We start from the raw sequence: 266,148 nt of genomic DNA, 5'->3' as shown, positions 1-266,148 counted from the left end.
AAAAAGAGCCAGGAGAAGAGAGGGTCTCCCAAGGAGAGAGAACATCGTGTGCAAAACACAAGAAAGGGAGAGAGGGTTGTACTCTTGGAGAGCTGGTCGAAGTTCTGTGTAGCTGGAGCACAGGGTAGAAGAAGGGGGGGTAGTGATGAGTGAGCCCAAGGAGTGGGTGGATGCCAGCCACCATGCTGAGGAGCTGTGACTCCTTTCCAGAGGCACTAGAGAGCCACCGGGGAGGAACTGGGTCAGGTTTGGACTTTAGAAAGATCTAGCTGTCTGTGATGGAAAGGGTGGCTAGGGACACGTGGCAAAGAACAAGGCCAGGGTGGGAGGCTTGGCTGCCTCTGGAAGGGGTCACTGTGGGCAGGCTATGAAGGGCCTTGAATACTTGGGTGACAGACACCCCAGTGCACCAGGAGACTGGCCAGGAGGCTCAGTGCCACAGACTGAATCTAGAGCTACATTTTCACTTGAAGATTTTCACTGTTGGGGGGTTGCACAAGGGTAGGTTAATGGGTGTCCCTGGTAAGTACTTGAAAATCTTTACATGAGAACTCACATGGATAGGCTGATGAAAGTGAATGCAAAATTGGCAAGAATGGAGAGTATAAAATGTGAGACTTCAAAGGACTTTATTCTGGGTATATTCTGGCTTCAACTCTGTGGAACCCCTGGAGTGCACTTCAACCCTCCCCAGTCCTCTGGTTAAAACGTCAGATCTTTGGGAACTTCCTCTTCATCCTAAATGCTGTGGCCCCCAGGGCTGGGAACTGATCCCCTTCCTGCTTCTGCGGTCACCTCCTTCTGGGGCGTCACCTCTCCACATGGCCCCAAGCTTCCGTTTTCCTTCTCTGCTGATGACCCCCAGATCTCTGTCCCCAGCGCTGGCCCCTCTCCTAAACCTGGCTTCCCTCAGCTTCCTGGACAGCCCCCAGGCCTCTCACATCCACTGGATGCCTCATTGGCCTTAACCTCTTCCCAAACCTGCCCCTCTTCCCAGGTCCTCTCAGGGCAACCTCCACTCAGCCTCCTGAGCAGCCTTCCCACTTATTCTTCCTCCTTTTTCGACCCACCCCATTCTAGCTCTGGCCTCAACCACCTGGGTCCCTGCATCTCCCCCGTCCTGGGCCCCTGGCTTCAGTCTCCCACTCTGGTTCATGGAAACTTCGTAGAGCCAAACCTGACCCTTCTCCACATAGAACCCTCTATGGCTCTCCTGGGTTCCTGGGACCAAGAGTTCCAGTTCAGCCTGGCGGTTTAGGCCTTCCCCCCCTGCCCCCCTCCCCCTGCAACCAGCTCCCAGCTGCATCTCTAGCACATATGTTTCCCACCTCAGGCTGGAAGGAAATAAACACTCCCTGAAAGGTCCACCCTTTTACACACCAACGCTGTTCCCTGTGCCCTTGGTGGAGCCTTCCCTCACCTCCTCCGCTGGTATTGAAGAGCAGGGGAAGGATCTCAAGCAGGTGAGAAATGAAGCTATTGAGATAATTCCTTCCTGAATTCTCCCCCTACACTCCCTACCAAAGGCAAGGATTCTGGGGGGAGAAGGGAGCTAGGGCTGCAGGCTCCCAGAACCTGGGGGAGAAGGGGCTGGAAACTGTACCCAAGGTCCCTTGCCTTTCCTTGTCTGGAGTTCTAGCCTTGTCCGTCCTCCCGGATCCTCCATGGTGGGTGCAACTGCATTGTCCTCCAGCTCAGGACGTTCTGGAAGGAGGGGAGTCACGTGGAAGCCATTGTCTTCCCTTGGGGAGCTCCACCCCCTATCCTCCAGACCTCTATATCCAGCACATGGTGTCCTCTCTTGCCTCTGTCACTTTCTCTGCCACTTCTGCCACCTAGGAGTTCGGGTCCCCGGTCCCCTCCTCCCTCAGACACAGAAGTCCAGTGTCTATTCCCCTTCTTCCTCAGAATCTAGGAGTCCAGGCTCCTGCCCCCTCCTTCCCAGGACCCCAAAAGTTCAAGCCTGAAGCCTCTCTGTCCTTGGCAGGCTCAGGAGTCCTGTCCCTCTTTTCTTGGAAGCCATGGTATTCTTGCTCTGCCCACTTTGATTTCCTAATTCACCTCCCCATATCTGTCCCTCCCCTTTTTTCTCTGTCCCTCCCCCTCTATTCCTCCATCTGTCCCTTCTCCCCGCTCCCACCCACATAATTAGACCTCATTACAATGGATGGCACCAAGTCAGAACGGAGCCAGTACTGATGGGGACATCCGGGTGTTGACCCAGGGAGGATGCTGAGGGCCAGGCCCAGGCATCTGGGACTATAAATGTCCCCACACTGTGGCCTCAGTCCAGCTCCTGCAGGTGAGACCTCCAGCCTTGCCTTTTTTTCCTGGGCTCTGAAGCCTGAGCCCTTCTCTGGGATTCCCCTTGTACCCCCTTCTGCTGCTGCCGTGCAAGGGTTTGGAGGCAGACTGGCAGGAGAGACTGAACCGACTGACTCATATCTGTCCATCCCCCTCCCCGGCCATGGATGCCCTCACACCTGCCCTTCTGTGCCTTGGTGCCCTGGGTTTCCTGTGGGGTAAGTGATCCATGAGGGATGCAGAAAACTGGTGAGCTGGTCTGGATCTGCAGCAGGGGACTGGCTGTGCTGGCTGGGGTTTGGGGCTGCCTGACATGGTTCTGTTAACAGAAGATTGACCATGGTGGAGCTTCGTGGGCCCTGGCCAGCTGAAACCAGGGACTATTTCGGTAGACTCTGTGGCAGGGAATTGGCCGAACCAGTTGTGGGAAGGGGGCTGAGCAGGCCTTTCTGCAACAGATGGTTCAAAGGAAGCAACATTACTTTAAGTTAATATTTACCGCATATTGTTCCATGGCCTTTACATGTATTATCTCATCTAATATTTTCATAGCTCTGCCAAGACCTCCTTTTACAAATGAAGAAACTAAGGCCCAAAGAGGTCAGGTACCTTGCCCAAGTTGACATGGCTAGTGAGTGGCAGTCAGGATTAGAACCTGATGTATTTGGCGGCCAAATCCAACAGATTGTGCTGACTCCCTCCTTTACTCTCAGGCCCAACGGCTGAAGTTGTGGATTTCCAGGGCCGTTACTTCATCACGGCTTTCTTGGAGAATGGGGGCGCCGACAAGCCCAACTTCCGGCTGTACGTGTCGCCACCCCCGAAGGGGCCCCCAACGGCTGTGCAAGTGAGGGCGTATCCGGTGGGGGGACCGCCCTTTCGGCGCGCGCTGAGCCTGCTGCCAGGCATCACTGCATTGGTGCGGCTGCCCGGCGCCGTGGAACTGCAGGGCTCGCGGCGGGAAGCGGGCGGAGCGGTGCGCTTAGCAGCGTCGCGGCCGGTGGGAGTGACGGTGGTGAACGCACGTGGACGCGCTTCCCTAGACACGGCACTAGCGCTTCCGCGCCGCCTGCTGGGTACTCGCTACGTGGTGGTGACGCCGTCGCTGCAGCCCCACGACCGGCACAAGGAGTTTGCGGTGGTAGCCGGCGCTAGGCCCACGCGCCTGCGCCTCACGCCTCCCGTGCCCATCCTGCTGGATGGCGTCGAGCATGCTGCCAGCCGGCCCCTCCTCGTACATCTTGAGCCCTTCCAGGCGCTGCAGGTGCAGAGCGCAGGTGACCTGTCAGGCACCCGCGTCGTGGCCACTCATCCCGTCGCGCTGCTGGCTGGCCACAGTTGCCTGCAAGCGAGAGATAAGGCCTGTGGCCACGTGTCCGAACAACTGCTGCCCCAGGATTACTGGGGCCGCGTCTACGCCGTGCCCCCGTTCGCGCCCGCGGCTCCGGGACCCAGAGATCATGTGTACGTGGCTGCTGACAGTTTGGGCAGCCTGAACTTCTGGGGGGGCGGTGCCAAAGGGGCGCGGGCCCTGGGCCTTGGGGCTGTGCTGCACTTCGCGGTGGACCCAGTGCGCCCCCTGGTGCTGCGCTCCTCCGCCCGCCTGCAGGTGCTTTTCCTGGCTGCGGCTGCCGCCCGCGGGGGCGTCGCATACAATCCCTTTTTCGCTCTCTTGCCCCCGGTGGACGCGTTCAGCCGCAGCTTCGCGCTCACCGCGCAGCCGGGCTTTTCCAACGTGGCGGTGCTCGTGGCGCGTGAGCCCACCCTGGTGCTCCTAGATCGGCAGCCGCTGCCCAACCTGCACTGGCGCCTCATCCCCAGCGGCCCCGAGCCGCCTCACGGGCAGCATTCTGGTCAAAGCCAGGCCTCCACTCAGGGTTTCGCCTGGACTGAGGTGGCATATGGGCCTGGGCAGGGAGTAGTGCACTTCCTGGAGACTCGCGGGACGCCCGTGGGCGTGCTTAGCTTCGGCACCGCCCCGGGCGCTGGCTTCGGGACCCAAGCCTCGCGGCAGCCAAGCGTGAGTGAGCAGCGCTCGCGCCCAAGACAATCGGAAGGTGAGCAGAAGGTGGGATTCCAGGATATCAGGGGCGGAGAAAATCATAACACTACCTTCAACTGCTGACATAGCAGCCAGAGAGGCAGGTTTTAAATGCAAATCACTCCCTCCTCTACTCAGAATCTTTCCACGCAATTATTATTATACCCAGCAAAAGCAAAGTCCTTACAGTGTTTTATGTGGTCCCATACAATCTGCTTTCATTACCTTTCTGATCTCATCTCTTCTCACTCTTGCCCTTCCCTCACTCCATTCCAGCCATACTAGCCACCTTACTTTCTTCTCCCTCCTCCAGGGCCTCTACACTGACTGTCCCCATGATGTCTTTATGATAGTTCCCTCACCTCCTTCAGGTCTTTGCTCAAATGCCACCTTCTTATTGAGCTCAAATTGCTCAATTTAAAATCGTAATTTCTCATCCCTTACAAACTCTAGCCGTTCCCTGATTTCTTTCACAAGTCATATCACTTTCCATATACTTATTCTTTTCCTCTGCCACCCATTAGTTCCTTGAGTTCAATGCTTTTTTATTTTAAGTAGGTCTAAGATACACAATTAATTGTACAATTTTAAGTATACAGTCTGATGAATTTTTGCTGCCTGGAATTAGGGAGCTCCCCCCTTAATCTCTCCCAGTCTGGAAAAACAGTGGGGGACCAGGGAGGTGAGAGAAAAGAGAGAGGATAGTCAGAGAGAGACTGGAGTTTCTTAGAAATGAAAATGTGGACTTAAATCACTTATTAAAATTGGCTTAGAGTTGGATTTTGGAGCCAAAAGGTCTGGATTCAAATCCTACTACAAGCTGTGTGATCTTGGGCAAGTCAGGTCACCTCTCTGAACCTCAACTTTCTCCTCTATTAACTGTGGATAATAATACCAACACCTTCATAAGGTTGTTGTGGCATTAAAAAATTAACTCTAATTGGGGTGCCTGGGTGGCTCAGTCAGTTGAGCGATCTACTTTGGCTCAGGTCATGACCTCACGGCTCGGGTCATGATCTCGCAGTTCCAGCCCCACGATGGGCTCTGTGCTGACAGCTCAGAGCCTGGGGCCTGTTTCGGATTCTGTGTCTCCCTCTCTCTCTGCCCCTCCCCGCTCATGCTCTGTCCCTGTCAAAAATGAGTAAGTGTTAAAAAAAAATTATTTTTTAATGAGTCAATAGAAGAGTGCCTGGCATGCATAAATGTTTGCTATTATTAATTTTCCACATTTTTTTTTAGATTTACTTTAGGCTAGACCTGTTCTAGGCGCTGGAGATGCAACAGTGTACAACGTAGAAATATTCCTACCCTAGGGAGCTGTTACTTTAGTCCATATTCTAATCCATTCCAAAACTCTGTATTCCGTTTGAATGGGAAATATGCAAACCCCTCAGAACAAAGTTATTTCTTAAAAGTTCACTTTGTATGTATCTAGCTTCATGCATCAATAGCTATGAAAAAATAACTCCCTTCCTGGGAAATAGGGTGATGGAGTGACTATATCTTCACAGAGCACACATGCGTGCGCGCGCGCACACACACACACACACACACACACAATTCTTTTGTTGTTGTTGTTTAAATGAATAGGTTTTTAAATTTTTTATTTAATTTATTTTTTAAATTTACATCCAAGTTAGTTAGCATATACTGCAACAATGATTTCAGGAGTAAATTCCTTAATGCCCCTTACCCATTTAGCCCATTCCCCCCTCCCACAATCCCTCCAGTAACCCTCTGTTTGTTCTCTGTATTTAAGAGTTTCTTATGTTTTGTTCCCCTCCCTGTTTTTGTATTATTTTTGCTTCCCTTCCCTTACGTTCATCTGTTTTGTATCTTGAAGTCTTCATATGAGTGAAGTCATGATATTTGTCTTTCTCTGACTGACTAACTTCGCTTAGCATAATACTCTCTAGTTCCATCCACATGGTTGCAAATGGCAAGATTTCATTCTTTTTGATTCCCAAGCAATACTCCATTGTGTATATATACACCACATCTTCTTTATCCATTCATCCATCGATGGACATTTGGGCTCTTTCCATACTTTGGCTATTGTTGGTAGTGCTGCTATAAACATTGGGATGCATGTGCCTCTTTGAAACAGCACACCTATATCCCTGGATAAATACCTAGTAGTGCAATTGCTGGGTTGCAGGGTTAGTTCTATTTTTAATTTTTTAATGACTTATTTTTTTAATGTTTATATTTGAGAGAGAGACAGAGCATAAGCAAGGGAGGGGCAGAGAGGGGGGGGACACAGAAACCAAAGCAGGCTTCAGGCTCTGAGCTGTCAGCACAGAGCCTGATGTGGAGCTCGAACCCATGAACCGTGAGATCATGACCTGAGCTGAAGTCAGATGCTTAACCAACTGAGACACCCAGGCACCCCTCTATTTTTAATTTTTTGAGAAACTTCTATACTGTTTTCCAGAGTGGCTGCACCAGTTTGTATTCCCACCGGCTGTGCAAAAGAGATCCTCTTTTCTCCGCATCCTCCCCAACATCTGTTGTTGCCTGAGTTGTTAATGTGAGCCATTCTGACAGGTGTGAGGTGATAGCTCATTGTGATTTTGATTTGTATTTTCCTGATAACGAGTGATGTTGAGCATTTTTTCATGTGTCGGTTGGCCATCTGGATGTCTTCCTTGGAGAAGTGTCTATTCATGTCTTTTGCCCATTTCTTCACTGGGTTATTTGTGTTTTGGGTGTTCAGTTTGATAAGTTCTTTATAGATTCTGGATACTAACCCTTTATCTGATATGTCATTTGCAAATATCTTCTCCCATTCTGTAGGTTGCCTTTTAGTTTTGCTGATTGTTTCCTTCGCTGTACACACACACAATTCTTTTTTTTTTTTTTTTAATTTTTTTTAACGTTTATTTATTTTTGAGACAGAGACAGAGCATGAACAGGGGAGGTGCAGAGAGAGAGGGAGACACAGAATCCGAAACAGGCTCCAGGCTCTGAGCTGTCAGCACAGAGCCTGACGCGGGGCTCGAACTCACGGACCGTGAGATCATGACCTGAGCCGAAGTCAGACGCTTAACCGACCAAGCCACCCAGGCGCCCCCACACACAATTCTTAAGGCTGCTAGACGCGGCAGGCTGGAAGCCCTCACTGGCCAAAATCGACCCACAGATATGTTTAGATTTACTGGCACATAGACTTTTAAATAATTAATGTGGTGTCTTTAGAGGGAGTGTGTGCTCTCCAGCTCATCACAGCTCTGTTCTGTACCCACGTTGTGTTGGCCATTTCTGTATTGTCCTTCCGCCCCATCCTTCTCTTTCTGCTGATATAGGCCCACTTCATTTTAGATTTGGAACCCTGATAGCTTATGAATGTTGAGTCTCCAATTCCAGGAACCCTGGAGGCCTAGAGCATAGAGGCAGGAAAGGGATGAGGCCAAATGCCAGGATCCAGTTCTGTCGCATCATTTCATATCATCTCATCCCCAGATATTCTGAGTGAAGAAGATCTGAACCTTCCCACAGAATCCTATCCCCTCATAGAGTCTTCCCTGATGATGCCACTCCGGTTCCCAGGATCCTGTAAGGACCACGCATGCTCCGATGGGACCACATGTCATCTTGTAAAGCACAAACCTGAGTGTGTGGCCAGCACGAAGACCACATTTGGGTCTGACATCGTGTTCAGTTCCAAGACAATATCTCTGAAGGACCTCGAAACAGCGTCCATCTCCAGCTCTAAAACCATGGCAGTGGCCAAACCAGGATCAGAAAGCACACCTGAAGCAGAACCAGGACTTGTAGCAGTGACCATGGCTTATCCAGGGTTTGCACAAGGGGTTTTGAATGAACCTCAGCCTGAATCTATAGCTTTGGTTGAACCAGAACCTGGACTTCTGTCTGTAAAAGAACCAATTCCCGAAACCCTGACTGTGGCTTTATCGGCACCTGTACTTTTACCCCTGCCAATGCCCATAGCTGAACCAGAGTCCAAACCCAAGATAGTGTCTGGGTCTAGGTCAGAAACTGTCTCAGTGGCCAAGTTGGGGCTCAAGGTGGTGGCAGGGACTGAACCAGGCTTAGAGGCTGTGACTATGGCAAAACAGGAACTTGAAACTGTGTCTGGGTCCAAAATGGTGTCTCAGACCAAATCAGAGACAGTGGGTGTCTCTAGTAAGAGGCAGGGGGGCGTCCCAGGGGGTACCTGCTGGGCTTCCGGGCTACCATACATCTACACTTTTGATGGCTACTCTTTCCCTGTGCCTGGGGGATGTACCTACATCCTGAGCCACTGCCCTCAGGCCCTACCCAGTGGCCTCCCTGCCTTCCAGCTGTGGATCGCCTGCTCTGGAGGGAGGCAGCCCATGCGCTTTGTCACAATGCGCGCTTTTGGCATCACCATCACTGCTGTCAAACATGAGTTCGGCTTTGTCCGGGTAAGAATAATTATGTGTGGGATCCTGGGAAACTGTATCCTTGTCTGTCCCTCATTTTTGTCAACTCTACAGTGGAGGCAATTATATAGGTCCACAGTCCCTTATCCAAAAGGCTTGGGGCCAGGTGCATTTCAGATTTTGAAATTTCAAATGGTCATACCGTGCAAATGCCATATGTTATATGATAATCCCAATGGATGTCACATAATTACAAACATTAGTATCTCTGCAGTGAAATATCCGAATATTCACACTAACTGGGATAAATTAAGACCATAAGCGGCCATGTCATGAGTTCAGGTGAGCTTTTGGTGCCAATTACATTTTAACATCAAACACACGAAACATCTTTCAGTCTTCAGGCCGCTTTTGCATTTGGGGATTGTGGATAAGGGCTAATGGATCTCTAGCCCTACCTTAACAGGTTCCTATGAAGCAGGAATAAGTTAACATATGAAAGGCACTTGGAACAGAGTCTACCTCATGGTAAGTGTCATATGAGGTGGGTTTGCTATGTTTATTGTCTCCTGACACAACTGGAACCTCTAAGTCCCCTGGGCTTTGGACATAGCCTAGGACCACATGCAGGTATGGACACTGGCATGTCCACAGTTTCTCCTCGGGAAAGGTTTGACCGCATTGCTCTGATTGGAAGGTTGTGGAGACTAGACTACATTTAATCAGGATTGCTAGAGAGAGCAAACCTATGAGGTTATGGACATACTGAGTCACTCCTCAGTACCATGTTAGAAAGAATGTGATCTAGAAACCTGATGGCCTGAGTTCAAATCCCAGGTTGACCACCTGTTATCTGTATGACCTTAGGCAAGTTATTTAACCTCTCTGAGCCTTAGTTTCTTCATCTGTGAAATCAGGATGATACAAAGACCTAAGTCATCAGACTGTGGTATGGATCAAATAGGCTAATGTGGGGCGCCTAGATGGCTCGGTCGGTTGGTTTGTCGAGTGTCTGACTTTGGCTCAGGTCATGATCTCACAGTTTGTGGGCTCGAGCCCCACATCAGGCTCTGTACTGATAGTGTGGAGCCTGCTGTTTGGGAGGCTCTCTCCCTCTCTCTCTCTGTCCCTCCTCCACTCATGCTTTCTCTCTCTCTCTCTTTCATAAATAAATAAATAAATAAATAAATAAATAAATAAATACATACATCTTTTTTAAAAACGTTAAAAAAATAGGTATGGAAAGCTCAGAAGTATATGATGCTAGGACCTGATGCATGAGCCATGATGCTCCATACTCCCCTCCACATGCCACTTGGGAGCCCACCCTGTCACTCAGGAGTCGGGAGTTCCCCAAGTGCTCTTATGGCTCTCCAGAATCCAGCACCCCAACCCAGGTATCCAGTACCTTCAAATTCTCAGGACCTCAGATTTACACTGTCATCAAATAAGCCCCCATCTCCCAAGTACCTGACACTCCTGAGTTTCTTCATCAACTAAGGAATTTTTTTAATGTTTATTTATTTTGAGAGAGAGAGAGAGAGAGAGAGAGAGAGAGAGATCACATGCAGGGGAGGGACAGAGAGAGAGAATCCTAAGCAGTCTCTGTGTTGTCAGCGCAGAGCCCAACACAGGGCTCATCATGAAACATGAGATCACAACCTGAGCCAAAATCAAGAATTAGACACTTAATGGACTGAGTCACCCTGGCACCCTGGAATGTTTTATTATTATGTACCAGACCTTGTTTAAGGCACTGAGGACATATCAGTGACCAAGACAGACAAAAATCCTTGTTCTCATGGTACTTATATTCTAGCAGAGAGATACCAGTAATACATATAAGTTAATTATGTAGTATTTTAGCAGGTGATACATGCTAAGGAGGAAAACATGGAGCAGAAAAGTGGCATCAGGATGTCTGAGAGTAGAGTCTTAAGTAGGAGGGCCTCCCTGAGAAGATGAAACTTGAGCCAAGTCTTAAAAGAGGTGAGGGAGAGAGCCATGTGTGTATCTGAGAGAATTCTAGGCAGAGGGAACAGCAAATGCCTAAGGTGAGAATCTGACAGGCACGTTAGAGGAACAGCAAGAAGTCCAGGCTGAAGCAGAGGGAGGGATTGTGGTACAGAGGAGAGCGAGAGACCATGGGGGGCAGATTGCAACAACTTTGTCTTTTATTCTGTGTAAGGTGGAAGCCAAGGGAAGGTTGTGTGCAGAGGAGGGATGAAATACCACTTGGGTGTTAACAGGATCCCTGTGGCTTCCCTGTGGAGACCAGACTATGGGGCTTGTTCAGGATGCACTGAGAGACCAGTGAGGAGGTTGCTGAAATTGTCCAGGCAGGAGATGATGGTTGGACCAGGGTGGAGGCAGTGAGTGAGAGTAAAAGGTGGGTTGGTAACCTTCTTGGTGAACTGACACAAAAAATGGAAGTCCAATCCACATGACCTGGAAGCTCTCGGTGAAGGCTCTTGGTAATTGGGGGAAAGACACTGGGGTCCTGGATGAAGGCTCTCCTATTAACTGAAGTGGAATTACTTATCAAGATTCCTGAAAGGAAGGCTTCTGAGTTTTGCACGAGGTCGCATCTGGGTATTGGAAACAAGACTCCTGGTTAGTGCATGGAGTGACATTCCAGCCAGAACAAAGCCTAAGAACAATGCCTCCAAACGTTCCCTGAGGAGAAATTGCAGACATGCCAGCGGCCGCATGTGGTCCTAGGATATGTCCAAAGCTCACAGAATTTGGAGGTTCCAGATGCCAGGGTTAGGGGACATCAAACATAGCAAATCCTCCTCATATGACACTTAACCATGAGGTGGACTCTGTTCCAAGTTCTTTTCATATCTTAACTCATTTCCTCCTTACAGCTCCCAGACCCCCACTCCCTCGGTATCCCAACACCCAACCCCCTCAGCTTTCATCCCTCACCCCACCTTAAATGCTTAGGAATGTACCCTTTCTCTGGTGATTGCTGCTCTTGGGTCACCCCTGCAGGTGAACCAGCAGCGGCTTAGGCTGCCAGTGACGCTGCTCCACGGGAGGCTGCGGTTGTATTTCCGTAGCTCAGAACTATGGGCAGAGGCAGGTCTGGAGCAAGAGCCACCTGCACTGCGCCTAGTGTACGACTGGCAGCACGCCCTGTCTCTGCAAGTAACCGACGGCTACCGTGCACACGTGGTGGGCTTGTGTGGCAACTTCAACAGTGACCCAATCGATGATGTGGGCGGTCCAGACCTGCGCGCCTTCTTGCGCACTTGGACCCTGCAGCCGCCTGATGACCCGTGCCACTCCCTCTGGGCTGCTCCCTGCACCAAGCCATCGTCCCCACCGAAGACCCCGGGGCCCTGTGCCATCCTGACAGCTCTGAACGGGCCCTTTAGCCATTGCCACCATGTGCTGAGGCCTGCACCCTTCGAGATCAGCTGCAGTGCTTGGATCTGCCCCTTCTCCAACAACCGACCAACTCTTTGCTTGATGCTCCAGGTCTACGCACATGCGTGTCAGCGCCTAGGTGTCAGCATCAACTCCTGGAGATCCCAGACTGGCTGCCGTGAGTGACCCTTAGATGCAAAAGGCTATGGGCTACTAGGGAAGGGGATTCTGGGACTTAGGGGTGGCACTCCCTGATGCTGGCTGGAGTTGATTCCTAGGACAAGGCTGCAGGGTCCCTGGGATGGGACTGCAGGGGCTCAGGAGGCAGGGTTCCTTGGGTCTGGGGATGGAGACTCCTCCACCCAGTGGTGGGATTTCTTGTTTCTGGGGGCTGGAACCCCTAGGTCTTGGGGTCAGGATTCTTTGGGTCCTGAGGGTGAAGGCTTCCAGGCCCTGGGATTCAGAATTAGTTAATTCTAAAAGGCAAGATTCCTGGATTTGGTGTATGGAAAAGTCCTCTAGGTAAGGAGGACTCCAGGGTCTGGGGTGAGAGTTCTGTGTCCCAGGGCCAGATTTTAAGGTTCTGAAAGAGGACTTCTGGTTTCTGATGATAGAAACTTCTTTACTCTGTGAGATGGAGATTGCTGGAAAGCCTCCATTCTAGGGGATGAGGACCCCCAGGATCCTGGGCACGACTCTTGGAAAATGAAGGCAGGAACATCTCCATTCTAGGGATGGCTAAATACTTAGGTCTCTGGAACCAGACTGGGAGGTCCTGATGTAAACACTCCTTCCCCCTCCATCTTTCTCCCCTTCTTCCCCCAGCTATCGAGTGCCCCCAAAACAGCCATTATGAGTTATGTGGCTCCTCCTGCCCAGAGACATGCTTGGGGCCCTTGGGAGCGTCCTGCCCGCTGCCCTGCGGGGAGACGTGCACCTGCAATCCTGGCTATGTTCGCAGCGGCCCAGCCTGTGTCCTCCGGCGCCCAGGGCCTGGTGGCTGTGGCTGCGTGCACCAGGGACGTCTGCTGGCACCAGGCGAGGCTTTATGGGAGGGTGTGGGCTGCACTCGCCGCCGCTGCCTCTGCCCAGCCTTAGGAGGGAGCGTGATCTGCACTGAGACGGGGTGCAGGCCGCATGAGCGCTGCGTTCTGTCACACAACCTGCGCACGTGTGTGCCCTCGAGCATGGCCACATGCGTGGTGGCTGGCAGAGGCCACTACATCACCTTTGATGGGCGCCGTTTTCGCTTCCCTGGCTCTTGCGTGTACCTGCTGAGCGGCCGCAGTTCTTCAGCGCCACAGGAGCTCACTGACTTCCGTGTGCTCCTGGGCACCAGTCCTGATGGCGTCCCGAATAGCCTCGAAGTACACGTGTCTGGATTCCATCTGAGGCTGGACCCCAAGGAACCTGGTCGTGTCCTGGTGAGAAAACCCCAGCCCTGCCCACACATTCACCTTATGTCCTCTGACCCAGAGTCCTCATCTCAAGACTCCCAAACCTGATCCCAAGATCCCCCTAACCTCACCCTAGGGTCATACCTTGAGTTTTTGTCCTGTGACATTGGACCTTAAATCCAGTATCTTGCACCTCCTCCCTCTTGCCCCATGATCTCTGACCCAGTCACCTAACTTTAACCCCCCCAAAACTAACCCCCAAATTATAACTCAAGCCTTAACACTTCAGGAGCAAACCATCAGTCCAGAACCCCCTTTCCCAGTCCTCCATAATTTCCCCAGGAAAAGAAGTTTTGGTGCTGTTGGAAAGGCCACTCGGGAGGCACACGCGCTAGGTGCCAATGAAATAACACATAATGCACAAGAGTCCTTTTAAGGTAGATACAATAGGCATTACCATTTTCCAGATGAAGAAACTGCCCCAGAGAGGTGAGGCCATTGGCCCAAGGTCACACAGCTTATAAATACGAGAGTTAGTATTTAAACCTTGGCATTTTGGGCTCCAGGGTCTCTTATGCTGTCTCTGTAAATCATCAAAAAAATACATGACCTCAACTACTCATTTGTGAAATGTAATTCCAAGTTCCCAATGACTCTGACACCACTTCAACATGACAAATTTTCTCATCAAGGTAGGAAAGACAAATAAAGATAGGGACACTGGGAGAGGAGCTGTGGGGCTGTGGGGGTGAGTATTCACCGACCACAGAGGACAGAACCCAGAGGCTGTCAGTAACTTTCTCTCTGCAGTTTGCCTTGGCCATATTTTAAATTTCTTACTGAATTACCATTTTTAAATAAAGAAGGCTGGACTTATGGTATCTCTTGAGAAACTAGAAGCCCTGGCAACTAGTCACCTATTCTCATGGCCACGTATGTTTGGGACTTCCCTCTCTAGCGAGGGGCACGTACTTTCTCTCTAGTTTGTCACAGTCCCCAGCACATCCCACCCTCTCCACTTTACTCATTTAGCTATTTGCCTGGCCCCTGAATGCATGTGAGTGAGGACCAGATTTTATGCTTTTCTTGGGACCAGGGGCCTAGCCCTGACTACGGCTTTATGGGTGGCCCCAAGGGACCTTAATCCCAGAACCTAAGACCTCTCTGCCTTCCCAAGGAACACGGTCTACCCCAACACGTGCCAGGCACAATTACAAATCCTTACTTGATCCTTACAACAATTCTTTCCAGTGCATATTATTATTTCTCTCATTTTACAGAGAAGTTAAACAAATTGCCAAAGTGAGACAAACCAGGAGCCAAGATTTGAGCCCAGGTGACATGGCTCCGAAGTCAAAGGACACTTAACTACCACACGTCACTGTCCTGCACATGTAGTTATGAAAATTGGACACGAAGCTGCCAATATTTGGTGTTTTTTCCTACAAATGCGGCAATTTCATATAGTTCAACCTAAGTGTTTGAAACAAATACTCCTGGCCTGGATTGTCTTGGAACAAAAACTCCTAGCCTTGACTCAAGAATTCTGGAACCTTCATTGTGAGCCCCAGTACACCAGAGCTTTCAGTCCTGATTCTGGGATCTTGAAACTCCAGTCCTGACCCAAGAATCCCATTTATTCATTCATTCATTCATTCATTCATTCACTCATTCATTCATTTAACAGTCACTTACTGAATACCTACTGTGTTCCAGGCACTATTCTAAGTTACATGTGTTAACTGAACTTTAGACTCAACTCTAGCCCCAGTCCCGGGCACCCCCTAAACCCAATCCAGGAATTCCAAATCCCCAACTCCAAAAGCTTACAAACCCTCATCCCAAATTCTTATAACCCCAGCCCCAGATGCTGTGGGCAAATATGGTTAGACCATGCACAGCAGCCTCAACATTTATATATGCTATGGACAGACCTCCCTTCCCTGAACCATTTGCATAGTATCCTGAAGCCCCTGCCATACCTAGAAATCCCAGCATCCCTAGGACTCTACAGCCTAACTTGACCTATGAGCCTCATTCACTCATCCATGCATTAGCTCAACAAATATTTATTGACCAGACATGTGCCAGACACTGCACATGTGTCACTTCCAGAAGCTGTGGCTTTCATCTCCCCAAATCTGATCCAGGAATACTATAGCCCCAAACCCCAGAATCCACAGTTCTCACCATCCAAGTATTTGTTGGAAAAAGTATCAGTATTGTGGACAGCACCCCAAACTTTTATTTGTTGGGTTGGGGGTGGTCATTGTAGACAGTCCTTCAAAAAGACCTTCTGGGGGCCCTGCTCTTATACCCTTACCTAGGGACACTGGCATCCTTGGTAATGATACGGGGTCCCTAGAGCCCCACCTTGACATATCCTCTTTGCACAGGTGAATGGTGACTGGCAGAATCTACCATTCCAGGCTCTGAGCAACAATACACTCATCTTTCGCCATGGCTGGGACACTGTGGTCAGCTGTTCCTTTGGCCTGCGTGTGACCTATGCCCCTGGGATCCGCATAGTACTGGATCTTCCAGCAGCATATAAGGGCCATGTGGTGGGGCTGTGCGCTGACTATAATGGGGACCCCATGAATGACCTCCAGGTGCCTGGAACCGTGCTGGGCACCAAGCTGCCTGAGGATGCAATGGCCTGGGCCTTTGGCCATAGATATTTGGTGGATTCCTCGACTGGGTGCCTGGATGCTGCTGACAAGATGCCACCACTGCCACCATCTTGTGTCACTCTGCCAACCACCAGCAGCCCAACCCACTTTGCCCACCCTTGTGACATCCTTTTGGACCCTCTGGGGCCCTTCCAGCTGTGCCATGAGATGCTGGCACCAAGCCCCTATGTCCAAGATTGCATGGTGGATGTATGCCTAGGCACTGGACCCTGCCCCATGCTCAGCCTCTACTGTGAAACTTGCCAGCTGCTGGGTGGCCAAGTCTTCCAATGGCGGAATTCAAGCCTGTGCAGTGAGTGCCTAGGGATTCAGTCTAGCGTCTCTCTCTATCTTTGCTCATCTGGGGAACCTGGCCCCACTCTTGACTGAGATGTGGCTCCTTGGCTGTTGCTCATCCCAGAGTGCCAGCTCCTCCCTGCACAATGTATCCCTGAGACCCTGTACTTCCCACTGCACCAGCCTTCAGCCATCCCTCCACTCCCCACCAGACCCTCAACCTTTGCCCATGCTAAAGTGGCAGGTGTATTCTGATTTAAGTCCAGCCCCCCAACTCTTATCCTTCCCTCTTCTCAGCCCTGATTATGGTCCAACCCTTCAGCTCTTACCTCTCAGGGACTCAGACCTGTTCATGGTCTAGCCCCTAAGCTCTTATCCGTCCCAAGCCCTACAGATTAGCTACGCCTCATCAGAGGCATGGTTAACCACCGCATCCTTAGCTATCTGAAGGTACCTGCAGCTCTGCCCAGGTAGAGCTTTGCCCCGGCAGGGCCCCAGATACCCCATCCTAGCCCCAGAGTTAGGGAGTGAGAGTCCCAACAGCCACAGGCCGCAAAGTAACCTTCCATTCCTACTGGTTCCGCAGGCCCGCTGTGCCCCGCACACTCGCACTACACGCTGTGCGCTCCGGCTTGTTCTGTCACTTGCGCGGGGCTGGAGCCACCACCCGGCTGCGATCGCGCTGGGCACTGCCGTGAGGGCTGCGTATGCGACGCGGGCTTTGTGCTGAGTGGCGCTATCTGTGTGCCCACTGCTCAGTGCGGCTGCCTGAGCGCCGGCCGCTACTTGGAACCCGGCGCCTCGCTGCCGCCCCCTCCCACCGCGACCGGTCGCTGCTGCCGCTGTCACCCCGGCGGCCGGGTGGCCTGCAAACCCTGCCGCGCAGCCCGGGGCGGCCCAGGCCTCTGCTTTGCCACAGACGGACTCTATTATCGCACCTTCGACGGCACCACCTTCCACCTCCCGGGCGCCTGCACCTATTCATTGGTAGGCACGGGCACGGGTCGACTTCGGGGTGGGAGGCCCTTCGAGGTGGTGCTGGAGACAGGTCCACGGATGCCCAAACTCTGCCGCGTGCTGCTCCGCGCGCATGGCCACCGCTTCGGCCTAGACTGCGAGGACTGGGGATACATCACGGTGAGCCCCCGCCCTGTCACCCGCCTCCTTTCAGCTGCCTGGCAGTCTCTGTTCTGCCCAGTGGGATCTCTGAGTATCGCCTTCCGATTTTCTCCTCTCTCCAACAACCTCATTTCCGATAATCTCCTCCTCCTCCCTTCTCTGCTTCCTCCCTCTCTCTGCCCCTTCCCCTTTCAATCCCTCTCTCAGTAGCTGGGTCTGCACATCCCTGTTCCAAGCTGCTCAGGCTGTCTCTCCATCTTCCCTCGCCTCTTTCTCTGTCTACCACCCGTACCTACACCCCACCTGTCCCTCTCTCCCACCCCACAGCCTTCATCTCTCCTCTCTGCCTTTTTTCCTCCTCCACCTGGATCTCCATGCACCCTCTCAGGCTCTACGTCTGCCATTACCTCTTACCAACACCCACCTAGCCTTCCCTGACCCCTGCTCCAGGCTGCCCAAACCCCCTCTCTGGTGCCCCTACCTCACCACTGCCCTTCCTCTCCAGCTTTCCCGCTCTTTTTCTCTCCAAAGTGGTCCCTCTTCCTCTCTCCTCCTCCTCCTGTCCCCACATCCCCTCCCTCTTCTTCCCCAGCTCTACTGCCCCAACCCCCAGGTCCACAGATGCCCTCAGATCTCTCTTCGGTCCCTGAGTAAGGAATTTCCCCTCTGTCCCTGCACTCCAGGCCCATTTCACCACTCTCCCTCCCCTCACTCTCCTTCCCCTTGCCAGGTTTCCCCACACCTTCCCACTATACCCACACCCAAGCACTGCCTTGAACGCCCTGCCCCTTGACCCCTCTCCTTCACCCCATGTCCTTCTTCACACTCCAGCAGTCCCTGCCCACTCTTCCCCTGTTCTGGCGCACCCACTGTCCGCACTACTCCTCCCCACTAGTCTTCTCCCAGTTCTTCCGGACCCGGACCTCCCCCCTGACTCTAGGCTGCCCCACCCCTGCCCGCAGGTGGACGGCGTGCGGCGCTGCCTGCCTTTCGCGCTGAGCGGGGGCAGGGTGCGCGCCTTCGCGCGCGGCGCATCTGTGGTGCTCGCGGTGCGTGGAGGCCCGCGCCTGCTTTTCGGGCTCTGCTGCCACCTGAGCGTGGAGCTGCCTGCGGCCTACCGCGGCCTCACGCGCGGCCTCTGCGGCAACTTCAACGGCAACGCGACGGATGACCTGCAGCTGCCAAGGCCCGGGCCCTGCGCCGCGCCGCGTCCCTGCCCGGGTTCGGGCTGCCTCCCGGCCACCGAGGACGCGGGTGCAGCGTGGCGTGGCGCTTGCGACCTCCTGCGCGAGCCCAGCGGCCCCCTGGCACCCTGCCACGCATTCCTGCCGCCGGAGCCCTTCTACCAGGCCTGCGTGGCCGACGTGGGCCGCGCCCGCGGGAACCACAAAGTGCTCTGTGCCTGCCTGCAAGCCTACGTGGCTGCCTGCCAGACGGCTGGTGCGGATATGCGGCCCTGGAGGGCTCCCAGCCTTTGCCGTATGTCCCCTGCCAGAGGGCTTTACGAGCCGCCCCCGCGGGGTGGGGTCCCAAAGCGGGAGACTGGTCTGGTCTTCAGTCATAACGCAGGTGTTAGTTGAAGACCTACTATGTGTCGGCCTATTTTAAGGACACAGCACCAAACAGGACAGAGTCCCATGCACGCTGTGGTTGGGAAAACAGATTTGATTTTATCCCTTAGGTAACGTTTACAGAGCACTCATTCAATATCAGGCGCTGCGTTAAAATCCTAGTCCCTGGACCAGCAGCATCAGCTTGTTTACAGGGCTTGTTTACAATGCAACACTCAGGGCTTGTTTACAATGCAAAGTCTTGCCCTGCCCCAGACTTAATCAGAAACTCTGGAGTGGGAGCCACCAACCTGTTTTAACAAGCCCTCCAGGAGACCCGGATGCAAGACTAGATCTGAGAACCTGTATTGTGTGCTTGAAGTCAGCCCACTCCATCTTAGAACTGTTCTAGGAGATGGCATAATCGTCTGCCTCCTGTAGTTGAGGACACTGAGGCACAGAGAATCCCCCCAGATCTCACAGCCAGTAGGGGGCAGAACTGGCCTTTCCACCTGGCTCCAGAATCCTCTCTCTCAACCCCTATGCTATAGTGTCTCTCCAACAATAATGTAAAAATAGTTCCAGTAATAACATGAAAAGAACAGCTGACCTTACTGAATACACGTTCGGTGCTAAGCCCTCAATTCTCCCAACAGCCCCATCAAGCAAGTACATTTTATGGATGAGGGAAACCAAGGCATAGGTGGTTAAGGAACTTGATCAGTATCACCCACCTAGAAAATGACTCAGCTGGCATCTGAATATTTGTTCACTTAACAGGTTCTCATCAACTTCACGTTTCTATGTCCACGTGTATCCTCCATGATCCTCATGGACTCTTGGCCCCACCTCAATTTATCATTTTGGTGTCAGTGTCTCTCTCTTTCTGCCTCCAGGTTCAAAAGTTCTTGGAGGGAATGTTTGGCTTGCTCTTAACTTACAGACCAATGGCCACCCTCACCTCTGTCTGTCAGGGTCATTTATCCAGCCCTGACCCAACCAGCCGGTCATGGGTACACAATGCGGCCACTGTATCCAGCAGGACTCTTAATAGCGATGTCAGCATCCTAACTCAAACTGAGGGGAGAAAGAATAAATGATTTGGAGCACATATAACTGCAAAGACTGAGGGTGTTTCTATCTCCAGTCTTAGCTAGATTAAGAATTTTCAACTGCAGATTTAAAAAGTCCATTTTTCTCCCTGTCCATCTTCTTCTTCCCTTCCATTCTCTCTCTGTTAGCTTTATTCTCAAGTAGATTCTCCTCTTGTGGTAGCCGCAAGGCTTTGGCAACTTCAAGCTGACAATTCTACCAGCTTCAGTGCCTTTGCAAAAATGTAACATCCTTTTCCCAGTGACCCCAGCTAAAGTCCCAGGCTTGCCACCCAAGGCTTCGCCTGTCCAATTATTGTGAACCAGAGGAGGGAAGAATAATCTGATTAGCCAGCCCTGGGGTTCTGTACACAACCCTGGAACCTGGATGTGGAATCGCCTCAGTCCACATGTTGAAAGTAAGGATGGATAGTTGCCAAAAAGCAAGCGGAGGTTATTATTGTCAGAAGGGCAGAGAGGCCAAGAAAAGACCTCCACCACTAGAATCCACTGACAGGTTCCTTATGGACCCAAACAAGCAGCATAGGAGGTGGGATCACTTGGTGGTTCAAGTAATGGTCAACCCTTTCAACAGGGGCTGGGATTGCCGGGGAAAGACCCCCTAAAAGACAAAGAGCAGGGAAGCCACATTAGTCATATCTAGGATGCACTTAAGTAGCTAGCACACTGCATAGTGCGCAGACACTGTTCAATCACTGCCGGTTGTTACTGCTGTTAGGATTAATCTAAGGGGAGGTCTTCCGGGAATGATGCAATCTGAGGGTGCCGGGGAGGCGGAGGGCAGGCCCCTGGCTTGCCTGAGTCTGACAAGCCACCTCTCCACAGCCATGCGGTGCCCCCCACACAGCCACTACAGCCTGTGTGTGAACCCCTGTCCCGCGGCCTGTGCGGGTGTTCAGGAGGTGGTACAGCTCCCCACTCCCTGCGCTGAGGGCTGCCAGTGCGATGATGGATTCTTCCCCGCCAAGGGTGACTGCGTCCCTGTGGACCACTGTTCTTGCTTCCACAATGGCCTGTACTTCCCTGTGAGCATCCTCTTGGGCCCTTGTTAGAGGTTTATTTGGATCCTCTCATCTCAGAACCTTTGGCTACACCTTCCCTTCAATACCACCTCACCTTTCACCGTCTCTCCCTTCCTCCACAGCCGGGCCAGACTATCCTCATCAAGAATTGCTCCTCCTCCTGTACCTGCCACCTAGGGGAAGGTGTGGCCTGTGTCCCCTTCAGCTGCCCTACGGAGGAGGTCTGTGGCATCACAGATGGAGTCCTAGGCTGTCGATTGCAAGGTGCCCAGCGCTATAGTCTCAGGGGTCAGAGATTGGGGCATGACTCCTGCATCCTGGGAAGGAGGGGACTGGTGACCCAGACTCCTGGGACTCATAGGTCCTTGATCTTCTCTCTCCCCCACAGCCACCTTGGCCCCTGCCCCTAGCTCTGTGGCCCCACCGCTGGTTTCCCCACCATTGCTCCCCAGTCCCAGTCCCCAGTGCCCAGAAAACTCCCGCTTTGTTCCCTGTGGGTCTGCATGTCCAGCCACGTGTGCCAACCCCTCAGCCCCAGAGCACTGTAGCCACCCCTGTGCTCCTACCTGCCAGTGCCTGCCTGGCTACCTGCTGCAGGACGGCCAGTGCATGCCCCCTGCACACTGCTCCTGCTTCCTGCACCAAGGCCGTACTTTCTGGACAGACAACTGTACTTGGCACTGCCACTGCCCAACCCTTGGGGCCCTGGTGAGCAAACTTCCCCAGTGTTGGCCTGACAAGTGCCATGGTCACTGCAAGGCCTTCACGGGTGGCTGGTACCACTGCCTGTCAGCCCAGTCCTCACCCAGTCCCACTGTCCTGGAGAAGCCACTGGTGTGCACTGCCTCTGGAGACTTCTACTTCCACACATTTGGAGGAGCTCACTACGAATTCCCTGGCTCCTGTGTCTATCGTCTGGCGGGTCTCTGTGACACAGCCCATGCCGACCTTGAGCCCTTCAGCCTGGATTTGACCCCACTGCTGCGGCCACGTGGCTGGGCCAAGGCCCTGACCCTCTTAGCCTGTGGCCTGAGGCTGGACCTGAGTCCAGAAGATCTCAACCACATCCGGGTGAGTTTTCAAAGGCTCCATAAGTACCTACTGTCCCTCACCATGCCCATTACCCACAGGTAACCTGTAGACCGCTCTTTTCCTGCTGATACCCCCTTTATCAACTCTCTCACTGGTTCTCAGAGATGTCTACTCCAATTTCCTAGTAGCCCATTCATTGACTTGCCTGTTGATCCCTTCCCACAAACTTTCTATTTGAGACTTCTACCCTTGAGTCTCCTATTATTCTCCCATTAACCTTCCACTGAGTCCTCAGTTGACTCCCCTTTAACCCATAGACTCAGCCTTGACTTCCCCATTGGCCCTCTTTCTTTCTTTCTTCTTTTAATGTTTATTTATTTTTGAGAGTGCAAGCTGGCGAGGGGCAGAGAGAGGGGGGGAGACACAGAATCCAAAGCAAGCTCTGGGCTCTGAGCTGTCTGCACATAGCCCGAGGTAGGGCTCAAACTCACAAACCATGAGATCATGATCTGAGCCAAAGCTGAAGTCCGACGCTTAACTGAGCCACCCAGGCGCCCGACCCTCCATTTCTCTCCCACTGAAAATCCCACAAACCCATTCATTGCCCCTCCCCACTGATCCTACTACAGTTATATTGATTTGTCCCATTAACCCTATTTACTGTCCTCTTGACCTCCCCCCTCACCCCATAGATCTGTACTGAGCTATTTGTTGACCTTCCTAGTGATTCACTGACTGGCCCATTAATGCCATTTACATCTCTGTGGATTTTTCCATTGAGTTCCCAAGCCATTCCAATTCTCCCATTGAGCTTCCTATTGATATGGATTCCTCCACTGAATTCTCAGGGCTTTCCAATATCCCAATTGAGCCTGTCTTTGACTGAGTCTCACTCTTTAAGCCTTCCTGAGACTGTAACATTAACTCATTGACTCACCTTCTGACTCCACCCCCTCATTAACTCTAATCATCTAATCTCTACCACTGACACACTCACCCACCAAAGGTGGGATCCTTTAACTCACCCTTCATTTAGCCTCTACTGATGTTCCATTGAATCTCCTTGCGATTCCTAATGACTACCCTGGTTAACCGATGTTCCCCTTGATCCTTCTCTGATCCTTCATTGGCATTTCCAAGAACTTCTGCGACAGCCACTACATCCTTCCCCTGCTGATACCTGCATGCCCTCCCTTGTAGGTGGACGGAATTCTGGAATCGCTGCCCTTCTTTCACGGCCACTGCCTCCGTGCCTACTACCAAGGCCGCCAGCTCTGTGTAGACACGGACTTCGGCCTCTCACTCACCTACGATTGGGACAGCCTGGCACGTGTAACGCTGCCGAGGCCCTACGGACCCTACCTGTGTGGACTCTGTGCCCAAAGAGGCCCGAGCAGCCCCACGGTGCCGTTGCTCGACATCTGGAAGGTGGCAGAAGTGCCAGGCTGTGGCCCAGTCTGCGGGCCCCTCTGCCATAACCAGTGTCCAGTGTCCACGCGCACTCGATTCGCTGGAGACGCGTACTGCGGGCTGCTGGCGGGGGCCGAGGGTCCCTTGGGGCCATGCTACGCTGCGCTGGACCCGATCCCATTCCTGGACAACTGCCTGGACGACGTGTGCCGCCACCACGGAGCCCGTCCCATCGTCTGCCGAGCCCTGGCCGCCTTCACTGTCGCCTGTCAGGCTCTGGATGTGCACCTGCGGCCGTGGAGGACGCCTGACTTCTGTCGTGAGTGTGCGGGGCTTGGCATACATAGTGGATGAAACTCCTAAGAGCTGGGATTTGGGACACCGAGGGACGGACGCGGGAGGACCAATGAAGAAGTTCAGGCCTGGTTGGGTGGAGCCAGGTGAAGAAGGGTGGGACTTGAAGAAGAGTTAGACCTGGATGGGACAGCAGTTTAATTAACGAGATCTTCCTGTCTTTTGTGTCCGTCTCTTTTTCTGTCTGTCTCTCCCGTGCCTCTGTGTCGCTCTGTGTCTCCCTTTCTGCGCCTCACTATCTCTACCTGGTGTTCCCACTTTCCGTTCCTCGTCCTCTCTCCCCGCCATGTTGCTCTTCCACTCACCCCCACCCTCTATCCTCCCTCCGTCTCTGTCTTCGCGTCGGTTTCTCTCTCCCGGCCTACCCCTTTCTCTGTCCCCCGCTATTTCTTTCCCGCGTCTCTCCATCTCTTTCATTTCGCTCTGGCCCTCGCACCCCCGCGGGTCTCCCCAGCGTTACGGTGCCCGCCGCACTCGCACTATGAGCTGTGCGGCCCGTGCTGCCCAGCCACGTGCGCGGGCAGCGAGAGCCGCTCTGGCCGCGGCGCCTGCGGGAGCCGCTGCTGTGAGGGCTGCGTGTGCGACACGGGCTTCTTGCTAAGCGGCGCCGCCTGCGTGCCTGCGGCCAAGTGCGGCTGCTTTCGCGCCGGCCGCTACCGAGCTCTAGGCGCCGTCTGGTACCCGGGGCCAGGCTGCGCACGCCGCTGCCGCTGCCGCCCGGGCGGCGTGGTGACGTGCGCGCCGCGGCCGTGCGGGCGCGGGCGAGTGTGCGGCCTGCGCGGGGGCGTGCGCCGCTGCCTGCCCGACGGCCGAGGCAGCTGCGCCCTGGCCGGGACCGCGCACGTGCTCGCCTTCGACGGCCGCACGCACACGCTGCCCCCGCCCGCGCCCTTCTCTCCTGAGAGCTGCCTGCAAGTGCTCGCCCGCACCCCACGCCGGGGTCCCTGTTCCTTCGGCCTGGACGTGGCCCGCGATGGGGCCGGGCTACACAGTCTGCACCTCAACCTCTCCGGGCACCACCTGCAGCTAGACCGCGCAGTTGTCGGCTTCATCACGGTAGGGGTTCACTGGACCGCGCTCACACCCCACCCTCTTCCTCCTGGAGGTTCCTCTGTTTCCCCCACCATATGTAACGTGGGCGTGGCTGTCCCTTAAGACTTAAGAGATGGTGCAAATATGTGACAAGGTGGAAGCATTGCGTGGGACACAGTAATGGCTCACTAAAGGGTAGCTGTTAGATATGCATTATCACCTACTACCCAGGATTGAATAAAATTAGTCATTCAGGATTATTTCAGTAAATTGTATGGAGAGTCTCTTGGTGGTCCAGGAAAGGCCGGAGGATTTGATGATGACTAAATCCTGGGAGAGCTCACATTCCTCCAGGGAAACAGATGATAAGTATATAAATAAGTAAAATAGGTGGTACATCCGATGATGAGTTTAGAACTGTAACGAAGAATAGGGGCACCTGGGTGGGTCAGTGGGTTAAGCGTCCAACTCTGGTTTCAGCTCAGGTCATGATCTCATAGTTGGTTGGTATGAGCCCCGCATTGGGCTCCACTACTGGCAGTGCCAGAGCCTGCTTGGGATTCTTACTCTCTCCCTCCTTCTCTGCCCCCCACCCCCACTCCCCACCCCCGGCCCCACCTCATGCTGTCTCTGACTCTCTCTCTCTCAAAAAAAAAAAAGAAAAGAAAGAAAAAGAAAACTATAAAGAAAAATAAAACAAGGAAGAGAGAGTACAGAAACAGTGTAAAGAGGTTTAGGATTTTGAATAGGTGATGAGGAAGACTCTACTGACAAAGTAACATTTGAGTCACTGATCTGAAGGAGGTAAGGGAGGGGTCCATGTGAATATCTGGGAGGGAGCAAACCAGGCAGAGGGAACACAAAGTGCGAAGGTCAGGGAATTGGGATGGTGCTTGGTGTGTTGGAGGAATAGGAGGAAGTCAGTGTAGCTTGTGAGTGAGCAAGTAAGTGAGTAAGGGGTTGAAGAAGAGATAATGAGGTTGGAGAAGTGATGGGGCCAGATCACTAGGGCCTTCTAGGATGGGTGGGGATGAAAACTTAGGCGAAACAGAGCAGAGAAAGCAGGAGTGTGGTGAGATTCGGCAGCCAGAAGTAGAGAGAGCTTCAAAAAGAAGTGTGGTGAGACCTCATGAGGAAGAGAAGGCCAGAGAAAGGGCCCTGGGACCTATTTAGTGCTAATTATGTGCTAGGCACTGTTCTGAGCACTACTTGTACCATCTCATTTAATCTTCATAGCAACTGTATTAGTCAGCTAATGCTGCATAACAAGCTCAAAAAAAAAATTCTCAGTGACTTACTCAGCCAGCTTTCTCACACATCTGTGAGTGGACTGGCATTTGGGTGGTCTTGGCCTAGGTCATTAAGCACTTCCCACATGCTGAGCATTTTTCTAAGTACTTTTTGTTGATTTATTTAATTCTCCCAACAGCCCTAGGAAGTAGGTACTTTGATCCTCCCATTTTACAAATAAAGAAACTAAAGTTCAGAGAGGCTAACTTTTCCACCCAACTCTCACAGTTCATTTGTGGCACAGCTGGGAGGGATGTCCAGGATACTGGGAGGCGTGGGAGCAGGCTCAACCTTCTCAGCCTCAGTCTTGACCCTTTTCTTCCTCCCCAGGTGGATGGTGAACACTGCCGGCTGCCCTGGGTACTGCCGGGGGGCAGGGCCTGGGCCACGTTGGAGGGCCGCCACGTGGTGGTGCACACTGCCTGTGGGCTGCATATCATGTATGACTGGGGCAGCCAGGTGCGCCTAACTGTGCCTTCCACCTTCCACGGCCAGCTGGTGGGGCTCTGTGGGGCCTTCGGTGGCCAAGTTGGCCCCCTTGATGTGCCTCTAGACACAAGATCCTGGTCCAGGGGCCTGGTCACTAACCCCTGCCCACTGCCCCAGCCCAGTCTTGGCTTTAGCATCAGCTGCCCCACGCAACTTGCCCAGATCTTCAATGCTCCCAAACTGTGTAGACTCCTACAGGCACCAGATGGTCCCTTTGGCCGCTGCCTGGGCCATATCAGCCCCAAGGCTTTCCTCAGGATATGCCTGCAAGACGTATGTCATACCCATGGTCAGGACCTTGGTCTCTGCGATGCCCTCACAGCATATACTGCAGCCTGTCAGGAAGCTGGCATCCCTGTGAAGCTTTGGAGGGGACCCAAGCTTTGCCGTGAGTGCTCTGGCTGGGTGTGGGTTGCCTCCGGGGCAGGTTGAAGGCAGCAGGAAGAGCCCCTTCTCCTGATGGGGATCAGAGCAGTCCTGATGTAGATGAAATTGACTAAGCAGTGTTGGGGGGAAGGGCATCCAAGGGAGAGAGAACTGGAATTTCAAAGGTGTGGAAGTTGAAAAATATCAGTGGGGGGGCACCTGGGCGGCTCAGTCGGTTAGGCATCTGACTTCAGCTCAGGTCATGATCTCATGGTTTGTGAGTTTGAGCCCCACATCGGGTTCTGTGCTGACAGCTCAGAGCCTGGAGCCTGCTTCGGATTCTGTGTTTCCCTCGTTTTCTGCCCCTGCCCCACTCACACTCTGTCTTTCTGTCTCTCAAAACTAAATCAATGTCTTAAAAAAAATTTTTTTTAAAGCAGTGGGAAGCTAGCCTGACTGGGGCAAGAGGCAATAGGATTGGAGAGGGAAACTTGAGTCCTAAGCACCAGCCTTTGCCATCCATCTGCAGCTCTGACTTGTCCGCCTCGGAGCCACTACAGCATCTGCGCACGGACCTGTGATGGGGGCTGTGTCCAGCCTACCAGCCCTGCTCACTGTTCTACCCAATGCTATGAGGGCTGTGAGTGTGACCCTGGATTCATTTTTGACGGCACAGACTGTGTGTCTCAGGACCACTGCGGCTGCTTTCACAGTGGACGCTACATCCCTGTAAGAGAGGTCCCCAGGCATGGGTGGGTGGGTGCAAAGTTTCCCATATCTTGTCATAAAATGTTCCCCAGGGGCACCTGGGTGGTTCAGTTGGCTAACCATCTGACTCTTCATCTTAGCCCAAGTCTTGATCTCGGGATCGTGATTTGAGCCACACATTGGGCTCTGTGCTGGGCATGAAGCCTACTTAAGAAAAAAAAAGTTCCCTGGACCACACTATATCAGTCAGCATTTGCCATTGTAAATGAAGAAAAGGATGCCAAGTATCTTAAATACAACAAGGAACATACCTACCTTTAATTGTTTAAATCTGAGGCTTTCACGCATGGCTGGATTCAGGGACTCAAATGATGTCACTAGAACTCAAGTTTCTTTCTGTCTTTCATCCCTGTCTTTTCCTTTTTCTATGATAGCTTCTATATCAAGTAGGCTCTAGGTCCAAATGCTATAACAGTCTCAAAATTACAGTGGCTTAAATTTGATAGAAGCTTATTTCTCTCTCATGAACAGTCCAAGAATAACCAGCTTGGCTCATCCAAGTCAGGGACACAGGTTTCTTCTATCATTACCTCCCCTGTAGTATTGTGATCATCTACTCCCCACCACATCTTCATTCAAGCAAGTTGGCCAGGAAAAAGAAGGGACAGGGAGGTCAGGCCCCGCTCTTTAAGGGCATAACCCAAAAGTAGCACATATCACTTCTGTTCATATCACATTGGCCACAACTTCACGAAGGGACCCCATCTGGCTGCAGAGGAGGCTGGAAGATGTATCTTTAGCTGGGTATCCCTGAATGCAGCCAAAAATTCTAATTCTGGGGAAGAAATGGAGAATGGATATTTGAAGACATGCATAGCCTCATTTTCAAATAACTTCTGCATGTTGGGCAGTGGTGGTCCCCTTCTTCTCCAAGTTTATGATGTACAGTTTAGCCATCTCAGTGGAAGGACAGACCCCTCTCTCAGTAGTTCCAGCAGAAGTCCCAGTGCTGACTCCTATTGTCCCACTTGCCCATCCCTAAACCAGAGAGGCCAGGAAATATGGGGTACTCTGATTTGTCTCTGACTAGCCAGACCTGGGGCATGTGCCAGAGCTGAAGCCAGAGGGTAGGTATATCACCTAAGAAACTCCACAGACAGAAAAGTGGGGCTAATTCCCCAAAGAAACTGGAAGGCTGTTACCAGAAGACCACAGATGGATGGACCCTCGGCAAGCAAAGCGTCCTGTTCAAGGCTTTGCAGCTCCTTGAATCCATTCAGAGGTAAAGAAAAGCCCCCCAGGGGATGACTGACATAGTTGTCTTGGAGATTCGAGGCCACCAGATACGAAAAAAATGATTGGTTAAACCCTAGTGGTGCCTGGGTGGCTCAGTCAGTGAAGCTTCTGACTTTGGCTCAGGTTATGACCTCACGGTTCGTGAGTTCAGGCCCCACATCAGGCTCTGCACTGGTGGTGTGGAGCCTGCTTGGGATTCTCCTTTCTCTCTCTCTCTCTCTCTCTCTCTCTCTCTCTCTCTCTCTCTCTCTGCCCCTTTCTCACTTGCACTCTCACTCTCAAAATAAATACATAAACTTTAAACCCCAAACCAACCCCAGGAATGAATACATGCCCACACTGGGAGGAACAGGGCATAAGAGCTGCTGCTACAGCTGCCATTGCATGTCCTCTCCACACTAGTACTGACACTGGCCGCACATCAGAACTTGCAGAGAGCTCTTAAGGTTTTTCACACACCAGTGAAAAAAGCAGAGGGATTGTCCCAGATTGAAACAGACTTTAAAACCACAATAGTCAAACGCAGTACACAAAGCTTGATTATATACTAGTTGAAAAAGAACACTTAATAGATATTTGGGGGACAATTGGAGAAATTCATCAAACTTTTTTTATTTTTGCCCATCTCAGAGAAAAACAGCTCAATGGATTTTTAATTTGTATTTGTCTTGTTAGGAGGTTGAGCATCTTTTCAAATGCCTAAGAAACATATTTCTTTTTCTATTAACTTTCTGAATAGCTTTGTTCATGTTTTTATATTGACTTATTGGTCTTTTTCTTTTTTATTTCTAGGAACTCTTTATATATTAAGGAACTTAGTCCTTCATGATATGTTTTATACATGTGCTTAGCTGTTTGTTGATAAGGTTTTTTGAATTTGATTTTGAGTCTCTCTCTCTCTGCAGGTTGGGGAGGCACTGATCCTGCCTGGCTGCCAGGAACGCTGTATATGCTTGCATGGTCAAGGCCTCCAGTGCCAGCCCTTTTCCTGCCCACAGGGCACAGACTGCATCCTGGATGGGGGTGTGCGGTGGTGTGAGCCCAGGGAGGGTGCTACATGTCGCCTAGTGCCCGGGGGCCTCTTCACCACCTTTGATGGCTTCAGTGGGCTCACACCCATTCCTGTTATGTCCTGTGCCTATGAGCTAGCCACATTGGTGGGTTCCAGGCCCCAGGATCCTGACTGGTTCCATGTCATTGCTGACTTCCTGCCCTGTCCTAGCTGCACTGCTCTCAAACCACGAGTGATCATCGGCTTCAGGGATGGCTGTGCAGCTGTGGGAACCAATCAGGAAATATGGGTAAGGGACTTCCTCAGTAAAAGCCAAGACTTTTTTATAATCTGGCACTGATCTCTGGGGCCTTTTGATCCCTCATTGGCATTCCATACCCTTTTAACATAGAACTCTCCCATCACTGTGCTCTCACATTGACCTCCATTGGCTAAATGTCCTTGTCATGCTCTCCCATGACCCTCTCTAGACCCTATATAAACTTCACCCTGGACTTCTCAGGACCCACTGATCCCCCACATTGACTCAAGTGCTGCTCAACTCCTGGGAACTACTGACTGAGTAGTCATCTACTACTACTACTACTACTACTACTACTACTACTACTACTCAGAGCTCTAATAGGGGAAGCCCAGGTAGCCCAGGTAGAGTGATCAGGGCTGGAATGGGAGAAGCCACAGGTAGACTGTGGAAGCCCAGAGGAGATACTCTCAGTTTAGGAGACCAGTGAAGGCTTTCTGGAGAAGGTGACAAATGAGCTGAGACCTGATTTTAAGCTTGGGAAGAGAACAGAACAAGGCCAGGAAAACAGAGGGAGCATATTTGGGGAATAGTGGTGAAAATGAACTGTTGAGTTTAAAATAGCCCACTAAATGTCTTTGGACTTAGGGCCAGGGAGGTTGTTAGTGACTTAAGAAATCACAGCAGGGGGACAGCTCCTGGACTGCAGGTTTGAGAAATGGAGACAGCAGGAATAGACAGCTCTCTTGACAAGTTGTACATACAAACTGCCCTTGTCAAACACGTGAGAGTAGAGATAAGCCAGGAAGAGGCAGAGGCCTTTTAAAACTGGTTTACCATTACGATTTTGTGATGGGAAAAACCCTGGGATGTTTAAGTGCTGATGGGAAGGAGCCAGACAAGGAGAGGTTGGAGATCCAGTGGGTAGAGAGGCCAGAGTGGAGAGCACCTGGCTCCCCCAAGACACGTGGAAAACAGAGAGCAGCAGAACTGGAATCTGGCAGGCAAAATGGATACTGTTTATAAGTAAGAGGGAAACAAACCTGAAACCCCATGTTGAGAAATAGAAGGAGGCTACTGGTAAGAGTGGGAGGATGGTCCAGCAAGAGAGCAGCTAGGATTCTGCCACAACCCAGCTCAACCACAAAAAGTGGTGATTAGAACAGTACCACATAGGGTAGCTGTGAGGATTCGTGCAGAGTGTGTGGCATATATGAAGTGCTCAGTAAATAGAAGCTCTTGGGGCGCCTGGCTGACTCCGTTGGAAGAGCTTAAGACTTGACCTTGGGGTTGTGAGTTGAGCCCCATGTTGAGTGTACAGAGTACTTAAAAGTAAATAAACTTAAGGGGCGCCTGGGTGGCTCAGTTGGTTAAGCATCTGACTCTTGATTTCGGCTCAGGTCATGATCTCACAGTTTGTGGAACTGAGCCCCACGTAGGGCTCTGCGCCGACAGCAAGGAGCCTGCTTGGGATTCTCTCTCTCCCTCCCCCTCTGCCCCTCCCCAGTTCTCTCTCTCTCTCTCTCTCAAATATAAACATTAAAAAAGTAAATAAACAAAAAATTTTTAAACTGTGATTGCAGGTGCCTGGGTGGCTCAGTTAAACATCCTACTTTGGTTCAGGTCATGATTTCACAGTTCATGAGTTCGAGCCCTGTGTCAGGCTCTGTGTGTACAGGTCTGAGCCTGGGGACTGCTTCGGATGGATTCTGTGTCTCCCTCTCTCTGCTCCTCCCCTGCTCATGCTGTCTCTGTCTCTCAAAAATAAGTAAACGTTAAAAAAAAAAAAAGCTGTGATTGCTCTTGTGGTCACTTTTATATTATTAATGGAGAGGCAATATATATAACAGAATGGTCAAGAACACAGGTCATGAAATCACACCCCTTTGGTTCAAAATTGGCTCTGCCACTTACCAGCTATGTGAACCTGGGCAAGCTATGTTACTTCTCTGGGCCTCAGTTTCCTAATCAGTAAAAGGCAAGAGGCACCTAGGCATACAGTACTGATCTACCCTGTCAGAGTGTTGGTGGGGATTTAGTATCATTTATAAATTTAATATCATTAATTACATAATTAAGTTAGGTGACAGTATATTAAAATACCAATTACATTACATAATGCAATATACTGTCATACATTATCTTATAAAATAAATAACCAAATATTAAAGCACTTGGAATAGTGCCTGGCACAGAGTATGTGTAAACGGTTATTAGATTATGAAGACACAGGTGAGAGAAATGCAACTGGTTCTAGAGACTTTGTTCTCTAAAGCTCCCTTTTAGGAAAGAGTTTATTATGGAAAAATTCAAGCATCACAAAAGAAGAGAGAATGGTGTGTCATGAAACTCTTACAGTTACAAATGTTTTGCCATTTTTGCTTTCATCTTTTCCTCCCACTCTGCTTTGTTCGTGCTGGAGGATTTGAAAGCAAATACCAGACCTTTTTCCTCTAGCAAAGACCTGGGTATGCCATTTTGATAGAGACACCCAGCAGGATTCACAGTAGTTTCAGAGCCCCGCCTCCGGATTCGGGCCCTAATCCCCGCCCTTCACTCGCCTCCTCTCTGCAGGTGAATGGACAACCCGCCAGCCTCCCGGCGCAAGTGTGCAGGGGCGTGGTCGTACGCTGGGCTGAGGGCTCCCGAGTTGTTATCGAGCGGTCCCCCATGCTGCGGGTGCTGGTGGGGCCCGAGGGGGCTGTGTCCCTACGGGCCTCCCCTGCGCTACGAGGACGCCTCCGGGCAGCCTGCGGGAACTACAACGGAATTGCAGCCGACGACCTGATACTCCCAGGAGGACTCCGGGATGCCAGCCTAGTCGACGTGTTCCACGCGTGCCGGGTTCGGGGCTTCAACAACTGGTGAGAACTTTACCTTCTCCTGCCCGGGGACCTGACTTCTCTCGGCAGAGGGCGCGACCAGCGCAACTCCCTGCGCCACAGGCTGCCTTTGGGGACTTGGAGCCCATACCCTCTCTCTGATGGTCTTCCCACAGCACGGAGAAGCTTGTTATTCCAGCCGTGACCCAACACTTCACCGTCTGACGCCGTACCTCCGCGTGTGCCCAGGGCTGGGACTCGTCCACCCCCCCCCCCCACTCCCCCACCCTCGACGCACACCTGCCCTGGGGATGGGAACCCACGGACCTTCCTGAGACTGTTTTAATAAATAATTTATGACCAAAACCTGCTTGTGCCTATATCTTCTACTTCCCAGTGCCCCCGCGCCCTGGGGAACACAAAAGGTCCCAACCTATAGTTCTCGTTTCCCAAGACTCAGGAGTTAGGTCGGGACCCTGACCCCTTCCGACCCAAAACCTGAGTCCGAGCACCTAGCTCCCTCCTCCTTCGGGTCCCTAGAACTGCATTCCCCTCAAGGACACAAATTCCCTCTGGGGCAGGCGGGGGAACCTGCAGCTCCGCCCCTGACCCACAATATTGTGACGTAACTGCATCGACAGCCAATCCGGCTCGACGGCGCCAGCTAGCCAAGGCAGGAAGCGGAAGTTTTGAAGCGCGCGGGCCGGAAGTGCCTGTTGCCTTGCACTGCCGTATCTCGCAAAGGTGCTGCTGCGCCACTGTTCTTCGGGCATTACCTGCGTGCGCCCTGGGCCCAGCTGCGGCCATGAGCCGGCCCAGCCGGCTGCAGAGGCAAATTCTGAGCTTGTACCGCGAGCTTCTGCGCGCCGGGCGCGGGAAGCCTGGCGCCGAGGCGCGGGTGCGGGCAGAGTTCCGGCAGCATGCTTGCCTGCCACGCTCCGACGTGCTGCGTATCGAGTACCTGTACCGCCGCGGGCGGCGCCAGCTGCAGCTGCTACGGTCGGGCCACGCCACTGCTATGGGTGCGTTCGTGCGTCAGCGGAGTCCAACCCAGGAGTCCAGCGGCGCGGGGGCGCCAGGGACGCAGCCTGACAATGGCGATGGTCCGAGGAATCCTCTTGACGGAATGAGGTCACCGGAGACACCCCCCAATGGACGGTGACAGGACGAGGAGCTTACCCGATAGCGCAGGGGAACCGGGGGCCCGCCTGACTGTGTGGGGGGACTAGGGAACCTGCCTGATGAAACGAGAAAGGTCTTAAGACCAGCTCAATGGATTGGGGAATCGGAGAGCCCTCCTAGCGACGTGGGGTGCCAGCGACCCCCGTGATAGATGGTGAGAGATGACCGACCTTGCACTGCACGATCCATGATAACGGGTCGAACTCTCATGAGGGTTTGGAGTGGCTTGGTTGCCGGCTGGCTGAACTGTGTCAAGCTGAGAGCTCCTTACCCTAAAGCATGGGGAACCAAGACGCCTGCCGTCGGACGGAAAAAGACACCTTTCTATTTACCTCTGGCTTCCCTCTCCTGTATTTAACTCTGAGAAGAGCAGACTTTTTGCTGAGAATTTTGGGAAGATACCCTGATGGATGGTGAGAAGCCCCGAATCCCCTTTGGGAAACTTTCTTCCCGTTAATTGTGGCAGACTAGGACCTGTGGGGAAGGGGCTGGGGTATCTAACCCCATCTGATCAACTGAAGACCCGTCAAGACCTATACTTGATGGTTCTGAGGGGAAACCCTGACTCCTGGGCCCTTCTCCCAGGACTGTTGAACAAAAGGAATAAAATTGGAGATGTGATTACTTCCCTCTTGGTGGTCTTAAAGAGTTCATGTATTTGGGGATTTTTTTTTAAAGGCCCTCACAAACCAAGAAGTGACCCTCTGGGAGGGGGAGGTATGGGGAGCTATCTGTTCTTCTCTGGAGCCCTCTGGACTAGCAGATTGGTTGAAGCAGCCTAGTTCATGCCCCTGGCCAGATCCATTGACCCACTGTGGTTTGACCCCAAAGAAACCCCAGTTGACTCCTTAATAGAAGGTAGGGAGGTAAGAGAGAAAATGGTGGAGCTCAGGAGGCCTGCCTGGAAACCCCTGAGGCAGTACTGGGGACCTCAAACCTGGCTGAAGAGTCCAGCCTCAGCTACAAGCTAGGACTTTGGTCAGCAAGGACCAGGTGTTGGGGAGGAGAGGTAGACCCATAGGCCCCAGGCGTACCTCCTCCCATATCTCTGTCCATTACATCTCTCCCGCATCACTCACCTCTCCCTCTTGCTCACTCCTGGATCCAAGATCTTGAGCCCTAAGAAGCTCCAGGATGGGAGCTTCTGGCAGGGCTGCAGGCAGTGAGCAAGTTCCCACTGGGGCTGGGTGACCTGGGTCAGGAGGGGAGATGTTCTACCCAGGTACTACAGATGAACAGAATCTGTGTGGTAGAGGGAGTGAGGGAGGGGAGTGCCTGATGTGAGGGAGGCAGTTGTAGGTCAGTGGTGATTGAGAGCATGGACTCTGGAACTGGAATGCTTTCATTTGGATCCCAGCTCCAACATGTACTACTAATTACATGATCATGGACCTCTGATTTAACCTCTTCGTGCCTCAGTACCCTTATCTGTGAAATGGGCATCATAATAGGGCCTTCCTCATGTGGCAGTTATAATAGAGTGAATTAAATACATGGTGTGGCACCAGATGATGTCCCAATTCTGTGACCCTCTCGCCTACTTGAGTCCACGTGGAGCTAAAGAAGAGGAGGCTTCCTGCTGTGAGCTCCTGTGTCTGCTCCTTTGCATGAGGGCTTTCTGGGAGTTACAGAATGTGGGTTAATGCGCTTGGGAGCAATCCTTAGCCTGGGGGGACAGCAGTCAGTGGATGAGTGCTCCAGCCTGCCTGTTGTCTGATGAGACAAGTGCAGGTCTATTCCCCAAGGTTCCTCAGAGGCCCCCTGTGGGACTGAGCCCCAGTCACCCACAGCAGTTACCATTTCATGAGCACCTTTTCTGGCATATCCCCTGGCCTGTCTCACTCTCCCCACTCCCTAACTCCTGTCTCCTGGGATCATATCCCAAATAAACCTCCCCCAAGCCTTTGACTCAGAGTGTGCCAATGTTTACACATGGTTGATACTCTCTGTGTTTGTGCTGTGTTTTTTTTTTTACTCTGCTAAGGCCCAGGGTCAATGCTTCTCAATCCCTTAGCCCTGTCAAACAGGAACCTCCTGGTCTAAGAAAATTGCGATAAAGGACTTATGGGGCTTGGGGTAATTTGGAGTATGTATTGTGGATTAATAACAGAATTGAATGGAGTGGCTAAATTTCCTGATTCTGATAACTACACTAGTGTAAGAGAATGCTCTTGTTCCTAAGAACTATACACCAGGGGTGCCTGGGTGAGTTGGTTGAGTGTCCAGCTCTGGACTTCAGCTCAGGTCAGATCCAGGGTCATGCAATCAGGCCCTAAGTTGGGGGCCCATGTTGATCATGGAGCCTGCTTAAGATTCTCTCTCTCCCTCTGCCCCTCTCCTCAGCTGTGCTCTCTCTCAAATTAAAAAAAATAAAAATTAAAAAGAACTATACACCAAAGTATTTAGGAGTAAAGAGTATCAATCATGTCTACAGTGTGCTTTCAAAATGTTCCAAAATATATGCACATACATAAATATACTAGCAAGAGTGTAAATGGTGAAGCACATGGGGTAAAATGTTAGCCGTGAATCTGGGTGAAGGGTATATGGGAGTTTGATGTGCTAGTCTTAAAACTTTTCAGTAATTTGAAACAAAAAGTTACATGAACACAAAGGCCAATGATCATTTACATTTGGGCACCAGAGATCTTTACACACAGGGCACATTTTTACAGCAGATTTGAAAACAGTAAAGCCTGTTATTTTGAGACTTTATAGATCTCTTATGCATAGTTTAAAGGTGTAGCTTCACAGATCTAGCAATCAATTACAATTACATTTCTGGATTTTTTACCTTTTAAAAATTTTTTTAATTGCTTATTTTTGAGAGAGAGAGAGAGAGAGAGAGACAGAATCTGAAGCAGACTCTAGGCTCTGAGCTATCAGCATAGAGCCTGATGCAGGGCTCTAACTCACAAGCCATGAGATCGTGACCTGAGCCAAAGTCAGATGCTTAACCGACTGAGCCACACAGGTGGCTTTTGTGAAATAATATCTGGTTCCCCTTACAGATTCTGATCTCCATTCTATTGGGAACGACAGTTCACTAGAATATGTTCTTGTCTTGGGTCACACACTCAGCTGTCCCAAGGGGCCGAGCCAGTGACCAGGCACGTGAAGTGACCTAGTGTGGCCTTAGGGAAGCGTGGGAAACTCACAGTACCTGATGAGGAGCCACTAGCCACACCAGCAAGTTACCACCATAATTTTTTTTTTTTAAGACTTTATTTTTGAGTAGTCTTTACACTCAATGTGGGGCTCGAGTTCAATACCCCTCAAGAGTTGCACGCTCTACCAACTGAGCCAGCCAGGCATCTTGTGTTACCACCACTCTTGCTCAGCTTCCTCCCTCATACAGTACTGGACAATTCTGGATATGAATTATGTGGAAGAATGACTAGGGTTTTCTTTACAGCAGTAAAAGTATTGTGATTTGATTTTAAAACAATCCTGATCTGGCAGTACTCCATGAATCGCTCGTGAGTAAAAGGATATGATGTCTAGAATTGGCTTCAAAGTAATCTAGAGAGAGGGGAGTGGGTGCCTGGGAGGATTGGCTCTGAGTTGATAATAAGTGGAGCTGGTGATGAGCCCATGAGGACTTGTAATGCTGTCCCTTCTCTTTTTGTACAAGTTCAAAAAGTATCAGAATTGAAGTTGGGAAAACAAACTCCAGTGGTCCCCAGCCTAACTCACATCAGAAGTCCTCTCTGTGATCCACAAGATGTCACCTGATCTGGCCCTGTCACTTCTCTCACCTCACCTTCTCCCACGCTCCCCTCCACCACTCATGTTCCAAACACACTGGCCTTCCCACATGCCAGACACACTTCTGTCTCTGGGCCTTTGCACTTTCCCCCTCTACCTATTATGATAACTGAGAGCAACCTGGGGCTTGAGCATTTGAAATGTGATTAGGGACTAGGGAGTTTTAAAATTTTTTAAATAAATTTTGGGGCACCTGTGTGGCTCAGTTGGTTGAGCATCTGACTTTGGCTCAGGTCATGATCTCACAGTTTGTGAGTTCGAGCCCCATGTTGGGATCTGTGCTGACAGCTCAGAGCCTGGAGCCTGCTTTGGATTCTGTGTCTCCCTCCCTCTCTGCCCCTCCCCTGCTTGTGCTCTGTCTCTCTCTCAAAAATAAATAAACATTAAAAAAATTTTTAAATAATAAGGATAAAAATTGTATAAATTTTAAATAATTGAAATGTAAAAACGAGCAGTGTAAAATGTTTTTTCCATTAAACACAATTTTATTGTTTTGGTAGCATTACCAGATTTCAAAGACTTTGTAAGAAAAAAGAATTATAAAATATTACATTATTACTATATTGGTTACATATTATAATGATAGTATTTTGGGTCTATAAGGTTAAACAGTAAAAACTCAATTATTAAAATTAATTTTACCTGTTTCTGCTGTTGACTATTAGAAAGTTTAAAATTAAAGCAGCTACTGAGGATGAGACCTCTGCCCAAATGCCAAAGATTTATCATTGTCGATATGTCAGGAGGGAATGTTGAGGCCACTTTTTAGGCAACAGGCTTGAGCAGTGGAAACTTGAGTGAAGCAAAAGGGCCCACAGTGACCACCAAACTGAATGCAGTCTCATTAAGTGACCTGCCTAGAAATAATCATAGGCCCTAACTGACCAATGGGCTTCCCTCAACCAGGCACAGTTACCAAAAAAAGGAAACTTCCTTATGTCGCCATACTTCATCACTCCGCCCTGTAACTATAGTCCCTCACCACCGCCTCATGGCAGACAGTCTCTCCTTTGCTGTCCTGGCCGCTGCTCCCTTGCAGTGTATTCAATAAACATATCTCCTGTAAAAAATAATAATAAAATAAAATTGTATTTGTGCCTCATGTTACATCTGTCTTGGACAGCATTACTCTAGGAGTCCTGTGGCTTGTTTCCTCACTACAATTTGCTCTAATCACTTAATTACAACATAATGACATAATTATCTCCCTGATGCCTTCCTCAACCACCCTAATTAAATTGTACCCCCTTTCCCTTTGGCTGCTTTAGTTTTCTCCTTAGCACTTAATCACCAACTGACCTATTACAGATTTTACCTAGTTTTTAAAATTAATTTATTATTATTATTTAGTATTATTATTTATTACAGATTTTATTTACTGTTGATCTCCCCTATAGAATGTTGGCCCCATGGGGACAAGAATTTTCACCTGTTTTGTTCACTGCCCTGGTCCTGCTCTTTGACCAGGAACTGACTCAAAGCAGACACTCAGTTTTGAATGAATGAATGAGTGGTACAGATTTGTCCCATTACTTGGTCAGTTGGGTCAGAATTGCCAAGACTCTGCTGGCCCTATTTATGGTGACGCCAGGGAGACCATGCCTTTTCTTGGTTGGGGACAGCGTCTTGGTGTGGACAATATGCACTTGATGTGAAAACAGGTCAGGTTTGTGTTCTGGTTTTTCCAGAATCTGCTGCTTCCTGCCCCTCTCCCTCAGTGTCCATTCCCCCTTCTGGACAGCTCCTTGGTTTTCTTTGGAGACTCACTTCTCCCCCATTTTCAGCGCATATGATTCAGGGAGGGCTGACAGCAGCCCCCAGGAAAGCAGGTGACACGGGCCAGGGGAGCCAGCTTTGGGCTGTAAGGGAAGAGTGATTGTCCTGTTGGCTGCTGAATTGGTGGGATGTATGCTTAGAGGTTTTGAGGGGCACTCTGGCTACTGCTAGGTAAGAGTGAAGCCAAACCAGAGGAAAGAACTGGGAGAGATCTCATTTGTGCCCCCGGATCCAGCTGTCCTTGCAGCCTGAACTTTTCAGTTATCCCCCCCAAATCAGTTCCCATTCCACTTAAATCACTGGGAATTGGGCTTCAGCCTCTTGTTCCCTGTGTGGCCTCGGGCCAGGGCTTCCCCTTTATAGCCTCAGCTTCCATTCTGTTAAGTGGGGACACACCATTGGGTGGTTGTGAGCATTAAGGAAGGGATGTGTGTTTAGTGTACATCCAGGAGCCTAGCAAGGGTTCTGCCTCTGTTCTTGAGTCTAGTCCTGTTCTACCTCTTGTCCTGATAGCATAAACTCTGAGGAGAAGATGAGCTTCGACACCTGAGGCTGGGGATTAGACTACAGGACTGAGCCCTGACAATTCAGCTTGGTGTCATCAGGACCCTGGGGAAGGGGGGTTTCATAATCCTACACCAGGGATGGCCCAGCCTGGGAGCCCGCCATGTACAATGTTTGAACGGAGAACCTGTACGGATGCACCTGTGCCTCTTTGCCTGAGGAGCCTTGACAGGCAGAAGAGACTGGAAGTGGTGGGGAGTTAACATCTCCAGGAACAGTCCTTAACCAATGAGAGATGGAAGCTGGTACATAAATGGCACAACTTCTTCACCCTTTTGGTGGACCAACTTTGAGTGTGTCCCACACAGTCTCGCAGAGGTCCCTAGTGGGATGGTGCCCCAGATGCCCAGAGCAGCAACCAACTCATTAACTCCCTTCCCTGGCTCACTTTCCCACTCCCCTATCAGTCTGCCTAGGGGTCACCTCCCTAATAAACTACTTGTGCTTGAATCTTTGCCTCGGGGCCTGGGGGACCCCAATCCAAGATGAGCTGATTCAGTTCTGTGTTGTACACTCAAAGCAAAGAGATCTGTGGAGGGGGCTGCCCAGGCACCAGGACTGCATCCCAAATTCTGAATTTTCAAACACCCAGTATCCTCTGAATGTTTGTGCCTCCCTCAAGATTCATATGTTGAAGTCCTAATACCCCAATGTGATAATATTAGGAGGTGAGGCCTTTGGGAAATAATTATGTTGTGACAGTGAATTCCCCATAAAAGGAATTTGGAATCCTTATAAAAGAGAGCTCCCTGCCCCTTCTGTCATGTAAGGACATAGTGAGAAGGTGACCATCTATGAAGCAGAAAGCAGGCTCTCATCAGATAGCCACTCTGCTGGCACCTTGATCTTGGACTTCCCAGCCTCCAGAACTGTGAGAAATAAACTTCATTGTTTATAAGCCACCCAGTCTGTTATTTTGTTATAGCAGACCAAATGGACTAAGACACATCCTTGGACATTGACCATTTATTACATATGTCTGGGCCATGTTCTCAGATTGGGGGGGGACCATTGACATAGCTGAGCACCAGATGAGGTGTCCTGGCCAGTCGGGCAGGAGAGCAGCAGGACCCCCCTGACGGTGGCAGGAGCAATGTGGCACCCACGAGGAGAAGGAAGAGGAGGAGAATGAGGAAGGTCAGGGACCACCTGGATGCAGGAGGAGGGGCTCTGTGAAGAGAAATGCAATGTTGAAACTATGGTGCGCTGCCACTATGAGCCCCTGTACCCCCCACCCCCAGACCCATCTCCCGAGCATCTCACCCAGGGTCTACCTCCAGCATCACATCCTGCAGGTTGGGAGATGCCTGCTTCTTGTCCTAAGGGGAGACAGCAGCCAGCAGCAGAATGGATGGAAGGGACACTTACTCTGGACTCTTCCTTCCTACCATAAGACCTATGGGGCTGAGTTTATTTTTCCTTCTTTCCTGGAACCCTCCCAACCCTCTCCAGTGTAGTGGATATCTGTGCCTGCCCTCCATCCAGTCTTCCTTCTCCTGGTAACAGTGGCTCAATTTGTACAGTGGGTGGAGGGTATCATGCCGACCCCCTCTCAGCCCTTCAGGTTCTTATGTGGCTGACCCCACACGTCTCCACTTCCATGACTGGGCATGTGAGCCAGATCTGGCCAATGAGAGCACTCCATCAGTTTGGCCACTGTGATTGGTTCAGGGTGCAGGCCATGACCCAAGCTGGGCAAGTGGGAGGCAGCCCTGGGACATTGCTGCCAGCAGGTAGGTGGCACCCTGCTTCTCCTTGGGTGGGCATACCAGTGGGAAATGAGTATTCAGTATTGGGCGAGTATTGGGGTGGCCATTTGCTGAGAAAGAATCCACCTTGGAGAAGTAGAGCCTGAAAGAGGAAAGGACTGAGCCCTGACAGCATTTGAGATCTCTTCAGCAGCACCCAGCCTTGTCAGTTACATAAAAAAAATTACATCCCCTTTTTTGTGTAATTCCATTTGGGTTAGGTTTCTGTCACTTGCCATCAAAATTCCAGAGTGATACAGCTGGCTGAGGACCATCTCACCTGAGGCTTCCGGAGCAGGGAGCGTCTTCGCTGACCTGCTAAGTGTTTCCGGTGGCTGAAGCCCGACATGAGCATGTCCTGTGGGGAAATAAAGGTGTGGGAGTTCTCAGAGAACTAGTGACAGACACAAAGTTGGGCAAAGGCCAAGACGGGGTTGTCACAGAGGTGAGATTCCGGGGGAAGAAAAATATCTCAGGGAGAGACAAGAGAGGGACAGAGTCGAAGAAACCGAGAAGAGACATTACTTATTCATTCACTCAACAAATATTTAATGAGGGTCCATTACATGCCAGCACTGTTCTAGAATCTGAGGATGCGGTGGGCATGCAAATAGGAAAAGTCCTGGCATCCACGGAGCTTATATTCTAGCAAAGAGAGACTGTACATTAATAAATAAATGTACGATGTCAAGATGTGGTAAGTGCTGTTAGAAAATAAAGAGGTTAAGGAGTGATAATGTTTGGAGATCAGGACAGGCCTCTCTGAAGAGGTGAGATTTGGGGAGAGACGGGAATGAAGTGAGGAAGTGAGCTGGGCATGTGTCTGGGGGCTTTGAAATAGGAGTGAATTTGGAATGTTTGAAAAACCAGGAGGCTGAGATAGAGGAAGACACAGAGACTGAGAGAGGCAGGGGGAGGGAGGGAGGACAGCATTGAGACAGCAAGAAAGAGACACTGAGAGAGATGGAGACACAGAGCCACCGAGACCCCCTTGAAAGGGAAGTACCCTACTAGGAGGCACACAGAGGTATCCCAAGGGTGCCTGTGGAGGAAGGGTGTCCCCTACCTGCTCTCACCTCAAGGCCTTGTCCCCTGCCCTCGGGGACCCTGTGGCCACATAGCTCACAGGGAGCTCCTGGTGTCCAGGCTGTCTTTCGCCCCAAGGGCCTGAGGCCTCCAACATCCCCTGCCGGGTCCCACTCCAACTCTGCAGGAGTAGGGAGGCCACTGGGTGCCCAGGGCCCCCAGGCCCCACCAGGTCCTGGCCCGTCCAAGTCCCCCTCAACTTCCAAGTCCTGGTCCAGTGTACTGGCCTCCTCGAACACCTGGTCAGAGGACAGAGTCATGGGGGTTGTGGAATTGGTACCTTGGGCGGGGACTGCCAGGGTGGGCCATACCAGGCTGTAGCTGACCAGCTGGGCCTGCAGCCACCACAGTCGCCGAAAGATGCCATCTCGGTGGGCTCTGAGGGCCCTCAGGACCTGCTCCAGGGATGCCCGGGCCTGAGGCTCACTCCGCTGTGCCAGCCCCTCACCGAATGCCAGCAGTGCATCTACACGCTCAGCTGCTCCACATAGGTCTGCCTGTAGGGCCTGGGGACAGAAGGTTGGACACCACTCCCACCCCCCACCCACACACCAGGAGCACCAGAGATCAGCTACCTGGAGTTATATCCCTTCCCCCTTCTCTTACCCAGACACCTAGAACATGGAGTACACGCATTTCCCATCCCAGGAAGCTGGTACCCATTCCTGAGGCCCCGCCCACCCTCCCATACCGTTGCCTCCCACTGCCCACCTGCAGCTGGACCATCCCGCTCTGGGCTGATGCCCAGGGCCCCAAGCCTTGTTCTAGGTCCTGCAGCCGGAGGCCCAGCCCCAACAGGCAAAGGGATAGGCTGTCCTGCTCAGCCTCCAATACTTCCTGGCCAGAGATGAGGTGCTGGGGAACACAGGGGACTGAGTCAGGGTCGGTGGGCCAACCCAGACCTTGCCCCCACTTCCATTGCCACCCCTCTTCTGCAGGCTCCTTCTGTAGCAGAGTCCATCTCTGGTCTGCACCAGGGCTGCTCCCACCTGGAGTCCTTCCCAGTGGAGTCGGGCCTGGACAGAATCTCCAGGTTTTCAAGGCTCCTAGAAGTGTGGACATAAGGGGCCTGGGGGTCTGAACAGAGAGTGGGTGATGGGGCTGGATATCCTCACAAGGAATGGGACTGCACCAGGGTCAATGACGAGCTAATTCTCTCCCAGTTGGCAAAATAATAAAGATTTTTTTTTTTTTAACATTTATTTATTTTTGAGACAGAGAGAGACAGAGCATGAACGGGGGAGGGGCAGAGAGAGAGGGAGACACAGAATCGGAAACAGGCTCCAGGCTCTGAGCCATCAGCCCAGAGCCCGACGCGGGGCTCGAACTCCCGGACCGCGAGATCGTGACCTGGCTGAAGTCGGACGCTTAACCGACTGCGCCACCCAGGCGCCCCAAGATTTTCTATAGTGATTGGTAAAGAATCATTTTCTGGAGTGTCCCTCCCCCCACAGATGCCCAACACTTTTCCAGAATCATCACCTCATGCCCAGTTTGGAGGCCAAATTCTGGGGGAGAGGAGGTGGGGGCTGGCACAAGGGGGCCTGGATCACCTCAGCTCACCTCACGGTGTCTGCCCCCAGCTGGGTCCTCACTGGAAGAGGGTGCTGGCAATCTCAGGGGACCAGCAGCAGGCTCAGTGCCCCTCAGCCCACCCTGGAAGTGTTCGGGAGGGTCCAAGGAGTCTTGCCCCAGTTTCTGGGCCTGTTCTGGTCTGGGAGGTAGGAGGCATTGACAGGCCTCTGGCTGAGCCTAGGTGTCCATTATCCACCCTACCCTACCCCTGTCCTTAGGTGCCCCTCCCATGTCCCTAGGTGATCATAGCCATAGCACCTTCCCCCCTCAAAATGCCCCTGCTACTGCCCCCACCCTTTTGGGACCTAAGTTCCAAAGCCCAGCCCCTACCTGATTCTCTTCTCTCCAGATGCAGGGCAGATGGTGCATCTAGCAATGTCCAGTTCCCTAGGGGCTCCAGCGGGGTAGTTGAGGGGCTCTGAGGGGAATCTAGGGCCCAGAGGTGGGGGGAGGGCCATAGCTGGGAGCCTGGAGACAGAGAGTCAGTGAGGATCCCCAGTGAGAGCTCTTTTCCTGGCCAGGGGCATCCCCCCAGACCTCCTCAGCAGGACTCACACAGGCCTGAGGCAGCCAGAGGCCTGGGGGCAGGCTCAACTCCACCTCCTCACTAGCAGAACTGGACTCAGGTCATTTGATGCCCGGCTCAGGTGGCAGCAGCACCACTTAACTCCTTCTTCCCTAGCCTGCCAGTTAGCAGAACCTCCCAGGTTCACCCCACTCATCCCACCTAAGGGGTTTCCCGATACAACCCTGACCCCTCACGAGCCATGGATTCTGCCCCACTCAGGGACCTGTACATCTGACCCCAGGACCCACACCATCCAAGGTCCCAGACACCGTACCCCTCAGGAACCCGCATCTGCCCCCGCCCCCCCCCCCCACTCCATCCAAAACCAAAGAAAGATTTTTGTTGGTTTATTTGAAATGGGGCCTCTTCCTGTAGTTCCCACAAAGTTACTGGGAAAATAAATAACCCGGGGGGGGGGGGGAGCCATCTCTGCCCCAGGGTTCCAAGGTCACAGGGTCACAGCTGTCAGGAGGTGGAGAGCCCGGGAATGTGAGCAGGGCGGGCGCCTGGCATCACTTGCTGAGCAGGAGGCCGGTGCGCAGCACGCGGGGCACCCGGCGGATAGTCAGCGAGACGCGCGTGCCACGGACCAGGCTGGCTCCCGGCCGCGCAGATGGGCAGGCGGCGGCGTTGGGTGGCAGGGAGGTGGCGTCCAGTGCATCTACTCGGGCAGCTGCGATGCCGTGAAGGAGGCGCGTGTAGGCGGAGCCACGGAGCACCAGGAGGCTGCGCGGTTCCAGCAACAGCGAGGTGGTCGGCCGGGGCGGGGACCGGGGCTGCGGGACGGGATGAAGCTCAGCGGGCCCCTCAGAAGTCAAGGGGGGTAGTGGTCAGCAGAATTTAATGGTCAGCGGGGCAAGGGTCAGCGAGTTCCCAGGGGCAAAGGCTGAGGGACAAGTGTGCTCCCAGGGAGCTTTGCAGGGGAAATCCTACCGGTCTCAGTTAGTGGGGGGGGGGGGGGGGGGGGGGGGGGGTGGCGGGGAGCGAGGACAAGCAGTCTCTTGGGAGGGGGCAGGAACGTGTTTGCAGATGGGGGTGTCTAAGAGAATTGCAGCTGGGATCCCCAAGGGGTTGGGACTTAGACCCAGGGATCTGCAGTCCTAGGAAACGGTGGAACTGGACTGAGGGCTTGGCTGAAGCTAGGAGGGGCGGGGGTTGGGTAGTAACAGTGAGGTGGTGAGGAGCCAGTATGGTCTGGGCCTGTCTGCAGACATCGGGATGCCTGAGGACACCCACACACTGGAAGGGGATGTCAGCCTACCCAAGAGCATGTAGGGCTAAAAGGAGCAGCTGGGTGTTCAGGGGAGTTTCTGTGAACCATGAGGTATCAGAAATGCATCACTGAGAGAAAGGTCAGGGAAGCCACTGTCACGAGCAACCCCCACAGAAGGGAGTCAGTATATCTGGGGGGTCCTTGAGCAATCAGTCATGGGTTGAGGCCCCAAGAAGAATCTGATGGTGTCCTTCAAGGCAGATCTACACTATTGGAGTGGCAGAGAGGTCTGTGTTGGGGAGCCTTGTGCAGCGGGCAAAGAGAGGATGCCTAAGAGGATGTCAGGAACAATCATGAGTAAATGGTGTTGGGGTATCCAAGGATATGGGTGCCTGTTGGGAGTACTGGGGAGTCTTACTTAGGTTATATGGACCTTGGGCCATTGGAGCACTCTGAACATGTGGGGCCAGGGGATCTGTGGGGCATCGGGGCATTCATTTAGCAGGTGAGGCTACTGGGGTGTCTATAGATATCATTTCTAGGGCACCCTGCAAATGGATGGGTCTGGAGTCTGGGAGGATATGGGTGTACTCCTTGAGGGGACCGGGGAAGGTGTCTGGGAGAGTATCAGGGGTACCCTGGAAGCAGGAGGGACTGGGGCTTCTTGGAGGATGTGGGATGTCAGAATGCCCACGAGTGGCTGGGGCAGTGTCTCAGGGCCCACCTGCTCTGCGGGGTCATCGTCCTTTGGCTGCCGCGGCTCGTAGAGGTCCAGCATGGTGTGGGAGCCCAGGCTGATGGTGCTGACGGTCGGGTAGTAGAGTGGCCCGTCCTCGTGGGGCTGGGGAGTGGGCACCAGGGCTGGACAGGGCAGGAGTCCACACACCCCCCACCCTCTGGGGCTCAAGGAAGGCACCCCAGCTTGGGATGAGGTGGTGAATGCCTGGTTGGGGTATGTGGCTGCTTAATGAGTAGAGGTGGGTCAACATAAGGCCCTGCCCCATGGTGGATCGGAAGTCTGGGGGTCGGGGTGAAGGTATGTGGTTACCATGATGCCCTCCCCAGGCAGATACTGGTTCACAAGGACGTGGTTGGCTGGGAGACCTCCAAAAAGGCTGAGGTCAGATACTTTGTCCACGTAGCGCTGGAGCCACAGAGGCAGCCGCTCAGGAACCATCCCCCGGGGATGGGGGAGCCCACCTGGGAGAGGGGAATGGGGTCCTGAGGACACCCAACCAAGGAGCCCTGGCACCTGGCACCCCCATTAGGGATATTCTAGTGGTTGGCAGTACTCTGACCCTTGGGAACCTGTGACTCTGGAGATCATTACCCCACGCCTCCAAGGCTTCCTGACTTCTCCAAACCCCTGGACACTTTGAGATATCCCAACTTATCAGGAAATCCCTAACCTCTCAGAACCTCCACTCACCCCTCAGAATCCGCCTGGCCCTGGGAACCCATTGAGCCCTCATGGACCCACCCAGTGTCTTGACTATCCAATCTGAGTCACCTGCCCCAGCCTATATCCCCAAATCACCCATGCCCCCAAGGCAGGGACACTTACCCCAATTCTGTAACTTCCTCCCAGAGAGCTGGGTCCACTTTGGCTTTGGGGCATTGAAGACCTAGGAGGTGGGGAGGGGATCAGTCCTTTTTCAGGACCACCCTCACTGATCCTACCACCCAGTTCAACATAGGGCCCTCTACTTGGGGTGGAAATGGGTCATCTCAGAATCTCTGGGATTATTCTCTGAGATAGAATGTTCCCAGGATTGTGTTGTTTGACCTCTACCCTGTGTCTACCAGGGTCAAGGAAAGGAACCAGAGCTACACAATCGTGGTCTGAAACTACTCAGAGCTCTGGGCTGGACTGGACTTTTTTAACCCAGCAAAGTGTGCACTCTGTAATTTCCTGAATCCTGGGCTATCTCAGCACAGCGCGACTTCTGGAACCTCTTTGCTCCTATCACCTGAGGGAGAAAATGTGCTAAGCAGGGCTGTCTCAGCATAGCAGAGAGTACTTTGAAAATGCTCCACTGCCGGGTGTCTGGGTAGCTCAGTTGGTTAAGTGTCTTGGCTCTTGATCTCGGCTCACATCATGATCTCACAGCTCTTGGGATTGAGCCTCGCTTCAGGCTCAGTGCTGAAGAGCGGAGCCTGTTTGGGATTCTCTCACTCCTTATCTCTCTGCCCCTCCTCCACTCACACCTCTCTCTCTCTCTCTCTCTCTCTCTCTCTCTCTCTCTCTCTCTCTCTCTATCTCACAATAAGAAAGAAGGGTGCCTGAGTGGCTCAGTCAGTTAAGTGTCTGACTTCGGTTCAGGTCCTGATCTAGCGGTTTGTGAGTTAGAGCCCTGCCTTGGGCTCTGTGCTGACAGCTCAGAACCTGGAGCCTGCTTTGGATTCTGTGTCTCCCTCTCTCTCTGCCCCTCCCCTGCTCACAATCCATCTCTCTGTCTCTCAGAAATGAATAAATGTTTAAAAAAAGGAAGGATGGAAGGGAAAGAAAGAAAGAAAACTCTCCACAGCCAAGATCCCAAAGGTCTAGAACAGGCAATCTCCAAGAAATATGTACTCTATTCGATAATCTCATTCCTTTCACAGTTATGGGGCTGGAAGGGGCTATCTCAGCACAAGAGTCTGTGTTCTGTAGCTAACTTATTCCTGGGACTCAAACTAGACAACACTAGTTGAGATAGCACAGGGAAGATCTGTGCTCTATGACTAATGGTCTGAGACTCCAAAGGATCTGAGCTTTTTAAATTCTTCTCTCCCTAAACCTTAAGAATAGAATACAGAATACTGGGCTATCTCAGCACAGGTGATTTGAGCCTAGTAACCTTATTCCCAAGACTCAGAGTGTATGCTGAGCCATCTCAGCAGAGGGAAGAGTTTACTCTGTAGCATTCTGATGCCTGAGTTATGTCAGCACAGAAATCTGAAACTGCAAATTCCTAATTCCCCAAACCTCAAGGGCCTGAACCGGGCTATCTCAGCCTATGTTTATAACCTCCTTTTCTCTATGATAGCAGGATTGGGCTATCTCAGCACAGAGGGTATAAGACTTGTAACCGTGTTTCTAGCATAACGAATCTGATCTCAGTAACATCTGTTTTGAAGGCTGCACTGGGCTATCCCAGCACCGGGAGTCTGAGCTGCATAAGAACTACCTTCCTCAGAATCAGTTTGGTTTCTTCTAAGCTTCCTGGGAAAAGCTCTGACACACCCCAGCAGGTCCTGAGAGAGGAAAAGGGAAGATGAGGGATGGGTGCTGGATGTCACTCTCCTTCCTGCCAGGATCTTTACTGTAGCCTTAGGGACTCTCACACAGAACCTGGAGATCGGGGAGGGATCTGGGAAGGAGGGAAAAACAAACCGGAAGGGTGTTGGGGTTACCTGTCGAAGCAAATACTCCTCCTCTTCCTTGGAGATGAAGTCAGGGACATAGTAGATTACAGGTGGTGCCTAGGATAGAGATCCCCATGAAGGTGTGGCCCTTCAACCTACACCGGGGCTCTAGTATCACTGAGCAGACCCTCCCTCTGAAGGGTCTCCAGATGTTCCCAAACAGGCTAGGGCCTGAAGTCAAAGGACTAATGCCCATTTTGGGGGTGGGAAGTGGGGGTGAGGGTGGGGCTGTACCCTGAGGGTAAGAATGAATTTGGAGGGAAGGAGCAGTCCAAGCCCACAAACTCAGGAGTCGGCCTGCCTATCCCCACTCTATCCCCCACCCTCTAGTCCCCACCTTCACCCTCTGCACCCCCAGTCTGACAACCTGTTCCACCCTGAATGGTTCCAGGGCTGGGACCCTGGCATCCTGATCCTCCATGGACACCAACTCCATGCACCCAGTCCTGTGGGGGAGGGGAGGATACTCTGAAGTCACCAAGCCTCCCACTCTCAGGCTATGATCCCATTTTCTGCTTTATCAAGGGCCAGGGCCTCACCTTGGCCCTACAGTGAAACTCACTTGGTTTCTAAAACCTGAGTCCTCAGCATCTCAAAAGCCACCCGGACACAGTGAGTACCCAGAACACTGCCCCAAACTTCATCCACAATGGCCCACGAAACTACACATTTCTGCCCCTTAAGCCTCTCACAGAGAATATCCTCTGACCTCACTGGGAGCCTTTCCCAAGAGCTCCACGCATAGCCTCCAGGGCTGCACCCCAAAGCCCCTTCAGTTTGAGACGCCATCCTAACAACTTCAAACCTGCGACCATGAGTCTGGGTCTCTAACAACATTCAAACTCCCCATGCACCCTCCTGCCGCCTCGAGCCCTTTCAGATGTCCCATTCTGAACACCCGCGTGCCCCCAATCTGAGTCTCCTCAGACAGGTCCACTCTCAGTCTCCTCGGATCCCCCCACTCCGGACCCCTTCACACTTCCCCTCCCGAGCGCCCCTTCCCTGTAGCAACCTTGGGCCTTTAGTCCGGAGCTTGACTCCTCTCAAACCTTCTTCCCTACCTGAACCCCTTAGACTCTCCACCCCGAGTTTTCTAGAATTCCACACTCTGAGTTTCCCTGGACTCCCATCTGAGCTTCCCTAGATCCCCATTCTCAGCCCTCTTGGACACCCATCTCCGCCCCCCAGCCACCCCCAAATCTGACCGTCCACCAGAGTACCCCTCCAATACCCGAATTAAACTACCCCATTCCCTTCCCAGTCACTTCCGCTCCACGTTCCTGACGCACGTTTTCTCAAACCAACGGGAACTCTCAAAGGTCCTAAGGGTCCGCCTTCCACCCAATCGGAGCTCTCACCCACTATTGCCCCGCCCCTTCACTCTCGTCTATGATAGGCTGCACCTCCTGGCCTCTGAGCCACTGGGGATCCTTCGGAGACGGGCCTTCATCTGGTACTGACCAATCAGAACTCCAGAACCCAACCCGCCCACACAGTGGAGTGGGCCCAGATGGGAGGGGTACCCTTGGAACGGGGCCAGATGGGAGGGGAACCCGCTGGAAGACTAGACTGTCACAACGACTTCCCGCAGGCTGAATCATTCCATACCCCAGCTGCAGGGAGAATGGATTGAAGGAACGACTTCCTCCCTCGTACTTCCCCAGCAATAAGGAGGGAGGCCCACAACTTTCCAAATACTGACCGTACACAGAGAAACCATAGAAACATCTTTATTGAAGGGGACAGGGGTCATGCTGAATTCAGGGACATGCAGTGAAGGGGCAGTCGTGAGCTGTCCTTGGTGGTCAGGGCCCCGGGTCCACCCTGGACCCCCTGGGCCTTCAGGTTCTCCCTCAGGCCGTTGGTCTGGCTCGAGTGCTGTGAGGTCCTTTGGGGCCAGTGACTCAGATTTGGTGTTTTGGACCTGTGACCAGAACATAGATTGAAATAGGGGTTCCAGGATTTGGGATCCCCTCAAGGCCTTGGGGCCCTTCATGTATTAGAGATGGAGGCTTTAGGATGTGGGGTTCCCTTGGGGCTGGGGCTCTTTGCATTTGGGTGTCTTGAGATCCAACGACTCAGGGCATTGAAGTGCTCCAGTTTCCAGGGATGAGAATTCCTGTTCGGGGTCTCCTGGTGCCTATGAAGTGGGCTTGAGGTGCCCTGGGAGCCCGGGATGCATATCCTCACTGCAGTCTCCTCCATCCCAGGCACAAGGACCTCCGTGATTGGGGTTTCCTGGGGGCTTGGGATTGAATTTTTTAATTTGGGATTCCCTGGGGATTTGGGGATTCCATGATTTGAGGATCCTGGTAGTTAGGGCCTTGGGATCCTCTAGGGGCTGTAGGACTTGGGGACACAGGGGAGTATGGGACTTGTACTCTGGGGTTTGGGATCCCGAGAGTCACAGAATGGGGCCTCTAAATTTTGGGGTCCCCCAAAGGGGGAAGTCGTTACTTAAAAAATAGAGAATTTTCTGGGAGCCTGACCAGCACAGGGGCTGTGGGCCATGTGGGGTGGGCTTCATACAAGGCACTGGGGGTTTCTTGAGGGCGCAGAGGGTAGGAAGACTTAGGGGTCCTGTAATTAGCACTTCCAGGACTGTTTTGGTGTCTGTAAATTGGGGGTGACAGTGGACTGGTTAATGTGTGTCTCTTCTGTAAGAACAGGGGTCTTTGTTAATGTAGGGAGTTTCTGATTGCAGTGTAAGCTTTTGGGGTGACCATGGGGGGGTCACAACATCTTGAGGGGACTGATGTTAAATGTAGGTCTGTTACTCTGTTGCTCTGGAGGCATGACCTATGTTTATTTCAAGGGGACTTGACAGAGGAGGAGTCTTTGTTAATGGGGGAGGGTTCTGATCCAGTAATGAATGATTCAGGAATGTTCTGCTCTGGAGCATTATGTAGAGGTCACCATCATTTGAGGTGATGTGGAAATATGTTATTGGGGGTCTGCTCTGAGGGGTTGGGGATAGGGACTAGCCTGAAGGTGCTACACTCAAGGAATCTCTTTCTGGGTACCTTGGGGTCTGTATTTGGGGGTTATCATGAGGGAATCTGTTAATAATGGGGCCTCAGTGATCCAGGGCTGGCTAATGGGGTCTCTATTCTGGATGTGTTACTGGGAATCTCTATCTCAGGGTGATTCAGGGGCTCCTTGTGTCAGGAGATGCTAGAGGGGACTCTGTGACTCTGTCAGGTATCCAGGCCTCTAAGACTGCATCTCTGCCCTCAGCATCCAGGGAAACCAGCAGCAGAAGAGCAACCTGGAAAGGAGAATCATATCCATCACGCCTTGATGCAGGGAACATCTGGATTTGGCCTTTCTGGATTCTGTCTCTACTTGTCTGGCTATGCCCTCTCAGACTCCTGTGCCGTGGAAGGTGTTCTGCCTCCTCTACCTGCCCCATAAGGGTGAAAGTCCCCAGAATTCAGTGTGGGAGCTCACTCCCTAAAAACTGTTTCTGGGTAGGCTGATTAGCCACTAGTTTTCCTAACCTCTATTTCCAGCCCCAACCAGAAGTCCAGATCCCTGTGTCCACCAGCCTTGTGCAACCTCTCCCTGAACATCCTACAGGAGGTGGGCCAAGGGTTGGCTACACACCTGGAGATGGAGTTCTCTGATGCGATGTCCTTTGGGGTCCGGACTGTCGTGAAAGTGCGTTTGGGCTGTGTCACTGAAGGAGAGGGCAAGGTCTCAGGTGACAGGATGACAGACCCTCAATACCCAACCAGACTCCTTGTCATTAATACTTGTCCATGTCCCCAGTATCCACCTCGACCCCACATTCCAATACCCATCTGGACCTCTTATCAATAATATTCTGTGTCCCTCAATACCTACTCATGTCCCCAGTGCCTGCCCAGAGCCTTGTTGTTAACATCCCCATACCCCATAGCATCTATCCTCTTCGGGATCCTGTCTCATCATTTTCCTGGACCCCATGTCCCCTGTGAAATACTGGAGATTTTGCCACCAGCATATACCTGAAAACCCATGACCCTCCTATCCCCAAACCTTCACTCCTCCTCTACCTCTTACACTCCAGCCCCAACTCACTTGTCACTTGATGCACTTTTTTGGCTCCCACATTGTCCCCAGGGGGGTCAGTGGATCCACCAATCCTGGGGAGACATAAGAAGAGTAGGAGAAGTCAGAGTCACAAGAGGAGCTGAACCCATGGGGCCTATGCAGAAAGAGCTACGGTGTGGAGGTGGGTATCCACACTGTCCTGCTGGTACAAGAGGAAGAGACATCTAACAGGGGAATCAGGGTTCTGGGAAGTGCCCTGGGTTTGGGTTAGAGTTTGGGCTCACCTCTGAATTCGGGATGCTGGTGCAAAGACTCCATGCCGCGGGGGACAGGTAAAGTACCGGACACCGAAGACAGAGCCATCATGCTTTCCAGTGGGCTGGTCTAGCTCAATGCCATACCAGTAACCTGCAGCAGTAAGGTGTCAGGATGCCTCAAGGCCCTGCCTGCCTGCCCCCACCCTACCCCCCAGATCACTGTCCTCACCTGGGGCAAAGTCTGTCTTCCCATAGAAGCGCACAATCCCTTGCTTCTGGCCAGCAACGAGGACTTGGTCTCCAACCTCAGCCTTGGCTCCCTCTCGCTGCTGCAGGCTCCCCAGAGATGGGGATGACGGGGGCTTCTTCTTGCCTGGGGTAAAGGGTACATGGGGAGGGAGTGGGGCCCCCAGATGCCAGCCCTGGGGACCCCATGCCACCCAAAAAGACCCAAGGTAGAAACTCTGTCCTGGCTCCTGTCAGGAACTCTAGAGCCTTCCCAAGAACTGGGGGGCTTTAGGCTTGAAAGGAAACAATCTCAACTGTAAGAAAACTGGGGGTGGGGGTTAGGCATGAGGGTCAAGAACCTGGAGAACCCCCAAATCCTTTCTCAAAGCTGAAGTTATTTGGGTCAAAAGAAAAACTGAGTCACAAAAGTAAGGAGCCCAGAAATTATCCTTTCAAGGTGAAGGAAGTAGGGGCACCTTGGTGGTTCAGTCGGTTAAGCGTCTGACTCTTGATTTTGGCTCAGGTCATGATCACAGGGTCATGAGATCAAGCTCTGCATCGGGCTCTTCATGGAGCCTGCTTAGGATTCTTTCTCCCCCCTTCTCTCTGCCCCTCACCTGCATGTACATGTGCACGGTCTCTCTCTCTCTCTCTCTCTCTCTCTCTCTTTCAAAATAAATAAACATTTAAAAATAAATAAATAAAATGAAGGAAAAGGTTGGGTGTGAAGATAAATCAAGTCACTAAATCCAGGAACCCCACAGATTCTTCCCTAAAACTGGGGAAAAACCCTTGGGCCTGAGGGGAAACTAAGTCATAGAAAACAGAGAACCCCCAGATCTTTTCAGGAACTGGGGGTGGGTGGGCAGTGCCAAGTCAAAGGAGAAACAGAGTCATAGAAGTGAAGAACTCAAGAGATTCTCTTCTAAAACAGGAGTTTGGGCCTGAGGATAAACTGAGTCACTGAAGCTGGGCTACCCACAGAATATCCTCAAATTGGCTCTCCTCCTACCCAGAAGGCTCCCCTCTGACCTTTATGTTCCCTGCGGCCTTTCCCAGTGACACGGGAAAAGTCCATCCGAGGAGTCCGAGGTGTGGAGGTGACTGATGAGGGGGGTGCATCCACTACTTTGGAGATCTTGGACACAGAGGCAAAGAGACCTGCGGGGACAGAACGTGGGCTGGGAGCTGTCCAAGCCTCTGCCCTCTGCCCAGTCATCATCTCCCTACCCCCATTACCCAGTCAGCAGCATCAGAACTACTGAGTGGACCCCACCACCACCCCATTTGAGCCCCAGGTGGGACTGACCCTGCTTGGGAGGGCAGATGAAGTACCGGACACCCCCAACACTGCCATCATTCTTGCCCTCGGGTTCATCCAGCTCCACGCCCACCCACTGGCCACTGGCGAACTCCGTGGTCCCGCAGAACCGAAGTGTGCCCGTCTGAGGAAACAAGGGAGGATATGGTTTGGCGGGGGTGGTCCTTGGGGGGCCATGACAGATCCCTGGCACAGCCCTGGTGAGTGGATGAGGGAGCCCTAAGCTCAAATCTGTTTGGACATTACCATTTATTGGCTATATGACTTAACATCACTGTGCCTCAGTGTCCTCATCTATGAAATGGGAACAGAAATCACACCTACCTTATAGAATGGTTATAGAGCTTCCCTGTCCAATGCAATAAACAGCCATTAGCCACATACAACAATTTAAATTAACTGAAATTAAAATTAAATTTAGTTTTCCTGGTTGCACTAGCCACATTTCAAGGGCTAGTAGCCACATGTGGCTTATGGCTACTTTACTAGACAATACAGACACAATATTTCCATCATCACAGAAAGGTCTACTGGACAGGGCTGTTATAGCCTCAGAACAGGGCCTGGTGCTGAGTGAGGGATCAGCTAGTGTTGACTATTATTGTCTTGTAACTTTGGTCAAATGACCTCCTAGGCCTTAGTTTCGTCTGCAAAATGGAGAGAATAATGCACCTTAGAGCCTGGCTGTCTGGTTGAAACATCTGTAATGTATGTAAATTTGTTTAGTTGTGGTGAGCCCTCGTGGCTATTATCATTGTGTGAGGCTGCTTCACTCTCAAAGTTCTGGTTCCTTGCCTATAAAATGGGTGAGTTAATAGTGCCTATTTTGGAGGATTGGTGTGGGGATCAGAATAGTGCCTGGCACACAGACAGCACTTGGAATGCACCAAGGCTTCTTCTAAGGGCTTTACAGATTTTAATTAGTTTAATCCTCATACAACATGAGGTGGGTACTGTTACTAGCTCCATTTTACACATGAAGAAACTGATACCCAGAGAGGTGGGATCAGTGGCCGCAGGTCCCCCAGCTGGAAAGCAGGAAAGCTGAGGTTTGCCTGAGCTTCTAACCACTGTACTATACTGCTTCTCTCAGAGGCAGATTGTCATTATTGTTCTTATCTTCAAACCAAAGGTTTCACCTCTCTGAGCCTCCTACAGTCTTCTGGGTTCTATAATGGGAAGAGCCAACCCATTCTGCTTTCAGAATTGTCACATGGATTTGACAAGATCATGCACAGAAAGCTTTACAGGCAGGGCTGATGCATGCAAGACTCTTGATTAGGAAACGCAATGTGACTTTTACAGTTCCTCACTGTGTAAGAAACTAGATTCAGATTCCTTCCGGTGGCCTACATGTCTGGTATGATCCAGCCCCTTACTGACCTCTCCCCTTCGTCCTCTGGTGACACTACCCCTTCCCTCCTCTTGGCCTCTGAACCTGCTGTCTCCTCTGTCTCCATATTGTTGTGTGTGAGCTCCCTCCTCTCTCAGCTCAGATATCAGCTCCTCAGAGAAGTCTTTGGAACACCCCAGCAGCTAAAACTGCATTTGCCTTCAGCCAGGGGAAATTTACTAAATCCAAACTTATTTAAGTTAAAAAAAATGTTTTTTAAGTAATCACAGAGTCCAATGTGGCGCTCAAACTCATGACCCCAAGATCAAGAGTCATATGCTCTACTGACTGAGCCAGCCAGGCTCCCCTAAATCCAAGCATTTAATGGTTTTCAAAGCCTCTGTTGCTACCAGAAATTATCTTAACTGTGGATTTACTTTATTGGCTGTCTCTCATTAGAAAAGCTCCATAAGAGTGGGTCTGGGCTCACACACAGCCCTTTATTCCCAAGGAGAGGCTGGGTCCACATAGAGACTGAGGGACACCAGATAAATAAATAAGTCAAAGTTGGAATACCTGGATAAATGAAGATTCTCTCTGCCCTTTGGGCCTTTATACCTGCTCCCTCTATGCGGGATCCCTTCTCCTTTTCTTCTTCTGGCTCATTCCTCCTTATCTTGAAGTGGGTGCCTCCATCCCACAATACCCCTGATTGTTCTGACCTGTCCTTTTTTCCCAAAGTGCTGACGCCTCTGGGAGCAGAGGTGGGCCTTGACTGGGGATCACAAGGCCCAGGGTAACTCACATGTGCAGAGCTGCACTGATCACTCTGTTTGTGCTACCTCATGACCGCCACGACTATTCTGGGCTGTCACTGTCAACTGATAGATCTGCCTTCCCTCCCTGGACTGAGAGCTCAGCCTTGGGGCAAAAGGAAGCACTCAAAGAATGACTGTTAGATGAAATAAATACTGTAGGAATGATGGGGGTGGAGGGGGTGGAGGGGTGGACAAAGGGGAGGGTCTACACTCTGTCCAAAGACCCAACTCTGAGGCACGAGGGCTGACTCCTGCTCTCCACACCTTTCCCCAGGCCCTGACCTTCTGGCCATCCAGCAGCACGCGGTCTCCCAGACGCAGGCCCAATGCACTGAGCATGAGATTGCCTGGGACGTTGTCATAGTTGGGTAGTGTGACCTTGGGGAGGGCACAGGAGAGTGGCACAGCCTCCTCCAGCAGTGTTCGCAGCTCCTTGGCCACCAGCGCTGCCTCTGCCTTGTCCAGGGACATGTCCATGGGGTCTGGGACCACCTCTGCTGGCACCTGTCCCTTTCGGTTCTGGGGGCCAATGGGAAAAAAGGAAGTGAGAATTCAGTGGCATAGGCTGTACCTCCACCGAGCCCAAGCTCCCAGAGACCCCTAGACCATGTAAAGCAAAGGCAGATCCAGGCCATCCCTTAGGCCATCATGGGAATAAGAAGGGGTGAGGCATTAAGTTGTAGACCACGTCCCCAGGGAAGTCCACCCTCAACCTCAGGCTGGGGATTTCAAGTAATTCAGGGTGGAACTAGGGGTGGAGCCAACAGGGAATGAAGGTCACACTTCAGTCTGTAGGTCATGCTCTCAGGGAGGCCATGTCCCCAAAGATCCCAAGCCTGGAATGAGACCATGTGAGGGATGAACATTGAAAATGGTCTCCTGTGGTACTGGGTCAGGTGTCCAACTGGGCCAATGGGGAATGAGGAGAGGCAGGGGTTCAGGAACACAGGCCATGTTTCCCTAGGATATCTGAGCCTGGAATAATGCAGAGTAACTGGTGTTGGAAATGGATGCTTTGGAGATCAAAGATCATACTGAGGGCTTATGGGGGGACCCAACCTTCTCATTCACAGAGAGTCTCAACTTTTTTCACGATCCTGAAATATAATCTACACACAGCCCCAGGGTCAGCCAAGATTGAAAGAAGATATTCTTTGATGGGTAACCCTGGATAAATCACTTACTCTCTCAGCTTCAGTTTCTCTAATAGGGCTCATAACAGAGTTCACCTGACATATCATGAACACTAAGTAAACACCAGCTATCATTTCATTTGTTGAATGTATAGTAGATGATTTTTGTAATGAACTTCTAGAAACGCAAGCAGTTCTGGCCTCCCTCTCCTCCGCTGGCTGGGAAAGGGGGTGGGGAAGGAAGGAGAAGGAAGAGAATGGGGGCTGGGACAGGGATGTAGTACCCGCAGCGCCGGGTTGGCACCATGCTCCAGCAAACATTTGGCTGCGCCCAGGCACAGGTTGGAGGCAGCGATGTGCAGGGCTGAGCCGTGGTTGAAGTCACTGCACGTGGAGTTCACCACTGGGGTGTGGGAGAGAGGAGGGTTCCGGGTGAGTGGACTTGGCACCCCACCCCCCGTAGGCCACCTTGCCACCTTAGAGTCCCCAGCTCAAGTCCATCTCTTAACCCCGCAGACCCGAGTGCCTCCCACAGACTCGTGTTGCAGAGCCCAGCCCCTCCAGAAGGGTCCTGTCCAGCCCCGGGGATGGATGGGTCATGGATATCTGGACCCTGTCTCTCACACCTCCTACCTCCACCCTACCACCATCATCTCGGATCCTGGTCCCTTCTCCCTTCCCAGGCCAGACCTCAGCTCTGCCCCATCACTCAGCTGCCCTGCCTTCTTCATGTCTCCCCATCTCCCAGCACATCTTCTCCCGGCCCCCAGCACACAACAGAGGCACCCTCCTCCTGCTTCCAGCCCCCATCTTATCCTGGGTCCCATTCCCTCCAAGCCCCGACCCTCCCGCTCACCTCTTGGCCGGGCGCCTTTCAGCAGCACGCGCACAAGGTCGGGAACGTCGAAGTAGGCAGCGTAGTGAAGAGCATTCATGTTGGTCCAGCGGCTGCGCAGTGTTACGTCCGCACCCAGCGCCAGCAGCTGCTGTGAAAGGCGCACAGCCGCCGCAGGGTCCCCTGCACGACAGCCCAGGTCAGCTTGCGTCCCCTCCTCCAAAGCCTGGGCCCAGGGTGTGGGGAAGGCCCTAGGCCTTAGGGACTGTGCTTTGGGATCTTAGGCTGCGGGTTCACAGTGGGGGTCTGAGGGCCAGGATTCTGGGTGATTCTGAGGGTGTCATGTCTGGGCGTCTAGGTTTGGGGGCTGGTGGCTTGGGGGTTTGGACCTTACCGACTCCATGGGCTCCAGCCTTGCACGCATAGTGGAGCAGTGTCATGTCGGTCAGCCCATCACGGTCATTCACATGGCAGCCTCGACGCAGAATCTGGGACGGAATCAGGGAGGTTTACCCAAATACATGAGGGACCCCATCCTCCCCCTCCCTGGCTTCCCAAGCGTCTTACCTCATTGCCGATGACATCAATCTTGTGCTGAACTTGGGGCACCCACTGGCGCACGATGGCGAACAGCTCAGGGATGGTGGTCTGCGGGTCAAAAAGAATCTCCTGGCACGCCGGGTCATTGGGGTCGAAGAACGTGAAGGCTAGGGCAGTGAGAAGTTCAAAGTCATCCCAGGCAAGCTGATCCCCTCTTTCCATCCTGAGGCAGGGCAGCTCTAGGCCTTTGCCTTTAATGCCCTCTAACACATGGTCTCAAACCACATGGTGCATGGGCTACAGGCATTTTCTGTTGCCCAGCATAAGGTTTCAAAATCAGGAGGTTTCACAGAAAACTGCATGCCCCATGTGTCTTGAAAAGTTGGAAGATCTGGCAATCCCACAGAGCAGCAAACTGCACCCCTGGAAATGAGTGTAGAGGGAGTGCAGTACCTCGAGTCTGCATGCCCCTGGGAGGAGGGAGGCTGCCACTGCTCTAGCCCACCGTTGCCCTGGCCAAGTATGGGCACAGTTTGGCTAAATCTCAAGTAAAAACAAAAAGCCAGAAAAGCTGGCTTTTCAGAAAAATCTCCCCAATTTTTCAAATACTGTGTAGAACACATAAAACGTACCCATGGGCAGGATCCAACCTGTGGCCAGCCAGGGTGGTGCCCAGAGGAACTTCCATCTCCCCCTATTAGGCCGTGATGTGTGTTGCTTTCTGTGGTATTGTCAACACCCAGCACATGGCCTGGCGCAGGGCAGGAACTCAGTGCATACTGAGTGAGTAAATGAATTCCCAGATGATACATAGCTCTGGATGTGTATCCGGATGATACACACCCACAGAGACAGCATCTCCAGGAATCAGCCTTTGTGTTCCTCTTTAAACCACAGTCCCGGCACGCACAGCCCCCCTTGGCTCAGACCCTGCCCTGGCTCCCACCACACTCAAAGCACCGACCACTATTCTCTCCACAGCCCACGGGCCCTGCACAAACCGGAGGCCAGTGTGTTCTCTGCCCTCTCGCCCTCACTCATTCCACCCAGCCACACTGGCTCCTTCTGTCCTTCCAACACGCCAGGCAAATTCCTCTCAGGCACTTTGCGCTCGGCATTTTCCTTGCCCGGGACAGTCTTCCCTCAAGCCTTCTCAAGGTGTTGCAGGTTTTACTCAGATGTCACTTCTTCAGGGAGGCCTCCCCAGACCACTCTGTGTACATCAGCACCTCTGCCCGTCTCCATCTCCTGACCTTTTTTATTGCTGTAATCACGGCACCTACCACTGCTAACATTAACTTGTTTACTCCTCTTTCCTTCCCTTTCTCCTTCCCTCTTTTCCTGTCTCACTTGTCTCCCTCGCTAGGATGTAAGCACTGTGTTTCTGTGCTGCCTTGTTCACTTCCTTCTCCCCAAGGCCTGGCACAGTAGCTGGCATGCAGTAGGTGATCAATCAATCTCTGCGGAATTAATTGTACAACTTTGATACACAAATAGACAAGTTCTTCTCAGAGTCCATCATAGCCCCCTCTCTGTCCTAGACCACATTTCCAGATTCCTTCATGTTCGGTGGTCAAACCCTCCTCGTTCTAGAAGCAAGATTCTGAGGGAGGTGAGGGTCAGGCAGGGAGCAGCCTACACTCTCTGACTTCCACCAGGGTACAAGCCCCAGCCACATCTAGACACATTTCCAAAGGAGATTTTCCAGTTCCCTGGGGTGGATTCGTCACCTGGGACGAATGTTCTTATTTTTCTATCAGACTGAAGTCAACTTGTAGCCTCTCTGACCCACCTCTAGTGGGTGACATGAGCACAGATGCCATCCCTTCTACCCTATCCTAGTGATGCCCACTCTTTGAACATGGTGCCTAGTTTTTGAACTTACAGCTGCTGGGGATTCCCAGACAACATCTTCTAAAAGCCTCCTCCACCCTCTCTACCCAGCAGCCAGAGGGAGTTTTTAAAAATATAAATCAGATCTGCCACTCCTCTGCTTTTAAATACCTCCCTACCAACTGCTCTCTCATCACACTTATCCAAAGTCCTCGCAGTGGCCGCTAAGGCCCCCCAGATCTAGTCATTGCCAAACCCTCACCTCGACTCCCATCACTCCCTTACTACAGCTCCAAGATTGCCTTTCGTTCCTGGCCCAGGGCTTTTGCACTTGCAAAAGATAGCCCGGAACTGTCTTTCTCCAGCTCTCTTATGGCTGATTCCTTCTCATCCTCTGGGTCTCAGCCTAAATGCTACCTTGTCAGAAAGACACACTCTGACCACTCCGTCTCAAGGTGCTGCCCCCTGCCCCCCCCTTATATGTCCAACTTTTATTTCTTTCATAGCACTCACTCCATCTGAATGTATCTGATTGATCTATTATTTGTTCCCTTCTGAGAGCAGGGATGATGCCTGGGTCACTCACCATTAATAGAAGATGATAGAGATCACCCAACATAAATCTTATCACAGACTAGTAGCAATGGATAAATATGCTTGGTGAATGGTTAGACACTTTCAGTTTCTCCAAGAAAATACCCTCTCAGCTCCACACCTTCCTACCTTGGAGCCTTTACTCCTGCAGTTATCTCTCTAGGTACTCCCTCCCTTGCCCCTTTCCCTTGTTAAACCCCAACTCATCCTTGGGTCTCCCTCAAATGTTACCCCTCATAGAAACCATGTCTTAAAAAGCTCTTGCAGCATCCCATCCTTGGCAAACACAATTCTCATCATGTCTTATAATTATATATTTATATTACATTATACTTATCTGTGTGGTTGCCATTGAGGCCTGTAAATTCTCTCAGGGCAACAACTGGGTCTGTCTGGCTCCATGCTTTGCCCCAGCTCCTAGCATAGAGCCAGGTCCACCACAAGCTTTCAGTAAATGTTTGTTGAATGACTAAATGATTGAATGATGTGTCATGAATCAAAGATTAGGATTGTTCCAATTTCATTCTCCAACGGGTGAATGAATAAATTAACCAAAGGGGGATGCAATGGCCACCACTCACCCAGACCACTTTTAAATCACCCAGAATCTCCCCACCATCACCACCAGCAGAGCTCAGCCCAACCTCTCTGGCCACCCATGGCTCCAAACAAAATTGCAGGGTGGGGAGGATGGTTACCGTAGTCCTTGGGGAGGGGGGCAGGTGCCGAGGGGTGCACAACAGGCTTCTGCCGGCGCTCCTGGGTGGGGCTGGGGGCCTCAGGGACCAGCTCATCCTCTTCCTCCTCTTCTTCTTCCTCCCCGCGTAGTGGGGGGGCCATGGGAGCGGGATCTGTCTTAGTCATGGTCTTCAGTGGCCCTCCGGGGGGCGGGTGCAGATTTGGGGGCGGCTTTCAGGCCAATCCTGGAGACAGAGGCCAGTTACAGAGAGCCCCCAACAAGGTCTAGGGTCTGAGCCCCCAGAAGCTCCAAGGCCCCCAGTGACTCCCACACCCCCAGCTCTGGATTTTGGGCAATCATAGCGACGACCATCAGCCGTCAGAGGACCCTGGTATGCGGGCCCAGCGCCTACCACTTCCCCCCTCTTCCCCAGGTTCAGCCCCCCATTCTTCTCCTCCCGCGTCAGGCCCCTCAGTCTAGGCCGCCCCCTCCCCGGGTTTGTTTATCTCGGGATGCAGGATGCTTCGCCCCTCCCCTTCTCCGCGGGCCTCCCCTCTACCCATCTTACCTCGGACTGATGGGGCTGGGGACCAAAGCTGAGACTGGGGAGACTGGAGTAATGGGGTGTCAGTGTTGGGGGAAGTGATGGGGGAGGAGAGGGAGACAGAAGGGGACGAGGCCCAGACGCCGACAGGGGATGGGGGTGGAGAAGGAGGGGCGCTGATGCGCATGCGCAGTGATACCCCCAACCAGGCGCGGGGGCGGAGATACTGGGAGGCTCCAGGCTTTGATGAAAGGGCTTGAGGCAGCGTCGTCGTGAAGAGGATAGACACGGAGGATGGAGAGAGAAAAGAAGAGATGGCCACGAAAAAGGATGTGAGACATCAAAACAGAAAGAGATGAAGCAGAGACAAGGGCAAGAAGGAGAGGGATGGGAAAGCGGGCACAGTTTTTTGTCCGTCCCCCTGGGACAGAGCCTTCCTTCCCGCAGGCCCACAAACCAGGCCAGTTAGGGCAGGGGTCTCAGTGTGGTGGTGGTTATGAGTGTTTTCCTCTCTCTGAGATCTCAGACCTGACCCTTCTCCATGGTCACCGCATATAAGGGGTGTCTCAGAGGGATGATTTTGTAGACTCCTTTCATCATCGAGGGTCATTAGTTACCGTGGTTATCATCACTGAGTGCTCAGAGAGCACTTACCAGGTTTAGAGAGGTTAAGCTACTTGCCCAAGGGCACACAGCAAGCAGATGCTGGAGCTAAGAAACCAGACAGCCTGCTGGAAACCCGACGGCCTGGCTGGAGAGTCTGGGCTCTTCATCACCATGCTACATGTGGCTGTAGCAGTGTGTAGGGGCCAGATCTGCCAATGAACCCCTCCAACCCTCTCGGAACCTGTATCTCCCCTTGGGGGAAGACCTCCTGGAGCCAGCTCAGAGTCCAAGCCTTCCTGGCTCCATCACCCTGGTTTGGCTGTCACTCTTGCCTGGTGACCAGAGCTGGCACTGCCTACCACTCCAGCCCAAAGAGGACTGGGCTACTTTGCCTCCCGCCCCTCATCCTTCTAATGGGCAGGGCTAGTTTCATCCCTCGCCCCCCACCCCGGCCCTCATCCTGGTCTGTCCTTCATCCTCTCCCACCTGGACTGTGTTCTCCCTTACCCCACAACTTGCTCCCTATAATGCAGCCACAGGGACCTAACATATCATATCAGGGCCCTCCTCCATTCAGAGACATCTGCTTGCTGCACCTCGCTCTAGATAAAAGCTAGTGTTCTCAACCACAGCTCACAAGGCCCTAGGTGGACTTTCCACTATCATCTCTCCACCCTCTCCTCCTCTCACTCCCCCCCCCCACATTCACTGCCCACCACGCTGACTTCCTTGCTCCTTCTCAGCCCAGGACCTTTACACTGGCCGTTCCTTCTGCCCAGAATGCTCCTCCCCAGATGCTTGGTTTCCTCTCTCCCCTAGTTTAGGATTTTACTTCTTGGCGCCTTTTCAGTGAGACCTTCTCCGCTCTATCTAAAATTGCATCCCCCACACATACTCCCTTCCCTGCTTCAGTTTTTACCATAGCAACACTGCCCTCCTCCAGCTGACACCCTAGATGTTGGGCACTTGCAGGGGGTGTGCTGCTCCCTGGAAGATCCAGTCCGTATGCCTTCCGGGCCAGGTCCTTCTCATCCAGGTCTCTGCTCGAACATTGTCTCCTTAGAGTCCTCTTCTCCAGCCATCTGCCAGTGCCACCCCCACTCCATTACATTTTCGTTTAGTCTTTACGGCGCTTATTACAATCTGAAATTATCTTGTTTATTAGTTGACTGGTTTATATTCTACTCAAGCAGAATAGAAACACCATGAGGGCAGGACTTTGTCAGCTGTGTTCACTGCTGTACACCCAGCTCAGCGCCAGACTTCGCAAAGGGTATGAGAACCAGGTAGAATTCTCCCCAAATAAACAACTCTTGTTCTGCTCTGAGACTGTTTTACTGACTGCAAAGGTTCAAACTAGGAATGGCAGGAACCTGGCACCAAGGGGAACAGGGACTGATGAGGCTTGGGCCTTGGTCAGCCCCAAGGTTCAAGGGGTTCCTTAGGAGGGGGTACTTGGAACCAGACCCTTGAGGGAGCTGCAATGGCCCAGGCATGGGCGGTGGGGCTAGGCAGACCCATGTATGATGAGTGGCTCTTCCTCTGTCTTCTGTCATCTGTCCTGCAACATTATCCGTCCTGGTCTGAGTGTCCAGGTCTGAGTGGGGGTCTGAGTGTCCAGGGGGTCTGAGTGTCCAGGGGGGGTCTGAGTGTCCAGGAGCTCAGGCTTGGCATCCAGTGTGAGAAGTGCAGGACTTTGGGCAAGGACCACACCTATGTCAGACCCTCCACAGATAATGGGACTCCTCACATCCAGGGAGCTGGGCATTCCCAGACAAAGAAGTGATAGAGATGGAGAACACAGGGGAATGAGGGGAGGGAAGAAGAGAGGGAAGGAAGGAAAAGGGGGGAAGAAATGGTGAGGAACATGGAGGGTGATGTGGGAGGGGGGTGTCAAGGAACACAGAGAGATGTGGGCAGAGATTTGTGGGGAGACAGGGAAACAAATGTGAGGCCAGAGAGACATTCATGGGGGAATAAAGAGGTATGGAGAAACAGGGAAATGGGGGGGGGGTGTCGAGAGACAGATATGGGGATAGGCAAACACAGGAGAAGACAGAGAGAGACATAGATGGGGGACACAGAAAGATGCAGATGAAGAGAGACATGGGGAAATGGAGAGACAGGAGGGAAGAGAGATGGGGCATCAGAAACATAAAGATGAATGTGGGAGGAGAGAGGAGGAGATTGAAACACATAGATTGAATGGGGGCAGGGGAGGCAGAGAGACACTGTCGGCCCAGGGACCATGGCAGGCTGAAGAATCCCAGACCTGAGTCTGAGGTCTGTCCCTACACTCTGTATGTCCCTCTTGTGCCCCAGCATGGTTAGGCCACAGTCTCAAACACAAAGCCTCCAGGGGCAGCCACACTGCAGTTCTAGCTGACTGTTCCTAGCTGACTGCTGCTAAATCTGCTGAGCCTTCAGGAAAGACCAAAAATTATTTTAAAGCACCAGTGAGGCCAGAAAAAATCGTATCTGTTAGCTGTGTACAACCTACTGGCCAGCAGGCAGACACCTTAGCCACAGAGCTACTTTGGGGGCTCCTTTTTGAAACCCCTTCCTATCTCTTGTCCAGGCAGGGCTGAGAGCCCTAGGACCTCAAAGTTGGCCCTAGGGTTTGAAGCAGGGAAAAGGCCTGGTCAAATTCTTAAAGACACAATGCCCTCCTCCAATATTCAGAAGTAAACTATAGGAGCAAAAGCGCCTTTAGATAGGGCTCGGGAGACTCTACTAGATGGGCTGCAAACTCACGCTCCACAGGGGCCAGGCAGGAGCTCTCTAACCGTTTGAATCGAGGTTCTGCAACTTACTGGCTGCTTGACTTTGGGCGAGATTTGTGCCTGACTTTTCATCTGAAAAATGGGGACAACCGCAGTACCAAGGTCACAGTGAGTTTTCAATAAGTTATTAACTCTGTCTGGCAGAGAGTAAAGGCCCCTTAAATATTATTAATATACGGAACAGCCATTACCCTGCTCTGACCAATAGTGGGTAGGCATTGCGAAACTGACTTTTTTTTTCAAGAAAAGCCAGAAATGTGGAAACATGAATGAAATGTTCTGACTTTTAAATGAAAATACATATGCCACGGGGGCCAGGTGGCCACATCACCAGGCAGAGCAGGTCCTGGTGCGCCCAGCCGGCAGGCTCTCCTTGCACAGCTGCTGCGCCAGCTGTTCTAGAGCCCGCAGCTGCACCTGGTGCTGCTCCTGGCGCCGCTGCAGCCTCCGCACACGACGTTGCAGTGCTCCCAGGATAGTGCCCAGCCCGGCCAGAGGGTGCTGGGCCCGAACTCCAGGCCGTGGCCTGGCAGGAGCAGGAGGAAGGATCAGGGGGGCCAGGAACACGGTGGCCGCGGCCTCGGGGCCTCTGGGTGCTGGCCCTAGTACCACAAGGTGCACAGGGCCAGGGGCCGAGAGAGCTGGGCCAGGGGTCGGGGGCGTGACGTCTGGTGGGGAGGGAGACACGACTGGCTTCTCGGTGCTTCGGGTACTCTGGTGCTTCTGGAAGACAAAGCATGGGGTGGGGGGCATCAGGGCCAGACTCCAAGGGGTACTGCCATCAGGTAAGGCCAGACCTCAAAGAGGGACTTCCCTCAGGAGAGAAGGGCATAGGGTCAGACTGGAGGAGGGACCTCCCTCAGGAGAGGAGGGCTGGGGATCAGACTCCATGGATTATTTCCAGGTGGGGAAGACTGGGGGTCAGACGCCAGTGGTGGGACCTCCCTTTGCTCACCTCAGTAGGCGGCGCTGGGGAGAAAATGGAGGGCACTGCATCAGGCCGCAGGTAGCGCACACCCCAGCGCCACTGGAAGCAGGAAGGTGTGAAGTGCTCGCTGCACAGGTGCTGGTGGCAGCTGGGCACCCAGTCCTCATGGCCCATGTGCCGCAGCCAGGCCCGCAGCCGGGGGCCATCCTTCAGTGGGAACCTGCCAGGGGCAGTGGGGTTACGGGGTCAGTGGGGTTATGGGGTCAGCAATATCAGGTCCGGTCACACCCCTCCCTGAGGACACACACATCGGGAGGTCCCTGGGCTCCAGACCTCTGTCTCCCAGGCTAGAAGCTGTCCCTGCCTCCTACCCAGGCCCTACCACCAACCCACATCCCATTCTTCCACCTTTTAAACACCCAGCATCAGCCCACCTCTCCTACCTCTGTTGCCCCTTCCATTCAGCCTCCATCCTCTCCTGCCTGGGCTTTTGCAACAGCCTCCTTCCTGATCGCCCTTACCCACAGCCACTCTGCCCTCCCCCAACAATCTGCTCCTCTACATGAAGCTGAGAGAGTAGTTTATGAAACTGGACAAATCTACAAAGTGGGAGATTCTACATTCATGGGGGTAGGGTGGGGTTATAGGTTAAAAGAGATTTAAGAAACATCTAGTTGCAGGTTATAGACCTTGTCTGCAACAAATCATTCCATAAAATGACATTTTAAAACAGTTGGGGAAGATTGAGCATGAATTGGGCACTGGATAGTTGTAAGAAATTAATTTTGCTAGGTATGATAATTGTCCTGGTTTATGTTTTTAAAATAGTCATCTGTTGGAAAAACATTCTGAAATATTTATGGGCAAAAGAACTAATATCTGGAATTTATTTTAAAATACTGCATTAAAGGGGCGCCTGGGTGGCTCAGTCAGTTGGGCGGCCAACTACAGCTCAGGTCATGATCTCACGGTCTGTGAGTTCGAACCCCACATCGGGCTCTGTGCTGACAGCTCAGAGCCTGGAGCCTGCTTCCAATTCTGTGTCTCCCTCTCTCTCTGCCCCTTCCCTGCTTGCTCTCTGTCTCTCTCTCTCAAAAATAATAAACATTAAAAATAAATAAATAAATAAAATACTGCATTAAAGGGGTGCCTGGGTGGCTTAGTCGGTTGAGCGTCCCACTCCTGGTTTTGGCTCAGGTCACGCTCTCACAGCTTCATGGGTTCGAGTCCCACATCGGGCTCTGCGTTGGTAACACAGAACCTGCTTGGGATTCTCTCTCTCTCCCTCTCTCTCTGACCCTCTCCCACTCATGCTGTCTCTCAAAATAAATAAATAAGCTTTAAAAGTAAATAAATACTGCATTAAAGGTGTAAGTAGGTGGAGGGTAGATGAAAAAGATTGGCAAAATGTTGACAACTGGTGAATCTGAGTGATAGATATATGCGAATCCATTTATATAACTCTACTTTTTGGTGTATGCTTGAAAACACCTGATAAAGGTGGGGTTTTTTTAATATTTATTTTTGAGAGAGAGAGTGCAAGTGGAGGAGGTGCACAGAGAGAGGGGACAGAGGATCAGAAGCGGGCTCTGCACTGACAGCAGAGAGCCTGATGCAGGGCTCGAACTCACAAACCATAAGAGCATGGCCTGAGCTGAAGTTGGACGCTTAACTGACTGAGCCACCCAGGCGCCCCTGTTAAAAGGTTTTTAAACAACTCAACAACAACAAAAATAACCCCATTGAAAATGGGCAAAAGACTTGGGGCACCTGGGTGGCTCAGCTGGTTAAGTGTCTGACTCTGGATTTTGGCTTAGGTCATGATATCCTGGTTTGTGGGACAGAGCCCCAAGTCAGGCTCTGTGCTGACAGTGTGGAGCCTCCTTGGGATTCTCTCTCTCCCTCTCTCTGCCCCTCTCTCTCTCAGGATAAACAAACTTTAAAAAAAAGTTTTAAATTAAAAAAAAACAAAAACAAAAACAAACAGCGGTGCCTGGGTAGCTCAGTCAGTTATTTGTCTGAGTCTTAATTTTGGCTCAGGTCATGATCTCACTGTTTGTGGGTTTGAGCCCTGCATCAGGCTGTGCTGACAGCCTGCTTCAGATTCTGTGTCTCCCTCTCTCTCTCAAAAATAAACATTAAAAAAATTTTTAAATGGTTGATATGGTAGATTTCATATTACATGTATTTTGCAATTAAAGGTAAAACTTAAAAATTAACGTTTAAAAAAATGAATGAAATAAAAGCTTTCCCTGTGGGAGTGGGTGGGGATTAGCTGAGACTCCAGACTGTCCACAATGGAGACCTCATTTTCCAGTTTCATTTGCAGCCAGGGGCGGCCACATAATTGAGTTCTGGACCATTTGTCCTGGGGCAGCTGTCAGAAACTGGGAGACATTAAAGGTTTATTTTAAGCCGTTAAATTTCGAGATAGTTTGTTATGTAGCATTAGATAACTAGTACGGTCAGTCATCCACATTCTACCTGCACAGTATCTTCTATATCTGCCACATGATTTACTTAATATTTTTCTTAAAACTGACCAACTTTAAGTGTTTAACAAAGATACCTCAAAGAGAAAACTTTACACCACAATTTAAGATGGAAAAACCAGTATTGGGGCACCTGGGAGACTCAACTGATTGATCTCTCAGGTCATGATCCCAGAGTTGTGGAATGGAGCCCTGTGTTGGGTTCTGTGCTGAGTGTGGAGCCTGCTTGATTCTCTCTCTCCCTCTGCCACTATCCCTGGCTCTCTCTCTCTCTCTCTCTCTCTCTCTCTCAAATTAAAAAAAAAAAAAAAGTCATACAGTTCTGTTAAAACAAAAAAAAAAAAAAAAAAAAGAAAAGTAAAGAAAACCGTATCAATTCCATGAACAGGAGTTGACGAAAAAAAAACAGCCAGATACCTTCATCTGCTGAGGGCTTTGAGACCTGCTCTTTGTTAAAAGGGCAGAGTAAGGGTGTTAGTGCGGGACAACACCATCCCTAGGAGACAAGGTAACAAACTCGCGCACAAAAGGAACACTATGGAACCCTAAAACAGAACGTGGAGGCACTCTATGAACTGACATGCTATTGTCAGGCATACACGTTATCTGAAAAAAGCAAAGTTCCAAACAGAGCAGATCAGCTTTTAGTAATTGTGGCAGGCTCAGTAATGGCCTCCAAAAGATATCCATGTTCTAATCCCTGGAACCTGTGAATACTACGTTGCATGACAAAAGGTGTGATTAAGTTAATGGTCCTGAGATGGGAAGTCATCCTGGATCTTTCATTTGGGCCCTAAATGCAATTACAGGTATCCTTGTAAGAGGGAGGCTGAGAAGATGTTACCTCAGATGAAAGCGGAGAGGGCGATGTGTGCACAAAGGCAGAGATTGGAATGACGTGGTCACCAGAAACTAACTGGAAGAGGCAAGAAATGGATTCTCTTACAGCCTCACAGGGAGTGCAACCCTGCCAAGGCCTTGATTCTGGCCCAGCAAAACCGACTTGCACTTCTGGTCTCCAGAATTGTGAGAGAATAATTTCTGCCGTATTAAGCCATCAAGTTTGTTTCAGTTTCCACAGGAAATTAATACAGTAATAAAGGGTGAAATTAGAACATATATTCAGATTTGCTTGTATATGCATAAAGAAACTGGGAAGGCAGGGGCGCCTGGGTGGCTCAGTCAGTTAAGTGCCTGACTCTTGATTTGGGCTCAGGTCATACTCTCAGTGTTCATTGGATCGAGCCCTGTGTTGGGCTCTGTGCTGCTAATGTGAAGCCTGCTTGGGATTCTCTTTCTCCCTCTCTCTCTGCCCCTCCACCACTCACGTATAAGTGCTGTCTCTCAAAATAAAGAAATAAACATTATTTCAAAATTAAGAAAAAAAGAAAAAGAAACTAGGAAGGACACATAAAAAAGGAGTTGGGTAGGATGGACAGAGATGGGGGTGGGAGCAAGACTTCTCAGCCAAAAGGCAGACAGACAGGGCAAGGGGGGGGCGGGGGGGCACAGATAGTGCAAGAGGGCAGAGGGGCTGACTCAGAAGAGCTGTGGCACCCAAAGAGCAGAACCCCAGGGCACACAGCCAGGAACTCTGGCTGCTGCAGTCCCTTTCGTCTCTGTTTGGGATCCAAATCCTCTCATCAACCCCGTTCTGCCTGGACACACACAAGAAATCTCTTGCAGCAGCCCCCTTCTTGGCAAACCCTGCCCCCTTCTTGGCAAACACTGACAAGTGACTGCTCCACTTGCCCTTTTCTTCTTCCTTACTAGCGAAATTCCAACTTCAGTTGAGGTCATAAAGTGCCATGCTAAAAGACTATGTTTCCCAAGTTCCTTTGTGTAGGTGGGGCCATGTAACTAGGTTCTGGCCAATGAATACTTTTGTGTTGTGTAAGAAAATCTGGAATGGTACCTGAAAGGCGAGGGGGTTCTCACATGGATCAGAGCAGCTCAGGGGGCAAAGGAGGAAAGTACAAAATCTCTTCCTAACTTGGTCTTTTTCTTATTCTTCTTTATTCCTCTGAATGGCAACATTTATAATGGACTCTGTAAAAATCTACCGTAAGTGGACAGTGTCCTCCTTTTCTATAGAACAGTTTAGTCTTGTTAGTCATCCTTCTAGATCATGGAGTGGCATATGCTGTTAGAAGTTCTTTTCAAAAGAAAAAAAAAGAAGAAGTTCTTTTCTTCCTTACTAACAATCAATCCTAATGGTCTTCAGGGTGGTTAAATGCCCAGCTAAAAGACTACATTTCCTAGTTTCCTCTGTAGTTGGAGGGTGACCAATGATGGAGAACTCACCATTGGGTGGGGTTTCTGGGAAGGCTTTCTAGAGGGGGCTAATTCAGTTTGCAGTTGGAGCCCCTTTTGCTCTTCTTCCCAGGAATGATACATGGCACTTGGTAGCCATCTTGGATGGAAGCTACATACTAAGGATGACAGGACAGAAAAAGAGGAACTTCAACCCTAACGATTGTGGACATGCCACACTGGTGCTGGTCTGTCAACCTCTGTATTTGTTTTATATGAGAGAAAAATAAACTCTTGGTAGATTATGTTATTGTTCAAAATATTTGCTGCCCTTCCTCACTTGAAGATTATATATCTCTACTCCAAAGACTTGAGGCTTGCCATAGACTTGCTTTGGCCAAATGACTGAAAGTGACATGGGCCACTTCTTTTTTTTTTTTTAATGTTTATTTGAGAGAGAGAGAGAAAGAGAGAGAGAGTGAGAGAGAGAGAGAGAGAGAGAAAAAAAGAGAGAGAGAGAGTGAGCAGAGGAGGGGCAGAGAGAGGAAGAGAGAGAATCCAAAGCAGGCTCCATGCTGTAAGCTCAGAGCCCAACGTGGGGCTCGATCTCACAAATTGTGAGATCATGACCTGAGCCGAAATCAAGTCAGACACTTAACTTACTGAGCCACCCAGGTGCCCCTGGGCCACTTCTAAATATAAAATTTGTCGGGAGTCAATGGGTAATTTTCCCTTTCTCTTTTCCCCCTCCTATAAGACCAGCAATATTCCATGTAGGAGAGGCTCCTTCAGCCTGAGGCCCCAGTTAAGATATTGTAGAGTAGGTCCACAAATGATCTGCAGAGGACATAGTGTGAGTGAGAAATAAACCTTTGCTGTAGTAAGCCATTGAGATTTTGCATTTGTTACTGCAGCATAATTTAAACACACTCTATCCTATAATCTCCATAATTTTTTTTTAGCCAGTAATATTTCGTGACTTTCTTACTGCCAACCAAATGCAATTCCTGATAGGTCCCCCATGAGAGATGACTCTCATACGTGCCTGAAAGGGCCTAAAATAGAACTAATGAATGTTTCCTTTGGCTGCCTGGCAGGCTCTTGTTATTCCCTGGCAGCCACATCCCTCTTTGTTTCTCCTTCTCCTTTTGCCTTCTCCTGGATCTCCTTTGGAAATAGCCCCTCGCCAAACTCTTAACTATGTGGCTTCTGCAAAACTGACTCGAGGTGAGTCTAGAGATGGAAAGGGGTCAGCCTGTGTGAGGGACAGCCTGATTGCCATTGGTGGGATTTATTTAATTTTTTAAATTATTTATTTATTTTGAGAGAGTGTGGGTGCACACCCCTGTGGACATGTGGCAGAGGGGCAGAGAGAATCCCAAGCAGGCTGCTGCTGTCAGTACGGAACCCAACAGAGGGCTCGATCCCACAAACCATGAGATCATGGCCTGAGCAGAAACCAAGAGTCAGACATTTAACTGACTGAGCCCCTGGGCGCCCCTGATGGGATTTAAACAACACAGATATAAACTGATCTTTATGAAGCCATCTGGCTGCTCTGCACGGTCGTCATTATTCTCATTATTATATGTGAAGCATTTAGAACAGTTCCTGGCATATAGTAAGTGCTCTCCAAGTTCTTGTTCTTGTAAGGGCCACAAGAGTGGAAGCAGGGAGGTCAGGAAGCAGCTCTCACAATGTCTCAGTAATAGATATGACAACCTGAATAGCAGAGGTAATGAGAAATGGTCAGACTGGAAATGTAGGGTTTTTTTTTGTTGTTGTTGTTATTTCCTAATAGTTTAGTTAGGAGTTTCCCATTTGCATTTATAACTGTATTGCCAAGGTGTTAGGGGTTTTATTTTGATTGGGTGGAGATGTGTTTGGGAGGTAAAGTCAAAGGATGGGTTAATGGACCTGACTGGGGGCAGTGGTGCTGAAGAAAGGATCAGGAGTGACTCCCAGGTTGTGTGTTCGGTTCTTCAATGTTTGACCCTTCACTTATCCATGAGTTGTCAGGACAGGAACAGGATCTCTCAGGGTCCTTTGTGTCCAGCAGGGATTTCCTTTCTCCAGGAGACACTCAAGAGTTACTGAATTCATAAACAATGCCAGAACAATATATTTTATAAAGCAAATCTGGACACACTGATTTAGGTTTGAAGACTCCTCTGCATTATTCCTATTCTGTACCAGGGCCCCTCAACTGACATGGGCTGCTAGGTTTCCTTAGGAAAGCCATCTGAAATGCATTAATCAAATTCATCCAACCAATATTTACTGAGCACCCACTATGCACCAGGCACTGTTCTAGGGCTGGAGAAATAACAGAGAGCAAGGCAGAGAAAAATCTCTGCCTTCATAGAGTGATATTCTAGTAGGGAAGACCATAAATGAATACATCAAATATGTGACATGCCAAATAGTGGTAAGCATTAAAGGGAAAAATAAAACAGGAGGTGGATAGGGAGAATACATGTTATCTGGGAAAGGGTTATCATTTTACATAAAGTGGTGGTCATAAAGGTAAGAACTTTCCATGCAGAAGGAAAAGCACACAATCAGCAAAACTAAAAGGCAGCCGACAGAATGGGAGAAGATATTTGCAAACGACATATCAGATACAGGGTTAGTATCCAAAATCTATAAAGAACTCATCAAACTCAACACCCAAAAAATAAATAATCCAGTGAAGAAATGGGCAAAAGACATGAATAGACACTTCTCCAAAGAAGACATCCAGATGGCCAACCGACATATGAAAAAATGCTCAACATCACTCATTATCAGGAAAATACAAATCAAAACCACAATGAGATACCACCTCACACCTGTCAGAATGGCTAACATTAACAACTCAGGCAACAACAGATGTTGGCGAGGATGTGGAGAAAGATGATCTCTTTTGCATTGTTGGTGGGAATGCAAACTGGTGCAGCCACTCTGGAAAACAGTATGGAGGTTCCTCAAAAAACTAAAAATAGAACTACCCTATGACCCAGCAATTGCACTACTAGGCATTTAGCCATGAGATATAGGTGTGCTGTTTTGAAGGGACACATGCATCCCATGTTTACAGCAGCACTATCAACAATAGCTAAAGTATGGAAAGAGCCCAAATGTCCATCAATGGATAAATGGATAAAGAAAATGTGGTATACACACACACACACACACACACACACACACACACACACACACACACACACAATGGAGTATTACTCGGCAATCAAAAAGAAGGAAATCTTGCCATTTGCAACTACGTGGATGGAACTGGAGGGTATTATGCTAAGTGAAATTAGTCAGAGAAAGACAAAAATCATATGACTTCACTCGTATGAGGACTTTAAGAGACAAAACAGATGAACATAAGGGAAGGGAAACAAAAATAATATAAAAACAGGGAGGGGGACAAAACAGAAGAGACTCATAAATATGGAGAACAAACTGAGGGTTGCTGGAGGGGTTGTGGGGGGGATGGGCTAAATGGGTAAGGGGCACTAAGGAATCTCCTCCTGAAATCATTGTTGCACTATATGCTAACTAATCTGGATGTAAATTTTAAAAAATAAAAAATAAAATTTAAAAAAAAATAAGGAAAAGCACAAAGCCCCTGGGGCAACAATGTGCCTGGCATGCTAGAGGAACATCGAGTAGCCAGTGATGCTGGAGAACAGTGGTAAGGGGGAAGAAGCAGGAGGGAGATGAGTCATACAGAGACTGGAGATGGAGCTCCTGTAGGGCTTTGTAGGCCTTTCTGTCTGCTCCAGCCTCACCTTGTCTTTTATGAGTGATGTGGGAGCCAGGGGAGGGATCTGAACAGAGGAGGACTCTGATCTGACTCAGGTGTACACAAGTTCCCTGTGACTGTGTGTGGAGATCAGAATGTGGGAGTGGGTTGATCAATGAAGAGGCTACTAAAATGGTGCAGTCAGGAGGTGGTAATGGCCAGAACCAGAATGGAGGCAGAGAAGGGGGTTAGAAGTGGTCAATTCTGGATAGATTTTTAAAGGGAGAGCCCACAGGATCTGCTGACAGACTGGATGAGGAATGTGTCCTGGCTGATTCAGACTAAGGCCCCCAGGGACACACCTGTAGTCACAGAAAGTCAGGTTTATGTACCACAGCAATGAGGGAAACTGCACACCAGAGGTACTATAAGGAGTCTCACCAAACAAAGGAAAAGACAGGGTTATTATTTGGATTTGGGGGAAGGGGTGAAATGTAAATGAAATTGTTTAGCTAGGCTTAAAGCAAAGCAGAATTGTGTGTGAAGGGATAAATACTAGGTCTGCATTGCAAAGTGAGTCCAGAGTCCTGTCTCCTTGGAAGCAATACAGTTTAGGTCAATGTGGAAAACTGTGTCCAGAAATGCCTTACCTGAAGCTCTGCCCCTGGACTGTAAACTGAGGCTGCTTCTCATTGTAAAAATGACTTAACTCCCCCAGGTGTTCAGTGAGATGTTGCATTTTTACCGATATAATCTCAAACAGCAAAGTTTATCATCGTCCATGTTTTTACAATGTTTTAAAAGTAGACTCCATGCCCAACATAGGGCTTGAGCTCACGACCCTGAGATCAAGTGTCTCTATCTACTGAGCCAGCCAGGCACCCCAATAGTCTAGGATTTTAGAGAACAAAGTTTCCTAGTAAAAAGCTCAAAGAAGGGGAATTTTTTCACTTTACATCTGCTGCATGTCCCTGTGAAAAATATAGAAATATTTTTTCCTATTAACTCTTCAGCCCGCCTTTCCCATGTCTTTTATTCCAGCCGGGGAATAATAAAGAGGAAGACAGATTTTTTAAAATTATCTTTGTTTTTTCACAGTTTAAGCTAATTTTTACTTTAAGTGTGAGGAAAGAAAAGATGTGAGTAGAGAGATGTGAGTAGAAAGAAAAGTGTGAGTAGAGAGATGACTCTAAGGTTTCTGGCCTAAACAACAGGTAAGATGAAGTAAGTTATTAACCGAGATAGGAAAGGTTGTGGAAGGTTCGGGAGGGAGACAAGATCAGGAGCTCAGTTTCCGATGTTTGGCGATTGAGATACCTCAACTTCGTGGAGATGACAAGCGGGCAGTTGTAGGCCCCTCCCTACGGTCCCACTTCTTCCGCTCGCCCCTTTCACTACCTGTAGTTAATCGTCTACACCTGCGTTTTAGCACATCTGCGCCTTTGCATGTTCTGTGTTTACTGCTGAAAATACCGTCTCTTCACTTTGCTAACCCTGTCTCTAGATACCTGCGGGATGGACCAGGTGCCGGGCAAAGGGGCAGTTATCCTCGGGCCCCGCCCCCGCAAGCCCCGCCCCGCAAGCCCCGCCCCACACTTGCGCTCACTTGTAGAAGCTCACAGGGCGGTTGTCAGCGCCCAGTCGGCCCGCAGTGTTGGAGCAGTTCGGAGCACGGCAATACTTGGGCATGGCTGTTCAAGCCCGTTGAGTCCTGCCCAGTCTGCAGCCGCACTTTGCTCCTCGCGAAGCTCCACAGAACCCGGCCCCACCCGCACGCTCTCTGCCCGCCTCACGTGATGGCCCTTGAAGCCTCATCACGTGCGGGGAAGGGGAGAGGGCGGCTGCGCACTACGCGCCCAGTCGCGCTACCACAACTACGCCCTGGTCACGTGGCAAATGGGGAAAAGCGAGTGGGACGGCACAAAGCCAGTTCTTAGCCACTCTGACCTTATCTTGTGCTGGGAGACAGGTGATGTCACGGCTTTTCTGAGCCTGCGCCAAGTGGTCGGTCTCTTTCGGCCCCACCCTACCCTTATATCCGGGTGACTATCCGCTGCGTGTGCGGGGGAAGTGCTGCAAAAAGCGAACTGGGGGCTTTGGAGGCTTTGGCCTTAGCTACGTAAAAGTTAAAACCTAAACGTTTGTTAATGATGAAAACACAGACCGCAATAAAAATGCCATTTTGTTTAATCAGGCAGCAAGTAAACTAGCTATGGACCCACCCTGCCAGACACTTCGCTCCGCCTCTCAGCCCTCATTGGTCAAAACCTCCGCTCGGTAGCTCTGACATTGGCCAGGCCCGGGGCCTACCGCGTCCAATGGGCGGCGGCGCCGGCTTTCCCGCGGGCCGTTTGCTCTTTGAGCGGGTCGTGGAGGCGTCGGCGGCAGTTGGGGAGTGCAACGGCTCTCCTGCTCCGGCGCGACGATGGCGGCCTTGGGGCCCGGAGGCTACGCGCGGAACGATGCAGTCGAGAAGCTGCCATCCGTCACGGTGGGAGTTCCGACGCGGAGGAACCAGTGCTCTCCGCCTCCCGCTCCCCAACTGTGTCTCCGGCGGCGGACCCGACTCTCGGCGGCGCCGGAGGACACGGTGCACAACCGGGTGAGGAGCTGTTTGCCTTGCCCACTCCAGTTCCAGGCTCCCTCCCAAGCTCCCCTGGACCCGCCCTTAGATCGTTGGCCCCGCCTATCAACCCTCTCCTAGTCTTCTCTAGCCCGTTTCGTTTCCTACGTCCCGCCCCGTTAGCCAAGGCTCCTCCCACTCTCCCTTCTCTCTCAGGTACCCATCATTTCTAGCCCACCTGTCAACCCCGGCTCCCTTAGCCCTTGGACCATTTTCGGGGTTCTCTCTGGACCCTTACCTCAGTGTATTTTAGTTCTGCTGATCACCTCCTAGTCCCGCCTTCCTACGTATCCCTTCAGTCACCTTTGGATGTCTCTCTGGGCCCTTCCATTTTTGTGACCTCGCCCCACGCTGGATCTTTAGGGTCCCTACCAGTGTTCAGTATCGAACCCTACCTATCTAAACTGTCCCTCAGCGCTATTCCGCCTTCCCTCCTCACCTGCCTTCTCTTTACTTCTCCCTTACCAACGTGGGATTCTTATTCCATATTGCCACCCTAAATTATGGAGAACATGTGAATAATTGTAAAATCTCAGCAACGCTTCCTGCGGGAGGGAGTACAGAACAGTTCCCTAAGTCTTTAGACACACGAACAAAGATTTTGGAGTAGATAGAAGGAATTCCATTAGCACAGCAGCAATTAAAAAAAAAAATTGTTCTCCAACTCTCTGAGCTACGAAGTCTATTTTTATAAAACAGATGTATTAATAACCATACCATGGGGTTGCAGGGAGCAGAAATGAAATGGTGACTATGACCTGCTTGGCAGAGTCCAGTTAGAGAGTGGAAACATGGTAGCTGCTGGTGGATCTTCTTCCTGCCACATGGCTTCCTGCTGCGCTCTGATTATATCACCCCTTCCTGGCTGCAGTTCCTGGTGGCCCCTGCCCACCTCTCTGGCTATACCTCCATAGTCCTCTCTCTCAAATGTTCAGTCACACAAGCCTGCTTTCTGTTTTCCTGAGGCTCCAAGCTCTTTACCACCTCCTAAGTGTTTGCTGAGTGCTCTTGGGTTTTTGCTGCAGTCCATCCGACTGGCTCCTCATCCCTCAAGTCTCAGCCTGCATATCCCTACCCTGAAAGGCCTTCCCCCAGCCTAAAACAGACACTTACTTTAATCTCTCACCTAGCACCCTGTACTTCACAGCCCTTACCTTGTAGGTTCCTGAAAGTACCTTGTGAGCACTAAACTATGTATAAAATAGAGGAATGACAATAGCAATTTCAGAGAGGCAGTAAGTAATGTGCACTCTTAACGAGTGCAACCTCTAGACCCAGAATGCCTGGGCTTAAACCTTAATTCTGTTGTTGTTGTTCTTTGTCTCCCCCTCCTCTTCCTCTTCCTCCTCCTCCCTCCCTTCCCCCCTCCCCCCCCCTTCTCTCTCCATGCCCAGCATGGAGCCCAATGCAGGGCCTGAACTCATGACCCTGAGGTCAAGACCTGAGCTGAGATCAAGAGTTGGACTCTTAACTGACTGAGCCACTTAGGCACCCCAGTTCTGTTCTTCTTGTTATGAACTTTTCTGTGCCTCAGTGTCCTTATCTGTAAGATGAAGATAATAATATAAATATTCCCTTGTAAGGTGTTTGTGAGGATTAAGTGAGCTCACATATGTTAAGCATTAGAACAATACCTGGCGCATTGTAAATTCTCTATTAGTGGTAGCTACTACTGTTTTGATTGTGTATTTTTGGGTAATTGATATCATTTATTTTTCTTGTTTGGTGGCACAGAGTCCATCTGGCTTACAAAAGATCTACTCTAAAAATGACCATTATATGATATTAATGCCCAGTAATGCTGATTGACAGATATAAAAACGATGTGAGTGCCATTGCCTGATTGCTTGGGTTAGAGTCCTGGTATGGCTCCTTCCTGGATGGGTTACCTCTCTGAGCCTCTTTATATCCTCATCTGTAATATGGAGATGATGACAATAATGACCATATCACAGGGTTATTGTGAGTATTAGATGAGTCGGTACAGTTACAGGTATTTAAACAGTGCGTAGCTCCTGGTAAATGCTCAGTAAGTGTTAGTTATCATTATGCTATGCCTCTCATTTCTGATACCAAGGACTTGCTTGAGAATGTTTTACTTTAATAATAATTAGGAACTAGTCTATTCCAGGGGTGCCTGGGTGGCTCAGTTGATTGAGCATCTGACTTCAGCTTGGGTCATGACCTCACAGTTCATGGGTTCAAGCCCCACATTGGGTTCTGTGTTGACAGCTCAGAGCCTGGAGCCTGCTTCAGATTCTGTGTCTCCCTCTCTCTCTGCCCTTTGCCCACTCATGCCCTGTCTGTCTGTCTCTCAAAAATGAATAAACATTAAGAAAAAAAAGAAACTAGTCTTTCATTTTGAAAGAAAGTATGAAAGTATCACAATTCTATTAGTCTATACTCTAAATTGTTTTAATCAACCACAATAGAGATTTGCTCATTTAAATTACTTTGCTTAGAGAATTTTAAAATTTCCAATGTGATTGTTCACTTGTTTCTTTACTTGTTGAACCTCTAGACTGTAAATTTGTTGAGGGAATAGATGGTGTCCACTCTTGCTCATGCCTGTGTCTCCCCTGCAGGGCCCAACATATGGACTGGCTTTGGAGCCAGAGACTAGCTGGGTTTGTATGCCAACTTTGTCACTCCACAGGCATGGGATCTTGGGCCTCAATGTCCCCATCTGTAAAATGGGGTGATAATAGTGCCTTCTTTCCTTGGGTTGTGAGGCTTTGAATTTTTCATCCTTGTAAAATATTTAGAAACTTATTCAGAGGTCACCTTCTCAATGAGGCCTTCTCTCTTCCCTATACTCCCAATCTCCTTCCCTGCTTTATTTTTCTCTTCTGCTCCTATCAGCACCTGGCATCTGTTTTACATGTTTGTTCTGTTTATTTTTTATGTCCTCCATCCCATCATGATTAGGATGTGAGCTCCAGGAGGGTAGGGGTTTTTGTCTGTCTTCCTCATCGTTCTGTGTCCTTCAAAGGAATGTTGAGAAGAACAAATGTTAGCTGTTGGTCACATGACTGTAGAAGTTCAGTTAGTATTAGATGTAACAGGGACTGAATGGGTGGCTGAGGCAGTGGTGCCACGGAGGGCCTACTGGGACATGTCCTTCTGACTTGGACATTTCCCCCACAGGTGTCGCTCGAGAAGGTGCTCGGCATCACAGCCCAGAACAGCAGTGGCCTGACCTGTGACCCCAGCACAGGCCATGTGGCCTACCTGGCAGGGTGAGTGAGTGGGCGGGCCTTGGCTTTTCTGGCTGTAGGATGCAGGTAAGCTGCCTACCCCTGAGGACTGTGGAGAGGCCCATCTAGGTCTAGAACAGCACCCGGCATGTGGTGAGCACCATGAAAGCCTTATTGTGACTGCAGATGGGAGGTGGTGGCGATTCTGGGAAATACCCAAGCCATGGTGTCAGACAGCCTGGATTTGTGTCCCAGCTCCACCGTGTGCTCTTCTGTGAACCCCTGCTGCTTCGTCCATAAAACACAACTAGGAATATCCTCCTTTTGGGTAGTTGAGAGGACTGAAAGGTCTCCTCCTGTTTATTCCATAAATACTGATCTAGCCTGGCACTGTTCTAGGCACCAAAGACCCCTCCACTCCTGGAGGGCAGGGGCAGATCTGTAGTCCTTCCTAATGAATAATATCTGTCTGTCATTGAGTCTTTACAATGCAGTCCAGGATAGAGGACAAGGGTGGGCTCTTGAAATCTGTTATGGATTCATATCCCCACTCTGTTCCTGACCTGCTGGGTGGTCCTGGGCAAAGGATTTTCCCTCTCTGGGCTTCAAGTTTCCTCTTCTACAAGAGGGGGCTAAGATTTCCGACTTTACCTGTCATTTGTGAGGATTTAAAGAGATTGTGCACATAAGGTCTTTATTAGCCCAGTGCCTGACAGAAGAAGTGTTGGTTTCTATTTAAGAATATATTATCTAATAACTTGAAGTGTCCTAAGATTCTCAGCGTTAGACACCTGGAGAAGGAGGAGAGAATCTTCTGTTCAGAGCCTTATTTATGTGTGGGCTCTTCTGTTGGGAATAGAATCATCCCTGGACCCCAATACTCCCCTCAGTTTGGGCACATTTCCCTCTTTCTCCCCAGCTGTGTGGTGGTGATTTTGAACCCCAAGGAGAACAAGCAGCAGCACATTTTTAACACTGCCAGGTAGGCTGGGGCCTGGACATTGGGTAGGGGTGGGGTGAGGGTCCCGGCGCACACCCCCTTCCCCGCATGGCTTGGGAGTTCGTAGGTGGGTAACTAAGTCATTCACTCACCTGTCGGTTCAGCGACGTTGTTGCTTTGTGCTAGGTAGTGTTCCAGGTGCTGGGGACAGTGAACAAAAGACATGAGAATCTCTGCTCTTGTAGAGCTGACAGTCCAGCAGGGAAGACAGACTAAACCAGTTGGCAAATTACTAGCCAACTCTGACCATCGCTATGGGGGAAATAACGAGGATGTGTTAGGGCAGGTTTGCAGGCAGAAAATGGAGAGAAACCATATCAGAGGTCTCGGGGAGGGCCTCTTGGAGGCTGAGACCTGAAAGAAGTAAGGGAGTGACCCCCGCAAAAGTGTAGGGGGCGTCTTCCAGATAGAAGGAACAGCAAGGGCAAAAGGCCCTGCAGTGAGTAAGAATCTTGGTTTTTTGAGGAGCAGCCGGAGATTCTTTTGCCTGGAATTGGAGGAGGGGGCAAAGGAGAGAGGAGGCTGAAACAGAAACCGCTTCTGGGTCTTAACAATTGTTTAACTTTTCACATTGAAATCATTTTAGATTTTAAAGAACAATACAAAGAATGCCTGTCTACCTTTCACTCATTTTCCCCAGATGTTGACCTTTTACCATATTTGCTTTATCATTCTCAGTCTATATACATAGTAATTTTTTTTTGAACCATTTGAGAGTAAATTGGGGACATGATACCCCTGTGCCTCTAAATATTTCAGTGTGGATTTCCTGGGCATGGGGTGGGCATTATCCTTCAAAACCACAGTACATTCAACAAAGTCAGGAAATTAAAACTGGTACATCACTACCAACTAAGCCTCTTTCAAGTTTTACCATTTACCCCAAGAATGTTCTTTACAGCAAAAGAATTCTGTCCAGAATCACACGTTGCTCAGTTGTCTCTTTGGTCTTCTTCAGTCTGAAGCAGTTCCTTTGTCTTTTCTTGACTTTTATGACCTTGACACTCGAGGATGACAGGCCAGGTATTTTGTAGAAGGCTCCACCCTTTGGGTTTGTCTGATGTTTCCTCATAGATAGACTGAGGTTCTGCATCTTTGGCAGGAACACCTCAGAAGGAATGCTGCATCCTCCTCAGTGCGTTCTGTCAGGCGGTGCATGATATTGACCTCTCTTACGACCAGTGGTGTTCCCTTGGGCCCTTGGTTAAGGTGGTGTCTGCCAGGCTTTTCCACTGTGAAGCTTCTCTTTTCCCCCGGTGACTAGTGAGTATGTTGTGGGGAGCGTCTCTGAAACTGCATGTATCACCCTGTTCCTCACCACACTTTCGTTCATGCTTCTTAGCATGGCTTTGACATTTTTCAAAGCCTCTGCAGGGAATTCCGATGGCCGGGGCTTTGCCCTGTCAGGTAACTTGGGCAGGACTTCCCTGTGTTGAGGTCTCCTTGTCTCAAAACTGGCTGAGAGACCTGAGTTCATGGAGCATGCTTGAGGAATTAGTGCAGCGATGCCCATAGAGCATTTTGTGGAGGGCCGGACGCAGGGTCAGGGCACACGACAGGCTAGGAGTGGCTGCAGTCAACAGAAACCCACGAGCATGGCTTCAAACACAAAGGCATGCTCTTTGTGCTCGAAAGAAGTCTGGAGGTGAGGACCCAGGGGCTGGTGTCTCTGCAAGCCTCAGGAACCCCAGTCTGCCTGTCTTCTTGTTCCACCGTGCCTGTTGTGAGGCCTCTGTACTTGAGGTTGTCTCCTGGTCCAAGATGGAGTTCTGGCTGTCATGTCCGTCATTCAGAAGGGGAACGATTGGGGATCAGGACAAAGAGTTGCCTTTGAGAAGCTTTTCTGGAAATCCCACATGCGTTTCAGTTTACTTCTCACCGACCAGACTAAATCACGTAGCTGTACCTGTGTAGAGAGGCGAGGAAATGTACTCCAGCTGGAGACACTGCCATTCTAATTAAAATTTGGCTTCTGTCAGTGAGGAAGGACGGGCAGGTGGCGATCGGGTAGGCAGCTTGCCTTGTCTGCTGCCCTAGGAGTGGTGGGAAGCCACCAGAGAGTTAGGTGATGATGATAAGTGTTCTATAAGATTGTCAGAGACTCAGAGGCATTCGCTTAGTTACCTACACACCAACTAACTCACGTGAGGGAGACCATTACTAGACCATTAAGGAACACAGGTAAAATAGGATTAAAAGAGAGAGTGGAGGGGCACCTGATGGGCTCAGTTGGTTGGGTGACTGATTTCTGCTCAGGTCATGATCCTAGAGTTGTGGAGCCCAGTCCCACGTTGGGCTCCGAGCTGAGCGTGGAGCCTGCTTGAGATTCTTTCTCTCCCCTCCTCTCCCCAGCTTGTGTGTGCGTGCTCTCTGTCTCTCTCAAATAAAAAAGAGAGAGGGGAGAGGAAAAAAACAACGTAGTCTGGGAACCATGAAACTTGCTCCCAGAAAAAACATGCAAACTACTCTGGTCATTCAGTCCTTGTGCAGGCTAGAGAGAAACATGTTGGTTGTTCATGGGTTTTCCAGAACACTTTGAGTGTTTAGCAGTGGAGCACATGCTGTCTCAGTGTGATGTCTGCCAGCACCACCCCCTCTACAGTTAGGACAGATCGGTACCATTTCCTGCACCTGAATTCTCAGGGTTACAGGGTGGGTGGGGCCTTAGGGAGCCCACCCCTGCTGAGCAAGAGGCAAGGAAGGCCCTTGTACAGTGACCACCCTATCTATGGGGACTTTGCTTTTACGCCTGGTTTCCTGTGCCACTGACCCTCTTCTGTCAGTGGGGAATGCAGGGAACGCGCTGTATGCTGTGCTGGGCACACGGGCAACATTGGCTCTGTGGGAGCTGCTGGCACTCACCTCTCCTGGCCTCTTTCAAGGCTTGGGAGCAGGAGTGGGCAGAGTTCTGTGAGCACAGCCAGGCTGGGGTCTGGCTGCCTACCCTCCTTGGAACCAATGACTGGCGCCTTTCCCTTCCCTCAGGAAGTCGCTGAGTGCTCTGGCCTTCTCCCCTGATGGGAAGTACATAGTGACGGGGGAGGTGAGTTGTGTTTGTGAGTGGGTGGGGAGGGATCTTGGGGCCATTCCTTCTACCCCACAGTAGGTGTGGGAAGCCCTTAGAATAGCTTCTTCCTGGGCCAGAAAGCCCCATGGCAGATGGGGGAGGTGGCTTTGGGGCATACTGGGGCAATGCCAATTTTAGCCCCAATAGCCCTTCCAGCCCCTCCTGGTGCAGATCCCAGCAGCAGTAATGGCCCAACCTTCCCCAGAACGGGCACAGGCCTGCTGTGCGCATCTGGGATGTGGATGAGAAGAATCAGGTGGCAGAGATGCTGGGCCACAAGTACGGCGTGGCCTGTGTGGCCTTCTCCCCCAATATGAAGCACATCGTGTCTATGGGCTACCAGCACGACATGGTACTCAACGTCTGGGACTGGAAGGTGAGAAGACTGGTGGGGGTACCCTGCAGCTCAGGCATTGAGCGAACTTAAATGAGATAATTTGGTAAAGTGTTCATTTATCCAGAAAATATTTATTGAGCACCTAGTGCATGCTGATCCCAGTTTTAGACACTTACTGTGAGGCATACGACAAGCTCTAACTAGTAGAATTACATAATTATTCTCATACTGACCAGCTGTGACCTTGAGCAAGTGACTTTACTTATCTGTGGGTCCGTTTCCTCATCTGTAAAAGGGATACGTTAGCATCTCCCTTGTTGAGTTGTGAGAATTCAGTGAGTTAATATGCACTGAAGGCTGGATTTGGGAACAGCTAGGGGAGGACTTGGAGGTGGCAGAAGTGGGTGGCAAATCCTGGCTCTGTTCACAACGTGCTTTGTGATCTTGAGCACATGACACCACCTCTCTGAGCCTGGCAGAGGTGGGGAGAAGCACCTACCATATAGGACAATGGAGAGGATTTCATCCTGCAAAGGCTCTGCCACGTGTGAGCTGTAGAGCTGGGACTCTTGGGGAGAGCTCTGGAACTTACTCACGCATGGAAACCTTTCCAAACCTCAGTCTCCTCTGATTAGTAAAGATAAGAGTGCCACACGTAGGTTTCCCCAAGGGCCCAGAGGGCCCCAGGAAAACTGACCTGGAGCAGGCGATGGCTGAGTGATACAGGGCTCAGGCACAGGCACAAATGATCCAATGGCTGGGTGCTAGCGTGAACTTCTGTGCATTGATTCTTCCAGAAAGACATTGTGGTGGCTTCCAACAAGGTATCATGCAGGGTCATCGCCCTCTCTTTCTCAGAGGACAGCAGCTATTTTGTCACCGTAGGGAATCGGCATGTGAGGTTCTGGTTCTTGGAAGTCTCCACTGAAGCAAAGGTAGGTTTCTGCCCCTGTCCCCTTAGCCAGGCCTGGCGGTTAACCGTTAGGGGCAGTGTGGACTGTTTCTACCTGAGATTTGGAGCCAGTGATCTCAGGTTGTCTGGCCTCTGGTTCAGCTTCTGCTTCTGGGCCTGCTCAGACAGCTCAGACAGCTCAGGTGCTGTCAGGCCCTGCTGGGAAATCTCCTCCCGACACACGGACCCTGGGGCCAGACCTCTTTTCTGGACTGCCACCTTCCAGCCACTCTGCCTAGAAGTGTCTGTTCTGCTTTTCTCTTCCTTTCTCCTCCATTTGGAGGAATGCCTTCGAGCCCTTCTGTTTAGCTATGTGTCATATCGTCTGGTCATGAGAGTCCCATTGTGACCTTGCTGGGGTCGAGGCCATGCGGACAGTGTCTTACTATGCCCTGCTGTGCCTCCAGGTGACGGGCACGGTGCCCCTCGTAGGGCGTTCAGGCATCCTGGGAGAGCTGCACAACAACATCTTCTGTGGCGTGGCTTGTGGCCGGGGCCAGATGGCAGGCAATACCTTCTGTGTGTCCTACTCGGGCCTCCTCTGCCAGTTCAATGAGAAGAGGGTGCTGGAGAAGTGGATCAACCTGAAGGTACCCCACCCTCCCTGTCTGCCATCAGTGGGGAAAACACTCTTCCCAGGATGTGTGTCTCTAGGGACATTCAGTAATGTCCCTGCCGGGTAGTTGATTCCACTAACTCTGGGTTTAACCTCTCAAAAGTTCTGCTTGTGAGACTTTTGGTGAGTAACTTTCCCTCAATGAGCCTCAGTTTCCTCATCTGTAAAATGGAAATCCTGCTGCCTACCTCACAGAGTTAATAAGGGAGTCCCATGAGGTAATATATAGAAGGTGCTCAGCACAGTGCCTGGTACCCTGTAATGGGGTCAAGGTTACAATCGCTCTCCTGTCACTGTTTGATCCAGTTCCCATTTTTCTTCTTCACTGAGCACTCTTAACTGGTGGGAGGACTGCATTTTTTTTTTTAATCTAAGGTATGATTGACTTCATTTTTCAGTCAAAAAAGACTATGTTAAAAATACATAACTTTTTTTTAAGTTTATTTATTTTGAGAGAGAGTGAGAGTGTGAGCAGGGGAGGGGCATAGAGAGAGAGGAACCCAATCAGGCTCCACACTATCAGCACAGAGCCCATTGCAGGGCTCAGTCTTGCGAACCATGAGATCACGACCTGAGCCGAAACTAAGAGTGGGGTGCTCACCTGACTGGGCCACTGAGGTGCTCTTAAAACATTTTATTTATTTTTTTAAAAATTTTTTTGAATGTTTATTTTATTTTATTTTTTTTTTTTAATTTTTTTTTTTTCAACTTTTTATTTATTTTTGGGACAGAGAGAGAGAGCATGAACGGGGGAGGGGCAGAGAGAGAGGGAGACACAGAATCGGAAGCAGGCTCCAGGCTCTGAGCCATCAGCCCAGAGCCTGATGCAGGGCTCGAACTCACAGACCGTGAGATCGTGACCTGGCTGAAGTCGGACGCTTAACCGACTGCGCCACCCAGGCGCCCCTGAATGTTTATTTTTGAAGGAGAGAGAGAGAGCATGAGCAGTGGAGGAGCAGAGAGAAAGGGAGACACAGAATCCAAAGTGGGCTCCAGGCTCTGAGCTGTCAGCAAAGAACCTGACATGGGGATGGAACTCACAAACCATGAGATCATGACCTGAGCCGAAGTCAGACGCTTAACCGACTGAGCCACCCAGGCGCCCCCTCTTATAACATTTTAAACCAAAGGATGGGGGCTTCTGGGTCACTCAGTTGGTTAAGCATCCAACTCCTGATCTCAGCTCAGGTCATGATCTCAGTTTGTGGGATTGAGCCCCGAGTTGGGCTCTAGGCTGACGGTGTGAGTCTGCTTAGGATTCTTCTCTGCCCCTTCCCACTCTCATTCTCTCTCTCTCAAAATAAATAAATAAAAACTTATAAATAAATAAATAAACAAGCAAATAAAATAAAGGATGTTACATCTATAAATTGCAGAACTACTTTTCTTCAGGATCTGAGGGTTTGAATCCAAACTGTCTTCCTGTTCTGAGACTGGATGCCCATTGGCTATCAGCAGGAGCATAATGGTTTTCCCTCCTTTTCCTACTCCTGATTTTTTTTTTTTTTTTTTTTTTTTTGAGAGAAAAGAGCATGCGAGTCGGGAAGGGGCAGAGAGAGAATCCCAAGCAGTGCAGAGCCTGATGTGGGGCTCTATCTCCCCTGTGAGACTGACCTGAGCTGAGATCAGGAGTTGGACACTTAACCAACTGAGCCACCCAGGCACCCCATCCTACTCCTGCTCTTGTGGCTCCCCTCCAGAACTCACCTTTAGGGTTAAAGGAATGGTGTCAGGCCTGTGGAAGAATTCAGAGTTTCATCTGTTTTTCCTAGTTGGTTAAACATCATTTGTTTTTTTCTCGTTTGAATCCTCTTTCTAGAACTTGGGCAGCTTAAGCAAGTCCAAAGCTTTTGACAGATGGATGGTTAGCCCCTGAGCAGTTGTCATAAATGACAACTTATAAATTAAGTTCCTCTAGACTTGGACAAACTCCTGTAATGTGTATCCAGAGGTCTGGCACTTCCTGCCCTGTCCATCTGTGTGTTCTGGCAGGATAGATGGCCCAATTGTCTTTCCTGTATACGGTAACATTTTTCTGTGTTGCTCTGAAGTATAATCTCTATGAGGTTGTTTTCAAACAATAAGGAGTAAAATGTAAGCCTCAAATTCAACCCTGTTACTGCAAATTACCTATCTGAAGTCACTATCTGCTGAACAGATTATTTTCCACACACAGCTGAGTTCCTCTGTAAACAATAACAATTCTGTCATAATTTGTGCCTCTGTCTGCCTGCTGGCATGTTTCTTTCAATGGTGACTGCTACATCCTGATTTCAAAAGTCTTAAAATTTGCTAAAATAGACTTCTTAGACCTAAAGAACTAAAAGGCTTCTCTGGAGGCTGTTCTGTTAGTCCCTGTGTCCCTGAACTGGGCCACATGGAACACCAAGTACACTTGTGTTCCCTTTGCCCCCACAGGTCTCTCTGTCTTCCTGCCTGTGTGTCAGCCAGGAGCTCATCTTTTGCGGCTGCACAGATGGGATAGTCCGCATCTTCCAGGCCCGCAGCCTGCAGTACCTCGCGAACCTGCCCAAACCGCACTACCTTGGGGTGGACGTGGCCCAGGGCTTGGAGCCCAGGTACTGCCCAGCAGGGGGAAGGAGAGGAGCCCACTCAGTCTGTCCACTGACATTCACTCATGCTTCCGGCCCCATCTACCTATCTGGCCAGCCCTGGGCTGGAAGGAGACAGCTATAACGAGGCAGCAAAATCTCTGCCACCATGAAGTCTGCAGTCTAGTGAGGGAGCTTGATGATAAGCAAGTACACAAACGAGACCATTTCAGATAGTCGTAAATGCTGGGGTGAAATAAAGCAGGGACTCAGAAAGGAAAGTGCCCGGGGATGGGGCTGTGTTGATTGGCAGCCAGGGGAAGCGTCTTTGGTGAGAGGGAGCCAGCTGTGTGGAGAGCTGGGTCCCAAGAGCAAGCGTAAAGACCTGAAGGGAAAAACACCCTGGGCTTGGTGTGTTGCAGGAACAGCTAGGGACTGTGTGATCAGAGCCTAGTGTACCAGGGGAAGATGTTGGGAGACAGGTCTGAACATTTATGGAGACTGGCAGGGGAAGCTTCCTTCCAATAAAGGAAGTCTTTTCTGATGTCAGTGGGCAGCCTGATTTCAGGCATTGGCATTGGTTATAAGGTCAGGCCTTGAGCATTAGATCCCTCTGGCTGCCATGTTGAGAGGGGGTGGAAGGGCTGAGCTGTGCTGTATCTTCCCCTTTTGTTGTAAGGCTGTTTGGTGTCTGTAAAACGTAGGACCTACCTCTCATGGAGACTGGGAATTCAGTGTCGCTAAAGCTCTCAGATCGGCGTGTCATAGATGCTCAGTAAACTGTAGCCTTTGTAGGGAGGCCCCAGGTCAGGGGACAGCTCCCCAGCCCCTTGCATAGGGATTTTTGATCACATGTTGGTGGGGCCAATGAGAGAGAACTGAGAACTGATGGTATGTGCCCATCATCCTTCCATGCTCAGAGAGAGGATGGAGCTTGGGTTGGATTAGATGAAGGGAGAGAGATGTCAACAGGAGTCAAAAATTCAAATGTTCTCAGGGGCCAGCCAGAAGCTTCCAGTTTACAACCTTTGGACTAGAAGCAAAAGCAAAGGAACTGGGAAGGAGGAAGGAGGAGTGGAGTTGGAGTGGGAGATGGACCACTCCAAATATAAGGAATGGCATTGCCAAGCAAGAGGCAGCTAGCTCAGGTGTCACCAGGAGCAGCTGTCACTACTCACAGTGACATTGATGGTGACTGATGGCACATGTGGCCTTGTTAGCTTCCTCTTCCACAGAAAGGCAGAAGCAGTCTACCCGGATACGGTGGCACTGACCTTCGACCCCATCCATCAGTGGCTGTCCTGCGTGTATAAGGACCACAGCATCTACATCTGGGATGTCAAAGACATCAACAAAGTAGGCAAGATGTGGTCGGAGCTCTTCCACAGCTCCTACGTCTGGAACGTGGAGGTGAGTCCCTGTTTTCTTCCCTCTGCCCCTGCTCGGCTCCCATCTGGGGCTCATCTGGGGCAAGCTTCCGCAGTTTAGGGAACCCATTCAGCTCTTCCTTCACAAGATCCCAACTTTGTGCCAGATGCTGTTCTATCTAGGTGCTGGAGACATAGCTGGGAAGGAAACTGATGAAAGTCCTGCATTCGGGGGGGAGAGTAAACCCACACGTCATCAACACCAACCAAGCAGCACTACCTCTCCAAAGAAAAATAAAACAGCGTAGGGCAAAAGGGATCAAGGGTGCTATTCTAGAGAGGGGAATGATCAGGGAAGTCCTCTCTGAGGACATGACATTCAAGCAGAGACCTGCAGGAAGCGAGGCATGTGGCCACTGGGGAGAACAGTGTCAAGAGCATGTGTACCTTGGAGAGCTTGCTGTGGAGGCCATTTGTGTTGTTTAGTGGTTTTCTAAGTGTTGAAGTTTTCTGAGAATGAGTCTTTGGGATGTTTTTATTCTCTAAAGCTGTTCTAAGTCCTTGCACATAAGACAACCAGTGGGGAAATAATTGTATTCTACCTTTTTTTTTCTTTTTTTGTCCTTCAGATTTCTTACTGATAGAGCACTTGTCCTAGAGAAATTATGTTTTTGGTGGCCCAGTTCACAACTGGGAGAAATAACTTGATCCATTTGAATAAGCATTATTTAGCCCTTTGACTGCTTGAATCCATCTGCCTTCGTAGATCTGAGTTTTCTGCTGATAGCACTTTTCTCTTAACAAGCATGTTGTTTAAATAACTTTAAATTTTTGTGTATAAATATATTCTCCTTGAAAAACAGGTGAAATATTTCAAAGCTAAAGACTGTTTTGATCACTTCCCTATCCCCCAATCCTCTCTCTCACCCTCACCTTTGTTGTTGGTTTAGTATATGCTCTTTCAGTTCATTTTCTTTGCATCCACCTGTTATTTATATATCTGTCTCTTCAACAAAAATATCTGTGGGTGCATCTTTTTATCAGTTCTGGAAAGAACAGCCAGTACAGACTTAATAATTGCCTCTACCCTGTTCTTTCTCTTCATCTGTAACTCCAATGTCCTGTCTCTATCCCTCATACCTTTTATAAATAGAACAGATCTAGAAAACCACACAAAAGAAATGTACAGTTTATTAATTATTGTTAGCAGCTATTGGTGCTCAATGCATAGATCCATTTATTCCTTGGGGGTTGCAATATGGTGATATTCTAATTCTATCATTTCTTTTTATTAGTTGGACTACTTATATGAAGAAACAATTCCCCTCATCTACCATTTGGTCACCCAGTGGTACACTTCATATAGGAAAGGCAGGATAAATGCTTGATTCTTTCCCTTTATTTACCAGTTTCCAAGATAATGAATTGGTTCCCTGTCCTCTAAAGGTAACTAGTTGTTTTTATTTAATATCATTCTAAACTCATATATGTAAATATATTGGATATATTTTAATCCATTGCAATTATTAACATTATTAAAGCTTAAATTGTCCCATCTTTGACCAGTGGGAGCCTCTTTAAGTTGGCTCCTGAGTCCTTTGGACATGACCCTAGTAATCTTTCTTTGGTAGCTTCCTTGCTATTGGAGATGACGAGATGTTCCAGTTGCATCTTGTACATTTCCTGTCCCAGACCTGGAATCAACCATTTCTTGAAGAAGCCCTGAGTTTTTGTTTTGTTTTCAGTGTGAACTGGTATTTCAAATTCACTGTCTGAGTGCTGGGGATGCTCATAGGTATTGGATTGATCCTTCCAGAATCCTAAAGACATGGGGGCTGATGGAATTAGGATATCTCCCCAGTTAATCATTTACTTATTACCACATTATATGTACAACAGTCTGAGAATGGTGATGACTCAATTTTGAAAAGAGTTTAAAACAATTTTTTTGCCTATGTTCTCTCCATTCACCCCCATTTTTAAAAATAGTTATACTATTTCTGTGTGATTTGATCATTATATACCATTATATACCACATTCTCTTCCTTATGACCCCATTTATTTGGGGGAGGGTAATAAGTGTACATATATATTGTGGTAAAATACACATAGCATAAAATTCACCATTTAAATAATTTTAAAATGTACAATTCAGTGGCATTCAATACATTCACAATGTTATACAACCATCCCTACTATCCAGCACTGGAACATTTTCATCACCTCAAAAGGAAACTCTGTACCCAAGCAATCAATCCCTTTTCCCACTTCCCCAACCCTAATCTGCTTTCTGTCGTTATGACTTTGCCTGTTCTGAATATTTCATACAAATGGAAAAACAAAATATGTAGACTCTGTGTCTGGATTCTTTCACTTAATGTTTTCAAGGTTTATCCACGTGGTTACTTACATGTTTCAGTACTTCATTCCTTTTTTAGGGTTGAATAATATTCCATTGTATGGATATACCGTGTTTTGTTTATCTGTTCATCAATTGATGGATATTTGTGTTGTTTCCATCCTCTGGCTTTATGAATAGTGCTGCTATGAACGTTCATGTACAAGCTTTGTTTGAACATCTGTTTTCAGTTCTTTTGGGTGGTATACCTGGTAGGCAGAATTGCTGGGTCATATGGTAATTCTGTGTTTAACTTTTTGAGGAACCCCCAAACTTTTCCCAGCAGCTGCATCATTTTACATTCCCACTAGCCATCCTCCACATCCTTACCAACACTTTTTTTTTTGATTTTTGAAGTATAGCCATCTTAGTGTTTGTGAAATGGTAGTATATTGTGGTTTTGACTTGCATTTCCCTAATGGTTAATGATACTGAATTTCTTTTTATGTGCTAGTTGGTAATTTGTATATCTTTGAAGAAATATCTATTCAAATATTTTGTCCAGTTTTTACCTGGGTTGTCTTTTTGCTTTTGAATTGTAAGAGTTCTTTACATATTCTGGATATCCTTATTAGATATATGATTTACAAATATTTTCTTCCATTTTTATGTTATCCACTTTCTTGTATCCTTTGATGTACAAAGATTTTTAATTTTGATAAAGTTCAATTTAGTTTTTTCTTTTATTGCTTGTATCTTTGGTGTCATAACTAAAAAACCATTGCCAAATCCACAACCATGAAGATTTACTTTTCTTCTAAGGGTTTTATTATTTTAGCTCTTCCATTTAGGTCTTTGGTCTCTTTTGAGTTAATTTTTGTTAACTTTTATACTTGAAGCAAGGGTCCAGCTTCATTATTTTGCATGTGGGTATATAATTCCAGCACTGTTTATTGAACAGACTATTCTTTCCCCTTGGATAATCTTGGCACACTTGTCGAAAATCAATTGACCATAGATGTATGGATTTAATTTTGTACCCTCAGTTATATTCCATTGATGTATGTCTATCTCTATTCCAATGGCACAGAATTTTGATTACTGTAGCTTTGTAATAAGTTTTGAAATTAGGAAGTGTGTTTCCTACAACTTTGTTCTTCTTTATCAATATTGGCACTATTTGGGATCAGCTTTTCTGTTTCTGAAAAAAACAACAACAACAACAACCTTATCTCCATTGTAATTTTTATCTTCTTCTTGCCAGCCCTTGGTTTACTTTGCTCTTCTTTTCTAGTTCCTTAAGGTGAGACATTATTGATTTGAGACTTTCTTGATGGAGGCATTTACAGCTATAAATTTCCCTCTGAGTATTGCTTTTGCTGCATTCCATAAGTTTTGGTATATTGTGTTTTCATTTTCACTTGTGTCAAAGTATTTTCTAATTTCCCTTTGATTTCTTCACTGATCCATTGGTTGTGTAACAGTGCGTGATTTAATATTCACATATTTGTTAATTCTCCAAATTTCCTTCTGTCATTTGTAATTTCATTCTGACTGTCATTAGATTGTTTGTGTGATTACAGTCTTTTAAAATGTATTGACTTCTTGGGGCGCCTGGGTGGCGCAGTCGGTTAAGCGTCCGACTTCAGCCAGGTCACGATCTCGCGGTCCGTGAGTTCGAGCCCTGCATCAGGCTCTGGGCTGATGGCTCAGAGCTTGGAGCCTGTTTCCGATTCTGTGTCTCCCTCTCTCTCTGCCCCTCCCCTGTTCATGCTCTGTCTCTCTCTGTTCCAAAAATAAAAATAAAAACGTTGAAAAAAAATTAAAAAAAAAATGTATTGACTTCTTTTGTTACCTTATAGGTGGTCTATTCTGGAGAATGCTCCATGTTTACTTGAGAAGAATGTGGGTTATGCCGTTATTGGGTGGAGTATTCTTTACATATCTGTTAGTCTGTTTGGTTTATAGTGTTTTTCTAGTCCGCTATTTCCTTATTGATAATTTCTTATAACTATCTTTTGTTGAAAATAGAATGTTGAAGTCTTCAACTGTTATAATGCTGTTTCCAATTCTGTCAGTTTTTGCTTCGTGTATTTTGGTTCTCTGCTCTTATGTGTGTATGTTTGTGTTATATCTTCTTGATGGTTGGCCCCTTTATCAATATATAATGCCCTTCTTTGTCACTTGTAACAGTTTTAAAAAATTTTTTAAAAAATAGTTATTTTTGAAAGAGAGAGAGACAGAGTGTGAGTGTGGGGATGAGGGGGCGGGGAGCAGAGAGAGAGGGAGACACAGAATCTGAAGCAGGCTCCAGGCCCTGAGTTGTCAGCACAGAGCCCAACAGGGGCTTGAACCCATGAGCAGTGAGCTCATGACCTGATCCAAAGAGGGATGCTCAACTGACTGAGCCACCCAGGCACCCCCACTTGTAACAGTTTTTGACTTAAACTCTATTTTGTCTGATACTACTATATACATGCAAATTTCTTTTCTGGTTACTATTTGAATGGAGTATCTTTTTTTTTTTTTTTTTTAATATATGAAATTTATTGTCAAATTGGTTTCCATACAACACCCAGTGCTCATCCCAAAAGATGCCCTCTTCAATGCCCATCACCTACCCTTCCCTCCTTCCCAGCCCCCCATCAACCCTCAGTTTGTTCTCAGTTTTTAAGAGTCTCTTATGCTTTGGCTTTCTCCCACTCTAACCTCATTTTTTTTCCCCTTCCCCTCCCCCATGGGTTTCTGTTAAGTTTCTCAGGATCCACATAAGAGTGAAAACATATGGTATCTGTCTTTCTCTGTATGGCTTGTTTCACTTAGCATCACACTCTCCAGTTCCATCCACATTGCTACAAAGGGCCATATTTCATTCTTTCTCATTGCCACGTAGTACTCCTGTATGGAGTATCTTTTTACATAACTTTACTTTCACCCTGTATGTGTCTGGATATAAAGTAGCCTCTTATGGACAACAGAGAGTTGGATCTTTTTTTAATGAAGTCTGCCAATAATTTCCTTTTTATTAGAGAGTTTAATGCCTTTACATTTAAGGTAATTACTCCTAAGATGGGATTTATTTTTATTTTCTTCTTTTCTTGCCTATCTCATAATTTTTTTTGTTGAAACCTAGATATTTTGATTTTTATAAGGTGATGACTCTGGAAATCAAATTCTTCTCCACGCTGGGGTTTGTTGTGTGGGTTGTAGTTGTTTAGTGGTTTTTCTGAACTGTTTTTGTAAAGATTGTGTTCTTTTTCACGTGTAGTCACAAGTCTTTCCATTATCTGAGATGTCGGCTGTCGTGATTTGACAGCAGTTTCCTTAAATGTCAAAATGCAGCAGCTTCTTTCTTTTTTAAGCTCTCCCTGGTTATTGTAAGTTAGATTCCAGAGTTCTGAAAAAGTTGATTCTGACAGTTTTTTGGAGCTTAAGTTTGCTTTGGTGGAGGGATAGCTTTTTGGAGTTCTCCCCACTGTGCCGTTTTCAGTGATGTCACATGACCCTCATTTATTCTTTGTTCTACGAGTAACTATATATTTAATCTATGTTGATGTCTCTAGTTGTTTTTGTTGTCTGGAGCTCCTTTTTTTTTTTTTTTTTTTTTTTTTTGAGAGAGAGCACGGGGGAGGGGCAGAGAGAGGGGGACAGAGGATCTGAAACAGGCTCTGCACTGACAGCACAGAGCCCGTGGACCTCAAACTCACGAGCCATGAGATCATGATCTGAGCCAAAGTCAGACGCTTAACCGACTGAGCCAACCAGGTGCCCCTGGAGCTCATTCTTTAGGAGATTTGTCAGGAACAGTTCATGGGGACAGTATCTCCCAATATGAGTTTTTGCATATTGGTAAGTTTATATTTGCCCTTTATACTTGAAAGTCACTCCTGCTGGATAGAAAATGTTTGGCTCATGTTTTCTTTCCTTGTCGCTCTTAAATACATGATTTCATTTTCTTATGGTTATTGAAATGTCTGATTGTTTTCCCCTTTTAAGTCACTTTCTGTGCTTGCCTAGAAGCCCAAAGGATTTCTTGCTTTTACTTTTAGGCCTAGTAATGTTACTCTAGAGTATATCTTGGTATTGGTTTTTATAGGTAGACTTATTCCTGCTGTATACATTTTAGTATTTCTGTTCCCTTGGTTTGGTTTTCTTCAGGGATTTCTATTATCTATATGTTGGATTCTCATTGCCTAGCTCCAGTAGTGTCACTTTTTCTCAAATCCTTTTAGTTCTTTCACCATTTGTTTTATTTTTAATAATTTCCCCCTTTTAGGGGCGCCTGGGTGGCTCAGTTGGTTAAGTGTCCGACTCTGGGTTTCAGTTACGTCATGTGATCTCATGGTTTGTGGGTTGAAGCCCCGCATTCTGCCTCATGCTGACAGTGTGGAGCCTGCTTGGGATTCTCTCTGTCTCTGCCCCTCCCCCTCTGGCCCCCTCTGTCTCTCTCTCAAAATAAATAAATAAACTTAAAAGATAAAAAAAAAAAGCCCCCTTTTTACCTATTTCTTCATGCCTTACCTTTTTGTGTTTATTCGCTTTTGGATTCCTTCTAATTTGGTTTTTATTCCTGAAATGATCTCTTCATTTATTTCTAACTCTGAATTCTGCCATCTTATTTCTGAATTTCCTAATTGGGAAATGGTTTTGTTTTGGGGAAATATGTTTCTGGTGTGCTTTCTTTCTTTTCCTTTTATTTTAAAGGGTAACTTTGTTTGGGACTGGAGTTTGGTCCTTTTTTGTTTTCATTTTTAGAAATGGTATAGTTCATGGGGCACCTGGCTGGCTCAGTCCATGGAGCCATGATCTGAGGGTCATGAGTTTGAACCCCACCTTGGGTGTAGAGATTACTTAAATAAAAATAAAAACAGAAGTTGGTGTGGTTGAGGGCAGATTTTCTAGCTTCCCAAGAAAGGATTCCATCTTCTATGATTTTTATACTATTTAAAAAAATATGGCAGCTTGCTTTCTGATATTTCCTTATTATGTTCCTATTTATGTGTTGTGCCCCTACCTTTTTCTAAGCCTCCTCTTTACTCTGGCTCTCCAGTGTCTATCCTGATCAGTCTTGTTTTCCTTCTGGGTGGGCCTTTGGCCATGGGTGAGAGCCACGGCAGGTCAGTGTTAAGAGTTCACAGGATCTTCACAGCTCCAGCCCCTTCCGACCTAATTGCCAAAACACACAGTCAACCACTGTTGGAGTGGATAAAACCCTCCCGGTTTGAACTGCTGTTCAATTTGAACTGTTGTACTTTCCCTGTGAACACCCGTTGGCTATTTTGGGGTTATCCTTTGTTGGGTAACTCAAAGGATACTCAGAGTTACTCAAAGAACAGAGTTACTCAAAGAACAACAAAGTTGCTTCCTTCTGTGTTCTCTCATATACATGTTGACAAACTACTGGAGGTATTTAGTCCCTACCTGCTTGTATTTTGGGAGTTATGAGAATATCGTATCACCTAATTTTGCTGTAAGTGTTGTCTGTGGGGTTTTGGTTTTGATATCTGGTTGCTCATTTTGATGTGGCAATTTTAGATTAAAAATCTGTGCTACTGCTGTTATCATTTCCTCAGAACCCTGTTTTCCAGATTTGAAATCTCTCTATATGTCATCTTTTTGATTGTCTGACCTGCATTTTGCTTCTAGAAATAGTTCTATTTTGTTGTTTTTCAGCCCTGCTTGGTTAGTCTTTATAGTTTATGGTCGGCTAGTCATACTTTTACTCTTGTCAAAGCTCTTCTGTTTCTTTAAGCATGTTAAACATAGTTATTTTATGTTCTGTGTGATAATTCCAGTATTTGAAGCTGGATGGCTATTTCTGCTGCTTCTTGCTCATGGTACCTTGTTTCCTTTTGTGCTTAGTGATTTTTGATGGAGCTGCCCATTTGCCTTGGAAATTTACGTGTGGGGATGTTTCATGGCCTGGGCTGAAGATGGAGCATGGACAATATATAGTAGCATTCGGTGTCCTTGTTTTCTTGTTCATTTTTAACATAGAAGGCATTACGCCATGCCTGTTTATCTGCCACATACTTTTTGTCACCAAAATGCACTAGTATATCATAATGCTGCCACTGACATGGTTGTAATGAATCGCCCTTTGCCTTGTTCTCTGGGGACTGTAGGTGTATCCGGAGTTTGAAGATCAGAGAGCTTGTCTGCCATCAGGATCTTTTCTTACTTGCTCCTCAGACAACACCATCCGCTTTTGGAACATGGATAGCAGCCCTGACTCTCACTGGCAGAAAAATATCTTCAGTAATGTGAGTGGCTCAATTATGAACCATATTTTAGGAGGAACTGAGACAAACTTTAAGTAGGATATAGGGACAAGAGGGGGTCTTATGGACCTTGGTGTTAAGTTTCACTGAGGGCAAGAAGCAGGAAGCAAGACCGGTCACACTCTGTCGCCCTCTCTCTTGTCTCTCACTCTCTCCCTCTTTTTCTTTCTGAGGTAGTGTGGTCTGTCCTCTTTGCTTCTCTCTGCCCATCAGCTCCTGCGTTCTAGGTGTGTCAACACAGCTACTCCAGGCAACCTGACATATTCAGTAGAAATGAAATTGTTCCCCAGGTCTTGAGTCAGAACTCTCTGGAAGAACACCTGACAGACCAAATCAGGGAGGGGCTTCCCCTGTCTAGCTAACTGCCACACAGTGAAGCCTTGGGTGAGGGTGCTGGCAGCGTCCCAAAGAGAGCCATGATGTTGGGGGGGCTGAAGAAATGGTTGATATTGCTAGGTCAGTGAGGGAGCTTCTCTTAGGAGCTGAGATCTGATTCATGCATTCATTTATTCTGCAGATGCTTAGTTAGATCTATGCTAGGTGCTATGCTGCATGCTGGGGACACATCAGTGACTAAGACCCTCCTTCTGCCCTTGTGGCTCCCACAGTCTAGAAGGGAGAGGCACCAATAACTGCACAAATTATGGTATAATCATAAGCATGATAAGCATGGAAATAAATTGTGAAGTGTTAGTAGGATATGTAACAGTGTCATCTGATTTTATCTGTAGTGTGAGGGGCAGTTTCCTGGAGGAGGAGACAACTGAGCTGAGATGTGGAGGATAGGGATGAGCAAAGAGGGGAGGGGAGAGTGTCCTACACCAAGGGAATAGCCTGTGCAAAGGCCCTGAGGTGAGAAAGAGTTTGGGGAGTTGGAAAACCTGAGCAGTCACTGTGGCTGGAACAAAACAGGCCCTTAATGCAGGGTGTGTGTAGCAGGTGCCCTTTTACTCCCCTCACCCCCCCCCCCCCACCCAGTACTACCACCTTCTCTTCTGCACCTGTGTGATATACATGTTATATTTGTCTGCATACAATAGAAAAACCCAAAGCCGAGAGGAAAAGTTTGGTTTTCTGACTCATAAAAATAGTCTGGAGGTCACCAGTCCAGGCTGTTTGGGCAGCTGCAGGAAGCCCTTAGAGACCCGAGAGCCTTTAGCTGTCCACACTGCCATTTTGGAGTCATCCTTGTCCTTGTCATCCAGTATGGCTGCGGGAGCTCCAGGCAGCAGGACGGAGGAAAAGAAAGCAGAGTGTTCTCACTTGTTTCATATCTCATTGACCAGAATGTATCCACAGAGCCTCACCCAGCTGCCAGGGGGACTAGGAAACAGTCACTCTGAGTAGCGAAGGTCAGATTTGGAGTTCTGGAGCTAATGAAGGACGGGAGGCCGGCTGTGGGGAGACAGGACTGCAGAGGTGCTTTGGCGCTTCCAGAGCACTGACCTCAGCCCTCTCCCTCCGCAGACCCTGCTGAAGGTAGTGTACGTAGAGAATGACATCCAGCACCTGCAGGACACGTCGCACTTCCCAGACCGGGGGGGTGAGAACGGGACGCCTGTGGACGTGAAAGCTGGGGTGCGGGTCATGCAGGTCAGTCCTGATGGCCAGCACTTGGCTTCAGGCGACCGAAGTGGAAATCTGAGGCAAGTGAGCCCTGGAGGGTGATTAGCAGACACTTCCCAGCTCAGGCTTGGATACTCGGTGGTGTGAAGGAGCCCTGGCCTCGGCACCCCCGCCGGCCCACTGGGAATGAGGGACTGTGACTAGCAAGCTGGAAAGCAGCTGTCCCTGACGACTTTAAGCTAAGAAGCGTCTTCCGGAGGGCTGACATAGGGCAGCCACAGGGACCTCCGCAGCTGGGGCTTGTGAACTGTGCCCGTGTTGTAGACAGGCACACATGTGTGACCTTAGGGTAGGGGGACAGTTCTGGACAGAGAGGATGCCAGCTGGAGCGTGGGGGGTCCTGGTGGCATGGGGGGGGCAGGAGGATGGGACATATGAGGGCTCAGGCTGTTTTCCCACACTGTAGAGGTTTTTTAAGATGTCACCGGCCCAATAGGCGCTGACAGAATATGAACCCCATCACGAGGTTTAAGTTGACGAATGACAGCTATGACCACTTGGGTGCTGAGACTGGAGGAGTGAAAGGGATAGGGAGCCGGAGAGCAGGTGCTCCATGAAGGGGCACCACCGTGTGGCAGCAGGAGTGCAGGCTGCATTGTCACATGTTCCCATCGTCCAAGTAGAGCAAAGGGCTGAGTTTTCTCTGTGAAATTCTTTGATTTTTAAATGCTGGCAACTGTTTGGACACCAATCACCGTGTGAGGCAAACCGAATGTGTCTGTGGGCCGTTCACACTGACTGCGCTCTGCTGTGAATGGTGAAAACAGCAGCGAGCCAACATGGACGTAGCACTCTTCCCTGACTGGCCACTGGCTTGACACTTACTCCTTTCACCCACCCTCTGGTGGAAATGCTGCTCTTAGCAGCTGGTTTCTAGATGGGTTAACCGAGGCAGGAGAGGCCAGTGGCTAAGCTAAGATGACAGGTAGAGTGAAGGACGTGGAGTGACTGTCTCTTATGTCATCCTAGAGGGCGTGTTGTTTGGTTTCAGTTGGAGAGAATGAGGAAAGTTTAGATTTGAGAGTCTTTAAGAATGAGAGATAGGAATCAAATGTCCCATACCTATAGGTCCTATCCTTGAGCATGACCTCTGACCCCTGGCCCCTGCCCCACCCCCAGGAATCACCTCTGATATAGCCCTGTCCTAACCCCTGTTCTCCCAGAGGACTGTCCTAGTCCTGGCCCATGGAACCATAAGGGGCTGGGTGCTGCTTAGGTGGTCCAGGCTTGGCACTGCTACCTTTAAGATAGCTGGTTTCTAGAGGAGAAGAATGATTGGGCATCTAGATTAGCTGGCCGGGGCAGGAATTTCCCACATTGCCCGGCGGGCTGCTCTGACCTTTTCTAGCAGTTGCAGAACACCTAGTGCTGAGGGGTGGGGGCTCCGGGCAGGGTACAGCGGACAGCGTATGTCTCCCAGGATCCACGAGCTACATTTCATGGACGAGCTGGTCAAGGTGGAGGCCCATGATGCTGAGGTGCTGTGCCTGGAGTACTCCAAGCCTGAGACAGGTAAACCTGTGTGGGGTGAGGGGCAGGTAGGGGGAAAGCAGGAGAGCATTCCCCCCCTGGCCAAGCCACAGAAATGAGTGGTTGATGTCTCGTGGGGCTGTGAGTGACAGCTGGCAGTCCTGTGTGTAGTAAGCCCTGTCACCGGGCCCTGAGACCAGGGTAGCCAGGACTCTAGAATGCAAGACTTGGGCAGGCAAGACTGGGCTTGACTTGCTTACCCTGGTCCCCAGAGCTCTGAATAGCTTTGAGGTGAAAGAGGTGAGTGTTGAGTGAGAGAAAGTATGAATGAGCTCATCCTCTGCTGGAAAAAAGAGAGCAACAGTTATATTATATATCACAGATCAACCATATTATTTTGAAAAAGTTCAATGCCTACAGAAAAATTGCAAGAGGATTAGAATGAATACCCATATTCTTTTCACCCAGATTCCTCAGGGTTTTTTCTTTTAAATTCTATCTGACCCTATGACTGTATATATGACTTTACCTGTTTCCCCATCTCCACTTCTATCTCTGTGTTTGTGCACGTGTGTGTCCCTATGCACACGGACATAAAATATTCTCACATACATTTCTTTGGCTAACTTGTTTGAGACTAAGTTGAAGGCATGATCTTTCACTCTTCGATGTGTCTGTGAGCATTTCTTAGGAATGAGGATATCCATTTACAGGACCATGTGCACTTATCAAATATGGAGGTTTCAGGGCACCTGGGTGACTCAGTCGATTAAGCATCTGACTCTGGATTTAGGCTTAGGTCATGATCTCACAGTTCATGAGTTCAAGCCCCACATCAGGCCCTATGCTGACAGCATGGAGCTTGCTTGGGATTTTCTCTCTCTTGCTCGCTGTCTGCCCCTCCCCTGTTCGTATTCTCTCACTCTCTCAAAATAAATAAATAAACTTAAAAAAAAAAAAAATGGGAGGTTTCACTTTATATGGTTCTGTTATCTCCTCCGTGGTCCTTACTCCCAGTTTGCCGGCTATCCCAATATTGTCCTTCGTAGCACCTTTGTTTTTCCAGTCCAGGTTCACAATTTAGTTTTCATAGCTCTTTTGTCACTTTTTTTTCTGGAACATTTCCACAGCCTTACTTTGTCTTTGTGATTTGACTTTCTGCAGAGTATAGGCCATTTTACAGAATTTCCTTCAGTTTGGGTTTGTCTGTTTTCCTCATGATTTGATTCTGCTGATACATTTTTGGCAGGAATAGAACATTTTGGCAGGAATAGATATGTTAGCAATCTTTCCCATACTCTTTTCTCCTTATTTGTTTCCCTGCACCCTCTGTCCCTGCACCCTCTGTCCCACCAGTTTTTCTTTTCTTTTCTTTTCTTCTCTTTTTTTAAGTTTATTTATTTTGAGAGAGAGAGAAAGAGGGAGAGACAGCAAGCAAGCAGGGCAGGGGCAGAGAGAGAGAATCCCAAGCAGACTCTGCACTGTCAGTGCAGAGCCTGACACAGGACTCGAAGTCAGGAACCATGAGATCATGACCTGAGCCGAAGTCGGATGCTTTACTGTCTGAGTCACCCAGGCACCACCCACCAGTTTTTCTTCAAATCTCTTTTCATTCAGTACATCCTTCATGAACTCCCCTCCACCTCAAGTCACGTGTTAGCCCTCAGACATGCGAGGCGACCAGGGTTGGCACTGTCTGAGGGGGCCAGCAGGGAAGACCCATTGGCAGAAGGAAGTGTGGCAGCGGGTTGTCAGTAGGGCCTGGACGAGACCCAGGTAGCCAGAGTTCAGAGAGTGAAGGAGCAGTGTTCTGGGGAGGCTGAGAAGTTGGCTGGGCTTCACATGGCAGCCAAAGAGTTGGCCTTGGCAGGAAGGAGTGCTGGGCTCTGCTGGGATGTCTGCTATGGGCACAGGTGGCAGAGCGTCCATGTACATCAAGATTCATCCCCCCGAACTGGGCATGAGATGTGAAGTGCCAAGGTTTGAGGGGCTCTGGGGAGAGACTGCAGAGCTGGGGGAATGGCCCCTTGCGGGCTTTGAGGCCAGGTGGCTGCAGTCACAGCACCAAAGACCCCTTTTTCGAGGCCTGGAAAGCTCAGTCACATTGTTCTCTGGGAGGCCAAGGCATCAGGCAGCCTCCTGAGAACCCAGTGCCACCCTGTCCACTCACAGGACTGACCTTGCTGGCCTCAGCCAGTCGGGACCGACTGATCCACGTGCTGAATGTGGAGAAGAACTACAATCTGGAGCAGACCCTGGATGACCACTCCTCCTCCATCACGGCCATCAAGTTTGCTGGTGAGTCCTTTCCTTCCTGCTTCACCTGCCTTGGTTGGTGCACCCCTTTGGCTACACGTAATAACAAGACTCCCTTTAGTTTGAACAAAAAAGGGAAAAGCAAGCACTGGATTCAGGCCCAGCTGGATCCAAAGGTTGATTTATTCTATTATTATTATTTTTTAAAATCATCAAGACTCCCTCTGTCAGCTACACCTTTCTGTGGTGGGCAGCATCTGGGTGTCACTGTGCCACTCGAAGGAGATTTCCCCTCTTCCTATCAATTTTGGCAGAAATTGGGAGCTGAATTCCCTTGTGCAGGCTTGAGGCACCTGCCCTTTTCAGAACAGTTATCGGTGCCAGGGCTTTGGGGTGTTTTCTTGGGCCAGGTCTGACTCACGTGCCCCCAGCCCACACCTGCCTCCACCACTGATCCAGAAGGACTGGCATTAGGTGAATGCCATTCCCCAAAAAGAAATCGGGGTGCCAATCCTGTGAGAGGACCGCGGGATGGGCACTGGTGACTTTGGCAGAAAAACAGGTGACTGCAAAGGTTGCCGGGAGCTAATTCTGTGCTGGGGAGGATCCTTGCACTGCAGTTAGTCCATTCCTTACCTCGTTTACAGCGAGAGTCACACAGCAGTAGGTGCAGGCTTAGGATCTTGCCTTGGGCTGCCCTCCAAAGTGCATCCTCAGCCAGGAAATCAAAGGGATTCCCTTTAGACTCAAAAGATTCAGTATGAAGGTTTGGTCCTAAGGAATTCCAAGGGGAGAGGAGGCAGGTCCTATGAGATTTAATTGATCAGAACCCAAGAGCATATTCAAAACTATATTCCAGAAGAATGTACTCATGAAGAGAATACATCTATGTACTCATTCCAAGTTCTTGACTACGAAGAGGTTTTTTTTTTTTACATATAATCTTGTGACTGAGAATGTATTAATGTCCCTTGATCCTCCCCGCTTTCTGCCCTACCTCTCCGTAGCCAAAACAAGTTAACAATGGACAAAAACAATTTAACAATGTTTGACGTGTCTTGATGAAGACAACCAAAGCTGATCAGCTAAAACTTTCAGACATCTTTAAAAACCTGTTCATTCCATGGGATAGAGTTAGTTAGAATAAATCAGCAAGTCTAGCAGTTTGGCCAGCAGTGACATCAACTTTCACGAATGGTCTAGATCCAAGAGAGGTGATGACTGGCCAAGGGGTGGCCCAGGAGTTGGTCCTTAAGGCCATCTCTTGAAAGGTGTGGGCTTTCATTAGAACCCCCAGCCAGTCTGAGAGGGTGTAACTCCTAACCCCAGTTCCTGAGTGCCCTGCTGTGGCTGAGCTATGCTCAAAACGCTGATAATTTTAGTATAAACTAGGCTCCAGCCAGTCGAAACCTGACTGAAACTGCCCTGCTAAGGTAAGATTCAGTCTTTAACAGTTTTATCTGAAAAATATCCAAACAAATGAATACAATACAGATAGTTTACAGAACAGTACAATGAACTTCCACATCAAGGTACTTAATCAGTACATATGAACTAGAACAGACACACCCATTGTTTATAACCAGTGACTTGTGTCCTAACAGTGCTAGGTCCTTGGACTCCCCACCCCAGGTTAAGAAGCAGAACATTACCAGTAACTTACAGGCCTCTTTGGGTCCCTCCCAGGTTACACTTCCTCCCCAACACAGGGCTCACTGCCTTCTGTGAGCCAGTGACTCCTGCTTGAGTAACATCTTAACTTGTGCATCAGGCCTGAGCCCTTTCAAATGTCCTGCAGTGAAGCAAGGACACTGTGCTTAGATCTGTGCTTAGCAAGGCTCTAAGTGTTTTGTATCTGTTCTGTCTTTATATTCTCACCAGAACTCTAAGGTATTTGCTGTAATTATTCTAATTCTATAAAGAAAGAAGAAAAGCAAGGATATTTATAGTGCTTACTGGGTGGCAGCCACTGTTCCACAGGCTTCACACAACTTCATGGGGGCAAGGGCTGTCATAGGCCTGTTGTACAGACAGGAAACTGAGGCATGGAAAGGAAGCCCGGGTTTGGAGCACAGTGTTTAGCCAGAGAATGCCTGGGTCTAATACTGGTCCTGTCCGGACTCTCTGTGCTCTAGAACAAGGACTGTGTGACTCTAAGCCCCTGGGTTCACAATTGTACAGTGGGGTGGCTAGTGAGCCATCAGAAGGGGATGCGCGATGCGCATGTGGCAATGGGGCCTGGCCTGACGTACATGTGGGTGTTCTGATTGTTCATGATGGCATGAGCCTCCCAACCCTCTGCGTGTCTCCACTTGCTCCCCGCTTTGGTCCCGCCTCCACACTGCTGCCCGAATCACCTTTCCAAATCCCAAATCAGACGTGGTGCCCCTTCCGTGTCTCTGACATGTTTCCCTGTCTGCCCTTGCTCTGCAGAGACCTGCCAGGCCACTGCTCCACCTGTACCCCCCTCATACACACAGCTTACAACTTGGAGTCCTACCTGCACCCAGCACCCACTCTCCTCCTCCGGGAATCCGGAGTTCCCTTGCAGTGAGTTCCCTGGCTAGGATCCCTGGCCCCAGTCAGACTCAGCAGGGGCCCAGCCTTGCCTAATGCACTACCTCCTTCTCCTCCAGGCAATAGAGACATCCAGATGATCAGCTGTGGGGCTGACAAGAGCATCTACTTCCGCAGTGCCCAGCAGGTAGAGTGGGTTGGCCTCCTTGAGGGCTGGGGTGGGAAACTTGTCAGGGGTGTCCTCTGAAGGCCCTGCCTGCCCTGCCAGGCCTCAGATGGACTACACTTTGTCCGTACCCACCACGTGGCAGAGAAGACCACCTTGTATGACATGGACATCGACATCACCCAAAAGTATGTGGCCGTGGCCTGCCAGGACCGCAATGTGAGGTGAGGAGCTGGGCTCTTAGCCCAGCCTGCTTTCTGAGTAGGACCTGTGTAAGACCTAGTTGGTTCTGTCTGCTCATGATCTCCCTGCTCTCTTCCCCCTCCTCATCTGGACCCTAAAGAGCTGGGTTGGGTAGAGGGACCCAGCAAGTGTTTCTTAGGAACTGGGCTCACCCAGGCCCAGCCTCCGGGTCAGCAGAGGGTTCCTGCTGGCTCTCCAGAAGCCCACGTGGGGTGACTAGGAGGCACTGATGTGGTTCATAAATTCATTCATTCACCTACATTCCCTGAGCACCTGTCTGGGAGGGTAGTGCAGGAGACACAGCAGTGAGCAGGGCAGCCCCAGGCCCTGCCTTCATGGAGCTCACAGTCCGAGGGAGGAGAGGTGGACACCTCACTAGACAGTGACACCAGGGAGCGGTCAGGGCTAGGGGAGCCCAGTGGATCTGGGGGACCCCGGGGAAACCCCTGATCCTACCTGGGGATCAAGCAGGGCTTGATGGAAAGAACATCTGAACTGAGACTGGGAAGGATGTGGAGGAGTGAGCCGGGGGAGGGGAGAGAGGGATTGTGCAGAGGGGAGAGCATGTGCAAAAAGGTTCTCCACCCTTTCACTTGCTCATTCAGATTGAGTGCCAGCACTCCGCTTGCTCTGTAGTGGGGAAGACAGATGTTAACAGACATTGACTCAACGGATACCCCAATACATAACTTACCTGACCTCAGCCTGAGAGGACATCTCATTTTCTGAGATGGTATTTCAGTCCAGGCATCAGATGGGAGATAAGAGGTGGCAAGGGGCCTCCAGGAGAGAGGAAGATGGTAGGTAAGGCTAGGACCAGAATGCAAGAGGGGGCAGGTGGGCAGGGCCACCACTGGCCACATTATGCCCCCACCTCTCCAGAGTCTACAACACCGTGAATGGGAAGCAGAAGAAGTGCTACAAGGGCTCCCAGGGTGACGAAGGGTCCCTGCTAAAGGTGAGTAGCTGGGGCCCCTGCGTGAAAACCACACACATCCCCCCTGTCTGTCAGCTGCCCTCATGGGCCACCCGAGACATGTGTCATCCTGGGTACCTGATCAAAGGATCACAGGCTGGCACCCACTCCGGCCTAGCTGACCAGGGTTGCCTGGGAACTGGGGGTATCACAGACTGTTTTACCTTTATTTACTGAGCCCTTTTCCCAAGTGGGGACATTTAAGTGGCTTCTGTTTTCAGTGGCCACAGTGTGGTGGGAACAACCAAAGACCTGGGCTCCCTTATCAGACTTGCTCCCTGCTGTGTTATCAGGACAAGACTGGGGGACCTTCTCAGAGCCTCTGAAGTAAGGGGGTTGTGTTGAGTTCAGGCTTTAAGGTGAGACTCTCAGCTCTGCCTCAGGCTATGACCTGGGCACGTGTCATCTCCTCTGGAGCCTGTCTCATTGCCTGTAAAATGCAGCTAGAAAGAGCCCCTATCATAGGGTTGTTCTCTGGAAGAAATCAGTTTGCACATGCAGAGTGTTTAGCACAGAGCCTGGGTGGTAACTTTTTCACCCATGAAATGGAGGCAGGAGTTCTTATCCTAAGCAGGGTGTATGTCCTGAGGGCACCTGGGACGAGTCAGCGTGCCAGGCATCCCGCATGAGAGGGTCCTCCGTCAGCGGAGGCTGTGACATTTGACCCAGGCCTCACCATAGTGAAGAAGCAGGCAGCCTAACTGTCATGTGGGTCCTCTTCTCGGCAGGTCCACGTGGACCCCTCAGGCACCTTCTTGGCCACTAGCTGCTCTGACAAAAGCATCTCGGTGATTGACTTTTACTCGGGCGAGTGCATTGCCAAGATGTTTGGCCATTCAGGTGGGTGTGCCTCCCTATGTGGAACACCTCCCCATGCGTCCCCACACGGCCTTGTGACTCAGAAGGCCTGCGTGGCTTCTTTGCTCTGCTTTCAGAAATCGTAACTGGCATGAAGTTCACCTATGACTGTCGTCACTTGATCACAGTATCTGGAGACAGGTGGGAAAGGCCTGGAGACTGCCCTTGGCTGGCCTCCCCCTGGGAGTGGGCAGGACCTGTACTGTGGGGAGTGCAGGGGCTCAGACAGTGGGAGCACCGTGCTCCTGGCCTGCCTGTGCAGAGTTCCGCCGAGGGTTCCAGCTTACTGCTCTCTCCTTTGACAGCATGTACCTGGGTGTCACACCCAGCCCTTAGTTCAAACCCCAGATCTGCCACTTAATTTCCTTGTGACCTTGAGAACCTTGAGCAGGTCATTTCCCATCTGTTGTTTTTTTTCTCTCTCTTTTTAATGTTTATTTTTTGAGAGAGAGAGAGACAGAGTGTAAGTGGGAGAGGAGCAGAGAGAGAGGGGGACACAGAATCTGAAACAGGCTCCAGGCTTCAAGCTGTCAGCATAGAGCCTGATGTGGGGCTCGAATTCAGGACCAGCGGGATCATGACCTAGGCCGAAGTCGGACGCCCAACCGACTGAGCCACCCAGGTGCCCCAGGTCATTTCCCATCTTAAGCCTCAGTTTGCTCCACCAACTACCTCAAAAAATTGTACAGTGAGAATCAAATGGGGATATAAACTCCTTAGCTCATGGTTGGTGGCCAAGGAAGTCCCTTTTGTCTCTCCCTTCAGTTTATTTCAGTCCTTCTCCAGCCCCCTTCCTTGAGTCTTGAGGTCTTCAGAACAGGTCATGGTTTGGTGGAATGGTCTGGACCTACCTGCTCAGGGGGTAGACCTGACATGGCCTGGAACCCCTGCACTAAGCTGGTGGGGTGTGTCTTCTGGGAGGGGCCAGGGAATTGGAGTCTTGGCTATGGTAACGTAGGTGGCTTCCAGGGTCAGATGGCTTCCGTGTTCACTATTCCCCCTCCTTCCACATCTCTCTTCGGCCTCTGCAGCTGTGTGTTCATCTGGCACCTGGGCCCAGAGATCACTAACTGCATGAAGCAGCACTTGCTGGAGATCGACCACCGGGAGCAGCAGCAGCAGAACATGAGGGACGGGAAGTGGAGGAGCCAGCCCAGGTCCTGGCAGTGATCCGGCCGTCCCCCACTTGTCTGTCTGCTAGAGGAATGTCTTCCTGCCCTGGGCCCCGTGAGGAGTGAGGCTGAAGACATAGCCATGGCCAGCACAGCCGTAGGCCCTGCCCTTTGTGCGCCTGTGGCCGAACTGGGGAGACAGACTTTGAATAGAAAGTTATGGTAGTACATGTGAGAAGGGGCTTGAAGTGGAAGAGCGAAGTGCCTGGAGAGCCTGTGAGCACTGCGATGGAGGGAAGCTCGGGGGACTTTGGGGACCAGAGGAGGCCCCTGACCCAGTGTGCAGTGGGGAGGGACGTAGTCAGGGAAGGCTCCAGTGGAACTGAAGTGTCTTTTTGTTCTTTAAAGCCTTCATGCTGCAAGACCAGTTTTATTTGGAGTGAATTCATGTTCTAACTTTTGGTTGGGGGTTTAGTTTGGAGGTCCCAGCTGAGTGGGAGATTTGAGGGTTTATTCTCTCTTCTGCCTCTAGCGCTGTCCTTGTCTTTCTCTGTCTTGAGGCTTTGTCATTGCCTCCCAAAGGGACCAGGCCTTAACATGAGCTTCCTGTCCTACAGTGGTATTGGAGGTATTGCAGACCTAGGTACCAAGCGAATGAGCAGCTCCCTTTGGCTCCAGGTTTTGAGGCTTACACCCTGTCCTGGGTGCCCTCTGGTGCCTACCTCGTGTCATGTGTGTTTTAGGCTCCTGTGCTCCAAAGGAGATGAAACCTCATTGCTACTCCTACACACACTTCCCAGAAGAGAACCCAGCAGCTTAGTACTCAAGCCCCACTATCTGCTGTGCTTTCTGTCCCATCGCTGTGACTCTGAGAGAGTTTATCTTATTTTTTGAGCCCAGCCTTGTTACATTTCATTCATTGTGGTGATGTTTCCAGCAGAGCGGGTGTGGCAGGTGAGACCTCCCAGCATCATCTTGACAAGGAGTCAGTAATGAGTTCATATGGAAGCTAGCACAGGGCCCAGCCTGAGGCAGATCCCTGTCCCTCCCACCACCACCCCATTTACCTATTTCTCTCCTTGTTGTCCTCATTTCTGGCTTCAGGCAAGAGACCTATGCATCCGTGCCCAGCGAGATTTGCTCCTTAAGCCCTGGAGAGCAGACGGAGGATGAGCTGGAGGAAGAGTGCGAACCGGAAGAGTTGCTGAAGACGCCATCCAAAGAGAGCTTGGACCCAGGTTGGGAAGGGGGCCCATCCAGAGGGGCCCTATTTTGAACTTGCAGCGTAGGCATCACTGCTGGGTTTCGCCCACTACTTGGTTTCCAGGGCCTGGAGGCGAAGCTCAATGATCCTATTAGTCAGTACTCTCACAGTGTAATAGCAACTGGACTCTCATTGGCTTCAGCTGGGAAGAGAATTTATTGGGTCATGGACCTGAAAATTGGAGTATTGGCTTTGGGCAGTAGCTGGATTCCAGTCACCAGGTGATGTTAAAGAAACAGATTTTTCTCCGTCTTTTGGCTCTGCTTTTCTCCTATGTTGTCTTTGCTCTCAGGCAGACTCTGCCTCTCCTGGGGGCAAAGATTCCCCCAGCAGTGCTAGGTGATAAAACTCTATATAGAGAAGAGAGCACCTCTTTCCCAGTAGCTGAAGCAAAATCCTGAGGTCGTGAGTCGTGTTTCTGGTGTGAGTCGCGGTGTGCTTCTGAGTCAGTTGCCGTGATTGGCCAGGCCGGAGTCATGTGGTCATCCCTGAGGGCAGAGGTTTGACTCAGCTCCACTTGAACCACCTGTCCAAAAAGGGTGGGTGGGGGTGTAAGCGCTGTCCCAGGGGAAAAACAGGGTGCTGTTGACCAAAAGACATCAGATTCTGTTGTTCAGGTGAAAGAATAGTAGCTCGATGACTTCAAAGCAGGCCAGACTTCCTCTAAATTTCTGCCCTTCCGCATATCACCTTGGCTTAGGCCCTCATGGTTGCAAGATGGCTGCTTAAGTTGCAGGCATCACAGGCCTCATAGCACACGGCAGTCCCTCCTACAGTCTCCTCTAGAGAGGAAACTTGCCCAGAAGCCCCCAGCAGGCTTCTCTCGGGTCCCATTGGCCATGGTTGCTCCAGCTAAGAGAGGCCGGGTGCTGTCAGTGTGGGGCAGGGGCCTCTGCCAGCAGGGGAGAGCAGGCAGTGGCTGACTAGACAGCTGACTGATAGGCAACAGTAATGTAAGAATTCAGCCTTGGAAAAAAGGGTAAGCAAATCTTCTTTGTTGCCACCCTCACAACCCAATCCCATGTCCTCTGCAGGGTGGCTGTTTTATGTTTGGTGTGAATCCTTATAGGCCTCTTTCTGAACATTAACGTACGTATGTACACAGCCATCAGAACACATCGTATTTATGTACATAAGTTGTATTCTACTGTAGACACCATTCTGTATCTTTTCCCTCTCAAAATTATCAACCTGTATGTTGGTGGATACAAAACAGAGGCCTCCCTCTTTTAACCAGCAGGATAATAGGATATTTTTAAAATGATATTCGCCTCTGGATGGACATTTAGGGTTTAGACTATACACCATTGCAAGTGATGCCATGCTGACCACTCCAAGGCCTACTCCTTGGGCATGTGTGAGTGTTTCTCCAGGACAGAGGCAAGGGCTGGCACTGCTGGGCCCTGGGGTTAGCACTTTTTTTATTTTAAGAGAACCCCAAAGGCCCTCCAAATCCAGCAGTCAGTGTTAAGCCATTCATTCTCCCACGCTTTTGCCAATACTTGATACTATGAAGCTTTTTAGTTTGAGCTAGTCATGGGTAAAACATTGTGTGAATTTGCATTTTCCTGACAATTAGTTAAGTTTGAGCATCTTTTGGTATGTCTGTGTTTCTTATAGACATGTGTCTTTGGAGAATTGCCTGTTTTTATATATGTTGCCTGTTTATCTATTGGGTTATTTATTCTCTTCTCATGGATTCCACATGTCTCTCCAGACCCTCGGTGTCTGCTGACCAATGGCAAGCTGCCACTCTGGGCAAAGCGGCTGGTGAGTCTGCCCGGAGACCGGGACACCCAGGGCTGACAAAGCAGGGGTGCTCTCCTTCATGCTCTTCATTCTTCTGGGAGCCCGTTTCCCTTTCTGGGTCTGTCCTTTCCATGTAGAACCCCATCATCCTTCCAGTCTCAGCTTAGGCAGCCCTTCATTCCTATAACATACACAGTGAACACCTACCCTGTGCCAGGCTTATTCTGACCATTAGATACAGCAGTGAGCAAGGCAGACAAAATGTCGGTCTTCATGGGCTCATTTTCTAGTGTGGAAGATGGACAGTATCCACATTAAACAGGTAAGTTGTATAGTATTTGGGAAGCCGATAAGGTCTGTGGAGGAAAAAAAGAGAGAATCTCAGGAAAATAACAAGTGTTGGGGGGAAAGCGCAATAATTTTAGCATAAGCGGAAAAGGCCTCACTGAGAAGATGCTATTTGAATAGAGTTGAAGCAAGAGAGAAATGCAGATCCTGGGGAAGAATGTTCCAGGCAGAGAGAATAGTATGCAGGACAAAGGCCATGCGGCAGGATTGTGCTTCGCATATTCAAGGAAGTACAGGGAGGCCCAGCTGCCAGGGTTGAGGGTGAATGAGGGGCAGAGAGTGGGGAGAGGGGCTCAGAGAGGTAATGGGGGCCAGATGGTATGACACTATGTGGGCTGCGGTGCGTTCCCTAAACATTCCTTATTGTCCTCCCCACTTATTTCTCCCCTCCCTGGCACTGAGTGAGATGGAGACAAAGGAGGGCTCTGAGTTGAGGAAGGCCATGACCTAGTGCAAGTGGGAACATGAGGGGCAAGTGGGGGACCGGGAGGGGACTGTTGGGATAATCCAGACAGAGGAGGTTGGAGACTGGAACAGGGGGAAGAAACGGTTGGATTCTGGATGGATGTTGAAGGTGCAACCAAATGACTGGGTGTGAGAGAAAGAAAGGGACCAAGATGATTGAATGGCTGATTGTTTACTTGGGGGAGGGGCAGGCTAGGAGCTGGTGGGTTAGAAGCAGGCAGCAGAATCCTACAGCCTAGGTTGGATGATTTATTTCAGGAATAATGCCAGTCCTCAGATTAAAACCTATTAGCTCCTCAGGGAAGTCCTCCCTGCCTTCCCGTCCCCTGCAGACCAGGTCTGTCAAGACCCCAGGCTTCCCCTTAATCAGTGAATACTACAAGTAGGGTTACATTCAACAAATATTCATAGCACACTTATTCTGCACAGGCTCTAAGTCTTTTATATGTATTATCTATTTAGTCCCCTTAGAAGTGTAGGAGCTCTTCATATCACTATTTCACAGATGGAGAAACTGAGGCCCAAAGAGGTTAAGTAACTTATCCAGGGTTACACAGATGGGAAGTACAAGACGTGGGCAGGCTGGCTCCAGAGCCTGAGTTCTCAAACACCCACCTCCGCTGTCTCTCAAGCTATAATCTTATTTGGAGGCAGTGCTGGGCAGGACCAGTGGGGAGAAATGGCTACATCGGGGATGTGTTCGGATGGCAGGGCTGACAGAATTTGCTGAAGAAATACAATGTGGAGGGGAACCTGGGTGGCTCAGTCGGTTAAGCGTCCAACTCTTGATTTCAGCTCAGGTCACGATCTCAAGTTTCATGAGTTAAGCTCTGTGCTGACAGCTTGGAGCCTGCTTGGAATTCTTTTCTCCCTCTCTCTCTGCCCTTCCCTCACTTGCTCTCTCTCAAAATAAATAAACATTAAAAAACAATACAATGTGGAGTATGAGGGACAACATAAGAATGAAAGATGAGCTCAAGGTTTGGGGCCTGAGCAGCAGAATAACTGAGACAGGAAAGGCTTCAGCAGGAGCCGATCTGGGGGGAAGATCAGGAGTTGTTTTCAACATGTTCACTTTGAAATATCACTAGGAATCCATACAGATGTAGAGCAGTTGCCTATGCATTTCTGAAATTTAACAGAGAGATTCAGGCTGGAGATGTTTATCTGGAAGTTGTTGCTGAGTGGTGTTTAAAGCCTAGAGACTGAGGGGCACCTGGGTGGCTCAGTTGGTTGAGCGTCTGACTTCGGCTCAGGTCATGATTTCACAGCTCGTGAGTTCGAGCCCGTCAGGCTCTGTGCTGACATCTCAGAGCCTGAAGCCTGCTTTGAATTCTGTGTGTGTCTCTCTCTCTCTCTCTCTCTCTCTCTCTCTCTCTCTCTCTCTCTCTCCCTCTCTGCCCCTCCCTGCTCACACTCTGTCTCTCTCTCTCAAAAATAAAAATAAAACATTAAAAAAAGCTGGATGCAGACTGGATGGAGTCCATGTGGTGTCCCTGGTCCCCCATTGGAGTTGGTGAGCTCTTGGCTAGCTGCCTGACCATCCCCTGTCACCCTCAGCTAGGAGACGATGATGTGGCAGATGGCTCAGCCTTCCATGCCAAGCGCAGCTACAAACCACATGGCCGCTGGGCGGAGCGGGCTGACCAGGAGCCCCTCAAGACCATCCTGGATGCCCGGAACCTGGACTGCTACTTTACCCCCATGAAGCCCGAGAGCCTGGAGGACTCTATTCTGGATACAGTGGAGCCCCAGAGCCTGGTGGGACTGCTGAGTGAGGTACAGACCACCCCTGCCCAGCCAGCAGACCCTGCACCATGACTGCCCACCCAGGGCTTGGGGCCTCAGCATGCTTATTTGGAAAATGAGGCTGAGTATCCCTCTCTAGGGGTGCGAGGTGATTACATGACATGGTGGAAGGCAAGAGGGTGAGGCCCTGGGCCTGGTGCAAGTGAGACTTTCCAGGGCAGACCAGGAGTCTGGGAGGTGGGTCACTTGGGGGGTAAAAGCTTGGGCCCGAGAGCAAGCCTGTGCCTGGCTGGGGAGTATTTGAGCAGGTAGAGGCCTGGCCCTACCCCTTCCTAGCTGTGTGATGACTTACCTCAAGGCTTGCTTCTCTGGGCTTCTGCTTCCAAGCGCCTGGCTGACTCAGTCAGTGGAGCATGCACTCTTAATCTTGGGGTTGTGCGTTCGAGCTCCATGTTGGGCATAGAGGTTACTTAAAAATAAAATCTTAAAAACAAACAAAACAAAACAAAACAAAACAAGAAAAAAAGACCTCTAAAAAATGGTGATAAGAAGAACATTCTCAGAAGGCTTTGATAGGAATCCAGTGCTAAGAAGTGGGCCTGGGCCCTCAGAAGTGCTTGAGGCAACTTCAACTCTTGTTCTCTTATCTTCCAAACAAAATTACTTTTTATTCTATTGTATAAACTTTCTTTTCTATTGTAGCATAATACACATACAGTTGTGTGTACAAACCCTATGCTGTTTGAGGAGAAGAGCTTGACAAATTGTTACCTATGTATGCACTTAGGTATCCACCACCCAAGCCAAAATAGAGTATTTTCTACCTCCTGGAAGACACCCCCTCTTGTGCCCCTCCTAATCAGTACCCCCTCCCTGCAGAGGCAACCAGCCTTCTGACCTCCCACCAAAGATTAGTTTGCCTGTTCTTGAACTCCATACAGACAGAATCTTAGAGGGTTGGAGCTGTATTGATTCCTTATCTGTAAAGGGGCTGGTGATCGTGCGGGAGGAGCATAGAGTGAACTCAAGATGAGCACATAACTTGGCCCAGGCCCTGGCTCAAAATGAGTGTCCAGCAGTGGGGGCTGCCATCATGACCGACATCTTCACTGTTCTCACTGGTGTTGGCGGAACACCTGGTGGCTTGAAAAGGGCCCTGGTTGCCGTAGCTGCTTGAAACGGCTGTGCTCTCTTCATCCCACAGTTGGAGAGTCCCCAGGAGGATGGCTGTGGGCATCCCTCCTTCCTGCCCCTACAGAGGGAGTCCCCTGAGGACAGGGAGCTCATCGTCTACTCCCTGGAGGCAGAAGTGACGGTCACAGAGACAGACAGGTGGGTCTCCTTTGCACCAAAGGAAGCCTTAGAAGAAGCCTGGGTTACAGGCATGCCCTGGAAGAACTGCTCCCCGCTCTCCCAGTGGGCCTGTGGGGCAGGGCTACAAGGTCTGAGGGGCACAGGAGCCTGGCCCTGCAGCCTCAGCCACAGCCTTAGCTTCCCTGGTTCCAGGCAAAAGGTGCGGGGAGCCTTTGCAGAGGAGAGGCGAGACAGTGCTCCCAGTGGGAACAGGGTGCAGATGTGTAGGGGTTCGGGTGGGGGCCACTGTATACTAACATGAGTGTGTCCGCTCATTTGCCCCACCTCCACTGGCGCTGCAGCAAGTATTGCACGAAGACGACCAAGGCGGGGCCCGGAGAGCAGCAAGGAGACGCCTCCCTCAGCGTCTCCTCCATCAGCTCCAAGGATCAGAGCCCACCTGAGGGTGAGTGGGGGCCAGTAGAGACCCTGCAGTAGTTTGTCCGTCCAGCCAGGCCCCTTTCTGAGTATCTGTGGTGACCTTGACTCGGTCTTCCTGAAGCTCAGAGTCTATCACAGAGACAGACATTGTCCCTGCTAGTACCTGAGGATTGTGGAGCCCAACTGCCCACTGGCAGGAGCCCAGCTCTGCCCTTTCCTTGAAGTGTAAACTTGCTGGTCCTTACAAATGGAGGGCGGGTATTATCACCCCCATCATCCAGATGGGAAAACTGAAGCCCTGGGAGCCTGAGCCACTTACCTGACTCACCCATTACGGGCCTAGCTTTGGGCTCCTGACTCCCGCTCTGCTCCTCCAGACTCAGAGGAGTCAGAGGCCGACTTGGAGTGCAGCTTCGCCACCATCCATTCCTCCCCTCCACGGCCAGAGCCAGACCCTCAGTTTGACATGATGCTGCCCCCCACACCGGGTAAGCAAGGGCCAGAGGTGGGGCGGGCAGCGCGTGGGGATGGTCATGATATATAACCACTCTCCCCACGTCGGCCCTGCACTCGGTGCCCACTAAGTGTCAGTGTCCTCAACCAGGAGACAGAGCCATTAGCCTCTCGGCCTAGTGGCAGCAGGGTGTGTGACGGGCGAGTCCAGCTTTCTCCATTGTTAAGTGTCTGGCATGTTTGGGCGTCTGCCGTGACTCATGGTGTTGACAGTTCTCTTCTGCCCGCCTTCTCGCCTCCCCTTCGCCTCTCCCCAGGATGCCCAGGGACCGCAGAAGAGCTGTCCCAGCCCGAGGTGCCAGGCATATCCAACAGCTCCCTGCCCCAGACCCCTGAGCAGGAGAAGTTCCTCCGCCAGCACTTCGAGACGCTCACTGATGCTCACTCTGAGGGTAGGGCGGTGCCTGGGCGGCTGTCCAGCACTGGGCACAGCGCAGGTGTCACAGGGTGGAGCCTCCACGGCTGGCAAGGGGGCAGAAGGGCTTACGTTTTATCTTCAGGACAGAGCCACACAGGCTCTTCTCCCAGCTGCGTTTGCTCCCAAGGCGTGTGTGTGGTCGACTGAAAGTGTTTCTAAGGGTCCACCTGCTGGTCTGCGGGTCTTTCTGGGTCCAGGGCTGGGTGGCTGGAGGGATTCTGAGGGCTCCCCTGGCATCTTCCCCTAGAGCTCTTCCATGGATCCCTGAGAGACTTGGAGGCCTCTGAGACTGAGGACTTCTTCAATCCCCGGTTGAGCATCTCAGCCCAGTTCCTCTCACGCCTCCAGAAGACATCCAGGTAGGAGCTGGTGAACCCCCACCCCACCTTCCAACTCTGTCCCCCAGGGCGGGGCCACGTCCCCTCAACAACCCCCAGGACAGCCACAACCACCTGGTCTCCTTCCCACAGGTTCACCCACACCTTCCCTCCCCGGCTGCCCCGGCACCTTGTGAAGTCCCCAGAGGTCAATCTCACAGACGCTGGGGGCAGTCAGCCCAGAGCAGAGCCCCCGAGAGCAGGCGCTGGCCACACCTCCCCAGGCAGAACCAACGTGAGTACTGGGGCCGCTCCCCCAGGACTTGGGGCTGGGAGTCCAGAGGCCTCGTCCTAACCTCATGGCTGTGCTTGCAGGTCCCCCCTGGGAAAAAGCCTGAGGAGCCCGTTGAGACCCTAGAGGCCTGGTGCCCACTGAGTGAGTGCTCCCATCCACAGATAAACAACCCCAGATGCCCATCTGAGCCACGGGGCAGTGGGGATGCACAGGGTCTACTCAGACCCTGAAGCCACCTGGGGTGGGCCCCTATCTGTCAGCCCTACAGTGGGACGTGAGAGTGAAGCAGCTGCTTCCTTTACAGCCCCTTGCCTCACAGGTCCGGCACCCTGTGCGCCCTCTTCCTCAGTGCTGCCCACCGACAGGAAGCCTTCGACACCCACAGCCCTGCCCACTCCAGGCCTGGCTCAGGGTGTCCACAGCCCCTCCATCCACTCCTACATGGAGGCCACTGCCAGCTCCCGTGCCAAGATGTCACGCAGCATCTCCCTCGAGGACAGTGAGGGCCCTGTGCTGGCTGAGCTGGCCAGGCCCCTCCGCAGGCCCTCATCAGTCGGGGAGCTGGCATCCCTGGGCCAGGAGCTCCAGGCCAACCCCACCACGGCAGCACTCAGTTCTAACAGTGAGGGCCGAGAACCTGTCCTGCCCTCCTGGGGCAACCATGAGGCCCGGGCGAGTCTGAAGCTGACCCTGTCAAGCATCTGTGACAGGCTCTTGCTACCTCCTTCCCCAGTGGAACCTGTGGCCACCCAGCCCAGTGTCACCATCGCAACAGCCACCTTCTCGGCCTCCAGCCCCGTGGATGCAAGCACCCTGGGGCTCCACAAATCCACCTTTCTCCCAAGGCTCCTGGCCCCTGAGCCCCTCAATACCCCTGCCCACCCCAACAGCACCCCACTTCCAGAGGCCAGGCCTGGGGTCCCTGGCAGCATCACCTCCGTCCTGGAGACAACCCCTGGTGAGTTGACCACTCTTGGGACATGGGATTGTCCCCCAAGCTCAGCCCATGTACCAGGTGGCTTGGCTCCAAAGGTGGGTGCTTGACCCAGCCACAGGGGCTGTGCCATTCATTCATTCATTTACTTAAATATTTAGCGAGCACTTCGTATATGTTGGGCTTTGTTCTAGACCCTAGACACATGGGGCCTGGCGGTCAACAAGACTGCAAAGAATTGACACCTTAACTGGGGCCAGACTAAATGTAAAGGAAAATGTTAAATGTTTCACAAAGTGGTGTGTGCTAAGGACAGAAATAAGAGAAACGGTTTAGGGATTGGGGACTGGGGGGACAGGCAATGGTTACAGTTTTAAGCAGGATAATGAGAAAAGCTTCAGGGAGAAGGGGGCATTTGAGCAGAGTCCTGCAGGAGGGGAGGGAAGGGAGCCTGAGGGACTGAGGGAAGTGTTCCAGGCAGAGGGATAAGAATTGGGATCAGCCCAGCCACCCCAGCCTCTCTTAGACCAGCTAGAAAGAGGAGGTGCCTTTCTCACTCTGTCCCCTCTACCCTACCCCCAGATGCACTCAGTCTGGCCCAGGGCAACCTTGGACACTGGGAGGAGCCTAGGGTGCCAGCCAGGGTCCCGCCCTCAGCTCGCCTAGACCTGAACACTGTGAGTACCATCGTGCACAGACTGCAGACTGCCTTCCAGGAAGCCCTGGACCTTTACAACGTGGTGAGCCAAGCCCCAGGGTCAGGGGAGACGGCTGGGGGGTGAGGGGGCTGGACTGCCTGGACTGAGGAACCCCTGACAAGGTTGGTACCCCCTTGCAGATGGTCTCCCGTGACGAGGTGAGCAGTGAGCAGCAGCAGGCACGGACTGAACTGGCCTCCACCTTTGTTTGGATCCATAGCCAGTTAGAAGCCAGTGACTGGCTGGTTGGAACTGATGTGGCCCAGGCCCAGCCCAGCCCAAGGTCCTCCTCCCCACCTACATTGTGCCCCCTGGCCAGCCCAGATTTGCATGCCCTGCTGGAACACTACTCGGAGCTGCTGGTGCAGGCTGTGCGGAGGAAGGCACGGGGGGATTGAGGGCCAGGAGCCTGCTCTCCACTACAGCCCTGCTGCTTCTGAAGAAATAGACATTTTAAGCAAATAAACTGACAGTTTAGAGGAATGGTTCCTGGTGCCTGTCTGCATCCACAAAGCCCCCTTGAGGTGGATGCGGGGAAGGAGGGTAGGGAGGAGACCAGCCCAGGGAACATGAGCGGATAAACTTTGGAAGGGATGAAATTTGTATGCAGCAGGTGTTGGCCTAGCATTGTAGCCTCACCTGCCCTTCCTCTTCCTGTCTCACCTGGGGGACATCAGCCCCAGTGCCCTCCCTGCCTTGTTTCAGGACTCCATCAATGGGACCAACATTCCCAAGAAATTTGGGAACCGCAATAATGATCCCAGCACCTGGATCCATATTGCCTACGTAGCCCTCTGAGCTGCTGTGGGGTCTGTTGTCCTTGCCCAGTGAGGCCCAGCTATTCCCCAAGGAGCCGCCAGCCCTTCCTCTCTGCCCCCTACTGGTACCCAAGAACCCACTGGAGCCACTGCCATCACCGTGTGCCAGACCATGGTTCCCGGTACACACACTGCCACGCCACTGGTTCATGGTCCCTAGGCCAAGCCCAGCTGGATCCTGTGAGGTCCAGGCTTTTGTCCCTAACTACAGCAGGGGAAATGGACCGGCAGGCTCACTCACTGGACACTGGGGCAGCATGGCCAGTCCATCTAGCAGCTGGAACAAGTAGCTTCCCCAGCAGGAGGACTACAACTAGATTCGTCCCATGAGCTCCCAGCTCTGGTACCAGCTTCCCTAGGCAGCAGGCATCTGGCCGTGTGGTGCATCTGCCAAGAAGGCCACTCTTGTGACCACAAAAGTCCCTGCTGTCCCAACTCTCTCTAAAAAGGAAGCCAGCAAGGGCAGGGTCCTCGCCGAAAGCACAGCCCCGCCATGTGGCTTGCTGTGGCCTGAACCACCACTTGCCTGAGTTCCTCTCTGCTCTGTTTGCTGGTCATGGCCCACTAGAAACAAGCTTAGACCCACTCTTGTCCAGGGTACCACAGAGCTCAGACTCAAACCTAGGCTTGCCTGGTGGCAGAGCCAGACACTTCAGCATAAAGACATGGCCCTGCGCTGTCTCCATAAACAATTACACACATCAGAATCAACTGTGCAGTTCAAAAAAATCCTGCCGGGTACCTGTGTCGGTTCTGTGTGTGAGGGGTAGGGTGAGGAGCAAGACAAGATAAGCAAAGCATCTGCCCTCACGGCATTAGCCTTCTAGAGAGCAAAACCGGAATTAAGATGTCACTGTGCTGGCTTGGCTGATGGGTCAGGGAAGGCCCTTCTGAGGTGACATTTGAGCTGAGGCTTGAGAGAAGGCACGGGTCATGTGGGCATCTTGGGAAAGTATCCAGGCAGACAACAGTGGACGCAAATGCCCCATCGGGGGGATGAAATACATGTGTAAGGAATGCAGTGAGCCAGGAGAGGAGATGGGAGGAAGAACAGGGCTCCAGGGGGCAGGGCCTTGTTTCACAACATTTAAGTCCAAGAAATACAACACAATTTCCCCCCCAAATAAGATGCCTGGGCTTGGTATTTGAGACGTCAGGTGTTATTTCTCAAAGCTCCCTCTCCCTGCCCCAGGGAGCCCAGGAGGTCCAGGACTCAGGTGGGCTGGACCTCTGACGGGAGGTTCCCTGACCTGCCCAGCCCCACAGGTTACAGACCACTGGGGCCCACTGTCCTTGCCTCTGCCTAGCTTGGCCACGGTCACCTAAGATCCCTGATGCGAAGCTTGGCATCCAGGCCCCCGGACACCCAGAGGACCGTCTTGAGTCATGCCCCTCATGGAATGTACCCCTCCCACCCTGTATCATGATTAAGCCTTCAACTCCCTAGTAGCAAATCACTGGCTTATAGGGTTCCAAGCTGTAGGGACATTTGCTACTCTTGACTATGTTCCTGCTCCATTAACCCCTGAGTCTTGAGTTCTGCCCTCCAGCTTAGTGGGCTCTCTCATAGCTGCAACATGGCTGCCGTGCCAGCCCTCAGCAGTACACCTACCCAGCCAGGAACAAAGGCATGAAGGAAGGCAGCCACCAGCATAGTGAGAACAGTGCTAAGCCTCCCTAGACATCTCCCCTTTCAGAGCGATTGCAGGCAAGAGGAATGGAGATTGCTTTCATTTTCTTGGACCAGCCGTCTCTCCTGTCCTGGGCATGTGGCTGCTCAAACAAAATTGGGTTCTCTCAGCACAATAGGAGGGTGCGCTGGTAGGGAGGACCCAGGGTGCCTGCCACTCTCCACTTCCCAATGCCAAGCTCTTCAGCCCTAGAAGGACCAGACTTGCTCTCCTCAACAAAACAGCTGGTTAAGAAACCACTGCTGATGAATGTGTGAGTGTGGTTTGTGGACTGACATGGTCCCAGGAGGAAGAGGACAGCATGCTCACATGGGATATTTCAGAGAGTTTAGTAAAGGGACCATTTGCAAAGAAGTGGGCAGGGAACAGGGAAATCATAGGGCTGGTACAGTACCCTGAGCTGGCACCAGAGGTGAGCTGTTCCTCCCACCCTGGCCTTGAGGTGCAAGGGAGCCAAGTGGAAACTAGAAGAGCCGATGCTGGAGGGAGGGCTGTCCTAGGGAAGCTGTGTCCCTGGCAACTCCATAGGGGGAGAGTTGGAGGAATCCTTTCCCCCATCATCTGTGGGGCTCCCCACTGTCAAAATCCTGGGAGCCAGGGGGCACAGGAACCCAGATGATGCGGTCCACCCAGGTCAGTCTCCCAGGACACAGAGCAGGGAGGAAGGGGACAGAAAGGGCCTTAGGGAAAATAAAGACACCCAGCCCCAGATTTCTTCCCTAATGTGTTTTCAATGACACAGGAACCAGTTGCCCTGAAACATGCTGTTGGGCACGGAGAACTGGGCACCTGAAAGAGACAAAATGGCTCCACCTAACCATTTGCCAGCTCATTCTTCAGTGCAACTTGCACCCTGTACTCCACACTGGACAGATCCCAGATACTGGGCTGCCAGACCTGTGCCGGACACACCAGTCATGGCTGCACGAAATCCAACAATTGTGAGATGGAGACACTGAAAATTCCATTTTACAGATGGGCTGACTGAAACTCCGATGCCTGCCTAACCACCTCTCAAGACTTCCTAACAACCACCCTGTTTATATGCTGCATGCTAAGCATTCTCCCCACATGATCTACATAGGCCTCTGACACAAACCAGCCAAGGGAGACACATTAGTTCTATCTTCCAGATGAAGAAACCAAGGCTCAGCAAGAAGTGATTTGTCTGGGTCCTGCTGAGGTAAAGTGGAAAAACTCTGCCTCCCTTGCTGCCCCAAATGAATGAGCCGGACTGACTCTCAGGGAATGTGAAGAAATGAAATAATGCTCCTCTCACCACCAAGCCTTTATATAGACTGTTCCCTCTGCCTGGAACACCCTCCCTTTTACCTGAAACCTTATCTTCCTTCAGGGCTCACACCCAGACAGTCATCTCTGAACCTTTAAGCTGGACCGGGAGCCTCTTCTGGGCTCCCATGAGCTCCCTGAGTTTTCTCTATTACCGTTTGGATCACTTTGCCTGTGCATTCCCCATCATAGCCTTGGTCATTCTGGGTTGTCACTGGTGGGTCTATCTCCTCCATGGACTAAGTTATGTGCTCATTTTTAACGTTGAGCTAGACCTGGCCTATAGCTGGAGTTCAGGAAATTGCTGAGTGGATAAATGAGAGAAAGTAACTGCACAGAGAATATTCAAAATCCTTAACCAGTGGTTAAGGGGTCAGACAATGATCAGTCTAGAACACAGACAGGACAGAGTGTTAGGGTGGGGTTCTGGGAGCCCCTGGCTGTGTCACGTGACCCCCTTTGGTTCCTGGACTGTGGGGGGGGGGGGGGAGTGGTGTCCCAGGCAATCACTAGGAGCTGGACTATTAACACACCAATATTTTAAAATCTGCTACATCTGAATAGTGTTTCTGGCTGAACGTCAGTTCTTGGCATCTAATAATCAGAGGTGGAGCTTCCTGCTGGAAGATACACAGCCCGTGTCCTCACTTTGTCCTTACCTACTGGACCCTGCTGTTCCTCCACCCTCTGGGGCAAGCAATCACAGCCACCACCCCCCTCTCCTGCTTCTCAGACAGCTGCTGTGATTTGAATAACCAAGCAGGTTGTTGGATGTCCGGTGGTGACTGATTTGCCTGGCAAACAGACCCCTCAGGTCCTTGGCCCAGCTGCTACTTTGAGAAGACAGCCTTCCTGGAGTCTCTTTTTCTTTTCCCCACATGCAGCAGCTAGCTAGGCTCTAATCTTGCCCTTGCTTGACCTTCTGGGGGGTCCCAGCACTTGGCTGCCCCTGGTGGCTGGAGAGTGCCCTCAGGGACCTGGTGTAGGAGAAGGGGGAGGAATGGTAGGTCCCATCTGAGGCAGAGGTAACTGGAGCCAGCTAAGTCCCTGGGCTTGTCACAAAATTTGCATGGAGAGAATGCAGGTCCTCTGTGGCTCCCCCTTCCCTTCCCTCTTCCCTCCTAGTCATCCTGGGGCTGAGGTGTGACCGCAGGTGGAGGAGGCAGTCGTGCGTGGAGTGCCATCTCACCATTCCGGGAGGTGATGCCCCGTGTCTTCCTGGTCAGGAGTCGGCGTCCACAGCCATCCAACTGGGGCCACTTGCCTGACCAGCTCCGGGGAGATGCCTATGTCCCAGGTGGGCCCCTCACTGGGCCTGGAGGCGAGGGGCAGGTAAGACACAAAGCATCACCGTGTCTGGCTTCTCTCCTCAGACTGCAGCAACCAGCGGGGCCCATCAGCACACCAGTCTTCTGGCCTTGGGGACTCCTGGGCAGCGGTGAGTCTGCAGCTGGACCACAAGACCCTGCTTCGTTTCATCCCTGCCCACTCTCAGCCTGACTGCCTCTCATTCCCTTGAGCCCATTTGCTCATGCCCCCTCCACCCCCCCAGCCTCAAGACCTTTCCACCTGTTGTTCTCACTGCTGGAAATGCCTTTGCTTTCTTGGTAGAGATGTTAGGCTTCATCCCAGGCACCCTTTCCCTAAGCTGGGCAGCCACATTTCCTATCCCCAGAGATCTCTCTGTCCAGTGGGAGCAGAACAAGATTCAAGCCAAGTGGATGGTGATTTCCTTTATGTCAGGATCAGACAAGGTGACAGGAGCAAGGATGGGGGAAGACTAGGGACTCTCAGAAGGGATATTCAGCTGTGCATGCCCTGGAAGCAGGAAAACACTAGCCAGAAGATAAAGGTGACAGATTATTTCAGTATTTATTGAAAGCCAGGAACTGTTTTAGGCAATTGCTATTTAGCAAGAATAAGACAAAAATTCCTTCCTGGAGCTTATAATCTGTTGGGGGCTTGACAAGAAAACTAGAAAAATGTCATGTTGGGAGATGTATAAATGGAGAAATAAAGCAAGGTAAAGGCAATGGGGGTCAGGGAAGGCCTCGGAGACAGGGTGGCATTTGCACACACGAATAGCAGGCAGTCTCTGGCCTTCCCAGACCTCCTTGGTTCCTGGTTCTAGTTTTTCCATTTGCTCCAGCCAGGGGGTCTAACTCCCATGTCCCTCCCACAGCCTATGCAGGGCAGTCTGGCCTCCACTCCCAGGGGCCCTGGGACACTTGGCTGCCCACTCTGCCCCAAGGCCTTCCCTTTGCAGCGCATGCTGACACGGCACCTCAAGTGCCACAGCCCTGCACGCCGCCACGTGTGCCGCTGCTGTGGCAAGGGCTTTCACGATGCCTTCGACCTCAAGCGCCACATGAGGACTCACACTGGTGAGGAGTGGCAGGAACAGAGAAGGGCAGCTGGGTCCCGGGAGGGTCTGGGATGAAATGGAGAGAGGTGCCCAGGATATGGAGTTTCCAGTGTTTGTGTATATGGGGTGGAGACTCAGCCATCAGACTGATCCCAGTCAGGTGGGTGTATGGTGACGCGAGGGTAGAGGCGTGAACAATGAGGACAGTAGTGGATACATGGATCTAGATTGAAAGTGCAAGGTAAAGCCTCCTCCTTCACCCCTGGGGAAGGAATATCCTGATGAGGAGGGTGGGAACACAGGTATCTGGTCCTGTTTGTAGCAGGTGGAGGTAGAAGATGGTGGGACAGACCGAGGAGTCCGGACAACTTGGAGTAGGAATGGGGGAATGCTCATGGAGGTTAAGGTGAGGAGACTTTAGCTTGGAGGCCATTGTCCTGTCTGTCCTCTCCCCCTCCGCCCACCTGTGCAGGGATCCGGCCATTCCGCTGTGGAGCTTGTGGGAAAGCATTTACCCAGCGCTGCTCACTTGAAGCTCATCTTGCTAAGGTGCACGGGCAGCCAGCCAGCTACGCTTATCGTGAGCGCCGGGAGAAGCTGCATGTGTGTGAGGACTGTGGCTTCACATGCTCGCGGCCTGACACCTATGTGCAGCACCGTGCCCTGCACTGTGTTGAGACTGTGCACCCACACAACACATGAGAGGCAAATAAATGCAGGAAATGCACGCACAGAACACAGTATTTATTACACGTGGGAAAGGATGATTCACTCCGTCCAGCGGTGGCCACAGTGTGGGGCCGTGCACACATAGTACAGGCGCATGGCGTCCTGGCAGAAAGGTTGCCCGGTTAGGAAGGGTACAACATGGAACCTCCATCCAGCAGAGCCTCACCCCCAGATAACAGGCAAAGGGGCTTTCCCCATTGGTAATGGTCCAGCTCAGTACGCCAGGAAGGGCAGGGTTCCCCCAAATGTTGGTATCCCCACCCCCGGTAAGGACCAAGCCTGGGATACCCAGAAAGCCTTCCTCCTGCCACTCACCTCGGCACGGGCACTATGTGACTGGAAGAACACCGCCTCCTTGTGGCCACACCTGAGAGGGCAGTCAGCCACTCAGCCTACCATCCCCTTCCCTCCTCCCTTCACCCGGTGAGGACGAGCCACTCTCCATCCCCAATATGAACGGCGCGCTCACTTTTGGCACGGGTGGTCCTCGGTCCGCGGCAACGTGGGGTCCTGGGACACGTCAGCGATGATCTGGGTCAGTTCGCTGAGGGAACAGAGGGCGAATAATCATGCCCAGACCAGGTCTCTCAAGCCAACAACCCCTTCCCCAGGCTCTGAGTCCTGCCACTCACTCCACTTCGTGCGTGATTTTGTTGACGTAGATGCAGCTGTTGTCGGCTTCCTGCTGGTAATCACAATTCCGGCACTACGAAAGGGCAAGGGTTGCGGGAAAGGGCTTACGGGGAGGTCTCGGAAGGGATTGGAAGGGAAGGCTGGGTTTTCCCCAGAGGTCAGGAATGACTACAGCATGGAGTTTCGAAGCTGGTATAATGGGATATACCGAGAATCACCTCGGGGATGGACAAGACAGTGGGGGTTCACTCGTGGGACAGTCAGGAGGCAAGACCAAAACACGTAAGGGGCGTAAAAAGAAGTAAGGGTCATGTGGAGTAAGATGGGGCCACACTGGGAACAGATGGATCCCTCTGGAAAGACCCCGGCGCTCCGTGGGCTCGTGCTCACCGCGTAGAGCAGAATGCGGTTCTCCTTGTCCTCCTTGGGGTAAAGCATGTTGTTACTGTGGGGAGGGAGGAGACAGAGGTCAGTCCTGGGGCCACTACTTGCCCCCCTTACACACTCGCAGCCCCGGCCTCACCATTCCTGGCAGAATCGAATACCCACGAAACCCGGCTCATAGGTCCCGTCCGGTTCCATAGCTACGCACCGCCCGCCAAGCCTTCCGCGCTTGCTCCACCGCGCGACCGGTCGCGGGAAGGATCAAGCCTAGTTGCTTCGCCAAGAGAGGGGCGGAGCTGCGCACATGCTCTGGCTTCCAGCTGCTTTGTGCTTGTCTCTGTGCTCCGAGGTTCGATTAATAACTTGCTTCAGTTTTTTGATATTCTGCAGTAACTGCTTCCAATTTCTGGGCCTTACTTCCCCGGTTTGTAGAACAGTATGGTACGAGAGCCAGGAATACGATGCTTCACGTAATTTGCAAAGCGCCGACCATAAATGAAGCCACGGCTCTTTGCAGGCTGAAGGCCAGTGCACATGCGCGGATGGGGTACCTCCTGCCAGGCCTTCCCCTGGGCTTCACCCTTCTCCCGCCTGGGCCGTTTCCCGGGCTGCTATTGGAAGAACTGCGCACATGGAAGACCTCTCAGGATTGGCTGGGGCTACCCAAGAACACGGGAGATCCCTCTTCCTGGCGTGGAAAAGAGACGGCGGCGATTGGCGGACCCTGCTTGGGGGAGAGCATGGATTGGCTAGGTCGTGAGCAGGGGGAGGGGCTGATATCCCAGAAGCGGCGGCGGCGGCTGCGGAGCCGGTGTGAGGCGACTAACCCGGCTGCGGACCCCGGCAGGAAGCGGCGAGATGGAGGTGACGGGCTTGTCGGCGCCCACAGTGACCGTTTTCATCAGCAGCTCTCTCAACAGCTTCCGCTCTGAGAAGCGGTACAGTCGCAGCCTCACCATAGCTGAGTTCAAGGTGTGGCCGTGGGGGCGGGGCCCGGGGGCGGGGCAAGGAAGAAATGGAGGGGCTTTCCGAACGCGGGGAGGGGCCAGAGATAAACAGAGGTTGGACAGATTGGGGACGGGACCTAGCTGGGTGGGCCCAGAGGGAGTCTGAGTATTCAGAAATTGGGGACGATGCCAGGAAAATCAGAGGTTGCATAGGGCATGACCAAAGATAACCAGGTGTGTCCTAAATTGTGTCTTAGAGGAGCAAGGATGGGGTAATGGTTATTGTTACAAGGGGTGGAGCCTCGGGGCTCCTGACTGGTTCAGTTGGTAGAGCCCGCGACTCTTGGTCTCGGGTTCGTGAGTTCAAGCCCCGTGTTAGGCTTAGCGTTTACTTTAAAAAATTTTTTAATTTGCAAGTACGTACCTTAAAAAGGGGGAGGGGGTGGAGCCCCAGGGCAGAGGGTGGGGTCGCTGACAGCCTTTCACCGACTGCTCCCTGCGCAGTGTAAACTAGAGCTGGTGGTGGGCAGTCCTGCTTCTTGCATGGAACTGGAGCTGTATGGAGCTGACGACAAGTTCTACAGCAAGCTGGATCAGGAGGATGCACTGCTGGGCTCATACCCCATAGACGACGGCTGCCGCATCCACGTGAGGCCTCCCCGCCATTTATTTATTTGTTGAACAAATACTTGCTGTACGTTGCCCTGTGTGATAACCAAGATAGGCCCTACTTTCATGGAGCCCCCAGTCCTGCATGGAGAGAGACAGAGCCATCACGGGACAGTGACAGCCAGAGTGGTGTGGGCAAAGCCCAGGGGACTGGGGATGCCCAGCGAGGTGCCTGACTCCTGGAAGTATGAGAAGGGGCTTCTTGAAGGAAGGGACGCCTGAGCTGAGACCTGAAGGATGAGGAAAGGTGACCTAGGGTAAGGGGTGGGAGGGGTATGCCAGGTGGGGGGAACAGTGTACAGAGGTATAGAGTGTGAGGTGGGTCAGGGTGAGTGATGAGACTGGACATGTTGGGAGAAGTTGAGGACCTCTGCATTCATCAACTCACATCATCCTCTCTCCAACCCTTATTCCTCAGACATCCCAGCATCCCAGGTGGGTTCCACCTCTGGGCCTTTGCAAGTGGTTCTTTTTTATATGGCTTCACATGGCTCACTCCTCCCTTCCAGTCTTTACTTAAATGTCACCCTCCAAGTGTGAGGCCTTCATTGACCTCAGTATAAGATTTAAATCTCTTCTCTTTTCCATTTTATTTGATTTTTGTCTTTAGCTCCTAGCACCCTGTGACATACTGTGCATTTCCTCCAGCACCTGGAATAATGCCTAGTACTGAGAAGATGCCCAGTGAATCATTGTTGAATACTGAGCTGAGTCCATAAAATAAGACTTGGAAGATGGTGTAATTAACCCCATTTTGCAGAAGACAAAACAGCTTCAGGATGGAATTTACTTTCCTAAGGATGAACTGTAGTTAGAATTTTCACCTCAGTCTGCATGACTCTGCAAGTCAGTGTGCTCAGAGAACTGGTCCATAACTCTGTGTTATGCCAGGGGTATAGCTGTGAGCCAAGTCTGAAGAGGCCTCTGTTTTAGTTCTGTACAGTGTGTGAGGTAGATGTTAGCTAAATATTCATAGGAACAAATATGAAATGTCAGAGACACGAAGGCCATATAGGAAGAGATCACAGAGCTGGGAGAGCCGGTACTGGGAGGACTTCCTGGAGAGGGTGATGCCTGAGCAGAGTCCTGAGGAATAGGAAGAATTAACTGAAAAAGGGAAAAGAGCACTCCAGCAAAAGAGCACACCATGTGCAAACACTGAGGTGGAAGGGAGCACAGTTAGGTACAGGCACTGAGGAGTGGCCTCTCCTTTGGCAGGAGGAAGTGAGAGCCAGGGGAGGGCTTTGAGCCAGGAGGGTCCTGGTCTGACCCAGGTGCTCACAGGCTCCCTTTGACTGTGTGTGGGAAGACAGGAAGAGTGGGGAGACCAGGGAGGAGGCTGCTTCCAGAGTCCAGGTGGTGTGGCAGGTACCGGATCATAGTGGGAACTGGTCAGGGTAGTGCTGGGCCCACAGGACTGAGACTTTGGGCTGACGCAGGCAGCCTCAGCCTCCAGATGCCAGTGGGTCAGGCATAGGATGGCATAGGGGCATCCTCAAACAGGAGGTTTTCACACATGGGTTCAGGTGTAGACAGGCCTCTAACTTCTGAGGTCATTTAAGAAAGGTTTCCCAGGGGCGCCTGGGTGGCTCAGCTGGTTGAGCGTCCGACTTCGGCTCAGGTCATGATCTCGCAGTTTGTGAATTCCGGCCCCGCGTTGGGCTCTGTGCTGACAGCTCGGAGCCTGCAGCCTGCTTAGAATTCTGTGTCTCCCTCTCTCTCTGTGCCCCTCCCCTGCTCATACTCTGCCTCTCTCTGTCTCTCAAAAATAAGTAAATATTAAAAAAAAATTTTTTTTTAAAAGAAAGATTTCCCAGAAGTGGAGCCTCTAGAGAATTTGTTTTACACTATTTTCCTCTTTATGAATATTACCTGTATTTGAAATGCCTGGCTGGCTCGGTCGGTAGAGCATATGATTCTTGATTTCAGGGTTGTAAGTTCAAGCCCCACATTGGGCATAAAGGTTACTTAGAAAAAAATTATATGTTTAACATATATGTGTTGTTTAAAATAATAGTAACCTCAAACTTACAAAATCCTTAATACACAAAGTAGAAATTCATAGTGATCCTGACCAGAGATAAGGGCCATTTCTATTTTGCTATGTTAGGTCAATGGCTCAGGCCAAACTACCTTAGAGTCTTTGCTGACCCCTCTGTTTACCTCACACCCACATCCCATCCAACAGCAAATCCTGTGGACTCCACCTACAAAATCTGTCTAGAGTCTACACTCGTCTCCCCCACAACCCCTGCCCTGACCCAGCCTCCATCCTCCCTCTCCTGGACACCACAGCAGCCTGTCCCTGGCCCCCCTCAGTCTGCTACCCACCTGCAGCCAGAGGGAGCCTGTGATGCCCTGAATCAGGTCGGGCCCTCCTGGCCCAGGGCCTCCGCTGGGTAAAATGCCCCATGGCTTTTTCTCATTACTCAAAGCCAGATGCCCCTGGCTTTTACTTATTCTGGGTAAAAGCCAAAGTCTGTAGTGATCTGTTGTGTCTCCACTGTTCCCTGTCTGTCTCCGCTTCAGCCATGATGGCTTCCATCCTATTCCTGAAAAGGGTAAAGGACATTTCTGCACCCGAGACTTGGTGCCATATGTTCTTTCTTAGCCTTTAGGCCTTGGCTCAGACATCCCCTCCTTTCAGAAGCCTTCTCTGACCACCCTCTCATGCTCCTTAAACCTCTTTGTGGTATTTGTCTACATAGGACCTTGTTGTCATCTGGTGTAATGCATGCACATGTTTGTTTATGGTTGGTGTCCCAGCAGAATGAGCACTTCCTTGAGGGCAAGTGTTTATCTGTTTTTGCACTGTGTCCCTAGCACCCAGCACAGAGCCCATCTGGGTGCTGTGGAAGAGCTTAGCAAGCAATGAGTGAATGAATATTGGGGGTGGTACAGGAAGAGATGCTTCAGAGTCTGGAGGTTGGGGCCAGCTTAGGAGGGTCCCAGAGGCCCAGAGAGGACAGCTGTTCTGCCTAAAAGTCTTGTGAGGAAGACATGAGTTCTGCCCTTCAGTTCCAGTGACTTAGAGATCATCACTGATGGTGGGGGCACCATGTGGGGATTGTCTGGGGGAAGATCCAGCCTCTAAGGAGGGGTGGGGGTGAAGAACGGGAGATGGCCAGTGTGGACACTTGTTCTCATCCCTTCTGCTAGGCTCAGGAGAGGGGAGAAGGTCTGGGTAAAGGTGGGGTAAAGGAGTAAAGGAATATGGTTTTTCCGAGACAGACTTAAATCTAGGGAATACTCCAATGTACAGCCCCCTGCCCCCAGCATCCCAAGCCTCCCAGTCCAGACCTTATCCCCACTGACCTCCCTCCCCTCACTATAGGTCATTGACCACAGTGGTGCCCGCCTTGGGGAGTATGAGGATGTGTCCAAGGTGGAGAAATACCAGATCTCACAAGAAGCCTATGACCAGAGGCAAGGTACAGGCACATAACGATGGATGAGGGCATATGGGGGCCAGAGGGAGTGTGTGCGGGTGGGCAGAGGTTGGGGGGCAGACAGGGACACTGGGAGGAGGTCGGTGGTGTGATCAGTGCAGGCACGCAGACCTGGGCGAGTAGAGGACATGGATAAGGTTGGTGTGTGGACAGATGGGGTTTGGGGAACAGCTGTAGGGGCACAAATGTGGGGTATGAATAGGTGCTGGGAGATGTGAGGGAATGTAGGCAGGCAGACGGCCTGAGAGGGAAGTCCGGGAGGGAGGGTTAATGTGGGGGGAGGTAGTGAGTTATCACATGGGGGCATGAGCAGAACAGATCAGAATGTGTAGACACTGGTAAGAATGGTAAGACAAGGAGAGGCTGGGCGGAGGGAATGTAATACTGAAGGGACATGGGAAGAAGGGGTGATACCATGACTGGAAGCAGGCATCTTCCTTTTAGGTTCTGGATTATGGGGAGGCCCCAGGGGTTCTGGGGAGAAGCCAGGGCTATAGTGGGAGATTTGGGGGGCTTGGGCAGTAGCCCTCCAACACTCAGAGCAGAAGAGTTTCTCTCTGAATGTTGGTTCTGTGTGGGTGGAAGGTTGTCTCATCAGGCCAGGGGCCACACCAGGAAAACCATGTCTAACCCTGTCCCCCACCCCACTCTCAGACTCCGTCCGCTCCTTCCTGAAGCGCAGCAAGCTAGGCCGATACAATGAAGAGGAGCGGGCACAGCAAGAGGCCGAGGCCACCCAGCGCCTGAACGAGGAGAAGACCCAGGCCAGTGCCATCTCTGTGGGCAGCCGCTGTGAAGTGCGGGCGCCTGGGCAGCCCCCTCGCCGGGGCACCGTCATGTATGTAGGTGCGTGGCCCACTGAGGCCTTCTGCCCTGCCCTGGGATGGACAGTGCTGGGGACCCGGCCCTCGAGGAGATCCCAGTGCAGTGGGGGAGACTGACCCAGCAATGACAGTGACAGCCCAGAGTGTTCATGGCAGGGAAGTGGGAAGCAGAGGCAGAACAATGTGGGTTGTGATGGCGGAGGCAGAGGCCAGAGGGATTAGTTCCGAGGTGAAAGCACAGGGCACAGTGTCAGGGCTGAGATGGGGAAGGCCCAAGTGATGGGCCCAAGTGATGAGGGCAGGGATGTGGGAAGCTTGGGGGGGCTGTGTGAGCTGAGAGGCAGTACCAGAACCTTCCTCGAGAGTGATCCAGCAGGCTTTCTGGGGGAAGGATTGCCTGAAGGAAAGGGTGAAAGGGGGAAGAGTGTTCCAGCCAGAGGGCATAGTGAGTGCAAAGGGCATGAGCAAGAATAGGTTGGGCCTGTCTGAGGCAGCATGGCTAGTGGGGAGGAAATGGGATGAGACGTAATAAGTGAGGTCTGGACATGGGCGAGGCCGGACCGTGCAGGGCCTTGAAGACAGTGGAGAGCAGTGTGGGGTTTTTTTTTAAGAACAGCTTTATTGAGATATAATTCATATACCATAAAACTTATCCCCTTAAAGTACACAATTCATTGGTTTTAAGTGTGTTCACAGAATTGTTCACCACCCCCCCCTCCCGCCCAGTCCTAGGCAGATCTTGTCTCTGTAGATCTGCCTATTTTGGATGTTTCATATAAATGGAATCATATAATATGTGTAATCCATGTAAATGGAATCATGTAAACCATGTAATACATGGTCTTTTGTGACTGGCTTGTTTCACTTAGCATAATGTTCTCAAAATTCATCTGTGTTGTAGCATGTATCAATGCTTCACTTCTTTTTATAGTCAGATACTACCACATGGATTGGCTATGCCACATCTTACATACTTGTTCTTCGGTGGATGGATGTTTGGGTCCTTTCCACTTTTTGTCTATTATGAAAAATACTGCTGTGGACTTTCTTGTATAAGTTTTTGTGTGGACACATATTTTCATGTTTCTACACAAAGGAGTGGAATTGTTGGTCCCATGGTAACTCTGTTTAACCTTTTGAGGAACTGCCACATTGTTTTCCACAGCAGCTACACCATGTGTATTCCCACCAGCAGTGTGTGAGGGCTCCAGTTTCTCAAATCCTCACCAACACTTATTGTTTGTCTTTTTAATTATAGCCATTTTAGTGGCTATGACATGCGACAGCATTATGGGCTTGATTTGCATTTCTTTGATGGCTAATGATATTAACCATATTTATTTTATTTTGAGAACTGTCCAGATCCTTTGCCCATTTTTTAATTGGGTTGTTTGTTTTTAGTTTTTTTTTTAAATAATATTTATTTATTTTTGAGAGAGAGAGGGAGAGAGAGACAGAATGTGAGTGAGGGAGGAACAGAGAGACAGGGAGACACAGAATCCAAAGCAGGTTCCAGCCTCTGAGCTGTCAGCACAGAGCCCGACGCGGGGCTCAAACTCATGAACCCTGAGTTCATGACCTGAGCCAAAAGCAGACACTTAACCTACTGAGCCACCCAGGCGCCCCAAGGATTGTTTAGTTTTTGTTGTTAAGTTGTGTGTTAGTTTTCTGGGGCTGCCCTAACAAAGTAACCACACACCGGGTGGCTTAAACAACAAAAATTTATGTCTCTCATTTCTGGAGGCTGAAGTCCCAATATCACGGCGTTGGCAGGTTTGGTTTCTTCCGAGGCCTCTCTGCTTGGCTTGCAGATGGCTGCCTTCTTGCCGTGGCCTCACATGGTCTTCTCTCTGTGTGTGGGCACATCCCTGGTGTCTCTTGGTGTGTCCAAATGTTTCCTCCTCTTACAAAGACACCAGTCAGATCAGATTCACTTAATCTTAACTAACTTAATCACCTTTTTAAAGACCCAGTCTCCAAATACAGTCACATTCTGAGGTACTGAAGGTTAGGGTGCCAACAGTGAATTTTGGCACAGTTCAGCCCATAAGTTCTAAGAGTTCTTTACGTATTCTACATACAATTCCCTTATCAAATACACGATTTGCAAATATTTTCTCGCATTCTGGGGGTCTGTTGCCTTTTTACTTTTCTTGATAGTGTCCTTTGAAGCATAACATTTTTTAATTTTTTTGAAGTCCAGTTTATTTTTTCTTTTGTCGCTTATGCTTTTGGTATTGTATCTAAGAAACCAGTGCCTAATGTAAGGTCACAAAGGTTTACTCCTGTATTTTCTTCTAGAAGTTTTATAGTGTTATGTTTTACATATAGGTCTTAGGCCCATTTTGAGTTAATTGTTGTATGTAATGTGAGATAGGAGTCCAACTTCCTTCTCTTGTGTGTGGATATCTAGTTGTCCCAGAACTACTTGTTGAAAAGCCTATTCTTTCCTCATTGAATAGTCTTGGCACCCTTGTCAAAAATCATTTGTGGGGCGCCAGAGTGGCTCAACCAGTTAAGTGTCTGACTTTCGATTTCGGCTCAGGTCATGATCTCATGATTTGTGAGTTTGATCCCCACATCTGGCTCTGTGCTGACAGTCCAGAGCCTCCTTGGGATTCTCTAACTCCCTCTCTCTCTCTCTGCCCCTACCCCTCTTGTTCTCTAAGTTAAATAAATAACTTAAAAAAAAAAAAAAACTTAAAAAAATAGTTTGTTCATAAGCAGTGTGGATTTTATGCTGAGTGGGATGGGTAGCCTTTGAGGAATTTAGGGCAAGGTAGCAGTGCTGTTTACTTTAGATTTTTAGAAAGACTCCTCTGACTGGGGGTATTGAGTAAATAGGGAATCCGGGCTAGGAACAGCAAGACCAGTGAAGGGGGCTGGGGGCTACTGTATTAGTTTGGGCAGGAGATGGAGATGGTCCTGGGTGGTAGCAAGGAGTGGTTTTTGCCAGGACAGGTTTTATACTCAGTGGGTAGGCATGAATCTGGAGTGATTCAGAGGTTTTGTTGGAATTTCCTCCCTGGGCAGGACTCACAGATTTCAAGCGTGGCTACTGGATTGGCGTCCGCTATGATGAGCCACTAGGGAAAAACGATGGCAGGTAATGAGTGGTCCGGTTCAGCCTTCTGTGTGTGTGTCTGTGCCCGTGTCTGTACATGCGTATGTGTGCTTCTGTGTCTAAGTGCATATGGTGAGCCTGTCATCTTAGCATCTGGGGTGGGAGCCGTGTTGGGGCCCCTCTGACAACTGCCTCCCTCATCATGCCCTGCAGCGTGAATGGGAAACGCTACTTCGAATGCCAGGCCAAGTACGGTGCCTTCGTCAAGCCATCGGTTGTGACAGTGGGGGACTTTCCCGAGGAAGACTACGGGTTGGATGAGATGTGACACCCAAGGAAAGGCATCCCCCTGCTCCAACTAACTCGACTTCTTATTGCCCTTCCCTGTGTGTGCCCATGGCCCTATTTCCTGAGCCCATTTTTATTTTATTCACCTTGTCATTGACTTTTGAGACTCATGCATTAAATTTGCTGGAAACTGGGAAGTGTTGGAGGACTTGATAATAGGAGGGATTGGAGGTGCCTGTCTAGGTGAGGGTGAAATAGGAGGTGGGTAAAGTAGAGATTGGGCAGGATGAAGCTTTATCCCTTAGCTAGTAGCTGGGGGCCCATGAGACTATTTTTCGTCCTCATAAGTTACTATAATGTTTTGTTGCTATAACAAAGGGGCCCAAAATATAATAGTAGCTTAAACAAGGTAGTTTTGGTTTTTTTTTTTAAATAGGCTCCACACCCATTGAGGTGCTTTAACTCATGACCCTGAGATTAAGACCTGAGCTGAGATCAAGAGTTGGACACTTAACCAACTGAGCCACCCAGGTACTTCTTATTCAAGGTAGTTTATTTCTCCTGTAAAGTCTCATGTAATCACCAGCACTGGTATGGTGATCCTTCTGTGTCAGAGGCCAGTCTCCATCTATATATCTTGTTGCTGTCCCATCTCCTTCTCATGATTCCCACATCATCTGCTACAGGCACCAGGGAGAGGGAAGGGGAAGGATACCTCTTGCCTTTAAGGACTACGTGCGACTCAGGGTGCCTGGGTGGCTCAGTCGGTTAAGCACCCAATTCTTCATTTCAGCTCAGGTCATGATCTTGTCATTGGTGGGATTGAGCCCCACATTAGGCTTTGTGCTGGTAGTGTAGAGCCTGTTTGGGATTCTCTCTCCCTTTCTCTCTGCTGCTCTGCCTGCTTGTGCACATGCACTTGCTCACTCTCTAAATACACATTTAAAAAAAAAAAAAAAAAGGACTATGTGCAACTCAAAACTTGTTTCTATTTCCAGGGCGCTTGGGTGGTTCAAATGGTTAAGCATCTGACTCTGATTTCAGCTCAGGTCCTGATCTCACAGTTGTGAGATTGAGCCCCACATCAGGTTCCACACTGAGTGTGGAGTCTGCTTGAGAGTCTCTCTCAAAATAAATAAATAAATAAATCCAAAAAACTAAAAACAAAACAAATAACTTGTTTCTATTTCATTGGCCAGAATTTTGTCTCATGGCCACTTGTAGTTGCAAAGGTGACTGGGAAATGTAGTTTTTATTCTGGGCAGCATGTTCCTAGCCAAGTATCAGAAGTTCCTATATTACAGAAGATGGGGAGAAGGGATATTGGGGTCAGTAAGTAGTTCTACCACAGTTTCTGTGGGTGGGAGATCCTAATTGTTCACTTAATAATACTTTTATTGTACATGCAGAAGCCCCTTGTTAGCTCCTTGAAGTAATTCCTGGTGGGGTGCCTATTTGGGGGATTCTACTTAATTGTTGCAATTACTTAATTATAACTTCTAGAGAAAGAGTTGGCAGCAGCAGGCACAACCACAGTGAGAAGAATGAGGTTGAACTGTTTAAGAGTTGAGGGGATCCTCAGGGGAAACTGCTGACATCCACAAACAGCTTGTTATATACATACTTTGATGCCCACCATAATGGACACAGACACTTACATACGCAGAACACACACACCTGGACTCACAAACACTGGAGACATACTCAAAACACAGAGACTCACACTCAAACATGAGAGGTTATAGTGCACACAGATTCTCTCACACACGGGGAAGCCACACAGGAAACCTTGAGACTCCCATCAGACACCCACCAGTTATAGATCTGCACCTATACATACACACACATCACTGAAATTGTCAACGTACAAAAAAAAAGAACTAAAAAAACATTACTTTAGAAAAAGATCCCAAGGTTTAGGCCCCTGTGGTGTCAGGGAATTGTCAGAGTGAGGAGCCTTAGAGGGGGTGTCCCCCAGCTTCCCAACCAGTACCTACCAGCTTGAGTTCAGCCAGAGTCCATGAACCTTGGTTTCATAAGACCTCAGTTCATTGCAAATGAAAGACAGTAAATATCCAATATTCTACATTTTTTGAGCCTCCACTGTATGTCAGGCCTGATAGGGAGAACATATTCATTAATTGGACACAGTCCTTGCTTGGGAGTTAAAGACAGACAAATAGATAATTACAAAGCATTGTCTCTTTTTTTAAACTGTGATACTTAATAAGGTTGCTGGCAGTGGGGGAAGGAGAACAAAATCACTAAATCCCCCAGGTGGTCCTGGTATGAGAGAAAGAATGGGGTAGGGACATTTGAATAGAAATCACCTGAACAAAAAGGGATCGGGGCTTTGTAGGCCTGATATAACCCCTTTGGTGATTCATGCCCATCAGGAACCTGATCACTGTGCTCAACACAAACTTAGGCTGAATGCAACCTTTGTCCTGGAGCTGAGCTACATCAGTAACTGAACATGCTTAATGGCCTGCGGGAGTTGATTCATGTACCAGTTACAAATTTGGATTATTCAGTAGGTTAAGAGAGGTGGTATAACCTTACTGAGGAAGAGCACAGGCTCTGAAGCCAGGAAGCCTGGATTCAAACCCCAGCTCTTTCACGCAGCCACTGGGTGACTGAACAAGTATTCCTCTGTGGGTTTGAGCTTCATTCCTATAAAGTGGGTCTGAATACATTACTTCCCCGAAACGATTGTTGTGAGCATTAAATGAGCTAATATATATTAAGCGCTTAAATCAACTCCAGCCATATAGGTAAATGCTTAGTATTAGCTGTAGATATTATAATAACTACATGCATCCAACATTAGTAATGCTGACTTTATTTAATCCTCAAAGCGGGACCTGCCACTAATTTCCTCACCTTAATTTCTTACCTCACCCCATCTTTCCACGTCTGGCGTCATCCTCTCTGGAAGGGATTCCCAGAGGTTCCCAGACCCACACTAGCTTCCCAAGTCCCTGCAACCTCAGGCGTCCCTAGCTTCGGCACCATCCCAGACACGGGCAATAACCACTCAGCCGCCACGTGGGGGCAGCAGTGCACCGCTCAGCGAACTGCGCGCAGCGTCAGGTAAAGCGCCGAGTCTCTCAGGCACTGGGCGGGCGCTCCGGCCTGGCACGCGAACTTCATTTCCCAGAAAACCATGCGACAACCTTAGCCTCATTTTGCTCCTGTCTGGAAGCGCAAGTCTTGCTCCCTCCCAGCTGCGCGGGGAATTGAGGGGCGAAGGGATTTGGGCTTTTCGGTGGAGGACGATGTTGCGCAGGCGTGGAGGGCTGCAGAGCCCGTCTGAGTTTAATCGGAGAATGGGAACCGATGTCCCGGTGGGGGCGCCAGAGCTGACTTTTTGGCTTCTTGGAAGAACCGAGAACAGGTCACTTTGTGGCTGGGAGTTGGCTGGGCCATCTTCCCTCCTTCCTGCTTTCCTGCATCTCGACCGTTTGGTCATTCACTCTCCAGGCTTGTGGTCGGCAATCAAGCCAGGTGAAGGCGCTCATATCTTAAATGAAACAATATCCCCTTTACCTTCTTTTCTCTCTCCCAAACAGTTAAATCTTTTTCCCCAACATATTAAGGGATTTTAAATTAGAATAGTTAAGGATTTCTCGAGTACCCATCACCCAGCTGTATGTTTGTCAAACATATGGCCAATTGTGTTTTATTTACTCGGCTTTCTCTTCTCCTCTCCCATTATTTTAAAGCAAATCTCACGCAATATATTATCTCATTTGGAAGTGTTTCTGTATGTATCTCTCTAAAAGATAGTTTCAATTACACCAAAATTATCTAATATAATTAATAGTGTGTAATATAATTAATTATTTAATATCTGATATAGGTCAGTATTCAGAAGTCCCTGGTTGTTTCATAAATCTTTTTTTTTTTAATGTTTATTTATTTTTGAGAGAGAGAGAGAGAGACAGAGCATGAGTGGGGGAGGGGCAGAGAGGGAGCCACAGAATCCAAAGCAGGCTCCAGGCTCTGAGCTGTCAGTACAGAGACCATCCCGGGGCTAGAACCCATGAAAGGTAAGATTGTGACCTGAGCCAAAGTCCCATGCTTAACCGGCTGAGCCACCTGGTTGCCCCATTCATAAATGTCTTTTTACTGTTGGTTTGTTCAAATCAGAATCCAGGCAAGGTTCACACACAGCATTTGATTGACATCTAAGTCTCTTATTCTATAACATTTCCTCCTCCCTCTCAATCTTCTTGTGGGATTTCTTACAGTCTGATTTGGCTGGTTGTACCTCTTGGGATCCTTCAATATGTTCTTCTATTCCGGTGTGTTCTATAAACTGCTTGGTTCAAAAACTGGGTTAGATGCAGGTTCAATTTTCTAGGTAAATACACTTTCTGGATGGTGTTTGAGTTCTTCCATCAGGAGGTACCTACGTGCCTCTTGAGTTTGCAACTCCTGTTGTGTTGGTCCTAAAATATGTTTACAGGGGTGTCTGGGTGGCTCAGTCGGTTAAGCGTCCTACTCTTGATTGCAGCTCAGGTCACAACCTCATGGTTTGTGAGTTTTAGCCCGGCCTCTGGCTCTGCGCTGACATCACAGAGCCTTCTTGGGATTCGCTCTCTCCCTCTCTGTCTGCCTCTCCCCTGTTCACACTCTCTCTCTCTCAAAATAACTAAAGTTTTTTTAAAAAGTTTTTAAAAATCTTAAAGTAAAATATGTTCATAAGTTGTTTGACACTTCTTTTTTTAAATTTTTTTTAACTTTTATTTTTTTGTGAGAGACAGAGAGCAGGAGTGGGGGAGGGGCAAAGAGAGAGAGAGACACAGAATCCAAAGCAGGCTCCAGGCTCTGAGCTGGCAGCACAGGGCCCCACACGGGGCTCAAACTCACAAACAGATCATGACCTGAGCTGAAGTTGGATGCTCAAACGACTGAGCCACCCAGGCGCCCCTTGACACTTCTCTTTTTAAGAGCCCTCCCCTTGAGTGTGGATTGGACTTAGTGCCCCACTTCTAAGGAAGAGAGCATGGCAGAAGTAATGGTGTATGACTTTCATGTTTTTTTGGTTTTTGTTTCTTGTTTTTTGAGAGCTAGAGAACAAGCAGGGGAGGGGCAAAGAGAGAGGGAGACAGAGAATCCCAAACAGGTCCCACGGCTGTCAGCGCAGAGCCTGACACCGGGCTTAAACCCAGCAACCAGGAGATCACAACCCGAGCCAAAATCAAGAGTCAGACGCCTAACCTCCTGAGCCACCCAGGCATCCCAGTGCATGACTTCTAAGACCAGGACATAAAAGCCATTGTATCGGGATCACTTGCTTGGGGAGAAGCCAGCTGCCCATAATTGTGATGACACTCATGCAGCCCTATAGGGAAGTCCATGTGGCAAGGCACTGAGGTCTGTGAAGGGTCTGCGAGGAATTGAGGCCCCCTCTTGGAAGCTGATCCTCCACACTAGTCAAGCCAAGAGGTAACTGCAGTCCTGACCAACAACCCAACTGCATCCCATGAGAGATCCCGAGCCAGAATCACCCAGTTATGCCACTCCTGAATTCGTGACCCAAAGAAAATGAGATAATAGGTTGTTTTAAGCTGTTAAATTTTCAGGGTGCCTGGATGACTCAGTTGGAAGAGCCTGCAGCTCTGGATCTCAGGGTTGTGAGTTCAAGCCCCATATTGGGTGAAGAGATTACATATATACATAAGCTTTAAGCCTTTAAATTTTGGTTTTAATTTCTTAGCAGCAATAGGTACTTAATGCACCTGTGTTCTAATTACCTGTTGTTGGATTAAGTGTTACCTAAACCTCAGCAACTTAAAACAGACATTATGTTTTTCCTACATTTTTGCAGATGACGAATTTAGGAAGGGGGTGCCTTGGTGGCTCAGGAGGTTAAGCATCTTGCTATCGATTTCAGCTCAGGTCATGATCTCATGACTGCTAGGATTGACCCCCACATCAGGCCCTGCACTGATAGTGCAGAGCCTGCTTGGGATTCTCTCTCTCACTCTCTCTCTCTCTCTCTCTCTCTCTCTGCCCTTCCCCCATGCACACACGTGCATGCGTGCCTGCATGCTCTCTCTCTCAAAATAAATAACATCTAAAAATAAAGAATTTATGAGGCACCTGGGTGGCTCAGTCGGTTAGGCATCCAACTTCGGCTTAGGTCATGATCTCACAGTTTGTGGGTTCAAGCCCCGCTTCAGGCTCTGTGCTGACAGCTCGTAGCCTGGAGCCTGTTTCAGATTCTGTGTCTCCCTCTCTCTCTGCCCCTCCCCCACTTGTGCTCTGTCTCTCTCACTCTCAAAAATAAATAAACATTAAAAATTAAAAAAAAAAAGAATTTAGGAGGGGCTTGACTTAAGATCTCTCATGTGTTTGAGTCAGAAGTTGGCTGGGATTGGAGTCATCTCAAGGCTTGACTAGGCTGGATGTCCAAAGTGACTCAGCAACTTGGCCGACAGTGACACTGACTGTTGGCAGGGAGCTCAGCAGGAACTAAAAACAGAGCACCTCTATACAAAGCACCTCTACATGGCCTTCCAGCACTGCAGTCTCAGGGTAGCTGGATTTTTACATGGTAGCTGGCTTTCTTCAGAGTGTTCTAGGAGAACCAGGCAAAGCTGCATGGTCTTTTCTGACCTTAGAAGTCACATAGTATCACTCTGCTGCTATCTCTTGATCTAAGTGAACACAAACCCACCCAGATTCAAGAGGAAGCCACATAGTTTCCAATTCTTGATGCAAGGAATGTGAAGGCTTTGGTGGTCAAGTTTTTAAAACAGTTTCACCTTGCTATACAGAACTTTTTTTTTTTTTTTTTTTTTTTTGGTAATGTCTATACCCAACATGGGGCTGGAACTCACAACCCTGAGATCAAGAGTCACATCCTCTTCTGACTGAGTCAGCCAGGTTCCCCTATAGAAAACATTCTTTAAGGCACTAACTTGGGTCCTTTTCTCTCCTCATTCTACACATTCTTCTTTGATCTGTTCTTGTGACTTTGATAGCCATCTACATGCAATTCCCAGGTCTATCTCCAGCCTAGATACTTTCCTGATGTACATAGTGGTTGCCAACAGGACAGCTCCCTGCTCCTGCATTAGATGTTGCTTAGATACCTTAAAGACCAGGCTGTGCCAGTGTAAGTTCCTGAGCCACAGAATCATGAAAAATAACAAAAAAATTATTGTTGCTTTTTTTAAATGTCTATTTATTTTTGAGAGAGAGAGAGAGCATGAGCAGGGGAAAGGGAGAGAGAGAGGGAGACACAGAATCTGAAGTAGGCTACAGGCTCTGAGCTGTCAGCACAGAGCCTGATGTGGGGCTTGAACTCACGAACTATGAGGTCATGACCTGAGCTGAATTCAGATGCTCGACTAACTGAACCATCCAGGTGCCCCTAAAATTATTGTTGCTTTAAGCTACTAATTTTGGGTAATTTGTTATGCAGCAAAGACTAACTGATACACGATTAAGGGTATCTACCTGTGGGTTTTGCAAAAGGGACTATATGTTTTTCACAACATAAACAATCACAATGCCAGCACAGGGCCTGGCATATTGTATTCATTCACCCATCCATCTACTCATTCAATCATGTATTCATTTATTCATTCATTCAACACATATTTATTGAGATCCTGCCATGTTGCAGGAACCTTACTAGGTACTGTTGCTACGGCAGTACCAAAACAGACAAAGTCCCTGTCCTCATGGAGTTCACATAATTTAAAGCATTTATTTGGGGGAAAATAGCAGTTTGGAATCCCATTTTACATGCTATGACAAAATAGATTCCAATTGGATTTGAGCAATATGTGTGTGGGGTAATTGCATGAAAATGTAAAGGTTTTTAACAGCAAATACTGAATGACCTCTGTATGGAGAAAGATGTTCTGAACTTCAGCATAGTGGGGGAACAGACCATCAAGGAAAAGACTGATGAATTTGGCTATACAAAGAGCTGAATATTTTATATGTCCAAAAAAGGCATAGGCAAAATTAAAGTAAATATGCATTAGAGAAGTATATTTGCAACAAAAGTGATAGGCAATTGATTAACTCACTGAGTTAATCAATTGATTAACTCAGGCAATTGATTAATTCATTAAGGATTAACTCCTTAATGAATGGAGATATTAACAAAGTAATGTGAAATTAACATGAAAAGCCAATATATGAAAATGGGCATAGAATATGAAAAGACAATTTGTAAAAGAAATATCAATGGCCAAAAAAATCATGAAAGCCATGTTCACCCAAAAATGTTACTTAAAAATACTGGGATACCTCTTTTTTTTTTAAGATTTTATTTTTTTAAGTAATCTCTATACCCAATGTGGGGCTCAAACTTAAAACCCCAAGATCGGGGCGCCTGGGTGGCTCAGTCAGTTAAGCAGCCGACTTTGGCTCAGGTCATGATCTCACAGTTCGTGAGTTCGAGCCCCGCGTCGGGCTCTGTGCTGACAGCTTGGAGCCTGGAGCCTGTTTCAGATTCTGTGCCTCTTTCTCTCTCTGACCCTCCCCTGTTCATGCTCTGTCTGTCTCTGTCTCAAAAATAAATAAACATTTAAAAAAATTAAAAAAAAAGAAAAAAAACCCAAGATCAAGAGTCACATGCTCCACTGACTGAGCTAGCCAGGTGCCCTGAAGGACACCTTCTTTTGTCTGACAAATCAGCAAAGATGCTTAAACTATGGTTCTGCAAGGCTGAAGACAATTCAGGGCAATAAGAAATTCCATCCACCAAGGTTGGGATGTGAGTGGCAACAACCTTTCTAGAGAATGACAGAGATGAATCCAAAGCCTGAAAATATGGACATCTATTGATCCATCACTGACATTCCTAGGAATTTAGCCCCTGAAAATAATGAGGGAAGTGGGTAAATATTTTACTGAAAGGATTTTCATGGCACCATATATATATATTTTTTTATTATAAAAAAGAAAGAGGGGCGCATGGATGGCTTAGTCAGTTGAGCATCTGACTTTGGTTTGGGTCATGATCTCACAGTTTGGTTCATGAGTTCAAGCCTCACATTGGGCTCTCTGCTGGCAGCACAGAGCCTGCTCTGGATCCTCTGTCTCCCTCTCTCTCTCTCTGCCCCTCCCCAGCTCACACGTTTTTGTTTTTTGTTTTCTCTCTCTCTCTCAAAAATAAGTAAATATGAAAGAAGGAAAGAAAGAAAAAAAAGGAAAGAAAGAAAGAAAGAAAGAAAGAAAGAAAGAAAGAAAGAAAAAGAAAGAAAGAAAAATTCTGTTCAAGCAGAATTTAACAACGTTATAGGAAGTGTTACAAATGCTCAAATATTAAAGCGTTCCTTGGTAAAAGAAATGTGGATTTTGCTGGCTTAAACAAAGATGAGCTGCTTTATTATAAGAATTTTCATTAATATGATAGATTCCATGATAATATACAAGAGGGAATATCCTAGGCATTATTTTCTGAATTTATTTGGTCATGGAGCCTGTAACAGTTAGCTACTGCTGTGTAACAAACCACACCCAAATTTCATGGCTCAAAACAATAACCATTTATTATTCTCACAAGTCTATGCTGAGTGGTTCTGCTGATCTGGGTCTGGCATAGTTGATCTTGGCTGAGCCTTCTTGTCGGCCTGTTTTCATGGAGGAGCTAGAATCCAGACAGTGAAAGAGGGGGAAAACATAGGCTTCTTGAGGCCTAGGCTGGGAAGTATTACACTGTTCTTTCACCTCACTCTGTTGGTCAATGACAAGGCCAGTGTAGCTTCAAGGCATTGGGAAATAGACTTCAGCCCTTGACATGAGAAGCTACAGAGTCAATTTGTACAAGGTGGGGGGGGGGGGGCGGTGAGGAATGGAAAATAAAGCAGTTTTTGCAGTCAGTCTACCACAGAGCCCTTTCTTCATGCACTACATTAATTAAATTCAATAAAGCTAGCTGCTGTTAACTGAAGAACCTCCAAAACTCAGTGGCTTAATAAATTAATTTTTTTAATTCACACCATAGTCCAATGCAAGTCAGTGGGGTCACTCTGCTCCACAGAGTCTTTTAGAGACCCAGCCTCTTTCCATCTTTTGTCTTGGCCCCCCTCTGGGTTCTCAGAGTCCTTCCTGTTGAGCCAGTGGGTATTTTTGTTTGTTGTTGTTTTTTTTTTAATGTTTGTTTATTTTTGAGAGAAAGACAGAATGCCAGTGGGTTAGGAGCAGAGAGAGGGAGACACAGAAGCAGAAGCCGGCTCCAGGCTCCGAGCTGTCAGCACAGAGCCTGAAGCAGGGCTCGAACTCACGAGCTGCGAGATCATGACCTGAGTGGAAGTTGGATGCTCAACCGACTGAGCCACCCAGGCGCCCCTGTTTGTTTGGTTTTTAAGTAGGCTCCACACCCAACATAGGGCTTGAACTCATGACCCTGAGATCAAGGGGCACCTGGGTGGCTCAGTCTGTTGGGTGTCTGACTTCAGCTCAGGTCACAATCTCACAGCTTGTGAGTTTGAGCCCTACATCAGGCTCTGTGCCGACAGCTCAGAGCCTGCATCCTGCTTGGGATTCTTTGGCTCCCTTTCTCTCTGCCCCTCCCCCACTCACGTTTTATCTCTCTCCTTCAAAAATAGATAAACATTAAAAAAAATTAAAAAGAAAAAAAGAAGAGTCACATGGTCTAGGTCTCAGCCAGCCAGGAAGCACCCCCCACCCCCAATGTGGGAGGTTTTTAAGGTCAGGCCTGGAGATTGAACACCACACATGCCATTGGCTAGAAGTCAGTTATAGGTCCATATAAAATTGCAAGGGACAATAGGAAATATAGTTCAGCTGTGTGTGAAAAAACAAAGGGAAGCAGTTTTGGTGAGCAATTAGCTAACCTCTGCCACACGTTTTGGGACATGCTATATCTGAAAATAGAGATGGGTTATGTTTGTTTCCTTGTTCATTGCCTGTCTCCCTCTACTAGGATATGACCATTACATCCCCATCACTTATCCAGGGGTATGGGCATGGATATAGTAAGCACTCAATGAATATATGTAGAATAAATGAATGAAAAAAATTCTAGTGATTTTCAGATGACGCAATGTTTTGGACACACTAAAAATGATATTTTTAGGAACATGGGAATTGCTCAGGGTATGTATAATGGGCACTGTGGATTAGATAGAATTTAATATAAGCCCTCTAACAGAACTCAGTAGGGCAGCAGAGGCTTAAATAAAATTAAGTGTTCTTTCTTTCCCATGGTAGCCTGATGTAAGCAGTCCTGGGCTGATAACAAAGCTTAGTATCAGGTACCCAGACAGCTTCAATCGATGGCCCTGCCATCCCTAGGGGAGTGCCCTGGCCTGCATGGTCCAAGATGGCTCCCACCACATCCACATTCCAGGCAGTGAGAACGAGAAAGAGGAAATGAAAACTCACTCTGATGCTTCTTCAGAGCACAACCAAGAAATGAAATCCTAGGTTTAGTGTTTAATTTATTCTGCCTTATGGAGTATGACAGTCATCTCCTTGGTTACTTTTCAGGGCAAAAGCTGTTAGAGCTGATGTCTAACAACGAGGTCGGGTCACGGGTGAGCAATCGAAGGGAATATAGCTGCAAGTTCCAGGTTAATGCAAGTTGTTTGCAAGTTGATGAGCAGGATGCAAATTGCCTATGCAAATTTTATACATTATTAGAAATATATAAAAATAATTCCAGGACAAAAAATCAAATGAGAAACATAACTACATAGAAGTTGTCTTTGAGGGGCATCTGGGTGGCTCAGTCGTTAAGCATCTGACTTCAGCTCAGGTCATGATCTCACAGTTCTTGAGCTTGAGTCCTACATCGGGTTGAGCTTCAGCCCCCCTTTGGGTGAGCCTGCTTCTCTTTCTCTCTCTCTCTCTCTCTCTCTCTCTCTCTCTCTCTCTCTCCCCCCTTCTCCCTCTGCCCCTCCTGGGATTCTCTCTCTCTCTCTCTCTCTCTCTCTGCCCCTCGCTCACTTGAAGCCTCCCCTCTCTTAAATAAACAAACAAATAAATAAATGAATAAAACAAAAAAATGTTGTCTTTGAAAAATGGGTGAATTTTTCCTTTTAATTTTTCTCTTGCTGTATTTTATACATTTTCTACAATGGGCAGGCATTACCAGGTATTTTAAATATTTTTAATTATGAAATATAGCACACCTACAGACAGAAAAAAATAAGGATGCACAGTGTACAGGATCATTTTAACGTGAACACCCAAGTATCAGAGTGATCAGGCTGGATAGGGGTGGAATGCCGGAGAAAGTACCTGCTTTAACTGGAGCAGGAGGCAGGAGGGAATTACCAAGGAAAGCTTTAGGGAGGGGAGCCATCTGAACCATGAGGAAGCCTCAAAGATGAGGAAGGTTTGTTGTGCAACCATGAAAGCACCTGCTCTATTGACTGGTTTTCATTCTAATGAGGAAGTCTGAATTATATAAATAATCCCCCAAAGGATGATGATGATGATGATGAATAGCTAAGAATTATTGACCATGTGTCCCGTGCCTAGCTTTGAGCTGGGTGATGCTGGGGACATAGTGGTCCCTAAGATAGCCCTGCCCTCCATCATAAGGCCTTCAATCCAGTCCAGGAAACAAACATTATTGATCACTACTGATTTTAATTTTTTATGATGTCTTGGGGAAGAAGTTTGGGGAATCTTAGGAGCATATAACAGGCAACCTGCTCCAGTCTGCCATAGGGGAGGTCAAGAAAGACTTCTTTGATGAAGTGCAATCACCGAAACAACTCCAAAGCAAGAAGGGTAGGAGAGCAGTCCCTGGGTGGCTCAGTTGGTTAAGCATCCAACTCTTGGTTTTGGCTCAGGTCATGATCTCACGGTTTCATGGGTTCAAGCCCTACGTCGAGCTCTGTGCTGGCATTGTGGAGCTTGCTTGGGATCCTCTCTCTCCCTCTCTCTGCCCCTCCCTCACTCACACTGTCTCTGTCTCTCTCAAATAAACAAACAAACTTAAAAAAAGGGGAGGGGTGGTACGAGAAACATTCCTGCAGGGACACAGCCTATGCAAGAGCCTGGCAGCAGGGAGTCTGGGAAGAAGAGTGGGGATAGAGTGATGGTTAATTTTTTCTGTCTGGCATACAGAGTTCCTCCATATTTGCTGTGTCTGTGAGGGTGTTTCCAAGCAAGATTATCATCTGAGTCGGTAGACTGACTAAAGCAAACTGCCCTCCCCAATGCTTGGAGGCATACTCTAAATCTTTGAGGGTCTGAATAGAACCAGAGACTGCTGAAGGAATAAGTTGAGTTCTGCCTGACTGTGGCACTGGAACATTGGTCTTCTGCACTCAGACTGGGATTTATACCATTGGCTCCCCTGGTTTGTAGACCTCCAGACTTGGACCAGGACTTACACCACTGGCTGTCCTGGGTCTCCAGCTCGTAGACAGCAGACTGTGGGACTTCTCAGCCACCGTAATAGTGTGCCGATTCCTTATAATAAATCTCTTTCTCCTATTTGTTCTATATATTCTGTTTCTCTGGAGAGTCCTGACTAATACACCATTAAACAAAGGGCAACGGAGGGACATTAGTCTGGATTAGTCATCACATGGCTATTTGGCATCAACCATGCTTGGGTTTAGACTCTGCCATCCCCTCAGGCGGGTGACACCACCTCTCTGAACCTCCACTTCCTCCTGCTCGTTCCTTCAGCAGAGTTGTGAGCAGCCCTCCAATACCTGCCTGCACAGCAGTTACCCCAGCTGGGTCATCAAGGCCTCAGGAGGTATTAGCCGGGTTATGGCTATTGTCCGTTTATTCACCGGTGGCATTGTAACACGAACATCGTTAAGGCAGCAAATTGTGAGGATTAAAAGCATGAGCTACAGAGCCAGCCTTCCTGAGTTCAGATCTTTTTTTTTTTTTTTTTAATAGGCTGTACACCCAGTAAGGCTTGAACTCACAACCCCAAGATCAAGAGTCACATGCTCTACCAACTGAGCCAGATAGGCACCCTGCTGAGTTCAAATCTTGACTCTGGCACTCACTAGCTGTGTGATCTTGGGCAAGTAATCCCATCTCTCCCCTCACTGACATGATATAGTAACACTTCTACCTGCATCAGTCAGAATAGGCTGGAATATGCTGTGGTAAGAAATGAGCCCTAGACCTTAGCGGACTAACTCCTCAAATTTTATTTCTTGCACATAGAAACAGGCATGTCCTCCATGCCATGGCTTAGTGACCCAGTTAGCTTCCTTCATGTGGCACCTCTGTGCTTGCCTGACTCCCAGTGTTGCCTAGGCAGGAGATGAGAGCATAGAGCATCCTGTATTGGCTTTTAGATTTATTTATTATATTATTATTATTATTATTATTATTACTATTATTATTTTACATCAGACAGGTAATGTGCCAACATTGTAACAAGGTTTAAGGGTGGCTGGCACATGTCACATAACAGCATGAACATCCAATCATCACACCTATGAACTACAAAAGGATCTAAATGCTACATTTAAAAGTGACATTCCTAGGGCACCTGGCTGGCTTAGTCTGTACAGCATGTGAGTCTGCGCTGTTTGATCTCTGGGCCATGAGTCCGAGCCCCACACTGGGTACAGAGATTACTTAAAAAATCAAATAAGGGGTGCCTGGCTGGCTTAGTGGGTGGAGCACGTGACTCTTGATCTCAGGGATGTAAATTTAAGCCCCATGTTGGGTATAGAGATTACTTAAAAATAAAATCTTTAAATATTAAATAGAGGCACCTGGGTGGCTCAGTTGGTTAAGCATCCGACTCTTGATTTCGGCTCAGGTTGTAATCTCAAGGTCATGAGATCGGACTCTGTGTTCGGCTCCATGCTAACCATGGAGCCTGCTTGGGATTCTCTCTCTTCCGCTCTCTCTGCCCTTCTCCCGCTTGCATTTTTTCTCTCTCTCTAAAAAATAAATAGGCATTTAAAGAAAATAAAAATAAATACAACAAAATTAAAAAATAAGTAAAAGTGACACTCCCAACATTTCCATTCATATTTTATTGGCCAAAACAAGTCACATAACCATGCCTGAGGTCAAAGAAATCTGGGAGATGGTGGAAGACTTTAGTAACGCTTGCTGTACTATCTCATTGATGGTGCTGAAATTCAATGAGAAAACTCACACAAAACATTTCATTCTTCAACAAATATTTACTGAGTACCAAAGACGTGCCAGGCACTGTTCTAGGAACCAGGTACACGGCAGTGAGCAAGAGACAGAAATCCTTTGAGGAGCTAATATTCTAGTGGGAGAGAAAGACAAGGAACAGGATAAATAAGTAAACTATACACTATGTTAGCAGATGATAAATGATAAAGGCAGTGGGGGGGTGGGATGGGGAGTGTGTGTGGGGGGGGTGAAATCAGAGATCTGAAAGGACCTTCCTGAGACCACTATGTGTGCAGACTTGAGGCACTGAGAGGTGAGGCACTTAAGGTCCAGCTAGAGAGGGCCTTGGTAATGGGGTAGCAGCCCTTAAGTGCACCAGGAAACAGGCTGTTTGGATATGGCTGCACTCACTTGCTGAGCCTCCCTGTCTGTGTTCAGCTGGGAACATCCAGGGTAAGCTGCCAGTAGGGCTTCTTCTCACTTTCTTAAGAGAGAGGTAACAGGACAGATCACTAGCATGAGGACTTTGACTTTTACCAGGAGAGAGGTACAGCCAGAGGAGGACTCAGTCAGGAGGGCCCAGTCAGGTCAGGGCCTGACTCAGGGAGTCACAGGCTCCGTCTGGCTCTGGGTGGGATGCCCACTGTGAGGGCAGGCATGGGAGCAGGGAGCCTGGGGAGGGGCTACTGTGGTGACCAGGAAGGGGAGGGTGGAGGCCTAGCCAGGGCAGGGGCAGTGCAGGGGAAGAGAGTTTAGATTCTGTTGGTGGAGTCAACAAGGTTTCCTGACAGGTTGGAGTAGGTGTGAAAGAGAGGTCAGGGATGATCTGGGGGTGTCTAGTCTCAGTCACTGGAAGGACAGGGAAGGTGGGGAGGGAGTATATTTGGGAGGAAGTCAGAAGCTTAGTTTAGGATGTGTGCAGTTTGAGACAATTATAAGACAGCACCCACCCCCCCACACACACCCCCACACCCCCCCCCCCCCCCCCCCCCAGAAGGTGAGTAGCATGCAGGTTGTAGGAGCCTGATGTCTGGGTTGAAGACAGAAATTTGGATATTAATAGCCTAGAGATGGAATTTAAACCATGCATGTGGGGCAGATCCTCTATGACATGAGTGGGAGCAAGAGGAGCAAGGCCTGAGGAGCAAGGCCTGAGACTTGGAACTTGCCAGGATTAAGAGGTCAGGGAGACAGACCTAGGTGACAACAAATGGGATAAGATGGCAGTGTGTGTTACAAGGAAGTATAAGTTACAAGCAGGTGACAGCAAGCCTCACCTAGTCATGGGTGGGGGTGGAGACTGGGAGTGCTTCCTAGAAGAGGTGACTCCTGAGCCGACACCAAAGCCTGAGTACATACATCACCAGGCAAAAAAGGCAGGAGTGTTCCAAGTAGAGGTCACAGCCCATGCAAAGGCTGGCAGCAAGTGAGCCGCTGGAGAGGGCAGAGAGCGGAAGCTTTCCAGTCTGGCAGGGAAGGGTGCGGTGAGAAGGGAATCCGGATTAGTCATCATCAAGTTTTGGCATTAGCCAAGCCCAGGTTCACACCTGGTCCTGCCATCCTCTGTGACCCGAGGCAAGTGACCCGGCCTCTATGTTCTCTCCAAGTTCCTGCCTCATAGGCAAGTCTTGTATAGCAATTCTTTGGCTTGGCTGCAACTGCATTTTTGTCTGTTGTGATCTTGTTATCTGAGATATTATCATATTAATTACATTATTTATTTTATTTTTTTTTAGTAATCTCTACACCCAATGTGGGGCTCAAACTCATGACCCCGAGATCAAGAGTTACAGGCTCTTCCAACTCAGCCAGCTAGGCGCCCCAATATTAATTATATTACAGAAGAGTCAAATACGCTAAGGTAGTGGTTAAGGTTACAGGCTAGGGAGTTTTTGCTCAGTTTATTTCTTTGTAAAATGGAAATACTGAATTCACCCATTCCATAGGACTGTTATGAAGGCATATGAAGATATACATAAAGTGCTTAGGAGAGTGCTTGGCCTGTATTTTTATCAGTATTGTCTAAAGATGAGTCAGTCAACCACCTGAGGAATCCAGGTGGGCTACAGGAGGGAACAGCATGGGTACAGACACACAAAATTACTCTTTACTAAGCGTTTAACCACTTAATTCTGAAGGGAACTTGGGAACAAGCTCATTTTAAAGCTTTTTTAAAGATTAAAAAAATCCTTAAAAAAAATAAAATCCTTGCTCAGAGCCCAAAGGATCCGTTAGGAAATGACAGAGTCAGGATTCAAACTCAAGCTAAGCCAGACTCCAGGGAAAATTCTAAACGCTAGATTTGGGATTAAACTCCATCTGAGTGGCCCTGAAATTTGGAGATTGGAGCCTGAGAAAGGTCTCCAAAGGAGACTTCAGTCGCTATTTTCCCGGCCAGCTTCTGCATTCCCCCCACCTCTTACCCTTAACCCGCTCTTGGGAACATCTAGCCTCAAAAGCCAAGACGTGGCCAGAGGGACTCTTCCTGTGCCTGGGCCCCTCTTTAGAGATGGGAAGAATGAGGCGACACTTGGTGACCCTGACTCGGGATAAGAGGGTGCGGGATGGGAGGAGGCAGAGACAGCTTTTGCAGGCGGCAAAGTCCTACCCGCACGACTGACCGCCATCCGGGCTGCTGCAGGGTCCCCGGGCAAGCCTTAGCCCCCTACCCCAAATCCGGGCACTTTTCCCCGGGCTGTGGGCCATACAAAATTCAGGGTCTCCGGATGTTTTGTCGCGACAAGGCTAGGAGCCGAGTGCTAGAGTCCCTTTTCCAGCGGACCGAAAATCGCACCCGTGGCCGCGTGGAGGCTGGGGCGAAACTCACGCTGCAACACTAGGGTGTGATCTCGGGCACGGTGACTGCAATCCCCCCGGATTTCTTCAACAGAGCCGGAGACTAGGGTAAAACTTCAGAGCTGTGAAGCCAGGGCGGGGACAGAACCCACCTTCCTGGAAACCAGCAGGGCGGAGCTGTGGCCGCCGCATCTCGTTTTGTGAGGCTGAGGCGGATCCGGATCACGCACGCGCAGCTTCAATGACGGCGCTAGGACCGCGCGGATGCATGCTTGGCCACGCCGCAGTGCTTAACCCGGTCCAGGCCGCCTGAGTCACGAGCCCCGCCCTACGGAGCCGGACGCGGCCGGAGGCCCGGGAGCAGCACAGGCGAACGGACCCGCGGACCTGTGAGCTAGGCGGTGAGCGCCCGATTTGGATTATCCCTGTGCTCTGTAATCCCGGCCCTTGCGGCCCCAGATTCCACGAGACCCTTAAATCTCGGCCTCGGGGGTCTCCCAGACCCATGATCTCAGATTTGAAGCCCCAGTCTGTCCGATCCCTATCCCGCCCCGGGGACTTTTCCACCCTCAGTTTTAGGATCTAAAATACGAGCCCTTGGATTTGAGAGGTACCCCACAAATTCTGACCAGGGTGGGATCTCCAGAACCACGATCCTTACTTAGATCCGTGTTCCCAATTCTAATGGGAACCCTGTTATCCCGGGCCCCGGGATTCACATCCACAATTTTGACCCGAGCCCACAGAACCAGCGGTGACACTGTAATCCCTCTCCTGGGAGTACCTAAACCCTCAAGCCCACATTCTGGATTTCCTAAACCCTGACCCGGAAGCCTCTGGGTCGGGAATCTCTGATCCGCGCCCCTGACCCGCCCAAGATCCCGAAGTCCAGTTCTGAGGCTCAAGTCTCAGATTCGAGTGGCCAGACACGTCAAACTTGTGGCCCTCATCTTGAGAACCCCACCAGAACCGGGACCTCTACCCTTAATGATGCCTGTGCATAGACTCAGTCCAGGGTCCTTCAAGCCAGACAGAGATCCTTTGGACCCCGAGGGGATTTCAAGATCCTCCTTCCCTATCCCACTCCTCCAAGAACTACCTTCCTCCGGAAGCCCAGACCCCATCCCAAATGGACCTTCAAGTCCCAGCGGGAGGATAAGTTCCCGCCCGGAGGCCTCATATTACTACCCCAAGTGCAGCTGCCAGAAATGCCTATTTTTGTGGGGAGGGAGCGGGCTCAATGGCGATGCGGCCTATTGACCCCTTTTTTCCCCCCTCAGGAATCTAAATTCGCAGCCATGTTCCTGGTTAACTCGTTCTTGAAGGGAGGCGGCGGCGGGGGAGGTGGGGGCCTGGGCGGAGGCCTGGGGAATGTGATCGGAGGCCTGATCAGCGGGGCCGGAGGAGGAGGCGGCGGCGGCGGCGGCGGAGGAGGAGGCGGAGGCGGTGGCGGAACTGCCATGCGCATCCTGGGCGGGGTTATTAGCGCCATCAGGTAAGGGGGGGGGGGCTGAGGAGGGGAGGGGCCTGGCGGAGGAGCATGTCCCACCTGCATGGATTGAGGTAGTCTGGGGACTGACGCATCCTTAATTAGGCTGGGCGGGGCCTGGGCTGGGGTTAGAGGAGGGCCCCTCCCGACGGGGCGGGTCGTAGTGAGGCTAATGGCAGTTCAGGAGGCGGGGCTTGTCATGGGCGGAGTCTGACAGTTGAGGGGATATTGTGATGGGACGCGGCTGGGTTTTGGGAGGTGGGGCTTAATGGGTCTGGGCGAGGCCCGCTTCCCGCTAGCCTGGAAACGAACGTTAAGAGGGTGGAGCCAATGAGGCTGGGAGTGGCTTCATGGGGGCAAGGCTTGTTTTAGGGTTGCGGCAAGGCCGTCGTAGGTGTGTCAGTGAGGAAGTAGACGCAGAAGAGGCTGAGGCCTGATGGGATAGGGGAAATGTTCTTGAAGGGGCTGGGTCCGTCTGGGAACTGGCTGGATTAAAACAGAAATACGTCCTGGTGGAGGTAGAGCAGGTTGTCGTTAGGTGCCATTAGGCCCCTAACCTTGGCCACCCCTCGAAGGGGTGGGAATTCGTGGAGCTGGGGTGGGATGTTGGGAAGACACCGGGGTTTAGGAAGCCAGGGGATGGAGTAGGTTCCTAGACAGGACCTGAGGAGGTTAGCTAACCTGGGAAGCTGGGTTAGCGCTTTTATGAAGCAGCCCTCAAAGGGGCTGGGTCTATTGAGGTATCTGCTATAGGGCAGTGTGCTCTGGCAGGAGCGGGACCTACTGTGGGGGGCGGGCCTGTAGGTTTCCTGCCAGGTGCAACCAGGGTAGCAAAGATAGGGGTAGATGAAGACAAGGACAGATGAGGCAGGCAGAGGAGGCAGGTATGGAGAGTAGTGGTAGGGAGGTTGAAGGGTTGGGGCGTGGGGTCTGGCACTGTCTATGGAGGCCCCGCCCCTTGGTGCTAACTCCCTTACTCCTCTCTCCAGTGAGGCAGCTGCACAATACAACCCAGAGCCTCCGGTAAGCCACCCTCCACAATCAAAGACCTTGCTTCTCACTCCAAGGCCTTTTTCATCACCCATCCTTGTCCCCTTTGTCTTATAAAATTCTTCTCATTTAGTTTCTCCCTTGTTGTGTCCCCGAATTTAGTCATGGGTCTTAGCTATATACACTCCCTCTTCACTGACCACCTCTCATTCCCTTGATCATCCAGTCACCCAGCCCACTCTGACTTTCCCACCTAGGGCTGTTCTGGCCAGGGCATCCCTCCCCCACTTGCTCTGAGATCTCCTCCCTCTACAGCCTCCACGCACCCATTACTCCAACATTGAGGCCAATGAGAGTGAGGAGGTCCGGCAGTTCCGGAGGCTCTTTGCCCAGCTGGCTGGAGATGTAAGTAACCCTGGGCTCCCATCCTTGTCCTAACTTCCATGCCTTCCTTTGGGCTGCCCTTGCATGCACACTCAACAACTGCAATATCCAAAGAATCCCCATTCTGCCTCATGACACTCTTCCCTTTTAACCATCCCCGGCTTCTCCCTACAGGACATGGAGGTCAGTGCTACAGAACTCATGAACATTCTCAACAAGGTCGTAACCCGACGTGAGTGATTGGGGTCAACACACAGGGCAGGTTTAAAGTCATGGGTGCTGGCTGGGGTAGCTGTGTCCTCTGGCCTCTGACTTTCAACCTGTCTCCCACAGACCCTGATCTGAAAACTGATGGTTTTGGCATTGACACATGTCGCAGCATGGTGGCCGTGATGGATGTATCCTTGGGGCAATCTAGAGGAAGTTTTGGATGAAGAAGGAGTTTTGTGGGAGCACAGTTGGGACAGTCAGGGTGTAGCTTTCATACCCACAATGTGGACATGCATATATATCAGAACACACATCCACTACTACACATCCAGACATGTGGCAATAAATAGTAACATCACCTGTCACTTCACAGCCATCCTGTTAAACAGGCAGAATTGTTATAGTCCATTTTATAGATGAAGAAACTGAGACTCAGAGAGAGGCAATCATTTGTCTGAAGTTATAAGTAAAGGGTAAGTGCCAGGATAGGAATTTGGACTCAGGTCTTTTAGGCTTGAGGACCCAAGCTTATTTCTTGCCTTCCTGCCTTCCTTCCTTTTTTAATTTTTATTTATTTTAGACAGAGAGAGCAGGGGAGATGGGCAGAGGGAGAGAGAAAATCCCAAGCAGACTCTGCACTCAGTGCATAGCCTGGGATTGTGACCTGAGCCAAAACCAAGAGTCAGACATTCAACTGATTGAGCCACCCAGGCGCCCCTCTTTTTTTTTTTTTTTTTTTTTTAAGTAAGCACTATACCCAGTGTGGGGCTTGAACTCATGACTCTGAGATCAAGAGTAGCATGCTCTACCGACTGAGCCAGCCAGGTGCCCCAAGAACCCAAGCTTATAACTGTTATAGTTGTGCCCATATACATGTACATGTATACAAGGGCATACCCGTATACATGAAGATATGTGAAGGCATGGTCACAGGAACACATGCACGTTTACACATGGGCCAGTCATTAGCTGATCTTGGATATGTGCACGCTCAGCACATAGGGAAAATGTAGACACACATATTGTCATGTGATCACATACATGTGTTGCACAGTTACATAATCTTGGCTGTGCCATTTAACAAGGTTACTGAGCCTCTCTGTGCCTCAGTCTGCTTGTCTATAAAATGAGGTAAATGATTATGGTGACACCTGATTTGGAGTGCCACCCAAAGGTTTAGCACACTGTATAGCGCTTAGTACTAAATGGTCTGTACACATTAGCTGCTACTGTGATCTTCTGTAGATTTTCATCTCTGAATCTGTGTCTTTCTCTGTGACTGGGGAATAATACTGGTAGGCCAGTGTCTTAAGAATTTAGTGAGAAAAGTAATGTTCCTGAGAAGCTTAGCACTGCCTGGCATGTGTTAGGTAACTTGATAAAGTCTTGGCTGTCCTTGTTAGTGAGAGTTTATCAAATACTAGCCTCTGAGCTAAGGGCTTTATCTCATTCTGTTTTTATCACAAACCCAGCGGGTGTTTATTATCACCTTTCCTTAGAATTCTAAGACCCTTGTTTTTCACATGTCCTGACATTTATGAAATTGAATTGCTATTACGAATTTTATAAATGAGGAGTTAGCAACTATTTTCAGGTAAGGAATTTATAGTTTAGAGAAGTTCAATATAATTCCCCATGGATATGTTTAAATTGGAAATATAGGGGCACCTGGCTAGATCAGTTAGTGGAGCATGTGACTTTTGATCTTGGGGTTGTAAATTCGAGCCCCATGTTAGGTGTAGAGATTACTTAAAAGTAAAATCTTGAGGCACCCGGGTGGCTCAGTTGGTTAAGTGTCTGACTTGCTCAGATCATGATCTCACAATTTGTGAGTTCGAGCCCCATGTCGGGCTCTGTGCTAACAGCTCAGAGCCTGGAGCCTTCTTCAGATTCTGTGTCTCCCTCCCTCTGCCCCTCCCCCACTCACATTCTGTTTCTGTCTCTCTCTCTCTCAAAAAATAAATAAACATTAAAAAAATAAAAAATAAAATCTTAAAAAATATATGAACTAAACTACGTATGGATAAAAAGAAAAGTAAAACCATATCCAAGGTGACATGACTGGGGTGGGATGGGAGCTAGGGTTTTAGCCCAGGTCCCCCTGCTTGGTCATTATTCCATGGCATACATTGCATGCCTCTGGGTACAACCATCACACTATTCTTAACATCCTACCAGAGTGACACCACAGGCAAGCTGGGCTTCCAAGAATTCAAGTACTTGTGGAACAACATCAAAAAGTGGCAGGTGCGTGGTAACCTCACACTCCTAGCATAGAGACCCTCAAGCCATGAAGATGCCATGCCCCACGATGTTCAGTTGACTTCTTCCCTCCCTGTCCCCACAGGCCATATATAAACAGTTTGATGTTGATCGTTCAGGTACCATTGGCAGCAGTGAACTCCCAGCAGCCTTTGAGGCGGCAGGTACGGCTGGCAGGGACATGGTTAGACTGGGTGGGGGGATGGGTAAGACAGCCCCTAGTGCGCTGGTCTGAGGGTGAGTCCCAGGGGTGGGGGTGGGTTGGGCCTTGTGGGCCTCACACCTGAGAAATGAAACCATTCTCAGGGTTCCACCTGAATGAACATCTCTACAACATGATCATCCGGCGTTACTCAGATGAAGGAGGGAACATGGATTTTGACAACTTCATCAGCTGCCTGGTCAGGCTGGATGCTATGTTCCGTGAGTGATATACCCCAGCTTTCTTCCTGGGTGGGGATTTGTTCTACCTCCTATGGGCGAGGTTTTCTCTGAGTCTGGCCCTGAGGCAAGCAGCTCCAGTGAGCGAAACACCCCCAGTTCCCACCCTCACGTCACTCACAGTCCACTGGAGGAGAGGCAAATCACCAGACAGTGACAGCTCTGAATGGTTACATTTGGGGTAGGGAAGCTCAGGGCAGAGTGATCGAGCATGAGAGGAGAAGCTCAGGGCCAAGTGGGTTTAGATTTATGAATGGGGAAGCCCAGTGGACTATTTGAACCTAGGAGGTACCCGATGCAGACTAAGGGATCAAGAGAGCTTCCTGGAGGAAGACACATGTGAATTGGGGCCTGAGGGATGAGGAATAACTCTAGGGGTAGAGGGGAGACAAGTGTTGCTCTTGGAATAACTCATGCGAAGGCCAACAAGGGAAGGTGCTTTTGGTGTTTTTTGTTGAATTCCATTCTCAATGCTGGAAAGGGGGTAGGGTGCAGAGACAAAGGCTGGGAGGGGTTAGCAGGGGCTTGATTGTGAAGGCTCTTATGACCATGATTGCATTGAATCCTTAAGACTACCCTGAGAAATGGGAGTTACTGGCCCCATTTTCTGGAGGAGGAACCTGGGGTTCAAGGAGGCAAAACTGCTTGCTCACAGCCACTCAGCTAGGAAGTTGCAAAGCCAGAATTTGAACTTGGATCTGAGAGAACTGAGTGAAAGGAAGTAGAGCAGTGGGCATGGTCAGGCCATGCAGGGCTGTGAGTGTCATGTTCAGGGGTGTTCAGACATTACTGGGGGGCATTGGAGAGCTATAACAGGTTCTAGACAGAGGAAGGACAGGGCCAGATTTGGTTTTAGGAAGATCCTCTAGCCTCATGAGAGCCCAGGAAGGGCAAAGCATTAAAACCTTGGGCAGAAAAAGGGGCATGTATGTCAAGGACATGAAGGGGAAGGTGGGAATGGACAATAAGGGCAGATGATTCCAAAAGTCACATATGAGAAGGCCTAAGAAATGGCTATTGGCAATAGTAACTGTAGTGAGTGCAGTGTCTGGGACACTACGTGTGTGGACACCTGAGGGTATAACTGAGTGGTGAGTGAGAGAGGGAGCACAGACAGTGTAGGCTTAGGATTGCTTAGGTTTGGCTATGGGTGGGGAACATGAGTCAGGTTTCAGGGCAGGAGTGGGGGCCATACCAGACTGTAAGAGCAGGAAGACGAGGAGAGCTAGGCCCTTAGAGGTTTATGCAAGGCTGGGGCTTGGGCAGAGGTGGGGCACAGGTCATATGGAGGCCATTATTGAGGGGGCTCACAGCCTGGGTTCCAATCCTGATGTTCCTAGGGCGCATTACTTCACATCACTGGCCCCGTTTGAAAATGACAATCTGGGCGCCTGGATGGTTCAGTCAGTTGAGCATCTGACTTCGGCTCATCATGATCTCTGGGTTGGTGACTTTGAGCCCCACATCAGGCTCTCTGCTGTCAGCCTGTCAGTGCAGAGCCTGCTTTTGAATCCTCTGTCCTTCCTCCACTCATGCTCTTTCTCTCAAAAAATAAATAAAACATAAAAAAAACGACACCTCACAAAATTTAATTAAATCAATTAACACATGGAAAGCACTTTATGCAGTGCTTGGCACAGAGTAAGAACTCAATAAGTGCTTGCCATTATTTTTTTCACGTGTGTGTGTGTGTGTGTGTGTGTGTGTATTACTGAGTAAATGACATCCAATGTGGGGGCTTGAACTCATGCCCCTGAAATGCTGCAGTAAAGAGTCGAATGCTCCACCAACTGAATCAGCCAGGTGCCCCAAGTGCTAGTATCATCATCTCATGTATTAGTATATTTTTATCCTTTTTTTAAAGATTTTATTATTTTTCTAATGTTTATTTACTTTTTGAGAGAGAGAGAGAGCAAGAGAGCATGCAAGTGGGGGAGGGGCAGAGAGAGAAGGAGACAGATAATCTGAAGTAGGCTCCACACTATCAGCACAGAGCCTGACTCAGGGCTCCAACTCACGAGCCGTGAGAGCATGACCTGAGCCAAACACAACTGACTGAGCCACCCAGCCACTCCTAAGATTTTATTTTTAAGTTATCTCCACACCCAACATGGGGCTCGAACTCAGAATCCCAAGATCAAGAGTCGCATGCTCTACTGACCGACCCGGGCTGTATATTTTTATCCTAAAAGCCAAATCCCCATCCCTTTCCTTCTCTAGGTGCCTTCAAATCTCTTGACAAGGATGGCACTGGACAAATTCAAGTGAACATCCAGGAGGTAAGAACCCCCCATTCTGGGATGTGGGTGTCTGGCAGGGGACTCCCTCCTCTCAACCCCATGTACCAGCTCTGAGCTTGGACTCCCGCCCTCTTATTTTCCCAACAACCCCAGGCTCAAGGCAGAGAATGTGTCTGCTAGTATTCCGTTCTCTGCTCCTCACTCTGTGCCTTTCTCTCCCCAGTGGCTGCAGCTGACGATGTATTCCTGAATGAGAACCCCAGACCTGCCCCCTCATTGCCTTGCTATAGGAGTCCCCTTGGATTCTTCCGTCTCTCCCAGGGCTGAGCCAGTCTGCATTGTCGCCTTCATGGGTCCTATTGGCCCACAGGTCTTTCGGTTCCCCCAGCCCTTGGCACTCGGCTTTTCAGTCAACAGCCAGGGCCCGACATGCCCCGACGTGCCATGCCCTGAGTTACCCCTGGCTCTGAGACACTCTAACACACCCTGCTCCAAGGGTTACCCCACGCCCAGCACACCCATCCCACACCCACTCCATAACCCCTCTCATGTACATGTGCCAAACCCAACAGTTATGTTGCTTCCACACCCCAAGGGCCCTTCCCTCAGTTCTGGGAGGCTCCCTCCAGTCCCTACACACTCTGGCACACCTGTTCACAGTTACTACCCTGGCCGAACTCCAGGCCATAATAGGCCCAGGCGCCCCTGTGCCTTTGTCTCTACTCTGCTCTCAGCCTGCCAGGCCCAGGAGGAAATAAAAGCACCCCAGTTGCTGCTGTCTCTGAGATCTGCCTCCTGTTTTGAGAGTTGAGTGGTGGCTCTGTCTCTATCAGGGGCAGAGGGAAGTCTAGGTCCTAGGAGGCAGGGGTGGTTTTGTCTGTCTCCCATGTCTGTCCCCAGGCCTGGATCTGCATGTTTCCTAGTCCTTTTCTTATCTATGTCTTTTTTCTCATACTGGATTCTAGTTGAGCCGGAGCCTCATTCTTGCTGAGATCTCTCACAGATCCTGTGGAGACTGAGACTGGGACCCATAAGCCTGGGCAATCTCTGCTTCTGCTGCAAGAGCCAGGCTCTTGGGAGGTCTCAGTACCACCCCTGGCTCTGTCCCCCAAGGCCATGTTTGCCCCCTCTCTGCTCTGTCCTGAGTGAGTCTGCCCTCAGTTGCCTCTGCCTCTGTTGTGTCATGGGCCATACTCAGTATCTTCCTTCCCACCCTCAAGCCTCTTCAGGGAGAGGGACTGCCATCCCAGAGTCCAGAGGCCCTGTCGAACAGGGGACACAACCCCAGACTCCCAGGTCTGGAGAGGCAGCTCAGGGGTGCTGTTTGGGGTCCCCAGCCCCTCAGGAGGGCTGAGAGGCAGCGACATCGTAGGAGTAGGCTTGTAGTAGCAGTGATCCTCTAGCATGAGGGACTCCAGGCTGGGACAATGTGCTGTCCATAGTGTAGAGATTCCTTGCTGGTGGGAAAATGGGTTTGGGGGGCATACAAACAGAGGCCATGGTTGGGCTGGGTTCCCCAAGAAGCCAGCACATTTATTGATGCTTGTTCAGGTCCTGCAGGCTTCTTGTCTCACTTGTTGTGAGGGAAGGAGGCCCAGCCAAGGCAGTACAGGCTATAGACGGTGCCTAGAGAGGGAGTATGGTGACAAAGAGTGAGATCCTAATTGCTTCCCTGAACCCCATCTCAGGCTTTGAAGGCCCTGTGTAGGCTCCTTATCACCAGTCTGGATCCTATCCCCAGATCAGGCTCCAGCTCCCTTCCTAAACTGCACTTCAGGTACAGAATCCCCTAGCCTTGATCCAGACTAGGCTTCCAGCTTTCTCCACAATTCCTGCCTTGGCCCCCCCCCACCCGCTCCTGGGACAGGAACCCAAGCTCTAGGTGCTACCTTCCTATATGCCAGCGTGGACTCCTGGACGATCCCCAAACCTGGCCAGCCCAGAACCCAATCCCCCTCCCTAAGCCCCTGCCCAGTCACTAGCCCTCTCCCCAGACCTCAGCCCAGGAACCAGCCCGTTTCTCACTCCAGCTCGAGCCCCGCGCCCCCCCCCCCCATCCCTCCCCGCGCAGTTCAGGCCCACAAGGCCCTGCACTCACCCCCTAGACACAGGCCCATGGTCAGTCGATACAGGATGTTGTCTGTTGCCCCGCCCTTCAAGTGTACTGGGAGGTCATTGTCCGCCTGGGTGGTGGGAGCGACCAATGAGAAAGGGGTGCACGTTGCTCTGTGGATTGTATTCCCCGGCTGCCCCTACTCGGCTCAAGGACCGAGCTTGGGGGTCAGGGTTCTTCCCTTCGCCCGCCCCCGCTCCGCCTACCTGGAAGACTTTCTGTTTCTCAGCCACTCGGTTCTCAAAGCGGTTCCGGGCGGTTGAGCTGAAAGAGCGAACCAGTGCTTGGGAGACCTGGCAGGGGAGGGAGTGGATGGGTATTGGAAACACCTGAAAGGGCACCCCGAAGGGGTCCAGCTGTTGGGGGGTGGGGTGAAGAGTCGGGCTTTCAAGAGGCCCGACACTGGGACGGCTCTATTCCTTGCGAGAGTCTCAAAAGCTAGATCCGAACCGCCAGCACGAGGAAAGGAAGGGGTCCCGTCAAGAAAGCCCAGAACAAAGGGCTCGCACCTAGAGGGTCTGACTGAGGTTTCCGGATTGTTTAGAGGGTCCTGGAAGAGGGGGAAGGGGGACAGATGGGAGACTTGTTCTGCGTGTCCAAGTCCGGGGGTGTTTTTGGGGGCGAGGGTTTCCTGGATTAATGGGAGGAGCCCAGGTCCCAGGAATGATCCACTCCTGGATCTGGGTGCCTAGTGGGGATTCCATACTGCCTAAGAAGTGAGGGGGAGGGGAAGCGGTGTTAAGTTCCCAGGGCCTAGGTCCGAGATGTTAAAGGAACCCTAGATGAAGGAAAAAATCTCAAACTGGGGCATTGGGCCATGTTGGGGGTTCCCGGTTGTCTCAGAACCCCTTGGATTAGAAGGGGGGGGGGGGTTGAGGGTCCCAGACTGTTTAGGAGGTAGTCCCAAAGTCTGAAGGGGGCTCACGTTCCAAGGCCCCAGATCCCGGGATGTTCAGTGAGTCTCGTTATAGGGGCGAGGGCTTCCGGGTTGGGGTCCCCGGCCCAGCTCTTGGGGGCCCTCACCCGCAGGGCCCTCATTCTGCGTCTTCCTCTTCGGCCGGAGTCACCTCCCCTCTCAGCCCAAGGACACACAGGGCCCTCCCCTCCCCGGGAATTGCAGGCCACGCCCTCGGCACGCCGCGACAGCTGCTCCCGGGGTCAGTGGTGGCGGGCGGGGTGGGGTGTGGGGGAAGTCTCACAAATCCGGCAGCCAGATTCGCATTTGTCCAACAGACGCGCGGAGAAGAGGCTCCAATCCCGCCCCCGTACCAAAATGTTTAAAGCATTCTCTGTTCTTGGAATTTCTACTGGTCCAAGTGGAGAGGAAAACGGAATGTGTTTTTGGTTTGTTTCTTCGGAGATACTCGTCCAGGGCAAGTGCAATTCCTCCCCCAGGGTCTCTCAGATCCGTCCTAAATGGGCGATGGCACCTCAGAGCCTTAGCGTGTCTGTAAAATGGGGACTAAGTCTGGATCTTCCTCAAAGGTTTGTCAAGATCAGTAAATGAGCTCCTAGTACAGCGTAACTGAGCTAACAGTTATAATTGAGGTAATAACTTGCAAAATTATTGCATAACTGGACTAATAACTATGGCACAGAAACAAATAAGACCTTACTCTTACTATTTTCTAGCGGTAAGCTTGTTAAAAAATTTAACCTCGTAAATTTGAAGATCTGAAAGACTTTCATTAAACGATTCATGAATTGGGCAGCATCCTAACAGGTTTATGTATCAAATATTTTTATACTTAGCTAATTTTCATTTTACCATGGAAAATTTCAAACAAAAAAGCAGAGAAAAAGGTACAATGAACCTCCATCTTGGACCCATCACCTGCTTCAACAATTACCACCATTATGTTTTTCTTGTATTTGCCCCATTCACCTCCTTTTTTCCCTTTCTTGAAGTATTTTAAAGCAAATTTCAAGATTCAAGATCATATTTCATATTTACATATGCATCTCTAACAGCTAAGGGCTTGAAAAAAAGGAAAAACCTGACAATCCACAATTTATGGGTTGAATCTTGGGTTAGGAAAAATCATTTAAATTGTTTTCTTTTTATTTGTGGGACTGTGGGTAAATTTTCAAAAAGGTCTGTGGATTAGACAATAATATTGTGTCAGTGTTAATTTCCTGATTTTGATAATTGTGCAGCAGTTATAGGATGTCCTTGTTTTTAGGAAATACATACTGAAGTATTTGGGAGTAAAGGGTTTCATATCTAACTTATTACCCTAAGATGGTTAAGAAGCAAATTATATGCCTATATTCATATCTATTTGACACTGATGTGCTGCCAGAGTTAAGTACAGTTGCCCTAATGGTTTTAGTCATTGATGAAGTTTTGGGGTGATGGTGGGGTGGTCCAGAGCCAACGACCAACAAAGAAGGTGATCGTAATAAAGCATGGGGGACAGGACCCACGGGTAGGAAGGGCTGAACTGGGGTTGTGACAGGTAAGTCATTATATACCCTCAGGTTGGGAGGGGGTCAGAGATAGAGTAAGTTTCTAAGGAATTTTGGAAGCAAGGTTTCCAGGACCTTGAGGGACTAGCCGTTGCTAGGGAAACACCATTTATTACTGTTTAATAAAACTTCAGTCATGAGACCCTTTAGATGCATGGGAAGGGACATAACTTTGGAGTATGATTGCCAGCATATATCTTGGGGCAATTGAGATAAAGGAAGTAGACTTACAGGATCCTCAAGGCTGGGATAATGTTAGGCTAAGGTTCTCTTTTGCCCCCAGCAAAGTGTCATCCTTGAGGCAGCAGAGCTCCTAGAGGGAGGTCACTCTGCCGGTCTCAAGGACTTGTCAGTGGACAGTAAATGAATTTAATTTTTCATTTGCCTTTGTTTCCCACATCACCATGGCAAGCTCTTAAAAACCCTTTCCTTTGTTTTTGGCTAACCAGGAGTGTCTGAGGAATATCGCACATATTCCACTTGGGGCGTGCACGTGCACTCTTGCTCCAGCCTATAATTTGCCCTCAGCTTGCCTGGAGCTCCCTCATCAGTCATGATTGCGGCATAGTCTAAAAGGGTTTAACAACCTCTTTTAAAGAACACTTTTACAACAATTAAATTCCCTTAACATTTACATTTTCAAACTAGGCTTGTAAATTTAATACATTAGATGTTTCCGTTTAAGAGCCACAGTAGGCTAATTTACCAGATGAAGCTTTGCTCAGTACTTAATATAAGTTTTATGACTTTAGAATTATAAACTTATAAATGTGTTAAATCTTATATTCCATTAATCATTCCAATAGTGTATGTAAACAGTAAGGTTTCAACTAAAAGTCAGTCTTAGACATTAACTGGATTCCATATTTTAAGTTGGAATTATAAAGCTGACCTGTTATTTGAATAGACCAATTTATCTTAATATTATAAATACTTAAAATACTAAATATTAACAGATTACCTAAAACAAAACAATTTAATACCATGGTTTTGACTGTCTTCAATATTTCTTTTTTTTAAGTGTTTCTTAAAGTAACATTTATTTATTTATTTATTTATTTAAAGTTTATTTATTTTTGAGAGAGAGAGGGAAATAGGGAGAGAGAAGGGGAGGGGCAGAGAGAGCAGGGGAGGGAGAGAGAGAGAGAGAGAGAGAGAGAGAGAGAGAGAAAATCCTAAGTAGTCTCCTGACAATGTGGAGCCTGATGCAGGGCTTGAACTCACGAACCTCGAGATCTTGACCTGAGCTGAAATCAAGAATTGGAGGTTTAACCAACTGAGGCACCCAGGTGCCCTAAAAGTAACACTTAAAAAAAAAAAAAAAAAAAAGCTGGGGCATCTGGTGGCTCAGTTGGTTAAGCGTCTGACTTTGGCTCAGGTCATGATCTCACAGTTTGTGAGTTTGAGCCCCACATCAAGCTCTGTGCTGACAGCTCAGAGCCTGGAACCTGCTTGAGATTCTGTGTCTCCCTCTCTTTCTCCCTCTCTCTCCCCTGCTCACACCCTGTCTCTCTCTGTCTCCCAATAATAAATAAACATTTAAAAAAATTTTTTAAAAAGCATATTTATTTATTGAGGGAGAGAGAGAGCACAGGGGAGGGGCCAAGAGAAAGGGAGAGAGAATCTCAAGCAGGCTCCATGCTGTCAGCACAGAGCCCAATTTGGGGCTTGATTTCCTAAACTGTGTGATCATGACTAGAGCAGAGATCAAGAGTTGGACACTTAACTGACTGAGCTACTCCATTTAATGGAGTGCTACCCAGGCACTCCATTAAATATTTCTTTACATAATATTTACCTATTTTTTATTAATTCAAAATCTTCCCAAGGTTAGACAATGCTTACCTACATTGTAAGATATCACACTATCATGCATCATAAGGGAAATGCAAATTAAAGTTTATTTATTTTGAAAGAGAGAGTGTGGGCAGGGAGCGAGAGGATCCTAAGCAGGCTCTGTGCTGCCAGCACAGACCCCAACACAGGCTCGAACCTAGGAACCATGAGATCATGACGTGAGCCAAAGCCAAGAGTCAGACGCTCAACTGACTGAACCACCCAGGTGCCCTGGGAAATGCAAATTAAAACCGCAGTGGGATACCACCACATACCTACTGGATGGCCAAGATGAAAAAGACTGATCATACCAAATGCTAATGAGGATGTGGAACAATTTTAATTCTCATATGTTGCTGTCCATTCAGGACATTAATTCACTAGGTTAAAAAGGGAAATTTAATATAAAGAATTATTGGGGCGCCTGAGTGGCTCAGCTGAGCATCTGACTTTGGCTCAGGTCATGATCTCATGGTTTGTGAGTTCGAGCCCCACATTGGGCTCTCTGCTGTCAGTGAAGAACCCGCTTCAGATCCTCTGTCTCCCTCTCTCTCTCTGCCCCTCTCTCACTCATGCTCTCTCTCTCAAAAATAAACATTAAAAAATTTTTTTAAAGAATTATGAACTATGATAAAAGAGTATATGATGTAAGGAAACCCTATACGGTACCCTAGAAATGGAGGAAGAGTAACCAAAGAAAGAGAAAGTCAGAAGGAGAAGTCTTGTGGGAGAAGGCATGATTTGGCCATGGGATGGTGGAGAAGTTTGCCAGCTCATATCTAAGGAGTGGTTGGCTGGCTCAGTAGAGCACAAGACTCTTAATCTCAGGGTTGTGAGTTTAAGCCCTGAGGTTAAGGTTGGGCGTGGAACCTACTTAAAATAAAATAACTCATATCTAAAAGTATTTTTAAAAGGGAGGGGGGTGGTGTCTGGGTGGCTCAGTCAGTTGAGCATCCGAGTCAATTTTGTCTTAGGTCATGATCCCAGGGTGTGGTATCGAGCCCCACATCTGGCTCCTCACTGAGTGTGGAGCTTATGTAAGATTCTCTCTCTTTCCCTCTGCCCCCTCTCCCTGACTCGATCTCTCTTCCTCTAAAAAAAAATTAAAAGGGAGGGGAGCAGAAGAAGAGAATGGTTAGAATAAAAACCTTCATGTCACAAGTGTAGAGGAAATACGCAGTTTTCCTTTCTGTAGTTGGTCAGATGATGAGAGTTGATGTCCAAAGCTTTCTTCTTTTATTTTAAATGTTTATTTGTTTTTGAGAGAGAGAGAGAGCAGGGAAGGGGCAGAGGGAGAGGGAGAGAGAATCCTAAGCAGACTCTGCACTGTCAGTGCAGAGCCCGACACGGGTCTTGAACCCATGAACTGTGAGACTATGACCTGAGCCAAAACCAAGAGTCAGATGCTTAACCAACTGAGCCACCCAGGTGCCCCTCAAAATTTTTTTCTTTTTTTATCCTTTCCATCTTTCCCTGGCCCTCAGCAACAACCTCAACTGCTCTGGGTTCTTTAAAAAATTTTTTTAACCTTTTATTTTATTTTTTAAGAGACAGAGAGGGACAGAGCATGAGTAGGGGAGGGGCAGAGAGAGGGGGAGACACAGATTCCAAAGCAGGCTCCAGGCTCCGAGACGTCAGCACAGAGCCCAATGCGGGGCTGGAACCCACTAACTGAGAGTGTTACCTGAGCCAAAGTCAGATGCTCAACTGACTGAGCGACCCAGGCGCCTCAGTCAACTGCTCTGGGTTCTTTACATGGTAGAGTTGAAGTTGACCCAAACTTTCATTCCCAAAGGATTTGAGCATCCTGTGTTTTTTCAGTTGTAATTTTACATTAACCTTTACTATTGGGCATGGAAGTACTAAGAGGCCCCAGAGAATCCCCTGGAATCCAGACATAGTCTTCCTTGCCTCCATTGTGTAGAAGCAGCCCAGTTTCACCTGGGTAATTGGGATCAATCATTCCAGCCAATAGATTAGCCACCTTCCTCTCTTTTGTTTTTGCCCACTGGTTCAGTGGCACAGGGTCCCAAAATGTCCAGGTGGAAGTCTTATCTTCTAACTCCGTGAATCCACTGCAGGCACAGCATGACTCCCTGTGGGGACTAAGATCTCCAAACTAGAAGAGCTTGAAGTTGTAGAGGAGAGAAGCAAACATTCTTCTCTTCAAGTGAGTTCTTAGTTACCATTGTGAGAGGAGCCTTTCCAATTCACTTCCTCCACTTGATTCCCAGACCCATAGATTCCGGCTGTGGGACAAACAGCACCATGCGGTGTTCTCTGATTCAAAGCATGCAGTGCTTCCTGTAAGATGGACAGGGTAGTGTTTCCCACTTGGCTCTGTCGCTGAGTCATTAAGTCATTCCACTTTTCTTTTTTGTTTTTAAGTTTATTTATTTTGAGAGAGAGGGAGAGGGAGAGGGAGAGGGAGAGGGAGAGGGAGAGGGAGAGAAGCACACATGACCCGGGAGGGGCAGAGAGAAAGGGAGAAAGAGAATCCCAAGCAAATCCCACAAACTGTGGGATCCTGACCCAAGCTGAAATCAAGAGTCAGATGCTCAACTGACTGAGCCACCCAGGGGCCCCAAATCATTGTACTTTTCAGTTAGGCAAGTTGCAACTGGGAGTAGGGGTATATATGAGACCAGTTTATTCCATGGGCATGAGCCTGTTGCTGCATTTCCTTCATTTTTTTTTAAGTTTATTTATTTATTTTGAGAGAGAACCAGTGAGGAAAGGACAGAGAGAGAGGGGGACAGAGGATCCAAAGCAGGCTCGTATTCTGACAAGTCCATCCACACGCTTCATCCCCAAACTTCCTTGTCCCTAATCTTTCAATCTTGTCCCTTCTAAGTTCTGACCATCCATCCAAACCTTTGGTAAATGCCCATAAATTAGTATACATCCATAATCCTGGCCACTTCTCATTCCGGACAATGAACAACCAAATGTACTCTTTCATGTTTTGCCCTCTGTCCTTCAGGTTCATCCCTGAGTGAGCCTAGCCTGCTGCAGCTGTCCCCTTTCCGGTGGTACCAGCCTATTGTGAAGACAGTAAAGCAGGTTCACATTTGTTCCTCAGTTAGCTGGTCACCAGGGACACACCAGAGGACAAGGCTTGGGTTCAGGAAGAGGAGGCAATGTAATAGGAGTTAGTGTTGGAGTAATAGAACAATTTGTACTACATACTGTTGACGACAGAGTGGGGAGAGGGGCACAGGGAGAAAGAGAGAGAATCTTTTTTTTTAATTTTATTTTTAACATTTATTCGTTTTTGAGAGTGAGAGAGACAGACCATGAGCGGGGGAGGGGCAGAGAGCGAGGGAGACACAGAATCCCAAGCAGGCTCCGGGCTCTGAGCTCTCAGCACAGAGCCCAATGCGGTACTTGAGTAGTTGACAACATAGTGCTTTGACAATTCTATACATTGCTTGATGCTCACTTTTTTTTTTTTTTTCCTCAGAGCTGGGGGAGGCATAGAAAGGAGAGACAGAGAATGTTGTTGGGTTTTTTTTTTTTAATGTTTATTTTATTTTTGAACAAGCATGGGAGAGGCAGCGAGGGAGGCAGAATATGAAGCAGGCTCCACACCTGAGCTGTCAGCACAGAGCCCGACGCGGGGCTCAAATTTACAAACCGTGAGATCATGACTTGAGCCCGAAGTCAGGTGCTTAACCGAATGAACCACCCAGGTGCATGCATTTCCACCTCACTGAAGTCCCCACCAGCCCCTTATACCTATTTCACTTGCCCTGTCCTCGTAGGCATGTGAATTTGCCCCTCCGGGGACAGGGCTTGGCGTGGCTGCTTCCAACTTTAGGGTTGCTTCCTGCTTCTCCATTCATAATTACTGAGGAGGAATCCTGGGTCTCCCTTCCATCCACCTCTTTTCCCCAGCACCTTCACCTTGATCCAGGCCACCATGTCATCTCCCTCCTGGTTCATTGCACCGGTCTCCCGGCATTGATCTGTAGGCACAGAGCTGCCTCCTTCTCACTTTTAAGCAGAGAAAAATTTTTCTTTGTCTCTTGCCCATGGGCTGTCCAGCTGCTCCCATAGGACAACTGACCTGGTTTCATCACATCACCCTAAAAGTAAGGACTAGGGCAAAGGGAGCTGATGTACTTTTTTACTTTGAGGTGTTTAATAAGAAATCTATCTCTGACCCATCCTACTCACATGCACATTCACAATGAAATTAATAAAGATGAATATTAAAAACCCAACAATGTGATTCAGTCACACTCTACATTATCTGCTTCTTTCCGTCCTGAAACCAACAAGGTCTGCTTATTTCTCATTTCTGCTGTCCTCTAATGTTGGCTTGCAATTGTCTCTTTAGTGACTCTTGTGGCATGATCTGTGAAGTTTCAGATTATAATAGTCTACTGACCAACCTTTCCTATAGTTTTTGTTCAAAATGCTGAGAGAGAGGACTTGATTGTTTCAGACCATCTTTCTGTGTGAGGCCTTGTCATTGGTCTCCAGCAGCCTAGGAGTGGCTAACTCCAGTCAGCACTGACAGGATGTCTCAACTACTAGGCAGCAGGAAAGGTGGGAGTGGGGATGGGGTGCAAAGCAAGCAATGATTGGCTCCTTTAGCACAGTGGAGTCTCCTTTTACCTGGATTTGTTCGCATCAGTGCCTGAGGTGAAAATAGTGTATAGTTAAAACTTCCTTGAAAATATCTAGGGACACCTGGCTGGCTCAGTTGGTTGAGTGTCCAACTCTTGATCTCAGCTCAGGTCATGATCCCAGGGGTTGTGGAATCCAGAGCCCCATCGGGCTCTCCGGTGAGCGTGGAGCCTGCTTAAGATTCTCTCTCTTTTGGGGCGCTGGGTGGCTCATTCAGTTGAGTATCCAACTTCGGCTCAGGTCACGATCTCACAGTTTGTGGATTTAAGTGCCATGTCAGGCTCTGTGCTGACAGTTCAGAGCCTGGAGCCTGCTTCCGATTCTGTGTCTCCCTCTCTCTCTGCCCCTCCCCCATTCATTCTCTGTCTCTCTGTCTCAAAAATAAATAAAAACATTAAAAAAAATAAAATAATAAAATAACTTAAGAATCAGGGCGCCTGGGTGGCTCCATTGGTTGGGCGTCTGACTTCGGCTTAGGTCGTGATCTTGCAGTTTGTGAGTTCGAGCCTCGTATCAGGCTCTGTGCTGACAGACAGCTCGGAGCCTGGAGCCTGCTTCAGATTCTGTGTCTCTCCCCTCAGTCCCTCCCCTGCTCATGCTCTGTGTCTTTCTCTCAATAATGAATAAACATTAAAAAAATTTTTTTTAATAAAATAAAATAATTTAAGAATAAAATAAAAATTTTAAAAAGAAAGAAAGAAAATACCTTAAGATAACACCATATTGGGGTGCCTGGGTGGCTTAGTCGGTTAAGCATCCGACTTCGGCTCAGGTCATGATCTCACAGTTCGTGGGTTTGAGGCCTTGCATCGGGCTCTGTGCTGACAGCTCAGAGCCTGGAGCCTGCTTCGGATTCTGTGTCTCCCTCTCTCTCTGCCCCTACCCCACTTGCGCTCTGTCTCTCAAAAATGAATAAACGTTAAAAAAAATGAAAAAAAATATGATACTATATTGGAAGGTAAGATACCATTTTTATTGTGTCAAGCACAGTCCTTTTTTTTTATTGTGTCAAGCAACATGGGAGGCCATGTTGAAACAGATTGCTGTGACTTTGGCTAACCATCAGTGTCAGGTTTGGATTTAGGGACCATGTTGTATGAAAAATATACTCAACTCACACTCATCCAGGTGAGATATGGGAACCAAGGAAACAGTAGATTATGTCCATATCTTATACTCACTCGGGAGTATAGGCTGTTCACTCATTGACTGGAATGGAGGTCAGCATAATTTTTCTTGTTTAATTGGGTATTCTTTTTTTTTTTTTACATTTATTTTTGAGAAACAGAGAGAGACAAAGCGTGAGCGGCGGAGGGGCAGAGAGAGAAGGAGACGCAGAATCTGAAGCCAGCTCTAGGCTCCAAGCTGTCAGCACAGAGCCCGACGTGGGGCTCGAACCCACAAACCGTGAGATCATGACCTGAGCTGAAGTCGGGTGCTCAACCGACTAAGCCACCCAGGCGCCCCTAAACGGGTATTCTTTTATGATTTTTTGGTTTATTGTGAATCCATATTGTTGACCCCACACTTGTCAAACATGCATACAAAATTCCTCAGCTTCATACCAATTGTCTTTGCTGCTTCCTATCTTACCCCCGTCTGCGCTCAATTTGTCTCCCTGGAAAACAGTGTAGTTGTTCTATTTATCTATCTGTTGACTTTAGACTCCGTTGCATCCCCAGCCTCTGGCATATGGGTGAACTTGGTAAATATTTGTTGAAGGAAATATAATCCAAATGTTCTCTAAATTGATCACTCCCACCCATTCAATAAAGAAGGCCCTCTGTGCTTCTCTTTCAGCTGTCTCCTAGATATTCCTGGGTGTCCCCAGGGAGTGGCCACATTTGTGCCACTCACCCAGCTGTCCACTGTCATCTGCAGCTGTAGTGTCAGTGTTCAGGAAAGAAAATAGAAATCGATGTAGGGTTGGGGCGCCTGGGTGGCTCAGTTGGTTGTGCGTCTGACTTCGGCTGAGGTCATGATCTCTTGATTCGTGAGTTCGAGCCCTGAGTTGGGCTCTGTGCTGACAGCTCAGAGCCTGGAGCCTGCTTCAGATTCTGTGTCTCCCTCTCTCTCTGCCCCTCTGCTGCTCATGCTCTGTCTCTCTCTCTCTCTCTCAAAAATAAATACATGTTTAAAAAAAAAAAAAAAAGAAAGAAATTGATGTAGGGGCTGACTACCAGAAAGGTTGGATAGACTGAGGAGTGTCTTCTACTCAGGATTGCTGCCTAATTTGTGGAGACTCTGCAAAATGAAAATATGGGACCCTTTGAAACAGCAGGAAGAAATTAAAATACTAATAATATTTTAGTATTAAAATAAAAATATTAAAATACCATTAAAAATACTAATACATAGGGGTGCCTGGGTGGCTCAATCGGTTGAGTGTCAGACTCTTAATTTCAGCTCAGGTTACAATCTCGTGGTCATGTGGTTGTGGGATTGAGTCCCATGTTGGGATCTGCGCAGACAGCATGGAGCCTGCTTGGGATTCTGTCTCCCTCTCTCTGCCTCTCCCCGGCTCATTCTCTCTCTCTCTTAAAAATAAACGTTTAAAAAATAGTAATATATAAAGCTTTTTTCTTTCTTCCATGATCTCTGTCAACCTGTGGTGGTATTTTAAATTTGCTATTTAGGGGTGCCTGGGTGACTCAGTCAGTTGCGCATCTGACTTTGACTCAGGTCATGATCTTACAGTTCGTGAGTTCACGTCCCACATCGGGCTCTATACTGACAGCTCGGAGGCTGCTTTGGATTCTGTGTCTTCCTCTCTCTGCCCTACCCCGGCTTGTGCATGCACGTGCTCTTTGTCTCTCTCTCTCTCTCAAAAATAAAATAAAATAAAAATCAACAGGGAAGTAAGTAAATAGTAAATAAGTAAGTAAGTAAATTTGCTACTTAATGCTGTGGTCCATAGGGCAGTGGATACTCTTGGGCTGAGCACAAACACAGGCATCTGGGGCACCTGTTGTGCAGCTTTATGTATGCCTACAAATGTGCCTAATGACAGCATTTGTCATTAACCAGACCGCCCACTGGCTTCTGGCTTCCCTCCTCCCCACCAGCCACTGGACCCTGTGGACTTGACCAGAGATGAAGTCGAACCAGGCATCTCTCCTTCCCATGGGCTTGCTGTCCAGTGTAATGCAACTTGTGTGCCAAGAAGAGCCAGGGATCAAGGTGGACAAAACATCCCTTCCTGCTGGGTTACCTGCTGAATGTGTGCCATGGCATGCAGACTGCAGAGAGGGGAGCTGTCACCCTGCCCTGCCCTCAAAGGTTATAGACAATGGATGGTATTGGACCTTGATTTTCCCTATGCCCTTGCATGGGCCCTCAGGCCCCCGGGCCCAGGGGGGCAGAACAGGCCAAGAGCCTGACTCAGGGAGAGTGGTGGGAGGAGAGCACACACAGGAATCAGGCCCCAGGTCCCCGGTGCAGGCTCTACGGTCCCATCAGATTTTACTTACAAACATATTTAAAGATGCCATTATTCAGAACTTCAAAACAGCAACTGCAGAGCATTAACCCCCCAAGCACGGAGCCCTTCTGAGTGTGGGGCCCTGCGCAGCTGCCCTGAACACGTCTTGTTTCCAGGCTAGCGACCTGGGAATGACTCGACATCTAAAAGCTGATCTTGGAAAGCTGCTGCTGTAAAGTGGCCCCTGCAGGGATGAGGTTGAGAACACACCCCTGTAGCCCTCACCTGGAGTCAGGAAGTCCAGATCAAGAAGCTGTCACTGCTGCCCTTGCTCAGATCTCCTTCAGGAATGGTTTTGTCAACTTGAAGTCCAACTCCTGGTTTTGGCTCAGGTCATGATCTCACAGTTCATGAGTTCAAGCCCCCATTCAGGCTCTGCTGGTGGGGAGCCTGCTTGGGTTTCTCTCCTTCTCCCTCTCTGCCCCTCCCCCCCACCCTCTTAAAATAAATAAATAAACTTAAAAAAAAAGGGGGGGGGGCTCAAACTCTGGATAAAGAGCCAGCTGGGGATACAAACTATGCTGCCCTGTATTAGCTAGCATGAAGACTTTGTTGCTAAAACAAAAAGGCAACAAAATACTGTGGTTTAAAGAACACAACTTAACATACCAGCCAAACTCCGTATGTAGACCTTATTTGGATCTTGATATGAACAAACAGTAAAAGAAAAAATTGTGACATTGAGACAATTGGAAACTTGAACAATGATTGACTTTTCCCTCAACATTTTATTACCCAAAATTTCAAAGATACAGAAAACGTGAGGCATCTTAGAGTGAACACTCATATACTTACCACCTAGATTCTACAACAAACATTTTGCTACATTTGCTTTATCATACAACTAGCCATCTATACCTCTATCAATCCATAGCTTTTTTGATGTATTTCAAAGTAGATTGCAGATATCAGTATTCTTTCCCCAAATACTTCAGCGTGTGTCACTAACTGGACTGCCTGGATATTTCATCATAGAAACAATTTGAAATTTTTATATGTGTTAGGGTTACTGTGGTTATGTTTTTTTAAAAGTCTGTATTTTAGAAATATATGATTAGGGGTGCCTGGCTGGCCCTATTAGTGGAGCATGTGAGTCTTGGTCTCCAGGTTGTGAGTTTGAGTCCCACATTGGGTGTAGAGATGACTTAAAAAAAATCTTAAAAAAAAATACTGAAATATTTTTTGGTACCCCAAAATGTAGCAGCTTCAAACAACACTTATTATCTTACAATTTTTATAGATCAGGAATCTGGGGATGGTTTAGCCAAGCCATAGTCAACTGCTCAGGGTAAAGATGGGGCAGGAACCCACCAGGATTTGCCAGTTGTGGGTGGGGAGGGAGACTGACCCACACTTTCCAGTGTCCAGAAACAATCTTTGGTGTCATTCTGCTGCCATCTTGTGGCAGACCTGGAACCATCGCCCCTCCCTTCTGGACCTTCCCACACTAATCCTGTTGGATGCAGTTTTAGGACTTGATTCTTGAAACCTGTAATTTTAGGTGCGCCTGGCTGGCTCAGTTGGTAGAGCATGTGGCTCTTGATCTCGGGATTGTGAGCTCAAGCCCCACATTGGGTGTAGAGATTACTTAAAAATAAAATCTTTTCAGGGGGCACTTGGGTGGCTCAATCTGTTAAACATCAGACTCTCGGTTTCGGCTCAGGTCATGATCTGAGCCCCACATGAGGTTCTGCGCTGGCACCGTGGAGCCTGCTTGGGATTCTCTTTCTCTACCCCTCCCTCACTTGCACTGTCTTTCTCAAAATAAATAAATACACTTAAAAAAATAATATCTTTAGGGGCACCTTGGTGGCTCAGTCAGTTGAGTGTTGGACTCCTGATTTTGGCTCAGGTCATGATCTCGCAGTTCAGGAGACTGAGCCCCACGCTGGGCTCTGTGCTGACAGTGTGGAGCTTGCTTGGGACTCTCTCTCTCTCCATCTCTTCTCTGCCCCTCACATAGGCACACTCTCTCCCCAAATAGATAAACTTTAAAAAATCTTTTAAGGGGCACTTGGGTGTCTCAGTTGGTTGTGCATCTGACTTCGGCTCAGGTCATGATCTCATGGTTTGTGAGTTGGAGCCCTGCATCAGGCTCTGTGCTGACAGCTCAGAGCCTGGAGCCTACTTCAGATTCTGTGTCTCCCCCTCTCTGACTCTCCCCCACTCACTCTCTGTCTCTCCCAAAAATAAACAAACATTTATTTTATTTTTTATTTTTATCCCCCCCCAAAATAAACAAACACTTAAAAAAATCTTTTAAAAAATAAAAATAAAATCTTTAGAAAAAAACACTTTTAACTTTTATTTGCCCAATTGCTGAATAGATCATAAATTCACATGGCTTAAAATTCATAAGGGTGAATAGGGAGAGAAATATTTTTCTCCTGAGAACTCCTGAGTTCCTCTCCAGGTGGACAATTCCATGTTATTTGTATCTCGTATCTCCTCCCAGGGAAATTTTATGTGTATATGAAAAACAAAAGCCAAAAAAAAAAAAAAAAAAAAGAAAAATCCAGCACCCCCCCAAAACACAATAACGACACCCCCAAAATATACCCAGCCTTCCCAAGCATAAAAGAATACTTCATTCCTAAAATCAGCAGATTCATTCAACAATATTAGTGCTGATTTGAACAAACAATATGCATATGTTTTCAACTAACAAAAAACAGAAAAATACGTGTGATCCGATGAGGAAATGTGAACATTGCCTGGGTATTTTATTGTATTAACAAATTAATGTTAATTGTTTAGGTGCGATGGGGAGTTATCACTTAAAGATCCAATCTGAAGTACTTATGGATGAAATGGTTTGATGTCTTGGTTTGATCTGAAACCCATCATGGGGGAAAAGTGAGTGGGAGTGTAGAGGAAGCAAGTTTGCTGAGGCTGGGTAATAGAAATGGGGAGGGGTATTCATTATTCTGATCGCTCTAGGTTTGTGTATGTTTGAAATTTTCCATGATGAAAAATCGAATTATATTTCCTGAGTGCCTACTGTGTGCTGGGCACTGTTGTAGACACAGCGGTGAAGAAAACAGAAAAAAACCCATCATTCACGTAGCTTACATTCTGGTGGGATAATGATAGCTAACATTCATTGAGGACTCACCAAACGCTAGACTGTTGTAAACTTGTTGGAGTACCTATCAGTACATAAATACCTTCCTCACTCCTGGTATTGCTTTACAAGGTGCCTTGTATTCAGTGTATGGATCCTCTACAATTCATTTTGCTAAGATTAAGTGGACAGACAGGATTTTAAACAATATTTGCTGTTGTATTTCATCCAAACTACCTTAACATTGTTCTTTTCCATATATTGCAATAAAGCTGGTGATTGCTGTTGTTTTGCTTGTCATAATTTCCTTCGGAGTCCTTGACTATATTGCACATGTTGAAACATATAATTTCCCCTTGTACTTTCAGTGCAATCCATTAAGAATGCCAAGAGTAGGGGTGCCTGGGTGGCTCAGTCAGTTAAGCCTCTGACTCTTGATTTCGGCTCAGGTCATGACCTCAGGGTTCGTGAGTTCCAGCCCCACATCAGGCTCTCTGCTGTCAGCACAGAGACTGCTTCAGATCCTCTGTCCCTCTCTTTCTCTGCCCGTCCCCTGCTCTCTCTCTTTCTCCCTCTCAAAAATAAATAAACTTAAAAAAAATGCCAAGAGTAACAGTTAAATGTGCCAATTTTGTTTGCCAAACAGCAGCTTTCAAAATATTTGTCAAATGAAATTTCTTAAAAAAATTTTTTTTAAACATTTATTCATATTTTGAGAGACAAAGTGTGAGTGGGGGAGGGGCAGAGAGAGAGGGAGACAGAATTCAAAGAAGGCTCCAGGCTCTGAACTGACAGCACAGAGCCCGACGCAGGGCTTGAACTCACAGACTGTGAGATCATGACCTGAGCTGAAGTTGGACGCTTAACCGACTGAGCCACCCAGGGGCCCCATGAAATTACTCTTCAAGTAGGAAAACGTGTAACTCATTACTGAGTTCAGTTCACCTACTTTGTATTGTCCCTCATGACAATTATATTCAGGAGGGTGGTAGCTCCAATCTTTGAACAAAATACATTATTTCAAAAAATTCAGCTCTTTGATGAGCTTTATTTGAGCAATTCTTGCTGAATTTTCAAAGCCATTAATGAGATTCAGTAGAATCTCTTTGGGTGCCAAAGCCTTGTTATATGAAGAATTGAGGCTACAATTCTTCCAACAATGTAATAGTTCCACTGTGTTTTCTGGTTATGCTTGTAGGTCCATCACTTGTAATTCTTTTACAAATTTGCCAGTTTAATGTATACTGATTAACAATGTCTTTTCTAATCCTATTTAAATATATTCAGTCTTGTGAATATGAGGTTAAATTTAAATACAGTTAAACCTCCATCAAATTTATCTTTTTTTTTTATTTTTTTTTTCAACGTTTTTTATTTATTTTTGGGACAGAGAGAGACAGAGCATGAACGGGGGAGGGGCAGAGAGAGAGGGAGACACAGAATCGGAAACAGGCTCCAGGCTCTGAGCCATCAGTCCAGAGCCTGACGCGGGGCTCGAACTCGCGGACCGCGAGATCGTGACCTAGCTGAAGTCTGACGCTCAACCGACTGCGCCACTCAGGCGCCCCAAATTTATCTTGCCTGATGTGTTACATTAGTGGAAGGTATTGTGAAGTGCGGAGTGTTAGTGCTCTAAGGAGACTCTAAGTGTTCTAAGACTATCAAATCTATGTCAGACTTCATTGCCTAAAAAGAATTGTGTATATTCACAAGAATTGGGATGCTGGCTTATTATCAAATGGTAGCCTAGAGATGATAAATACAGTCATCACTGAGAGGTAGAGTTTTATCAGTTGATTTATCACTGAAAAATTATACACATCATGAAATATACCAAAATCGGGGTGCCTGAGTGGCTCAGTTAGTTAAGCACACATCTGACTTCGACTGAGGTCATGATCTCACGGTTTGTGAATTCAAGCCCCACATCGGGCTCGCTGCTGTCGGCACAGAGCCCGCTTCAGATCCTCTGTCCACTCCTCTCTTTGCTCCTCCCCCACTCATGCTCTCACTCTCTCAAAATAAATAAATAAACTTTATTAAGGGCTTTAAAAGTAAATAAATGAATAAACAAACAAACAAGCCAAAATAGAGTATAAATACTGACTGATAAAAAATAAATAAATAAATAAATAAATAAATATTGACTGATATCTTGCCATGCCAAATGCAAATAAATACAATAAAAACAAGACTTTTTTCATTAACAGTCATAACACAATTAAAATATTGAGCTGAGGGGCACCTGGGTGGCTCAGTTGGGTTAAGCATCTGACTCTTCATTTCTTCTGCTCAGGTCATGGTCTCACAGTTTGTGAGTTTGAGCCCCACCCACACCGGGCTCTGTGCTGGCAGTGTGGAGGCTGCTTGGGATTCTCTCTCTCCCCACCTCTCTCTGTCCCTACCTCGCTCATGTGTGTGTGTGTGTGTGTGTGTGTGTACACACACACTCTCTCTCTCTCTCTCAAAATAAATACATAGCTTTTTAAAAAAATAAAAAATAAAATTAAAAAAATTGAGCTGAGAACGTTGATCTTTTTCTTCCTCTGAAAATATTAGAAAGGCTCATGGTCCACAGAAAGCAGACTTTAAGAGGTCTACATTCAGGATGTTTGACAGGTAGTGCCACAGAATCGGCATCTGTTGGGAGAATGAAGGCAACAGAACTGGGTGGGGGCAGAAGTCCAGTTGCAATGCAACAGCCACAAGGCCTTAGTAACCCCCCCCAAGTCTCCATGGAACTGGGATGGGATGGCCCTGCAGAGCTGCCCATGGGCAGTAGGGCTAAGCCTTTACATCTGTACCCATGGGATGAGGGCCATTATTGCAGGAAGGGCTAAGTGGAAGTTCCTACAACTTCTATTGCCTTCCAAGACAGTAAATGGCAAGCAATACTGCACCCTTGAGGGAATTATAGAAAGTAATCCTGCAATTAAAGACCTGAGAGAATGGGTCGCCTAGGTGGCTCAGTCGTTGAACATCTGTTTTCAATTCAGGTCATGATCTCACAGTTGGTGAGTTCCAGCCCCATGTCAGGCTCTGGGCTGACAGCTCAGAGCCTGGAGCCTGCTACAGATTCTGTGTCTCCCTCTCTCTCTGCCCCTCCCCCACTCACCCTCTGTCTCTCTCTCTGCCCCTCCCCCACTCACCCTGTCTCTCTCTCTGCCCCTCCCCCACTCACCCTCTGTCTCTCTCTCTCAAAAATTAAATAAATGTTAAGAAAATTAAAAAAAAAAAAAAAAGGACCTGAGAGAAGCAAGGGTGGTGATACCTATCACATCTTCACTTAATTCACCAGTTTGGCTGCATTGTCAACTTAACCTGATGGTGGCTCCAACTGTAGCTCCTGGCCCACGCGCAGTATTTTTACAAGAAAAAAAAAAAAAAAATCAACATATCCCCAGGTACTTGGGCTGCAGCTATTGACCTGGCTAATGCCTTTTTCTCTATACCAATTTGGAAGAACTACCAGAAGCAATTTTCTTTTACCTTTATACCTTCACAGCGTTGCCTCAGGGTTATGTCAACTCTCCTGCTCTTTGACATAAAATAGTTTGCAGAACTTGATCAACCTGACATTCCACAAAAGATCATCCAGGTGCCCTCCATGGTAACTTTTTAGTCAGTCAGTATTTATTTATTTATTTATGCCAGTAATTTTTTAAGTAGACTTCATGCCCAGTGCAGAGTCCAATGCAGGGCTTGAATTCAGGACCCTGAGGTCAAGACTTGAGCTGAGATCAAGAGTTGGATGCTCAACTGACTGAGCCACCCAGGTGCCCCAATGTATAGTAACTTCCAAGTGTGGAATTTTATATCTGTAACTAGCTTAAAAATTGTGTGTGGGGGGGTGGGGGTTGGTAAAATGAAGGTTTCCCACCTGCATATTCCCACAAAAATATTCTATCATTTGCTTAATTTATTAATTCAAATTTTCTACCTATTATTACTTATTATTATTTGTTCAACAAATATCTGACTGCCTCTTAGGAGCACAGTAGCAGGTACAATTCTCAACACATCAATGATTTAGAATTATGGTAAGGGTTGTGCAAATTCAGTCAACTTTTAAAAAATACAAACAGGGGCACCTGGGTGGCTCAGTCCGACTTTGGCTTGGGTCATGATCTTGCGGTTTGTGAGTTCGAGCCCTGCTTTGGGCTCTGTGCTGACAGCTCAGGGCCTGGAGCCTGCTTTGGATTCTGTGTCTTCCTCTCTTTGTCCCTCCTCCATTCACACTGTGTCTGTCTCTCTCTCAAAAATAAACATTAAAAAAATTTTTTTTTAACTTAAAAGCTAAGAGGAAACATGCAAAAATGATAACATTCATGTTTGAGTGAAGGTACTAAAAATGTTTTCTCCTTATAGTTTTCTATACTCTCTGTATTCTTCTATTGAGCATTTTTACTTTTTATAAGGACAAGACAAAAAATTGTTTTAAAGATTCCTATTAAGAAAAAAAAAAATGATTCTTAAAACCTTTCATACTTTTGTTCCTAGCATTGCCACTTTTTGTGTTAGGACCATGCATTTTACAGATTACCTGAAAAAACACGATTTTTCCTTTTCACAGCCACACATTTGTGAAGTTGTATGTGCACATGAAACTCTGCCCTATCTTGCCCTTGTAATTTAGGATTCTTCATTTATGAGGCCTTGGACAAGCTACTTAATTTCTTTGACTCTCAATTTCTTTATCTTTTAAAGTGGGGGGGGGGGGAAGAAGTGAAGCCAGAGACATAAATGACAATGTATGCAAATAACAAAGCAGGGAACGCTTGGTGAATTTCAGGCACTGTGCTAGGAACTTTACACACATTTGTTCGCCTCAAAAATAGCTCTTTTAAGTAAGAAGAATATGGCTAGTCCATTATTAAATGAACAAAGGATATGAACATACAATTAATTTATTTAATTAACAAATATTTATTGAGCAGCTACTATGTTTCAGGCACCATGCTAACTAAAAGCAATACCAATGGTCAATAAATACATGAACAAATGGTCATCTGTCTTAATCATAGTGAAAGGAATACAAGTGAAAACCAAGGTAACTTCCATTTTTCACCCATCAAATGGTCTACACATTTAAAATAAAATGTTTTCTCCAGGATTAGATGAATGTGGTGTTTTGGGATCTCTGCTACTGTGGGCAGATGCATGGAGGCATAATTTTCTTGAAGGCACTTAAGCAATGTGTCTAAACCAGCTGTCTAAAAATGTCCAACCAGAGAATGAAGCACTCCTAGTCATTTGTGGCTTCTGTATACCACTTGGGAATGTACCAAAACAAAAACAAAACAAAACAGAACAAAATAATAACAACAACACAAAAATGACTCCTTGGAAAATGGCTACTTCAAGGTGGGAGGTAGGGTATGAACAAGGTGAGCCTGGAACATTTGTGGCAGACTGCAAGCAAGTGATCAAAGACTACTGCGGTCATATCAAAAGGACAGAGGAGCCAGGGGAAGGGGCTTCCACATTTCAAACATGGAACAATTTGAGTATCAATGAGAGTACAACCTAATTGTATTTAAATATATTAAATATGCTACACACACAGACCTAAACTCATAGGTTATCATGGCAGAATGCTAGGGAACCAACTCATTATTTTGAAACCAGTAAAGAGAAAGAAAGAAGCGTTTATCTCGCCTTTACTTACAGTAATAGGGAAAACCACGTAGCAGTTAAAGGGGAGTTTTTCTTCATAAAAATATCCTGGCTAATAAAAGAAGAAATAGGATACCATTCTGTAATCCTTAGTGGATTAATAGATCAATTGAACAATGGTTGCTAACATCATAAAAAGACACCTCAATGTTGTGTCTCAATACTAACCACCTGTAAATAGTCTTAGCCAGACACCACAAAACACCTCTTCAATCTGATCAAGCCTCTAGATGCCAACTACCAATTTATGGGCAATACCAATAATAGAGGAGCATGTTAAACTACACCAGGGATTCAGTCAGCAAAAACTAGGCTCTGAGAAAATCTACAAGGCAAATGATCTAGTTTCTTCATAAAATAAATTACCAGGGGGGTAAAAAAGGATAAGGAAGGATGCACTGACAGAGACTTAAGAGATGTAACAACTGCAATTTGTAGACATAATTTGGATCTCAATTAACTTAAAAAATTTTTGTTTTTACATTTATTTATTTTCGAGAGACAGAGACAGAACGTGAGCAGGGGAGGGGTAGAGAGAAAAGGAGATGCAGAATCTGAAGCAGGCTCCAGGCTCTGAGCAAGCTGTCAGCACAGAACCTGACGTGGGGCTCAAACCCACGAACTGTGAGATCATGACCTGAGCCGAAGTTGAACACTTGACTGACTGAGCCACCCAGGTGCCCCTCAATTAACTGTAAAAAAAAATTGACATTTATGAAACAATTAGAAATGGGAACACTGACCATCATCGTATGTGTAATGGCAGTATTGCCATTTTTTTTAAGGAGTGAAAATCGTCTCTCAAGTTGTGATATACTGTAGATACATACTGAAATATTTATAGATTAAATGATGTTGCCGGGATTTACTTCAAAACTAACATGAGGGTGGAGGAGTGGGTGGAGATACAGACACAACAAGATGGGCCATGAGCTAATAATTACTGAAGCTGGTGATGGGGGCACTGGAGGTACATTATAAGATTTTGTGTAAACAGAGAGTTTTAAAAATGTATATACATTTTGATCTAGCACTTCCACTTTCAGGAATGTATCTTAAAGAGATAGCACACATATAGAAAATAATTTATGTGCAAGGATATTTATTATACAATTGTTTGAAAGCAAAAGTAATGGAAAAAACTAAATTGACAGGATAAATTATGAAACACATATACTATGCAGCTGTTAAGGAAGAATAAGGCAGCTATATATGTATCATTATGATCCAATTTCAAGGTGTATGGATAAGCAAAAATAACAAGTATAGAAATTTGCTACCATTTATGTAAAAATCTTTTTTATAAAGAGTGTTATGTGTGTGTCTACACTTAGGCAAACATAAAAATCAGGCAGTACACACAAGAACTTGACAGCAGTGATAGGTACATAGAGTAACAGCAGAGATGGAGTAGAGATTATATACCAAATTGTAACTTTAAGATATTTATCCTATGAGTGTGCTGTTACTATTCAAAGCGACACTTTTTAACGTCATAGCTTTGAACTCCTCCAAATGTACACTGTAATCATTAAACCACTTAAAATGACATACAGAACACTACTTCCTAATCCTGTGTAGGCAGTGACACACGCAGAAAACACAGGTGCTTTAGTCAACAGTCTGGATGACTGAGAAGATGGAAGGCACCGGGACACAACAGGCCCTGTGCCCCAGCCACTGCCTGGACTGAGGGGATGTTTCCTTAAGATTCCCCAGATTCATTCACAGGCTCTGATCCGTGTATCACTAGGGTTGAATCAGGGCTCTCTCCCCTACCATTGTCATCTCCTGGAGTTATATCAAAATTCTGAAAACATAATTAATCCACGACAGGTGAAATTCTAGACATTCTATTTAAAATTAGCTTCTAACTTTAGCCCCATGTCAGGCTCTGTGCTGACAGCTCAGATCCTGGAGCCTGCTTCAGATTCTCCCTCTCTCTCTGTCCCTTCTCCACTCGCACTCTTTCTCAAAAATAAACATTAAAAAAAAAATTTTTTTTTTAATTAGCTTCTAACTTTGAAGAGATTGGATTCAATTAGCAGCAATTTTATTTATATTTATTTTCACAAATGATGATCATCTACAATTTGTTTCTTGGGAGCTATCCTTTTTTTTTTTTTAATCATAGTTTTATTTAGCCTTGGAAATGAACTGGCAAGCTTCTCTCAGGGATTATCTATCTGTTCCTTGAAGTTTTAGTAGGCTAAACTGTTTTTAAAGGGAAGAGCTTTGATGTCTTTTTATGTCCTTCTGCAATCATTCAGGTATTCCATGTCTTCTTAAACCAGTTTTGATACTTTTGTAAAAATCCATTCTCTTTAAATTTCCAAATACATTAAAGCCAGGCATAGTAGCTATTTAAAAGAAATACCCACCCCTTCCTTATTCATAAGGCTAAATGTTTTTCTTCTAGTTCAGAGTTGTCAGTCTTCCATCTTATTATATTGTTAAATAAACAACCTTCAGATTCAGCCTACTGTTGTTTTTTACTTTTTATTTTTAATTATCATTCTTACTATTGATATGGGTTTATGTGGTAATTTCCCTCTAATTTTTAGAGTTGACCATTCATCCATTCAATAGGCTTAGTATGTGACTGGCAATGAGTAAGTGCTGGAGATCTACATTTGGAGAACAAAGCCCTTACCTTCAATCCTGGGGTGACAGGAACATAGCTTTGGCTGTACGGAACTGGTTTTGATGTATAGAATTTTTTGACTGCTCTTGAGTTATACTTGGAAGTGGCTTTAGATTTCTAAGCGGGTCGATTTCTTTTGGCTACTCTTCTGTTAATTTCTAATCTTGTGACTTCCTAGCTTTCAATATCATGAAGACCTTCTTATGCTAATTATACTTTACTGCTGTTTTCCAGAATGAATTATTGTTAACAAGTGGTTATGAAGGCTTTTTGTTATTTGGCACATTCATAAGGCCCTTCTCTCACATGAACTCCTTAACAGTAATACTGTTATAAATTAACAACAATAACTAATATTTATTGAACTATATATAGGGTTTATAAAAAATATCTGATAGTCCTCAGGAGAACTCTATCAGGTAAGTATAATGATTACTGCTTAAAAATAAGTAAACTGAGAAACAGGAAGATTGCATAATTTGTTCAATGCTATACAGTCGGTAGCTGGTAGAACTGAGATAATACTAAATAATATGTATATCATGGTAAAAGGCACATTCAGAAAATACCTTAATAGGGTCATTTTCTCTTAGGAATTCTCAGAAGTTTAACACATTTTGTGTGGTAACAGAAGGTTTTCTATAGTCACATTAATATTTTTTTCAGCATAAGTTTTCTGATGCTTAGTAAGCAGTGAGTGTGAGGCAAAAAGAATTCCTGCATTTATTGAATTTTCTTCTGGTAGGAATAATCCCATGTTCTGTAAGGGAAATGACAAGTGAGGGTTTTCTGACATTAATCACATTACATTACACCTTACCTAATATTGAGTCAGGTGTGAAATCCATGTAAAGGCTTTCCTATACCCTTAACATTCAAGGCTTTCTAACCAGTATGGATCCTGTAGTGTTCGATGAGCTGCGAGCCAAGAATAAAGGCCTGCCCACATTCTCTACATTCATAAGGTTTGATACCAGGATGAATTCTCTGATGTTCAGTAAGTTGTGAACTACGAATAAAGGCCATTCCACATTCCCTACATTGATAGGGTTTCTCACAAGTATGAATTCGCTGATGATGAGTCAGTTGTGAAACACGGATAAAGGCTTTCCCACATTCCTTACATTCATAGGGTTTGTCACCTGTATGAATTCTTTGATGTTGAATAAGGTATGAACTACGACTAAAGGCCTTCCCACAGTCCTTACATTCATAGGGTCTGTCACCAGTATGAACCCTCTGATGTCGTGTAAGCTGTGCATGTTGTCTAAAAGCCTTCCCACATTCCTTACATTCGTAGGGTTTCTCCCCAGAATGAATTCTTTGATGTCGAGTAACTTCTGAGCTATGAATAAAGCCCTTCCCACATTCCTTACACTCATAGGGTTTCTCACCGGTATGAATCCTCTGGTGGACAGTAAGCTGTGAATGCTGTCTGAAGGCTTTCCCACATTCTTTACACTGATAGGGTCTTGCACCCGTATGAATTCTCCGATGAACAGTAAGTTGTGAGCCACGAATAAAAGCCTTCCCACAGTCTTTACATACATAGGGTTTCTCACCCGTGTGAGTTCTTTGATGCAGAATAAGTTGTGAATGCTGTCTAAAGGTCTTTCCACATTCTTTACATTCATAGGGTTTGACACCAGTATGAAGTCTTTGATGTAGAATAAGTTCTGAAGTACGACCAAAGGCCTTCCCACATTCCTTACAATCATAAGGTTTCTCACCTGTATGAATTCTCTGATGTTGAACAAGGTGTGAGGCACGACTAAAGGCCTTCCCACATTCCTTACAGTCAAATGGTTTTTCACCAGTATGAGTTTTCTGATGCTGAATAAGGTGTGAGCCACGGCTAAATGCTTTCCCACACTCATTACATTCGATCAGTTTCTCACCAATCTCATTGTTCTGATGTAAAGTGAGGGATGTATGATGCTCAAAAGTGGGCATGTTTTCATATGTGATTTTTACTTGCTTGAAACAGCATTCCTGAGTTACTCGTTGTCTTTCAAATTGGCCTTTGCATTCCCAGTCATCTCCAAAACTGGAGCCCTCAAAATCACAGCATTTAAGGCTTTCCATGATCTCCCAATTGAATGACTCTACTTCAAAAATATCTTTCTGTGGAAATTTCTCACACCTGGACTCCAGCTCTGAAAAAGAAAAAAAAGAAAGAAAGAAAAGAAAAAAAAGAAAAGAAAATACAAGCAAGCTTCATTAAGAGAAACAAAAAATTTTATAGCTGACTAGAGAGACAAAATGAAAATAACCTTAAAAAGTGAATGGCTTATGTAAGTCTCAAATATTGCTGTGCAATTTCTAAAGAGTACATGAAAGCACAAATATGATGAGGTGCCAGAAGGGAGCAAAAGAAATTAAGCTGGGCGTTCTTAATTTTTATATAGGTCTCTCTTCCACATCTTGCACCTGCCTTCATAATACTTTTATCAGTTGTAACTAGATTTTCATTTACTTATTCATCTGTTGATCTTTTTGTTTTGTTCCTCCTAAATATCCCCAAAGGTAAAAATACAGCCTTTCTCACTAGCTTTTGTAACCAAACCCTAGTATATAATAAACTTTTAATAATGGGTTGTTTGATGAACAAATACTGCATTCTAGAGACAGATAAGTAGAACACAATAGAAAGCCAGAAAGAGACTGGAGTTTATATGGAAATTGAATTTATTATAAAGGTGGTATTTCAAAGGGGAAAAGGATAATTTTTGTAATAAATAAAGTTTGGACAACAGGATACTCATTTGGAAAAAGATAAAAGTGTATCTATCACCAAAAACCATAAAATGCCTAAGAATAAACCTAACCGAAGAGGTGAAAAATCTATACACTGAAAACTATAGAAAGCTTATGAAAGAAATTGAAGAAGACACACACACACAAAGGAAAAACATTGCATGCTCATGGGTGGGAAGAACAAATATTGTTAAAATGCCAATACAAAGCAAACTACATATCCAATGCAATCCCTATAAAAATAACACCAGCATTCTTCACAGAGCTAGAACAGAAATCCTAAAATTTGCATGGAATCAGAAAATACCCTGAATATGGGGCGCCTGGGTGGCGCAGTCGGTTAAGCGTCCGACTTCAGCCAGGTCACGATTTCGCGGTCCGTGAGTTCGAGCCCCGCGTCGGGCTCTGGGCTGATGGCTCGGAGCCTGGAGCCTGTTTCCGATTCTGTGTTTCCCTCTCTCTCTGCCCCTCCCCCATTCATGCTCTGTCTCTCTCTGTCCCCAAAATAAATAAACGTTAAAAAAAAAAAAAAAGAAAAGAAAAAAAAGAAAATACCCTGAATAGCCAAAGCGATCCTGAAGAAGAAAACCAAATCTGGAGGCATCACAATCCTGGACTTCAAGCTGTATTACAAAGTTTGACAAGTACCATCAAGTACCATCAAGACAGTATGGTACTGGCACAAGAACAGACACATAGACCAATGAAGTACATAGATCTCTACAGAACAGAGAACCCAGAAATGGACCCACAAACATTTGGCCAACTAATCTTTGACAAAGCAGGGAAGAAGATCCAATGGAAAAGAGACACTCTCTTCAGCAAATGGTGTTGGGAAAACTGGAGAGCAACATGCAGAAGAATGAACAAGGGCCACTTTCTTACACCATACACAAAAATAAACTCAAAATGGAGGAAAGACCTAAACATAAGACAGGAAGCCATCAAAATCCTAGAGGAGAAAACAGGCAACAACCTGTTTGACCTCAGCCACAGCAACTTCTTATGTGACATGTCTACAGAGACAAGGGAAATGAAAGCAAAAATGAACTGTTGGGGCCTCATCAAGACAAAAAGCTTCTGCACAGTGAAGGAAACAATCAGCAAAACTAAAAGGCAAACAATGGAATGGGAGAAGATATTTGCAAATGACATATCAAATAAAGGGTTATTATCCAAAATCTACAAAGAACTTATCAAACTCAACACCCAAAAAACAAATAATCCAGTAAAGAAATAGGCAAAAGACATGAATAGACACTTTTCCAAAGAAGACATCCAGAGGGCTAATAGACACATTAAAAGATGCTCAACATCACTCATCATCAGGGAAATACAAATCAAAACCACAATTAGATATCACCTCACACCTGTCAGAATGGCCAAAATTAACAACTCAGGCAACAACAGATGTTGGTGAGGATACAGAGAAAAAGGAACCCTTTTGCACTGCTGGTGGGGATGCAAACTGGTGCAGCCACTTTGGAAAACAGTGGTTCCTCAAAAAATTAAAAATAGAACTACTCTATGACCCAGCAATTACACTACTAGGTGCTTATCCAAAGGATACAGGGGTGCTGTTCCAAAGGGGCGCATGCACCATCGACAATAGCCAAAGTATGGAAAGAACCCAAATGTCCACTGACTGATGGATGGATAAAGAAGATGTGGTGTGTATACACAATGCAATATTACTTGGCAATCAAAAAAAAAAAAAAAAAAAAAAAAAGAAATCTTGCCATTTGCAGCAATGTGGATGGAGCTAGAGTGTATTTAAAAATTTTTTTTTTAACATTTATTTATTATTGAGAAACAGAGAGAGACAGAGCATGAGTATGGGAGGGGCAGAGAGAAGGGGAGACAGAATCTGAAGCAGGCTCCAAGCTCTGAGCTGTCAGCATAGAGCCTGACGCGGAGCTTGAACTCGCAAACTGCGAGATCATGACCTGAGTTGAAGTCAGATACTTAACTGACTGAGCCACCCAGGTGCCCTAGAGTATATTATGTTAAGCAAAATAAGTCAGTTAGAGAAAGACAAATATCATATGATTTCACTCATATGTGGAATTTAAGATATAAAACAGATGAACATAAAGGAAGGGAAGCAAAAATAATATAAAAACAGGAGAGAGACAAACCATAAGAGACAAATGCAGAGAACAAACTGAGGGTTGCTAGAGGGGTTTTGGGTGGGGGGATGGGTTAAATGGGCTAAGGAGGACGTTTGTTAGGATGAGAACTGGGTGTTATATGTAAGTGATGAATCACTAAATTCTATTCCTGAAATCATTATTATACTATATGTTAACTTGGATGTAAATTTAAAAAAATAAAAATAAATAAATTAGATACAAATTTGTCATTTAAAAAAAAATGTATCCATATGTTATGCCACCATATACCAGAACAAACTCCAAGTAGAGTTTTAATGTTAAAAGAAAATGGAAACCATACAAATACTAGGAGGAAACAAAGTAGATACTTTATAACCTAGGTATGGGGAAACCTAACAATGAAACAATGACTCAAATTCCAAAAGGAACCAAAGCAAAGACTAGTAAATTCCATATGTAAAGGTGAAAAACAAAAGAAAACAAAACTTGCACATGAACAAAAAACACCAAAAGTAAAATCAAAAGACAAGTGACAGGAAAATACTTAACACTTAAAAAAAATTTTTTTAAATGTTTATTTATTTTTGAGAGATAGAGTGAAGTAGAGGAGGGGCAGAGAGAGAGGGAGACACAGAATCTGAAGCAGGCTCTAGGCTCTGAGCTGTCAGCACAGAGCCCAACATGGGGCTCGAACCCATGAACCATGAGATCATGACATGAGCCAAAGTTGGACGCTCAACCAACTGAGCTATCCAGGTACCCCCTTAAACTTATATAGCAGGTAATGGGATAATCTTTATGATTTATGAAAAGTTCTTTAAAAATTGAGAAAATATTCTCAAAAAAGTTAATCATACAATTATCATCTGATCCAACAATCCCACTCTTAGGTATATACCCAAAAGAAGTGAAAACAGGCACTTAAATACTTGTATATCCATGGTCACAGGAACATTATTCACAATAGCCAAAAGGTAGAAAGAACCCAAGCATCCATCAACAGACAAATGGATAAACAGAATGTGGTATATACACACAGTCGAAAACACTCAGCTTTTCTAAAAATTCTGGTAAGTGCTACAACATGGATGAACCTTGAAAACATTATGCTACATGAAATACAGGAGATACCTAGAATAGTCACATTTATAAAGACAGGAAGTAGAACAGAGGTAACTAGGGGCTGGGAGAAAGGGAAAATAGACAGTCATTGTTTCATGGATAGAGTTTTTATTTGGGATAATGAGTAAGTTCTGGGGTAGTGGTGATGGGTGCCCAACACTAGGAATGTAATTAATGCTACTGGATTGCATACTTAAAAATGGCTAGGGAAGCCTGGGTGGCTCAGTTGGTTAAGCATCTGACTCTTTGATTTCGTCTCAGGTCATGATCTCATGGTTTGTGGGTTCAAGCCTCATGTTGGGCTCTGTGCTGTCAGCATGGAGCCTGCTTGGGATTCTCTCTCCCCCCTCTCTCTGCCCCTCCCCTGCTTGCGCATGTGCATGCTCTCTCTGTCTCTCTCTCAAAATAAATAAATAGGGGTGCCTGGGTGCCTCAGCTGGTTAAACATCTGACTTCGGCTCAGGTCATGATCTCACGGTTCATGGGTTTGAGCCCCGAATCAGGCTCTGTGCTGACAGCTCAGAGCCTCGAGCCTGCTGTGGATTCTTGGTCTCCCTCTCTCTCTGCTCCCACCAGCTTCTCTCTCTCTCTCTCTCTCTCTCTCTCTCTCTCTCTCTCTCTCAAAAATAAAAAATAAAACATTAAAAAAATAATAATAAATTTATGAAATATAAGAACAACAATAGTATGAAACTAGAATTCCAGATCATTAAAACAAAATCAGAATGGGGTGAGGGTGAGGATGAATCTAGGCAAGGGCCAACAAACTTTTTCTGGAAAGGACCAGATAGTAAATGTTTTAGGCTTTGTGGACCACATAAGGTGTCTGTAGCATATGCATGCATGCATGTGGGTGTGTGTCCGTCTGTCTGTCTATCTATCTTTAAGCCCTATCTATCTATCTATCTATCTATCTATCTATCTATCTATCTATCTATCTATCTATCTACCTACCTACCTACCTACCTACCTACCTACCTTTAAGCCCTTTCAAAATGTAGAAACTATTCTTAGTTTGTAGGTGGTACAAGAAGTGGCCACGGGCTGGGTCTGACCCACTGATTGTAGTTTGCCAAACCCTGGTAAGGCACAGGGAAGTAAAATATGGTAAAAGTCTTACTTTGCTCAGAAAAAGACATTCAAAGATGCTACTTCATACCATTCTCCAATAAAAGAAACCAGGGCTTCTTTGAGGAATGGCTGGGGCAGGAAAAATACAAGATCAACCTGAAACATGCTGTGGTAAAATAAGGAAGTCCTCAAAACAGAATGAGGACATGTCAAGAGAACCCAGGAACAACCTGAAGGTGTCCCCAATGGCCAAAGCTTGAATAATTTGAACAACAAAATAAATAATGTATTTATTTTGTTCAATTGTACTGGGCTACAACCCATAGAATATAATAAATACCCATGAGCCCATATTAATAAAAATAAATCACTGAATAAATAAATGAATGGGAGAGGGGGAAGGGACAGCTTTTTCTTACAGGAGAATTCCAATTAATAAATTTAGAAGGAATAAGGTACAAAGAAAATCAACACGAGGCAACACTATTGTAATAACTGCTACAGAGAAGATCCACCAACGGATGCTAAAATCAGTAGGCAAAATGTATATTCTCAAAGTAGCTCCCCCCAAGATAATTACCAATTACAGATGGAAAAATAATAACTTTATAGGGACAAACACGAGAGACACTACCTTAACCAAGTGATCAAGTTTAACACCACCAGTATTAAACCATGTTAACACCAAGTACTCTCCACAATAGTACTCATCAAAAGTATCAAGGTCATGAAAGACTGAAGAACTATCACAGATTAGAAGATGCTAAGGAGACACAATAACTAAATGTAACAGGGGATCTGGGACTGGATCCTAGGACAGAAAGAGAACATTAGGGGAAAATCTGACAAAATTCTAATAACATCTATATTGGTTAATACTACTGTACCAATGGTAATTTCCTAGTTTTGATAACTGTACTATGGTTATGTAAAATGTTAACATTAGTGGAAGCTGGGGGAAAGGCATATGGGAATTCTAACAATTTTGCTAGTTTTCTATAAGCCTAAAAATTATTCAAAATACAAAAGTTAAAAACTTTACTAAAAAGAAAAAAATTCTATTTCAGTCTTGAGGTAGGTAAAGAAACACAGTTTTAAGTACATTTTAAATTTTTTATTTATTTATTTATTTATTTATTTATTTATTTATTTATTTATTTAGTGAGCGCTCATACATGCAAGTGGGGCAGGGGCAGAGAGAGAGGGAGAGAAAGAACCCCAAGCAGGCTCTACACACAGCAAGGAGCCCTAAGCAGGGCTCAATCTCACTACTGGGATGTCACGGCCTGAGACAATATCAAGAGTCAGATGCTTAACCTACTGAACCACCAAGGTACCCCAATTTTTAAAAGTCATATTAAAGACTATTCTTTCAAAGCAATAGGAAGTACAACTTTAAAATCATTTGAGGGTAGAAAGAGGGATAATCAAAGGTGAGCAGAATGGAAATAGCCAGAAATAGAAGTGAAGAACAGAACATATGAAATAAAATGACAGGAATAAGAATAGACACATTAGTCATTACAATAATGAGAATAGATTGAATCCCCTTATTAAAGTGAAAGAATCTTGGATTGATTCAAAGAAGAAACTCTAACAGAATCTTGAGTACATGGACACACTTCAAGTGGCTGTGACTTTTTAAAAAAAGGATACACAAAGATATGTCATAATTTTTAGACCAAAAAAAGAGGGCATTTGATGGAATATCAGAAAAAATATAATTCAAGTTTTACAAAAATGTAAAATACAATAACATTACATATAATACAAGAAACAGTTCTTAGAACTTCATAGCACCAGTACAGAGAAAGTTAAAAGGACATGCAGATTTGAGCGCCTAAGTGGCTCAGTTGGTTAAGTGTCTGACTTCGGCTCAGGTCATTATCTCACAGTTTGTGGGTTCAAGCCCTGCATTAGGCTCTCTGCTGTCAGCACAGAGCCCTCTTTGAATCCTCTTCACCCTCCTTTTGTGCCCTTCCCCAGCATAAATAAACATTAAAAAAAAAAAAAAGGACATGCAGATTCTAAATCATATAATCAAAACGATGAGAGATAAACAGAGAGGCAAGTTTCCTTTCCAAGTAACACTAGTTTTAAATATACGTAGGGGTGCCTGGGTGGCTCAGTTGGTGAAGTGTCTGACTTCGGCTCAGTTCATGACCTTGCAGCTCGTGAGTTCGAGTCCTGCGTCAGGCTCTGTGCTGACAGCTCAGAGCCTGGAGCCTGCTTCCAATTCTGTGTCTCCCTCTCTCACTACCCCTCCCCCACTCTCTTACTCTCTTTCAAAAATAAATAAATATTAAAAATTAAAAAAAAATAAATATATGTAGAGAACATTTTCCAAAATTGGAACAACTTGACCTAGTGATGACATTGGAAGAGAAAAGTCAGTGGTAGGATTTCTTCTTTGGAAAATTCCTGCTAACACATTAATTCCATTCTCATTTAAAATATCCTACTGGCTGGTTCAGTCAGTATAGCATGGGAATCTTGATCTCAGGGTTGTGATTCCAGCCCTATGTTGAGGGTAGAGATTACTTAAAAATTAAATCTTTAAAATGAAACAAACAAATATATAAAATATCCTATGAGAAAGAAGGTAAAGACCTTTTTTTTTTGTTTTGTTTTGAGGGAGAGTATGAACACAAGTGAGGAGGGGCAGAGAGACAGGGAGAGAGAAAAAATCTGTGCTGTCACAACAAAGCCTGATGTGGGGCTCGATCCCACAAACTGCGAGATCATGACCAGAGTTGAGATCAAGAGTCAGACACTTAACCCACTGAACCACCCAGTCTCCCCAAAGATATTTTCATATGGTCAAAAACAGAATTTATTGAACAGACCTACACAAAAGGAAATTTTTAGGTGTTCTTTAGATAGAGAAAAAAATAATCCCAATGAAAATAAATAAATAACTACAACAACAGAGGAGTTGGCGGGGGGGGGGGGGGCGGTAACTGATAAGTATTCAAAGATACCAGTATTGCCCAGCAAGTGCCAATTAATAATACTTGATAACTTTTATTTAATGGTCACTACTGCCTGGCATTGTTCTGGGCATTTCACATTATTAACTCCTATAACAACCATAATAATTACATGAAGGGGGCTCTATTTTTATCTCATTTGCAAAGGAGAAAACTGAAGCACAGGGATTTTAAGCAATTTAGCTAAACTCACAGATTCAGTAATTGGCAGAGCTAAGATTTGAACTCAATCTGATTTCCAAGTCAGTCCCTTAGCCATTACATGACCTTATCTTTCAAACATTTAGAGAATAAATGAATTGCTGAATTGGGTAAAATGAGCTGTTTTAAGAAAATAAGTATTTAAAAAAAATTTTTAATGTTTATTTTTGAAAGAAAGAGAATGAGAGTGGGGGAGGGGCAGAGAGAGAGGGAGACACAGAATCCGAAGCAGGTTCCAGGCTCTGAGCTGTCAGCACAGGTCCCAACCCTGAGCTCGAAACCACAAACTGGGAGATCATGACCTGAGCTGAAGTTGGACGCTTAGCCGACTGAGCCACCCAGGCGCCCCGAAAGTATTTTTTAAGGGATGAAGATGCTTGCAGGAAAAAGAATCCAAAGTACAGGTAAAAGTGGAGCAAAAGGGGGAAAAGGGAGCATGTTCTTTTTGAAGTGGGAGGAAAATATGCAAGAAGAAAGGATAATGGGGGTAAGGGCAAGGTTCCCTTGGGAGCTGAGGCTGACACAATCTCTGCTCTTTGTGTCTTCATGTCTCAGGCTGTTCTACAGTTTTCAGTACACCTTGGAGGGGAGCCTCTCAGTAATGACTTAAGTTACTGCTGTCAGTTGACTCACCTACTGGCTATTATCATTCCCAATGACCTCCCCCACTAGATCACCCCTCACTCACCTGGACACCATGGTCCTGTCATATCATTTGCAATCATCCAGGGTTCTCTCCCTTGCTCCAGTAAGGAAATGAGGTCAGGCTTAGAAATGGAAAGTCCTGTTAACAGGAAAAGAAATGGAGCATAATTGTCCTGTTCCAAAATTCAAACACAGTCCCTTGGTCACCAAGGAAAGAGACAATTATGAAGGAAGGAATGAAGGAAGGTGTAAAGTTTGTCCAAAGGACAGGAAGACAGAGGTGCTAATGGAACTACCCCTTTGCACATCCATAAACCACAAAGAATTCCCTTGGAAACAGAGAGCAGAAATTTAGCCAGAAACCTATAGGTCTCCCTAGAAATTCACTGTGAAGAAACCAGAAATTCCAGAAGGCTAGTCCTGAGTTATTTAGAGTAGATAGCTATGGTGGTCATTCTCCATTTGCCCTCTCCTCCCCACTCAATCCATTCCTTGCTCTGTGCCCCACACAGCTTACCTGGAGGGACTGTACTATCCTGGCTCTGTGGTTTCTCATTGGGTTTGGCATATGGAAGCATCAGCAGAAGGCCAGTGGGTAGGATGAGAGAGCTCAGGGTATTTATCCTTCTCCCTCTCTCCTCTGACCCAGGAGTTTTGGAGGCAGCTACAGTTGCTGCCAGCCAGGCCCTTCTCCATGACTCTAGCTCTCACCATTGTCCAGGGGCAGTTTCCTCCCTTTACCTTTTCCTGCCAGAGGTGATAACAACCTACCACTGTTACAGTCCCTGGAAGCTTCGTTTCCTGTCTGGCCCTAGATTATATAACATCCTTACCTAGTGACACCAAGTTACTGAAGTTCTCCAGAGTCACATCCCTGTACAAGTTTCTCTGGGCAGGTTCCAGGCACTTCCATTCTTCCTGAGAAAACTCTATGGCCACATCCCTGAATGTTACCAACCCCTGAAATAATAAACCCATGCATTACTAGTAAATGAGAGGGCTTTTATTTTTTACATTTATTACAAAATTTTTCAAAAAATATACCAAAGTATACAGAGTAGTATGACCCCCATGAATCCACTGCTCTGCTTCAACAATTAGTAAGACTTTGCAAGACTTTTCAAATCTTGTTTTATTTCCTTTTTTTTTTTAACCCCTCGTGTATTTTGAGGCAGATCTTACGTACCAAATACCAAACATCATAGTATTTTATCCATAAATACTTTAGTACCTAGCAGATTAGCCCTTTTTTTTAAAAAAAGCATAACAACCAGAATATCATTATTATACTTAATAAAATTAACAATAACTTCCTAATAACCAGATCAAGTTTCAAATTGCCCCAATCTTCTCAAAAGTAATTTTTTACAGTTGGTTTGTTCAAATCAAGATTCAAATTAAATCCACACATTGCATTTAGTGAGTAGGTTTCCTTAAGTCTCTAGAATCTATAAGAGCCCCTAGAAACCCTTCAAAAAATTTTATTGCTATTTATTTATTAATTAAAGAAACATTTGAATCAGTGGAATCTCCCACATTCTTGGCTGATTGCATCTTTATGGAACAGTTTAAAATGTTGCTTTACTTCCATACTTTCTGTGAAAAGGTAGTTAGATCTGGAGGCCTGATTCACATTGTTTTTTGGAGGGGCAGGAATATGTCAGAGGTGGTGCTGGGTACTTCCTATAGCTTCCATCAAGAGGCACATAATAACTGTACGATTTTTAATGAGGTTAAAATTGATGAGTAGGTTCAGGTATTGACAACCTGACTCATCCAGGAAAACGTCTGTAAGATAGAAAGAGAAGATATGGAGAAGGGCACTGCAGGAAGGAGGTGATCAAGCAAGCAAGCTATGGCGGAGTGCCTATGCCATGAAGGTAGTATAATAAGCACATTTATTTGGCTAGAGGCCTACATTCATTTCAATATTCCTGTAACTGGAACTAAAACCTCTTTCATACAGTAGGACTCTTCTATATTCTACAAGGGCCTGGGAACGAGCAAAATCTAGCTAAGTGGGATCTTACAAATAAACAAAATAGCATATACAAAATACACAGCAAACAAAAGCCTTGCCAATAATAAAGGCTTTTAAAAATGAATCCTTTACCCTTTCTCCATGGAGAGAGAGAAAAAAAAAGATAGGATCCAAAATGTCTTATAAATCTCTATCTTAAAATATAGGACTGGTGGGGCGCCCGGGTGGCTCAGTCAGTTAAGCGTCTGACTTCGGCTCAGGTCATGATCTCGTGGTCCATGAGTTCGAGCCCCACGTCGGGCTCTGTGCTGACAGCTCAGAGCCTGGAGCCTGTTTCAGATTCTGTGTCTCCCTCTCTCTCTGACCCTCCCCCGTTCATGCTCTGTCTCTCCCTGTCTCAAAAATAAATAAACGTTAAAAAAAAAAAAAAAAAAAATATATATATATATATACATATATATATATATATATATATATATAGGACTGGGATGCAGATTACTTAAAAAAAAAAAAAAAGTAAAAGAAAGTAAAAATCCAAACCACAAAATTGGGAGAAAATATTTACAAATCTTATAACTAATAAGGATCCAGTATATATAAAGAAGTCTTACAATTCAACAATAAAAAAAAAATTAAATCTAAGCAAAGAATTTGATTTCTCCAAAGAAGATATACAGATGGCCAATAAGCATATGAAAAGATGTTCAATACCACTAATCATTAGGGAAATGAAAATCAAAATAACAATAAGATGCCACTTCATGTCCTTTAGGATGGCTATTACCAAAAAAGACAAAATAACACATGTTGGTGAGGATGTGGAGAAATCAGAACACATTGCTGACAGGTATGTAAAATGCGGCAGCCACTTTGGAAAAGTTTTGGCAGTTTCGCAAAATGTTAAACATAGAATTATGTAGGTATAGAGAAATGAAAACGTTATGTCCACCCCAAAACCCTGGTATACACCGATGTTCACAGCAGCGTTATTCATGATAGCCAAAAAGCAGAAATAACCCAAATGTCCATAAACTGATGAACTAAAGAAAAAAGTAAACTAAATAAACTAAAGAATAAAATTTGGTATAAAGATGAATGAAGTACTGATAAATGCTACAACATGGATGAAGCTTGAAAACATACTACATGAAAAAAGCCAGACACAAAAGAGCAAATGCTGTAAGATTCTACTCATAGGAAATCTCCCGAATAGGCAAATCCATAGAGATAGAAAAGTAAATTAGCAGTTGCCAGTGGATGAGGAGCAGTGGTTGAGAGGGACTAATGCAAATGGGATTTCTTTTGGGGGTAATAAAAATGTTCTAAAATGGATTGTGCTGATGGTTGTAGAACTCTATAAATACACTAAACAGCACAGAACCTTACACTTATATGGGTGAATTTCCTTGTACAAAATTATATATACAATAAATAAAACTGTTAGGGGCAGAAAAAGAGGGAGAGAGAGAATCCTAAGCAGACTCTGTGCTGACAGCAGGGCTCAATCCAATGAACTGTGAGATCATGACCTGAGCTGATACCAAGAGTCGGATGTTTAACCGCCTGAGCCACCCAGGCACCCCTCAGAGAACTCTGTTAATGCTGGCTATATTTATCGATAATTACCAGGTTAGAAATTAAAAGTGAGAAATTTAAAAATATTAATTTATTAATTTATTTAAGTAACCAATAACAAACCTGTTACATTAACATAACATACAATTTATGAAAAAAAATTATTGTCAAAAAAACTTAATAGCTTTGTTTCACATTTTTGCAATCTCTTTAATGACTGGCTGAATAAAAGACACTTGGATTTTCACACCTACTTCTGCATTCAGTCTGTTGGGGTAACATATATCATATAGCTTCTAAGAAACTCCATTGTACAGTAATTGGAGAATATGAGTCAGAAAGGCAAATAACATGTTGGTATTATCTCTTAGAGGGTGTCAGAGTCTTCCTGGACCATGCTTGGAGAACTGCTAATCTAGTGCTACACAATTTAACATGAATGATTTGAAAGCATATTGTGTTGAATGAAAAAAATCTGGTCAAAAATATAGAGTAAGATAACTTCACAAAAATTTGAAAACAGAACACTCAGCAGTATATTGCTTAGTATGCATTCATATATGGTAAAACTATTATAAAAATCAAAGGACTGGGGGTGCCTGGGTGGCTCGGTCGGTTAAGCGTCCGACTTCGGCTCAGGTCATGATCTCGCGGTCCGTGAGTTCGAGCCCCGCGTCGGGCTCTGTGCTGACAGCTCAGAGCCTGGAACCTGCTTCTGATTCTGTGTCTCCCTCTCTCTCTGACCCTTCCCCGTTCATGCTCTGTCTCTCTCTGTCTCAAAAATAAATAAACGTTAAAAAAAATTAAAAAAAAAATCAAAGGACTGATAAACACAAAATTGAAGGCAAGCATAACCATTGGTAGGAACAGTAATGCAGTGTGGAAAGGAATATGATCTGGGAAGGGAATATGGGATGCTTAGATGGTACATTAGTCTAGGTAATGAGTACATCAATACTTTTTTATTACTTTTAAAGTTTATCTATTTTGAAAAAGAGAGAGAGAGAGAGCGTGCATTAGCAAGTGGGGGAGGGACAGAAAGAGGAGGAGAGAGAGAGGATCCCAAGCAGGCTCTGTGCTGACAGGGCTCGAACCCACAAGCTGGGAGATCACAACCTGAGCCAAAGATGGATGCTTAATCAACTGAGCTACCCAGGCACTCCAATACTTTATTATTTTTTATTATTTTTTACACCATATACATGTTATAGATATGTTTTTATATGTATTCTTTGGTAGTATGAAATATTTATGATATTTATTCATTTATTTTTATGATTTTTAAAGATGTAACATTTAAAAATAAAGGAAACCACCTAGATTAATGGAAAAGATCAAAGTTATCTCATCTTTGACCCCACTCAACCAGGGTTCTGATAAAGGGGGCTCTCAAATTTCTTATAAGACAATATATTTCTGCTCCACTGTTGCTCTGGTAAGAGCCATGTGTCCATATGTCTACACTGTTGGAGAAGAGAGAGCCACTAAGGGAAGTGGAACACCATCACCTATCCCTGGAATGGAGGAACTGGGAACAAGAATGGGGCTCAGTGAGATAGGGAAGTTTCAGGATAAAGAACACAAATGTTCACATGATTTGAAAGGAAGAGAGATTATTTCAAGGATAGAGGAAATTTCAGCTTACCTGTGCCATGGCTTTCAGAACTACCTGGGCTGCTCTGATTTCTTTAGATTCTTCTCTTGGACAAGTGCAGAGTCCTGAAAAAGCAGAGTAGGGGGGAAAAAAGGGAAATCTCTCATAAACTGAGCTTGCCTGAGCACTCCTAAATAGACGACCTTAGCACAACTGTACTTCCAATGTCCTGCTCTGCTTCCCTTGTCCTCCCCCTTGTCCCACCACACAACACTAATATCAAGAACTACAGAGTTAACAAAACCCAGCCCCTCCCTAAACTCCAGGGAAACTAAAAAATGGATTCAAAGAAGATACGCTCCAGCACTCACATAGAATCCAACCACCTCAGCAGGAGGGATTCCAGCCTGAACATTCCCCCATCTTGCTGATGCTACTCTATACCCTACACGGGGACTAGTTGGCTCCCACCTGTTCCAAGCTGATCTTCCTCTGCAGCTGCTGCAAAGAGTGTCAAGACTCAGACTTGCTTACTTTATCCTCTAAAGATGAGGACAGTACCCACAGGTTACAAACATAGAATACCTGTGCAGGCCAAACCTTGAGAAAAAGATATCCCTAAAACTAAGTCTTCCCGCTTCTCTGAGCTCAACAGGCAAAAACCTCTTGGGTACTTCTTTGACTCTACTTCCTCCTTCTAAGTCTAGAAAGGAACACCACCTACACCAGAGGCCTCATCAAAGACTCCAGCCCTGCCTGGACTCACCAGACAGGAGCAAGAAAATAATAGTAAACAGGTATCTTACAAGCACACCTGCATATCCAGAGTATTGACCTGAATGGGAGCTCAATTTATAGAAGCCGCTTGGGCCAGCACTCCTAATCTTCCATCTAAGCCTGCCCTACTGCTTTCCTGCAGAATATCACCTCTAGTATTTGTTAAGGGTGGAGTTCTATGGAAAATGGCCTGTACCTCAAAGTAATGAGAACTCAGGTGTTTTTTTTTTAAGTTTATTTATTTTGAGAGAGAGAGAGAGCGCGCGCGCGCATGCAAGCGAGCACGGGGGAGGGGCAGAGAGACAGGAAGAGAGAGAGAATCTTAAGCAGGTTCCGAGTTGTTAGTGCAGAGCTGGATATGGGGCTCGATCTCGCAAACTGTGACATCATGACCTGAACTGAGATCGAGTTGGACACTTAACCAACTGAATTTCCCAGGTACCCTGAGAACTCAGGGGTTTTAAGGAGGATAGTAATGCTGGTTCTAATCAGAGGTGCAAGAAGCTTCCCATGGTTTGTGGGTGGGTGGGTGAGAAGGAAGACTAATTTTCTCAATGCAGTGGGGTCAAGGAAAATGTCCTCTACGTTGTGGAATATGAATTGGGACTTCAAAATCAGAGAATTTTATTTTATTATTTTTTTTTTAATTTTTTTTTTTAACATTTATTTATTTTTGAGACAGAGAGAGACAGAGCATGAACAGGGAAGGGGCAGAGAGAGAGGGAGACACAGAATTGGAAGCAGGCTCCAGGCTCTGAGCCATCAGCCCAGAGCCCGACGCGGGGCTTGAACTCACGGACTGCGAGATCGTGACCTGGGCCGAAGTCGGACGCTCAACCGACTGAGCCACCCAGGTGCCCCCAAAATCAGAGAATTTTAATAGGCAGAAGAGGTACATAAGAGTATTCTGATCTATGAATAAAAGTGACAAAAATAGTGGACCAAAAGTATATGGTGTATTTGGGGAGCAGAGAATAATTTGGAATGACTTGTGTAGTTTGGGGAAAGGTCTAGACTAGTGCTGTCCACCAAATCTTTCTGTGATGATGGAAATCTTCACATCTGTATCCTCAATAATTTGGCATTAGCCACATGCACTAAGTATGTAAAAAGTGTCTAGTAGGACTGAGGAACTGGGTTTTTCTCTAAATTTTTAATTATATTTAAATTTAATTAGTTTTAGAATCTAGAGGAAGTTTATGCTGGCGATGACATCAGGGGTTGGAAAATGAAGGCGAATGAGTGAAATAAAATAACAATGAGGACAAAGACCAGGCATCATCATCACTGTGACTGGCACCTGCCATGCTGTCTGGAGGAGAAGGGTCCAATGACTACTAACTGAATATATAAATGTTTGTTTTTCACCCATTAATGAATGGAAGGCCACTGAAGAATTTAAAGAGGGAAATGATAGGGTCAATATGGCCAGAATATTTTATTGGAGAGGAGTAAAACTGGAGACAGAGAGATCAACTGAGAGGTGCTTATACTTTTGCAAGCAAACAAAGGACATGATGAAGGATAATGGCAGTGAAGATAAAAAGGAAGGTATAATTTCAAGGTGTACAGAAGTAAAATCAACAAGCTCTGGCATCTGATTAGATATGGAGATGGAGAAAGAGTCGTCAAAAATTCTTTCAGATTTACTGAGCTCCTACCTCAATTGGCATGGTTCTAGGTGTGAGGAAGATAATAAATCCAGTCCCTGTGCCAGTGGATCTCACATTCTAATGGAAAGAGACAATAACAAATATTGATATACTAACATTGATACTCCTATTTATATGTCAGGTGGCCCAAATTCTATGTAAAAAAATTAAGAAGCATTAGAGGATAGGGAGCTTTGGGGAAATGGAAGGTGGCCTGAGAAGGCTTTTCATTGAGAAGGTGATATGTAAGCACCGAGTGAGTGGAGTGATAAATGCAGGTATCTAAGAGTATAGGGAACAGTAACTGCAAAGGCCTCAAGGCAGGAGCAGACTTTCTTTGATTAATAAAGGGGACTAGGGTGGCTGGAATGGAGTGTGCAAGAGAAAGTCAGCAGCTCATTTGGGTGACAGAGGTGTCTGGAAGCTGATCACATGGGGCTTGTGGGCCACTGTAAGAACTTTGCTTTTTTTTTTTTTTTTTTTTTAATTTTTTTTTCAACGTTTATTTATTTTTGGGACAGAGAGAGACAGAGCATGAACGGGGGAGGAGCAGAGAGAGAGGGAGACACAGAATCGGAAACAGGCTCCAGGCTCTGAGCCATCAGCCCAGAGCCCGATGCGGGGCTCGAACTCCCGGACCGCGAGATCGTGACCTGGCTGAAGTCGGACGCTTAACCGACCGCGCCACCCAGGCGCCCCAGAACTTTGCTTTTTATTCTTGAATAAGACAGGAAGCCACTAAAGGTTTAAGACAAGGAATGGTACACTCTGATTTAAAAGGATCATGCAAAGAAAGTGAAGGAAGAAGACAAGGGGAGGGAAGCAGGGAGACCAGTGAGAAGGTAGGTAACTGTAGTAATCCAGGCAAGGGGTGAGGGTGGCTTGCATTAGGGATGGTGGTGGTGGGGGGAGTGATGAGACTTGATCAGATTAGACATTCTCTGAAGGTAGAGCTGATGGGATTTGTTGATTTTAGGTATAAAAGAAAAAAAAAAAAAGGAGGAAGAAGCCATAATGATGCTAAGGTATTTGGCTTGAGGAAATGGAAGTATGAAGTTGTCATTTTTTAACACAAAGAACCCTGAGAGGAGCAGGTCTGAATAAACCAATTATGAGTTCTGTTTCAGACTCTAATACTTGAGATTATTATAACATATCACAGACACAGTGGGCTCTAGCTGTGTAAACTTCCAACAAGGCAATGTTAACAGAAATTAAACTATGTATGTCCTCTGATGAAGCAATTCCACAGCTGAGACTATCCAAAAGATGTGTGTGGGCTACAGGATGGAGACACTGCTGACACTGGAAATAACTTGGAAAAGAACTTAAAAAGGAGGATTGGTTAAATAAATAAATTACAGTATATCCACACAGTGGGAACACTGTTGCCATAAAATGAACACATATATTTGTTGGTGTTAAGATGTTAAACAATGCTGGACAAAAAAGGTAGTTAATGAAGTAGTATGTGTAGTGTAATCCTATTTTTATAGGAAAAATATACATACGTTCTATATATGCATGTGTGTGTGCACAGAAGATGGACTGAAAGAATTTTTAATTATGTTTTTACATTTGTCTCTGTGTGTATAATTATAGGGGGAATCTTGTTTTTTTTCTATATTTTCAAGTTTTCCCTTAAGCATATGTTTTATAATCATAAATAATTTATATCTTCCTCTTTGTTCAGGGGGGTGAATTATAAAAGGAAATATGAATGGAATGATTCATGAGTGACAGTGAGGTGTTTTGGGGAACTTATATGCTGAAGGAGATTGATTTTCTCTATAGTTCTACAGCCTTTTAGGGGCTTGTTCTCAAATAATAACATAAAGCTCCTGAATGCCCACAGAAGTGAGCTTTCATATGAAAGCCTTCCATTTTTGTTAGTCTGCTCACTCACCTGTGCACAGACCTCTTGTCAACCCTCAATCCAGGATATCCTCCTTGTTCCAAAGAGAAATCACATTTAATTTACAGAAGCAACTTCCTACACACACAAAAAGAAATGGGTCTTAGCCAGTGTGGCAGACATTAATTTAATTACTATTATTTCCCCATTATTCAGTTTTCCTCTCCTTCTGGGTACATAGATGACATGTTCCAGACTCTTGCAGTTAGGCAAGGCCATAAACTGGTTTTGGCCAATGGAATCTGAGCTGCGGTGATGTGTGCCACTTCAATCTGAGGCACCGACAGGACTGCATAATCCTCTAGTTTTTCTATTCCCTGATGTGTGGCTAGGGGGACCATGTGTTTCAGATGGTATAGCTATAGATTGGTGGAATCTACTTTGGTCTGGGACTCTGCCTACATGGATGCGTGTGGACATCCATGGGGACGCCTGAGTGGCTCAGTCAGTTAGGTGTCCAACTTTGGCTCAGGTCATGATCTCACAGTTCATAGGTTTGAGCCCTGCATTGGGCTCTGTGCTGACAGCCCAGATCCTGGAGCCTGCTTCAGATTATGTGTTTCCCCCCTCTCTGCCCCTCCCTCGCTTATGCTCTGTCTCTCTCTCAAAAGTAAATAAACGTTACAAAAAAAAAAAGTCAGAGGAAACTTCAGAAATAACAGAGCAGAGCTGTTAATTTCCAATTCCATACACCTCAAAGGGATTTTTCACAAACATACAATGTGAAACACAAGGCCCCAAAGAGAGAGATTATGAGTTATAGGATAAGTTGATCTTGACCTAGCAAAACCATGCTTCTCCAGATCCTACCATCAAATCTTTGTACAATTCTTCTGAGCAAAGTTTAGCCATCCATATACCACTTGGTGAAGCTTGAAGCTACATCCCTGGATTTTCTCTATCTAAATTGATAGACATTCTTATTCTTTAGAGGCCAGAGGTCCCACATCACACAGGGACTGGGAGAAGTTGCCAGGTCATGAGAATTAGACATATAGAGGTATCTCCACCTTGACATTAGTAATCTATTCCTAAAAAGCAATCATTCTGTGCAAGAACTCTAATCAGAGCCTTTTTCCCACTATTTAAAATGTGAAAAATATAATGCATCACATTTTAACACAAAGCACCCAAATAATTTCCTAAAACATAATTGAACACACACACAAAATCTACATATAATAAAGTATTGTATTAGGGGCGCCTGGGTGGCTCAGTCGGTTAAGCGTCCAACTTCAGCTCAGGTCATGATCTTGGGGTCTGTGAGTTCGAGCCCCACATTAGTCTCTGTGCTGACAGCTCAGAGCCTGGAGCCTGCTTCAGATTCTGTGTCTCCCTGTCTCTCTGCCCCTCCCTGGCTCAACTCTGTCTTTCTCTCTCTCAAAAATAAATAAACATTAAAAAAAATTAAAAAAAAATATTGTATTAGATTGAAATTTTCTTAAAACATTACTTCTTGATCACCAATTATTAACAACTAGTTGCTCTGAGCATCATGAACATCAGCATATCCCTTTTGTTAACACACCAATCTATGTACCTGTCAAAATATTTGCATGATTGATGTTTTATTAATTGTATTTCTTTTTTTCTTTAATGTTTATTTTATTTTTGAGAGAGAGAGAGAGAGAGAGAGCATGAGTAGGGGAGGGATAGAGAGAGAGAGAGGGAGACACAGAATCCCAAGCAGGCTCCAGGTTCTGAGCTGTTAGCACAGAGCCTGACACAGGGCTCTAACCCACGAACTGCAAGATCATGACCTGAGCTGAAGTCAAACGCCCAACTGATCGAGCTGCCCAGGCACACCCTTATATGCTATATTTTAAATGATGTATTGAATTTTATTGATGTAAACATACATTTCCCCAGTATAAACATCAACCAAAAATCATTACAATGAGATATATACATTTCCAGGCAATATTCAGTTTTCTGAGTAAGACAAGAGCAGGGAGTTTAACTAAATGAAAGATTTCTATAAAACAGTAATTCTAAGTACTCACAAATTTAGTTGTAATATAATAGCTAATAACAACATAAAAATGTTGCAGGTATGGTTAAATGGAAAAAAAAAAAGTTACAAATGTGCTCATGTGCTCCTATCTGTAAAATACACAGATACATCAATACAGACAATATAGACAGACAAATTACATGAAAAATGTCTAGGAAGTTTTGTCTTTAAAGATTACTTTGGTTATTTCGGGCTGTGATCTTCAATGTTCTTCGTTTTACTAAAGTGTATGTTTTTTCAATAATTATTAATTTTTAAATTATTTTTAAGTTCTGTTAAATGTAAGCTATTCCTAAGTAGCAGATAAAAAAGAAAATACTTACTTTTTTTTAAGCAATCTTCCCTTGAACATAAAATAATAGCTTAGGATATTCTAAAAACAGTTGTATTTTCACAGAATTGCTTTTGTTTTTGCTTTGTCAGCTCCCAGTAGTTGCAAACTTCTTGATTTTGTAACTATATTCATGTATGCTGTAGTCCTACCTGGAAAAGAATGAAAAGTCATTAGTATATTACATATATATATTATGTATAACAGTATATAACAGTGTGTAACAGTGCTTCCTTTCAGCTCTTCTTGCCAGATGAGTCTATTATTCTTCTGTACCTGCCCCACTGTTCTCTAAACAGCTACAAACTTAGCTTGCCCCATTGGTCATACTTTGGATTTCTGATGATTAGAATGATGAAAACTACAAGCCTTGGGGTGCCTGAGTGACTCAGTTGGTGAAGTGTCTGACTGCGGCTCAGGTATAAATCTCATGGCTTGTGGGTTTGAGCCCTGCATTGGGCTCTGCAACGACAGAATGAAAAGCTTGCTTTGGATCCTCTCTCTCCCTTTCTCTCTGCCCCTCCCCTGCTCACTCATGCTTGTTCTCTCTCTCTCTCAAAATAAATATTAAAGGGGCGCCTGGGTGGCGCAGTCGGTTAAGCGTCCGACTTCAGCCAGGTCACGATCTCGCGGCCCGGGAGTTCGAGCCCCGCGTCGGGCTCTGGGCTGATGGCTCAGAGCCTGGAGCCTGTTTCCGATTCTGTGTCTCCCTCCCTCTCTGCCCCTCCCCCGTTCATGCTCTGTCTCTCTCTCTCTCTCAAAAATAAATAAACGTTGAAAAAAATTAAAAAAAATATTAAAAAAAATACATTTTAAATAAAAAAACTGCACGTCTTGTATAGGACTCAAGAAAACTAATTTACCTCCACAGAGCTCTTATGAGATCAGTTTGACTTAGACATGGTCAATATGACAATGGTCAATAATATGGTCATGGTCATGGTCAATAATAAGACAATGACTGTTCTGGTCACACAAGTTATCTCCCTCTTATGAATTATCAGAGCATTACTATCAGGATAAAATAGTGCTCTTTATCATCCTTTACTTTGAATATCTGTATACTACTTTTGTCTCACCTATTATGTTATTTGCACTTTAAAAGTAAATAAAGACTATAACTTTTATTTTTTCCCTTAAGTAATCTCCACACCCAACATGGGGCTCGAACTCATAGCCCTGAGATCAAGAGTCGAATGCTCCACCAACTAAGCTAGCCAGGCACACAGGGACTATGACTTAAAAAAAAAAAAAAAAAAAAAAAAATTTAAGTTTATTTATTTTGAGAGAAAGAGTGAGAGAGCAAGAGAGAGAGAGAGAGAGAGAGAGTGGTGTCTGGGAGGGGCAGAGAGAGAAGCCCAAGTAGGCTTCATGCTGTTGGTGAGGAGCCCAACACAGGATTGCAACTCTCAAACCATGAGAGTATGACCTGATCCGAAATCAAGAGTCAGATGCTTAACCAACTGAGCCACCCAGGAGCCCCGAGACTATAACTTTTAAAAAGCAATTTGTCTCCCTGAGTTCTAGATTAGGATTTTGCACCTTTGAAAATTCTTAATAAATTTCTAATGTCCCAAAGGAATCCATTATAAAAATATGTGAGTGGTAGGGGCACCTGGGTGGCTCAATTGGTTGAGCGTCCGACTTGCTCAGGTCATGATCTCGTGGTCCATGAGTTTGAGCCCTGCATTGGGCTCTGTGCTGACAGCTCAGAGCCTGGGGCCTGCTTCAGAATCTGTGTCTCCCTCTCTCTGCCCCTCCCTCACTCATGCTCTGTCTCTCTCTCTGTGAAAAAGAAATGAACTTGAAAACTATGTGAGTGGCATGCACAAAAACACTTTTGGGAATAGCTCATAACTAAATTATAGAAATACAAATTCTCTTTAGTAGGCAAAAATGAAAAAATTAGGGTTATCTTGATAATGAAATACTAACGTTTATTTACTTTTGAGAGACAGAGCTCAAGCGGGGAGGGAGAGAGAGAGGGAGACACAGAATCTGAAGCAGGCTCCAGGTTCTGAGCTGTCAGCACATGGCCCAACGTGGGGCTCAAACTCACAGACTGTGAGATCATGACCTGAGCCGAAGTTGGACACTTAACCGACTGAGCCACTCAGGTTCCCCCATGTAATGAAATACTACATAGTGACTATAAAATACAACATTACCATGTAATACATTATTAAATAATAAAGGCAGGTTACAGAATTTATACACAAGTGATACCCCTCTATAAAATCCCACAGAAAAATATTTGAAGTATATCCACCAAAATATTAAGAATATTTATTTCTGGATGAAGGAATTTTTAGCAAATTTCTATTTTTACATTAACCTTATATTTTTCACAAGAAAAATCATAAAAATATTGTTTCCATTTAAAAATAAATAACCAGGGGCGCCTGGGTGGCTCAGCCACTTAAGCTTCAGACACTTGATTTTGGCTCAGGTCATGATCTCACAGTTTTGAGACTGAGCTCTGTGTGGGGCCCCTGCATTGAGCTCTGGCACTGGGTACAGAGCATGTTTAATATTCTCCTTCTCCCTCCGCCCTTCCCCACCGTCTCTCTCTCTCTCTTAAAAAAAAAACAAAAACAAAAAAAACCCCACGAAACCAAACCAAAAATAAATAACCATAGTTGTAGATAGTATTTATTTTCCTGGTAGTAGAATAAATTAGGAAAAATTGAGACAACGTTTATGACACGAATGGGATCAAGAAAAGAAATTAGTGTGATTGAAACCAATAACAACTAAAAGTTCTTTAACAGTCCTTTAAATGTTGATTCGTATTTCTTGATACATTGGTATAGCTTCATTATCAAAAATATTCTGTGAATGACCAATTTTCAAGAAAGTTCAAATTAAATAAAACAGCATATGTAAAGTAGAAACAATGGTGCCAGACACACAGCGAGCTTCTCCATTCAATCACTAATTAGAAGATTTTTGGGTAGGATCTTTGCAAAACCTGAGCACTTTTTAATTTATCATTTTGTTTATGACATCCTTTTCATTGTTCTCATTAAAGCTTTGTAAGCACATTGTTTATTAGCTGGATGAATATAATAGATGATGGAACATTCCTCTTCTCTTTCCCTACTGTTGGGTGCAAATTTGAGACATCTCAAAGGCTATTATCAGGTATTATTATCCTTGGTTTTAAATTTTCAGGGGTCATGAGTATCTTTGAAAATCTTCTGGAATATGGCACCTAGGTGGTTCAGTTGGTTGGGCATCCAATTCTTGATTTCGGCTCAGGTCATGATCTCAGGGTTATGGGATTGAGCCCCTCATTGGGTTCCATGCTGAGTGTGGAGCCTGCCTAAGATTTCCCCCTCCCCACCAGAATTGGGTCATCCACCCCCAATTCATGTGTTGAAGTCCTAACCCCTAATGTCACTGTATTCGAAGACAGGGCCATTGTGGAAGACACACCAGAGTTTGTTTTTTCTCTCTCTCTGTGAAGATACAGCAAGATGGTGGACAACTGTAAGCCAAAAAGAGAGCCCAACTAGAAACTATCTATGCTGACATCCTGATCTCAGAATTCCAGCTTCCATAACTGTGAACAGTCTCAGCTGATCAAGATAGATGTCAATATTGCCTAACGTGATACACAGAGTCAATGGAATCCTTATCAAAACCCAATGATAGGGGCGCCTGGGTGGCGCAGTCGGTTAAGCGTCCGACTTCAGCCAGGTCACGATCTCGCAGTCTGGGAGTTCGAGCCCCGCATCAGGCTCTGGGCTGATGGCTCAGAGCCTGGAGCCTGTTTCTGTATCTGTGTCTCCCTCTCTCTCTGCCCCTCCCCCGTTCATGCTGTGTCTCTCTCTGTCCCCAAAATAAATAAATGTTGAAAAAAAAATTAAAAAAAAAACCCAATGATATTATTTTTTGCAGAAATAGAAAAATTCATCATAAAATACACACAGAATCTGAAGGAGCAGTCTTTTTTGGTTTTGTTTTTGAGAAAGAGTGGGCACAAGTGAACGAGAGGCAGAGAAAGAGGGAGACAGAGAGAGAATCCCACGAGGGGGAGAGAGAGAATCCCACGCTGACAGCACAGAGCCTGAAGTGAGGCTCCTTCGAGCTTACCCAAAGTGGGGCTTCTCTGAGCCCACCTGAAGTGGGGATTGAACTCATGAACTGTGAGATCATGACCTGATCCAAAGTTGGATACTTAATGCACTGAGCCACCTATATGCCCTTGAAGGTACAGTCTTGAAAAACAACAAAGTTGGAGGTCTCTCAATTCCTGATTTCAAAACTTATTACAAAGCTATGGTATTCAAAACAGTGTGGTACTGCCACGAAGTCAGATACCTAGACCAGTGACATAGAATGGAAACCCTCACATATATGGTCAAATAGTTTTCAACAAGAAGACCCAAGACCATTCAATGGGAAAAAGGACAGTCTTTTCAACAAATAGTATTGGGAAAACTGGATATCCGTATGCAAAAGAATGAAGTTGGATCCCTACCTAATACCATATACAAAAACTAACTCAAAATGTATAACAGTTCCAAACATAACAACTAAAATTATAAAACTCTTTGAAGAAACATAAGGAAAAATTTTCACAATATTGGATTTAATTAATTAATTTAATGATTTATTGGGTATGACAAAGAAAGCAAAGACAACAAAAGAAAAAATAGATATATTGTGGACTTTATCAAAATTAAAAAACTTCTGTGCATCTTACTTTTTAAGAGTAAAAAGGCAATCCATGGACTGGGAACAAATGTCTATAAGTTATGTATCTAAAAAGGGATTGATACTTACAATTGATACTTAACAAAACTCTTACAATGTAGCAAGGAAAAACAATCTGATTAAAATTAAATCTTTCTCCAAAGATATTCAAATGGCCGATAAACACATAAAAAGATCCCCAACATCATCAATTGTTAGGAAAAGGCACATCAAAACCACAGTGAGGGGGGCACCTGGGTGGCTCAGTTGGTTAAGCCTCAGAGTTCCACTCAGGTCATGATCTCACGGTGGAGTTTGAGTCCTGAGTCTGGCTGTGTGCTGACAGCTCGGAGCCTGGAGCTCACTTCTGATTCTCTGTCTCGCTCTCTCAAAAATAAATAAAAATTAAAAAACAAAAAACACTGCAATGATGGGTGACTGGCTGGCCTAGTCACAGAGCACGGGATTCTTGATCTTAGGATCATGAGTTTGAGCCCCACACTGGGTGTAGAGACAGTTAAAAAAAAAAAAAATAAGTGACTGTAAGCCAGCTGAGTGACTGCATAGATCTTTTGTTTAATTATGGCTTTTAGAACCATGGTAATGTTTCATGCATTCAAAAAATAATTACAATCAACCAGGATGTATGTGTGTGTGTAAAGCCAAAATAAAATACAAAAAGTAACAAATGAATTTATCTATGTTATAAGTAACATCACCATGCAGAAAGGTATAGGGAAAGGTGTCCTTTTACTATATACTGTAAGACTAAAAATAAAAAGCGGTATATGAGGTATGGGAGTGTAGGTTAGCAATTTTTTAAAAATGTTTTATATACTTTTGAGTGTGCATGAGAGAGAGAGAGAGAGAGAGAGAGAGAGAGAGAGAGAGAGAGAGCGCGCGCGCGCGCGCACAAGCAGGCCAGGGGCAGAGAGAGGGGAACAGAGGATCCAAAGCAGACTCCATGCTGACAGGAGACAGCCTGACGTGGGGCTCAAACTCATGAACTGTGAAATCATGACCTGAGCTGAAATCAAGAGTAGGATACTAAACCAACTAAGCCATCCAGGCACCCCTCTAAATATGATTTTCTAATAAAAGGAGCCAGTTTTCTCTGGGAAATGTGCACGTTCCAGAACTGGGGCTGGGACAGTGTAAGCAGAAAGAGTTAGGGGTCCCTGGGGAAAAAAGAGACAGACATAGCTTTTTTGCTATAAGAAAAGTCATTTCAGGCTCCTGGCCATCTTGTGAAAGAAAGAACAGCCACTATCAGGCCAGGAGATAACTTCATCATATCAGGGACAACAAATTGGCTGCTAAAACTAACAGTGCTGATTGAAAAGTGAAGAAAACTAACTTGATGTATACATTCTTGGGTTATATTTTCAGGATTTAAACCCCTTTGAGAACTCAGATACCAGACCAATTGATGATGCCGTCCTTTGCCAGCCCTCATGACTTTGACCTAGACTCTTTTTTTTTAATGTTTGTTTATTTTTGAGACAGAGAGAGACATACAGACAGACAGAGTGGGAGCACAGGAGGGCCAGAGAGAGAGGGACACAGAACCCAAAGCAGGCTCTAGGCTCTGAGCTGTCAGCACAGAGCCTAACATAGGGCTCGAACTCACAAACTGGGATTCAGGACCTGAGCCAATCAGATGCTCACCCGACTAAACCACCCAGGTGCCCCTGGACTCAGTCATTTTAAGATGACTTTTACCCCAATTCCATGCTATATTCCCCATTGTACAAGGCCCTTAAGATGTATGCACCCTTAGTGTAAAACTTCCCCAATTCTATTGTTCAGGGAGACACTGCTTTGGGGAAGATCCCTGGTGTTCTCCTTTATTTAGTAGAAGTAAAACTCTTCCTTCTTCTATTTTTTGGCTGGTTGTGTGTTTTGGCTTGACACCCACCAAGAGGTAAACCCAGTTTCGGATAACAAAATAGCCTGGAACATCTTGTGTTACCAGAAAATATGGCAGTACCAAAAAATACAATAAAGGGAACACACTGAAAGGACACACTAAAAAGTCAACTTGAAGGAGCTCCCAGTGGCCAAATCTCGAGTTATTTAAGGAATAAAATAGTGATAGTAATGAAATGCAACCTACAGAATTAAAAAAAAAATCCAATCTATACTGACATAAATAATTTAGTAAATAAATAAGTCGGGGAGAAGGAATATCTCCTTCTGACAGTAGTATTCTATTTGTCAAATGTAGAAGGAAGGATGGAAATTTGGGGGGCACCTGGGTGGCTAAGCATCTGACTTTGGCTCAGGTTTGTGGGTCTGAGTACCACAACAGGCTCTGTGCTGACAGTTTAGAGCCTGGAGCCTGCCTTGGATTCTGTGTCTCCCTCTCTCTGCCCCACTCTCTCGCTCTGTGCTCTCTCTCTCTCAAAAATAAATAAACATTAAAAAATTTTTTCTTAAATTTTTTTAATGTTTATTTATTTTTGAGACAGAGAGACAGAGCATGAGTGGGGGAGGGGCAGAGAGAGAGGGAGACAATAGAATCTGAAGCAGGCTCCAGGCTCTGAGCTGTCAGCACAGAGTCCGACATGGGGCTTGAACTCACAAACCCGCAAGATCATGATGTGAGTCGAAGCCAGGTGCTTAACTGACTGAGCCACCCAGGCGCCCCTAAAAATTTTTTTCTTAAGTCACCATTTGGCAAATAGCCGGTAATGACATTTTCAGGGGAAAATTATCAATGAGTGTTAAGATTTGCAGGTGGAAGTAGGATGAGAAACAGGATATTTATATAGGCTTAAGGTATTTCTCAAGACACATATTAATTATAATGGGGAAAATGGCAACTTTGCAGTGGAGAAGTCAGACAGAAACCACTTTAACCAAGTGATTAAAGTTACCACTAGTAATGAGGCAAATTGATCTCTTAGGTCTCGCAATAGGACGTCTTGAGAACACATCACTTTTGGGGTATGCTTGTCCCAAAAGCATACCCTGAATTTAATTACAAGGAAGCATGTGACAACCTCAAATAGGGGAACATTTTACATTGCATAATTTATAAAACAAATGGCCAATACCTTTTAAAAGTGTCAAGGTCAAGTGAGACAAAGACTGAGGAACTGCGCCAGAACAAAGACTAAGAAGACTTATCAACTAGCTGCAACATATGATCCTGGATTGGATCCTTGTGCAGAAAAAGGACACTAAGGGACACTGATGAAATTTGAATAAAGTTTGTAGAGGAGTTAGTAGTAATGTATCAATGTTAATCTCCTGGTTTTTATCATGTACTGTGATTATGTAAAATGGTAATGATGTAGAGAACAAAGGCAAAAGAAAGGTAGATAAAATTAAATTTCCTTATAACTTGCAGCCCATTGACAAATACCTGAGGCGGGTGGGTATAACATTCCTCAGGAAACTCCTGATCTTAATGTTAATGCCTTGCTGGAGAGAAAAACCACTTAGTTTGACAATAGTCAGGTCTCCATGATCCTGTAAGTCTTAACATATGAAAATCCTTTCGGAAACTTCCTTTGTCTTCACCTTCCCCAACTCCACAGTGTATGATCAATTGCTCCTCACAATCCCAGTGCAGCTCTTTCTACCCAGGGGGCCTATCTCTGTGCTATAATAAGACCACCTTTTTGTACTTCATGTTTCACGAATTCTTTCTCGACCATTCCCTCATGAACCCCCTTCAAATGGAGAAGTAGGTTAAGAGTATGTGGGAATTCTATTTTTGCAACAGTTTTAAGTCTAAAACTAATTCAAAATGAAAAGTTAAAAAAAAAAAGTTTAATGAACATTAGGTGTGCAGGGAATAGGGGGTATATGAACCTTTCAGTTCATTTCGAGGGCTCCCAATAATTTACTCCAGTGGCAAATACTGGAGACCAGGTCACTTTGCGGGGGAGGGGGAGTTAGGCAAGAAGTTTCAGAACAAGAAAAGAATGTCATGAAAAACAAGGGTCTCAGGGAAGGAAGAAAACCTCATGCACCTTGAACTTCGCTTTTGGATGTTCAATAGCAATTTTTTCCTTTTCCTCTCAACATCTCTCTTGGAGAAGACTTAGAAAAAAAAAAAAAAGAGATAATGAGTAAGCAGGACATTTTGACCTCCACACAAGAGACAGAAGTCGGATAAGACTGGATAACATGTCCAATACCAGTGTCACTGGGAGAGGCTGAGGCAATCACTGTCCAGGGCCACAATCTGTTCTAACTTCACAGGCTCTGCAAGGGTCAGAACACTGGAGTTACAGGCACCTCCTGCCAGCACATTTGGTGCTACACAATGGTGTCACACAAACACACATCCACTCTTGAAACATACAAGACACAACCACACAATCACAGACATCTCCATGCCCTTATACTCACCCACTAAAAAGACACACACAGTCACACAATCTATTAACCACCATGACACACAAAGTCACTCATATAGTCACAGCTTGCCCACACCAATACTCGCAAATGTCTCACACAATCACGTACCCCCTTGGGGGATATACATAATCACTGGCACTCCGGCCCAACCAACGTCATAACTGAACATTCACTCCGGAGACACAGTCACATTCACACAGGCAAACACACGTTACCCTCAAACACACAGCACCACACACTGCCACCGTTTCACAGACGCACTCCATGGGACACAAGAGGGATACACACACGCGTTGTCACCACACAGTCACAGACACACAACTACGCAAACTACCACACGTGGCTACGATATCATGCAACCAAAACCCTACGATCACCTTGGAGACATATAATCATAACCGCACAGACGCCTTCACCTGTCTCACAGTCACAACCACACTCACATCCCCCCAAGAACAAGGCGTACAGTCACAAGCAGATATCACCTCCCCACAGTCGCAAGGACCCCACACCCCAACACACAGTATCACACATGGTTACACAAACACAACCAGACTTACACCCTGGAGACAGGCGGCCACAGCCACACACTCACAGTCACCCACCCCTGGTCACGCAGCCCCAAAGACTCATTCTCAGTCCGGCATTCTCAACCCGCTCCCGCCAGCGCGCACAGACCAGAGGCTCTGGACACGCCCCGTCCCCGCCCCGGACTCCCAGACCCCTCACCTTCTGCCTCCCCTTGGTCGCGTCCGGGTCCCTGCGGAGCTAACGATCTCGCCACGACGTCAAGGAAAGCGTAACGTCGGCCGCTTTGGACTCTGGGAAACGTAGTCCAAAGCCAGACCAGACACATGCAAGATGGTGTCCTCATACCTCAGGGCCTGAGTTTGGCCCGTTTGATACTGCGCTCGCGGAGCTTCAAAGACGGACTCCCTCCTCCAAACCTCCCCCCAGGCTTGAACTGATTTTTTTCCAGAGCGGGACTACTCACCCCGCGAACCCCATAATCGCAGGAAAAGGCAGCCAAGTTCATGTGGGACAGAGTGCTGACCAGCAAAGCCTTAAGGGAAATGTAGTTCAAGGCCGGAAAAGCGGCCTTGCTGTTAACAGAAGGTAATCAAATACCAGCCTGGGCCAGGCCGCGGTGACCGTGTGGGCCGCGTCGCGGAGACTTCTGGGAGCTCTTGCTCGCCATCGGAGTGCGCAGGCGCAGCGCGCCGAGTGGACATTTTGGTCTTTGTCCGCGGGTCAGTCCGGCCCCTGGGTCCACGTGGCGCGAAAGTAGGAGGTGGGATGTGGGCGTCTTGGGCCGGTCGGGTCGGGGAGGTTGAAGGGGAGGTTTCTGAATCTATTGGGGCGCGGCGCGGGGATGGGGAGTGGGTTTTAGAGCTTCTGGCCTACATGTGGGGTGGGGGTGGGGGTCTCTGAGGAGGGTTCGAGCGTGTGTGACCCTGAGTTTGTCCGCAAGTTTGACTGGATGTTGGGATTATTGAGAAACTGTGGGTGCAGGATTGTATATGGCTGCATCTGAGGGGGAGATATAGACCGACATTGAGGTAATACTGAGTCGCACTTCCCTTGTCGAAAGTGCTGGTAAATACGGTGCCATCTTCGCGGAGTATGTTTATTTGAATGTTTAAAGGGGGAAAAAAACTAAGTGGTAAATTAAAAGTGAGTTTTTACATAAAAAGGCATTTACTTTTAATTGGAGCAGACTGTAGATCACCGTGATTTCTTATTTTTTAAGCAAACAAGAATATTTCAAAGGCACTTTTTGTTGTGAGGGAGCTGCAGGCGATCTCAAATCCTCTGATCTTCAGGTTATTTTAATAGGGCTACTATTAAGTACTAGACTAAATATCGACGTTACACTTTGAGCAGCAGTGTCGTATGATACAGAAAGCCTAGGATTAGAGTCAAGGGTTTGGAGTTCTAGGCTAGGCACAGTTATCCTCATTCTTTGAGGAAAATTTAGTTGTTGCAATGTTTATCCGTTAGTCTGACCTAGATTCGAAGTGTCCTAACTCCTAAATGAATCGAGGTGTTCCCAGATTGAGTGGATTCTGTAAAGAAATAAAGACAATTCGATCTGCAAAGATGCTTTTTCTAAGGAATCCCCACGGTCCTCCTTGGCGTAATAATAAATGAGATTTAAAGTTATTGGGCACCAATTTAATATCTACAAATCGATAGTATTCAAATAGACAACAGCCAGTTAGAAGACCTAATAGAAGAAAACTATTTACAACAGCAATAAAAAAATTGAGAAATAATGTGCAAAGCTATTAGAACTCTAAAAAGTGCTAAGAGGCATAACATGAGATGTTATTTAATAGATACATCGTGTGTTTCAACAGGAAGATGTCCTAAAGAAGCGTGTGTAGATTTAAGTGAATGTATTAATTCAGTGTGATCCTAATAATAGTATCTATGGCTTTTTGGGGGGTGGGGGAGAACTAGATAAGCTGATTCTGTACCTCACATGGAAAAATAAAGTAGAATAGAGAGTAAAACTCTGAAAAAGAAAAGCAGGGTGTGGGGAGGCAGGAGTCCAGTGCTAATGTATTTTTATTTTTTAATTCCAGTATAGTTAACGTACAGTGTTACGTGTTTCAGGTGTACGATATAGTGATTCAGTAATTCTGTGTATTACTCAGTGCTCATCAAGATAAGTGTACTCTTAATCCCTTTCAGTTATTTCACCCATCCCCCACCCACCCACCCACCTCCCCTCTGGTAACCATCTGTTTGTTCTCTACAGTTAAGAATCTGTTTTTTGGTTTGTCTCTTTTTTTCCCCTTTGTTCCTTTGTTTTGTTTCTTAAATTCCACAGATAAGTGAAATCATATGGTATTTGTCTTTCTCTGACTTACTTGGCTTAGCATTATACGCTCAAAATCCATCCATCTAATGGTAATGTATTTTAAGATCTAAATCCTCAGAAATTAAAATCGTGTTGGTGTTAGCACGAAGCAGGCCGATGAAGGGAAATTCGGCAACATCTATACTAACTACAAATGTATTTTCTTTTTGATGTGTCTATTTCACATCTGGAAATTAATCCTACAAGTACACATACCTGCATTTGCTGGTACAATCTTGCTCATTGCTGCAGCGTTTGGTATAGGAAAAGATGAGCGAGCCATCACTAAGAGATTGGTTTGAAAAATTAGATCCACCTATACAATAGAATAATACACAGGTATACGAAAGAATAAGGAGGAAGCTTTCTGTATACTGACACTGAAGTAACTAAGATGCCTGCGGAAATAAGAATATATATTTGAATTTGTTTCCATTAGAAAACTCAAAAGATACACAAGAAACTAATAAACGGCTATCTCTGTTTGGGGTAGTAGTACTGGGATAGGTGGGGCAAGGGCAAATACCCTTTTATGTTTGTTTTCTAAGTATATGAATTTAGTATTTAAAAGTTAAAGTCTTTCTTTTTTTTTTCCTTTAAAGGAGGACATAGGCTGTAGAGCCAGACTGTTAGTTCTTTCCTGTGCCACTTTGCACCTCGGTTTACTTAAGCCTGTGCCTGTTTCTCATTTGATAATAGAGAAAAATGATAGTATCTGATTCACAGGGTGGTTGGTTGTGCAGATTGAGGAGTTCTGAGTGCCTGGTGTGTCGTAAGTAATGGCTAAGGGTTAAATAGCAGTATTATTACTATCTGCAAAATAATAGTTCCTTAGAAATAGTACAGCCACTTGTACTATTTCTGGTAGGAATTTCTTAAAGATTCAGATATATAGATGTTTTTTTTTATTTCCATGTTTATTTAACTTTATTAAAAAAAATTTTTAATGTTTATTCATTTTTGAGAGAGACACACCACTGCAAGTGGGGGAGGGGCAGAGGGAGAGGGAGACATAAAATCGAAGCAGGCTCCAGGCTCTGAGCTGTCAGCACAGAACCCAACATGGGGCCTGAGTCGAACCTGAACCCACGAGGCATGAGCGGAAGTCGGAAATCGGACGCTCAAACTGACTGAGGCACCCCAGGGGCCCTTTATTTTTTAAATGTTTATTTTTGAGAGGGAGAGCTCATGCGAAAGAGTGTGGGGGAGGGGCACGGAGAGAGAGGGACAGAGGATCCCCCGTGATCTGTGCTGACGGCAGACAGCTCGCTAGGGGCTGGAACTCAACTGTGAGATCATGACCGAAGTTGGATCCTTAACCTACTGAGCCACCCAGGCGCCCCTATTTTATTTTTTTAATGTTTATTTTTGAGAGAGAGAGAGAGTGTTCCTGCACACAAATGGGGAAGGGGCAGAGAGAGAGGGAGACAGAATCTGATGCAGGCTCCAGGCTCCCTGTCACCTTGGCTGGAACTCACAAATCTTGAGATCATGACCTGAACCAAAGTCGACCGCTTAACTGACTGAGCTACCTGGGAGCCCCTATTTCCGTGTTTAAACTTTTTTTTTTTTTTTTAACATTTCAATTTATAACTGGAATGAAGAAGTTAGATTTCTGTGTTCAAGTTATATTCATCTGTAGAAAACCATCATTATCTTTTTCATGAGAATGTTCTTTGATTTCTGTGATGGTTACTTTCTCATGGTTCTAATTCAGAACCTCTGATGCTATTTATTAAAAATCGCAATTGTGACATTTTTGGCCAGATGTGTCAGAGATGATCTTCAAATTGCATAACATCAGGAGAGACATAGGATATGACGACTGGTCCATCATTAGTGATTGCATTTTCCCCAAAATGTAATCTGTATGGATTTACTTTGGTACCATACTAATATTCATTTCCCATCAATTTAGTAGATAGGTTTTACTCTGATAAATAATCCTTGGTTAAATCAGTTTCTTCAGGGGTTGAAAAGCGATGATTTTCTAGTTTTTTTAAATTTCTTTTCCATTTATTTGCTGACCTCAAATTGTTTCAAATTTTTCTGACCTTTAAGCATCATTACAAAGTGTTCTAGTAACTGCAACGAATTTTCTTTCTGATACTCCTATTACCACAGTTTTAGCTGATGGGCGGTCCTCCAAGCTCCTGCTGGTTCATTTTGACTTGTTGCTGTTTAACTTTGAAACTTTTATGCACTCCAAGCCCACTTTGTACCTTCCCTGTTACATTTGGAATTGGCCATTTCTCACAAGGAGCTCTGGTTCCCTTTATTAGAGGACGGTATTAGAGATGTTCTCATTTCTGCAGGGGTAATGTTCCAAGGCATTTCAGTGATAGAGCTAGAAAATCCATTTTTAAAAATACAGGTTTGTATAAGTTTCTAATTCAAGTTAAATTGTATGATATTTTTACCTAATAATTAGCTCCTAATTGTATAATAAAAATTTTGGAACATGTTAACATAATTTCTTATTTTCTTTGTTTTATCTTGCAGTATAAGAAACATGGTTTCAAAATAACATTACTGGTAGTAGTAGTAACCATGAACAACATACTTCATCACATGAAAAATTTCTTTGTAGCTATTTTTGTCCCTAGACTGTATTCCACTAAAGATGTATAGTTACTTTTTTGTTCTAAAGCCTTTTGAAATAAATTATTTCTTTGACGAACATTTACCAAGTTAATGTATAGTTGGGTTCATTTGTTTCAGTTTGCCTTCCTGTTCAGGGACTGCTTTTTATTTATTTTTTTAAGTTTAATTTTTTTTTAATGTTTATTCATTTTTGAGAGAGAGAGACAGTGTGAGCAGGGGAGGGGCAGAGAGAGGGAGACACAGAACTTGAAGCAGGCTCCAGGTTCTGCACTGTCAGCACAGAGCCCAACATGGGGCTCGAACTCAGGAACCGTGAGATTATGACCCGAGCTAAATGAAGTCAGATGTTTAACCCACTGAGCCACCCAGGCACCCCCAGGGACTGCCTTTTAAAAAAATGGATTTATTTTAAAAAGTAACTAATGGCTAAAGCCAGTAACTACCTGGCTGGCTCAGTAGAGCATGTGACCCTTGATCTTGAAATTGTGAGTATGAACCCTACTCTGGGTGTAGAGATTACATTTTTTTAAATCTTAAATAAATAAAAACTAAAAATAAAAAGAAACTAATGTATTTCTGTGATTCAACAAAAAAATAAATCTCACAGAGATACCTCATCTATTCTGCCCTCCCCCATCACATTCTTCTTTGTCTCATTCAAGTATAGTTTCTTGTTTATCCTTTAAGTGGATTTTTTGTTTGTTGAGCCACAAACAAAGGGTTCCCTCCTACCCGCACCCTCCTTTCATAAAAGATAGCGTACTATATGCATCTTACTCCTCACTTAACCACATGTCTTGGAGATCTTTCTTAATCACGTGGTTTCTTTGTGTTTTTGTTTGTTTTTTCATTTTAACTGCTATATAAATGAGATACCATTTGTGCATTTACCATGGTTAATTCAGTTGTTGGACATCTGTTCAACATTTGGGTTGTTTTCAATCTTTTGCTGTTACTAACTGCAATAATGAATAATTTTGCTGTGTCATTTTGTACTTAATGCAGGAGTATCTCTAAACTAGATTGCTGTAAGTGGAATACCATATAGCTAGGTATTTACACTGCCACTAGCAATGTACAAGAGCACCTTCTCTGCTAGAACCTTACCATTGGAGTGTAGTGTTGAATACTTTTTGCCAAAGGCATAACTGAAAATTGGTATCTCAGTATAGGTCTTATTATATACTTTATGGGGGACGCTGAATATCTTCCATATGCTTAAGGGTTTCATGTATTTTTCTGGGAAGTGTCTGTTTGTATCCTTTTCCTCATTTTTCTGTGGGGGTCCCATTTTCTTCTAGTAGCTGTACATTAAATAGGTTAGCCCTATGTTGAATGAGTTGTAATTTTCAAGTTAAAAAATTTGTTTTGACATTGTTCATTTATTTTTTTAAAGATTTTATTTTTTTAATGTTTATTCATTTATTTTTGAGAGAGAGAGCACAAGCGGGGGAGGGACAGAGAGACACAGAATGTGAAGTAGGTTCCAGGCTCTGAGCTGAGCCAGGAACCGTGAGATCATGACCTGAGTGGAAGTCAGACACTGAGCCACCCAGGTGCACTTTAAAGATTTTATTTTTAAGTAATCTCTACATCCAATGTGGGGCTCAAACTCACAACTCTGAAATCAAGAGTTGTATACTCTACTGACTGATCCCGCCAGGTGCCCCAAGATGTCCATTCTTAATTCTGCTTTCTTTTCATTCCCTCCTTTTGAGTGACCTTTTCATTACTCAGTGTCTCTTTTAATTGTTATTTTCTTTTTTTAAATTTTTTGTAATTTCAAGATATTATTTAAATTCCAGACTTCACCACTTTAATATATAACATCCAGTGCTCATCACAATAAGTGCCCACCTTAATAGCCATTACCCGTTTAACCCATTCTCCCCCCTCCTCTCCAGCAACCTTCACTTTGTTCTCTATAGTTAAGAGTTGTTTTTTTTTTTTTTTTTATGTTTATTTTTGAGAGAGAGTGCACACGGGAGGGGCCGGGGAGGGGGGGGGGACAGAATCCAAAGTGGGCTCTGCGCTGACAGCGGTGAGCCCGATGTGGGATTTGAACTCAAAAACCTTGAGATCATGACCTGAGCCGAAGTCGAATGCTTAACCGACCGAACCGCCCAGGCGTCCCAAGAGTCTGTTTTTGTTGTTGTGTTCTTTATATAGCTTTGTTAGCTTATTTTATTTTATTTTATTTTATTTTATTTTATTTTATTTTATTTTATTTTATTTTATTTTATTTTAGAGAGAGTGTGAGCAGGGGAGAGTGGCAGAGATAGAGAATATTAAGTGGGCTCCATGCTCAGTGTGGAGCCCAGCATGGGGCTCAATCCCATGACCCTGGATCATGACCTGAGCCAAAATCAAGAGTCGGACGCCCAACTGACTGAGCCACCCAGGTGGCCCAGCTCTGCTTCCTTTTTAAAGTTTTTGTCTTTTGGAAAAATTCATTTTGTTTTCATTTCTTAATTGCTTTGTGGCAGTTATTTTTCAGGTGAGTTTGCTCAACTGTTGGAAATTGTGCTGTTTGTTTTCCCTCTTTTTGTCATAGTATCCTTATATGGATACAAACAATTATTTTGTTTACTTATGTTTGTGAGAAATTTTCTGAGACTAGTACCAGGAAAAAGGAAGCATAGGAACATTTTATGCTTCAGAGCTCACCTGCCTCTTTTAGTGTTAAAAACAAAGGAGTTGCTTACCTCCTCTGGCTCAATGACCCTAACCTGGTTGAAGCCAACTGCTATCTCTATCTGCCTTTTTCCCATAATTCTTCACAGTACTTGCCTTCTAGAATGATATATTCACCTTTAGAAGTTGCTAAATCTGGGGATGCCCTACTCCCAAGTATTTTTTAAGCCTACTCCTTTCCCCACAGTCCTTTTCTGTTTAATCTAGGTCTTGCTTTCATCAGTTTCCTTTAGGGTGAGGCCTTACTCATTCAGTAAAGAATTACTAGCTGAAGATTTCTGAGCTTTTTAAGTTTTTGGAATCCCCTGAAGAATTCCCAGTTTTTCCTAGGCTTCTTTGCAACTTCCTATGTAAGCTTCTTTTTTGGTTCTACATGGAATTGGGAGGGGTTTTTTGGTCCCTGGTTTTGTTGTTCATTATTAGACTGAGTTGTAACAGTTCTCACTGCCATTCTGAGAATGAGTATTTGCTAATTATTTCTGAGATCTGTTCTCTCAAAGATTTCTTACCATTGTGTAGTCTTTTTTGCTGTACCTACCATAGTGTTGTAGTTCCTGTACCATATTTGTTATTTTGGGTGTTTGGGGCTACACATATATAATTTGAAGTGAAGAGATTCTACTAGTTTTACAGCCCCATTATTCTTGATATATTGTATGGTTTTCAGGAGAAGTACTTGAAAGACTCAAAACTAATCAGCTACCATGTTCTTTGAAAACCTTTCCTTGCCTCCTCCATTATTGGTGTTCATAGGATTCTGTCCTTGACTATCTTTTTCATATACTGTGTATATTCTCTAAGCAGTCACAGTCACATTCTACCTCTGTCTTCAGCAGCACTGGTATTCTGACAGCTGATAAATTGCCATTTCCTTCCTCAGCCTATCTGAGCTCCTTATGTATGTGTGCAGTTGCCTAATGGATATACCTGCCTGCATGTTGCTCAGAAACCTGACACTCTGCATGTCCAGAATATCAAACTTGATCTCCTTTCTCCTGCAAGGTTGTCTTCAGCCAACTCACCTTCTCCTGTTTCTGTGTACATTAATGTTTAAATCACTTTCTTAGCCTTCCATCTCTGCCACAACCCAGCACAAATTGGTGACCAAGCCTTTTCAACATACATAGTAATAGTGTGTATGTGTGTAAGTAGTAACTTACGTTTTTTAGGATTTTTGTCTTTTTTTTTTTTTTAATTTTTTTTTCAACTTTTTTTTTTTTTTTTTTGGGACAGAGAGAGACAGAGCATGAACGGGGGAGGGGCAGAGAGAGAGGGAGACACAGAATCAGAAGCAGGCTCCAGGCTCTGAGCCATCAGCCCAGAGCCCGACGCGGGGCTCGAACTCACGGACGGCGAGATCGTGACCTGGCTGAAGTCGGACGCTCAACCGACTGCGCCACCCAGGCGCCCCGGATTTTGTCTTTTTTAAAAAATGTTTATTTATTTTGAGAGAGAGAGAGCAGGGGAGAGGCAGAGAGAGAGGGGGAGAGAGAATCCTAAGCAAGCTCTGCACTGTCCGCGCAGAGCCTGACTCGGGGCTTGAATCCATGAACCATGAGATCATGACCTGAGCTGAAAGCAAGAGTCTGACACTTAACTAAGTCACCCAGGTGCCCCTGCCTTTTTTTTTTTTTTTTTTTAACTTATTTTGAGAGACAGTGCATGAGTGGGGGGAGAAGAGTAGAGAGAGAGAATCCCAAGCAGGCTCCAGGCTCTGTGTGAAGCTCGATGTGGGGCTAGATTCCATAACTGTGAGATCACGACCTGAGCCAACATCAAGAGTTGGCTCCTTATCCAACTGAGCCACCCAGGTGCTTTAGGATTTTGCTTTTTTTTATATGATTTCAACTATAGAAAAGTTGGATTAGTTCAGAAAGTCCCATATACTCTCCCCAGATTTACCATTCACTTTTCAGTTTTTTGCTTTATTTGTCCTTCTCTCTCAAAATATGTGTGTATAATTTTTTTAACCATTTGAGACTAAATTGCACACGTGCTTCCTTTGTAAGTACTTCAGCAAGAATTTGCTAAGACCAAGGACATTGTTTTTCGTAACCACGGTGTAGTAATCAAAATTAGAAAATTTTAACATAGACGCATTGCTATTACTTAATCCAAAGTCCATATTCAAATTTTGTCAGTTGACTTAATGTTCTTAAAAATGTTTTTTTGAATGAATGGATGAACATCTATAGAACATTTCTAATATGGTTTTACTCAGATTATAACACAAAGTAAATATTAGGACTCTAGGAAAACTTTCTGCAACTTTATTCTTGAATAGTGTAAGAACAATTTCCTACATATTGTATCCTGATGATTTAGTTCTAATAGGCATTCGCTGCTGTTGTCATAGAGGTGAGTGTTAAATTCATGCAGGAATAAGGGCTGTGGTTAAAATCCACTTAGGAGCCCATGTGGGAATGTGGTGCAACAGAACAATAGCAACCAGTCATATAAAGTGTGAACAGCTTTTCTTTGTAAGTAAAATTCTGAGAAATAATTCTGTCTTTTGTGTCCCATTTCTGGATGTGTGGAAACTGAAATGGTTTAATGAGTATAGCTTTGAAATTCAGGATTCAAATAGTCTTAGTCCCTTTGTTTATATAATCGTGTGCGCTTTAATCTCTAAGGCAAAAGGTCATTACTTCGTTCTTTTTCACAGGGCCGCTTCCTTGTGCATCCCTGGAGACTGCACCTTTTTCATCATTCAGAAGGCCTGGAGGCCCCAGGGCTCAGCCTGAGTTCTAGGATGGTACTTTGGTCCCCAGCATTAATATTCTAGTGCTGTGTCATTTCCCTAATAGCAGGTTTTAAACCAACTACACCGTATGTGATCCTCTGTTGGAACAAGAAGACAAACTCTGGATGGTGGAGAACAAAGTGGAAAGGAAATTTGTTCAGGTGAGTGAATGACAAGGCAGGTCACAGTTGTTCAGGCAGCACTGACACCTCTGAAATACTCTTAAGATGTTTTCTTACAGGCTCTAGACTTTATTTACTTGGTATGAATTCCTTAGAGACCTGAGTTACATTTACAGTCATCTTTTTTTTTTTGCTTCAGTACTCTATTTAATTAGATTCTAAAGGGCCAGATGCCCCGCTTATCTCTATTCTGGATGTCAGCACTTCATACTTTATTTGTACTGTGTCTGTGATTGTTCTCTCTTTCATTGATACCCTCAGTTTCATACCTCCTAATGTGTATAGACTCCTTTCCTCATGCAGTGTCTTTTATAGGTCTTAAGTCTTTATGTATTGTCTGACATTTAGGTTCCTTTTTATTATTTCCCATCTTCTTTCATTCTTTCAGTGGTTAAGTGCCTCCAAATTATATTTTACATCTGTAGTCATGCTTCCTATTGTCTTCTTTTCCACCTCCCCCATTATGTATCAACAAACTCCCGCCTCCCTTTCTTCTGCCCCCATATACCTCTTTCAGAAGTTGTTGCCTTAGAAGTCACTTCTTTTCGGCTGTGTGTGTGTATGTGTGCATATGAATGTGATGAGTCTGTTTTTAATGTAATACATGAGCTTTCAAAATTTTTGAACATCCGGGTATACAATGGAAAGGTCGTCTCTTACCTTTGACCTTCAGTCTTACAGTTTTTTTTCAAAGATGCAGTTACTTTTAAGAGTTTCACATGTATCCTTCTTGAGTTAATCTATGAATAAACTAGCATGTATTATATATCTGTGCTGTAAATATGAATATATATGTATATAAGCCCTTAGTTTTCCTTTTCATACAAATGGCGGTATGTATTCTACTGCGTCCATAGTTTTGTTTTGTTTTGTTTTGTTTTTTCTGGGAGAGATTCTCTATCAACACATTTATTTAACTTGTCTCCTATTTATGGACATTTAGGTCGTTTCCAGGCTTTTGAACACACAAGTGTTCCTGAGGAAGGAAGAGGAAGACAGACTTGTGAGTAAATAAGTAAAAATAAATATTCTATTAGATGGTGGTGAGTGCTTGGAGAAAATTAAAGTAAGGAAAACCAGCATAAACCAGGCTAGTTGGCCATTATAATTTTAAATCTGTTGGTCAGGGAAAGGTCTCTAAGAGGGTGACATTTGAAAAAAAGATCTGGAGAATGTGCAAAGGGGGCATGCAGTATTTGATGGGAGAGCATTCATCCAGAAAGAATCAAAAGTGTTAAAAGCACTGAGGCTGGAGCTTGCTATTCAAGAAATTGACCAGGGCAGAGTACCTGGCACAGAGTGAGCAAAAGGGAAAAGGAATATGTTTGGTTAAGTAACAGGCTAAGTCTTAGACTTTGGCTTTTATTTTGAGTGATTTGGGAGACCATCAAAGGGTCTTGAGCAGAGGAGTAATAAGATCAGAATTATATTTTGGCTGCTGTATAGAGAAAATAAGGTATAGGGGGGGCCAAGGCTAGGAGATTAATCAGAGGCTATTGCAGAAATCTAGCTAGGAAAATACTAGTAGTTGAGCTAGTGACAAGTCAGATTCTTGAGATACTTTAAAGAAAGAGCTGACAGGATTGGCTGATAAAGTGTGTTGGTTATAAGAGGAAGACGAATCACTGATAACTCCCAAGGTTTTATCTAGAAGAGAATGAGTTAACATTTACTGAGATAGGAAGACTTCAGGAATTTTGGCAGATCAAGAGGTTTCTTGTTGATTTTGACGTGTCTTCTGATCATCTAAGTCCATATTCATATAGGCAGTTAGATACACAAGTCAGGAATTTAGGGACATAGAAAGTTGTGACCTTCTGTTTTGCTGTACTAATAAGCTACTTTATTCACTGATGGTATCTCTGTATTGTCCTGCTGAGTCCTACTTTTCCTACCATTTTTTGATGCTGGTGGGTCCACCAAATCTTCTGCATTCAGCCTATGTTCCTGTATTCTGTTAAAAACAAGGTGATGATTTGGCCTTGAGGCTGTTCTTTATGTTTTCAGAGAGCATTGTACAAGAGAGCTCTTCCTAAAAACAGCAATGGCAGCTGCCTGCTAACATCCTTTCTCATAAGACATTAGAATTATACCTGTTTCCTACTCTTATCAACAATGCAGTTTCCCCCTTTTTTCCTGTTTTTCTTTATCTTTCACAGATGTCAAAAGTGGGCAGAAATGTTCTTATTTTACCATTTAGAAGAAAGGATCTATTTATGCCATGTTTGAGTCACCCTTGTAGGAATTCTCTCCTACTTCTTGATTGGTACTTTGATGACCTGAGATACTACTTTATCTAAGTGTTTTTCTTGCCTTTGCTTTTTTTTTTCCCCTCTTACTGGAGGTGGCTCCTAGAACACAGCATTCTGCTTTTCCTCCTCCTCTCTTTTTTTGTTTTTTAAAGTTTATTTTATTTTTGAGAGAGAGAGCGTGCACCCACGTGCGGGCAGAGAGAGGAAGACAGAGGATCCAAAGTGGGCTCTGCACTGGCAGCAGAGAGCCAATTGTGGGGCTTGAACTCACAAACCATGAGATCATGACCTGAGCCAGAGTCCAAAGCTTAGCTAACTGGGCCATCAGGTGCCCCTAAAGTTTATTTTGAGAGAGAGATAGAGCCGGGAAGGGGCAGAGAGAGGGTAAGAGAGAGACACTCAAACAGGCTTCCCACTGTCAGTGCAGAGCCCCATGTGGGGCTCAACCCCATGAACTGTGAGATCACATGACCTGAGCTGAAATCAAGAATTGGACACTTAACCTACTGAGCCACCCAGGCGCCCCTCAGGGCTCCTCCTCTTTATAAATTAAATCCCAGTGAAGACTCATTTATTCTGAAGTTAGAAGTAGCTCTGTAGTATCATCAGTTTTTATTTTGGCACCTCCAGCCTTTTTGTCTTTCCCACCGTAATTTTACCTATTTATAGGATACAACTGTCTAACTTGCTTCATTCTTTTTGTGTCAGACAATGAATTCATTAATATAATACCCAGATTGGAGATTTCAATTCATTATTTTCAGGTCCAAATATTACCTAAAACCAATTTCATAAAATGTCTTGATTGTTTCTTTGCTCATGGTCCTTGAGATAGGGTCAGCCAAGACTTTAAAAAGATACACTTCAGTATAATCAAGAGAGGACATATTAACTAACCGTAAATGTAAATGTGAACACATTTTCTCCTCTTTATAAAATGCTTTGAATCTTGGCTTTTGATTATGAAATGTTTTACCTCTTCAGGTCTTACTTATCATTTAAACATGTTCCCCTTTTATTGATCTTCCCTTTGTCCATCCTATCTCACATTTTCATGGAAATTCAAAAGTCCTGAGTAAATTCTTAGATATTTTTATATTTTGATGTCTGGAGTCTGTATTATAAACGTGTCAAGGGGTGCCTGGGTGGCTCAGTCAGTTAAGTGTCCACCTTCGGCTCAGGTCATGATCTCGCGGTTCATGAGTTTGAGCCCCATGTCAGGATCTGTGCTGACAGCTTGGTGCCTGGAGCCTGCTTCGGATTCTGTGACTTCTCTCTCTCTGCCCCTCCCTTGCTCACACTCTGTCTCTGTCTCTCAAAAAATAAATAAACGTTAAAAAAAATGTTTTTAAATGTGTTGAAAGGAAGGCCCATGTTCTTTCTGTTTCCAGTTTTGATTAAATATGAGATACTTGTTAAATCTGTGAATTGTGGGAGGGTTGTTACTATTTATCAATTCTTTTTCAGTTTTTTGTCTTAATAAATATTTTCAAATATTAAAAACTTTTAAAGAGGAGTTCATCGTTCTCCTATATACCCACTATGTAGATTCAGTAATTATTTTGCCATGTCTGTTGTATATGTGTCTATATTCCTGTGTATGCATATTTACATATACTGAAACATATGACACTTCACCTCTAAAAAATTATGTATTTTCTAAAAAGAATGTTATCTGTCTACATAACCAAAATATCATTACTCCTTAGATGGATTAACCATAATGCCCTAATATTATGTAATAATCAGACCATATTTAGATTTCCCCAGGATCTCTAAAATACTTTTTGTTTGTTTATTTTTTGAGAGGGAGAGGGAGAAAGACAGACAGAATGTGAGCAGGGGAGGGGCAGAAAAAGGAGGCACAGAATCTGAAGCAGGTTCCAGGCTCTGAGCTGTCAGCACAGAGCCCCTTCCACTCTGTGAGATTGTGACCTGAGCTAAAAGTTGGCTGCCAATTGAACCACCCAGGAGCTCCTGAGGCCATTCTATTTAAAATTGAAACTCGGGGCTCCTGGGTGGCTCAGTCAGTTGAGCATCCGACTTCGGCTCAGGTCATGATCTCATGGTCTGTGCATTCGAGTCCCGTGTCGGGCTCTGTGCTGACAGCTCAGAGCCTGAAGCCTGCTTCGGATTCTGTGTCTCCCTCTCTCTCTGACCCTCCCCTGTTCATGCTTTGTCTCTCTGTGTCTCAAAAATAAATAAAACATTAAAAATTTTTTTTTTTTTTGTAAATTGAAACTCTGCCCTGTTCCCTGATTTTTTTTTTTTTTTCTCCCTAGCACTTAAAGCTTTTTAACAAACCAACTCCTTTATCTGTCCACTAGAATGTAATCTTGATGAGGATAGCAAATTTTTTCAGTTTTGGTCAGTACTGTTTATCCCTAGAGCTTAGTAATGGGCCAGAAAGAAAAAGGTGTTTGTCGAATGAGTAACGAGAAATGTTTGGAGTAGCAGTTCTCAAAATTTCACTTTTTTTCAAATAACAGCTTATTTACATAAAATTCACATAATACAAAAATCCATCATTTTTCAGAGTGTACAATTCAGTGGTTTTAAGTAATATTTGTAAGTTGTACAGTCATCACTACTAATTCCAGAACATTTTCATCCCTACAGAAGGAATCCTGCTACCCATTAGTAGTCACCTTTACACTCTTACAACTTGAGGACCACCTGAATCTTAAAAGATCTCATAGCAAGAAAAAGATCTATGTATGTGTATGGTGACAGAGGTTAACTAGACTTATTGTGATCATTTTGCAATATATACAAATGTCTAATCATGTTGTACATCTGAACCTAATGTTATGTCAATTATACCTCAGTTTTAAAAATTAAAAAAAAGGTTAGTGGTAAGTTTTATGTCATGTGAGTTTTGCCACAATTGGAATAATAAATAGACTTGAGGACCTTATGGTTTATGAGGATTTTAGTGATATTTACCTTATTTAAAAGTAAAATTGGGGGTCAAAGCTGGTTAAGTGCCCAACTTTGGCTCAGGTCATGTCTCCGGGCTCATGAGTTTGAGCCCCGTGTTGGGCTCTGTGCTCACAGCTCAGAGCCTGAAGCCTGCTTCAGATTCTATGTCTCTCTCTCTCTTTCTGCCCCTCCCTCATTCATGCTCGCTCTCTCTCTCTCTCTCTCTCTCTCTCTCTCTCTCTCTCTCAAAAATAAACATTTAAAAAAACAGTAAAATTGAGAAGCTTTAAAAAATGTATTTATTTAAAAATAATCTCATTATATATAAACCTAAATTATATTTCTTAATAAAAATAATTTTCCAAAGTGAAAAAAGTTGAGTGAGAAGAGTGACAGATGTTTTTCATATCTGTAAGTATCTTTAATGTCTGGTTTATAGAAGATAGCTAGATTCTCATTTCTGCTCTTATAACATGTTATTTTGGTTAAAGTGTACAACAGAATTGTGGCCTCACACAATTCTGAAGTTAGAAAGGAAGAAATACTTCAGTAGGCATCTTCAGTAGGCATCTTTTCAAATAATTGTGGATATTCTTTGGTACTATGCCAATATGTGACATAATTTTTCAAGATTAGCTACAATATGGAATTTGAAACTATATTTTTTTGTTCTCTTAGATAGTCTTTTGGTCTGTGTTAAAATTTGAGTGGATCTCTTACCCATGCATGACTTCTGTAACATCATGCATTTGTCAATTGAGTTATACAGATCTTTGAAATATTTGATATTATCTTATCGAATATTTGATATATGGTGTCTCACCATATAATATCAAAACATATTTGTTAATATCACCACCAGTTTCATTAGAAAAGTCTTTTAAATATTGGGAAGCTATCGATCTCATGGTGGAGAATACAGGTTTTCCAAAATTCTAATGAAAAAAATGTTTATTTTTGAGAGAGAGAGAGAGAGAGAGAGTAGGAACAGGGGAGACAGGCAGAGAGGGGAGGACAGAGGATCCAAAGCAGGCTCTGTGCTGACAGCAGAGAGCCCGATGCAGGGCTTGAATTCACAAACAGTAAGATCATGACCCGAGCTGAAATCAGACGCTTAACTGACTGAGCCACCCAGGCGTTACAAATTTCTCATTTTGGTTGAAAATTCGAATTCTGTTGTGCTGTCAGTTGTTTTGCTTGAAATGGTTGTCTCATTTGGTTCTGTCTCAAGAAAGTACCTGCTGAATAATACCCAAGTCTGAATAACCGTAATTTGTAAGGCAGTCATTAATTTATTAAAGTTAATTAATGGTGCTGTATGAAAAAAGTGCCCCGTGAAATAAAGTAAAAATGGTGCTCCATGAAACAAGTGCCTAGTTTACTCATAACTTAAGTAACTTTAAGACATCACCTTCAGGGGCGCCTGGGTGGCTCAGTCAGTTAAGTGTCTGACTTTGGCTCAGGTCAAGCCCCGTGCTGGGTTCTGTGCTGACAGCTTGGAGCCTGGAGCCTGCTTCATATTCTGTCTCCATCTCTCTTTCTGCCCCTCCCCTGCCTGTGCACTGTCTCACTCTCTCCCAAATATAAATAAACATTAAAGAAATTTTTTTAAAGACATCGTCCTGAGACCACTATCATCCTTTTATGTACAGCAGAAGTATATGTGCACGTGTATAGAATGTTATTTATCATTATACTTTGTTTCTTTTCATGGAATTTATATTTGTCATACTTTTGTTTGCTTGGTTTTCTGTACTTAGCACAGACTCCTTTGGAGACCTTAGAATAGTTAAAAAGCCTTCTAAAACCTAGTTTCCACATGGCCAAATGCATGGAGAAATTTCTTTCCATTTTTTTCCCATGGAGATTTACTTGTAGAATTTTTGTCCTCCTTCTCGAGGCTGAACTGGCTGTACTTTGACCTGATAGCTCTTATCTTGTTTTTCGTCACCATTATCAAAGACCTTTTTTCATTGTTTTTCCCGTATTATAACCCCTCTTTTATGGATTCTGTATCTATTGCCTTCTGTGTGTACTTTTAGTGGAGCACATCTAGTAAGATCCTCAGGAAAGGTGCATTGAGGTAAAATTTTTTAACATTTGCATATCTGAAAAATGCCTTTTCCCCTTTAGATTGGTAGACTAAGCTTAGAATTTTCCTTCAGAATTTTGTCTTGTAGCTTCTTGTGTTTCTGTTGAGATATTTGGTGCCGTTCTATTCGTGTTCCTTTGGGTGATAATATAATATATGTGTGTGTAGTTGGGTGATATGTGTACCTCTATATTGTAGTTTGTTTTCTTTTAATTTATGTTCCCTTTTTCTTTTGAAAAGTCTTGGTGCTATGTCTAGGTATATGCATCTTTTATTATTCATCATGCAAGGTACTAAGTGTGTTCTTTATTTTTTATTTACTTAAAAAAAATTTTTTTAATGTTTATTTTCAAGAGAGAGAGAGAGAGCGCGCGAGAGTGAGGGAGGGGCAGAGAGAGGGAGACACAGAATCTGAAGCAGGCTCCAGGCTCTGAGCTGTATGCACAGAGCCCGACGCGGGGCTCGAACCCACAAACTGTGAGATCATGACCTGAGCCAAAGTTGGACGTTTAACTGACTGAGCCACCCAAGTGCCCATAAGTGTGCCCTTTAAGTCTAGAGATTCATGACTTAGAAAAGAGGAAGGTTTTTTTTTTTTGTTTTTTTTTAATGTTTCCCTCTAATCAGTTTTCTCCTTTTTTTTTTTTTTTTTTTTTTTTCTGGAACTTCACTCAGCTAATATATTGCCTTGGTTTATGCTCTGAATTTGTCTTTTTAAAAAAAATTTCTTAAAGTGTAATTGGCATACATTATATTAGTTTTAGATGTATAACAATAATTTGATATTCGTATATACTATGAAATGACCATCAGAGTAAGTTTAAGCCATACAGTAGTTCCCATGCTGTACATTACATTCTCATGACTTATTTTATAACTGAAAATTGTCCTTTTGACCTTTTTCACCTATTTTGCCCACCCCATCTCTGGCAACCATCAGTCTGTTCTCTGTCTATGAGCTTGTTTTGTTGTTGGTTTGTTTAAGAATCCACATATAAATGAGATCATACATTATTTGTCTTTCTCTGACTGACTTCTTTCACTTACCATAATGCCCTCAAGTTCATCCAGGCTGTTGCAAATGGCAAGACTTTATTCTTTTTTTTTTTTTTTAATGGCTGAATAATACTCCATTGTATATAGGTACCATATTTGTCTATTTGTTCATCTATTGATGAACATTTAGATTGTTTCCATATCTCAGGTATTGTAAATAATGCTGCAGTGAACATGGGAGTGCATATTTTTGTCTTAGTGTTTTCATTTTTGGAGATATTCCCAGAAGTGAAATTGCTGGATCATACGGTTCTGTTTTTAATTTTTTGAGTAACTGGCATTGAGTTTGTCATCTTTTTTTTTTTTTTTAAGACATTGAATTGTCATCTTTTTTGTTTTTTAAGATTATTTTTAAGTAATCTCTACACACAACGTGGGGCTCGAACTCACAACCCAGAGATCAGGAGTTGCATACCCACTGACTGAACCAGCCAGATGCCCCCAAATTTGTCTTATTAAAGCTTCTACCAGGAAATACTTACCATTGTGCTTATATTTCATTGGCCAAACAAGGTAGGTGGCCATGCTTGAGTTTACTAGGGTGAAGCAATATAATCCTTCTGCATTAAGATGACCCTGTTATTAGTGAATAATACAATCGACCTTCCCACTCTCCATCTTAAGATAAAAGGAACTTTTTGTTTCTTGCTTACAGAACCTTGTTATTGTTTCACTGATAAAATATCTTCTATCTGATTGGCTTTAGGTTTTGTTGCTGTGTGCTGTGCCTTACCTTTATTTCCTCAAACTTTCTTTATTTTTCTTCTTTTTTTTTAATGTTTTAAGTTTACTTATATTTGAGACAGAAAGAAAAAATGCGAGTGGGGAGAGGGAGAGAGAGAATCCCAAGTGGGGTCTGTAGTGTCAGCATAGAGCCTGATGTGGGGCTTGATCCCACAAACCATGAGATCATGACTTGAGCCGAAAACAAGAGTCAGATGCTCAACCAATTTAGCCACCCAGGCGCCCTTCTTTTTCTTTTGATGTTGATCTGTCTTATTAGTAGGGATTCCTCAAATGTGTGGAATATTGGCTGTACAGTCATATTTAAGACTGATTCATTAAGATTATCATAAGCTCTTTAATGCCTGGGTGCTTTTAGTCATCTGGTAGGTTTCAGTGAATCAAAAGTAAAATGCAGCTGTTCCTTAAGCAGCCTCAGGTGATCTCCAAAAATGATTTGCTATTCACTTGACCCAGAAAACCCTCCAAAATCATGCAAATTAAGAGGTTCAAACCTTTGTGTTCACTTTAAGAACACCTGTGAAACTGCTGAGGCCATCAAGGGTATGCATATCAGAAAAGCCACCAAGTGTCTGAAAGAGGTCACTTTGCAGAAGCAATGTGTGTCATTCTATCACTACAATGGTAGAGTTGGTAGGTGTGCCCAGGCCAAGCAGTAGGGCTGACACAGGGTCAGTGGCCCAAAAAGAGTGCTGAATTTTTACTACATAAGCTTAAAAATGCAGAGAACAGTATTGAACTTAAAGGTTTAGATGTAGATTCTCTGGTCATTTAGCACATCTAGGTGAACAAAGCCCCCAAGATGCAACATAGAACTTACAGGGCTCATGGTTGGATTAACCTGTGTATGAGCTCTCCCTGCCATATTGAGATGATCCCTACTGAAAAAGAGCAGATTGTTCCTAATCCAGAAGAGGAGGTTGCACAGAAGGAAAAGATATCCCAGGGGTGCCTAGGTGGCTCAGTCAGTTGAGCATCCAGCTCTTGATTTCTACTCAGATCGTGATCCCATGGTTCGTGAGATTGAGGTTCACATTGACATTGCTTGGGATTCTCTCTCTGCCCTTCACCTGCTTATTCTCTCTTTCTCAAAATAAATAAACTTAAAAAAAAAAAAAAAGTAAGTAAGTAAAAGATACCCCAGAAGAAACTGAAGAAACAAAAACTTAATGGCTGGGGAGTAAATTCTGCATAAAATAATGCAAATAAAAGTTTAAAAAAAAAAAAATGTTGGGCTTCTGGATGGCTCAGTCGGTTAAGCATCCGACTCTGGCTCAGATCATGATCTCATGGCTTGTGAGTTAAGCCCCATGTCGGGCTCTGTGCTGACAGCTCAGAGCCTGGAGCCTGCTTTGGATTCTGTCTCCCTCTCTCCCTGCCCTCCCCTGCTCTCTGTCTCTCAAAATAAATGTTTAAAAAAAAAAATTCAGAATTCACTACTCTATATAAAAGAAAAATAAAATGCCACAAGGTGCCTGGCTGGCTTAGTTGATGGGCGTGCGACTCTTGATCTTAGGGTTGTGACTTTGAGCTTCACATTCGGTGTAGAGATTACTTAAAAATAAAATCTTAAAATAAAAAAAATTTAAAAAAAGGTAAAATGCCTTATGGACCCAGGATCTCTGAATGATTATCCTGCTTTACACAAACGCTACTGGCCAGGTCCTTTGTTTTAGCTTAAACAAACAAAAAAATGACTACAAATGACAACCATCTTGGAAGGGTATCCTGCTGAGGTTTTTCATGTTCCTTTCAGGTTCTCCTGGTATATTTACCTGGTTGACAGCATTTTTTGGCATTAGCTGCAGAATATCTTGGGACGTTCCACCATATTATGTATAGATTTAATCCCATTGATTTCTGTGTAGCACCTTTCCCTTGTCCTCTCATTTGCTGGGTGTCCTGGATTCTGGAGCTTCTCTGAATAAATTTCTGCATCGAATAATTTCCATTCATGCAAAGGAGTGGTCCTTTGTCTTCCTGACAGGGAAAGTAGTGCTCCAATGGCAACTTACATGATCTTTTTTTCAGCTACCATCCTTTATTCCTTCTTTTGAGGTACTTGATTCCCTCCATTTCCTGAGTCTTTCTGATATTTTGTGGCATAAATTTGGCTTACTTGACATCGGCATCTTCTTCTGCAGCACCTTTACATACTTGAACTTCCTCAGCTCTGCTGCGTTGAAAATTTTCTGTGTGCTTTTGTTATTGGAAAATTTGTTGGTGTCTGTGTATACTGATGTCTCTGATCATACCTTTTTTTCTTGTGAGCTTGTACCCTTGTCTGTTTAATGAGATTTTGGAAGGAAGCGGTTGTTGGTTAATTCCTTCCCTTTTCTTAGGTATCCTGGGAGACTTTCTCAATTTTATGTCATCTTTTTATCCTACTTGTTAATTCTTCATTGTTTGTGACATTCAATTTGCTGAGCTAATTAATGGGAAAGATTATTTTTCAAGAGTAATCCTTAAGCTTTGTGTGTTACTTTGAACGTTAATTTTCTATGAAGATACCTCCACAAAGGTTTTCTTCTCAAAAGTTACTTGGTGACATTGGTCATGAGGCTTTTTTCTTACTGTGAGATGGGCTTCCAAAGTTCATCCCACAGCACAATCCATAATTTTATTACTAGTAATGGGAAAATTTATAAATAATGATAACGTAAAGCTAACATTATTGAGTGCTTATCATTTGCAGCCACAGTATTAAGCATTTTATACATTAACTCCATTGAATGATGATTCTTTGTACTCCATTTTAGAAGAAGCCTGAGAAGATGATGAGCAGATAGACAACAAGATTTGGGAGGCAAGTTGCATCCATCTCCAGTAAAGTACTGAGGAAAAAAAGCAGTGAACTAAGAAAATTGGAAGGATACTGCTTCTGATCTCAGACCTTATATCTTTAAGCAAACACCTTTTTCAACTTACCTGGAAAGAGTGTGAAACAAAATTTAGACTTAATTGTGAGGGAAGTTGTGTAGGGGAGAATCATTAATTTAACTAGGAAATCCTGCCTCTGCTTGCTCCTTATGCTAATAACCACCTTTAAATGTAAATCAGTGTGGAAATGTCTTCAGTTAAAACCATTTGAACTCCATAGAAAAACCCTATGAAATTACTGAATGTGGCAAAACTTTCACTCACATGTCACACCTCATTAAATGTAGAAGTCAGGCTTAAGAGAAACCCTGTTCTAAGGAATACTGAAGAGCCTTTAGCTAGATGACAGATCTCTGAGCAGAAGAAAATTTTTTACTGGAGAGAAACCAGTGAATATAACAAAACTTCGTTGATCATTAGAAAATTTGGACAGAAAGCTTTTAAATGTACTGAGTATGATATAGTCTTCTCTCGAACTTTATCCCTTCCTCTATATTTGAAAGGTCATACACAGAGAATCCTTACAAATGTAAGAAATATGGAAATTCCTTCAGCCAAAAGTAAATCCTAATTCATCAAAAAATTCATACTGGAGAGAAACCTTGTGAATGTGGGAAAGCTTCCATTCAGATGTCACACCTCAGTCAGCAGAAAATTTGTAGTGGGGAAAACCCCTTTGCCTGTAAGGTATGTGGGAAAGTCTTCAGCCACAAATCAAATCTTACTGAGCATGAACATTTTCATAATAGAGAGAAACCTTTTGAATGTAACGAATGTGGAAAAGCCTTTAGCCAGAAGCAATATGTTATTAAACATCAGAACACCCATACCGGAGAGAAGCTTTTTGAATGTAATGAGTGTGGAAAATCCTTCAGCCAGAAGGAAAACCTTCTCACCCATCAGAAAATTCACACTGGAGAGAAACCTTTTGAGTGTAAGGATTGTGGGAAAGCTTTCATTCAGAAGTCAAACCTCATCAGACACCAGAGAACTCACACAGGAGAGAAGCCTTTTGTATGTAAGGAATGTGGAAAAACCTTCAGTGGCAAATCTAACCTTACCGAGCATGAGAAGATTCATATTGGGGAGAAACCCTTTAAATGTAGTGAATGTGGAACAGCTTTTGGCCAGAAGAAGTACCTCATAAAACATCAAAACATTCACACTGGAGAGAAACCCTATGAATGTAATGAATGTGGAAAAGCCTTCTCTCAACGAACATCACTTATCGTACATGTGAGAATTCATTCAGGTGATAAACCTTACGAATGCAATGTATGTGGAAAAGCCTTCTCTCAAAGTTCATCTCTTACTGTGCATGTGAGAAGCCATACAGGTGAGAAACCCTATGGTTGTAATGAATGTGGGAAAGCTTTCTCTCAGTTCTCAACCCTTGCTCTGCATTTGAGAATACACACAGGTAAGAAGCCTTATCAATGTAGTGAATGTGGGAAAGCTTTTAGCCAGAAGTCACACCATATTAGACACCAGAAAATTCATACTCATTAAAAAACCCTGTAAATATCTTAAAAATTGGAAAGTGTTCATCAGGAATTTAAACCTCATAGCACATCAGAAATGATCATACTGAAAGAATATATCACAAATGAGGAAAACAAAAGCTAAAAAGTTACTGGACACCATGGAATTTATACTGAAGAGAAAGACATTTATATGATAAAAATCCTGGGCCCCCAGAAAAGCTGATGGCCTAGGTAATGCTGAAACTTTAGATGCATTTCCACCAAACATGCTTCTTATTGCTGTCTGCATTTATCTGGAGATCTTCACCAGTGTAATCAAAATATAAGTTTTAAGTATTGGCAAGGAAGAGACTTTCATGGTATTGATTTAGTAGAACAGAAGAGATTCTGGAAACACCTATGCATCTATTAAAATTTAGAATATGATAGAAATGGCAATAGGAGGTGAGAAGATAATGGGACTATGTAAAAAGTGATTTGGAGGTAATTTGTTCTCCAAGGAAAAAACAGACCATGAACTATAAACAGAGGTAAGAACCAAGAGGATAAGAACAAGAATATAAGCTGTATACTGAAATGGTTATGACCTTGGGAGTAGGGAGACATTCCTTATAATCTCAAAAATTCTCTGAATTTCTATGCTTAGGAAATATGTACCAGTCTGCTTACTGTGGCATGATTTGTAGTTAGCCATAAGTTGGAAACACCTTAAATGCCCATTGGGAACAAAATGGAAAATACTTATGATGGAATACTGTATATCTGTAAAATTTAGCAATTGAGATCTATATTACAGAGAAAGATCTCAAAAATCATGTTGAAGGGGGAAAATGAAGTTGCAGAATAACATATATTACAATGCATTTTGTAAATTTTAACTAAAACTTTACTCACAAAATTCAGTACTATGTATTGGTAATGGATAAATATATGTATGTATGTTTTTAAAATGTTTTGAAATGGATTGGAAGGATACAGACCAAACTCTTGATAGTGGTTGCTTGTGAAGAGTGGAGCAGGGAAGGGGATGAGTGTGGGAGGGATGGGATGGGGACTGTTTAAAGGGGGGGTTTCATTTTTATATATAAATATCCATTTCTCTTAAAAACTAAAGACTGCAAGTAAATATATCAAAATACTGGATAATTCTGATTGTGGTATATGGATATCTTGTCTTATTTTTTGTACTTTTCTGTATTTTTAAATTTTCTCAAAATTAATAAGAATGGGGGTGAGGATGGGAACACTGTACCTATAGAAATCATGTTCTAATGGATTCATTCCCAATCAAGTACTAAACTTTTTATAGAAAATATTTCTAAAATTTTATCAATGATGAGTGGATGGACTTGCTCTCTATGTAATATGAAATTATCTATTTTATTAAAATTAAAAATGATCACATAATCCAAATCTGCTTTGTTTTTACATGTTAATGGCGTACACTGTATGGTCTGCCTGTACATTTCTAACATTTTGCAACATCATTTGAGCTTAGAAATTTTTAAGAACTTTTAGTTAAGGGTACATGCACATACTTTTTATAACATGTCTTTTTCAGGTAAACTGATCTTGGAATATCAGTTTTCCTGTCCTGTACATTTCCAGAAGAACAGCATATGCATCAAAATTTAAGGTTTTTGGGATGCCTGAGTGGTTCAGTCGGTTAAGTGTCCGACTCTTGATTTCGACTCCAGTCATGATCTCACTGTTCGTGAGATCAAGGCCCAGATCAGGCTCTGCACTGACTGTGGAGCCTGCTTGGGATTCTCTCTCTCTCCCTCTCTCTTTGTTCCTCCCCGACTTGTGCTTGCGCGCGCGTTCTCTCTCTCTCTCTCTCTCTCTCTCTCTCTCTCTCTCTCTCTCTCTCTCTCTCTCAAAATGAATAAACGTAAAAATATATGTAAAGTTTTTGGGGGCACCTGGCTGGCTCAGTCAGTAGATCATGCAACTCTTGATCTCAGGATTGTGAGTTTAAGCCCCACGTAGGGTGTAGGGCTTACTTTAAAAAATAATTAAAAAAATTGTTTTTGATTGTTCCATTTTTTAATGTTTATTTATTTATTTTTAAAAAATTTTTTTTCAACGTTTATTTATTTTTGGGACAGAGAGAGACAGAGCATGAACGGGGGAAGGGCAGAGAGAGAGGGAGACACAGAATCGGAAACAGGCTCCAGGCTCTGAGCCATCAGCCCAGAGCCCGACGCAGGGCTCGAACTCACGGACCGCGAGATCGTGACCTGGCTGAAGTCGGACGCTTAACCGACTGCGCCACCCAGGCGCCCCTATGTTTATTTTTTTTAAGAGAGAAAACGAGTGGGGGAAGGGCAGAGAGAGGGAGATAGAGCATCAGAAGCAGGCTCTGTGCCGTCAGTGCAGAGCCCCTGCTGCAGGGCTCAAACTCCCAAACCAGAAGACCATGACCTGAGCTGAAGTCAGACACTTCACCAGCTAAACCACGTAGCTGTCCCTGATTGTTCTATTTTTAAAAAAACCATTCAACTTCCCGAACTTTCACTTGGGGTGTGTTAGATTTGAAAAGCTTGCTTGACACCACTAAGGGGAAATCAGAGGTGACAACTCACTTTGGAACCCTAAGCCTTCAGATAGTATTAATGATAGTGTAGGATAAGATTACTCAGGGAAAGCATATGTTTAGAGAAAACAAGTTTGCAGACTTGGCACTCCAACGTTTAGAAGGCATAGAGAGGAATGAAAAGTAGCCAATCTGCTATACTGATGAGAAAGGCAAATATCAGGATGTCTGGGTGGCTCAGTTGGTTAAGCGTCCGACTTGGTTTCAGCTCAGGTCATGATTTGGTTCATGGGTTCAAGCCCCGCATCAGGCTCCATGCTGGCAGTGTGGAGCCTGCTTGTGATTTTCTCTGTCTCTGTTTGCCCTTCCCCCCACTCATGCTCTCTATCCCTCTATCAAAATAAACATTAAAAAAAAAAAAAGGATATCTAGAGTTTGGTGTCTCAGAAGCCAAGATGTCTAAGTGTGTGAAGATAGTCATTCTGTTGATTGCTTCTACAAAATTGAATAGGATGAGCACAATGTCCTTTAGATTTGGCAATATGTAGGTCATTGTAGACCTTTTGAAAAGCCTTTCTGGTTGACTGCTTGGGTCCTAAACCAGACTGGAGCAGCATAGGATAAATTGGCAAGAGTATGGCTCTGCTATCTGCCTAATTTTAAAATCTGGTCCTGCCACTTTTTTGAGGCTTTCTGCAAGTTTTGTAACAGTTGTGCCTCAGTTGCCTTATTTCTGGTGCATCATCTTCTATGGTTGTGATTAAGTAATAATTGACATTAAAGAAAATCTTAGTAATCTATACATAATAAATGCTCAAATTAGACTCAGAGTGAACAAAGATAGGAAGAGGTGACAGCAAGTATAGACCACTCAAAATGTCTTGCTGGGAGCCCAGAGTCCAGCTTGAGGCAGATTTGAGATTAAGGAAGGGATTATTGGTTTGTTACTAAAGCTAGAATATATAGAGTATATTTGTAAACTGATGAAAATGACCCAGTAAGATAACTTCAGGACAAAAGTATCTGAAATTAGGAGAAGACAAACTTGCATAGATGACCGAATTAGTGGTTGATAGGAACTGGCTTACTTTATCTGAACAGGAGGGAAGAGAGAATGAAAGCATCAGTGCGAGCAGATCTGAAAATTTGGTGGTGGGAAAAATAAAAAATGTTATCTGATTAATTATATTTTCTCAATGAACTATCAGATAAAGTTGTTTAGTTAGAATGAAAGCCAGAATGTGAGACTCAAGGAGTAAGAGGAGGCATGTGGTTCTTAAGAGTTGAAGCATGCTCCTAAGTCCCCAGTAAAATGAAGCCTCTGAAATTTTTCACTAAAAATCCCCTTTTCCTTGTTAGGCAAACTTTATTTCAGACATCCCTAAGATGTGTCCAGTTTGAACTTAATTGCCCTGGGTGTTTTATGGAGTTGACCAAGAACAAACATGGTGGCTTCTCTCCAGTGATTTGAGATGTTACTACATTTGAGAAGCTTAGTCAGATACTCTGCTAAGTGAGAGGGAATTATGAGAGTCGTTACTGAATGAAAGTTCTATATAATGAGATTATCATCCTACAGAACTAAATATAAAATGCAGATGTTTGGAGGATTGAATGCTAGGGCAATCAGCATTAACTGGGTAGAATTAATTAACATGAAGCCATGTTACATCAGGAATCTTGTAGAAAATAGGTTGATATGTGAAACAAATACTGGAGACCAGACAAAATATACCAAGGGTTAAATATTTATGGAAAAAATTTATGGGGTGCCTGGGTGACTCAGTCAGTTGAGTGTCCAGCTCTTGATTTTGGCTCAGGTCATGATCCCAGGGTCATGGGATCTAGCCACTATGCCCGGCTCCGCATTGAATGTGGAGCCTGCTTAGGATTTTCTCTGCCTCTCCCTCTCCCCCCCCCCCCCCCACCCTTCCCTCCACCTCCTCCTCCTCCTTCTCCTCTCTCTCCCCCTCCCTTCCTCCAACCCTCTCCCCTGCTCATGCTTACACTCTTTTCTCTCAAAAAAAATACATGTCTTAAGGAATAGTGACTATACAACAATGATAATGTCCACTTTGTGTAGTTAAGGAAAGAACTAAAGTTTTGAGAAGCAGGGGTACCTGGCTGGGTCAGTCAGTAGAGCATGTGACCCTTGATCTCAGGATCAGGAGTTTGAGCCCCACGTTGGGCATAGAGTTTACTTAAATGTAAAATTAATTTAATTTTTTAATTTTTTTTAATGTTTATTTTTGACAGAGAGGCAGAGTGTGAGTGGGTGAGGGGGCAGAGAGAGAGGGAGACACAGAATTCAAAGCAGGCTCCAGGCTCTGCGCTGAGAGCTCAGAGCCTGATGCGGGGCTTGAACTCACGAGTTGTGAGATCATGACCTGAGTTGAAGTTGAACGCCCAACCAACTGAGCCACCGAGGAACCCCTAAAATTAATTTTAAAAAGTAAAGTTTTGAGAAGCAAACTTCTGTGAGCAAGTTATTTGGTTTAAGATCCTTTTATTACATGAGGGTGGCAGACACACTGACTTAAGTGTGCCTATTAAAATAACCAGGGCGGGGCGCCTGGGTGGCTTGGTTGAGTGTCTGACTTCGGCTCAGGTCATGATCTCACGGTCCATGAGTTCGAGCCCCGCGTCGGGCTCTGTGCTGACAGCTCAGAGCCTGGAGCCTGTTTCAGATTCTGTGTCTCCCTCTCTCTCTGCCCCTCCCCTGTTCATGCTCTGTCTCTGTCTCAAAAATAAATAAACGTTAAAAAAAATAAAAAAGAAAAAATAACCAGGGCAAGCCACTAAGAGGGAGGGAGGGGCAGCAGGGAAAGAGAACTTCTGAACTACAAGGAAATGTAGTGAAAAGAAAATCAATACAGGTGCACATGGCTGGCTCAGAAGAGCGTGTGACTCTTGATCTTGGGGTCGTTGAGTTTGAGCCCCATGTTGGGTCTAGAGATTACTAAAAAAATAAACTTTAAAAAAGGCAAGAAGGTGAAAAACAGTAAATGAAATAACTAGAAACCACAATGAATAGTTGAAATGAATCTAAATGCATCATTAATCCCAGTAAATGTAAATGGGCTCAACTTGTCAATTAGAAGCAAAGATTTTGAAATGATGGGCTTTGTTTTGTTTTTTTGTTTTAAAACAGCTATAAACAGCTATATTTACCAGGGTCACATCTAAAAAGATAAGTACACAGGTGAAAAATACAGAAAAAGATATACTGGGCACATAGTATACAATAAAAAGTTGTGTTTCAATACCAGACAAAATAGTCTTTAAGGCAAACACTGCTAGAGATAAAAGTCACTAGAGAGTGGTAAAATTTTGAATTCACCAGTAAAGTTAAAAGATTCTAACCTTTTAAGTTCTTTAAGTAAAAGGAACTACATATAGAAACTGACAAATTCACCAGATATTTTAAAATTGCCTGGAGCAGGGGCACCTGGGTGGGTCAGTCGGTTAAGCGACTGACTCTTGATATTGGCTCAGGTCATGATCTCATGGATCTTGAGTTCAAGCCCCGCTTCCGGCTTCGTGCTGTCAGCACAGGATTCTCTCTCTCTCTGCCCCTCCCCTGCTCTCACTTGCTCTCTCTCCCAAAATAAACATTTAAAAAAATTGGAGCAAAGCCAATTCAGTGTAAATTCATGATTTTTATCATCTTAAAATTCCTTAAGCGTCTACAAAGAGAGGAGATGGAGGTCTTTGGAAGAGATGGGAGCTGGGTCCCAAATTGTGTCATGGCATTGACCTTGCTTTTTCTACTCTATTTCCTCACCCATCAATTATGGATGACCTTTCAGGTCTGGCCTTCTAATTGGGCTATGTGTAAGTTGGAAAAGTTGCCCCTTTTTGAGAACACTTTCTCCTAATGTACCTTCAAGCAGAAACCTTTCTGTTTCTTCTGATTCTGGGGAGTGACAAGAAGCATGAATAGAGAGGGGAGGGAAAGTTACAGGCACATACTTTTTATTACTCTCAGGTCACTTATTCTACTGCTTTTACAGTACAATAAAATGGGCAATTTCCTAGGGTATGGTTGGGGAAGCCAGTAATACAAGATGTAAAATAACCATTTCTATACAAGGTACCACCCTTTCTGTGCACATTCAGAATAAAATAAGGAAGAATGGTTAGCAAATGCTAAGAGTGATAGTCCTGAATAGCTGGCATTATATATGAGGTGTTATTATTTTTTTTAAATTCCCCTCCCCCATCTTTAAAAAAATGTACATGTAAGGGATCCTGTCTGGCTCAATCAGTTGAGTGTCCAACTCTTGGTTTTGGCTTAGGTTGTGATCTCACGGTTTGTGAGTTTGAGCCCTGCATCAGGTTCTGCGCTGACAGGACAGAGTCTGCTTGGGATTCTCTCTCTCCCTCTCTCTCTCTGCCCCTCCCCGGCTTGCTATGTCTCTCTCTCTCAAAATAAATAAACTTTTTTTTAACTACATATGTTGTGTAATAAAAGTGTACAAAAGTCCATTTATTGAATTGCTTGTAGAATTCTTGCTTGGCCAACTTGGAGTCCTATTGGAATAGGTTTGATAGTTTTTAAGCTTTCAAATCTGGCTGCATAAGTGAAACTGATATATACTTTCCCTTAAAAAAAATTTTTTTTTAGGATTATTTATTTTGAGAGAGAGCACAAGCAGGGGAGGGTCAGAGAAAGAGAGAGAATCCCAAGCAGACTCTGCACTATCAACACAGCCCAATGCTGGGCTTGAACCCATGAAGCATGACATCATGACCTGAACCAGAATCAAGAGTCAGATGCTTAACTAACTGAACCACTCCGGTGCCTCTATACTTTCCCTTTTTAACTTAAGTTTGTAATACACATGATATGTTGGCATTCATCACTGATTTTACCACTGTGAGAATGAGAGAAGAGGACTGGCCAGCTGGGTTAAGTTTTCCATGCAGATGATGATGAGCTAAAGATAGAGAAAATTAAAAAACTAATAATAATGTTTTGGTGAATGAGGAGTGTTTGTATTCTAGGGCTGCCATAGAAAAATACCACAAAACTTAAAACAAGCCCTCAAGTATTTGGTTTGGGGCTCCGCACCCCCCCCACCAACTCCCTGTCAAGTATTTTGTTAATGAGCTACCACATTGTTGCTGTTCTCTCACCATTGTGGAAAAAGAGGTCCAAAACCAGTTAGTGTGATGAGGACCATGCTCCCTTCTGAGGCTGTGGGCAAGAATGCTTCCTTGCTTCTTATGGCCCCAGGCGTTCCTTGTTTTGTGATTGCATCACTCCATTTTCTTCACATGGTCCCCTTCCCCTTGTCTCCTCTCTGCCTGCAAACCTCCCTCTCTTTATAAGGACATGAGTTACTGGATTTAGGGCTTACCTCGACTTTATTACATCTGCAAAGACCCTGTTACCAAATAAAGTCACATTCATGGCTACTAGGGTTAGGGCCTAAAATATCTTTTGGGGGACGTAATACAACTCACAACCTGAAAATCAATAAACCTAACTGGAACAGCAGTTTTTGTGAAAATAAGCTTAAACACATAGGTCCTTAAAATTGCCAGCATGAGGGGCGCCTGGGTGGCTCAGTCAGTTGAGCATCCGACTTCGGTCCAGGTCATGATCTCACAGCTTGTGAGTTCAAGCCCCATGTCGGGCTCTGTGCTGACAGCTCAGAGCCTGGAGCCTGCTTTGGATTCTGTGTCTCCCTCTGGTCTCTGCCCCTAACCCACTCGCATTGTTATGCCCAGAATTCGTGATCCCCAAAGACCACTAGGGAGCCGAGTCCGATGCAAAAGTAAAGAGCCTTTATTTTAGCTAGCTCAAGCTCAATCCCCTACCTGCACTGAAACAGCGGTGAGATACCAGGGAAAGAGAGCGAGTTTCAAAAGGACAAAGGTTTTATTGGGGCCTGGGGGCAGTTGGTGAGGTAATGGCTATGGCCTCAGCTGATTGGCTGGGGAAGGGTCCTGGGGAAGGGTCCGAGTCCTGTTAGGCAGGTGAGGGAGGGTTTACTCAAGGGGAGGAGGTGTGGTCAAGGTGAAGGACACAGAACAAGATGGAGTCGGCTGGCGTAGGCCCCCCCTTTCAGCATCTTGTCTCTGTCTCTCTCAAAAATAAATAAACATTAAAAAAATTTTTTTTAATTGCCAGCATGAGTTTGAGCAAATCTACCTGGAATGCAACCAGTTTCTTTTTAAATGTTTACATCCATGAGTTTTTCTCATATCTAAATTCCCAGAATGAGTTTTGAACATGTTACAGTAGTTCAAAGTATAGGAAGGGGTATTTTTTTTTTCAATATATGAAATTTATTGTCAAATTGGTTTCCATACAACACCCAGTGCTCATCCCAAAAGGTGCCCTCCTCAATACCCATCACCCACCCTCCCCTCCCTCCCACCCCCCATCAACCCTCAGTTTGTTCTCAGTTTCCAAGAGTCTCTTACGCTTTGGCTCTCTCCCACTCTAACCTCCTTTTTTTTTTTTTTTTTTTTTCTTTTTAGGAAGGGGTATTAACATACAACATAGCTCCCAGCTCCCAGTCCCTGAGGGACTTTCATATGAGGATAAGGAATACAAATGTGTAGGCAACAAAGAATCATGACATCTGGGATCCATGGGAGATGAGGCATGGGGAATGAGCCACATCAACTCTAGGGGACTGTAGGAGAAGAGAAATCCTTAGAAAAAGTATGGCTAAGGTAAGGCAGAAAGTGGAGGTAGAACTTTTATAGTGTTGAGGTTTAGCACATTTGCAGTGTTTGTGATATGGTTGGCATTTTCAAAGGCAACGTGAAATGATAGGCCCAGACAGTAGTAGAGGGGAAGTGTGAGTTGGGATGGTTGACTGCAGTGGTTGTGCTGACATGTCTGAAAAGTGGGGCTGCAGAGGCCTCACATTCTTTTTGGCTTTCTTGTGTAAGGTCTCTGGACCATTGCAGACAGTCACATCCATCTTTTTCACCTGTAACCAGAACCAGTTTTAATTTTTTCTAACTTCATTTAAGTGGAAATAGTTAAATGTCTGGTTGCCTAGGCTACTGAGATAATTGAAGGATTCCCCTCAGGTACATAATCCAGGAACGAAATGGCAGGAGAAACAAAGTTTTTAAGATGATAGAGTCATATAGAATGTGGTCATTGGATAAACATGTTATCTCCATTTATCGCTGGAGAAATCTGAAAGATGGCTTTGGTTATCTCATTGCCATACAAAGAATAAATGTCTATCATTCTTCATTCCTTGTAAAGAATAATCAGACCTCCTTATATCAACGTTCAAGGTCTTTCATGTGTTGTTCACTTTCTGCTTTGCTAGTTTTACCTATCACTAATTTAAAGCATGTGTTTTATGCATTAACTAAAAATAAATTGCTTGATGTCCCAGATCTTGCTTTGCACTTTTCCACATTAGCAACATTTCTTACTCCTTTTCCTCTGCTTGGAATGTCCGTCCACCATAATTCTTTTTTTTTTTTTAAGGGTTTATTTATTTATTTTGAGAAAGAGTGTGTATTTGCAGGGGTGAGGGGCAGAGAGAGAGAGGGAGAGAGAATCCCAAGTAGTATCCGCGCTGTCAGTGCAGAGCCCAAAAAGGGGTTCGAATTCATGAACCGTGAGATCATGACCTGAGCCAAACTCAAGAATCAGATGCTTAACAGACTGAGCCACCCAGGTGCCCCCATCCACTATATTTCTAGGTTACCATCTATCAAAATGTATTCATCGTCAAATGTAGAGTTCAGCTGTTACTCTTCCATTGAGCCCTTCCTATTCCTGCCTTTGTACACTTGGAGATCATAGGTTTCTGAATAGTAACTACCAGTAATTAAGTCTTTAATATTTGCCAAACACTGTTTTGAAAACTTACAATGTGTCAAGTCTATGAAGTGTAGTCACTCATTTCATTTTACAGATGAGGAAATAGAAATTTGCATAGCTAGCAATTAATTACTAGTTCTTAAACCATTATTATAATAGAGCATATTTAGAGATGAAAAGGAAGCTCAAGACTCTTCCAACCCCTTTTATTTTATTTTATTTTATTTTATTTTATTTTATTTTATTTTTCCAACCCCTTTATTTTATAAGTGAACAAACTGAAGCCAATAAAATGAAGCAATCTGACTGAAGAACTATAATTAGCATAATGGATAGGCAGAGTAACAAATCAGTCAATCTTAACAGCTTGATAAGTTATCACAGGACCAAGAAAAATGACAGCTTGAAATAATGAAAGGGGGAAATATAAAAACAGATCTAGAGGGGTGCCTGGGTGGCTCAGTCAGTTAAGTGTCTAACATTAAAAATATTAAAAACTAACATTAAAAAATAAATAAAAATAGATCTGGAATATCCTCTATATGCACAATAGATGTTTAAATTAAAAAATGTTTTTAATGTTTATTTTTGAAAGAGAGACAGAGTGTGAGCAGGGGAAGGGAAGAGAGAGAGGGAGACACAGAATCCGAAGCAGGCTCCAGGCTCCAAGCTGTCAGCACAGAGCCTGATGTGGGGCTCGAACTCAAGAACCCTGAGATCATGACCTTCGCCGAAGTCAGACGCTTAACCAACCCAGGCACCCCTACAACAGACATTTAAAAGGGCAAGAAGAAGACAGATGTACAAGGTGAAAGTAATATATTTTTTTTAATGGAGGATTTCCTGCCTCAGGATTGAGTAGAGGTACTTTCTCCCCTATTTCTCCTACTAATTACAAATAAAAACCCTGGATGTTTATAGAAAACAAACATAAGATTTTGAAAGTGGAAAGAAGGCGGCAGGCAGGGTTGAGACCATGGGTCCAGTGGAATAAGACAGTGGTGATATCCTTGGGTTTTTTGTTTGTTTTGGTTTTGGTTTTGGGTTTTTTATTATTATTATTTTTTTATTTTTTTGCCCTACATATCCCTCATTTGGAGCTGAAAAAGCTGGCAACCCTGAAATACCAACTGGTGTTGACAAGAGCGGGGAAAAGCCCAGCAAAAGCCTGCTCTGTAACCAAAGAACAGGGAAACAGGCAGCTTAGTAAGACAGGAAACTTTTACACAGTAAAAGGCAAACACCTTTTCTACTCCAGGCAAACACCACAGAAAAAAAAAAAAACGGTTTTGCCCAGACCAGCAAGGACTGCATGGGGAGCCTAGATTTCCACAATTGCCAGGCACTCCAACTTTACCTGCCCTTCATAGAGGTATGGTCAGAAAAGAATACCACCCACTGGGTGTGAGACAGTACCCCTCCCTTCCATGGTGTCAATGTAAACCGTTTAGGGAGGTGAGATTTCTACCCCCGCTCAGCAGTAATGAGGTACCCATACCCTTCAGAGAGGGGCCTCGTGTGAGACAGGCCTACAGGGAAGTCAGGAGTTTCACCACTGCCCAGTGTTAATGAGGTCACACACACCCCTATATTGTCAGAATAGACCACCTGGGAAACAGTAATCATACATTCCAATTTGTCCCAGCCAGGGAGGTTACCAGTGGATGCCTAATGAATGGAGAGCTGGAACTTTTATCCCTGTTCAGCAATAACTAGGAGGCTTTGCCCTTCTCAGGTATCAAAGAATCCTGAGTAGGGAACCTAGACTTCTACCCACATTTGGCAGAGACAAGGTGGTATCTCTGATCTCTCAGCCATAACAATGTCAGAGGAAGCCAGCTAAAACTGCAGGTTTATATATTTTTTTAAAGCTGGGGGCTGAGGAGCAGAGAGAGAAGGGGGGAGAGAGAATCCCAAGCAGGCTGTCTGCCATCAGCACAGAGCCCGATGCAGGTCTCAGTCTCATGAACTGTGAGATCATGACTTGTGCCGAAACCAAGAGTCAGACATTCAACCAACTGAACCACCTGGGTGCTCATTTATTTTAGAGAGAAAGAACATGAGCTGAGGAGAGGGGCAGAGAGAGAGAGAGAGAGAGAAAGAGAGACAGAGAATCTCGAGGAGGCTCCACACTCAGTGTGGTGCTCGATCCCACAACCCTAGGATCATAACCTTAGCCGAAATCAAGAGTTGAATACTCAACTGACTAAGCCACCCAGGTGCCCCAAAACTGAAGGTTTAAATAAGATCTAAAACCCTCAATGTCCACATTTATTTTAAAATCAAATATCAAAACCAGGAAAATCTCAACTTGAATAAAAAATCAATAGATATTTTGTCATGAGCCTAGAACTGCTCTAAAAAATAGTCTATTAAAAAGATAAATAAATAAATAAATAGATAAATAGGTGCCAACACCAGATGACAGAGATCTTAGAATTATCTGACAAATATTTAAAGCAACCATCATAAATATGGTTGAATTAGCAAGTACAAAAACATTTGAAACAAATGAAAAGTACAAAGCAAGTTTCAGCAAGAAATAGAAGACAGAAAGAGAACTAAATTGAAATTTTGGAATAGAAATATACAGTAACTGAAATGGAAAAAAAAAAAAGAAAAGAAAACTCAATGGATGGGCTGAACAGCAATATGGAAGGTACAGAGGAAAGTTTCATTAAATTTGAAGAGAAACAATAGAAATTGTCTGACAGCAGAGAGAAACTAGACTGAAAGCAAAAAACAGAGCCTCAGGTAAACAAACCAACCAACCAACCAAACAGAGCCTTAGAGACCTATGAAATTAAAAGAAAAAAAATATATTTGTGACACAGGAGTCCCACAGGAGGGGAAAAGGAGGGCAGGGCTAAATAAGTAGTTGAGGAAATAATGGCTGAAAATGTCCCAAATATGGCAAAAGAAATACACCTACAACCTACAGATTTAAGAAGCTGAGCCAAACAGGGTGAAAAACCAAAGAAATCCAAGCCAACACACATTATAATCAAATTTCTGAGAACTATAAAGAAAAAAATCTTGAAGGCGGTGACAGAAATGAAACCTCCCTTTCTTTTTTTTAATGTTTATTTATTTTGAGAGAGAGACAGACTGTGAGTGGGGGAGGGGCACAGAGAGAGGCAGACACAGAATCTGAAGCAGGCTCCCAGCTGTCAGCACAGAGCTAGATGCGGGGCTCAAACTCACGAACCGGGAGATCATGACCTGAGCCGAAGTCGGATGCTTACCAACTGAGCCACCCAGGCGCCTCAAAATGACACCTTTCTTAAAGAAGGAAAACAATTTGAAAGACAGCAGATTTCTCATCAGATGTCAAGGAGGAAATGGCACAACAGTTTTCAAATTAAAACTGTTCGGGGCGCCTGGGTGGCTCAGTCGGTTGAGCGTCCGACTTCAGCTCAGGTCACGATCTCACGTTCGTGAGTTCGAGCCCCGCGTCAGGCTCTGGGCTGATGGCTCGGAGCCTGGAGCCTGCTTCCAATTCTGTGTCTCCCTCTCTCTCTGACCCTCCCCCATTCATGCTCTGTCTCTCTCTGTCTCAAAAATAAATAAACATTAAAATAAATAAATAAATAAATAAATAAATAAATAAATAAATAAATAAATAAATAAAAAATAAAACTGTTCAACCCAGCATTTCCCCATCTAGGTAGATTTTAGCAGCAGTGAGCCACAGATCCCAGTTGGCCACACAATCATGAGGGTAAACAACCAATACACTTAGAACCATTCTGTTTTTCATTTTCAGTAATCAACAAAATATGAGACATTCAACACTTTGTTATAAAATGGGCTTGTTAGATGATTTTGCCCAACTGTAGGCTAATGTGAGTGTTCTGAGCATGTTTAAGGTAGGCTGGGCTGAGCTATGATGTTTAGTCGTTTAAGTGTATGAAATGCATTTTTGCCTTATGATATTTTCATAAGTTTCAAAGTTTGGATGACTCCCCCTCCCCCAAGCTGTCACACAACTCTTTTGTGGCGAAATGTCAGAAGTAGAGAAAAATATATATATATACTCCCTTTGGATCCTATGGGCCTCTCTTCTTGGTTCTGTTGACACTACTGTAGTGGCAATGCAGCCTCATGACCAGTAATGGTGTTGGGGCAAAGTCAGTAGAGAAAAAAGAAGATAAGGGGGGAAGGAAGAAGGGAAATTTCACACCCCCTCCCATTCAGGAGCCTCTTTTTCTAGCTCTCTGGCTAGAAATAAGTGATTTCTTTCATAGCTTTTGCTGTTTGCACCAATTGCACAGTTCTGGGACATGCCCTCCTTCCAGTCATAGCCAAGAGATAAAGAAGAAAAATACCCCAGTAAAATACCTCCGTATTGTTCACTCTTAAGTTATATTAAATGCAATTGATTATTTTTTTTAAGTTTTATTTTTATTTTTTAATTTGAGAGAGAGAGAGAGAGAGAGCTCATATGCAGGGGAGGGGCAGAGGGGGAGAGAAAGAGAGAGAGAGAGAGAGAGAGAGAGAGAGAGAGAGAGAGAGAGAGAATCTTAAGCAAGCTCCACACTCAGCACAGAGCCTGAGGCAGGGCTCAATCCCACCACCCTGGGATCATGACCTGAGCTGAAATCAAGAGTCAGATGCTCAACAGACTGAGCCACCCAGGTGATTCTCTCTCTCTCTCTCTCTCTCTCTCTCTCTCTCTCTCTCTCTCTTTTTAAAAATAAGCCCTCCTTCCAAGGTGGGGCTTGAACTCAGAACCCTGTGATCAAGAGTCACATGTGCTACCACCAAGCCAGCAGGGAAGCTTCATCTTGTTCATTCTTCATGTTTTTATCTGCCCCACTTCCGCTTGCTTACATTTCTGAGTTCTTGCGTAGTTGCTTTTCGTATCTGGTCCAGACTGTTAAGTGGGAGATAATGGTTTTATTCCATGTTGGCTAGTAGAAGTCAGCCATCCCTGATACTTTGATATTGTCTTATTACATGCCTTAGAATGGATCTTTTTCATTCACCGATGCTTGGTACTTCATGTACTTTCATCTTATTGACTCGTGTCTGTCAATTATTTTCTTGTAGTGATATTTTTCACTATTTTATTTCCTCTGTTCTCTCTTTTCAAATTCCCGTTATCCTGTTCAGTGGCTAGACAACTTCTGAAATTCTACTTCTCTTATCTGAAGTCCTGGTTTATTTCTTTTTAAAAATTAAGATATTATTTTTAAGTAATCTCTAAACCCAACGTGGGGCTTGAGCTCATATTCTCTATTTAGGTCAAGAGTCTAACGCTACACTGAGCCAGCCAGGCGCCCCCGTTTTCTCTCTTTTTGAGTTTCTGACTCACAGTCTGCTATGGAGCCTTCCTCGTCGCCCCTTACAGGCGTAATGTATCAGTATTTACCCAGACTCCTGGGGTCTGTCGCTAAGGATCCCATACTCCCCTTTGAATCCCTCCGGCAGCTGACTCCCTCCACTCTTCCGGACCACAGCCAGGTTAGAGCCGCACGGGTTTTCCCCTCCCCTGGGACTACCACACGGCCCAGCTGCGCCCTGATTCTGGCCTAGGGGGCGTGAAGCGATCCCAGCCTACGCAAGAGGCCCAGTTCTGGGCGGAGGGGCCCGCTCTGCGCCTGGACAGCCACGGCAAGGTGGCAAGTCGTGGGGAGAGGAGCTCTGGCCAGGCGGGCGAGGCTGGCTCTAGTCGCGACATTTCACGCGGTCCACCGCGCCTCTAGGTGACATCTAGCCCCACATTTCCTGGGACCTTCTCCTCCCTGAGGCCACCACCTGCCCCAGTTCGTGCTTTGGTTAAAATCGCTGGTGCCCAGGGTAAGTGAAACTCAGGGTCTCCTCAGGCCCCGCAGTTCAGGGCGCCTCGAGTCGCCGGGATGAATCTACCGCCCACCTTGGCGCGGTAAGAGGCTTGCGAGGCTCTGGGCTGCATTATCTAGAAGCCTCTGTGCCCAAGGGTGCTCTCCGTCCCAGTTCCTTCGCCTAGGAGCCGGGCTGTGGGCCTGGCGGCTGCGGTGGTCCAACGTCAGCGGCGTGCGGGGGAGCTTCGCTCGTGCAATTTGAAGCGGGCTAAACCAACCGCCGAGAGGCCGTGGGTGAGGAAGCCGGGAGCCCGGGGCCAGAATCTCAAGGCTGCGGGTGCCCAAGCCCGCGAAGGGGAGGCGCGCGCGCGCCTGGTTGTGTGCGCGCGGCGAGGAGTGGGGGCGGGGAGGAGGATACTGGCTGGCTGTGTGACTCTTGCCTGATCGTGACCGCGTGTGGCAGTGTGAACCGCGTTTACGTGGCTGTGTGTGTCTCTTGTCTGTGTTAGTGACTGCGTTTTGGAGGTCGTCGGGATATCTGTATTGTCCAGCTAATGAGAGTGGAGTGGTAGGGCTGTGTGAATGTGATCATGTCACTGCATGTGACCGTTTATGTTATTTTTTCTGGTGAGAGTTTGGCGGTGAAGGGAGGTGGAGATGGCATAAGCATATCTCCATACCTGGTTGTTTTTGTTTTTGTTTTTGTTTTAAGATTTTATTTTTAAATAATCTCTATACCCTAAGGAAGGCTGGAACTCACAATCCGGAAACCAAAAGTCACATGCTCTACCAACTGAGCCAGCCCAGCAACCCTTTTTTAAAAAAAAATAAGATCTAGAGTCCCCCACCCCCCCCTTTTTTTGAGAGAGAGAGAGACAGTATGAGTGGGGGAGGAGCAGAGAGGGAAAGTGAGAATCCCAAGCAGGCTCAGTGCTCTCAGCACAGAGCCCAATGTGGGATTCAATCCCACCAACTGTAAGATCATGACCTGCGCTGAGATCTAGAGTCCCTTGCTTAACCAACTGATACACCCAGGTGCCCCCCTCCCCATTAAAAAAAAAAAAAAAAGGTATTATTCTTATATATCTCCATACTCTGTCTCTGGGATTTATATGATAGTGTGATAGTGCTTTTGTGGATCTTGAGAATGTGTGCACCATTTTTGAGGCTCTGGGTTTCGGCTCAGGTCATGATCTCACAGTTCCGTGGGTTTGAGCCCCGAGTTGGGCTCTGCGCTGATGGTGCGGAGCCTGCTTGGGATTCTCTCTCTCTCTCTCTCTCTCTCTCTCTCTCTCTCTGCCCTTCCCCTGCTCACTCTGTCTCTATATCTCTCAAAATAAATAAGTAAACTTAGAGAAAAAAAAAAAGACATTTACAGCTTAAAACAGAACATAGCCATAACTAATTTTTGCAAAGTAGATGTTTACAGAAGATATAATGAGATAGTTGAAAGTTGAAGCTAAGGATACAGATATGGGAGGGTGCTAGGAGAAGATGTTTTGTGTCTGCTCTGAGGAGGTAGAGGCGGCACCGGGTCTGAG

The 266,148-nt window shown here is 46.5% G+C and overlaps 16 protein-coding genes, 1 non-coding gene and 1 pseudogene across 39 annotated transcripts; 10 read left to right on the top strand and 8 right to left on the bottom strand.

The window, feature by feature from the left end:
• Positions 1-2,467: 2,467 nt before the first annotated feature.
• Positions 2,468-18,248, top strand: LOC109494656 (IgGFc-binding protein-like). Its single transcript, XM_045047012.1, has 7 exons — positions 2,468-2,522; positions 3,018-4,361; positions 7,808-8,754; positions 11,710-12,265; positions 12,913-13,511; positions 15,881-16,469; positions 17,040-18,248. Exons 1-7 carry the CDS (start codon positions 2,468-2,470, stop codon positions 17,780-17,782), a joined length of 4,833 nt encoding a protein of 1,610 aa, XP_044902947.1. The 3' UTR covers positions 17,783-18,248.
• Positions 17,947-24,222, top strand: LOC111556290 (IgGFc-binding protein-like). The gene is made up of 6 exons (XM_045047011.1): positions 17,947-17,960; positions 18,228-19,051; positions 21,060-21,259; positions 21,379-21,520; positions 21,645-22,327; positions 23,489-24,222. Exons 1-6 carry the CDS (start codon positions 17,947-17,949, stop codon positions 24,050-24,052), a joined length of 2,427 nt encoding a protein of 808 aa, XP_044902946.1. The 3' UTR covers positions 24,053-24,222.
• Positions 24,201-33,848, top strand: LOC109494605 (IgGFc-binding protein-like). Its single transcript, XM_019818794.3, has 6 exons — positions 24,201-25,108; positions 26,705-27,251; positions 27,759-27,958; positions 30,139-30,534; positions 33,061-33,350; positions 33,485-33,848. Exons 2-6 carry the CDS (start codon positions 26,813-26,815, stop codon positions 33,531-33,533), a joined length of 1,374 nt encoding a protein of 457 aa, XP_019674353.3. The 5' UTR covers positions 24,201-25,108; positions 26,705-26,812; the 3' UTR covers positions 33,534-33,848.
• A 142-nt stretch (positions 33,849-33,990) lies between these two features.
• On the top strand, positions 33,991-35,114 carry SDHAF1 (succinate dehydrogenase complex assembly factor 1). The gene has a single exon (XM_006941427.5). It carries the CDS (start codon positions 34,114-34,116, stop codon positions 34,468-34,470), a length of 357 nt encoding a protein of 118 aa, XP_006941489.3. The 5' UTR covers positions 33,991-34,113; the 3' UTR covers positions 34,471-35,114.
• Positions 35,115-41,549: 6,435 nt separating this feature from the next.
• On the bottom strand, positions 41,550-46,299 carry SYNE4 (spectrin repeat containing nuclear envelope family member 4). 3 transcript variants are annotated; one of them, XM_019818802.2, is made up of 9 exons: positions 46,166-46,299; positions 45,338-45,475; positions 44,996-45,146; positions 44,144-44,287; positions 43,744-43,938; positions 43,413-43,671; positions 42,627-42,704; positions 41,862-41,917; positions 41,550-41,768 (listed from the first exon to the last, which is right to left on the bottom strand). In XM_019818802.2, the coding sequence occupies exons 1-9, from the start codon at positions 46,234-46,236 to the stop codon at positions 41,568-41,570; spliced, it is 1,293 nt and encodes a 430-aa protein (XP_019674361.2). In that variant the 5' UTR covers positions 46,237-46,299; the 3' UTR covers positions 41,550-41,567. The 3 variants fall into 3 exon arrangements, with proteins under 3 accessions (XP_019674361.2, XP_006941494.3, XP_044903016.1); XM_006941432.3 differs by having other exon boundaries at positions 43,423-43,671; XM_045047081.1 differs by lacking the exon at positions 46,166-46,299 and adding an exon at positions 45,563-46,076 and having other exon boundaries at positions 44,144-44,509.
• Positions 46,293-51,193, bottom strand: ALKBH6 (alkB homolog 6). 2 transcript variants are annotated; one of them, XM_011290031.4, is made up of 7 exons: positions 50,759-51,187; positions 50,564-50,642; positions 50,185-50,253; positions 48,353-48,413; positions 47,837-47,988; positions 47,513-47,591; positions 46,293-46,351 (listed from the first exon to the last, which is right to left on the bottom strand). In XM_011290031.4, exons 1-6 carry the CDS (start codon positions 51,031-51,033, stop codon positions 47,526-47,528), a joined length of 702 nt encoding a protein of 233 aa, XP_011288333.1. In that variant the 5' UTR covers positions 51,034-51,187; the 3' UTR covers positions 46,293-46,351; positions 47,513-47,525. The 2 variants fall into 2 exon arrangements, with proteins under 2 accessions (XP_011288333.1, XP_044903017.1); XM_045047082.1 differs by lacking the exons at positions 46,293-46,351; positions 47,513-47,591 and having other exon boundaries at positions 47,621-48,009; positions 50,759-51,193.
• Positions 51,194-51,910: 717 nt separating this feature from the next.
• On the bottom strand, positions 51,911-64,775 carry CLIP3 (CAP-Gly domain containing linker protein 3). Its single transcript, XM_003997905.5, has 14 exons — positions 64,371-64,775; positions 63,822-64,046; positions 60,724-60,863; positions 60,551-60,644; positions 60,178-60,339; positions 59,606-59,724; positions 58,471-58,707; positions 56,026-56,161; positions 55,749-55,877; positions 54,718-54,861; positions 54,516-54,639; positions 54,259-54,323; positions 53,803-53,875; positions 51,911-53,464 (listed from the first exon to the last, which is right to left on the bottom strand). Exons 2-14 carry the CDS (start codon positions 63,985-63,987, stop codon positions 53,410-53,412), a joined length of 1,644 nt encoding a protein of 547 aa, XP_003997954.2. The 5' UTR covers positions 63,988-64,046; positions 64,371-64,775; the 3' UTR covers positions 51,911-53,409.
• Positions 64,776-66,088: 1,313 nt separating this feature from the next.
• Positions 66,089-79,019, bottom strand: THAP8 (THAP domain containing 8). Its single transcript, XM_006941437.5, has 3 exons — positions 78,745-79,019; positions 68,691-68,883; positions 66,089-68,458 (listed from the first exon to the last, which is right to left on the bottom strand). Exons 1-3 carry the CDS (start codon positions 78,825-78,827, stop codon positions 68,063-68,065), a joined length of 672 nt encoding a protein of 223 aa, XP_006941499.2. The 5' UTR covers positions 78,828-79,019; the 3' UTR covers positions 66,089-68,062.
• Positions 79,020-79,130: 111 nt separating this feature from the next.
• Positions 79,131-123,660, top strand: WDR62 (WD repeat domain 62). Of its 5 annotated transcripts, none has more exons than XM_019818674.3 (32): positions 79,131-79,740; positions 82,909-83,000; positions 83,878-83,940; positions 86,944-87,001; positions 87,231-87,401; positions 88,160-88,297; positions 88,722-88,904; positions 91,349-91,509; positions 92,718-92,892; positions 101,314-101,451; positions 102,937-103,115; positions 104,516-104,607; positions 106,738-106,863; positions 109,458-109,525; positions 109,607-109,728; positions 110,630-110,705; positions 111,452-111,563; positions 111,659-111,722; positions 112,613-112,738; positions 113,798-113,931; positions 115,675-115,727; positions 118,080-118,298; positions 119,473-119,600; positions 119,924-120,027; positions 120,380-120,490; positions 120,773-120,907; positions 121,181-121,292; positions 121,404-121,545; positions 121,626-121,686; positions 121,850-122,503; positions 123,062-123,219; positions 123,300-123,660. In XM_019818674.3, exons 1-32 carry the CDS (start codon positions 79,564-79,566, stop codon positions 123,573-123,575), a joined length of 4,608 nt encoding a protein of 1,535 aa, XP_019674233.2. In that variant the 5' UTR covers positions 79,131-79,563; the 3' UTR covers positions 123,576-123,660. The 5 variants fall into 5 exon arrangements, 3 of the variants coding, with proteins under 3 accessions (XP_019674233.2, XP_006941500.2, XP_011288335.2); XM_006941438.4 differs by having other exon boundaries at positions 92,703-92,892; positions 123,318-123,660; XM_011290033.4 differs by having other exon boundaries at positions 92,703-92,892.
• Positions 123,661-123,805: 145 nt separating this feature from the next.
• On the top strand, positions 123,806-130,074 carry OVOL3 (ovo like zinc finger 3). Its single transcript, XM_019818820.3, has 4 exons — positions 123,806-128,273; positions 128,350-128,414; positions 129,159-129,360; positions 129,814-130,074. Exons 1-4 carry the CDS (start codon positions 128,180-128,182, stop codon positions 130,041-130,043), a joined length of 591 nt encoding a protein of 196 aa, XP_019674379.1. The 5' UTR covers positions 123,806-128,179; the 3' UTR covers positions 130,044-130,074.
• POLR2I (RNA polymerase II subunit I) lies at positions 130,065-131,617 on the bottom strand. The gene is made up of 6 exons (XM_003997912.6): positions 131,227-131,617; positions 131,094-131,148; positions 130,703-130,776; positions 130,540-130,614; positions 130,386-130,437; positions 130,065-130,172 (listed from the first exon to the last, which is right to left on the bottom strand). Exons 1-6 carry the CDS (start codon positions 131,283-131,285, stop codon positions 130,110-130,112), a joined length of 378 nt encoding a protein of 125 aa, XP_003997961.1. The 5' UTR covers positions 131,286-131,617; the 3' UTR covers positions 130,065-130,109.
• Positions 131,618-131,861: 244 nt separating this feature from the next.
• Positions 131,862-140,525, top strand: TBCB (tubulin folding cofactor B). Of its 2 annotated transcripts, none has more exons than XM_003997911.6 (6): positions 131,862-132,059; positions 132,539-132,682; positions 136,038-136,134; positions 136,807-136,998; positions 140,010-140,082; positions 140,254-140,525. In XM_003997911.6, the coding sequence occupies exons 1-6, from the start codon at positions 131,946-131,948 to the stop codon at positions 140,366-140,368; spliced, it is 735 nt and encodes a 244-aa protein (XP_003997960.1). In that variant the 5' UTR covers positions 131,862-131,945; the 3' UTR covers positions 140,369-140,525. The 2 variants fall into 2 exon arrangements, with proteins under 2 accessions (XP_003997960.1, XP_019674377.1); XM_019818818.2 differs by lacking the exon at positions 131,862-132,059 and adding an exon at positions 132,149-132,268.
• A 14,134-nt stretch (positions 140,526-154,659) lies between these two features.
• LOC111558158 lies at positions 154,660-154,767 on the bottom strand. The gene has a single exon (XR_002738751.1). It is a non-coding gene; the product is annotated as a small nucleolar RNA U13 (small nucleolar RNA).
• Positions 154,768-158,474: 3,707 nt separating this feature from the next.
• CAPNS1 (calpain small subunit 1) lies at positions 158,475-167,009 on the top strand. 2 transcript variants are annotated; one of them, XM_003997895.6, is made up of 11 exons: positions 158,475-158,609; positions 159,489-159,703; positions 160,687-160,720; positions 161,003-161,092; positions 161,246-161,303; positions 161,405-161,469; positions 163,460-163,528; positions 163,629-163,707; positions 163,850-163,966; positions 166,205-166,263; positions 166,448-167,009. In XM_003997895.6, exons 2-11 carry the CDS (start codon positions 159,507-159,509, stop codon positions 166,472-166,474), a joined length of 795 nt encoding a protein of 264 aa, XP_003997944.2. In that variant the 5' UTR covers positions 158,475-158,609; positions 159,489-159,506; the 3' UTR covers positions 166,475-167,009. The 2 variants fall into 2 exon arrangements, with proteins under 2 accessions (XP_003997944.2, XP_044901977.1); XM_045046042.1 differs by lacking the exons at positions 158,475-158,609; positions 159,489-159,703 and adding an exon at positions 159,917-160,091.
• Positions 167,010-167,732: 723 nt separating this feature from the next.
• COX7A1 (cytochrome c oxidase subunit 7A1) lies at positions 167,733-169,507 on the bottom strand. Of its 3 annotated transcripts, none has more exons than XM_003997919.4 (4): positions 169,361-169,507; positions 168,544-168,630; positions 168,323-168,407; positions 167,733-167,850 (listed from the first exon to the last, which is right to left on the bottom strand). In XM_003997919.4, exons 1-4 carry the CDS (start codon positions 169,373-169,375, stop codon positions 167,795-167,797), a joined length of 243 nt encoding a protein of 80 aa, XP_003997968.1. In that variant the 5' UTR covers positions 169,376-169,507; the 3' UTR covers positions 167,733-167,794. The 3 variants fall into 3 exon arrangements, with proteins under 3 accessions (XP_003997968.1, XP_019674387.1, XP_044901978.1); XM_019818828.2 differs by having other exon boundaries at positions 168,544-168,601; positions 169,263-169,390; XM_045046043.1 differs by lacking the exon at positions 167,733-167,850 and having other exon boundaries at positions 168,352-168,407; positions 169,263-169,490.
• Positions 169,508-190,583: 21,076 nt separating this feature from the next.
• ZNF565 (zinc finger protein 565) lies at positions 190,584-225,087 on the bottom strand. Of its 8 annotated transcripts, none has more exons than XM_019818783.3 (10): positions 224,686-224,822; positions 223,734-223,800; positions 223,566-223,635; positions 214,874-215,033; positions 212,528-212,614; positions 210,631-210,699; positions 208,244-208,317; positions 203,876-204,002; positions 203,086-203,181; positions 190,584-194,298 (listed from the first exon to the last, which is right to left on the bottom strand). In XM_019818783.3, the coding sequence occupies exons 7-10, from the start codon at positions 208,250-208,252 to the stop codon at positions 193,028-193,030; spliced, it is 1,503 nt and encodes a 500-aa protein (XP_019674342.1). In that variant the 5' UTR covers positions 208,253-208,317; positions 210,631-210,699; positions 212,528-212,614; positions 214,874-215,033; positions 223,566-223,635; positions 223,734-223,800; positions 224,686-224,822; the 3' UTR covers positions 190,584-193,027. The 8 variants fall into 8 exon arrangements, with proteins under 8 accessions (XP_019674342.1, XP_044901442.1, XP_019674344.1 ...); XM_045045507.1 differs by lacking the exon at positions 224,686-224,822 and adding an exon at positions 224,562-224,579; XM_019818785.3 differs by lacking the exon at positions 223,566-223,635.
• ZNF146 (zinc finger protein 146) lies at positions 224,935-249,888 on the top strand. 5 transcript variants are annotated; one of them, XM_011290035.4, is made up of 4 exons: positions 224,935-225,072; positions 234,786-235,024; positions 235,989-236,048; positions 246,871-249,888. In XM_011290035.4, the coding sequence occupies exon 4, from the start codon at positions 247,622-247,624 to the stop codon at positions 248,498-248,500; it is 879 nt and encodes a 292-aa protein (XP_011288337.1). In that variant the 5' UTR covers positions 224,935-225,072; positions 234,786-235,024; positions 235,989-236,048; positions 246,871-247,621; the 3' UTR covers positions 248,501-249,888. The 5 variants fall into 5 exon arrangements, with proteins under 5 accessions (XP_011288337.1, XP_003997976.3, XP_019674374.1 ...); XM_003997927.6 differs by lacking the exon at positions 224,935-225,072 and adding an exon at positions 225,110-225,247; XM_019818815.3 differs by lacking the exon at positions 224,935-225,072 and adding an exon at positions 225,124-225,240.
• On the top strand, positions 243,690-245,339 carry LOC109494609 (annotated as a pseudogene).
• Positions 249,889-266,148: the final 16,260 nt, after the last annotated feature.

This window comes from Felis catus, chromosome E2 (genome assembly GCF_018350175.1).
Source record: "Felis catus isolate Fca126 chromosome E2, F.catus_Fca126_mat1.0, whole genome shotgun sequence".
Taxonomy (NCBI): domain Eukaryota; kingdom Metazoa; phylum Chordata; class Mammalia; order Carnivora; family Felidae; genus Felis; species Felis catus.
The sequence above is the reverse complement of the archived record's forward strand: the minus strand, read 5'-3'. Positions and strand labels throughout refer to the sequence as shown.

Excerpts from the sequence above, each read along its gene's own strand:
- LOC109494656 (XM_045047012.1), top strand. The coding sequence starts at position 2,468 with ATGGATGCCCTCACACCTGCCCTTCTGTGCCTTGGTGCCCTGGGTTTC. Across the intron at positions 4,362-7,807 it reads GCGCCCAAGACAATCGGAAG|ATATTCTGAGTGAAGAAGAT; the intron begins GTGAGCAGAAGG and ends TCTCATCCCCAG. Across the intron at positions 8,755-11,709 it reads ATGAGTTCGGCTTTGTCCGG|GTGAACCAGCAGCGGCTTAG; the intron begins GTAAGAATAATT and ends TCACCCCTGCAG.
- LOC111556290 (XM_045047011.1), top strand. Across the intron at positions 19,052-21,059 it reads GAGGGCTCCCAGCCTTTGCC|CCATGCGGTGCCCCCCACAC; the intron begins GTATGTCCCCTG and ends ACCTCTCCACAG. Across the intron at positions 22,328-23,488 it reads AAGATCTCAACCACATCCGG|GTGGACGGAATTCTGGAATC; the intron begins GTGAGTTTTCAA and ends CCTCCCTTGTAG.
- LOC109494605 (XM_019818794.3), top strand. The coding sequence starts at position 26,813 with ATGTATGACTGGGGCAGCCAGGTGCGCCTAACTGTGCCTTCCACCTTC. Across the intron at positions 27,959-30,138 it reads ACAGTGGACGCTACATCCCT|GTTGGGGAGGCACTGATCCT; the intron begins GTAAGAGAGGTC and ends CTCTCTCTGCAG. Across the intron at positions 30,535-33,060 it reads GAACCAATCAGGAAATATGG|GTGAATGGACAACCCGCCAG; the intron begins GTAAGGGACTTC and ends TCCTCTCTGCAG.
- SDHAF1 (XM_006941427.5), top strand. The coding sequence starts at position 34,114 with ATGAGCCGGCCCAGCCGGCTGCAGAGGCAAATTCTGAGCTTGTACCGC.
- SYNE4 (XM_045047081.1), bottom strand. The coding sequence starts at position 45,465 with ATGGCCCTCCCCCCACCTCTGGGCCCTAGATTCCCCTCAGAGCCCCTC. Across the intron at positions 43,672-43,743 it reads AGCTGGTCAGCTACAGCCTG|GTGTTCGAGGAGGCCAGTAC; the intron begins GTATGGCCCACC and ends TCCTCTGACCAG. Across the intron at positions 41,769-41,861 it reads ATGCTGGAGGTAGACCCTGG|AGCCCCTCCTCCTGCATCCA; the intron begins GTGAGATGCTCG and ends TTCTCTTCACAG.
- ALKBH6 (XM_045047082.1), bottom strand. The coding sequence starts at position 51,033 with ATGTTGTTAGAGACCCAGACTCATGGTCGCAGGTTTGAAGTTGTTAGG. Across the intron at positions 50,643-50,758 it reads ACTCAGGTTTTAGAAACCAA|GACTGGGTGCATGGAGTTGG; the intron begins GTGAGTTTCACT and ends CCTCCCCCACAG. Across the intron at positions 48,414-50,184 it reads AGGAGTATTTGCTTCGACAG|GTCTTCAATGCCCCAAAGCC; the intron begins GTAACCCCAACA and ends CCCACCTCCTAG.
- CLIP3 (XM_003997905.5), bottom strand. The coding sequence starts at position 63,987 with ATGACTAAGACAGATCCCGCTCCCATGGCCCCCCCACTACGCGGGGAG. Across the intron at positions 60,864-63,821 it reads CCCCCTCCCCAAGGACTACG|CCTTCACGTTCTTCGACCCC; the intron begins GTAACCATCCTC and ends TCACTGCCCTAG. Across the intron at positions 54,862-55,748 it reads AGGCCGCAGGGAACATAAAG|GCAAGAAGAAGCCCCCGTCA; the intron begins GTCAGAGGGGAG and ends CCTTTACCCCAG.
- THAP8 (XM_006941437.5), bottom strand. The coding sequence starts at position 78,827 with ATGCCCAAGTATTGCCGTGCTCCGAACTGCTCCAACACTGCGGGCCGA. Across the intron at positions 68,884-78,744 it reads CGCCCTGTGAGCTTCTACAA|GTTCCCACTGAAGGATGGCC; the intron begins GTGAGCGCAAGT and ends TGCCCCTGGCAG. Across the intron at positions 68,459-68,690 it reads CCCCAGCGCCGCCTACTGAG|AAGCACCAGAGTACCCGAAG; the intron begins GTGAGCAAAGGG and ends TTTGTCTTCCAG.
- WDR62 (XM_011290033.4), top strand. The coding sequence starts at position 79,564 with ATGGCGGCCTTGGGGCCCGGAGGCTACGCGCGGAACGATGCAGTCGAG. Across the intron at positions 87,002-87,230 it reads AGTACATAGTGACGGGGGAG|AACGGGCACAGGCCTGCTGT; the intron begins GTGAGTTGTGTT and ends AACCTTCCCCAG. Across the intron at positions 119,601-119,923 it reads ACGGTCACAGAGACAGACAG|CAAGTATTGCACGAAGACGA; the intron begins GTGGGTCTCCTT and ends CTGGCGCTGCAG.
- OVOL3 (XM_019818820.3), top strand. The coding sequence starts at position 128,180 with ATGCCCCGTGTCTTCCTGGTCAGGAGTCGGCGTCCACAGCCATCCAAC. Across the intron at positions 128,415-129,158 it reads TTGGGGACTCCTGGGCAGCG|CCTATGCAGGGCAGTCTGGC; the intron begins GTGAGTCTGCAG and ends TCCCTCCCACAG. Across the intron at positions 129,361-129,813 it reads CCACATGAGGACTCACACTG|GGATCCGGCCATTCCGCTGT; the intron begins GTGAGGAGTGGC and ends CCACCTGTGCAG.
- POLR2I (XM_003997912.6), bottom strand. The coding sequence starts at position 131,285 with ATGGAACCGGACGGGACCTATGAGCCGGGTTTCGTGGGTATTCGATTC. Across the intron at positions 131,149-131,226 it reads ATTCGATTCTGCCAGGAATG|TAACAACATGCTTTACCCCA; the intron begins GTGAGGCCGGGG and ends CCCTCCCCACAG. Across the intron at positions 130,777-131,093 it reads ACCGCATTCTGCTCTACGCG|TGCCGGAATTGTGATTACCA; the intron begins GTGAGCACGAGC and ends GCCCTTTCGTAG.
- TBCB (XM_003997911.6), top strand. The coding sequence starts at position 131,946 with ATGGAGGTGACGGGCTTGTCGGCGCCCACAGTGACCGTTTTCATCAGC. Across the intron at positions 132,060-132,538 it reads TCACCATAGCTGAGTTCAAG|TGTAAACTAGAGCTGGTGGT; the intron begins GTGTGGCCGTGG and ends CTCCCTGCGCAG. Across the intron at positions 132,683-136,037 it reads ACGACGGCTGCCGCATCCAC|GTCATTGACCACAGTGGTGC; the intron begins GTGAGGCCTCCC and ends CCCTCACTATAG.
- CAPNS1 (XM_003997895.6), top strand. The coding sequence starts at position 159,507 with ATGTTCCTGGTTAACTCGTTCTTGAAGGGAGGCGGCGGCGGGGGAGGT. Across the intron at positions 159,704-160,686 it reads GGGGTTATTAGCGCCATCAG|TGAGGCAGCTGCACAATACA; the intron begins GTAAGGGGGGGG and ends TCCTCTCTCCAG. Across the intron at positions 161,470-163,459 it reads GCATGGTGGCCGTGATGGAT|AGTGACACCACAGGCAAGCT; the intron begins GTATCCTTGGGG and ends ACATCCTACCAG.
- COX7A1 (XM_019818828.2), bottom strand. The coding sequence starts at position 169,375 with ATGAGGGCCCTGCGGGTGAGGGCCCCCAAGAGCTGGGCCGGGGACCCC. Across the intron at positions 168,602-169,262 it reads GGGATCTGGGGCCTTGGAAC|CTCAACCGCCCGGAACCGCT; the intron begins GTGAGCCCCCTT and ends TCGCTCTTTCAG. Across the intron at positions 167,851-168,322 it reads CATGGGCCTGTGTCTAGGGG|GCACCGTCTATAGCCTGTAC; the intron begins GTGAGTGCAGGG and ends CTCCCTCTCTAG.
- ZNF565 (XM_045045508.1), bottom strand. Across the intron at positions 203,182-203,875 it reads CAGTAACTTGGTGTCACTAG|GACTTTCCATTTCTAAGCCT; the intron begins GTAAGGATGTTA and ends TCCTGTTAACAG. Across the intron at positions 194,299-203,085 it reads GACAGGACCATGGTGTCCAG|AGCTGGAGTCCAGGTGTGAG; the intron begins GTGAGTGAGGGG and ends TTTCTTTTTCAG.
- ZNF146 (XM_011290035.4), top strand. The coding sequence starts at position 247,622 with ATGTCACACCTCAGTCAGCAGAAAATTTGTAGTGGGGAAAACCCCTTT.